Below are 257818 nucleotides of genomic sequence, written 5' to 3'. Positions count from 1 at the left end.
TCCAGCTAAACCTTCCCTGCATCCCCCCAGGGCTGCTCTGCGGGGTCGCTGGAGAGCCTCTGGGCACAAACTGTACAGGCAGAGGCTCTCCCGCAGCTACCTCTGTTCGCCGCATTCTACCGCCAGGTGCCGGACTAATGAGCTACTGGTCCCACTGCGCCCCTTCTCCCCGTGCCAGGGCCCCATCCCTCAGAGGAGCCTCACACGTGGTCCCTCCGCAGGCAGCCTGCGCCTTTAAGGAGCCAGCCCTGGCAGGGTGTGCCCCGTCTCCATGGTTACTCCGGTGCAGGCGGCAAGTTGGTGGGGAGGGGAGGAAAAGGGAGGGGGGGGGGCGACTCGGGAGCCACATCTCTCCAGCGGAGCGAGGTAGCTGTAGGGATCTGAAGCCGGGCCGGAGTCCGAACCGCTGGGAGGGAAGAGGAATCCGAAGCTGGGGAGCGAGGGAGGAACCCAGCGACATGCTTCTGACTCCGACGGAGCGGACGCCCCCTCGCACTGGGGCGCGGGAGCTGTGGTTGGGTTGCACCCCAAGACAGCTGCCCTAGGACCGGTGCACGGAGAGACGGCTCGGGGGCATTGCCCGGCGCCCGCTGGACTGGCGGGGCAGGAAAGGAAGGGGCTGCCTATCCTCTCCCCCTCCGTCCCCGCCCCCCGTCGGCGCCGAGGCTCCCCCGCCCCGCGCCCCGGGAGGGATGGGGCGGGCGGCCGCGGCAGCCTAAGATGCCGGCCATGAGGGGACTGCTGGCGCCGCAGAACACCTTCCTGGACACCATAGCCACGCGCTTCGACGGGACGCGTGAGTTCACCGGACCCCATCCCAAGCGGACCCCATCCCTCCCCCCTGCCACCAGGCTCGATCCATCTCCCCTCCCCCAAAAGACACCCGTGGAGGCTACTGACCCCCTAAGGCAAGGGTTCTTAACCTTTTTATGGACCGGACCCCATCTCAGACAGAGCATTTAAATGCATCACATAAAACAGAGGGCTACAGAGAAAACCAGTCAGGCTGGAATGAGATTGCCACCACCACCACTACCCCTCAATTAAGTTTACGGGAATCTATCCCCAGAGGAGAGGCACGCCGGCCCTCCTAGCTCCTGGCCCTTCCTCGACCATCCTACTCTGAGGAATTCTTGACCCCGTCCAATCAGAGGCCTCCTGGGAAGAAGGCACTAGATACCGGACCCTCGTGAGCGGCCCGGAGGAGAGGGGCCCTCCTGCTCCTGGTTGTAGTTGAAGGAATAATGGAAGGTTTGCCTACCTGACAGATGCCTCGGAGCGCCTTTCTCAGTCTTCCCCCTTTCTCCCCCCCAAACCCCCCAAAGGATGAATGGAAGGAAGGAAGGGACGGAGGGAGGAGTTACCCTGGCAACTGACCTGAGCAACCCCCAGACGCCACCTGTCAATCTCCTTTAGCTAGACCCTAGCCCAGGTGGGATCAGAATCAGGGGCAGAAAGGCAAGGGAACTTCAGCGGAACTGAGCAGTGTGGAACGTAGCATCTCCTCTACACCTGCACAGACTCCGCCAACCAACAAACGGTGAAACAAAACCTGGAGAGGACCAGCCACAAAACTAGAGGAACCTCCAAAGGGGGAAAAGTGAAGGGCTTGCGGGGTGTGTGTGTCTCCCCCTCCCCCCACTTCCTAGGAGTGCTGAAGAGCCCCAAACGGGGCTTTGAAGCTCGGATAGATGGCACCCATTCCTGCTCTAGGCTTCAGGTACTCACACCCTGGAAGCAGGGGGAGTCATCACAGTTGTGCCTGGCCCGGCAGGTGTGTGTGTACAAGTTATAATTGCCCATTCCATTAGCCCCTCTCTCTCTCCCAGGCCACTTCCCCCCAGAATGGGGCTCCAGGCACTTGCTGAGGGATAGATGGGGGCTGGGGGTGGGAAGGAAGGATGCTGGGAGCTGACGGAGCTCCCACCATCTGCCTCTCCATATGTTTGGCACCAGCCTAGCCCTCTGATTCAGCAACAACACCACCCCCACCCCCAAATGCATTCAGCCAGAATCCAGGGGACCACTCTCAGATCTCAGGGCTTGGGCCATCTAGCAGGCCTGGAGCTAGGGTCAGGGTCTTTCCCATCAACCACCTCTCCCGGAGAGGTATAACAGTCTGAGCAGGAAGTATGGCAGGGAGCCCTGGAGACTCACAGGGTGAGCAGAGCCAAGGAAGAATTTAGGGGCAAGTAGCTAGCCATGTGTACACCTACACTCTCACCTAAATTTTCTAAGATGCACGTAAAAGAGACAGGCACACTTCTCCACTATCCAGGATTCACTTAATCAGCCAGAAACAGAGGACATACACATTCCCTTGGGCCTTCTGACAGAGATGTGCCAGGACCAATCAGCCAACAAAAATGAAGTGTCTTGTAGGTGTCAGGTACTGTCCAGCTGCTAGGGAAAAGGGCAGGTGAAACAGTCCCTCTACTTGGCAGCTGTCCCCTTATGCAGAAGAGGCTGAGTGGGTGCATGTGTGTATACACATGAATGTTTACATATGTGTGTATCTGGTGTGTGTACATATGCAAATAGGTATGTCTATACATGAGTGTATATGTACAAGGTCGAAGTTCATTTTGGTGGGCATGGACACTAGTAGTCAGGAAAAACTAGGAAGACTTTCTGTAGGTGCTGCTTAAATAAGTCTTGAAAGAAACTAAAGATTCTAGGGGAAGCCAATCAGGGCGGAGATGCAGAAAAGAGAGATGGGGTGCCAGGGGTGGGGATGGTTCATCTGGATGGATTGTCCCGAGTCTCAAAGGGAGTACTACTGTGTAATAAGACAGGAATAGTAAGGCTGGCACCAGATTGGGAGGGGCTTCACTGGGATTGATATTGGATCTTAGAAATAAGAGGAAGCCACTGGAGTTTGCGTATGGGAGTGCCATGGCCCAACTTCACTTTGGTAAATGACTTTGGCACAATGTCGAGGAGGGATTGGAGTGGGAAGAGATTTGATGGAGAGGGACCAATTAGGAGGTCACAGGTGAGATGTGAGGAGAGCCTGAACTAGAGCCAGGGAAAGAAGGGGGCAAGTAGGAGAGACATTGGGGAAATCATGATAACAAGAACTGGCCATTGAATGGCTATGTGGGGTGAGTGATTCTGAGGAGTCAAGAAGGACAGCAGGTTAGCTGGAAGGATCTTCCCCTGGGTTTGGAGTGGGAGCAAGAAGGAATTCTATTTTGAATGCACTGAGTTTGATGCCCATGGAGCACCCAGTTGGAAATGTCCATTGAGCCATTGGTGAGAGACTGGGGCTCGGGAGAGAGAGACACTAGGCTTGGATAGAGCTCTGGGAGGCATCTGCTTAGAGATGTGAGCTGATGAGGTCAGCAGATCATCCAGAGTGTATGCCCAAGGGGAAGATCAGGATGGAGGGAAGGAAGACCCAAATCTCACACACACACACACACACACACACACACACACACATTCCCAACACATCTAGCAGGTCAGACACTTCAAGCCCCTCACGCATATCGAGATAGACATCCAGACACTGTCTAGGACACCCAGATATACACAAGGACCTTCAAAAACATACATTGCTGAGCTGTCCGGAGTGAGAGGCACATTTACTGCCTGGGCTATTGTCCTAAAGACCCAGAATTCAAAGGGAAGAGCCCTTGTGAGCACAGTCATTCACTCACACTTTTACGCCCTGGCTCTTTAGCTTCACAGGGATGGAGGCAAGAGTAGTCCTTCACTCTCTGGGGGAGAACTGTCCTACCCTGGGGGTGCAAGAGAAATGGACTTGGCAGGACTGGAAGCTGGGCATCTAAAGGAAGGGAACCAGGAACTGCATGGGGGAAGGTTAGCCTCCTGCTAGAGTTGGAGATCCAGATTTCAGAGTCCTTCAAGATTGTCTTCCCCCTTCCCTACGGCTTCTTGAAGTAAGCCAAAGCCAACCCACAGAAATTGGTTGGAGATGGAAATTGGTTGGCCTGGGGTGATGCTCATCCCCTCTCAAATCCAGCAGGCTCGCCACATCCCTAAGTACACTTGGGCTACCTCTCCCTCCCTTCCCAGGCTACACACATAATTTTTTCTTGCAGACAGTAACTTCGTGCTGGGCAATGCCCAGGTTCGGGGATCTTTCCCTGTGGTTTACTGCTCTGATGGCTTCTGTGACCTCACTGGCTTTTCTCGGGCTGAGGTCATGCAGAGAGGCTGTGCCTGCTCCTTTCTCTATGGTCCTGACACTAGTGACCTTGTCCGTCAGCAGATCCGAAAGGCCTTAGATGAACACAAGGAGTTTAAGGCTGAGCTGATTCTATACAGAAAGAGTGGTAAGCCAGGAATTCACCCCACCCCACCCCCACCTGCCAGCCAAAGGCTTCTGGGTCCAGCTAACCTCACCCTTTCCTGCTCTTCCTCCCTCCATCCCTTCTTTTTCCTGTCATATCTATGCCTCCTTCACCTACCTCCCCATCCCCTTCCATTTAGAACACACTCTCTGACTTCCATGGCCTACTTTTTTAAAAGGATTAACTCAGTGGACAAACTGAAGTTCCTTCCCCCTTTACATTCTGTTTTGATCTTGCCTCCTACTCTCTCAACCCTATCCGTGCCTTTGTTTCTTGGGGCTCCCAATCAACCTGCTCTCGATGCATTGTCTTCCCTCCTACTTCATGGAAGGATAACTGAATCCTCGAACCCTCCTGGGAATCCTTCTGTCTCCTCTTGGGAAGGAGGGGCCTTGGAGCCATTGCCCCCTTCTTCATGGCTAACCTTCCCACTGACAGGAAGTTCTTTCTGCTGTCTAAGACAGATATCCAAGGCTATGCACTCAAAAAGAATTCTCTCGTATGCATGTGCGCATGTACATTCGCGTGTGTACACACACACAGTACCAGAGAGTTGTCTCTGTCTCTCTGGGATCCACTACGTCAGACTTCCATTATAGCCCCTTTGGGCTGGTCCCCAGTTCGGACACCAGTGGGTAACTCTATCTCTTCATGTGATAACCCTTCATGATACAGACAAAGCTGGTGACTAAGTCACCCGTGTCCTTCCCTTCTCCAGCCTGAATCATGTCCCCTCCCCTCTCCTGTCCTCCCCTTCTCTCAGAGTCACTTTTTCCTAGGGGGAGGGCAGAATCTCTTAGGAGCAGAGCCAGCAGGAGCTAGAGTAGCTGTCCTTGCGCCTAGGTCTGCCTTTCTGGTGCCTCTTGGACGTAGTACCCATCAAGAATGAGAAAGGTGAGGTGGCCCTCTTTCTGGTCTCACACAAGGACATCAGTGACTCCAAGAACCGCGGGGGACTAGACAACTGGAAGGAGGGAGGTGAGGATGGGGGATGAATCTACCCAGAAGGGATCTATCATACGCCTCCTGGGGGGGGGGCAAAGCTTTGGGACCGGTGCTAGGAGAGCCCCAAAGATAATGAAAACAGTGAAACCTGACCCTCAGGGAAATTACATCCTTCCAGTGGGGCTGGTGTGACCAAAGGGGCCCGGGAATTCTGATGGGATCAAGGAATATCCACCCCAAGCTTAGCAGTGAGGAAGGGGGAGTGGGCTCCAAGCCTCTCCTTCAGGTAGCCTGGCACCCAGGTCACCTAGCTATCTTCCAGCGCCACACTCAGCCTCAAAAAATCCTTTGTCTTCTCAATGGTGCCAAAAGCAGGAGGCATTGTTTCACGAGGCAAGATAGCAGCCACAATAACAGCAGCAGCAGCAGCAGCCCACCCCTAAGAGCACAGAAATACTGGAGCTCTATAGAGAGTACAGGTTTACGAAGCAGTCAACTAAATGTAATCACAGAGTGGGCTTGGCTGGCACAGCTTATGGTACTCATCTCCAGTTCCTTGTCCTCCTCCTTACTTCCACTCTGTCTGAAGAACCCTGCCTCCAAATCGCTTTGTTCAATCCAAAATGCTCAATCTCTCTTTCTGTCTCTCTCTCTCTCTCTCCTTCTCTCGCTCTCTCTCTATCTCACTGTCTCTGTCTCTCTGCCCCTGTCAGTTTCTCTCTCCCTCCCTCCCTCCCTCCCATACTTGGGCGCTGTCCCCTGATCCAAAGGGACTGTGTATACACATAAATGTATATGTTATATAGGTAGTATATGCATCTATATGAATGTGTATATATCCCTCTCCCGCTCTCTCCCTCTCTTTTTTACTCTCTTGCTGGGGCAAAGGACAAGCAAAACAGTTCCTGTACTTGGGAGCTGTCTCCTTATCTAGAAGAGACTGTGTGTATGTGTGTGTACGTAAATAAATACACCCTTCCCTCCTTTTCTCTTTTCCCTCCTCTCTCCCTGTCTCTCCTTACCTCTCCCCCTCTTCTACTCTGCCTCTCTATTTCTCTCTCCCTTCCCTGTCCCTCCCTTTCTCTTCCTCCCCTTCTCTCTCCTTCCTTTTTCCATCTCCCTCTTCCTTTCTCCTCTTTCCTTCTCTCTCCATCACTCTTCCTCTCTCTCCTTCCCCTATCCATCTCTCTCCTTCCTCTTTCCTTTTCTCTTCCCTTCTTCCCTTTCTCTTCCCTCCCCTCTGTCTCTGTGTCTGTCTGTCTGTCTCTCTCTCATACACACACACATCTTCTCTATATTCTTTGACCTCTCTTCAGGGAAGAAAAATGATAAAAAGCTCCTTTTGGTCCCTCAGCTTATTAGGAAAATAAATGGAACCACCCCTCACAGCAGAAAAAAGAATAATGCTAATAATAGCTATAACTTATAATGAGCTTTAAAGTTTGAAAGGCACCTGGCAAATGCCTCATTTTTCCTCATGATAAACTTGGGAAGTAGCTGCTCTTACGGTGAAGAGATTTGCCCGGGGACACATGGCTAGTAAGCATCTGGGGAAATTTGAACTGAGATCTTGTTGACGTGGGTCTAACTCTATCCACCACGCCATTCAGCTGCCTCCAAGTGAATAAGCTCACTGCATTTGAATCTCTACAGGGATAACAATGAAAACAGTAATAATAACAGCGCCTCACGTTTTGTATGTTTCAAGGTTTACAAAGCCCTTTCCTCACAGAGGTAGGTAAGACAGCATTATTATAGAAGAGGAAACTGAGGCTCGGAGCTTGTGATGTGTTCAATGGCACAAAGCTAAGTGTCAGAACTGGGACTGAAAGGCAGTTCTGATGACCCCCAGGTCAGTGCTCTGTCCAAACCTCCCCAAAAGGCCAGCACCTACTTACCTGGGTTGCTTGCTCGGGGGTCTCAAGATAGGGACACTCCCTAGGACCACTTCAAACCAGAGCCCAGGGCTTGGACTCTGTCAGTTACTCCCTGCATGACACCCTAGCTTAGCCTTGCTTCCATTGTAAAGCAGCCAGAATGATCTTTGTTTGACCAACTTTCCAGGACTTCATGACAATACCATAAGTAATTGGGTGCCAGAGTCAGTTCTCTATCATGGAATGTCATTTAGACCCAGAAGGGACCTCAGACATCACTGGCTGCCCCTCCCTAATTTTATAGAAGGCCAAACAAGCCCCAGAGAGACTGCAAGTTGCCCAGGTCACACCAGTAATAAGTAGGAGAGCTGGAATTCAAACAAAGGTCCTCGGATTCTAAATCTAGTATCCTTTCCACTTCCTCTGCATACCCTTGGCCTATGAGTGAGGGCATCCAAGATCTTGGATTTTCCCAGCCTCCTTTGCCTGCTTGCACAAAGCCATTTCTTGTCCTCTTTCCATCTGGGTTCTTCACTCACCTCTTTCTTTGCCACTGTCTATCACTGATTACTGATGACTGCCTTAAGCTGCCTCTTGGTTGCCGTGTTCGTGTCAGCCCCCTTCCCGTGACTCTAATGTGCTTGTTTCTAATAGCCTCTCATTTCTGGATTCTGGAATAGGAGGCAAGGAAGAGGAGAAAACTGGTCCATGAGTGTTCTGAGGGAAGGAGAAATGCCCCTCTTGTTGAGCAGGGATGCCCTCGAGATGAGCTCTGACCCACTCCGTACATGCCCAAGGCAGTGTTGTAGGTTAGGTGTCTGTTCATCTGCTTGTTTCCATTTGCCCCATCATCCTCAAGGGTCCCTTTCTCACAGGTGGTGGGCGACGTAGGTACGGCCGGGCAGGGTCCAAGGGCTTCAATGCCAATAGGCGCCGGAGCCGGGCTGTGCTCTATCACCTCTCTGGGCACCTGCAGAAGCAGCCAAAAAGCAAGCATAAACTCAACAAGGTTGGAAATGAAGACTGAACTAGCCTGGGTTGGGTCGGGCTGGTCCCTACTGAATTTTGGAGGGGGGAGAGGGGTTGAGGGGGGGCAAAACGTGAGAAGTAGGGATATTCCAAAGGCAAGAGAGATAGGGGGGTTGATGGAAGGCAGAGTGGGACTCATCGCTACCCACAATTCTCTATCCCCCAACCAAGACTAGAGTCCAAAGGCTCAGGCCACTCTCTCCCTGCCATACTCAGGAAAAATGTAGACACCAAGCGTCCTGGACATGTTAGCCACAGTGCTCTAGAGAAATCCCAGCCTAGAGGGACTGGGGTATTTATTGGGTGTGGGAAGAAAAAGTCTGTATTCCCCTAACCCTTTTCTCCATACTAGGGTGTATTTGGGGAGAAGCCAAACCTGCCCGAGTATAAAGTAGCTGCCATCCGGAAGTCACCCTTTATCCTGCTGCATTGTGGGGCTCTGCGGGCCACCTGGGATGGGTTCATCTTGCTTGCCACGCTCTATGTAGCTGTCACCGTCCCCTACAGTGTTTGTGTCAGTGCTGCTCGGGAGCCCAATGAGGCACGAGGGCCACCCAGTGTCTGCGACTTGGCTGTCGAGGTCCTCTTCATCCTTGGTATAACAACGTTCCCCTCAAGATTTCAGGCTCTGGTCCGTCCCTTCCACCCCAAAGTGCCCCTGGCCCTCAGCAGCCAGCGCCCTGTCAGGGGGAGCCATGTCCCTCTCCTTTCTTCCCCCGTCCTTCCAGGGCATTTTCTCAGTCCTCCCCTGGGTCCCATCTGGAGAAAAGAGCCCCCCAGAGCCCCCTCCCTGCAGCAGCCAGCTCTCTGAAGGAGCGCCTTCTCTCTCCCACCTTGCTCTCTCCGTGTTGACATTCCTGTCCCCCCTGGGTTCCCCGCAGACATTGTGCTGAATTTCCGCACCACATTCGTGTCCAAATCAGGACAGGTCGTGTTTGCCCCGCGCTCCATCTGCCTCCACTATGTCACCACCTGGTTTCTCCTGGATGTCATCGCTGCCCTGCCCTTTGACCTGCTGCATGCCTTCGAAGTCAACGTGGTCAGTAGGCTGGGGGCCCTGGGGGAGGGGAGGGGGGCCGGGGGGAGCCAGCAGGGCAGTGACCTCCATCTCTCCATCTCCTCTCCTAGTACTTCGGGGCTCACCTGCTGAAGACGGTGCGGCTGCTGCGGCTGCTGCGGCTGCTTCCCAGGCTGGACCGGTACTCTCAGTACAGTGCTGTGGTGCTGACCTTGCTCATGGCTGTCTTTGCCCTGCTGGCCCACTGGGTGGCCTGCATTTGGTTCTACATCGGGCAGCAGGAGATCGAGAGCAGCGAGACGGAGCTCCCTGAAATCGGTACGGCGGGCACCATGGGCTGGCAGCACTGAGAAGAGCTGTTTGCCAGGGCTTGATGCAAGAAGCATGGATGAGTGTGTTTGTGTGTGCAAAGAGGGCTGGGGTCTGGGGAAGTCATTACAGGGGAGCTGAAGGGGTCCTGAAGAGTAGACATCCTGCCTAGAGAATATATTGGGGAGGAGGCAGTCCATGGGGCAATGTCAGTCATTCATTCAACAAACCTATTGTGTACAAGGGAAGAAATATGAAGGGAAAGATGTGTTCGGGGTAGCTAGATGATTCAGGAGATTGAGAGATCCTGGGTTCAAATCTGGCCTCAGATACTTCCTAGCTGGGTGTCCCTGGGCCAGTCATTTAACCCCAATTGCCTAGCCTGTAGTGCTCTTCTGCCTTGTAACCAATACTCAGTGTTGATTCTAAAACAAAAGGTCTGGGTTTAAAAGAATGCATTCTCTTCTCTGTTGATTTATCTACCGGTGTTTTAGGTTTTAAATTGCACTTTCTTTGTCCTAAGAGAGAGAGATTTGGGGATTTTAGACCTTTTTCCCTCCTTTTTCTTCTCCTGAGTCCTATTGTGTGATTTCCACTCCTTCGATGCTGATTTTATCTCTGAGGCTGTACCTCAAATTTTTCGACAGAACCCCCCTTCCTTCAGACCTCTTGGTCCTCCCAGGCTCACCCCCTACCCCAGTTCTGTCCTTATCAGTCATATTTGATGCAAAGATTTTTTTCTCTTTCAACTCCTTCCCTTATCCAATTGTGTTCACTTGTGTGCGTAAGAAAAGCTTTTTAATTGCGTGTCATAGAAATCATCCCTTTTCTCTCTTGTGATGTACTCTAGATCCTTTGTTAATAATAATTAATAATAATGACAGCCAGCCTTTCTATAGTGCTTTAAGGTTCACAAAGCATTTTGACTTGTTAATGCATTTCTTGGGCAAAGAATTCTGCCACGCCACATCCGTGAAGGCACCTGATCCAGTTCTCTTTGAAACTGAGTAAGATGAGACCTTTAACCTTCCCGATCTCTGAAACTGGCTCAGCAATCACGCGTCCCCTTTGTCCCTGCCCTGGGATGTCGTTTGTCGGAGCCCACCGATTTGAATGAACTTGTGTGCTCTCTTACTATTCCCCTATTTATCTTGGGTTTCAATTCTCCATTCGCCATTTTTGCTCTCTTCTTTGTAGTCCAAAGATGGCTCTCCTTGGAAGAAAACAAAACAGAAGCAAAGTAAGAATTAAATAATTCTTCCTTTTTTCTATCTTTTATCCTTGTGCCATTCACCCTGAACATCACTGCTATCCTCTCCTTCATTTTCCTAGTTTTCCCCTAATATAATCTTTTTTAAAAACCCAATTCTTGGGGGCAACTGGGTGGCTCAGTGGATTGAGAGTCAGGACTAGAAATGGGAAGTCGTGGGTTCAAATCTGACCTGAGACAACTAGGGTAAGTCGTCCCCATTGCCTAGCTCTTACTATTCTGCCTTGGAACCAAAACACAGTAGTGATTCTAAGATGGAAGGGAAGGGTTTTAACCAACAACAACAAAAACCCAACACTTACATATGACCAGACCAAGCTTTTGTGTTTATCCTCTGTTATATGTCCTTCTTTCCATCTTCTGAATGTATTTTCTTAAAAACTAAGCTGATTGGTATTTTCCTTGTGTTCCTGGGTTCAAATCTTGCCTCAGACACTTCCCAGCTGTGTGACCCTGGGCAAGTCACTTAACCCCCAGTGCCTAACCCTTATCACTCTTCTGCCTAGGAACCAATACACAGTATAAATTCTAAAATGGAAGGTAAGGGTTTAAAAAAAGAGGTAGAACAAACAATGAGGGGTTCTTTATCTGTTTCTTTAAAGAGGGACCCCGCCTTTTTTAAACACCTTCCATTTTAGAATCAATACTATGTATTGGTTCCAAGGCAGAAGAGTGATAAGGGCTAGGCACTGGAGGTTAAGTGACTTGCCCAGGGTCACACAGCTAAGAAGTAAGTGTCTGAATCCAGATTTGAACCCAGGACTTCCTGTCTCCAGACCTGGCTCTCTATCCACTGAGCCACCCAGCTGTCCCTCCTTCACTTCTTGAAAGATGAGTTAAGCCTTCTTAATCAGAGAGACACAGAGAGAGAGAGACAGAGAGAGATCTCTTACAGGCATCCAAGATAAATGAAGTCCCCCCATCACTACTATCATGATTTTGTGGCAGGCTTTTACAGTCTGTTTCCCAAATCCTTTGGCAACATCATCATCCTTTCCAGGCATGGTGCACTCAGAGGAAAACATCTCTGCTCCCACCTCGAATAGTCCAAACAAATGCTCTTCTCCATACTTCACCTTTGGCTTTCCTCACTTGAGTATCTCTTCTTCGTGTCTGAGTCCATCTTCTTTCTTCTCCAAGGAGGGAGGGAGGAAGGGGTCAAATGTGTGAGTCTCCTCAGGAAGGAGGCTTGGGCTAGATAGTCTAGATCTGGAGGTCAAAACAATGGGCGTGACTCAGAGCACCAAGGGAATGGATAGAGAGAGCCTAGAGAAAAGGGCCAAGGACAGGACTGGAGGAAGCTAGGATGAGGGGTCGGGGTAGAGAGTGGACAGGGAACTGGATGGAGAAGAAGCAGGATCAGGAGGAAATGACCTAAAGATAGAAGGAGCAGTGAGGAAAGGGGTGGACAGTTGTGTCAGATGGTGCCAAGAAACCCTGGTGGATGGGAAAAGAGAAGACTTGTCATGTTGAACATCAGGGGAGGAGAGAGTAGATATTTAATTATAGGATCTTGGGAGTTTTAAGAGTTCATTCAGCTTCCCTATTAACCAAAGTGGTCATCAGACTCTGCTAGAACCTTTCCACTGAAAGGGGATTCACTGTCTTCTAGTTTTAATTATTGCTAACATTTATATAACATTTTCTCACTTCCTTTTTGGGGCAGGTAGGTGGTACAGTGGAAAGAGTCCTAGGCTTGGAGTCAAGAAGACTCATCTTCCTGAGTTCAAATTTGGCCTCAGACATTTACTAGCTGTAGGACCCTGGACATGTCACTTAACTCTGTTGGCCTCTGTTTCTTCATCTGTAAAATGAGCTGGTGAAGGAAATGATAAACCACTCTAGGATCTTGGCCAAGAAGACCCCAAATGGGGTCTCACAGGCTAACATTTGACTCTTATAATAACTTTGGAAGATAGGTGCTATTATGATCCCCATTTTACAGTTAAGGAAAGACTTAAAGGTAGACAGCGGTTAAGTGACTTGCCCAGGATCACAGAGCTAAGTGGATAAATCAGGATTTGAACTCTTCTCCTAACTCCAAGTCTGATATGCTATTCACTGTCGCCTAAATGCCACTAAAATTTAAGTATATAGCTTGAATCTGAAAGTCCTAACTTAATTAAATGTCTATTTCCTTTAGTGGTAGTTCTATTCACTGATCCTCTGTTCCCTGGGACTGTACAGAATACATTTTGTCATCTCTGGGTCTGTAAAGGATACAATCTGGTGCATTGGGGAGGGGGGAGCCTAACTAAAGTCAAAAGACTGGGATTCAAATCCTAGTTGTGCTTTGTACTAGGCAGGTGACCTAGTCACAAGAAATAGATTTAGAGGTGTAAAGTATCTAAATATAGTCCAGCTCAGTTGGGGTGTTTTAGTTTTAATGGATGCCTTTTGTCATCCTATGATTTTAGTTTCTGAACGTCCCCTATCCAGCAGGCCATCCCTGAAGACTTTAAAAGAAAAAAGAAGGGAGGAAGAAGCATTTCCCCACCTCCTTTCTGGGCCCAAGCTTGGTCATTATAATTCTGCCATACTCTGGTTTTGTCGTAGTCATCGTCCTTCTGCTTATACAGTTGTAGTCCTTACGCTTATTATTTCCCTGTTTCTTCTGACTTGCCATCTTACCATCCTTCCCTAAATCCTTCCTTCCTTCACCCTGGGTGCTCTTCTACTCCATCTTGGAGCCTCTAGTAGGACAAAGGGTTCATTAAAAAGCATTTTTTTCAGGATTAAAAAAAAATTTAGGCAACACAATTTTTTCCTTTTCTTTTTTTATTCGTATCTTAACAAGCACCAAGTAAAATTAGCATTTCCATATACATTATGGAACAGAAGGAAAGGATTATACATGAAACTGCAAATCTCTATTCTGGAGAATTTGCTGTTCTTTTTCAGTTACATGATAAATTCAATATGTAACTTTCCGAGTCATTCTGCTTATCTGTGCTTCCTTCTGGCCTCTTTTCTCTTTGAGGGGGTAGAGGGGGAGATTTTATTCCTAACCCACCTCTCCTTCCCACCAATTCCCCTCCAAAATTTGAAGGGAAAAAACCTGCCGTAGCAAATATACATAGTCAGGTAAAAGAAATTCCCACAATGGCCATGTCCACACATGTATGTTTCGTTCTGCATCTCTGTTAGGAGGTAGGAAGCATGGGTCATCTTCAGTACTCTGAAACCATGGATTATCACCGCACTGATTAGTGCTTAAGTCTCTAAAAGTCATTTGCCTTTTTAGTATTGTTTTTATTATAGAAATTGCTCTGGTTCTGCTTGCTTCCCTAGGCACTGGTTCACACAAATCTTCCCAGGTTTCCCCGAAACCTTCACTTTTATTTCATTACATTTATATACCTTAATGTGTTCATCCATCCCCCAATTGATAAAGATTCCCCTTAGTTTCCATTCATTTGCCGTTACAAAAGTTGCTGCTCTAAGTATCTTTTTGTACATATATCCTTTTTCTCTTTCTTTGATTTCTTTGGGCTGACGCCTAGTTGTAGTATATGATCTGGTTAAAGTGTTTGTATGTTTTCATGACTTTTTGGGCAAAGTTCCAAAGTGCACATGGAATGGCCATACCAACTCCCAACTCCATTGATGGAGCCCCAGTAGATCGAGGTATTGTTTCTCCATTTCCCTTCTAACATTTCTCATTTTCTTTTTTTCATTATCTTTGCTGATCTGATGGATGTGAGGTAGGACCTCAAAGTTGCTTTAATTTGCATTCTCTAATTATTTGTTACTTGGAGTATTTTTAATATGGTTGTTGATAGTTTTCAAAACTACCTGTTTGTATTCTTTGACCATTTATCTGTTGGGGAATGGTTCTTGTTATAAATTCAAGTCAATTCAGTAAATATTAAGTGCCTACCATGTACCAGGCACTGAATTAAGCACTAGGAGTACAAAAAAAGAGACAAAAGACAATCCCTACACTCAGGGAACTTACAATCCAATGAATTATAATAAATTGTAATAAATTTGAATCACTTATAAATATGGAAAATGAAAATTTTGTCAAAGAAACTTACTGCAAAGATTTTTCCCTAGTTGACTCTTTCCCTTCTCATTTTAATGACATTCATTTTTTTTGGGAAAAAGTTTTTTTTTAATTTTTATATAATCTAAATTGTTCATCTTATCATCTTCTTTGATCCTCTCTATATCTCTTCTCCTCTCCATCATTGTGAGAGATAACTTCTTTAATTTGTTTATGATGTGACCTTTTATCACAGTTATACATCCATCTGGAGCTTATCTTGATATATGATATGAGATGCTGATCTTAACCTAATTTCTGCCATTCTGCTTTCTGGAGTTTCTAGCAGCTTTTGAATTCTAAGTCATCACTGTAAGAATTTAAAATTAGGATTTTGACTAAATATAAGAATTCTAAAGTAATATTGTAGTCACTGATTTAAAAATTACTTTAGAAGCTTTATTTACAAAGACATGGAAAGAGTGAAAGTAGAGAAATGTAAGAAGAGGGTAGAGAAAATGTCTAGCCTATCACACTAAATGTTGCTCTGGTGTTCAGCTCAGCCCCCGCAGGGCTTGGTAACCCTCAGCCAGAGGTGTTCTCTTATGCAAGGGTTCCACCAACACAGCCTTCTCCAGGAAAGGAAGGCCTCTCCAGAACTAATCTCTCCAGAAGCCAGGAAAGGAAGGCCAGCTACTCACTCACCCAAGACGAATTCCAAAGGAGAAGAATCAGGAGCAGTCCTCCAGGAAGCAGTCCAAAGGCCAAAGTCAAGGTCCAAACTGAAGGTCAAGTCCAAAGCCACCTCCAAAACCAAGGAGAAGTTCCCTGGACATGAAGTTCAGGATTTTTTATAGTCCTTTCCCCATGTCACTTTCTGTCCCTTACTCCACTTTACAGGAACCAATTGCAATCTTTCAGTTTGCTTAGCACTGCCCAGGAGGTCATCAGTGGCCTCTGGAGTTGTCACCCACTTTAGTAATTGACTTGTGAATTCTCTTATTTAGTGTTAAGTAGGGGTGTTTAAGTTTTTGGTTGATTAATTTAAAAGTTGCTGATTGATCAACAAAGAAAGTTTGATTCACTCTTCACATTACTTACCCCAATAGCTAGGACTTTTGGATTTAGCAAGCACCATACTACCGATGCTCATTTGCTTCTATATGTTGTGTCCCTGCTTTTTCCAATTGATCAACCTTCCCATTTTCAGTCAGTACTTTTGGTGATTATTGCTTTTGAATATAGTCTGAGATCTGGAACTACTTAAGGCCCACTTTCTTCTGGATCTTGAAATTCTTGGTCTTTTGTTCTTCTAGATAAATTTATTTTTCTTTCTAGCTCTATAAAGTAATCCTTGGTAATCCAAGTATTATGACAATAAAGATAGATAGTATTGTCATTTTTATTATGTTGGCCTGTCCTATTCATGAGCAAGTGTATTTCTCCAAGAATTTAAATCCATCTTTATTTCTATAAAGACTCTTTTGTAGTTGAATTCATATAGTTCCTGGGTGGGTATTCTATAGCTACTTTAGGTGGAATTTCTTTTCATCCTTTCCTGCAGGATTTTGTTAGTAATATGCAGAAATGCTAGTGATTCATATGGATGTTATGAATTTATTCTAAGTTATTATGTGATTATTCATCTGGATTTATCACATTAGGTTTTGCCATTTTGCTGCAGATATTAATTATTTCAGCTAATTTTTTTAGTTGACTCTCAGGTTTTCTTTATTAGGTGATAATTTTACTTCCTAGGCCTGTGCTGCTTCTTTCAAGTTCTTTTCTCATTGGGGGAGGTGAGAACACTAGCAGGGAACAGTAGGACTTTCAGATATTTCCCCAGGTCAGATCACCTGCTATAATAGTACTATTTCTATTTTGTAAAGTGAGTTGAAATACTTTGCTTCTTGGCATTATGGAGCCTGGAGACATATCAGGACTGAGCTTTAGGTTTAAAAGCCATCATGGATCTCTGGGTGTTCGAAACATGGTGCTCCTCTCAGGAATTAACCTACAAAAGACTATGGGTCGTGGAATACCTGTTGACTGAGTTGTTGATCGTGTAGGCTGTAAACCATATTTGTTGAAGGATGGAAATTACAGAGAAAGAACTATGGGGATGGAGAAGCCATAATGGAAGGGGAAAGGAGCTTGGATTGGAAGTCAAAAGAGCTTCAGCCCAGAACGATGTCATTGGAGTGCAGATGGCCAGGTTGAGCTGGCTTGTGTTACAAATGTGGACACAGCCCTGTTGAGTGCACTCAAGAGAAGATTCTATCATTAATAGATCAGAAGCCAAATATCAGTAGACCAGAATTGGAAAATTGATGGGGTCGTGGAGAGGAGAGACCTTGAAGAACCTGAGATATGCATCACCCCAAATCCCTAGTATTTGTAGGACCTCATGAACACGCCTTAGGGAACCCTTTCCCTCCCTCTGCCACTTCAACTCCCATTGTGAAGTTCCCACTAGTTGCTAAACATGTGCTCTTAGCTAGATGTTAAATACCCTCCCCCTGCAACCTCTACTGCTGTCTGAGATAACCCAAAGCTACACTTTACTATATGACCTTTGGGTCCACCACTCCTTTCCCAGGAGTCACTGATTAAGGCTTATCTGCCTTACCATTGCTCCCCAAAGTCCAATAAACTTTACCATCTGCCTCACTGCCTTGCCTTCAGGTCCTAAAGAGCATCTGGCCTTACCATCTACCCTGAAGCGGAACCTTCCCATAATGCGTGGTTTCCTTCCTTTAGGATGTGAGCTCCTTGAAAGCAGGAACTGCCTTGTTTTCCTTTTTTACACCCCCGTAGGGCTTGGAACATATAGTAAGCACTTATTCAATGCTTTGCCACTGCATTCAGAAGCTTTGCCTTTGATGTCTCTCCAGTGCCGGAGAAGGGCCATTTGAGGAAGAAAGTCAGCGTGAGGACTGGTGTGTCCTTGCTGAATATATAGGCTGTGGGATGTGCCCAAGGGGCAACAACAACTCCTGGTGCTTTTAAGCATGATCCTGGAAGATAGCCTTTTCAGGCATGTATGGAGACCCTCAAATGCCATTTGAAAGAATTGTTGGCCAATAGCATCATCACAGAGTCCTGTGCCTAGATCTCTGCTGGAGATGGAGATGATGGAACAGGGACAGACTAGAAAGACCCAGATCTGAGAAAACCGGATGCTAAACGAGGGAACTGAGGTGGATTCGTACGTTATGCCCTAAGTTCCAGATCACGTCAACTGTTTGATGGTCAGCCAGTGGTTTTCAGTACTGTGCTGATGCACTAAGTACTACTAGATCTCCAGGGCAGAGGAAGACAGAGAAGACAACTTTCTGATCATCCAGGAATATTCTGACACTTTGAGAAATTGCCTCAAGGAATCTTGGGGACAGCAATCACATTTTAATAGCTTATGGAGAAGGTGGTGAGATAGATGGATGCTCTGGAAGTGCTGATGTATTAGATGACCTCCTTGCCTTTGAAAAGAACTTGGAACGACATGAAAGAAGACTAAGCAAAGTCTTAGATCATCTAGAAGATAGTTGGAAATGGTCAATTAAGAGGGCCTAGTTTTATAGACTCTTCATCATGTGTCTCGGAATGAATACTGAAGCAGAGAAGACAAGAACATTCACCAGCCAGCCACGCCCAAAGAACCTCCATTGACCAATGACTTTTCCAGGATTTGATGGTTATTATAGATAGTTTGTGAGGAAAGATGCTATGATTGCTAAGCCATGCAATGATCTCATTTGTGGCTATAAGGTTGTAGAGAACCAAAAATCAAGAGGGCAAGAAAAGTAAATCGGATGTGACTCTTTCAACATTATTTGGAGATCATTAAAACCTTTTTTTTTTTATTTAAACCCTTACCTTCTGTCTTGGAGTCAATACTGTGTAAAGAGTGGTAAGGGCTAGGCAATGGGGGCCAAGTGACTTGCCCAGGATCACACAGCTAGGAAGTGTCAGGACCTTCTGTCTCTAGACCGGGCTCTCAATCCACTGAGCTACCCAGCTGCCCCCCCATTAAAGCCTTTTGTCTTGAATACTCATACTAGCCTGATGGACCAAGGAACAGTCTGTACTCAGAGAATAATGGTTACTAGGAGTCTATTGTACTCACCAGTGGAGGATACTGACAGTGAAACTTGGCATCCCATACACATACCAGAGTTCTTGACTTCGAGGTGGGCGATCGCTGAGAAGTTCTAAGGCTATGGATGTAGAATTAAACATGAAGTAGGGAAAGACCACAATTCACTGCCCTGTATATTTTGTTGTCGTCATTTTTTTAGTTGTGTCTTCAGGTGTTTTCTCGGCAGAGATACTGAAGTGGTTTGTCTTTTCCTCTTCCAGCTCATTTTACAAATGAGCAACGGAGACAGGGAAAAGTGACTTACCCAAGATCACACAGCTAGTGATTGTCTGAGGTCAGATTTTAATTGAAGAAGATGAATCTGCTGCATCCTGCCCCATATTTTAGCTAGTGCCCAGGTGGACTATTATTGGCCAGAGATGGGGAATAGCACTAGCCAGCTATGAGTTCTGTATACACTCTTGCTCAGGGAAGATTAAAGTGGATAAAGATTCTCTGTCTGTAGATAGCCCATGTTAGCCCAAAGCTATGGGCAGATCTCTGGACAGGATGAAGACCATTAGTGATGTCCAAAGAGCTGGATTAAATGATACTACGTATTTGGAATTCCAAGATGTCTACTAAATATCCAGTTAGGGGAAACCAAGAGAGGCAGCCAGGTGGCTGCTCAGTGGATAGAGAGCCAGACCTGGAGATGGGAGGTTCTGTGTTCAAATATGGCTTCAGACACTTCTAGCTGTGTGACCCTAGACAAGTCATGTTACTCCCATTGCTTAGCCATTACCACTCTATTGTGTACAGCTAATACATAGTATCGAATCTAAGATGGAAGGTAAGGGTTTGAGAGAGAGACAGAGACAGAGACAGAGAGAGAGGGGGAGAGACAGAGAGAGAGATAGAGAGAGAGACAGAGAGAGAGAGAGACAAGGAGAGACAGACAGACAGACAGACAGACAGACAGACAGACAGACAGAGACAGAGACAGAGAACTCCAACATGCAGTTGATAGAAAGTAATAGAAGTGGGAATTGACTTCAAATTCAACAACTCTCCCCCACATCCTATCTCTCTCAGCCTCATTTTCCCTACCCGAGAAACAAGGGAGTTAGAGAATGCATTTTAAGGTTCTTGCTGTGTCTAACTCCTCTCATCTTATGAATTATCCAGGTAAAAAAGGACCAAAATTGACAGCAGATGCAAACTCTATTCCTTGAGGGTTTCCACTCTTTCTACTCCAGTTTCCCAGAGACTTTCTGAATTCTGTAACTGTAATTCTTTCCTTGCCTCTTTATTGAACTTGGAGAAAAACATCTCTTTATTCTTAGTTATTTTGAAGCGTTTTTCAAAAGGGAATTTTTACTAAGAAAGTTGGAAGAAATGCAACAACCAATCCTCACGCAGCAAATATCAGTGTAGGAAAGGGATGAGTCCATTGACTTCTTTAGGGGTTTTGTTTTTAAATTCTTACCTTCCATCTTAGAATCAATACTAAGTATCTATTCCAAGACAGAAGAATGATAAGGGCTGGGCAATAGGGGTTAAGTGACTTGCCCAGGGTCACCCAGCTAGGAAGTGACTGAGACTAGATTTGAACCCAGGACTTCCCTTGGCTAGACCTGGCTCTCTATCCACTGAGCCACTTCACTGTCCCCAGCTTCCTTTTTTTATATATACACATAAGAACTATATCACCAACAAAAAAAATCTAACTAAATAAATGCATTTACAAAATTATGTGCAAAACTGCAAACTCTACATTGTTTACAATTTGGTCTAAAATATGTAAATTACATATATGTGCTAATATAGACATCCATTACATTTAAGTTCTCTTCCTTGGATACTTTTTTCTCTTGACTTTGTGGCTGTTATTTTTTTTAATGTAATGCTATATTTATTATTCTTATTCTATTTTCTTTTCATCTCTTCATATAGTTCCTTTATATTTCCAATATTTGTCATTTCAATAACATAATACAATCCATTACCTTCAAATATCACAAGCTCTCCGGCTATTTCTCCCACCTATGGCATCTGAGTTATTTCCATTTATTTTGTCACAAATATTTTCATCCAAACGTGGTTTTTGACCCTCTCTTTGCCCTTAGGGCCTGACCTCAGTAATGGCATCTCTAGGTCAGGTCAATGAACATGAACAACTTTGCAGCCCTAAATGTATATTTGCATCATATTTTCTAATGTGGCTTCTTTGTTAAAAATTCATTTTAAATCATTTTATTGATGTCTTCAGTTTTTACCTCACTTTCATTTCCAAATATATCCACCTCCTCCCCCAAACAACAAAGACATTCCTTGTAACAAGAAGCAAAAAGACTTGAGTTCGAATATAGCTTCAGACACTTACTAGCTAGATGACCCTGGGCAAGTTTCCTGCCTCAGTCTTCTTATTTGCAAAATAAGGGTAATCATAGCACCTTCCTCTCTGCTTTGTTGTGAGGATAGGATGAGCTAACATCTTTAAGGTGTTCTGCAAACCTTAAAAGGCAGTAGAAGCACTGGCTGTTTTTATAATTTAAAAAAAAAAGAAAGAAAATGGAAGGAAAAAGACATCAGGTAAAACTAACCAACATCTCAAGCGAGTCTGATAGTCTGTGCAGCCTTTAACACCCACAGTACCCATTTCCTCCCAGCGCCAATGCAGGGAAGTAATTTTTCTCATTTCTTTATAAGGAATAGATCTCATTAGGAGTCGGTGTGAAGTCACAGACAAAAGACCCAGTGCAATTTGGGGCTCCATTAGGAGGTATAGCTTACTGGAACAGAGAGATGAAGGTACCTGCTGTTCTCTGCTTTCATTTATTGTTCAGTTCTGGGTGTCACGGTTTAAGAAGTGTGAACTTTAGATTACTCCACCCGACTTAGTCTAACAAAATCAGGAATGTCTACACCCATACTTAAATTATCCTTACAGAAGGATATCAATAAGCTTAAGTGTGTCTCGAAAAAGGCAACCAGGATTGTGAAGGGCCCTGAGTTCAGGGCATATGTGGATAGATGAAAGGAACTAGGAGCTGTTTAACGTGAAGAAAAGGAGACTGGAGGAGGGTTCAAGTGGAATTTGCAAAGAAGTCAATTTATGCTTAATGTCAGGAAAACTTTTTAAATGATGCTATCTGCAAGTAGAATGGCCTGACTTGAAGTGGCGGATTTATATTCCTTAGAGGTCTCCAAGAGGAAATGATGCTATATTACAAGTTTGTTAAGAGGGGGTACTTTTGAGTTTGGGTTGGACTGGAAGGCTGGGAAGATCCCTTTCAGCCCCAAATTCTGTGATTCTATAATTACAGAATAGTTGGGTTTGGGTTTCAGTCAAGAAACATTTATTAAGCATCTACTATGTGCCAGGCAATGTGTTAATCAGTCTGACCATGAGGCACTGGGGCACGATTGACTTCTCCAATGCAGTCCTGGGTGGTTGTTACCTTGTGCAATATTGTTTTCCTTAATAAGAAGATTCTCCTTATTTTATTCTGCATCAGTTCATCTGAGTCTTCCCATTTTTCTCAGAATTTTTCATATTTCTCATTTCCTATAAGGTGGCAATATCCCATTCCATTCATGAGCCACAACTTCCTTTTGTTCTTATTGAACGAACGGTCCAATAGGCATCTCCTTTGTTTCCAGGTCTTTGCATCTCCCAATGAATATGAATTCGTTCATCTACACCTGTGGCTGAAGCTTACTTAGAGAGCAGATGACCCGGGATATTTTATGAGGAATCAAGGCAGCTCTGATTTTTTTCCCTTTCATATCTAGCCTTTATCTCTATGGAAGTTTCAAGTTTCCCAGAACTGAACCTCAACCGCAACACATGAAAAGGAGTCTTAGCCACACAGCATGGGTCACCCCCAACAATTTCAGATCTGCACTCACTAGCGTTCTTAAGACTTTCTCTTGAAACACGTCAGGCTCCTTTGCTTCTCTGGAGCCTTTCCAGGAGTTCTCTTGTCCATGCAAGTCCTTGATTACTCAATCAGCATTATTTTTTATTGTGTGCCAGGCACTATGCTTAGGCTGGGGATAAAAAAGAGGCAAAGGGAAGACCCCCGTCCTCAAGGACTCACAATCGAACGGATGCCACACATTTATGGATCTTCTCATTTGACTAGATTAATGTCACTCGTCAGATCGTCCATTTTCATTCGGGCTCACCCCTTCAGCGAGTAACCTGACATTTCTGGAAAGAAGGAATTAAGAGTCCTGAGTATGAATAGGATGGGCTCTATACAGAATCTGAGATCCATTCAGAGCCACCATAATGATAACTCATACCTATAGCATTTTATTTTCTTTTTAAATCCTTACCTTCGGTTTTAAAATCAATACTAAGTATCAGTTTCGAGAGCAATAAGGGCTAGGCAATTGGGGTAAAGTGACCTGCTCAGGGTCACAGAGCTAGGAAGTATCTGAGGCCAAATTTGAACCCAGTACCTCCTGTCTCTAGGTCTGGCTCTATTCACTGAGCCATCCAGCTGCATTTTAAAATTTACTGAGGCTCAGAGAGATGTAGCTAGTTACTGTTAGAACCAGGGTTCAAATTGGTTTTCCTGACTGCACTTGAACCTAGTATTCTTTCCAAAAATCTGAATTTCTCTGTAATTGCCATGTTTCTTTCCTAAACTGGTTAGGAATTTCTCTTTCTTTTCTTTTAGCTCACTCGGAGACAGGTTGTGATTTTCAAAAGGGGTTTACTAACATTCTTCTTGAATTTAATTCAATTCAGCAAATATTAGCCCATCGCTTTCAAAGAGCACAGAAATGCATGGAAGGAGGAAGAAAGGAATAAACATCCCCTGTGCACCAGGCTTTTTGCAAATATTTCATTTCATCTTCACTTCTGTTAGGATTCCATTTTACAGTTGAGGAAACTGAGGCCAAAAGAGGTTATGGGGCTTGCCCAAGGTCACACAGCTAGTAAGTGTCAGAGTCCGATTTGAACTCAGGTCTTCCTTGACTCCAGGTCCCACAATCTATCCACTGCCCCATCTAGCTGCCTCCAGCTAAGCTGGAGATGGCCAAGAGAGCACAGAGAAAGAGAGGGGCAGGGACAATGGAAGTTAGCAGGCAGCTCTTCTGGGGCCAGGACTGACATCTCCAAGCTAGGACAACCTACTGACCACGTGGCATTGGGACATGATTGATATCTCCAGTGCAGTCCTAGGAGAGGTCAAGGAAGAGCTCTTTCCAAGAATTCTTGGAGATGATGGTCTTTATGTCTTGGCAGGAAACTCAGAAAGATGAGACTTAACAAACCAGAGATTTTCCCATAGAACAACATTTCTAGAACTGCCGAGTTATAAACCACAGGAATCCCACCCTCAGTTTCCCTGAATTTGGCCCAAAAGTCTGGCACAAGATTGCCGGATTCCCATTGGACTGGCTTCTTGTCTGGGACTAATCTGCCTCTCTTGTGTTGCCGCCATCTTGCCTTTCTATCTCAGCCTTTCCCTTGCTTATGCTGACTTCTCAGCCCTCGGGTTCCCCTTCCAATGGAAGCTGGCAGTCCTTGGCATCTTTACCCACGGGATGGTTCTGGGCTTCTTGTCCTGACCATGAGCAATGGCCCTGCTACCTAGACCTCAGCCTTAGGACACTACACACACATTTCCTGTTCCAGAGTGACTCCAGGACTCCCAGACCAGTAGAGCTTAAAGGCAGCACTGAGAATTCTTTAGTCCAGCCCTTTTGACAAACAAGGGAGCTGAACCCAGAGAGGAAAAAGAGATTTGCTCAAGGCCACACAAATATAAATAAGATCTAAAGCCCAATGGCTTCTGGGTGGGGGATCCAATGAATGGAGAGCTGAGCCTACAGTCAGGAAGACCTGAGTTGATATCCCGCCTTATACAGTCAGATAATGCATACGGCATTATATAGAGATATCTACATCCCCGGACAAGTCCCTGATGCCTCTCCTCGGTCTTACTTTTTTCACCTGTAAAATGAGGATAATAATAGAGCCCGCCTACCTCACAGAGTTGTTTGAGGACCAAGGACTTAGGCTACCATATATAAAACGCCTTGGAAATCGGGAAATGCTGCCCATATACATGTTAGCCATGATTATTGATTCCGGAATGGGACTCATCCCACCCTCTTGTTTTTCATGAAGGAGCCAATGTCCAGGAAAAGCGATATGATTACCCAGAGCCCCCCAGGTCATAAATGGCTCACCAGGTCTCGCTCTCAGACCTTCCAACTTCTTCTTCTCTGCCTTCCAACAGATACACAAAATTCCCAACTAGGTGACCCAGTGAAGAGAGCACTGAGCCTGGAGTTAGGAAAACCTGAATCCAAAGTCTGCAGAGACAAATCACTTAACTTCTGTCTGCCTCAGTTTCTTCAGCTGTAAAATAATAATAATAGTAATAATACTTCCCAGGATTATTGCGAGGACCAACTGAAATGTTTGTAAAGCTCCTGGCATATAGTAAGTGCATAATAAATGCTCATTTCCTTCCTTTCTTTTTTCCATTAGTATTAAGTGGGTGGGGAGTACTTTTCTTCTTCCAGTTTCCTTCTGAGTAAATCCTTAAGGGAACATGTCCTTCTTCCTTCCCATCTCCAATGCCTTAACGTTTCTTGGCTTTATGGTGAAGATGCTCCTCAGAGAAGGATGTGCCACCCTTGATCTCTTTCTCAGCCAGCTGTTTCTGCCTTGGTTGGGACTTGTTCATCGAGGTTATAAGTGACTTGGACTCTCAATCCTGCCAGTTCCTTAATTACTTTCTTAGAATACAAGATTCTCTGGCATCGTTTTCAGCGAAGGATTATAAAGTGAAGCTTTAGAAGGAGCCTTCGGCGTCCTCTTGTCCAACATCCTGATTTTATAGGAGAGGAAACTAAAATGCAGGGTCCCGTGCAGTGCTCATGGGATGTAGAACTGGGCTGGGATGTCCCCTTTGTCCCCACGTGCAGGGCTCTTTCCATTATACAGGCCAGAGGGAGCTGGTTGGGGCATCAGAGCTAGATTGTATGGTGACTTCATGGGTCACAGGGACGATACAGGGATTGTATGTGGAGGCACGCAGAACGTGTTGGGAGGGTGTCAAAGATGTGAGTCTTAGAGAGATGCTGTCACAGGGAGAAGTCAGCAGCATGACTATGTGCTCATTGGAAATATGAGGGGGCAGCTGGGTGGCTCAGTGGATGGAGAGCCACGCCCAGAGATGGGAGGTTCTGGGTTCGAATATGACCTCAGATACTTCCCAGCTGTGTGACCCTGGGCAAGTCACTTAGCCCCTACTGCTCTTCTAACTTGGAACCAATATACAGTGTTGATTCTAAGGCAGAAAGTAAGGATTTGTTTTTACTACATGTATGAGGATAATGGAGAACAGGGCATGGAGGGAAGACAGATGGAGTCAGGTATGAGTTTGCAGATTGCAGACTGGAATCCCATCCTCACCCCCTTGGCCTTCTGGCACGCCACTCCCACCAACCCTCAAGTCCATTTTATCCACTCCTCCACCTGGACTACTGAGGGCTTCAGGAGAAGACTCAACGCAGCCCTTGTCAGGGCCCACTGAAAATTCCTGCGGCCTAACCTTAACACTGCTCTAGCCATTCATTCGCTTGTTCATCGTGGGCTGCCGGCTCCCTGCTGAATGCTCCACCGGTGGCAGCTCTTCAAGTCTTTAATGATTTTTTTGTTTTGCTTTTCCCCTTCTTCCTCCAGCAGATCATTTCCCTTCCCCTAGCCTTTGAAGAGGCTTCGAGCCCTCCTTTTGGCCTCTGAAAGTCACAGGATTCTTCACTGATCCATCTCTCCTTAGAAATAGTGCGCTCCCTCTCTCTGTCTCTCTGTCTCTCTCTGTGTCTCTCTGTGTCTCTGTCTCTCTCTGTGTCTCTCTGTGTCTCTGTCTCTCTCTGTCTCTCTCTCTCCCTCCCTTTCTCTCTCTGTCTCTCTCTCTCCCTCCCTTTCTCTCTCTGTCTCTCTCTCTCCCTCCCTTTCTCTCTCTGTCTCTCTCTCTCCCTCCCTTTCTCTCTCTGTCTCTCTCTCTCCCTCCCTTTCTCTCTCTCTCTCTCTCTCTCCCTCCCTTTCTCTCTCTGTCTGTCTCTCTCTTTCTGTCTTTCTCTTTCTCTCATTTCACCTGTGTCATTGATTCCAACCTCTTGCCTTCTGTTCTCTCTTCTTCCTTTACTTCCCTCCCACTTGCTCCAGGCCCTAGAGAGTCAGCATTCCCATGACCTCTTGAAGCAGCTAGGTGTCACAATGGATAAAATACTGAACCTGGAGTTAGAAAGATCTGTAATTCTAATCCAGCCTTAGATGCTCACTAGCTGTGTGACCCTAGGCTAATCACTTAACATATATCGCCTCAGTTTGCTCAACTATAAAATGGAAGTAATAATAGCACCTATCTTGCAGAGTTATTGTGAGAATCAAATGAGATATTTCTAAAGCACAGCACCTGACATTCCTTCCCTCCCTGTGTGACCTTGGGCAAAGGACTTAACCTGTATTTGACTCATTTTCTTCATCTGGAAAATGGTGATAATAATAATAGCCCCTACCTCCTTGTGCTGTTTTTAGGATTACATGTGATAATATTTGTAAAGGGCTTAACACAGTGCATAATAGGTACTTAATAAACACTGCTTCCTTCTTCTTTTCTTTTTAAACCTTTGCTTTCTGTCTTAGGAACAACTCTTAAGACGTAAGGGCAGGAGCTAGGCAAGAAGGGTTAAGTGACTTGCCCAGGGTCACACAGCTAGGAAGTATCTGAGGACAGATTTGAACCCAGGTCCTCCTGACTCTGGACCTGGTACTCTATTCACTGTGCCACCCAGAATGCCCCTGTTTCCATCCTCTTGCATCCCTCTCCTTCCACTGCCCTCAAATATGTACTCCAGTGTCTTTTTCTGAAAATAGCTCCTTCATCCTGCTAACCTTTCAGTGTCTCTCCTGTCTCCTTCATTTCACCTCAGTGCTTCTGAAAAGAGTAGTTTCTGCTGCTTTTTTCACCACCCACTCACTCCCTGCAATCTGGATTCCCCCAACACACACACACACACACATACATACCTCTCTGCTGAAACTGTTCTTTTCATAAAATCAAGTAGCCCTTCCTGACCCTCGCCCTCCTCTGTTGACTTGCGGCTCCCCCTTTCTTCTTCCTTTCACCTGTAAGGGTTAAATTTAATGATTGGACAATAATTTTATGAAATTATGTGGTCGCCAATATTTATTATATCTTGGGTTACAAATGTATTTACAAATATTTACAAAATGGAGAGGAAACAATAGAGAAATGTGAAGAGGTTAGAGAGGTTATCTGTCCTATCAATCTAAATGTTTACTCTGGGTCTGCTTAATCCAGACAGAGATTAATTAGCTCTCAACCCGGAAGGCTGGTGGTGAGTAACCACAGGACCTCCTCCAAGATGGAAGCTAGTCTCTTAGGAAACTAGGAAAGGAGTCAGCCTTTCACTCACTCAAATAAGTAGTCCAGGAGTCAGAGTCTAAATTGAAGCAGAGCTTCAAGCCCACATTCCAAGCCACAGTCTCCAGTGAAACTCCCTGGAAGACTATCTCCAGAAGATAATCTCTTCAAATAATCTCTTGAGGGACAGTCTGCTTTGAGGGAGTTCAGGGCTTGCTTTTATGGTGACTTCTTGCCCCTTCCCCTTTTCACAGGGGCCAATCACTGTTTTCAAATTGTCTAGCACTGCCCAGTGGGACAGTGTCTATGGGATTCACACCTCTCATCCTCTGAAGGTGTCAACTCTTATCAAAGGATCCACAAGTTTCTGACTGAGTTAAAAGGGTGGAACTCTCTTACTTAGTGTTAAGTAGGGATGTTTATAAGTTTTTGTTGATTAACTTAACATAGACAAAGAGAATAAAGAATTCCCTTTCACACACCTCCTCAATGTCAGTGCTCTCCATGTTCTCTCCTGGACCCTCCTTCTAGTTCCTTCTCTCTCTTCCTATTGTCATCTATTCTCATGGCCTCAGCGATGGCTTTTACCTTCCTCAAATCTGTATCTCTACTGCTGGCCCACCTCAAAGGGTCCCTCCCCTCCACTGTGGCCCTAATGTGTCTTGGCAACAATATCTTCCTTGACTCCACACCTCCTTAAACCTTATGCAGGGAAGGGGGGGGAGGGAAGCTCTCTCCATTTGACACAGTCGGGAACCCTTCTATGACTTCTAGTCTCCCTTCATCCCAGAGAGGTAAAGTGACTTGTCCACAGTGTCCCAGAGTTAGTGAGGCCAAAAGTGAACCCTGACTTTCCTGCTTCCAAGCCAAGCTCTCAACCCCAGCCTAACAAGCTGAACTTGGCTACTTCTTAAAACCCCCTTGAGGTTCCTCCATGTCTCTCCTTTCACTCAGAATGTCCTTCTGTACTTCATCTCTGCCTGTTTAAATCCCACCATATATCATGTAGCCCAAGCCAAGGACCTCCTTCACAGTCTGCTGAGTCTGTCCTGATGCCACCATCTGACCTACCATTTCTTAAACATAGCTAGTGTGGATATAGCACTTCCAATGTGCCGGGTACTATGCTAGGTGCTTTACAAATATTATCTTATTTGATCCTTACAACAACCATAGCAGGTAGGTGCTATTATTCTCCCCATTTTATAGATGAGGAAACTGAGGCAAACAGTGGGTAAGTGACTTGCCCAGCTGGAGGTGGTCCCTTCCTTTTCTAAACTATCATACTCAGTTGGTACCATCAGATGGCAACTTCCCCCATTATTGTCTGAGAGTTATTTGTATAATTATGTCTCATCTTCCCTTCTAGTCTGTAGATTCCATGAAGAAAAATGTTCATTTGTATGTCTTTCATTATTTGGCACCATACATTGTACATAGTAGGCACATAATAAGTGTTTTTAATGAAGGATGTAGGATGGATGAATCAAAAAGTGTGAGAGGGCCAATGAGCTATACATAGTGTGGACATACATACCTGAAGGGTGAAGGGTCATAGGGAATGGAGAGAGATCAGCAAGAATGTATTGGGTGGGAGGGAGAGTGTCGTACAAAGTATGATGGGATTGTGGATAGTGTGTGCACCATGAGGCACTGGAATGACTCTTGCAATCCTTCTAATAGGCCTATTATGTTCCTTCCCTCCCTCCCTCGCTCCCTCCCTCCCCTCCTTCCTTCTTTCCTTCCTTTTCCTCCCTTCCTTTTTCCTTCTTCCTTTCCTCCCTCCCTCCCTCCCTTTGTTTATTGGTTCCTTCCTCCCTCTCTTCCTTCCTCCCTCCCTCCTTCCTTCCTTCCTTCCTTCCTTCCTTCCTTTCTCCCTTCCTCCCTCCCTTCCTTCCTTCCTTCCTTCCTTCCTTCCTTCCTTCCTTCCTTCCTTCCTTCCTTCCTTCCTTCCTTCCTTCCTTCCTTCCTTCCTTCCTTCCTTCTTCCCTATGCTATTTTCTCTTCTCTAGAGTTCCTAGAAGGAAATCCCTAGAAGGGGCTCTCCTGAAGCTTGGGGGGCAGCAGAGGTGCTGAGACTTTCTCTGTTGTCCCAGGATCTACTCAGTTCAGGACAGATCCCTCAGGAAGCCATGGGATTGGAGTTAGCTCAGGATTCCCTCCTCTCTAATCTCAGTCTAGTCCCAGAGCCTCAATGAGGAGAAGTGGTATCAGGGACAGAGTAGAATGAGCCCAGGGCCCATGGGTATCTGGTGGGATGGGTACGCCTACTGTTTGGGAGGCTAGATTTGGGGGAGCTTTCTAGAGGAGATGGGCTAAGCCAGTGGATCAGCTGTTCCAGGCAGAGATGATGAGGGAAAGGACAGCCATGGCCTGAGTGAGCAGAGGCAGGGCAGCCATTGGTCAGAGTTTATTCTGTCCTTATGGTTTTCATTCATGTCCAACTCTTTGTGACCCTATTTGAAGTTTTCTTGGCAAAGATACTAAATTGCTTTACCATTTCCTTCTCCGGACCATTTCACTGGAGGAAACCGAGGCAAAATAGTCAGCCTCTGAGGACATATTTCAATTCATGAAAGGAGTCTCCTGGTTCTTAGGCCATTGCTCTAACCAGCAGGTGACCTACCTGCCCAGTTTCCTCTATTTGTACCTCCCAGGATCCTTTTTTCAATCTGTTGGTGCATTGCCCTGCCCCCAAAACAAACCTATAGGAGAATTATTTCTGATACTGTGAATAAGTTGTGTCTCGCCATCGACATGGCTTGTCCTAGCTGTCTTTGACACCCAGGGCTAGATGCCAGCCCCCCTCCTTGGTAAAGCCTAGCCCTAGTTGCCATGTCTCAGTTCTCTAGTATACCACATATTACCCAGATGGTATCTGTGGGTGAGCTTTTCTAATGTGGATTGAAAACTAACATACTGTGGGAATGAGAAGGAAGGAAGGAAGGGAGGAAGGGAGGAAGGAAGGAAGGAACGAAGGAAGGAAGGAAGGAAGGAAGGAAGGAAGGAAGGAAGGAAGGAAGGAAGGAAGGGAGGGAGGAAGGAAGGAAAGAAGGAAGGAAGGAAGGAAGGAAGGAAGGAAGGAAGGAAGGGAGGGAGGAAGGAAGGAAAGAAGGGAGGAAGGAAGGAAGGAAGGAAGGAAGGAAGGAAGGAAGGAAGGAAGGAAGGAAGGAAGGAAGGAAGGAAGGAAGGAAGGAAAGAAAGAAGGAAGGAAGGGAGGAAGGAAGGAAGGGAGGAAGGAAGGAAGGAAGGAAGGAAGGAAGGAAGGAAGGAAGGAAGGAAGGAAGGAAGGAAGGGAGGAAGGAAGGGAGGAAGGAAGGGAAGGGGAGGAAAGAAGGGAGGGAGAGAGAGAGGGAGGAGAAAGATGGAGAGAGGGAAAGAGAGGAGGAGAAAATAGAAGGGAGGGAGGAAGGAAAGAAGGGAAGGAGGGAGGGGGGAGCATTTATTAAGCACCTACTACATGACAGGCACTGTGCTAAGTGCTTTACAAATATTATCTCATTTGAGGGGAAAGGCTGAATGTGGGAAAGAAGAGCTGGAAGGAAGATGGGGAAAGGAGCAGGCAAAGATCCCTGGGGAAGGTGGAATAATAATGATAACTCTGCTATAAGTTTTACAAAGTGTTTTGCTCAGAACTGGTGTGCAGTAGGTACTGCAAGTATTATTATTGCCATTTGTCAAACAAGAAACTGGCGCTTGGAGAGTTTAAATGACTGGCCCAAGGTCACACAGCTAATTAAAGTCAAAGCCCGTGTTTTGCTCCCCAGCCCAGCATTGGGTCCATTTGTTCCCTGGTGCCGGCAGGGCAGGGCAGAGCAGAGCACACAAGCACGCCCACCTGTCCCTGGGTACATATACAAGTGAACTAGACTTTCCCAGAGGCTTTGCTCTGCTCAAGATCTCTCCTCTGATCTCCTCCTGCCCCACCTCTGACCCAGGTTGGCTGCAGGAGCTGGCCAGACGGCTGGAGACACCCTACTACCTGGTAGGGCGAGGCAGAACGGTGGGGAACAGCTCTGGCCTGAGTGACAACTGCAGCAGCAGTGGCAGCATTGAGGCCAACGGCACAGGGCTGGCGCTTCTGGGGGGCCCATCCCTGCGAAGTGCCTACATCACCTCCCTCTACTTTGCACTGAGCAGCCTCACCAGCGTTGGCTTCGGCAATGTGTCAGCCAACACAGACACAGAGAAGATCTTTTCCATCTGCACCATGCTGATTGGGGGTGAGACCCCCTCTGTTCCCCCTCTTTGGGCTCCCAGATCCCAGCCATCCTGGACTTCCTCCCACACATTCCCAAGCCTGACCTCATCCACATCAGGGCCCCCACATTAGCCCTTCCAAATGTTATGCCCTCCACCATTCAGGAAACTTTTGCTTCCTGTGGACCCCCTGCTTCAGATTCCCTCCCCCCTGTGATTCTCTCCCCAAGACCCCTCAAGCTCACAGTCTCATGATGGTTTGGGGATGGGGAAAGGCAGTGGGATCGGAGAAAATTGAGGATCAGGACCACTGAAGAGTGGTGAAGGGGGTGGCTAGCAGCAGCGAGGAGTGGGAGGAAGGAAGAATTAGAGGGAAGCGGGGAGCCGTGTGCCCGACAGCCTGGTGGTGCCCCCCAAGCCGTGATACCCCTCTCCTTCAGCACTGATGCATGCAGTTGTGTTTGGGAATGTGACGGCCATCATCCAGCGCATGTACGCCCGCCGCTTCCTCTACCACAGCCGTACCCGGGACCTGCGGGACTACATCCGAATCCACCGCATCCCCAAGCCGCTCAAACAGCGCATGCTCGAGTACTTTCAAACTACTTGGGCTGTCAACAATGGCATCGACACCACGGAGGTGGGTGGGGACACCATCAAAGGTCACTATGGGGTTACTGAAGCCTGGGGTGGAATGAGGCAGCTTTTCTTGACTTCCTGGCTGGACCTGACAGGGCATTCATGGCACAATGGGAAGATCACACTGACTGGAACCCAGACCTGAGTTCTAGTCTCAGCTCTATCAGTTCACTGTGGAGCTTTGGGTCAGTAGGTAAATCTCTCTGGGCCTTGGTTTCCTTTGGAGGGAATAAATTGGATTAGGGGACTTTCAGGGGCCTTCTAGCTAGTCTTGGAGAGAGGTGAGTGGTGAGACTCAGGGCTAGGAGAAGGGGGGGAGGAGGGTCTTTAAGACAGGGCTGGACCCTGCTTTCTAGCTTTCCTTCTCCCTTCCTCAGTTGCTGCAGAGCCTTCCAGATGAACTCCGGGCTGACATTGCCATGCACCTGCATAAAGAAGTGCTACAACTGCCCCTATTTGAGGCAGCAAGTCGGGGTTGCCTACGGGCACTGTCCCTGGCCCTGCGTCCAGCCTTCTGCACGCCTGGCGAGTACCTCATCCACCAGGGCGATGCCCTGCAGGCCCTCTACTTCGTGTGCTCTGGCTCCATGGAGGTGCTCAAGGGTGGCACCGTGCTTGCCATCTTAGGTCTGTGAAGTGTGTGGTGAAGGAGGGAGGGAGGGAGGGAGAAATGGGTCCAGGGAACACTGTTGAATCAAAGCAACTTTATAACCTTACTAAATCTAGGGAGAAAATAACACAAAAGTGCATTAGGAAGGATATTTAAGGCCTTCAAATGTGTCCACGCTCATATGCAGGTGTGGATAATCAAAAGGTAAAATTGAGATTTTAATACAAAAGAGATACAATTTTAGAGGCTCTATAAGATGGGACTCAATTAGAGCAATGGAAGGATATGCCTTGTTTAAAAGGAACAAATCTAAAAGGAGGGAAGGGAGTAATGCTATATATCAAGAAAAATATCTTTCAGAAATCTTTGAACCTGAGGGCATCCTAGGGCATTTGAACACATAGATGAGAATAAAAGGAGAAACAGGAGCACTATCATTGTAGAAATATACTGTCTGTGTAGATGGAGGCTATGGATGATATTTTCCTGAAACTTCACAAATTAATAAAGAGTCAAAATAGGGCATTTTAGTTATCCAGACATCTGCTGGAAATCTCATTGTTAAATCCAGAGCATCTGATAAGTTCTTCAGTTACCTTGCTGGCAGTTTCTTCTCTAAGAATAGAGAGGAAACAGTGAGAGTAATTGCTACCCTGGACCCAATTTTGATCAAGCCAGGTCTGTGGAACAGACTGGACTTGGGGAAAATTTACTGTATCAGAGAAAAGATAGGTGGATTCAATGAACTCTAAAAAGGAATATAAATCAAGAGGGATGGGAGGCTCTGAAAAAAGTTTCTTTCTCTCTCTCTCTCCTTTCTTTCTTTCTCTCTTTCTTTCTCTCTCTCCTTTCTCTCTCTTTCTCTCTCTCCTTTCTCTCTTTCTTTCTCTCCTTTCTTTCTCTCTCTCTCTCTTTCTCTCTTTCTTTCCTTCCTTCCTTCCTTCCTTCCTTCCTTCCTTCCTTCCTTCCTTCCTTCCTTCCTTCCTTCCTTCCTTCCTTCCTTCTCCTTACCTTCTGTCTTAGAATCAATACTGTGTTTTGGCTCCACAACAGAAGAGTGGTAAGGGCAAGCCAGTTGGGGTTAAGTCACTGGCCTGGGGTCACCCAGTTGGGAAGTATCTGAGGACAAATTGAATCCATGACCTCACACCCCTCTAGGCTTGGCTCTCAACCCACTGAGCTGCCTTGCTAACTCCTTTGAAAAACAGTTTCTAATAATACAGTTGTAAAGAATTCTAATGAAGAAGAAAAACAGGAGACATAGAAAGGAAGGAATTTATTATATTTATTATATTTCTACTATGTGCCAGATCCTGCTGCTAAGTACTTCACAAATATTTTCTCAATTACAAGTATTATCTTACAAACAACTCTGAGAGATAGCCCTATGTCTCCATTTTCCAGTTGGGGAAATTGAGGCAAACAGAGGTTAAATGAACTGGCCGGGGTCACACAGGCATTAAGTATTTGAAGTCAGATTTGAATTCTGGACTTTCTGACTCCAAGACCTGTACTCTATGCATCGCACCATCTAAGTTGTTTCAAGAAATCCTAAATTCAGGGGGAGATCTCTCAAATCCCAATCTAACAATGAACATGGATGCAAAGAGACATAGAACCAAGAATGACTACCAAAGAAGTGTGATGCTGAAGATCATGAAAGGAGCCTTAAAAAGGCTAAAATCAGCCCCAGAACAAGGAAGGGGATGGTCTGTCTCTTGGGGAAGAGAGCTTGATGGGGAGCAGAAGAGTCCAGCTCCTTCTTCGTCCCCTTCTCCATCAGAATGAGCGTCCCCCTGGGAGAGAGTAGAATCCACGTGGTGAAGAGAAAATTGGAACTCAAGTAGAGACGAGCTAATGACTGCCGTCTAGACGCTGTAAGCTGCTTCACGACCAGACCACGTCCCCCCGCAATGAAAGAGCCCATTGTCAGGAACCCCCGAGAGCAACTGAGCATCCTTGAGAACAAGAGACAGGAAGAGATCTCAGCATTTTTTAAAAAACAGACAAGGTGGATTCTAGAAACTGGAGGCCAAATGAGTTTTCTGTTGGTCCCTGACAGTGTAAAAACCACCGCTAGCTGGGGACGAGGAGGCTCTGCTTTCTTCCTGTACACGTAGGGACCCTGTTTCAGCTCTGCACCCACCTGTAGCCAGACAGGGTGTGATTCTGGGGAGCCTGACTGCCTAAACAAGCATCTTTCTCTTGTACTTTTTGGTTCTTTATATCCATGTTCCCAGATTTCTGGGGGAAAGGGCTCACAGTTCAGGTTTTGGCTCCTGTGTGGGGTTACTTGAAAATGCATTGGGAAGGGGGACGGTGTAAGAAGATGCATGCTTCAGCCGGGAATGAGTTAGCCATTCTATCTTGTCCAAGAATGGGCTCACTACTTTATGGGGCAAGTGAGCTTTCCATGACCAGAAGTGTGCAAACGTCCAGTGACATGGAAGGGACAATTTAGCCATTGGGAGGAAGGTTGGGATGTCTCCAACTCCAAGATTCCATCCGTCTGTGCATGTTTCTATGCCCTGCTCAGCCTCCTGGGGATGCTGGGGCATGAGGAGAGACACAGAAATGGTGCAAAGGCTCTTGAAGAGATGGAGATGAGGAAGGTCTGGCAAGGCGGTGGGACCCCACGTCTCCTCCTGCCCTTCTTTTCAGCCCCAGGATGGAGAGCCATGGCTCAGGGGAGGAATCCCCTCCACCCTCCATCTTTCTTCTCCTGCTGCCAGGGTGGCGTGGCTGTTCAGGGAGAGGGCAAGCTGTGTTCTGCTGATGGGGCTCTTCCTTCTCCCAGGGAAGGGCGATCTGATCGGCTGCGAGCTGCCCCAACGAGAACAGGTGGTGAAGGCCAATGCCGATGTGAAGGGACTGACGTACTGTGCGCTGCAGTGCCTGCAGCTGGCCGGACTCCACGAAAGCCTGGCACTCTACCCTGAGTTCGCCCCACGATTCAGTCGGGGCCTCCGAGGGGAACTCAGCTACAACCTCGGGGCGGGGGCAGGCCACAATGAGGTAAAGGGTCTGCGGGGGGGGGCAGAGACTGAAGGACCCCGGTCCTGGAGGAGGGGGCTCTGCACAGAGCGGGGTGCCCCCTGGCATGACCCGCTCGTCTGTGGGATCCACAGGCTGACACCAGCTCGCTGAGTGGAGACAATACGCTCATGTCTACTTTGGAGGAAAAGGAGACAGATGGGGAGCCGGGGCCGACGGCCTCACCCACCCCGGCCGACGAGCCTTCTAGCCCCCTGCTCTCCCCGGGCTGCGCCTCTGCCTCTTCGGCCGCCAAGCTGCTCTCGCCTCGACGATCGGCCCCGCCATCGCGCCTGGGTGCCCGAGGACGGCTGAGCCAGGCAGGGGGGGCACCGGCAGAGGTCGCTGCCCAGGCCTCACGATCGCTGGGCCTGGAGGGACTGCGGCTTCCTTCCATGTCCTGGAATGCCCCCCCTGACCTAAGCCCCAGGTGAGTGGGACCTCAATAGCTAAAACCACGGGATGCCCACTTAAGGCAGGCACCCATCCGCAGTCTTGTTTAGGCCAGCCAAGATAGCAGGGTGAAATCTGGAAGCAGAAGCCCATCTCTGTTATGTTATCTAGAGAAGATTGTTTAAATTCTGCATTTTATGTTTTAGCCCAAACCTGTCAAAGGTAATTTGCTAAAACAGGAGCATTTCTGCTAAGAGAGAGGTTCCGGCTGCCTGAGTTCCTTCAGCCCACCAGAAGAGCCTCTCTCCCTAAGAGACTTCCAACTTGTGTTCAATGATGGAAAACGTGGCTTCTGCTTTACCAGATAGAACAATTACAATTTTAATGATGGTATTCCCTTGGGGAAGAGCCGACTTCCTGGAAAACTAGTGCTCCTTCAGTGACTCTGGTCCAGGTCTAAACAAAAGCACGCTTTCCTCTGTTTGGTCTTTCTCCTGAGGTAGGTTCTCTCCCTCTACCCCTGGCTCGGATTTCTTCAAGAAAATGCCTGGCACCAAACAATAGGCAACAGGACCTTTGGAAAGTCCTGAGCAGTCCCCGGCACATCCTTTGTTTCTTCCTTCCTTCCTTCCTCCCTTCACCCTTTCCTTCCTTCCGCCCTTCATCCTTTCCTTCCTTCCTTCCTTCCTTCCTTCCTTCTGTCCTTCATCCTTTCCTTCCTTCCGCCCTTCATCCTTCCCTTCCTTCCACCCTTCATCCTTTTCTTCCTTCCGTCCTTCATCCTTCCCTTCCTTCTGCCCTCCATCCTTCCCTTCTTTCTGCCCTTCATCCTTTCCTTCCTCCCTTCATCCTTCCCTTCCTTCTGCCCTCCATCCTTCCCTTCCTTCCGCCCTTCATCCTTTCCTTCCTCCCTTCATCCTTCCCTTCCTTCCACCCTCCATCCTTCCCTTCCTTCCGCCCTTCATCCTTTCCTTCCTTCCACCCTTCATCCTTTTCTTCCTTCCTTTCTTTTTTCCTTCCTTCCTTCCTTCATCCTTCCCTTCCTTCCTTCCGCCCTTCATCCTTCCCTTCCTTCCACCCTTCCTCCTTCCCTTCCTTCCTTCTGCCCTCCATCCTTCCCTTCCTTCTGCCCTTCATCCTTTCCTTCCGCCCTTCATCCTTCCCTTCCTTCCACCCTTCATCCTTCCCCTCCTTCCACCCTTCATCCTTCCCTTCCTCCTTCCCTTCCTTCATTCCGCCCTTCATCCTTCCCTTCCTTCCGCCCTTCGTCCTTTCCTTCCGCCCTTCATCCTTCCCTTCCTTCCACCCTTCCTCCTTCCCTTCCTTCCTTCTGCCCTCCATCCTTCCCTTCCTTCCTTCTGCCCTTCATCCTTTCCTTCCACCCTTCATCCTTCCCTTCCTTCCGCCCTCCATCCTTCCCTTCCTTCTGCCCTCCATTCTTCCCTTCCTTCCTTCTGCCCTTCATCCTTTCCTTCTGCCCTTCATCTTTCCCTTCCTTCCGCCCTTCATCCTTCCCCTCCTTCCACCCTTCATCCTTCCCTTCCTTCTGCCCTCCATCCTTCCCTTCGTTCCACCCTTCATCCTTTCCTTCCTTCCACCCTTCATCCTTTTCTTCTTTCCTTCCTTCCTCCATCCTTCTCTTCCTTCTGCCCTTCATCCTTCCCTTCCTTCCACCCTTCCTCCTTCCCTTCCTTCCTTCTGCCCTCCATCCTTCCCTTCCTTCTGCCCTTCGTCCTTTCCTTCCGCCCTTCATCCTTCCCTTCCTTCCACCCTTCATCCTTTTCTTCTTTCCTTCCTTCCTCCATCCTTCTCTTCCTTCTGCCCTTCATCCTTTTCTTCCTTCCGCCCTTCATCCTTCCTTCCTTCTCCATTTGGTCCTGGCTCCTCTGGAGTCAAAGGGAAGACTATCCTCCCCGAGCAATCCCACCGTACTCCTGGATTTCTCCTGACGGCCCAGACCTTGGGGCTGCCTGCTCTCATTCTTCCTGACCACGATCAGGCCCTCTGCTCTTGCTCTTCTGGGGAGGAGGGAGGCTCTCCTAAGGAAGGAGGGCTGGTGAGGGAGGGAAATCTTGGAGCAGAGGAAGGGCTGCCGGGGCAGGGGTGGGAAGCGAGAAGATGGGCAGAAGCACGATTCGCCTCGTTATGGGGTGGCCCCGTGGAATGCCTTTCCTCGCCTCACCTCCATGGCACCTCCGGTCCTCGGGGACCTTCCTCACTGCCCAGCATCGCACCAGTCAGGGCCCCCCAACTCATCCTGCTCTGTCTTCCCAATGAGCCCGTCGGTTCCTGCCCGGCGGCTCGTGCGCCCGCAGCTCTTCCCCAGCGCAGGGGCTGAGCCAGCTGAGGTAAGGCACAGACGTGGATTCACTGCTCAACCCTGGGCCCACAGGGTCGTGGATGGCATTGAGGATGGCTGTGGGTCTGATCAGCCCAAATTCACCTTTCGTGTGGGACAGCCCGGTCCAGACTGTACCAGTCCCTCCCCAGGTCCAGGTATGGCTGATGGGAAATGGGCCAGTGGGCAGGGGTGGCTCCCTGGAGGCGGGCAGAGGAAACCAGCAGAGGCTCCGAGGGAGACGGCCCAGAGCCTTGTGGATTGGTGCTTCTTGGGAAGCCCTTCCTAGATTTCGAGCTGGAGGGGTCCTCGGTATCTCAGACAATTGGGGGTGTCAGAGGAGTCTCAGGGCAGGGAAGAGCCTGGGACGTTGAGGGGAATGGGAGATCTTCCTGGAAAACTCTAGATAAAGGGGAGACTCGGGGCTGCCTCGGCAGCCGGAAAGGAAGGGCCAGAGAAATGGGGTGGGGGGAGCCGGCATTCTCTTGGGCAAGGCAGAGGGTGGGAGGCAGGTTGAGGGGTGCATCCCTGCTGGGATGGTTCCTGCCTTTGATAGGAAGGCCGCTCTGTCCACCGGCACTCTAGGGCAGCCCGGGGCCCAGCTCCAGGCCCGCCTTGGTGCCCTCCCCAGTCCTACTTCTCCCCCCACCCCCTCCCCAGCAGAGAGCGGGCTGCTCACCATCCCCCTGGGGCCCGGCGAGGCCAGAAACACGGATACGCTGGACAAGCTGCAGCAAGCGGTGGGTGAGGGAGAAAAGAGCTAATGGCACCAGGGCAGGGGGAGGGAGAGGGCGTCCCCTGCCCCAGGAGGCTCCCAGCGAGCGGAAGGGGCAGTGGCGGGAGAAGGGAGGTGGGAGGAGGGAGGTTCCGGCCCAGGCCGGGCGCTCTGACCCGTCCCTCCCCACCCCGGGCAGGTGACCGAGCTGTCGGAACAGGTACTACACATGCGTGAAGGGCTACAGTCCCTTCGACAGGTGGTGCAGCTCTTCTTGGTGCCCCATGGGGAAGGGCTGTCCCCCAGGGCAGGAGAGAGTCCTTGCCCATCCGGGGGGTCTGGACTCCTGCAGCCCCTGTGTGTGGACACTGGTGCCCCTTCCTACTGCCTGCAGCCCTCAGCCGGACCCTTCCTGAGCGGAGCCTGTCCCCGGCACCAGCCAGGCCCCCCACCCCTCACGGCTCCCTGGCCTTGGGGCCCTCCCGCCTCTCAGAGTTCTCCCTGGCCCCAGGCCGCCGCTTTCTGGACCTCCGTGTCAGATTCGGAGCCCCCGGGCTCTGCAGAGCTGGGACCTGGGCCCAGCAGAGCTGCCTCCCCGCCCCCTGCCGAGGAGCCGGCTGGGGCAGGGCCCCCGGAACCCTCCACAGGCCAAGCTGAGGAAACGAGCACCGGGGAGCCCCCCCCAGGGCAGGGAAGCCTGTCCCTGACTTGGGACCCCCACAGCCTGGAGATGGTGCTCATCGGCTGCCACGGCTCCAGCACCGTACAGTGGTCCCAAGAGGAAGGGACGGGGGTCTGAACTCCCACGCAGGACTCAGGGTCGTCCCACCCGACGGCCACCCTGGCCCTCCCGGGTGGAAGGACAGGGTGGTGGGGGCCGCGCAGGCCCACTCTTCCTGCTGGCTCAGGGCACCGGGCACAGGAGCGAAGGCCCGTTCAGGATTCGGGGCCGGGGGGCCACAAGCCACCGCTTCCTTGGGGTGTCTCTTCCTGGTCTGTTCCCCTTCTTCGCTCCCCCTCTGCAGGCTGGAGGGACGGGGTCCCTGTGTCCCCTGCATGTACCCCCAAGCCCGGCTCTTGTGTCCCCATTTCCAATGCTTTTTTAAAAACCACAATAAAAGGGATCATTTGGAGTTCAGAACTTTATTTACAAAAGGGGAAAAGTGTCAAGTAGAACCCTTATCGCTGAGGGGGCAGGAAGCTCTCGGCTCCCTTTAGTAGCTCCTGCTGTGGGCGTCAGGGTCTCTCCCCAAAGGCCTCCCCCACCCCCCACCTCCCTCCAGGCCTTCAGGGGAGAGCCCAAGGCAGAAGAGAGGCCCAGGCTCCCGCCTCCTTCACTGGGGAGTGATCTTGGCAGCCTCGGCCCGGATGAGGGTGATGAGGTCCTGGTTGATGAGGAAGACGAAGCGCAGGCTGGCGATCTGCAGGCAGAAGGAAAGCCAGAAAGGTCCTTCCTGGCCCGGAGGAGAACCCCAGACCTGCCCCTCTCCACGCCCGCCTTACCTCCACCACCGAGTTGTTGCTGAGCCGCCACTTGGAGCCACAGAGGACGGGCCGGCCATCGATGTAGATGGGCCGTCTGCCCTCGTTGGCGATGAAAAAATCACCATTGTTCTTCAGCTTGATGACGCCTAGGGTTCGGGAAAAGAAGGGGAATGGAGGGCGCTGCCTCGCCGGCACAGGAAGGCCCAGCTGTGGCCTCCCCTTCAGATCTGCGCCGGGGAGGCCCCGGGCCCCTACCTTGCTTTCTGGAGATCTTCCAGGCCGGGCCCTCCAAGGAAAGGTCCACGTCAATCTGGTTGTCCTTGGTAGCTCGGCCCAGGGTGATCTGGGGGGATGGTGGGGGGAGGCTGTGGCTCGGGCCCCAGAGAGGCCAGAAGAGCCGGGGGAGGGGGGGAGGGGAAAAGGAGAGCGAGCCCTTACCTCCCGGGAACGCATGAGGTAGCGCACCATGCGCCCACGGAGCACTGCCAGGGTCTGGTTGTCGAAGTCTGGAGAGCTCATCCCTGCGGAAGGAGCAGGGCTGGAGGAGAGCCTGCCTCTGCTGGAGCCCCCTCCCCCAGGCCCCCAGAGGGTAGGCTAGCAGGGCCGCAGGGGCAGGGTAATCCTGGGGGTGAGCCCACCTGTGATGCTGTCCACCAGCACCTGCCACTTGTGCAGCTCCTGCTCCAGCTGCCGGATCTCACGTTTCTGGCGTCTGTCAGCAACCGTCAGCTCTGGGGACAAGGGGGTGAGCTGGTGACCCCCAGACCGTGGCTCCGCCCTGGCGTCTCCCTCCCGGCCCCACAGCCCGACATGCCGTCCCCTGCTGTCCCAGGCCACTCACCGTGCTCCAGCACCTCATCCCGCATGTCCCTGAGAGGAGGGGATCGGGCAGGGGAGAGAGAAATGGGTCAGAGCCAGGCCCCGTTCACAGGGCCCCTGGGGAAGTGGCCTCCCAGCCCCCCTCACCCCCGAGGCACAAAGGGGTGCAGAGGGCACCCCGGGATCTCTAGGGAGCCAGGATCCCGTGGCTGAGGGGATGGGGAAGCAGTCCCACGGCTGAGATGCCGTGTGGCCAATCCCATCTGTCTTGCAGGGAAAGGCCGCCAGGCTCTCTCCCCCTCCTCCCCCTCCTCCGAGAGGCTGGCATGATGGACGCAGAAACCAGCCCAGTAGAGGAAAGGCAGGCAGCCCGCTCCCAACACTTTACTTGAGCTTGCTGTCGTCAATCAGATCCTCGGCATCAGAAAAATTCAGCACTTGGTCCCCCTTCGGCAGCGGCTGCACTGAATGGAGAACGAGGGAGGGTCAGCAGCCGCCGTGCCCTTCGAGGAGCAGAGCCTCGAGCACGAGGTCCCCACTGGGGGAGACAGGAGAGTGGGGGCCCCACAGGGGACCTCGGATGCAGAGCTGGGTGCAGTGGGTACCTCGAGAACCTCTACTAGGGAGCAAAGACTCGGCCCCGGCAGCGAGGAGTCCTCAAAGGTCCCACAGACTCCAGGCTGGCCCAGTTCCCATCGCCCTGCTAGAAGGGGCTTGTGGTCTAGACTACGAGTCTAGACGAGCTTGGCTAAATGATAAACGATTTCAGAAGGGAAAGGGCTGAAGGAAAGGCAGAGGGGAAGGAAGTGTTACTGACAATTTATCCTTCTTAAATTAATTGGTTGGTTGGTTACGTTCACACTTCCAGTTTATTTCCTTCCTCCCTCCCTCCCCACACCACACAAGGCATCACCCAACAACAAAATGTATGTATAAATTGTCCTTCTTGTTTCTGTTTATCAGTTTTTTCTCTAGAAATAGATAGTCACCAGTTATTTTTCAAACAGTAATTCTGTAGCTTAGATGTTTTCTTTGTTCTATTAGTTTCGCTGTTTATAATTTCATGTAAGTCTTTCCAAGTTTAAAAGAATTTAACTTGGGAGAGAGCTAGGCGGCTCAGTATTGAAAACCAGGCTTTAGAGACGAGGTCCCGAGTTCTGATTTGGCCTCCAATACTTCTGAGCTGTGTGACCCTGGATAAGTCATTGCCAAACCCTCTCTTCTGCCTTGAAACCAATACATAGTATTAATTCTAAAATGGAACGTAAGGGTTTAAAAAAAAATTAACCTGCTTGTCATTTCTTGCAGCACAATAGTATTCCACACTCATCATATACCACAACTTGTTCAGCCATTCCCCAATTGAAGGGCATCCCCTCAACTTCAACACAAGGAGAGAAGCTAGAGGTATTGTGGAACATATCCGTTCTCCTCCTTTTCCCCCCATTACCTTGGCAAACAGACCCAGCAGTAGTGTTGCTGGATCTAAGAGCATACACACTTGTATAACTCGCTAGACATAATATCAAATGGTTCTCCACAATGGTCAGATCAGTTCAGTTCCACCAACAATGTGTTAGTTGGTCCATGTTTCCATATCCTCTCCAACATTAGCCCTTTGCCCTATTGTTTGCCTTCTCAATGGATGGGAGGAGGAGATGGAGGCAGAGGATATAAAACTAAAAGGAAAGTTTAAAAGAATAAAGTGATATTTAGAGTTCTAGTTAATAGGTAAGCTTATACAAAATAACTTCACGTTAGCCATGATCTTACAAATGTGTAAACGGCTGAGAGCTTTTGCTATAAGAGCAAAACTCTATTTTATCGTGCCTCAGTGCCTTGTCTTCCATAGCACTTTACACAGTTGAGCTCTGAGGAAGAATAAGGCAGCTAGGCTGGGCCATTCCCAAGAAAGGGACAGCTATCCCTTGAACTGAAGGCCTCCCGCGGGAACCTTTCAACCCTCGGGTCAGCTGTGCCAGTTTAGGGAAGCCACGAAAGAACACCAGGCATTCATCTCTGTGGCTGTGGTCTTGGCAACCACCTGCAAAGCAAAGGGCTATACACAGTGTTCCACACAGTCCAGTATAAAGTACGTCCTACATAAAGTGACAGCGCGTGTCCTTCCTTCAGTAAAGTGCAGAAGTGGAGGCAGTGAGTGCGGTCATCAGGAGCAGTCCCTCTTTCATCACCTTTTTCTAGGAAACCTACTTCACAGCAATAAAGGCTGCGAGGAAGCTAGGAGTTCGCGTGGTCCAGCCCTCTTCCTTTTACAGAAAAGGAAAGGAAGGCCCCAAGAGGCAAAATGCTGTAGAAGAGTCAGGATGATTGGCTAACATGACACAAAAGGACAATGACAAACATTGAAAGGGAAGCTGTGAACCAATTTGGAACTCTGCCCAAAGGGCCATAAAAGTGTGCGCACCATTTGACCCAGTAAAGCCACAATGAGGTCTATATTCCAGAGATGTGGAATTGGACACAACTGTGACGGGATACTGGTGTGCTCTAAGAAATGAAGAAAGGACGGCTTCAGAAAAACCTAAGAAGTCTTCTACGAAGCGATGAAAAGGGAAAGGAGTAGGACAAGAAGGCTACACGCCAAAGTACTGTCATGCTGACCAGCTGACAAACACACTAATCCAAGACACTTCCAAAGGCCTCATGATGAAAATGGCCTCCACCTCCAGAGAGAACTGAAGAACTCTGGGTGCAGACTGGTGACTTTCTTCACTTTCTCTCTTTTTCTTCTGCAGCATGGCCAAGAAGGGAATGTTTTTCATGACTTCACACACATATAATAGATAACACATTGCTTGCCCTCTCAGAGTGGGGAAAAGGTGGAAGAGAGAATATTTGGAACTCAAATTTGATTTGTTAAAAATATTTCAAGGTAATTGAGAAATGTTTAACAAAATAAAGATATTTTCAAGAAGACCTCAAAACATTAGTCAGGATTTGAACCCAAGCCTTCTAACTTCCATCCAGATATTCTTTTATTACACTGTTATCCTGCATGTAGTCTGCTGTGCTGCTGCCCAAGGCTGCCTGCCTAGGACCCATGGCCAAGCCAGAGCAGCTCTGGCAGAAATTCTTCTCAGATCCTCCCAGGCCCTCCCAGGTGCATCTCTGAGAGACCCATATCTCTCCTCCTGGTGGCGGCTTACCTGTCTGGTCCTCCAGGAGATAGTACTGCTTCATGAGCTGCCAGTGGCTCTGCAGGGCCTTGGCTGTGCGGGACAAGTAGAAGGCATCAGGGTGTCTGTGCAGCAGGTCTTGGAAGGTCTCCAGGGAGGGCTGGCTGGCCTGGAGGAATACAAGGCTATGCTATACCTGAAGGGGTCTGAGTCCCCCTCCCTCCTTCAACTTCCCAACACAGAGAAGGAATCTAGTTCTAAATGGAACCAGAATATTCCCAAAAGCCCCACCCAGGTGGCTGGCAAAAGCTGGACAAGTGGCGGCTAGGAATTATGTAAAAAGGGAAAAAAACCCTAAAAATGAGAACTAACTACAAGAGGAGTGGTTTGCCTGGGAAGGATACAAGTCTCTGGGGCTCTTCAAGAAGCTCCACTCAGATACGGATTTTTAAGGTCCCCCTCTGACCCCAAGATCCTCAAGTGCTTTTCCAGCCTCTGGTTTGCCTCCATTGTATTATGTCCCATTCACTTCTGGACTTACTCCAATTGAGTTTGTCTCCACACATGAACTGGACTAAAATCCTCCCCCTAATCACCAATGACCTCTTTATTGCTCGAATGATAATGGCCTTTCCTCCACCCTCACCCTTCTCTCTGCAGTGCTGCACTCGCCATCATTGGGAGCGCCTTTCTTCTCAGGCCCACCTCTGTCCTCTGGGTTTTTGTGACCACCTTCTCCTGGCTGCCCCCTGCCTGCCAGTTCTCAGTCTGTTCTGCAAGATGATTCTCCATGGCCCCTTCCTGCCCTCTCCCCTGCTCCCTTCTTCTCCCCCAACACACATAGACATCTTGCCACAAATGAAAATGCACCAAAGTTCTATGTTGGGCCCTCTTCCATTCCCACAGACTCAATTATCATCTCCATGAGGCTGATTAACAAATGGTCCTATCCAGCCCTTATCTCCACCTGATGTCTCATGGGCAACTCCAACTCAACATGTTCAATAATACATGAACAAAGCTGGTTCTCTTTTAACGTCTCCCTCCTCTTAGCTTCCCCATTTCTGGTAGTGACGCAATATTCTCCTAGGCACTTGGGCTCCCAACCCAACTATCTATCATTAATTTGAGCTCTTCCTTCTGCCCCCTGCTGCTAAGTCTAACCAGTCCCCCCTCACATGCCACCAGCCTAGGGCAGGCCCTTATCATCTTCAGCCTAGATGGTTACAAAAGCCTCCCACTTGTCTGCCTGTCTCCAATCTCTCCCCATTCATGCTTCTGAAGCACAAGCCTGGCCATGAAACCACCCTGTTCAAGCAACTTCTACAATAAAGCACAGACTGCTGTTTGCCATTTAAAGCCCTTCACAATCTGGAGCCAAACTCTCTCAGGGCTCTGAGGTACTCTGGCCAAATTGGCCTCCTTGCTGCTCCCTGACCTGCCATCTTGTTTCCCAGGTCTGTCATGTCTGCGAAGTTCTTCCTCACTTCTGCTTCTTGGAATTGTTTCCTTCAAGGCTTCGCTAAAAGGACCCCTCCCTCCAGAAGTAGGCGCCATGCCCTGTTTTGGGTGTCCCCTCAATCACTTTGTAACGAGTTTGCTAGCTGTCCTTTTCTTTGAACATCCTGTGCCCTCCCCAGGTAGAACATAAACTCCTGAAGAGGAGCTGTCTCCCTTTTGGGTTTGTGTCACTGGTGCCTGCTTAAATCAGGGCTTGTGGACTGCTCTGGTCAGGGCAGAAGTTCAATTCTCCCCAATACCTTACCTCCTCCCCCATGCCCCAGCACTGGCCTCTCATCTTACCGATCCCACCTTGCTCAGAAGCTGCTCCTCAGCTTTGCTGAACAAAGCTTTACTCTGTATGGCTGCGATGGCCTCCGGGTGTAGCTGCCTCATTGCCTGACAGGCCAACCTGGAAGGGAGAAAGGAAAGCGGTGGAGCTCGGGGGAGGGAAGAGTCTTATGTGGTTCTTGCCTCTTCACAGAACCCAGTGGCCATCAGGCTCCAATTCTAACTCCATTTAAAGTGGGTAGTCGGGGGTGGGGGGGGGTGGGAGGGGGGGGGGGTGGACAGCTGGGTGGCTCAGTGGATTGAGAGCCAGGCCGAGAGATGGGAGGTTCTAGGTTCATATCTACAGACACTTCCCAGCTGTGTGACCCTGGGCAAGTCACTTAACCCCCATTGCCTAGCCCTTACCACTCTTCTGCCTTGGAGCCAATCTACAGTACTGACTCCAAGACGGAAGGTAAGGGTTTTTCAAATAAATAAATAAATAAAAATAAAGTGGGATAGTCTGAGGACCTCTCTATCCCTCGAGGAACCAGCTTCTGGGAATGAGTACTAATGTACACCCCTCAAGGAGCCACTACTCTCATTTACAGATGAAGGAATCAAAGCCCAGAGAAGTTAGACTACTCTGTCAAAGATAAGTCAGCTAATGAGGGGGAGCAATGAAACTAGGGCCAACATCTTCCAACATCTAATCCAGTTCTCTTGCTATCACATGCTGCCTGGAAGAGAGCAGGATGGGTCCCACTCAGAATTTGCCCACCCTCTACAGACTCCCAGAGACTCGAAAGATTTCAGGGGAAGAGTCTCTCCCCAATGGGGGCTGGCTTCCTAATCTGATCACTTAATTCTCGAAAAGTATAAGAATAAGCATCCCCATCACCAGGCAGAAAAACAACTTCTGTGTCCCTCTCCTGACCCCTACTTGTGTCTATCCCAAACTCACTTGGAGATGACAGGATCATACAGCAGGGCATACCAGCGCTCCTGGATTTCTCGAAGGGTGAAGCGGCAGCTAAATTTCACACCCAGGTGGACTGACGTTAGGTCATTGGTCTGCAAGGCCCCAGAACATAGTTATTGGAAGAATCTTAGCCAGGGGAGGGAGTTCCTACTAGAGTCCCCACTTTGCCCTTGGGATGGCCAGACAGCAGGCTAATCTGTGAGGACCTCCCCCCCCCCCCCAGCCTGGCTGGGGTTGAGGAGTGATGAACCATGAGGTAGTGATACCTGTAGCACAGCATTGATGAGCAAGAGATCGTCTGCCGGCTTCCAGCGGCCCAGGTCCTTGGTCACCTGCAGTGGCTGCTTGCTCTTCTTCATGCGCTTAGTGAGGCCAGGGGCAGGGGCTGGGCTGGGGGGTACTGGTGTGCTCAATGCCTTGGACACCTAGGGAAGTTGGGAGTGGGGCTGAGTGGGGCTGCGGGGAGAGGGAGGAATGGGGCTGGCCTGACTAGATGAATATAACCCAAAACCCAAAAGAAGGTAGTTGTTTGTTTTCTGTAGTATTTTCTCTTCAAAGGCCCCAAGCCACACCCAGCATCATGGAGGAAATCCAGAGAGAAAGCATACCTGCCCCAGTTATTCCAGATTTTACCTCTTCCTCCCCCACTTCCAGTCTGTGGGGCTAGAAAGCAGTCCCTGACAGTGCAGGGTCTATTATCTGATGTTTCCCTCCCTATGCTCCTGACTGCCAGGGGAATGCTACCTCTGGCAAAGTGCCCAGGGCCAGAGCAATGCCACCTGGAAATTGTTTTTATACCCCAGCACTGCTGGGAATGGACTGCCTGCTCCAAGAATAGACACATGCTTTGTGCCTCCTACACAGGATGCTATACAGGATGAGTGGGAAGGGAGGAGGGAAGAGAAAGGAAGGAGGTTCTGGGTATGGAACTGGAAAATTGAGTGGTAAGAAGAAACAAACTGCCTCTAAATATGTAGGGGTTCAGGCTGGGGGAAAATGTTTCTGGCTCTTACCCTTCAGCCCCTCCCCCCAAATAAAACACAGTCTTCTAACTAAAGGTTAAGAGGCATGGACAGAGAACTCAGCTCTCACTATAAATAAAAAAGCTCAGGGAGTCCTCAGGCTTTCTCCTCACCTTCTTTTTTTCACTGGAAGAAGGTTCACTCCCTGAGCAACGCCCTGGTTCCACTCCTGTGGCACCCTTGGCCCGTGTGGATGATTTTGCCAGGCTACTTTCCACCAACTCATCATCAAATTTCTTCCTCTTGATGAACCTAAAAAGAATCTGGCCCAGTTATCACCCTCCTTCTTGTTGCACTGACAGTTGCTACCAGGGAGGTAACTCTATTTCATGAAGGAGGTGTGTCAGTTAGTGGATTCAGGGGTTTGTTAGGTGGTCTCCCCTATGGTGGCATCTAATCTGATTAGCACCCTTTGCCCCCACAAAGGCAGCAGTGAATCTTTCTACACAGATAATGATTTTGAGAGGCTAATGTCTTCCCTTGTTCTCAGCAGGATGTAGTTTGTCGATGAAGGAAAAGGAACTTGGGGCTGTGCCAATCCCCCAGCCCCAGACAGTCTCATGTACCCATGATTCATTCTCCTGCTGGTAACATAGGGGGGAGAGAGAGAACTAGGAGTACTGGGTGCTGCAAATACTCATCCCTGTTCTTATGTGCATAATTATTACTACCTGGAAGAACTTCTCCGCTTGGGAATAGTGCCCAAGGCCTGGGAAGAGCTTCGCTTCTGCCCGGCCAATGACTCCTCATCTTCTGAGCGGCTGGCGGTGCCAGATGCCATCAGAGATGAATCTAACAGTCCCTGAGGATCTAGAGGAAAAGAGAATAAAAGATGTGCTTTCATATCACTGTCTCTCATAGGACGTTCACCCCCAGCAAAGGAGACCCCCTTCAATGCTTTTGCCCTCTTCTTCCCCATTTCTCAGACACCCAAATGTTTAATATAGCCTTTAGAAGTCCTTGAAGATGGGGGCTAGATCTCCAAATTTTACATTTCCTCCTGACATCATGTTATACAACACAAGGGGTGCTCAAGTCAGAAGAGTGATGCCAACATGGGGTTCTAGGCACAGATTCATCTGACACCAAAATGTATCCAATCACTAAGACAGAAAGAAGAGCTATACTTCCATGGCATCCAATGCGGCCCCTGCTATAAGAGAGTAAGGGAAGGCCCAGGAAGGATGTGACACTCAATTAGGACTAAGATAAAATCGTGGAATGCTTGGGCTAATGTGATGAGAAGTTCAGATCTGCAACTCAGGGGGGCTGATCTGATCTGATACTACCTTTGTCCATCCTTCCAGTCTCTTAAAGCCAAACCAAAGGGATAAGAAGAGTCCCACAGGTTCATCCAAGGCTTCAGATAGGGTGAGTTGAGAGGCTGAGAAGGAAGTCTGCAAACAAAAAGAGCAGGTCCCCAAGATGTAGTAGTTCCCTTTCCCTACACAGGCTGCCATCCCAGCTGGAAATTTTCTGAGAACAGAAAAGACTTGGAATCCTCATTTGCTAAATCTTCTTTCATTGTCAGAATTTCTGCCAGGTGAGAGATGTCACCCCTATTGACTCAGCCACTATGAATTAATCCCAACCACACAATTACAGGGAAAATTCAGATCTGAAAGAAAAAGCGGGTGAAACCTTTCACGGGTTCTACTTGGCTCCCCATTGGCGCTCTGGTGAAAGATTTGCTGGACAGAGGATGCTGATGCTCTTGGCTACTAAGGAAACTTTGGGAATTTTCTGGGGCCATCGACCCCCAGATTTTCCCCAGGATTTTCCACTGCCCTTCAAAAGATGTGATTGATCACTGCTAAAGGGCCGTCAAACTCCGCCCCTTCATGGGGCAGATGGTGGGCGAGGGGGGGTGGGGGAGGGCTGTCTAGTAACCCAAGTGGGATCCGAGGGCGGGTCCTATGGGCTCCATTTCCCTGGTACCACCCTGCCTCCTCCTCGGACAGAGACAGGAGGGGATGATGGCTTTTCTGAAGGAAAACCAAGGTCAAACATCTCTCCAGTACAGCCTGGGAGGGGGAGGAGGGGGGGATGCTTAGGCAGGGCCCGTCATCCTTTCCCAGAAAGACACCCCCCACACCCCACCCGACCCCCAGTCCTTAGCCGCCTCGGCGAGGCAGGGCCCGGGAGATGAAGTCCCCAGAACCAGGCAGACAAGAGTAGCCAGGGGTGCAAGCCCCGAGGGGGCGGGGAAAGGCCAAAGGGCTCACCCCCGGCGTATCGAGTCTGCGCATGCGTACCCCTTGTCCGGCCGGGCTAGACGAGCGCATGCGCAGGTTTTCGGGGCGCTACCGGGGCGGGCCCCCAAACCCAATGTGGGAACAGCATTTCGTCCGCCGCCAGATTCTCAAAAGCGAGCCACGAAATTGGGAGAGTCTCACCATTCCTGGGCCGCCCGCTTCAACGCAGTATTCTCCGCGGCGACGGCAGCAGCCGCAGGGCCTCAACCGACTTTCAGGAGATACTTCCAATTCCGGGTCTTGGGAACAAGCCGCGGATTCACTTCCGGTTCGTTACAGAAACACTTCCTGTTGTAAATAATAGTGTGATGGGAGGAAAGAGGTGTGGCAGCAGATATGTTAGTAGGGTTGCCGCCATCTTGGTAACGGTAAATGCAGCCTCCCTTCCTGTACCTATTGGGAACAGCAGAAACTTCTCCGAATGCCGGTACCACGAAGGCAACCCACCGAGGACGTTCTTTACATCTCTGACCGAGTATTTTTCAGCCAAGAGCAAAGAGGACTAAAAAGTAAGAGGAGCTGGCCACGCAGCCGTGACCAAAGGCAGGACTACGCATGCGCGATGGAAAGGGTTGTGGGATTGAAGAGGAAGAAGGTCCTGAGACTACTCGTTCCTGGTGGAGGGATGCTTGGCTTGGCTTGGCTTGGCTAGGCTAGGGTTCTGCAGTTCCCTTAGAGAGGAGGCCGCCCTGAGTTGCCCCCTCCGGGATAGTTCTCTTTAATTTTTTTATACCCATCATCCCACTCACTTACTGAGCACTTTCTCAGACCTGGTTCCGGATCCATCTTGTACCAAGATTACCAGCAGACATTGATATAGAGCCCGCCATTTGTTTGACCCTCACCACAGTATCCATCTTCTCAGTTGCAGTTTGTTGGGATTTGATACCGCCTTCCATCCCGCCTTTCTCAAAGTCAAGTTCTCTGCCCAAACCCATAGGGCTTTAATCTCCATACCAATTTATGCCCTCCCCCTTTAAAAGTCTCCATTTAACTGGTGACCCCTCAAGCACCCTAACCTCCAAATTTCTGAGCTCCAACCGGATCCCCCTTCTTGTAAATGACCCATTAACATGTCCAAAACAAGACCAAGAGCTGTCTTCTCTCTAACTTTCCCATATCAACATGAAATCTAAGAACCCCAAACTCGTGGTCTAGTAGGATCTGGTGATCCCCGGGTTTCAGGACTAGCTTGTAGGTTGGAGACCTCAGGTTTGACCCTGTTCCTGTGAGAATCCACCCTGAGGAGAATCTCAGGCTTAACAATCCACTTCAGATGGGAACTAAGCCCAAACCCAAATCTTCTAGTCTCCAGAAGCCTCTCCCAGTACATCACACCCTCCTTCTGAGGATAAAACGGGACCTTCAGCTTGCTAGACCAAGCGATACCTACTGCGCCAAAGAGTCACTCACTTGGGCTTGGCCTTAGCCTCTGGTTACGGTTCCTTTCCCAAATCTGACTGTATCCAGTCAGTGTAATTTGAACAATTTAACATTTATAACCATGGTAATGTCAATCAATCATATTTCTCTGTCCCTCAGTACCTCAAAAAGCGGATAAGCTTCCCAATTTCTTTTATTCTTTGGAATTGTGGATCTGCCCCAGTTGGAGTTTCCCAAGGGTCGGTGGCCAGTGCAGAGTCTCAAGGCTCTGTGGTTTTGTAGCCCAGCTCTGAGTGGAGGCCTTGAGGAATTATGCTGAACCCCTCTCCTTAATCAAAGAAAATGGCAGGGTCACACAGCTAGGAAGTGTCAGACCAAATTTGCACCCAGGACCTCCTTTCTCTGGGCCTGACTCTGTTTTTAAGATTATATTTATACAAAAAAAAAAAAGATATTTATAGATAAAAGAGATCTAAGAGATCATCTAGTTCAACCCCTGAATTTATAATTAAAGACTTATGAAGGTTAAGTGACTTGCCAAGGTCATAGAAGTAGCAAACATCACACATAGGAGGCTCTCAGCAGTTGTGCCTAGCTTTGCAAGGTGGGACATGAAATTTGAGTTCCTTGAGGAACTTGGCTTTTGTCCTTGAATTGATTTTCACAGAGGAGTGACCAGGTGGGCAGACAGAAAATGGAGATCTGCTCAGTGTCTCATTTGCCCCATAGACAGGCACAAGGGAGTATGGGATAGTAGTCATGAGAATGCCAAAACTGAACCTGAGGGACTAAAGACCATGAGTTGACAGTAGAGCAAGATGGTGACCAGATGTGGGTAGCAGAAGATGAGCAAGAACCAGCAAGGAATGGAACTGGTGAGAAGCCCAAACCTGATCCACATAACACCTCCTTTTCCACCTTGTCCCTACAGCAAAAAAAAGGCAACTTCCTGCTTTCCTTACTGACCCAATGGTAGAAAGACCAGGTGGGTTTTTTTGGGTAACCCTTTGTCCTAAATTCTTACATTGGTCGTGTTACAAAATGACTCATTCTGCACTTCTTGTGCATTGAAGTCCAATGCTTCTCTGGCTGGAGGTGTGTATGGAATGTTTTATCCTCAGTTCTCTGTATTTGTGGCTTATCACTGCATTGGTCAAAGACTTTAGAAAAGTTGCTTTTCTTTATAATGTTGTCATTATATAGATTGGTCTCCTAGCTTTGCTCACTTCATTCCGTATATAAGGCTTCTCAGTTTTTTCTGAAGCTATGTTTTGTCCTTTCTTATTATGGAATGATAATATTCCATTACGTTCATATACCATAAGTTGTTATCCATTCTCCAACAGGTAAGTACTCCTTTAGTTTCCAATTTTAAAAGAGCTGTTTTAGAGCTGGGTATCTATATACATATATAGAAACACAAATTTATATATGGCTGTGTATATATATGTGTGTATATATATCATGTATATATCATGTGTGCGTGTATGTCTGTATGTAGTAGTGGTATTTGCTAGGTCAAAGGGGATGCATAATTTAGTAACTTTTTGTACAAAGTTACAAATTGTTTTCCAAAATGGCTAGATCAAGTCATGCATCTACCTAAAATACATCAGCATGCCTATTTTCCCACATACCCTCCAACATGTTTCCTCTTTCATCCTCTTTGTCAATCTTTTACTTGTAAAAGGAAACTTCATATTTGCATTCCTCTAGTTAGAGATTTGGAACATTTTTCACATGGCTGTTGATAACTTATATTCTTCCTTTGAAAACCAACTTTTCTTCTCCTTTAACCATTTATCTATTGGGGAAAGGCTCTTATTCATATCTAGCTATGAAGAGCTTATCAGAGAAGCTTTCTACAAAGATTTTTTTCCTACCTGTTTCCAGTTCTAATTTTAACTTCGTTATTTTGTTTGTGCAAACCCTTTTTGATTATCAAGATTGTCCATTTTATTTTCAATGATCCTAACTCTTTGTTTGGATATAAACTGACCTTATCTATAGATTTGAAAGGTCATTTCTCCCTTCCTCCCCTAATATGCTTATGAAGTCACCTTTTATATCCAGGTCAGCTATTTGAAGTTTTTGTGATATATGGTGTGAGATGTTGATCAAACCACATTCCATTTTCTCATCAATTTTTGTTCTTGCCCAGTAGCTGTGGTTTGGGAGTTATCAGTCATTGGCTACTGTATTAGTTTGCTTATGTATGTTGTATACCTAATTGTTCCACTTATCAACCTCTTTTTTTAACCAGTACCACATCATTTTAATGATTTTTTAAGTATAATTTGAGATCTAGTACTGATAGCCCCCTTCCTTTTTCATTATTGCCCTTGAGATTCTTACCTTTTGTTCCTCTCTTTGCTTTTCATTATTTTTGTCTAGCTCCATAAAGTATTTCTTTGGTAATTTAGCATGGCATTGAATAAGGAATTTAGGTACTATTTTCATTTTTTTATATTGACTTGATCTACCCATAGGCAATTTAATATTTCCCCAATTACTTAGGTCTATAATTTCTGCAAAGAGTATTTTGTAGTTGCATTCATGTAGTATGGGTATGTCTTAGTAGATTCTCAAATATTATATTCCTTCTGCAGTTATTCTGAATGGAAATTTCTCTATCCTATTGGGTTTTCTTAGTCAATAACGTCAATTATTTGTGCATTTAGTTTACATATTTCAATTAGGGTGAATTTATTTATAGTTTATACAATTTTTAAAGTGTCTTACACCTTGATAATAAAAAAATATCATTAGGAAGAACTAAAATGTCATGATAATCTCTCTTCCTGGCATATTTGTTTGAGAAGTCTGGTCTTAAGAGCTCTTGACTTTACGTGTTTGGATATTTTGACCACCGAGTCCAGAACACTTTTTATATCCTCTGAAATAATATTTGATCTCAGGGACTCATGATGTATGAAGCATTGCTTTGAGACTGCATTTGGAAAACCATGTTTTATTTTTTTGAAACAAATCTTTGTAATCTTCCAGTCATCACAGGTACACTGTTTATACAAACAGAAAGACAGTTTTCCCAAGATACATCATTTTTCTCCAAGGTGCTGGAGATAGAATTATATGTATCATATCCTGTTGACACTGAAGGTAATTCAGTGCATGAAAAGAATTGTTCAGTAATTGAATCTTCCCCAGCAAATCTGATATAACTTAGTAATTGACATTTTTAACTTATATCAGTTGAGTCATCGAGCTGTAGTGGAAATATTCAGCCATCACTCACTTTTTGCAGCTATATTCCTTGGAAATCTGAGAATCAATCCACTGACAAACTGTAACTGACAATGGAACCAAGAATATTTCTTTCTCAGTGCTCTCGCCTAACATTATTAGCTATTTCTGTTAAAGCAGCTAAAATTAAATCTTCAGCTTTAATAGAAGGCTACATTTTCATTACTGTTGACAACAACATAGCTGGCTACTTCTACTTTTTCAAGATAGATTTTATTTTATGACAACAAAAGACTAAAATAGTTCTTCTGTGTACCTGCTACATGATTGCATTTAAGTATCTTTTCACTTTACTAGAAACTATGTATTCCTTGCTAAATTTTTCTCCACATACCATGCATTCAGGAATAGGAGATTTTATCAGATCCATTGTATCCAAATGCAAAGTGTAAAAAACTGCCTCAATCATAAAGAGAGTACTGAAAAGACTAAACACGCTATATGAATTATGTGGACCATCTACTTATAATCAATTCCTGTTTCTCATTATTGTTGCTTTCTGGCATTGACTCACCTTTTTTGTTTAATCAAAAACTTATCCATATTAAATTTAATCATTTTAAATTAATGTTATGTAATGGAGAGGTTTTCCCTCAGCTCAGTTGATGTAGTTATAAATTGTAATTACAGATGGTGAAATTCATTGTCTTAACAGGGTGTTAACCTTGTATCTCTTTACCATTGAGAAGAGATCTCTGTCTCTCTGTCTCTGTCTCTGTCTGTCTCTCTCTCTCTCTCTCTCTCTCTCTCTCTCTCTCTGTCTCTCTCTCTCTCTCTCTCTCTGTATATATGTGTCTGTCTGTCTCCTCTCCACCCCTCCATTGTTGGCACATCGCCAATGGTGCCTGGCAGTGAAGCTACTCATCTAAATAAAAACAAACCACACTATCTAGTAGCTAGAGAATCTGCTTATATTTGTGGCACAGTGAGGGCACAGAGATATACTTCAGACAGATATGGATATCAAGAGTTAGTCAGAGGGCAGCTGGGTTGTTCAGTGGATTGGGAACCAGGCCTAGAGATGGGAGGTCCTGGTTTCAAAACTGGCCTCATACTTCCTACATGTGTGACCCTGGGGAAGTCATTTAACTTCCATTGCCTAGCCCCTACTGCTTCTACCTTGTAATCAATATACCTTATTGATTCCAAAACAGAAGGTAAAGTTAAAAAAAAAAGTCAGTCATGGGACAGCTCAGTGGTTCAGTGGATAGAATACCAGGCCTAGAGACAAGAGGTCCTGGGTTCAAATTTGGCCACAGACACTTCCTAACTGTGATTTCCTAGCAAGTCCTAGCAATTCCCATTGCCTGGCTCTTACCTGCTCTTCTGCCTTGGAACCAATACTTAGTATCAATTCTAAGACAGGAGGTAAGGTTTAAAAAAAATCAATTTGGAAATAACTTCAAGAATTGTTATCCCTGGCAGCCAAGAAGATCAGCTAGAGACTCAAAAGAGAGCTGGCCCTAGGAATTGGGAGTCAAGGAGTCAAAAGAAGAACCTAGTAACTCAAATGAGGAATCCAGTCAAGATTGTGCCTAGGAAAAGCTCTGTGAGGACGCTATATGAGAAAAAGGGCTTTTAGGCCTGGTAGTATCTGAGAACACATAAGGTCTTAAATATGTATGTTTCCTATGTGTGTCCCACTACTATGATGCTTTTAAGTCTGTGCCCACTGATTTCTAAGCCCAATGCTATGTGTTACCTGTATGTCCTAGAGAAGGGATATTTTATAGTTCTGGTTCTGAGTATGCCATCTTACTAAAAGAAAATTGTGTCTAATGGCTGATCATTAATGGGAAGCATACTAATAAGGGCTTATGAATTATAGTAATAGGAGCCCAGGCCCACAGGGTACCCTAGCATTGAAGGCAGTAATTATCTTGCTGGGGACCTAATCTACAAACCTAGATATGCAAATATAAATTTAGAAAGCAGGGAGTATGATGCTTAAAATGTTATTTAAAAAGGCAAAATAAAATAAACAAAACATCTATTATACAATGTCAGATTTTGAACTTACAAAGAAAAAATGCAACCAATCAGTTCTTATTAAAGGGAAACTGTACATGTATGGACCTATCAACCCTCTCATAGTATAACTGGCTTAAATATTCAGTATGCCATGTATTCCTTAAGGCAAAGCATATTGGGCCATGAACAGAAAGTCAGACAATCAATGTGGTAGACACCTGGTAAATGCTTGTGTGTTTGAGAGTTTAATTAATTTTTTTGAGAGTATAATTAAAAAAGAAAAGAACTATAGGCCAGTAGCTTGAGGATACGGTAGAGTCAAATGATTTTTTTTAAATGGAGGATAACTGGGTAGAGGAGTTATTAGATGAGAGGGAGAAGGGAAGACAGTGAGAGAGAGAATTATCAAGGACATGGAAAGGAATGGGTTCAAGGACACAAAGACTACTCTTTTCTTAGGAGACTAGGATAAAAAAGATCATATCAAAGAGGTTTGTTGTTTTTTTTTAACCCTTACCTTAATATTAAGTATTGATTCCAAAGCAAAAGAGCAGTAAGAGCTAGGCAGTAGGGGTTCAGTGACTTGTCCAGGGTCACACAGGTAGAAAGTAGCTGAGGCCAAATTTGAACCCAAGATCTCCCATCTCCTGGCTCTCTGTTCACTAAACCATTTATCTGCCCCAAACGAGTTTTAAGGTGTGGATTAGAAAAGGTGGAGGTGTTGGGGGATGACCTCAGTTTCTTTTTGAAGTAGGACACAAAGGTACTTTACTCCAAGATTACATGCTATCAATATGACTCCTAAATCTATTTATCCAGTCCTAAAATCTCTCCTCAGTTTCACTCACAGGTTGACAACTGCCTGTAGAACAGAATAAATTTCATTTTCTTCCCCTTATACCTTCCTTTCCTCCAGATTTTCTACTTGAATTGAGAGTACCACTATTCTCTAGTTATTGTGTAGATGGAAAATTTGGCACACCTAAGCTACATTCCCAGAATCCTTTTAAGTTACATCCTCATTGTACATAAGGATGCTTGGGAGATAAATTGGCTGAGACCCACGACCCACGCTGCAGGGCTTTTTTTGTGGAGGGGAACTTGTGCTTTTGGTAAAGTGCTACAGGTGTGAGTCTCTGGCTCTCTTTGCTCTGCTCACTTGACTGAAAGAACCCTTTTTCTTTTTTTCTTCTCTTGTGGCATATTATTTTAAAATCCTACATTTTTAAATAATAGAACTATTTATTAATTTTTACTCCTACAAATTTTTGGCAACCACAAAGGGATTTCAGAACTAGAGGAACCAGATTTCTTCACCTGCTGTGGTTTTCCCTCTTTGCTCTCCCCTTTTCCTTCTCCCTTCTCCCTCCAAGAAACTCTTCAAAGCTTTCTCAGGCTCATTACCTATAGCTGCCCACCAGGAGACCCTCTCTTTCACAGAGGTTTTTTCTGCCAACTCCTTCTGCTGTTACTGCTGCTTGCTGTTGCTACTACTGGTAAGTTTTAAACTCCCTGCCCCAAACCCCAGCCCAGGAGAGGATGATCCATTTTCCCTTTTCACGGGGGTACTGGTCCTCTCTCCTAACTAAATCCTTTTCCAAAACACCCCACCCAGCTTCCTATACTCTCTCTTAGCAAGAAAAAAAGAAAAAAAACCTCTTCCCTGCTGGGAGCCATCAGGCCACAATGCCTTGACAAAGTCACTCATGGTAGCTAATGAGGCCCCAGAGTGGCCCTTGGCAAGATGTGATTGCCCACTCAATCACCTTTGCATAACCTCTCTCATTAACATCCTTACCTATGGATTTGATATGATTAGTATTACCCCTAACCTCAGAAGGAATAATACAAAAGCAAAATACCTGTACTCTTATTTCTCTAAAACATCACCAAAAGATCAGACCCTCAATCCCAATCCCAAAAGACTACCATGGCTTAACTTTTACTTGGGTACATAAGTCCCACTAAAACCGTAGCTACAAACCAAGTCCAGGATTTTCCCACTCACAGATCCCACTCACAGATCACAGATCCCACCCACACTTTATTCTCATAAAGGCCCATACAAAGTGTATAGGTACACCAAGCTTCATGCCTCAGTGACTTGATTCTTCCCCTTGAGAAACTCCCTAGTAAACCCTGAAAAATGATCAGTCTAATATTAATAGTCTAATATTAAATCTGAATTGTGTTCCCAGTACCTCTCAACCTCAATGATATAATTGTTGAATTGTCTTTAAGAACTTGTGATTGATTATTCCTTTTATTAAAAATAATAAGCAAATTTCCTTGATTGTTTGTAAGCTCAAGCTCCTCATAGGGTGATGAGAAAATTAAGCCACCTGTGACAAAATAATTTATCTTGAATAAATGTCAAGAATCTATAATTACAATACAAGAATATAGAATGTTAACCAAGTGATTTGTTAAAAGTTAATGTATCACTTTTCCAATTATCTCTATTTAGACATGTGTTAGGTAATGTATTTGTATGCTCAAAAAATGGGTATAAAAATAAACACTAGACCTGGGAATGGCGGAACAGCTATCAGACGCAAAGCATGCCCATTGCTGTAAAATATACAGCTGTCTTTTGTTTGTTATTTTCTTGACTGATTGTTTGCCACCTGTCGGGAACCCCTGGAGTCATGAGTGAGGCTGGACCTTGCCCTGCCATTTCCCACTCCAGCTAGGAGGAGTCCTCAGCTCTAAAATCAGCCCATAATCCTTAACTTAAACCTCCTCACCCCTGCCACTAGAGGCTTGTATTAAGCACTCAGTATTTTTTCTCCTTTTTCTGCTGAGCTGCAGTGCTACCTTTCTGCCACCTGAGGGCAGCGCCAATAAAAAAAAACATATATATACATATAGCAACTAAAAAAACATCCAATAGAGCCATGCTATATCATTGTAGAGAATAAAAGCCACACAACATGATCACTTTTCTACAAGAAAGCCTTTTGGCTTTTGCCAAATTGGAAATCTTTACGGTTTCCAAATGCCTCCTTTTCCTAATGCAGATAGGAAATCTTTTCCTAACTATTAATATTAAGACACAAAAGGCTGCAAATCAGAAAATGCAAGCAAAAATACAAGCAGCAGTACAAATTCAATTGGAAAATTTCAAGTACTCTTTACATGATCCAGTGGAAAATGAGGATCCCATTCAAATGTCTAATTCAAATTTTTGCGAGCCTGTTCCTGAACTACTCAGAGAGGAATATCCTTTTTCTCCTGAAATAGAGATGTACTCTTCTCATATGTCTTGGGTAGAAAACCTCCTCTCTTGTATTGAGCAACTCCTGGCTAAACCTCCCTCCCCTGCTCTTCCCAATGCCCTTCTCCCACCCAACAATCAATCTCAGCTCCAAGAAACCCTCATCCTCCTACCGTACAGGTTCCTACCTGTAGTACCTCAGTATCCACACAAACACCTCCTTTAAAACCACAACCACTGACCAAATCCTTTGAACATCTTTTCTCCTTAAGGAAGTGCCCACATTAGCACCAAATGGGGATATCTTAACATTAAGACAACATAGACCTTTCACACTCTAGGATATTAAAGAATTTAAATGAGATGTTCCTCGTTATGAAGAGGAACCTATCCTGGTAACAAAAAAGATGGTTGATATATTCTTTCATTTTGATCCTTCTAATAAGGATGTTGAACAATTGTTTCATGCCTTTTTGATAGAATGTGAGAGGGATACGATCATCTCTCATGTTAATAAGGTGTCTAACTTTGGAATAATTCTTGAAAAATTCTTGTTTTCATCCCTCCATCTAGATAGTTACCAAATATTGTCAGATCCACCCCCATATCTCTAGCATCTGTCATCTGGCACAACTCACATTTATGTCCCCATCACCTCTAGCCTGAACTACTATAATAATAGCTTCTTAATTAACCTCCCTGGTTCTAAACTGTTCCCACTTCAATACATCTTATTCGTAGTTGCCAAAATAATCTTTCTGAAGCAAAGTCTGACTTGCTCAAAAATAGGATAAGATATGATCTCCTTGATCTGGCACTTAATGACCTCCACAAGTAGTCAAATTGGCTGGAATGTAGAGTGTGTAAGAGTAAGTTATGTGAAAACAGACAGGAAAGACTGGAGTCAGGTTGTGAAGGTCTTTAAGTGCCCCGAATTGAGTTTATATTTTATCTTAGAGACCTTAGGGAATTATTGAAGCTTTCCAAGCAAGGGAGTGGCATGGAGAGAGGAGAGAATAGAAAACTAGGAGACAATGAAGAGCCCATTTTAATAGCGCAGGTGAGAAATTATGAGAACTTGAACAAAGGAAATTGTGATATGAGTGGAGAGATGCTGTAAAAGTAGAATTGACAAGATTTGGCAACTTTATTGCAGGTAAGAATGAGGAGGAAGAATGAAGAGTTGGAGCACTCTGGGTTTGTTAACCTGGTTGGTTGCCTGGAAAGGTAATTGGTTTTTGAAACCAGACTCCTAGAAAGAATTTGCTTTGCCTCTATTTCCTCACCAGTTACTACTCATTTTTTAATCCTTTTTGGTCTTGACCCCATCACTCAATTGAAACTGCTCCCTCCCAGGTTACCAAGGATCTCTTAATTACTAAACATGATGGCCTTTTCTTGGTTTTTATCCTAGTTTAACTTCTCTTCACCCTTGAGGAACAACCATGTTTAGGGGACATTAGATGAATAATGAACTGGGAAGAGAGATAGAAAAAGAGCCATCAAACAGGAGAGCCAGGAGAGAGCAAGATTATAGAATGGTACTCAAGGGAGAGAGTATTCTAGAAGGTAGTAGTGATCAACAGTATTAAAAGCACAGAGATTGGGAGCAGCTAAGTGGCTCAGTGGCATGAGAATCAGGCCTGGAGATGAGAGGTCCTGGATTCAAATGATACCCCAGCCACTTTCTAGCTGTGTGACCTTGACCAAGTCACTTAACCTCCATTGCCTAGCCCTTGCTGCTCATCTGCCTTGGAACAAATGTACAGTATTGATTCTAAGACAGAAGGTAAAGTTTTTTTTTTTTTTTTTAAGAAAGGAGGGGAGCATGAGAGAACTCAAGTAAGGATGTAGCATTGATTTACCTAAACACAGTTTCTCTGCTTCTGTGTTGGTTATATAGATACTCTCAGACAAGCTTGAGGGAAAGCAACCCTGCCTATCAGAGCCCTCAACTAATTAAGTCTAGAGGACAATTTTAAGAAAAAAGAAAAACTAGCCAGTTCACATGGCAAATATTGCCTCTATTCAAGCTCTTAATCAAATGTGCCTCTCCAATGGCTAGGTTCACTGTTGCTCCTCTGACTGGGTTTATACTGTCCCTCCTACTAGAAATACCTATTTACCTCCTATCTAAATCCTCCCTATCCTTCTATACCTAACCTTCCACATATGAGAAGCTTTCTTAAATTATAGCTAGAAGCCCTCTCAACTTCTCAATGATTCACACTTCTTGATCAGTTATTGGCTTACATGTGAATGTTATGTAACTCCAGCTAGAGTGCAAGCTCTTTGAAAGCAGAAAAGACTCCTTATATTTCCCATATTGCATAATATGAATATGAATAGGGTAGAGGACCAGCGATTTCTTTCATATGGAGCAATCCCTGGGTGGAAATTCATTAGACCATGTAGATCAGCAACTCATCTATAATTGAGGGTCTTAGAGAGGTGACTTGACTATACTTCTATAGCATATATACTACATATAGCTACTTTATTTCAGAGACAGGTGTCATCCTTAAACTAACCATGGGTAAGTCTCTTCACCTCAGTGGGTCTTGATATGAAGATGCAGAAAACAAAGTCCTTGCCAATAAAGTCCTTGGTGCTATAAAATGCACCCTCACCCAAAATCGACCCTCACCCATAAAATGGAAGCAGATAGCAGAGTGGATTAAAAAACAGAATTCTACTGCTATATGTTGTTTACAAGAAACACATTTGAGGCAGGGTGACACACAGAGATTCAAGACTAGAGCAGAATTTATTATGCATTATCTAAAGTAAAAAAAGCAGGAGTAGCAATCATGATACCAGACAAAGCCAAAGTAGAAATTGATCTGATTAAAAGCGATAAGGAAGGAAATTACATTTTGCTAAAGGGTACAATAAACAATGAAGTAATATCATTACTAAACATTTATACACCAAATGGAATAGCATCTAGATTTCTAAAGGAAAAATTAAAGGAGCCCAAGGAGGAAATAGATAGCAAGACCATTCTAGTGGGGGATCTCAACCTTCCCCTTTCAGAATGAGATAAATTGAACCAAAAAATAAATAAGAAAGTAAGGGAAGTAAATTATATCAATTTGCATCAGTTCCCACAGATCTTTCCAGCTTTTTCTGAAATCAACTTCCTTCTAGCACAATAGTATTCCATCACCAGTGTGTATCATGATTTGTTTAGCCATTCCCCAATGGATGGCCATCCCTCAATTTCCAATTCTTTGCCTCCACAAAAAGAGCTGCTATAAATATTTTTGTACAAGTAGGTCCTTTTCCCTTTTTTTATGATCTCTTTGGGCTACAGACCTAGTAGTGGTATTACCAGATGAAATTATATGCACAGTTTTATGGCCTTTAGGGCAGTGATTCTCAACCTTTCTAATGCCATGACCCCGCAATACAGTTCCTCATGTTGCAGTGACCCCAAACCAAAAAATGATTTTGGTGGCGACTTCAAAACTGTAATTTTGCTCCAGTTATGATTCAGAATATAAATACCTGATGTGCATTATGTATTCTCATTGCTACAAATTGAGAGGTTGAGAACCGCTGCTTTAGGGTGTAGTTCCAAATTGCCCTCCAGAATGGTTGGATCAGTTCACAACTCCACCAACAACACATTAGTGTCCCAATTTTGCCCTATCCACTCTAACATTTACCACTTTTATTTACTGCCATTTTGGCCAATCTGATAGGTGTGAGGTGGTACCTCAGCATTGTCTTAATTTGTATTTCTCTAATCAAGAGTAATTTAGAACATTTTTTCATATGATTATTGATGACTTTTATTTCTTCCTCTGAAAATTACTTGTTCATATCCTTTGACCATTTGACAATTGGTAAATGGTTTGTATTCTTATAAATTTGACTTAATTTTCTTTTAAGTTTGAGAAATGAAACCTTTATCAGAGAAATCTGTTATAAAAATTTTTTCCTAGTTTGTTTATTCCCTTTTAATCTTGGTTACCTTGGTTTTGTTTGTCCAGAAGCTTTTTACTTTAATATTTTGAATTTTAATTTAATATAATCAAAATTATTCCTTTTACATCTTATAATTCTCTCGTTTAGTCACACATTTTCCCCTTCTTTGTCATGTAAACTATTCTGTGTTCCCTTAATTTAATTATGGTACCACTCTGTCTAAGTCATCTCCATTTTGGCCTTATCTTGTGAGATATTGGTCTTTTCCTACCTTCTGCCATTCTGTTTTCCAATTTTCCTAGCAGTGTTTGTTAAAGAGTTGTTCCTATCACAAAAGCTAAGATCTTTGGGCTTATCAAACACTAGATTGCTAGGGTAATTTACCTCTATATAATGTATATTTAATTGACTCCATTGATCTATCATTCTATTTCTTAGCTAGTACCAGATTGTTTTGATGATTGCTGCTTTATGTGGTACAGTTTGAGATCTAGAGAATGTAAAGAATTTTTTTAAAAAGAGGATTAAGAAAAGTCCATTAGCTCTTCTTGGGCTAAGCCCCACTGCCCTTAAAATATGTTCATCTTTCCAGTAGTCTCAGCTCTTAAGCTACAAATAAAATGAGTTCATTCCCAATTCTCTTTGGATGTGGCGGTCTCTGAGCCCCTGCCTCTCACCAGTTTTCTTTTAGTATAATGTGGCACTTTGCTGCCTCTATGTGGTTCTTTGTGGTAAGGCAGACCTCTCTTCCAGGAGCAATCATCAATCGGAGTTAGACCTGGAAGGATCCTTTGAAATCTTCTGTTCTGTATCTCATTTTACAGATGAGGGACCTGAAGTTGAAGTGACTTGGCTAAAATGTCACATAGCATAGTGCAGATGGGATTAAAATCAAGTGGTTTTTTTGTTTTTGCCCCACTCTACCTTGCTGCCTTTACTAAATCATTAGAGCTGAGCAGCAACTTTGAGGTCATCTAGGCCTCACCTAGGGCAAGGGATTTTGTGTGGACACTTTAGTTCCCTCGTTGTAGTTTCCCCATTGTCACAGCCCAAACAAGGACAAGATAGAGAGGCCAGAGGCATACTGACCAGTCAATTTTTTGTGAAGGAGTTGTTGTTGGCATTCAAATGGCATTCACACTCTCAAAAGAAATATAAAGGCTAATGGGCATTTAACTAATAATAGCTCCCATTCCTAATAGTTCAATGTAGGATTTACAACAGCTTTCAGCACAGTAGCCATATGAGATATGTAGTGAGAATATTATTATCCCCACTTTGCAGATGAGGAAACTGAGATTCAAAGAAGTTAGGTCACCCAGCTAATATGCACTGGAAATTAGGAATTGATTCTTATTCCAAACGTCTTCTTTTCTAGATAAGGAAACTAAGGCTCAGAGAAGAAGTGACTAGTCCAAGGTTACACAGGTTGAGAGATTTCCACCTAGTGGGATTTCCAATAGATTCTCTCGTCTCCAAATCTTTGGGCAGAGCTCCCAAATATAACACACTGCTTCTCCAGAAAAGAAATACACTAAATAGAAGGAAAACTATTTTGACTGCAGCATGGGGCTCCACAGCCTCCTTCTTTGCCATCATTACCCCTCCTTCCCATGGAGCTGGTTGTCTCATCTGGTGACTATGACCTCAGGAAGGGATCCCTCCCCTCATTCTTGCACCTCCCTCTATATCTTCACATAGCAAAATCTTCATGACAGCAGCATGCTCTCAGGCCAGTTTTGCTGAATACAGCAAAAGCCAAAGGTTAGAATTTGTGGGGGTCCACACTAGGTGTAGATAAGTCTAGTTTAGGAGACAAATCTATAGGAAAGACTCCCAGTCTGCCTTGGGCAAAGATCCTCCTTCCCTCTCCTCTTTCTTATCCATAGGATCATAGATTTAGAAGTCAGAAGGGACCTTAGAGATCAACAAGCCCCAACTTTATTAGACAAATGAGGATGCTCAAATCCAGAGAGAGATGAATTACCCACAGGTCACACACATATGAAATAAACAGCAGAGTAAAACAGGGCCTTTTTTTATTCCCTTCTTCCTGCCTCAATTTTAAAAGCTGCCAATCAAAGCATCCCTTGTTCCCCATGTGGATGACTTCATTTGACTGTATGATATAGAACAGTTCCTCTATCTTTTGTGTTTCACTTTCCTGGTCCAGGTTGGATTTCTTTTCCTGGTTACCTGAGCAGTACATCTTTGAGATATGTCGAAAAGGAGGACTATATAAGGAACCTGGGAACTATGGTCAGGTTCTGGCTCTGCTAACAACTAACCATGTGACAGCTGACAGGCATTTGACTCCTGAGGCTCAGATAGTTCATGACCAACTTAGAATACTTTGGAAACTTTGGTGATTCTTGTAGTCACATCTGCATGGGCTAATGGGAACACAGGATCAATCCTTCAGGGTCTTGGAAATTCTGCTACAGGGTCTGGCTTAGCCCCCCTACCCGTTCCTGTCACTCTAGCACTAAAAAGGGGTACTACTCAAATTCCCCAAGGGTTCCTATCATAAAACTAGCATCAATTAGCATGCCAGTTGTCATTCTTTCCCTCAGGTCTTCGGTTTCTCTCATCTTCAATATTTCTGGGCACACTACTTTCAATTCACATGGCATCTGCACTGTCAAGGTTGCCCCACACGTCTGCCCAAATACAAATCCCAGACCATCATCAGTCATGACTTTTGTTCTGCCACTGGACTTCCATGGCTCTGGAAGAGACAGGCCAACAACTTTGTGAAACTCTGCTTCCCTTAAGTCCAACTCGCACTCAAGTCAAACTATCATCTTCATGATATCATTGGTCCTTTTTGAAAAAAAAGGCCGAACAAGTCTCTCCATCAATCCATATCCATGTTGAAGCAGTTGTCTAGCTCTGCTCTCTCCAGTTAGGAAGTATGGCTAAACCTTTTCCATATTTAAATTGTGCTTTAGAGACATTAAAATACAATAATCCATTTGTTGAACAGGTATTATTACTGTTTTGCAGACTAAGAAACTGAGGTAATGAGATTATTTTTTAAGCCCTTGTCTACCAAATACTGGCTCCAAGGCAGAAGAGCAGTAAAGACTAGGCAACTGGGGTTGTTTTTCAACGGTCACAGAGCTAGTTAGAAAGAACCAGGATAACCACCAACCACATTCAGAATTCTTTCTATTGTTATTTCTCTTGCAATCCTGTACATTGGCACTGGTAGCTGGTAAGCTATTTGGTTACACTAGGAAAGCTGGAGTCTAAATTGCAAATGGGTTTCTGAGGACATGGTAAGCAAGGTGGCAAATATTGAGTGTCAAAGATTCCTTGAGATAATACTGGAGAGTAGAAATGAATGCTTGAAATGATAAGAGTGGGGATAGGGAAAGGTGAGAAGAGTAGGAGAAGGGAAAATCATGGACCTCTCAGATACATCACTGAAGTGGAAATAGAGGTAAGGGGAGAGAGAAAAAAGATGGGAATGAAATTTAAAATGGAAAGAAAGGGGTAATGAGATCAGCCACTCAACAGGTAACTATTTAATTTGATTATAGAAGCATTTTTACAAATCAGTTTTATTGGGGTTTTTGTTTTTCTAGCACATCAGTTCTAGAAATGTTCTCCTCTTCATTCCCTCCATATTGAACTCTCCCTTATAAAAAGAAAAGCAACCCAGCAAAAACATCCATCTCAATGACCATGTCTGACAATGTCTGTAACACATATGAAACAGAATTCATAATTCTTTTACCCCACCCCACAAAAAAAATGCTTTTCTCTTCCTCGTTTCCCAAGCACTGCACTTTGGAGCCATCCTCAACTCGCCACTCTCACCCCATCATATTTAATCAATTTCCAAATCTTGTCAATCATTTCTCTCATATACAAACCCTTCTCTCTACTCACATTATTCTACCACCCTAAATTCGGACCCTCTTAAATCTGGCCTAGACTATTACAACAGCTTCTTAATTGGTCTTCCTACTTTTAGAACATTCCTCTATATGATCCATCCTTGCATAAGGAGCTCTGGTGGCTACCTCTTCCCTCTGCAAAACCCCATTTTTTCAGGCTGATTTCCCAGTGTTCTTCCCGCTCCAGCCAAATTGGTCTTTTTTGTTATTCCCTCAACCCCACCCTCCTGTATACAAAAATTCTATCTCCCATCTCCTTGTCTTTGCACAGCCTATTCTTCACATGCCAAACAGAATGCCTAGCTTTCTTCCAAACTCAGCTTTGTTGTTGTTCTTGTTCAGTTGTGTTAACTCTTCGTGACCCCATTTGAGATTTTCTTGGCAAAGATTCTAGTGTGGGTTGTCATTTCCTTCTGCAGCTCATTTTTACAGATGAGGAAACTGAAGCAAAATAGAGTTAAGTGACATACCCAGGGTCCTACAGGTAGAAGTATTTAAGGACAGATTTGAACCCAGGCTTCCGGACTCCTGGCCTTGCACTCTTTACACAGTACCACCTAGGTGCCTCAAACTCAGCTTAAATACCAGTTTTTTTTTTCTTAAAAAAAAAAGAATACCCTTATCTTCCATCTTAGAATCAAAACTATGTATTGGTTCCAAGGTAGAAGAGTGGTAAGAGCTAGGTGATTGAGGGTGGGGGGTGGTAGAAGTGGGTTAAGTGACTTGCCCAAGGTCACACATCTAGGAAGCATCTAAGACCAGATTTGAACCCAGGACCTCCCATCTACAAACCTGGCTTTCAATCACTGAGCCACCTGGTTGCCAATAAGTCCCACTTTCTACCAAAAGCCTATTCTCCCCTACACATGCATATTTTGTATTTACTTTTTCACATAGCCATTGTTTCTTCTGTATAGAATATAAGTTCAGAGGTCAGTAACTGGTCCCTTTTTTATAATTCCCAGCACTTCGCATTATGACAGGCTCATAGCAGATGCTTATTGAGTGAATGAGTCTCCTGCCTCCATGTGAGGAGGACCCCTATGATTTTTCATTTACTTCAAATTCAGTCTCCTTTTAGGGATCCTTTTTTGCTTACATTTTGATCAGCATTCATTAAGTTCCTACTCCACAAAGTGCCCTGCATTGTATTGGAGGAGTCTCAAAGGTAAATAAATGGGTCCTGGAAGAACTGACAAATTGGACAGGACATATAACATTTGTTTATAGAGTCTATAACTAGCCACTGACATATTTCAGGAAAGAAGGCAGGAGGAACCCTGAGATTTGGCAGGGGGTTTATTGTGAAGAACCCTGGATATGCAGGCAGCTGGGTGCCTCGGTGGATAAAGTGCCAGGCCTGGAGGTGAGAGATCCTGAGTTCAAATGTGACCACAAATACTTCCCAAGCAAGTCACTTAACCCCCTTGCCTTGCCCTTCCCTCTCTTCTGCCTTGGAACAGGTACTTGGCACCGACTTGAGCACCATGGAAATATGAATTGCCTGAAAGCACTGATATAACCTGTATCAGACTATTTGCTACCTTTGGGACAGGGGAAGAGAGAGAAGGAGAAAATCTCAATCCTAAAACACAACTGTCAAAAACTATTTCTTTGTTTAACTAAATAAATACATATTTTTAAAAACAGAAAGTAAGGGTTTAAAATAAATAAAGTAAAATAAAATGTTTAAAAAGAACTATAGATACAGAATTAGAAGAGACAGGTTTCAAACACCTTTTCTGAGTTTCTCTAACTTACCTTGCAGCTCTAAATTCTGTGAGCTCATAAGGATTCCATGAGGGCACTTGAAATAAATATGTAACGAGGTATGCAGAGCTACATACAAACTGAGGCTAACAGGCTGAGGATACAAAAAAGGAAGTTGTGATCAAAATAAGTGGAACTCATGGAAGATATGTTGGAGGATTTTGATTTTGCAGGAAGCATGGGCAGAAAGATAAGGAAATCTCAGTGAATAGAATGCCAGGTCTGGAGTTGGGAGAATCTGGGTTCAAATCCAGTGTTGAACACTTTCTATGTGACCTTGGACAAGTCACAACTCTAATTGCCAAATCACCAACCACTTTTCTGCCTTGGAACTGATACTTAGTATCCATTAAGCTTTAAAAACAAAAAACAAACAAACAAAAACCAATCCAACAACAAAGAAACAAAGAAAGATATTGTAACCTAGAACCAGAAAAAGGAAGCAAGTTGCCCCAGGAAACCTTCCTGGGCTGGTCAGATGATTGCTGTTGATAACCTTCCTGACCCAACCCCATTTGGGCCCAAGAATTCCCACCACTACATCATCTGTGTACTTCCCGCTCTCTATCCTAGTGAGGGATTCATCCTCGTCCTATGAATAGTTCACCGTCTATCATACTTAGTGTTTGAATCATTCATTCATCTATTTTTAAAGCAAAATATTAAAGTATTTAGGCAGAGACACAGTGCACAGGAACTGTGCTTATAACCTCTCCCTTTACTATTGCTCATGCTTTAGATCACGCCTGCAATAACAGTGTGAATTCTCAGAAGATGGAAACAATCACTTGGGTACTCCTTAGACAATTCCTAAACCAGTACCTCTAAAGACTCTGTAATGGTCACTAGGCAACTATAATACTCACCGCCTTTGTTTTTAAAACTGAATTGGGGGAAGTGCGAGCATCAGTGAAGAGATGAAGAAAAGAGCAAAAGTCTATTTTATTCTAAGTACATACAAGTTGGAGTTCAAGGAGGCATGGAGATCCGAGGGGATGGGGCAGAGGGAGGAGGAGGAGGAGGAGGAGGAGGCGTCTCTCAAACACTGTTCAAAATCTCTATCCATATTCTTTTCTTAGTTCAGATTTCTGATATTGATTCAGTTGACTCCTCATGAATGAGTCCATGGTCGGGGTCAAAGATGGATTTTCTTTTGAAAGTGCCTGGTGATCTGAAAGAGTAAATACAGCTTCCAAAAAGGCCTTGGAGAAGTCCACTTAGGGAGAGCATGATGTGCTTTAAAAATTAGAGCTCTCCAGAACCAGGAAAGCAATGTTTACAGTAACAGAAATATTGTATGTTGATCAGCTGGGGAAGGACCAAACCATTATCAGCAACGCAAATCTCCAAGAGAACCAGAAGGACTCATGAAGAAAAATGCTATCTATCCACAGCCAAAGAAGGAACTGTGGGAATCTGGGTGCAGATCAAAGAGCACCATCTCCCACTGGATTTCCTTCATGAGATTTCTAGTGGCTGGGGGATATGTGTCTTCTATCATGGCATGAGCCGTACGGAAATAGGTGTTCCATGAGAGCCTGGGTATAACCCATATCACACTATTTACTGCCTCAGGGAGGTAGAGTGAGGGAGAAAATCTGAATTCTAAAACGTCAAAAAACAATTGTCAAAAAAAGGTTTCTAGCTACATGGCTCAGTGGATTGAGAACCAGGCTCTCGGCACAGAAGGTCCTGGGTGCAGTTTGGGCATCAGACTCTTTCCAGCTGTGTAACTCCCATTGCCTACCCTTTACCATTCTTCTGCATTAGAACCAATACACCATATTGATTCCGAGACAGAAGGTAATAGTTTTTTAAAAATTGTTTCTACATCTAACTGAAAAAAAATTAAAAAAGGAGCTCTCTGTCGCCCACTTGACTCCTTCTGACTCACCCCCTAGGAGTCGGGTTTACAATGGCATTTAGTCTGGACATGAAAACTAATCTGCCAAATTCCTGCCAAAAATATGCCATAAGGGCAGCTATTCTATCTGTGGCTATTCTGCTGACCAGGTGATTCCCCAAAGTCAAAAGTAGATGTGGAGGCTAATGAAAAGAAGTGTGACAAAGAGGTCGGGTAAATGAAAGAGGAAGGCTGGGGAGGAAGGTCGAAATGGGATGGGAAACAGAAATGCAATCGGTGGAGGCGGCCAAGAGAACAGATGCTCTCCTCCTCAGCTTTTCCCTTCTTCCTCTTGCCTATTCATTCACCCAATCACTTTTGCACACTTCCCATCTGGTTTCCTATTTCCTAGAATTTTCTAATCTTAGATTTGTTTGCTGGTGGCTACTTGTGCACAAGCCCGCATGTAACTGGGGCTCTTTCCCTTCCATGTGGTTTGCTCTCACCCATCTGTGGCTTTGTCCATGAGTGTGGCATCAAAACAAGGAATAAAGCAGAACCTGCCTTCTGGGGAATGATCTGAGGAACACCGGAAGGTTCCCCTGACCTAACAGACTCCTCATGAGGCATCACACTCCTTTGACCAGTAGCATCCTTTTCCTGTTAAATTACACCTGCTACATGGGAAAACATTACCCAGCGGCACCCATTGAAAGATGACTAATACAAAAATGAATACTATGGAACTATGTATTGAGTGATAATACGTGTATAACCCAGGGGAATTGCTCATCAGCTCCAGGAGTGGGAGAGAAGAAGGAAGGGAGACAGCAGGAACCACGTAACCATGGAAAAATATTTTTTAAAATAAAATAAAAATCATATTTTAAAAATTGATCCAACAAGGGTTTTATATGCACACACACACATATACACACACACATTGATTTATGTGATACCTATGATTGGGGCAGCTTGAAATTTTCCACACACCCCAAAAAAATTGGCACAAACAGTTGAGGTTGAAAGAAAACCAGTTTTCCCTTTGGGAAAACCAAATGACTTCTCAGAGCTCAGGCTAGGAAGAAAGGTACCATTGGCCAACTTAAACCCTCCCACCTTCTAGAAGCAGCGAGGGAACAGAAGCACTAAAGACAGTTTATAGGCCCACTCCTCAGATGGCTTAGATGCTCTCTGGGAAAGCCATCAGATAGGAGTAGCTAGGTAGCACAGTGGATAGAGAGCCAGATCAGGAGTTGGGAAGACCTGGATTCAAGTCTGTCCTCAGACATTTCTAAGATGGGTGACTTTGGGCAAGTCTTCACCCTTCTATCTTAGAGTTGTTATTAGGACAGGAAGTAAGCAACTTCTAAGCAAGTCATTTAACCCCAGTTGCCTAGCCCATATCATCTTTCTGTCTTACAACTGATACTAAGCAGGACAGCTGGGCTGTTTAGTAGATAGAGATCTGGGGCCAGAGCCTCGAGGTCCCAGGTTCAAATCTGCCCTCAGACACTTTCTAGCTGTGTGACTGAACAAGTCTTCACTCTTCTGACTTAGAGTTGTTATTAGGACAGGAAGTAAAGGTAAAAGTAAAAAAAAACATTAATTAGATATAGATAGTGGCTAAAGGGTTAGCCTGGGAGTCAAGTATACCTGGTTTCAAGTTCTGCCTCTGACACATATTAGTGTGATGTTAGGCAAGTCCCTGAATCTCTAACTGCTGAAGGCAAGTCAGTAAGTGACAGATGAGCTGCCAATATACTGTGGTGGAAGCAATTTCCACACCATGATGAAGTAAGTCATAGGCGCAGACTAGGTCTAGACCTATATAATCCTCCTTTGCCCAACACACCCTTCCCCTCCACCCAAGCTCTCTATCAGGCACGATTAAGTAAGTACAAAGGGTTAAAAAACATTATATTGTGGGGGTAGCTGGGTAGCTCAGTGGATTGAGAGCCAGGCCTAGAGATGGGAGGTCCTGGGTTCAAATCTGGCCTCAGACACTTCCCAGCTGTATGACCCTGGGCAAGTCACTTAACTCCCATTGCCTACTCCTTACCACTCTTCTGCCTTGGAGCCAATTACCAGTATTGATTCCAAGATGGAAGGTAAGGGTTTTAAAAAACAACAACAAACTATATTGTGAATAATGGAGCCAAAAGTTCTATTTATGCTGTTCTAAAGACCTAAAATATTCACGGACAACCAATTTCACATTCAAATGAGTAAATGATAGCAAACAGAAACCAACACCAGCTCCATTCAGTATATCACATGAGTTATGAAAGGTTTAAAGAACAAAAGAAAATTCTTTTGGCTTTCTTTAATGGAATTACTGAATTCTGGGTCTTGACCTTGCTCAAGCTGACCACTCTTATATTCTACATTAATTTGTAGCCCTCCACCCTGTTGAGTCTCACCTTGTTCTTAGGGATTTCAGGCATTTGTGGTAGGTAGAATGAACATCCAACTCTAGCATCCGAGGAATATCTGGAGTCCCACCCATTGGGGGCCAGATAACACCTGCTGGAGTCTTCTTTTTTACTGGATAACTGGTGCTACATAAATCAGTCTTCCAGATAGCTTCCATCTCACTCCCCTTTTGCCTAAGAGAATAAGAGAGATGAATTTAGAAGCAATAATCTCCTCTCTCTTGGGTCTTATTTTCCCTCCCAACCAAGGAGGGTCAGCCCCAGCTGCCCCTCTTGACCCTTATCCTTCCCCAGCTCTATATCTATGGTTGGAGAGGAAGAAGATACACTCAATTTCCCCAAGGGTAGGGCTTCCTTATTTCTCTAGAAAGGTTCTAGAAATAGGGATTAAATAGGACTAAACAGATATGATGTTCCTGACCACATGGGACCTGAGGGACCTTGAGATGATAACTCAATGGTCTAATACTCTGTGGAAGTCAGGGGACCAGTTTTCTCTGCCAAAGGGCTTATTTATAAAAAGTCTCTCTTAAGAAAACTGTGGGAGTAGAAACACAGAAGAAAAACATGATTTTATCTATCATTTGTTTATATGGGTATAGGATTTGGGGTTTTGATTTTAAAAGATTATTCTATTATAAAAATGAATAATATGGAAATGGGATTTGAGTGATAATACATGTATAACCCAGTGGAATTGCTTGTCAGCTCCAAGAAGAGGAGAGTGAGAGAACATGAATCATGTAACCATGAAAAAAATATTTAAAAATAAACAAATAATTTTCTAAAGTTTCTTTTAGGGGGCAGCTAAGTGGTAGCTCAGTAGATTGGTAGGCAGGCCTAGAGGTGAGAGATTCTGGGATCAAATCTGGCCTCAGACACTTCTTCATTGTGTGACCCTGGTCAAGTCACCTTACTCCCATTGCCTAGTCCTTACCAATCTTCTGCCTTGGAACCAATACACAGTTTTAATCCTAAAACAAAAGGTAAGGATTTTTTTTTCTAAACCCTTACCTTCTGTCTTGGAGTCAATACCTCCCATCTCTAGGCCTGGCTTTCAAACCACTGAGCTACCCAGCTGCCCCCTTGGTAAGGGTTTTTTAAATAATGTTTTTAATTTTTAAAAAAAAGTCTTTTAGCACATCTGCGTCTTAAGTGTGGAGAATTGGATCATTTACATAAATGAAGGAAAGGTGGGCACTAGGGAGTTGGACAGAAATGCTGGCAAAAACAACAACTATTGGTTCTAAAATGGAGAGGAATCTAACACAAGTTATCTCCAAAGCTCTAAATGATACCCTGAAATGTACTCAAGTTCATGCTCAGCTCTCAGATTAGAAATACAGCTATCTCTTCCATATTTTGGGGGCCCCATGATCCAGAAAATCTGCGTAAAAACTTTTGGCCCTTCTTTCATACCAGAGAAGAAGTCTGAATTTTTCCTTTTCTTTTAAGTGGGATTCACAGTACCTTACTATAAATTTGGGGAATAAGTATGTATTTCTGAGTTTTTATACTTTTTCTATCATTTGCTGGCCTTCGAGTTGTCTGTGGCTTCCTCAAAACTCCCCCAAAAATCTATCTGCTGAGACAAACACAGTAACTATATTAACACAACTACAAAACACTCTCCACACAATTAAAACTAGATCTAAACAATTGGAAAAGCATTGATTGCTCATGGGTAGGATGAGCTAACATAATAAAAATGACAATCCTACCCAAATTAATTTACCTATTTAGTGCCATACCTATTGAACTACCAAAAAACTTTTTTACCGCATTAGAAAAAAACATAACAAAGTTCATCTGGAGGAACAAAAGATCAAGGATATCCAAGGAAATCGTGAAAAAAAATGTGAAAGAAGGTGGCCTTGCAGTCCCAGATCTCAAACTATACTATAAAGCAGTGGGCATCAAAACAATTTGGTATTGGCTAAAAGACAGAAAGGAGAATCAGTGCAATAGACTTGGGGTAAATGACCTCAGCAAGACAATCTATGATAAGCCCAAAGATCCCAGTTTTGGGGACCAAAATCCACTATTTGATAAAAACTGCTGGGAAAATTAGAAGACAGTATGGGAGAGATTAGGTTTGGATCAACATCTCACACCCTACACCAAGATAAACTCAGAATGGGTGAATGACCTGAATATAAAGAAGGAAACTATAAGCAAATTAGGCAAACACAGAATAGTATACATGTCAGATCTTTGGGAAAGGAAAGACTTTAAAACCTAGCAAGAACAAGAAAAATATCACAAAATGTAAAATCAATAATTTTGATTACATCAAATTAAAAAGTTTTTGTACAAACAAAACTAATGCATCCAGAATTAGAAAGGAAGCAACAAATTGGGAATCTTCAGAACAAATCAAAACAATCTTCAGAACAAAAACCTCTGACAAAGGTTTAATTACCCAAATTTATAAAGAACTAAACCAATTGTACAAAAAATCAAGCCATTCTCCAATTGAAAAATGGGCAAGGGACATGAATAGGCAATTTTCAGTTAAAGAAATCAAAACTATTCATAAGCGCATGACAAAAATGTTCTAAATCTCTTATAATCAGAGAAATGCAAATCAAAACAACTCTGAGGTATCACCTCACACCTAGCAGATTGGCTAACATGATAGCAAAGGAAAGTAATGAATGCTGGAGGGGAGGTGGCAAAGTTGGGACATTAATGCATTACTGGTGGAGTTGTGAATTGATCCAACCATTCTGGAGGGCAATTTAGAACTATGCCCAAAGGGCGGTCAAAGACTGTCTGCCCTTTGATCCAGCCATAGCACTGCTGGGTTTGTACCCCAAAGAGATAAAAAGGAAAAAGACTTGTACAAGAATATTCATAGCTGTGCTCTTTGTGATGGCAAAAAATTGGAAAATGAGGGGATGCCCTTCAATTGGGGAATGGCTGAACAAATTATGGTATATGTTGGTGATGGAATACTATTATGCCCAAAGGAATAATGAACTGGAGAAATTCCATGTGAACTGGCGCAAACTCCAGGAATTGATGCAGAGTGAGAGGAGCAGAACCAGGAAAACATTGTACACAGAGACCAATACACTGTGGTACAATAGAATGTAATGGACTTTCCATTAGTGGCAATGCAGTGATCCTGAACAACTTGGAGGAATCTACGAGAAAAACCACTATTCTCAGTCAGAGGAAAAACTGTGGGAATAGAAACACAGAAGAAAAACAACTGCTTGATTACATGGGTCGAGGGGGATATGGCTGGGGATGTAGACTCTAAATGAACATCCTAGTGCAAACACCAACAACATGGAAATAGGTTCTGATCAAGGACACAAGTAAAATCCAGTGGAATTGTGCGTCGGCTGCGGGAAGGATGGGTGGAGGGAAGGGAGGGAAAGAATGTGATTATTGTAACCAAGGAATAATGTTCTAAATTGACTAAATAAATTAATTTAATAAAAATAAAAAATAAAAAAACTCCCCCCAAACGGGTAAGGACAAACTATTCAAACATCAGTGAGGGTTAATTTTTAGTTTTTGTCTCCTTCTACATGGCTACTTGGGGAACCAGAGAAAACCTTTGTTAGTCTCCAAGGCTTATTTGATCCCCATTTCTCCATCCTCCCATCAAGCTGCCCTGGTAGTAGCAGTTCCACCTACTGAGCCATCTTCAGGACCTCAGGACACTCTCTATGCCTAGTTATCAGGGATGGTCTGGGTTCTCTGGCACAAGCCCTGATGAAATGGATGTATTTCGGTGATGTTGTTGGTCTTTCCAGTTTTTTCTGTTTTTCTGGCCAAGTTATGATAACTGGAGTGTTCAGCTTCAAGGCCCAATCCTCTCGGAGCTGAAGGAAAAAGGCAGAGACAGGCTTTCAGGGAAAGGGAAGGGCAAAAAGTAGGGCAGGTTTCCTCTCAAGGATGTTGACATTACTTGGGTCTAGACATAAAAAGAATGGAAATTAGGGAAATAAGATCCAAGCTCAGTCATAGACAGAGAAACATAGAAATCAACCAAACATTGACAATTATTGAGAGTCCATTATATTCCTAGAATTGAGCTAGGTTTATGGATTTGGGCAGAATTTTCCATCATTTTTCAGTTGTGTTTGACTCTTCATGACCCAATTTGGGGTTTTCTGGGCAAAGATACTGGAGTGGTTTGCCATTTCCTTCTCCAGATCATTTTACAGATGAGGAATTGCCCAGGCAGAACCAACCAGGGTTCATATTTTTAGAGCCATTTTTAGAGATAGCAGAAAGTACACAGGGGTGAAATCAAATGATGACCAAGACACCAATCATGCTTTCACACTGGGCAGTAGACGAAATCCATCAGAAAAGTTACACTAGAGAAATCTCCCACTAAAGACAAGTCACAGACAATCTAAACCTTGAACCTGGATATTGGTAGGGAGGAAATCAACACCTGGGGAAACTGGGGAAATAGATGACATGTGGGTAACGCTTATCCAAAGGGCATACTTAGAATGCTCCTGGGAAACTGTGACCTCAAGCACTGTCCATGGTGATCACTTGAATTAATCATAAATTGCTCTTGAAATTAAAAAAAAAAATTTGAACTCAGGAAGTTGTCTTCCTGATTCCAAGCCCAGTGCTCTCTCCACTGAATCACCTAACTGCCCTCTAAGACAGGATATGATAGGAGATCCTCTTAGAAACCTTCATGAATTCTTTTTCTCTAAACCAAGCCTCTTGTTTAATAATGTGGATATAAACTGCAGAGTATGAAGGATCGTAGTTGGATGTAATGCTTCCATACTATGATATAATATGTATCAACACTTCTAAGGCAGACAGTAAATTATTCAGAATTCAAAAGTATATATATTTTTAAAACCCTTATCTTCTGACTTAGAATCTAAGTACCATTATCTTAAGTACCATATTATCTTAGAATAATAAGTACCAGTTTCAAGGCAGCAAAGCAATTTAAGGTTATGTGACTTGCCCAGGGTCACAAAGTTAAGAAGTGTCTGAGATCAAATTTGAACCCAGAACCTCCCATCTCTCAATCTGGCTCTCCATTCATGGAGCCACCTAGCTGCTCACTCAGCAAATATTTTTTTTTATTGCTGATAATGCATGATCAATACTGAGTTAGTGCTGTGGGAGATAGTTTTGTGCAGTAGAATGAGCAAAGAAGTCAAAAGTCTTGACTTTGAGTCACATATCTACCACTAGCTGGTAACCTTGAACCTCTCTTCGTGTCAGGGATGATAAAATTTGTCTTTCCTACCCAACCAAGCAGTTGTGAGAATCAGGTAAATTAATTCATACATTCCATGCTATGTATCCACAAAGCACTCTATAAATATACACTGTTATAAAAACAGAATTATCCTCTTTCTGCTCATGGGGGAATCCTAAGGTATCCTGAGGATTGGACTTTGAGGCAGAAGCCCTGTGTTTGAGTCTTTGGTTTCTGACACTTATCTTAGACTTTGGGCAAGTGACTTGACATCTCTAAGTGTCAGTTTCCCCATTTGTAATATGACACTGGATTAGATGGTTCTTTTCCAGTTCTAACATGCTGCAATTTGATAACATTAAAATCTTGTCGTCTTTTAGAACTGTAAAGAACCTTAGAAGTCATCTCCCAGTTAGGTAGCTCAGTGGAATAGAGAGAAGTCCCAGATCAAATTTAGTCTCAGTGACTACTTCCTAGCTGGATGATCCTGGGCAAGTCACTTAACTCTTAACTCTTACTTAGTATCCATTCTAAAGGAGAAGGTAATAGTTGTTTGTTTTTTTAAGTCATTTCCCCCAACTCCTCTATTATATCCATGAAAAAACTGATAGAGTTAAAATGATTTGTTCCAGGTCACATAGGAAGAAGATAGAATTGAACTCAGTTTCTCAGATTCATAATCCAACATTTGTTTCATCACATCATGCCTTCTCTCAATACAATACATTGTAAATATGGACATCTAAAAAGACATTATGAAGGCAGCTAGGTGGTTCAGTGGATAGAGAGCAAGGCCTGGAGAAGGGAGGTCCTGAGTTCAAATTTGATCTCAGGTACTTCCTAGCTGTGTGACCCTAGGCAAGTCACCATTTAATGTAGGAGGCACAGCCTGAGGCCCATTTGAGCACAGCTCTGGGCCATAGAGCAACTGATGTTTGTCATATATCTCACCTTTCAACCTGAGGCTTATAGCCTCAAGCTCCCCCTTTTCTCAAACCCCTACACAAGAAGTTTCATATAAAATCACTAATGTATGCACTCCTTGGAAATCCAAGTACAGATTGTTTTGCAAAATAATTTATCTTTCTGTAGAATCATTGTCTAGGCTCAATGAGGTATGCAGATTGCATTGTAACTGTTTAAGGCCTCTCTGTTCATTGTTACCTTTACTATATATGTGAAAAGCTTGTGCAAAATCCCAAGCTTATTTCTCTCCCTCTATAAAGCAGTCGTTACTCTCAATAAACTTACCTTGCTTGTTTTCAACCATCTTGGACTTCCTGATCCTGCTGTGCTCATATCATTCTTCTTACAACCTTTTGGGGACCTCTGATCAGACAGGTCTGGTTCCTGTCAACTTAACCCCAACTGCCTAGAATTTTACCACTCTTCCTGCCCTAGAACTGATATGGATTCTAAGATGGAAGGTAAGGGTTTAAATAAAAATTAAAAAGCTAGTTTGATATATGACTAAGTGATCAAATATGTTTTAGGAGGTTGGATTTTGAGATCATTGTAGGTCATAAGACCCCCATCACATGTCTTTGCTAGTACAGATCTGCCAGCCAGATCATACATCATCCTCATTATCATAACCTCCATGTTTCATATTTATACAGTAATTTAAGGTATACACAGCACCTGCCATGTCTTCTATAGTCTGAGACTATCCTGACACACAAAATGACAGAATATGTCCTTGTTAGAGAGGAGAGAAATGAAATCTCACAACACTCATTCAGCAACAAGAACAAAACAGCTGGAATGGCACATATCCATGAGTTCAGTGCCCATAGCCAAAGGAATTCTATCAATTCTGACATTTATTCACATCTAACCAACTCCTAATTAGTGTATTCAAAAATGCCTGGGTGGTGTGCATTTGGTCTTAAAGCAACAACAACAACCACCTTAACTTTCTGTCTTAAAGTCCAAGGCAAGACATTATAAACTGTAAGGGCTAGGCAATTAGGGTTAAGTTAAGGGTCTATCTGCCTGATGGGTACATCTGTAAAAGACTCCAAACTTCCTTTGTCTACTCAATATAAAACATCACACCTCACCCCTAGGCCACTTGAAACTAATTCCTAGTTCTAGAACAAAAGGATTTTCTGGGATGTGAGCCAGAACAAGCCTGAGACCCAAGGATGATGGTGAGGTGCAAGCAAAAATCTCCTTGAGTCTTTTTCCTATTTCTAGTGAATATTCTATTGGTGTTTTAATGCTATTAATAAATGGGATAGTTAGATTAGAGGGAGTTAGAGCTATTTTTCAGTTCCTTGAGATCTAGAACAGGAACTTATTCAGAAATGCATATAACTCTTGGTTACCCAGTAGCTGATGATCCTACCCTGCTCTAGGTCTCCACCCAAGCAGGTTGAGGCCAGAGAAGATGACAGAGTCCCTCATATTTCTGAAAGTCCTGCCAGAGATTTCTGACATTGGGCTTAGTATAGGCTAGCTTGTGACCAGTAATATTAGTACAGCCCACTGGCAAGTGAGAAGATATAAATGGAGGTTCCAGAGTTTCATTAAAAGGAAAACTCTAGACAAATGATGAATTTTTAAGCAGCTGCTCTTAATGAATAAAGTTGTAAATAAACATTTGTTTTGTGATGCTTTGAAAGATTCTGAGGCCATGTACAAAACTTCACTTTAGATTAACCAATATTTATCAAATGCTTCCTATATTCGGTTTTTTAGATGTGGGTGGTGGAGATACTAAAGGGAAGAGAAGCATTCCCTACCCATAAGAAGCCTGCAATCTAATTGGGAGGAGGATCAAACCTGTAGAAAAATGTAATTCATTGCCTGGGACACCCCAAGACTCTAGGCTTGGGGGACCAGGTACTGACTCCAAAAAAGGTAATTTTCTCCTTTTAATTTGTTGTTCACACCCATGGGGGGTGGGGATCTCTAAATAATAACTCATGCAATTCCACAGAGTTGGCTTACAACTTTCCTCAGTTCCCATAAAACCACATGGGGTGGCAAATGCTTACACCACCTGAGAAGACTTCTATGAAGATTTATATGAGCTGATGCAGAATGAAGTGAGGAGCAGTATGAGAATATTGTTTATAATAATAGCAATATTTTAACAATAATCTACCATGGGACTTCGGGTTAAGATGGCTACAGTGTAGAAGCAAGGCTCTTTCTCTCCTCATCACTGACCAATATAAAGTGCCTCAAAAGGACAAAAAAAAATCAGATGAGCAAAGGGGCTCCATTGTAGAACTTGGCCTTAAAGGTAGATGGGATTTGGGCATTTCTCCCACCAAAATTTGAGTTGATCAACCCTCCTCCACTACACCTACAGCACCAGAGTTAGAGCACCAGAATCAGAGCAAAGTACAGGGCAATCTGTAGGTTCTTGGGAGCTGGCTGAGAACACTATGGACTTATCCCTGAGACCAGATAAACTTGGGACCCCAGGAGGCTGAAGAACATAGACCTTGGGCACAGAGATAGAGTAGAGAGGGGCAGCACACAGCAAAAGCCACAGAGACTCAAAGAATAGCTTCAGGGCAAAAACTTCTCCATAGCTCCATATACAGAGAACCTGTCCTCCTCACTCAGACTTCTGGCTGGGAAGGGAAGGAAAAAAACAACAAATCAATGGCCAGCAATGCCCAAGAAATACAATCTTCAACCACCAAAAAGAACAAGAGAAAGGCATTGACCTTCGATAATTTTTATGGAGGAAAAATCCAGACTAAAAAGAGGAGACAGCAGAGGACAACAAACAAGTAAACACATCAAAACCTTCCCAAAAAATGGAAATTGGTCACAAACTCTTAAGGAGCTTAAGTTTGGATGAACCAAATGAGAAAGACAGAAGAAACTTGGCAAGAAAAGTGGGAAATAGTTCAAAAAGAAAATAACAGTTTAAAAGACAAACTCCACTTGGAAAAAGAAACCCAGAAATCAAATGAAATGATAAGCAAATTAGAGACCAGAATTGAACAGCTGGAAGCCATAAAAAGCAGAATAGACCAAACCAAAAAGGAAAAGCAAATGATCATAGCTGAAAACAAGTCTTTAAAAACCAGAATTGGACAAGTAGAATCTAATTATCTCACAAGACAACAAGAATTAATAAAGAAAAATCAAAAGAATGGCAAAATAGAAGGAAACATAAAATATCTCACTGAGAATATGGTTGACTTGGAAAACAGGTCCAGGAGAGACAATTTGAAAATCATAGGCCTACCTGAAAACCTGGAAATAAACAGAAATCTTGACATCATACTACAGGGAATTATCCAAGAAAATTGCCCTGATGTTCTTCAACAAGAGGGCAAAATAGACATTGAAAGAATCCACCTTCTACATTAAGTCCTCAAAAGCCAACCCTCCAGGAATGTAATTGCCAAATTCAAGAGCTTCCAAGCTAAGGGGAAAATATTAAAAGAAGCCAGAAAGAGAAAATTCAGATATCAAGGAGCACCAATCAGGATTATACAGGATCTGACAGCCTTAGAATAAGATATTTAGAAAGGCAAGAGAATTGGGTCTTCAACCAAGGATCACCTATCCATCAAAATTGACTACTTCCAGGGCAAAATATGGGCATTCAAAAAAAATAGAAGATTTACAAGTATTTGTAAAGAAAAGACCAGAACTAAATGGAAAGTTTGATATCCAAACACAAAAATCAAGAGAAACATGAAAAGGTAAATAAGAGAGGGAAAAGGGGGGGGGGAATTAATTTTGTTCTTTAAGGGCTTCAATGAGGACAAATTATTTATATTCTTATATGGAAAAATGTTATTTGGAACTCTCAAAAATTGTATTCACTATTATAGTAGTTAGAAGAATTATTCATAGGTAGAGGTTGGGGTACTAAGTGATTTAAGATGATATGCAAAAAAAGAAAAGGGGTGAATAGAAGATGGCTCCAAGAGAAACTTGAAGGAACAAGAAAAATAGGATAATCTATACCACACAAAGAGATGCATGGGAGGGGGAGGGGATTTAGTTACTATTATAAGAAGGAGAGGAAGAGAATGCTAATAGGTAATACTCAAACCTTACTCTCAGTTGAATCAGTTCTGAGAGGGAAGATCATCTAGATCCATTGGGGTATCAAATTCTTATACTATAGGGAAGTTGAGAGGGAAAAACCAAGGGGGGGGCAGTAGGGTGAGGAGTACAAAAAGGGAGGGAAAGAGAAGGGGGAGGGGACTTAATAAACCCTAAAAAATAAAAGGGTAATAAAAAGGGAGGGGATGGAAAGGGAAGTAAAATAAGGATGGGTATCAGGGGGGGCCTGATTAAAAGCAAATAACTGGTGTAAAAGGAAATAGTGAAAGAAAAAAGAGCAAAACTAGGAGAGGAAATCAAAATGTTGGGGAATACACAAGTGGCAATAAAAACTCTGAATGTCAATGGGATGAACTCACTCATAAAATGGAAGCAAATAGCAGAGTAAATTAGAAACCAAAATACTACCATATGTTTTCTACAAGAAATACACGTGAGGCAGATAGACATACACAGGGTAAAAATTAAAGGCTGGAGCAAAATCTATTGGGCATCAGCTGAGAAAAAGAAGGCAGGAGTCATAATCATTATCTCTAACAAAGCCAAAGTAAAAATAGATTTAATTAAACAAGATAGGGAAGGTAATTATATCCTGATAAAAGGCAATATAGACAATGAGGAAATATCAGTACTCAACACATATGCACCAAATGGTATAGCATCCAAATTTCTAAAGGAGAAACTAGTGGATCTTAGGAGGAAAAGATAGTAAAACTATACTAGTGGGAGACATAAACCTACCTCTATCAGATATAGATAAATCAAACTAAAAAATAAATAAGAAAGAGGTAAGAGATGTGAATGAAATCTTGGGAAAATTAGAGTTTAAATTATGTGGAGAAAAATAAATAGGGACAAAAAGGAATACACATTTTCAGCAGCACATGGTACATTCCCAAAGATTAACTATGTACTAGAGCATAAAAACATGGCAAACAAGTGCAGAAGAGCATAAATAATAAATGCAATCTTTTCAGATCATAATGTAATAAAAGTAATAATTAGTAAGGCTATATGGAGAGACAAATAAAAAATTAATTGGAAATTAAATAATATGATTCTCCAAAATCAGTTAGTTAAAGAACAAATCATAGAAATAATTAATAATTTCATTGAAGAGAATGACAATGAGGAGACATCAGATCAAAATATATGGGATGCAATCAAAGCAGTACTCATGGGAAAAATTATAGCCCTGTGTGCATATATCAACAAATCAGAGAGGGAAGAGGTCAATGAATTGGGCATGTAAATTTAAAAACTTGAAAGTGAATCTCCAGATAAAAACTAAATTAGAAATCCTAAAAATTAAAGGAGAAGTTAATAAAATAGAAAGTGAAGGACTAGAAGCTGATACTTTGAAAAAGCAAATAAAATAAACAAAGCACTGGTTAATCTAATAAATAAAGGAAAGAAGAAAACCAAATTAACAGTATCAAAGATGAAAAGGGAGGCCTCACCTCTAATGAAGAGGAAATTAAGGCAATCATTAAAAAACTACCTTGCCTAATTATATGGCAATAAATATGGCAATCTGGGTGATATGGATGAAATGTTTACAAAAATATAAATTGCCTAGATTAACAGATGAAGGAATAGAATACATAAATAATCCCATATCAGAAAAAGAAATTGAACAAGCCATCATAGAAAAAATCCCCAGGGCTGGATGGGTTCACAAGTGAATGCTATCAAACATTTAAAGAACAACTAATCCCAATATTACATTAACTATATGACAAAATAAGCAAAGAGGGAGTTCTACCAAATTCCTTTTATGACACAAATATGGTACTGATTCGAAAGCCAGGCAGATCAAAAACAGAAAAAGAAAACTACAGACCAATCTCCTTAATGAATGTAGATGCAAAAATCTTAAATAGAACATGAACAAAAAGACTCCAGCAAGTGATCATGAGGATTATTCATTATTATCAGGTGGGATTTATACAAGAAATGCAAGGATGGTTCAATATTAGGAAAAACATTTGCATAATTGACCATATCAATAAGCAAACCAACAAAAATCACATGATTATCTCAATAGACACAATAAAAGCCTTTGAAAAAATACAACACTCATTCCTATTGAAAACACTAGAAAGTATGGGAATAGAAGGACCTTTCCTAGAAATAATAAGCAGTATATATTTAAATATATATATATTTAAAACCATCAGCAAGCATCATCTGCAAAGGGGATAAATTAGAAGCCTTCCCAATAAGATCAGGAGTGAAACAAGGACTCCCATTATAACCTCTATTATTTAACATACTAGAAACACTAGTAGTAGCAATTAGAGAAGAAAAAGAAATTGAAGGTATTAAAATAGGCAATGAGGAGACCAAGCTATCACTCTTTGTAGATGATATGATGGTCTACTTAAAGAATCCCAGAGAATTAACTAAGAAGCTAGTGGAAATAATCAACAACGTTAGCAAAGTTGTAGGATACAAAATAAACCCAAATAAATCATCAACATTTCTATATATTTACAACATATCCCAGCAGCAAGAGTTAGAAAGGGAAATTCCACTCAAAATCACCCTAGACAATATAAAAAATCCATTTGTCAAGACAAACACAGGAATTATATGAACACAACTACAAAACACTTTCCTCACAATTAAAACTGGATCTAAACAATTGGAAAAACATTAATTGCTCATGGGTAGGACGAGCTAACATAAAAATGACAATCCTACCCAAATTAATTTACTTATCCAGTGCCACACCTATTAAACTACCAAGAAACTTTTTTTTTACTGAATTAGAAAAAACTATAATAAAGTTCATCTGGAATGATCAAGAATATCAAGGGAAAATCAAAAGATCAAGAATATCAGGGGGAATAATGAAAAAAATGTGAAGGAGGAGGATTTTAAGATGCATTATAAAGCAGTGGTCATCAAAACAATATGGTACTGGTTAAGAGACAGAAAGGAGGATCAGTGGAATAGACCTGGGGTAAATGACTTCAGCAAGACAGTCTATGATAAACCCAAAGATCCCAGCCTTTGGTACAAAAATACAGTATTTGACAAAAACTGCTGGGAAAATTGGAAAACAGTATGGGAGAGGTTAGAGATCAACATCTTGCATCCTACACCAGGATAAATTCAGAATGGGTGAATGACTTGAATATAAAGAAGGAAACTATAAGTAAATTAGGTAAACACAGAATAGTATACTTGTCAGATCTTTGGGGAAGGAAAGATTTTAAGACCAAGCAGAAAAAATTACAAAATGTAAAATAAACAATTTTGATTACATTAAAATTAAAATGGTTTTGTACCAACGAAACCAGTGCAACCAAAATTAGAAGGGAAGCAACAAATTGGGGAAAATCTTCATAACAAAAACCTTTGATAAAGGTCTAATTACTCAAATATAAGGAGTTAAATCAATTGTACAAAAAAATCAAGCCATTCCCCAAATGATAAATGGGCAAGGGACATGAATAGGCAATTTTCAGATAAAGAAATCAAAACTATTAATAAACACATGAAAAAGTGTTCTAAATCTCTTATATTAGAAAGATGCAAATCAAAACAACTCTGAGGTATGAAACATTCTATCCTTGAAGGGATGGTGTTGATGATGTTGAGATACCAAGGTTGATTTGAGTCCTTAGTACCTCTCAGTGAGATGGGACTTGTCAATCTCCCAGATAGGTTTGTAAAAACAGGACAGGGATTTATTTTTGAAAACAAGGTAATATGAAGGGGAGGATTAAGGAATTAGGGTTCCCTACATCTAAGGGGTTCTAGCTAGCCTCCCAACTCCTAAAATCTCACGGAGATGTCTTCTTTTTCTTCCACACTCCCTAGGCCCTGATCTATCTAAATTTCCAGGGCTAACTGACTAACCTGTCTCTACTTAATCCTCCCAGATTACTTTGTAGGATAAAATAGGTCTTTATAGTATCTTCAGGGTTAACCTGAAGACTTCAACCCTAGTTCTTAGGCCTGAGTTGGCTTCTAGCCTTCCCAACCTAGACAGTTTTGTACAGGCTAGACAGTCACTGATCTTCTGAGTAGACAGGTATTTTCAGCATGCAGGAACACTTGTGATTTTCAGGCAAGGATGGGTTCTCTCCAGTCAGGAACATCAGAGGTACAGATATTCAGCTCCAGGGGATAGGAAACCAAATCTCCTCAGCTTCAGAGAGAGAGAGGAAGTTCCAACTCCAGACAGCCCAGAAACAGGAAGTCCAAAAGCCCCCCAATAACTTCTAGTGTTCACTTTTTATCCCTTCTCTCTGTTCTAGAACTGAGCATCATTAGTTCTTGGCATGCGGCTGGGTCCAGCACACTTCTCTCTTTGCAAAATTTCTCTTTCACATGTTTTAACCCCATTTCTCTTCTTCCCTTATTGCAAGTACCACTTCATACCTAGCAGATTGGCTAACATGACAGCAAAGGAAAGTAATAAATGTTGGAGGGGATATGGCAAAAGAGGGACATTAAGGCATTGCTGGTGGAGTTGTGAATTGGTCCAACCATTCTGGTTGGCAATTTGGAACTATGCCCAAAAGGCTTTAAAAGACTGCCTGCCCTTTGATCCAGCCATACCACTGCTAGGTTTATATCCCAAAGAGATCTTAAGGTAAAAGACTTGCTGTGCTCTTTGTGGTAGAAAATAAAAAAGGAAAATGAGGGGATGCCCTTTGATTGGGGAATAGTTAAACAAATTGTGGTATCTGTTGGTGATGGAATACTATTGTACTGAAAGGAATAATGACCTGGAGGAATTCCATGTGAACTCGAATGACCTCCAGGAATTGATGCAGAGTGAAAGGAGCAGAACCAAGAGAACCTTATACACAGAGATGGATGCACTGTGACACAATTGAATGTAATGGACTTCTCTATTAGCAGCAATGCAATGATCCAAGGCATTTCTGAGGGACTTATGAGAAAGAATGCTATCCACATCCAGAGAAAAAACTGTGGGAGCAGAAACAGAAGAAAAACAACTGCTTGATCACATGGGTCGATGGTGATATGATTGAGGTTGTAGCCTCTAAATGATCATCCTAGTGCAAATATCAATATAGAAATAGGTCTTGATCAATGACACATGTAAAACCCAGTGGAATTGCTTGTTGGCTATGGGAAGTGGGTGGGAGGAGGGGAGAGAAAGAACATGGATCATGTAGCCATGGGAAAATTTTCTTAATCAATAAAATTAAACAAAAACAATAATCTACTGTGAAAGACTTTAGCTACTCTCATTGACACAACAATCCATGACACATCCAAAGGACTCAGGGAAAAATGCTATCCAGCTCCAGATGTGGTGCTCTGATGAATTCTGACTGCAGATTGAAACATACTTTTTTTTTTGCTATGATTTTTCTTAGGGTTTTCCTCACACAATAGACTAAGTTATGCAATAGCATAACTTCCTAAGTATAATGAACATAATATTTATTCCTCCTCAATGGGTGGGAGACAGAGTGGAGGGAGAGAGAATTCAAAATTGAACATTTTTAATGTAAATTTTAAATCCGTTTAAGAAGATAAATGCCTTCATTTTAACTCACAGAACATGCAAAGAACTCACAGAACTCCCACAACATACAGAAAGCACATAAGACAACTCGTTCAATTAATTCCTCTTGGAGGTAACTGAAATTGAGGTTGTCCCTGGCCTATTACTCACATTCTAGTGAATCTTTATTTCTCCCATATAGTCCTACAATGATCCTCCAAGACTTATGTCACCTTGTGGTTTGGATTTGGGGGCTATGGAACAAGAAATATATAAGCAAAAACGACATTCCAGGGAGTCCCTCTTTTTACCATCTCAACAAGAGACTCATAGAAATCCAGCCAATTGGAACTACTTTGAGGGCTTATATTTCTCTGGAAGGAAAATACTTCTGGGGCTGTTGGAAGGCAACCTTCTTTCTTATCAAATTGCACTATCTGAATAACTCACTCTGATATGGAAGAGAGACAAGATCCCAGTTGCTTGTCAACTCTAGGTTATGGCTACAACTTTTATTCCTCCTGTAAATTGACTATGCTCTTCTTTCACCAAAAGAGATGCTCCTCTGCATTTCTATTTCTCCCCAAAAGGCCAGGTTTTTAAAGTATTAAACTAAGATTACTTTTAAAGTAGCCACTTACTTGGCCAGCATTGGCTTACAGTTAGTATGTGCTGGGCTGTTCTTCTTCTGTATAAAAGCATGGTCATCCCAGACATGTGTATTTCCTTGTATCCCTTGAGCAATGGGAACAACTCTGGGAGTTTTACCTACATAGAACTGAGAAAATCAAACTGATTCTGTTCTGTCATTGATTTCATTTTGTATCTCTGCCATCATTTTATATAACCTAAGTTGCATTCCATTTGTTTCTGAGTTAAATTTAGAATTTCCATTTTTCTGCTAATCATCATTCTATTCTTACCCTAACTCTAATCCTTTATCTCTCTTCTGCCTGTGAACCAATAGACAATATTGATTCTAAGAGGGAAGGTAAGGATTTAAAAAACAACAACAAAAAAAAAAGAATGGAGTTAGCCTGACATGATCTTTTATTGATGAAACTATGTTAGTTCTAACATCATTCTTTCCTTTTCTAAATGTTTTCTCATCATCTCCTTAGAGAAACATTATTGAATTTTGTTTAGAATCAAGTTAAACTCAATAGCCTAAATTTTATGAATTCTATTCCTTCCCTTTTTTGAAAATTCAGATAAGGGTCTTTGTTCTTGGTCTTTCCCTCCTCCCATTCTCCATGACCTTTAAAAGATCACTGTGGCTCAGCACTAACATTTTCCAATTCTTTATAGAATGTGATTTGAGTGGGCCCAGTGACTTGAACTCAGCAATGACAGCAAAGCGATATCTTATTATCTCTTACTTAGCTTGGATTTCAACTGTGTATTGGCCATTTTTTTTTGTTCCATCCTATACAGTCCCATTCTGACCAGTCCTTAAGTGGCATGGTCTTCATCCTGCTCACCCTCTTCTAGATGTGATCCAGTTTGTCAGTATCCTCCTTCATCTGTAGCTCCTTTGAAGCTCAAGTGGTTCTAATATTCCTCCTTATCCATCAGCTCTAGTCACGTTTCATTTTTCCAGTTGGATGTTTTCCTGGCCTCATCATTACTTGACATTTCTTGCTCCTGAAGCTCAGGGGAGGGAACTCACCTGGGAGAATAAGTACGTCATTTCTTCCAGACAGTCCCCTCGGTTCTGTTCCAGAGCTTTCTGCTTTTCTGTCCAGATCTGCAGTCTGCGGCTCTGATATTGGTCTATTTTTTCTAGAAAGATGTAAGAGTTTTGGGCATTGGAGTAATCCCCAGTTTTTTGGCAGGTTTGTATGTGGTCGATTACATTCTGCCTGGGAAGAGAAAACAGCAGTTGAATGGATAGATAGGTTTCTCCAGATTTCTTTTAAGACTCAGCTCAGATCCTACCTTCAGCTTTCCTGGTGATTCCTGCATTTGGCAGAGGGAACTGAGATGATAGAGAGGGAGTAGGAGAGGGAGTGGTTGGGACGGTGTCTTATGATTTCCTTGCAATTATTTTTAAAGTGCTGTTTGGTTTTTAAAGAAAAGTAGTAAAAAGAAGGGGAGAAAAGAGAAACTCCTGAAAGATGAACCCTACCTTCTCATTCACCCCCACCCTAGGCCAAATACAAAAATTCCTGGTTAGAGTTCTAAGGAGGAATTATATGATGCCCAAAGCCCAGAGGTTTCATCTAAACTCTACTTGGATATTTTACATGACTTCACATTTATACTTGAAATCATACAACCTGCCTTCTTTATAGGTAAGGGAGAGGCAGGAAGGAGGAAGAGAATTAGAATTCATAATTTGAAAAGAATTTAAAAATAAATCAATAAACTGAAGTCTACTTGGGTGTCTCCAGAGTCTTTCTCAAGGTCACACTCATTGCCTTCCCTCTGAGAGGTTCTTTGCAAAGCCCAAACTTCCTCTCCAGGAAGGCCTCCCATCTAACTGGTCTTTTCCCAGGACTTCTCTCTTCTTTTTTTCTGCAGAATCCTCTTACCAGCTCAGGTCATGGGGCTGAATGAGCACACCTACCTGATGGACTGAAACATTCTATAGGTGCTATATTTCTGGATCATGTACGCAAGCCTGGTGAGGTTTATGTGGAATATTTCCAAGATCAGCTTCTTGGCCAGAGAGCACAGATGACCTGGAAGGCCCAAATTCTCAGCAGCCTCATTCAAAAGCAACAAGTTCTTTCTCTGGCCTTGCACATCCACCCTGTACTTCTTCTCCTTCTGGAGAGAGAACCATCTTCCAGGAATGCCAGATTTATGGGGGATGGAATAAGGAAAGGCTCTTCCAATGCAGTAAAGGGGCCCTGCTTTCTGTTTATGGGCCCACTGGTACTCAGAGAGATTGAGGGCAGGTAGTTGGGATTCATAGATCAGGGGTGTTTGGAACTTTCCCCCTGGAAGCTGGATCTGGTAGACCTTGTTCACAACATTTGTCATTTCTTTAGGTCCCTCCTTTGCAGTTAGTGACGAGGGCAAATAAGTGTCCTCTCTCTGCTCTGCCTGCAGTTCATCCAGGTCCCTCCTCTGCCTGGTCAGCAATTTGTAGCTCATAAACTCCTGCCTCTTCTTATACAATTCCTCCTCCAGTTTCCACTGCTGCTGTTTCTCTTTATGTTCCTTTTCCAATTGTTCCCAGACCTTCTGCTGCCCTTGCCACCACTTCTCCTCCTCTTGCCACTGTTTCCTTTTTTCCTGCCAAAGCCTCTCTTCCTTAGCTTGCTCTTCTTGGGAGAGGCCTGTCTTCTCTGGGAAAGGGACCAGGGGCAGGTTTGATAGGGCCATCTTTTCTTTAGGAGATTCCTCAGTGGGTAAGTCTTCCTGGGTTTCTCTGGGTAAGTCTGAATCTTCCTCTTTATCCATCCAGAGTGCACTTTGAACTATCACTTCTCTTTTTTCAAAATCTATGTAATCTGTGCCTGCAGGTTTTAAGAGCATTAACGTATTTAAAGCATTAATGTCTGTGTCCTTGGAGTCCTCAAGGTGCAAGCTCGTTTCTGGAAGTGACTGCACTTCTACCTTCAAGAATGGCATGTGGTCACCCCCCATATTTATGTCTACTTCTTCTGTCATGGTGTCCACATAATTTGGGAGGAGCTGGGTTATTTTCTCCTCCTCCTGCTCTGTCAGGAATGATTTCTCCTTTTCCTCAAGCTTTGGCTCCATTTCTGCTTCTAATGCTTCTTCAATTGTGGGGAGCCTCACTTTCTTCATAATGGTGTGAGATTTTCGGGTCCTAAAAAAGTGCTCAGTGAAGTCTCTTCTGATCCTGTCACCTCCACCCAACTGCAAGTGGTATCCCACAGTTGTATCTTCCAGAAGTTGTTGCCATTTCTGCTCTGTTGTTTGGAGCTGCCTCTCTAGAGCACACTTCATGGCCCCGAGGACTTGGATCTCCTTCTGATGGTAAAACTTTTGATCTTTTATCTCTTTTGACATCTCTATTTCTAAGACCTTGCACTGAGATTTCAGCTTGTGGTTTTCTTGCAACTGAAGTATCAAGGCCTGATTAAGGTTTTCTATCACAGTAGATATGTACCTGATGGCTTTCATTTCTCCCTTGTTGAACATGGTAGAGTCCAAAAGCTCCTGAAGCATGGCCTGGACCTCACCTACATTCTCATTTGTGGTGGTGTTATCTTTAAGCATCTGCTCTGGGCTCAGAGGCTGAAGTGGGGAGGAAGATTTATGTAGAACCTTCTCCCTCCAGGCTTTCCAAAAGTTCCCTTTGGGCACTAAAGAATAACAGAAAAATAAAAGAAAATGAGCTTTTGCTGTGAGACAGAGTTGGCATGAGTCTTTCCTTTTGTGTGGCCCTATTCCCACCTAACTCTGTTAGGGCTTTAGTCTAAATGAGAGTTGGGGCAAGAGGAGGACCACTGTAGACTGCCAGGAAGAAAACTGTTAGTGTGGAGTCTTCCAGCTAGGGAGAGCGCTACAGACTCCATCAGCTTTGTGTCTGGTGTACATTCACTCCCTCCTACCTCTCCCCCTCCTCCATCCATTGAGAAAGTAAGGGAAAAAACAAAACATCATCAGCCAATCTTCTCTTTCTCTTATTTTTCTTCTCCCTGCTCTTTTGTGTCCTGGGATAGTGATTGCATATCCCAAAGATAATCCACCCTGAAAACATGGACTCATCTCCATTTCTGATAGTACTCTACACCTCAGAAAGTATCCCAGCTGGGCAACCTTCTGGCCAGTCATTCCTCACCAATTCAAACCAAACTAGGGAACCTTTAGGCACCATCAGGATCAATGCCCCCTTTCCTTCCCCTCTCACCCACCTGACCCAGTGCATGTGGGACTCACCTAGGGCTCTTTTCTTTTTCTCTTCAATCAAATTAGTACAAAGGGAAATCAGAGACTCGATGCCCCCTTCAGTGGCAATGAGAGAAAGTGGCAGCACCCTCTCCATGACTTCCACCCATTCATCTTGTTCGTCATCTTCCTTTTCATTTTTCTCAGCTTTGGTCTCAAAGGACAAGCTATCACCTGAAGAAGAAGCAAAGGGTTTAGGGACCTCCAGGGTCAGTGTGCTCTGTCCTGTTAATGGAGCCAAGAAAAGGACACTAGCAGCAATAGTCCTGTCCACTATTGGTAGTAAGGCTCCAGAATTCTGTAGGAATTCTGTCCTTAGGAGGGGATGCCAGACACCCTTGGGTGAATAGGAACTCTCTTGGTATACTAGCTCCATAGATTTTACCCCTATATAAGGATAATGGGCAGGACCATGGGTCTGCCATCCTTGTGACCCTAGACCCACCTAAACCAGAACCTTACCCCAGTCACTCATCCAATTGAGGATCTCATAGAGGTTCCTTTCCTTTGTCTCAGCTGCCCTTGAGAAGGAGGCTATTTTCTCCAGCAAGATGAATCTTATCTTGCCCTTATCTTGTTCCCCTTGAATGTTTTTTCTTTCTTTCAGATCTGATTCTAAATCTTCTTGGAAGCGGCTGATGACACCATTGACATTGCCCAAGATGTCAGAAAGCTGGATAGAAATGTCCTATAGGCCAGGGCAGGAAGGGAGAGGGTTCACACTGGGACTCACAAACAACCAATTCTTCAGCTCTTTGGGGTTGGTTGTGGGGCTCTGGATGCCTCTCCTCCCAGGATTTCTGAGGGAATGAATAATTAGAAACTCATTTCCCTTTGGGGAAAATGAGACCTTAGGAGCACCCCAATACATTCTGAGCATCCCTATCAGGAAAGATCCCAAAGGCTCTGTCTACAAGTTTATGATCTGAATCAGCTTAAGGAGTCCTGAAAAGGAAAGTGAAACAGATATGATATAGTGCCACCATTTTGCACCCCTCCTGCCCACCATCAAACCACCATTATAATTATTTTTTAGTCCTAGATCTTTTCCCCAATTTCTCAGTGCTTTTCTTCAGGCCTTATTCCCCCTCCTTGGGCCTCTTCCAAAGAATATCTAATCCCTTCTGTTCCACTCCTAAGTACTATATTTGCTCCTCCTATCTCAGAAGGTCAATTTGTTTCTACCTTATCCTCTGTGGGATGAGTCTGGACTTTCCTGTGTCCTTCTTAGGTCTTGGGTGCTTAGTCATGTTTTACACTACTCTAAGGGTTTAGATCTAGGATATCTGAATCTGTTCTAGCAAGCAGCCCCTAGCCCACATGTCAGACCCTGGGGTTACCTCCAACCTATGTCATGTGATAGAATCAGTAACTCCTTTCCATCTTGCTATTTCATTCCACTCACCTCTTGGGCTCGTTTCAGCTCATCTGCTTCAATCTTTGAGATGATTGCTTTCACGGATGAAGGGGTCACTGGCAGGTGACCGGTAAGGTCACTCCCAATGGGATCTATCATGGATTCACCTTCTGTCATGACGAAGAAGACCTAGATCCCAGGGAGAAAGAATTGGGAAGCACTGCCTATGTAAATGAATACACAAGCAAACCAAAAAAATACTACTAGTGGCAGGTTCTGTAGAAACACTCATGAAAATACTCCCTGCTTCAATGCAGTTTCTTTTGTAACTGCCAGATATAGGGTTCCATTTATCTCAGGGTTCTCAGAACTGACTCTCAGATCCAGGGTGACATCATCAGTTTTGTAGAATTCTGTCACTATCTATGCATCATCATCATCATCATCATCATCATCATCTTTCTCTTTCTCCCTTATCTAACACTTTTTTTTTTTAAGGAAACTAGAAATTTATTAGACACAAAATAGAAAAACGACAGTTTCCAAAGTTACTCAAGAAACATTCATGTGCTTCACTTTAAGAGCCAGATCTAGAGATGGGAGGTCCTAGGTTCAAATGTGGCCTCAGACACTTCCTGGCTGTGTGACCCTGGGCAAGTCACTTACCCCTATTTCCCTTAGTTTTCTCATCTATAAAAATGAGCTAAAGAAAGAAATAGAAAACCCTTCCAGAATCTTTACTAAGAAAAACCCCAAATGGGATCATGAAGTTTAGACACAACTGAAAAACAACTAAATGACAACAGCACATAGGACAGTCCTTAAAATTGGTCTACTTGGTCCAATGGCAGACCCAGATTTAAGGCAGATTTAAGCTGGATAGAAGGGAAATGTTTCTAACCCCAAAGTAAAGAAGGCTTTGTTGGGAGGTTCTGGATTACTTCTAAGTGGATGTCTTTAAGCAAGGGCTCCATAGACACTTATTTGGAATGTTATAGAGAGGTTACCTTAAAAAAAGTATAATAAGATTATTTGTCAAAACTGAATTAGAGCAAACAATTCAGCACATGATCAAAATCAGAGAAATGTGAAGCCTGCTTAAAGCAAACTATTTGGGATGGGGGGGAATTTAAATGAAGAAGCATAATGATTTAAAAAAAAACCCTTCAGTGTTTCAGGATTACAACTTGTATTTTGTACCTAAATCAAATAAGTTATTGCACTCCATCAAAATAAGAATAAAAACACCCATTCCTATTGAAAACACTAGAAAGTATAGAAATAGAAAGGCCTTTCCTAAAAATAATAAACAGTATATATCTAAAACCATCAGCAAACATCATCTGCAATGGGGATAAACTCGAAGCCTTCCCAATAAGATCAAGAGTAAAATAAGGATGCCCATTATCACCTTTACTATTTAATGTTGTACTAGAAACACTAGCAGTAGCAATTAGAGAAGAAAAAGAAATTGAAGGTATTAAAATTGGCAAGGAGGAAACCAAGCTGTCACTCTTTGTGGATGATATGATGGTTTACTTAAGGAATCCTAGAGAATCAACCAAAAAGCTAGTCGAAATAATCAACAACTTTAGCAAAGTTGCAGGATACAAAATAAACCCGCATAAGTCATCAGCATTTCTATATATCTCCAACCCAGTTCAGCAGCAAGAATTAGAAAGAGAAATTCCATTTAAAGTCACCAAGACAATATAAAATACTTAGGAATCTATCTGCTGAGACAAAGGAACTATATGAACACAACTACAAAACACTCTCCACATAATTAAAACTAGATCTAAACAATTGGAAAAACATTGATTGCTTATGGGTGGGACGAGCTAACATAATAAAAATGACCATCCTACCCAAACTTATCTATCTATTTAGAGCCATACCCATTGAACTTTCAAAAAACTTTTTTTACTGAATTAGAGAAAACCATAACAAAGTTCATTTGGAAGAACAGAGGATCAAGAATATCCAGGGAAATAATGGAAAAAAAATACAAAGGAAGGTGGCCTTGCAGTCCCAGATCTCAAACTATATTACAAAGCAGTGGTCATCAAAACAATTTGGTAGTGGATAAGAGACAGAAAGGAGGATCAGTGGAATAGACTTGGCGTAAATGACCTCAGCAAGACAATCTATGACAAACCCAAAGATCCCAGCTTTTGGGACAAAAATCCACTCTTTGATAAAAACTGCTGGGAAAATTGGAAGACAGTGTGGGAGAGATTAGGTTTGCATCAACACCTCACACCCTACATCAAGATAAACTCAGAATGGGTGAATGACCTGAACATAAAGAAGGAAACTATAAGTAAAATAGGTGAACACAGAATAGTATACATGTCAGACCTTTGGGAAGGGAAAGATTTTAAAACCAAGCAAGACTTAGAAAGAGTCACAAAATGTAAAATCAATAATTTTGATTACATCAAATTAAAAAGTTTCTGTACAAACAAAACCAATGTAACTAAAATTAGAAGGGAGGCAACAAATTCGGAAACAATCTTCATAACAAAAACCTCTGACAAAGGTCTTATTACACAAATTTATAGAGTTAAACCAGTTGTACAAAAAATCAAGCCATTCTCCAATTGAAAAATGGGCAAGGGACATGAATAGGCACTTTTCAGTTAAAGAAATCAAAACTATTAATAAGCACACAAAAATGTTCTAAATCTCTTATAATCAGAGAAATGCAAATCAAAACAACTCTGAGGTATCACCACCTAGCAGATTGGCTAATGTGATAAGAAAGGAAAGTAATGAATGTTGGAGGGGAGGTGGCAAAGTTGGGACATTAATGCATTGCTGGTGGAGTTGTGAATTGATCCAACCATTCTGGAGGGCAATTTGGAACTATGCCCAAAGGGTGCTAAAAGACTGTCTGCCCTTTGATCCAGCCATAGCACTGCTGGGTTTGTACCCCAAAGAGATAATAAGGAAAAAGACTTGTACAAGAATATTCAAAGCTGCACTCTTTGTGGTGGCAAAAAAATTGGAAAATGAGGGGATACCCTTCAGTTGGGGAATGGCTGAACAAACTATGGTATATGTTGGTGATGGGAATACTATTGTGCTAAAAGGAATAATAAAGTGGAGGAATTCCATGGAGACTGGAACAACCTCCAGGAAGTGATGCAGAGTGAAAGGAGCAGAACCAGGAAAACATTGTACACAGAGACTGATACACTGTGGTTCAATTGAACGTAATGGACTTCTCCATTAATGACTTTACAATGTCCCTGAACAATCTGCAGGGATCTATGAGGAAAAAAAAAAAACTATCCTCAAGCAGAGGACAAACTGTGGGAGTAAAAACACCGAGGAAAAGCAACTGTTTGACTACAAGGGTGGAGGGGATATGACTGAGGAGAGTCGCTAAATGAGCACCCTAATGCAAATACCAACAACAAGGAAATGGGTTTGAAGCAAGGATACATGTGATACCCAGTGGAATCGCACATTGGCTAGGGAGGGGTGGCAGGAGGAGGGGGGGAGGAAAAGAAAATGATCTCTGTTTCCAATGAATAATGTATGAAAATGACCAAATAAAATAATGTTTAAAATAAAATAAAATAGAAAAAAAATAAGAATGAAATACACTCTCATGTCAACAGATTCCTCTAAAGTCAATATATTTTCTAAAAGTCTTGCATTGGGAATTGGGATGACTAATTGCTGAAAGCAAACTGAGGTAAGGAAGCAGAAGAGGTGAGAAAATTAAGTATGTGTAAAAGAGATTCTTGGCACAGCACACTTTCTGAGATCCTACCTAGCTCTGAGATTCTGTGATTTTAGAAGTGAGAAGAAGAGGTACCGAATGAAGAAGAGTTTGCTTAATATTAAAATGGAGGAGTTGGGGTGGGAAGTAGAATTCTAGAGGAAACAATGTAATAAGGAGAAAAAGGGGGGGGGGGAGATTGGGCCTAGGGGCAGCTAGGTGGTTCAGTGGATGGAGAGCAAGATCTGGAGACAGGAGGTCCTGAGTTCCAATTTGACTTCAGACACTTCCTCACTTAACTCCAATTGCCTAGCCCTTATTGCTCTTCTGCCTTGGAACTGATCTAAGACAGAAGGCAAGGGTTTAAAGGGGGGAAAAGGCTAGGACCTAGGGAAAGTCAGAGAATGAGGTAGATGGGACAAACTTTCCTTTGTCCCTCCCCTTTCTTCCCACCTCATGATACACTTTATTTTTTACTACTACAAAGAGCCTATCAGGTATTATTTTATAATTTTTTGTTTACATATCAATGCCCCTTCTGGATTTTAATCTCCATGGGGGCAGGAACCTTATGTGATAGAAACTTCATAACTCTCACAGAATTTATTACAGTGCACTGCACACAGTAGGAATGTAATAAATGCTTGGTGAATTCCACTTAAAGTTTTCCTGAAGCAACCACCACTTTGGGCTCCTAGAACAGCTACTTTTAGTCTCTCAGATGTTCTTGTTACCTGGGGCTTACTTGCCCAGGTATCACTAATGACTGCTGCAAATAGTAGTTAGTTCTTCTTTCTTCTACTATAAAGAAAAACTTCCCTTTGCCCTCCATAAGCCAAAGACCAAGAGTTCCTAAGCATTTTGCCCAACATTTTCCAGGGAAAGGGAGGCCCTAATCCTGGGCAACTTCAGTCAAAAATATTTCTAGCAGGGGCCTAAATGACTCAATGGATAGACAATCAGGCCTGGAGTTGGGAGGTCCTAGGTTTCAAATATAACCTCCGATCCTTCCTAGCTCTGTGGCCCAGGGCAAATCACTTAATGCCAATACATGATATAGATTGCAAAGGAGAAGGTAAGGGTATATATATATATATATATATATATATTTGTGTGTGTACTTCTAAAGTTGTGAAGTCTTGCTAAGCTCTAGATTAAGCTCAGATGCTCTAAGGTACATTATAATTTCACAGGCCTTGAGTGGGCATCCATCAAGAGTGAGGATCCTGGGAAGATGACAGATACTGGCATTCTCTGCATGGCAGTACTCTGTGGCAGTATACTATGGAAGGCAGGAATTGACTGCAGGGGGTTCAGGCCAGGGATAAAGCAACCCGAGAGGCCAAAAAACAAGTGAGATACTGCCTAGGTGAATGCATATGCCCAAGCCAGTTTCTTTCCCATTTAATTGCTTATTGGTTTTCCCTTGGAAACATTTACCAAGCTGAAGTTCTTCCTATTTGAAGTGGCAGCCCACCATTCTTCTTCTATTCACCCCCGAGAATTGATGTTGAAAGGATTTGGTGGAGCTATTTATGGGATTGAGGGCCTTCATGATGAAGGTTGGGCTGAGGGAAATAGCAGAGAATGGAGGAGGCTGGGGGGTAGAAACAAGACCAACACATTACGGTGACAAGACACAGAAGTGGCATGAGGTTGGACTGGCAGTTTCTATGAAACCCTAGCTGCTGGTAATCTGGACCAAGAGACTGATCCTGCCCCATAGTGTCTCCCCTCCCCTCGATGCCCTAGCTTTTCTCTGTTGAGTTGTTCCTAGGGGGTCCCAAATTAATAACTTCTTCTTTTCCCCTTTGTGACCAGAAGTGGTAAGGGTGATTAGGAGGATTTAGGGTGGTAGGGGGAGTAATAGGGTTGAGTGTTACACAGAATATTTTTTATCCATAGGTGGTATGAAAGACTGGATAGAAAACTGGCCTTGAGCTGAGTTCAAGCCTCTCCTTTAACATCAACTGGTTATTTTCTCCTAAGCAAGTCATTCAATCTCTCAATGCCTCCCTGCACCCAAACTCTCTAAAGAGACTATAAATTACAGAGCAGGTGGAGAGAAGTTTTTCATCAAAAGTTATCTTTGCCAAGGAGGTCCAAGTTCTGGTAAAAAATAAAGTGCCAGACTCATTTTCTTTATGTAGAAAAATATCCACAACAAAGATTGCCTATATTGGATCTGAGGAAGAAAGTTGTAAGTCAAGCATAGTGCTGCTGAGTGGTGCAGCAGATAAGTACTGGACCTGAAGACTCATTTTTCTGAGTTCAAATCTGGCCTCAGAGTGTGACACTAAGCAAATCACTTAATCCTGTTTGCCTTGGTTTCCTCATTTGTAAAATGAGCCAGAGAAGGAAATTGCAACAAACCATTCCACTACCCTTGCCCGGAAAACCCCAAATGTAGTCACAAAGAGATGAACATGACTGAAAATGACTGAACAACACAGCATAGAACAAGGATTCTCAATCTGAGTTCCTAAACTTGTTTACAAAATAATATTTTTGATAATTGCATTTTAATGTAATTAGATTTCTTTATAATCTTATGTATTTTCTTTTATGTCTTTAAAAGACATTATTCTGGGATAATTTCAGTGGATTGAGAGCCAGGCCTAGAGATGGGAGGTCCTGGGTTCAAATTTGACCTCAAATACTTCCCAGCTGTGTGACCCTGAGCAAGTCACTTAACCCCCATTGTCTAGCCCTTACCACTCTTCTGCCTTGGAGCCAATACACTGTATTGGCTCCAAGACAGAAGGTAAAGGTTTTAAAAATAAAAAATAAAAGACATTATTCTTAGAAAGGATCCACAGGCTTCATAAGACTGCCAAAAGGGTCCATTACACAAAAAAAAAATGATTAAGAACTCCTGGCACAGAGGGGAAGTAGAATTGAAGGAAATTTCCTAGATAAATGAGGATGAGACCTGGAGCCAAGTAGTCTTCTGTAATCTCCACATTTCAGGGAAATTTTCTTTATTTTTTTTCTTCATATTCCTAGGCCAGCATTAAATTGGAGCCAGTGCTCTGAAGGAACACAAACCATGCATTGTGTGAGCTGGTTGTATGGTAAGAGAAGGAGTAGTTTAAGAGTTTGTAGGCTCTTGTGTCCTGTCAAGAATTGGAGCTAACTATAGCTTTTGGGGAAGCCAGAATCTACTCTCTAGAAAGATAGTCTCTGATATAACTATTGTATCTGTTGCCTGAGAATAGCTTCACCTGGTGGCCAAATTATATACTACACTCTCTTTAGGCAACTCCCCAAAGCTTTTCAGAGAGGTCCCCCACCATAGGAAATTCAGGTCTCCCAAATGAAGTAACCCTCTGAAATAAGAGAATTATGTGTAGAGGAGTTTGTCCTGGCAAGTAGAAGGAGCACTTCGAGATGTGAGACAGGGATGAAGGAATATGGAGATGAGGAGATGAGGAGGAGAGAAGAGGGAACTCAGCAAAAAACCTCAAATTTTTTTCAGTAAAGTATGAAGCAAGGTTCTTTGCTGAGGGGATGATGGGAGAGAGAGAACCATAAGCAATTCTAGGAAGGATGACAACATTTAGAAGAGCCATTGTGGAGAGCTGGATAGTGAGTTAATCAGAGAGGGATCAAAAAGATTGCCTTGTAATAGTGAAGGTCCAGGAAAGATTATGTAACATAATTTGTTGTGGACCCAATCGTCATGGTTTTTTGTTGTTGTTTTTTACTAACTGTGTTCTCAGCAGCACTCCTTTAGAAGCAAAAACACAGATGCTGGGAAGGACCCAAAGCTTTGGAAAGGATACATAATAAGGGGACAAGAGAGTCAAGAAAAGAGGATAGTGTGGAGTTGAACTAGTTCACCAAGGGCTCAAAACAAGGAAGAAAGAAAAATGTAGCTAATACAAAGGTGATGGCCACATAAGAACAGAGGGCTTGAGGGCTTGGAGGTTACAGTGTAAATGAAGAATAGGGTCTGGAGTTGCAAGGTGAAGAGAGAGGTGGAATGACAACAAATTGTGAGAACACAAGGAAAGTCTAGAGTTCATGAACATGGAAGAGGTACATTTGTGAAAAGTGGCAAGATCAAGAGTATGGTCATCTTTGATGACTCTGGAAGAGAGAGGCTGACTCGGCAACTCTGACTTGCTTAAATCTAATTCAGTTATAGTTAAGACATCACCCTATGATGGCAACAAAAGATGAACAACAAGAAGTGCCTAATGCAGAGTGATTAAAAAATGTATTTTTGTAAAAAATTCATTTCTACATATTATTTATCACAAATGAATTAGCATTTATTTTTCATTCATTTATTCAACAAGAATTTATTAAATTTCTCCATTAGTCCCATTACCCACAGCTATCTTCCTTCCATTTTTTCTTCTATGGATTCTACAGTTTAAACAGCCTCATGAGTTATCTGGTCTGAATAGCAATCCGTTTTTATCAGATCCCCAACAAATGGTTGTCCAGTTTCCACTTAAAGACTTTCAGTGATGGAGAACTCATTATGTCCTAATCAATCTATTCTAGAACAGTTCCAATTGTTAGAAAGTTTTTCCTTGTCAAAATCTAGCTCGATACATCTTATTCATTGTTCCCAAATTCTGTCCTCTGGAGTCAAACAACACAAGTTTTTGCCTCTTCTATAGAGCAAGGCAATCACATACTTGAAGACAGTTATTATGTTTCCTCCTAAGTCTTCTCTTCTACTTAAATAGTTCCAATTCCCAGTTCAACCAATCCTCATTCAACATTATCCTGTTTGCTATCCTATAGCTCCACTCCAATTTGTTAAAATGTTGCTCTCAGAATTGAACATCATACCCTATTGTAGCATAAGGTGTCTGCCTAAATGAAAATACATTATCATAAGCCCTCCTTGCCCTGGACACTTTGCTTCTCAGTGGGCACTCAGGGAAAGGGCACCAAAGTTCTACTGTATCCTTTGGAGACAGAAAGCATCTTTTGGTATGTGGCTGAGGGAAGTTCCTAGGGGCTTCTAAGACAAGACACCTGGAGAAAGAGCAGGGCTCAGGGATTCAGCCTACAGGCACAGGGGAAAAAGAAGACTTGTTATCTCTGACATTTGTCATGATCCTGCCACCTAAGACTATGAAGAATCAAGCATGAATTCAATCACATTCCTGGTTCATATTTTTTCAGATAACTAAAAAAAAAAACACATGGAATCAACAGACATGAAAGTATTTAGAAACAAAAGTTTCTGTGGTGTACAAGTAAGGGATACATAGATTGTGAATGGTTAGGAGGAAAGAAGAGTTCAAAGAACTGTGTTAAACTAGAAAAGATGGAAACAGACTGAGTAAAGTAAATCTATAGCTCTCTCCCAGTCAGAAAAGCACTTAGCTAACTAAGACGAGGAAATGTCTGATCCAGAATGAAGATTGGGCCATTAGTGATGAATAAATTAAGTGGAAGAAAGAAAAAGTAATTATAAACATTTATGTGTAACAAGTATTATCCAAAGTTAAATAGGACTGCTAGACGGTACACTGGGTACAGCATAGGAGTTGGAGTCTGGAAGACCTGAGGCCAAATGCAGCCACAGCTCTTTAACCCTAAGCAAGTCACTTAACTGCCAAGAGTTGAGAGCTTTTCCTCACCTTAGAAATTTTTCTATGGAAGAGGGATTATTTATTCTGCACAGCCTTTGGATAACAGAGATCATTTAGTTCAATCCTCACGTATTCTAGATAACATCATAATTGCATTAATTATCGTTAGGACAGCTAGCATTTATCTAGCGCTTACTATGTGGCAGGCAGCATGCTAAGGCTTGGCTTCTCCATGCTGGTCTCATTACAGCCTCACAAACAACCCAGAAAGGTAGGTGCTCTTATTAGGCCCATTTTACAGATGAGGAAAGTGAGGCTTAAGAAGTGTTTGACTGTCTCAGAGTCACATATAAGGGCCGGAATTCAAATCAGGTCATTTGGGAGCAAATCCAGGGTTTTCTGTTGTTCTTGGAAGAAAGCTGGAGGCGGCGGGGGAAGGAGGCATGAAGCGCTTCTTAATTCTTGAGGATGGCTGAGATAAAGCACTTGTGGAGCACCGGCTAAGGTGCTAAACATCCAGCCCCGTAGGTGGTAGGGCTCCCCTCCGTGGAGGAGCGGAGATTGGCTGCTGTGACTTCGGTCCTGGGGGCGCCGCAGAAGCGGGAGCCGGGGTACTCTGGGCCAGGGATTTTGCTGAATGTTAACTGACCAGAGTGGGGCGAGGTGCCCAGAGCGATAGTGAGGATATTGTCCCGGAAGGGTGTCCAGGCGAGCGAAGACAGTCAGGGGGCTGCCGGGGGAAGGGGGAGGGAGGGGCTCTGCGAGGGTGGAGGGGCAAGCAGCTGCGCAGTGGAGGCGGTGGGCGTGGCCTCGGGCAGGCGGCCCGTCCGTCCTTTCGGGGCTCGGTTCGCGCGCTTCCCTCACGAGCCAGCGTCCTGGGCGGGGGCGGGGGCGGGGCTGAGAGGGAGTGGGGGAAGGAATGGAGGCGTGACTCGGGGAAGCGACTTTGGCTCTGGCATCGAAAGGGTGCGCTCTCCGCCGGCCCCACCCTCTCGTCCGCAGTCCAGCCAATCAAAGAAGCTTTTACTGGCGGGTGGGCCGGGCCGGCCCAGCTGCTCGGAGGCTCTGGCATGGTAACGTCCCCGTGCGGGGGTGGGGGGGGCTGGGCCGGTCCCACAGCGCCCCCTGCGGCCCGGGTCGGCGGTGGGGGCTGGGGGGAGAGGGGCTGGGGGGCGCCGAGGTCCGGGCGGGCTCCCCGAGGGGAGAGGCTGGACCGGAGCCGGGGAGGCAGCGGGGTGGGACGGGGGAGGGGCGGCAGCGGGGCTCAGGGTAGAGGGAGGAGAAGAGGGATGGGAGGGGCGGGGGCGGCCCGGGGGGAGGGGAGGTGGAGAAGGGTCAACAAAAAACGGGGCGCGAGACTGGGAAAATGGGGGGGGGCGGGGGATCCCTAAAGAGGAAAGGGGAGACGGGAAGTCACAGGCTCTTTTCCCATCCCCTCCCCCCATTCTTCTCCCCTTCCCCCCATTCTCCTCTCCTTCCTCCCTCTCTCTTCTTCCTTCCCATTTCTCCCCCTTTCCTTCCCTCTTCTGCCCTTTCCTCTTCCCTTTACTTCTCCTTCTCTCTCACTTTCTTTCCCCCAATCTCCCTTCTCTCTCCCACTTTCCCCCTCTCTTCTGCCATTCTGCTTTCCTCCTTTCTCCCTTATCTTTTCTTCTTTCCCTCTCCCTTCCTCCTTTCTTCTCTCCCTCTCTGCCTTTCTAGTCCCTCAAGGGTCAAGAGCCCCCATTCTTCTCCCTTTTCTTCCTCCCCTCTCTCCTCTTTCTTCCCTCTCCTCCCTTTCCCCATTCTTCTTTCCCCCTCTTCCCCTCATTCTTCTCTTTTCTTCCCCCTATTCTCCTCCTTCCTCCCTCCTCCCCCCCTTTTCTCCCTCTTTCCCCTTCTGCCTTCCCAGCCCCTCAGGGGCCAGAAGCCTCCTTTGGATGCTGCCTCTTCCCCAGGCTTTGCCTGCTTGGTTGATGTTCCTTACAATAGGGGAAGGTATGGCTTCCCCTGATCAGGAGGTGTAAGGTCAGGAAACCAGAAGAGAGCAGAGACAGAGGAAATGCAGGAGGGGGGGTGGCAAAAACCAGGAAAAGAGGGGTGAGGATGGAAAGAAGAACTTCAGCCCCAGTCTTGAAAAAAGGTACTGGAGGCCCTAGAAAGAGGGAAAGAAAATAAATGCAGATTGGGAGTGGAGGTGGGAACCATTAGGAAAACAAATTTTTCAAGTGATGGAGAAGAGAGTTGGAATAGAGATGGAGAGGGAAATAATAACCTAATCTTCCCCACCCCATCCCACCCTTTTTTTTAAATAGAGCAATTGAATGGCAGAATCAGACTGGCCAGTTTTTAACCAGAAATGGATGAAACTAGAGTACTGGGAGTCAGTCAACAAGCATTTATGAAGGGCCTACCCTACTCTGTGTTAGAGCTGTGCTAAGCTCTGGGGATATAAAGAAATGTAAAAGTAGACCCTGACCTAAAGGAGCTCTCACTATAATAGGGGAGACAGCATGTAATCAACTGTGTGCAAACAAGCTAGACATAGATATCAGATAGGTTGAAGATAATCTTAGGGGGAAAGTACTATCAAGAGAGACTTGGAAGGTAACCAGGAGGCAGAGATGAGGAGGGAGAATTCTAGGCATGAGGGTCAGCTTGTGAAATTCACTATCTTGTTCATGGAATATCAAGGAGGCCAGTGTCACTGAATCACAGAGTGGAGTGGGGTAGGGGGAACAGTTGAAATACTGGAAAGGTAGGAAGGCTAGGTTAGGAAGAGTTTTAAAAGTCAAACCAAAGTTCTTCTTTTTGATCCTAGAGGTAATAGGGAATTAATGAATTGTGGGGAGGGAGTGATGAGATCAGATCTGAGCTTTAGGAAGTAAAGTAGAGAACAGCTTGGAATGGGAAGAGACTTGAGCAGGAAGTTAGCAAAGGAAGAGCTATGTTGGGGAATTAAGGAGGTAGATAAAAGTTGACTTTGGAGTCCTGCAGGTAGCCTTCATTCTGCCTCCACTTAATGCAGCTCTTCATTTGTGAGTCTTCCAATCCCTAGACTCTCCTTTTTCCACTCTCAATTAAGAAAGATGGCAGAGTAGGACCAGAGATTCCAAGACATCTTCTAGTCTGGCCCTTATTAGCTGCCTACCTCAATAAGACTTTTAAATTGTTCCCAGACACATTGGAATTTCAAACCTGGCTGACTTTCAGAGTAATAGAAATAAGAGTTGGGGGAAACGGGCAGGTGTGGGGAAATTGCTCTCATTGCAAGAAATACCATCCATGGCACCACTCTACCAGAGTTACCTCTATCAGTACTCTCTCCATTCTCTTCAAAATCTTTTGGAGTCCCCAGTCTTGTCCTTTAGCAATAGTTTGTGATGAATTTGTTGTTTTCGGGGTACTCCTGATAGCTTCTTCTATAAATACATTATTAGAGATGTGAAATGTTCAATTGTCCTTTCTCCTCTCTGCACCCCAAAATATGGATGTATTTCATGGGAACTCTAGCATCTTCTAGCTCTCTCACCTGGCATGGTTTAACATGCTTCTTACCAGATCGCCACTCTTAAGTGTAACTTCTACATTACTGAGAAGTTAGAAAGCAAGAGGGACCTCTAGAATATATGGTGTGAAAAAATATGAGATGGAAGTAGAACTCTGAAAACCGTGCTGGAATTTGCTTCACTTTTCTGTCACCACATTCAGGGAGGTATCCAAATCAGGCCTTAGGCCATGGCAGCCCCTACCTAGCATGTAGTAGGCACTTCATAAAAGCTTGTTGAATTGAATGCCCTATGCAGAAGTTACCTTGATTGCCCAAGACCATGCCATATTTCAATCTCAAGATAATTTTTTCCAACCAACCACATATTTTATTGTGCTGTTGCCTACTGTCCTACCCAGTTAGTTTGCTCCAATAATTAGAACACATATATGTGTGTGTTTTTTAAGTGTGTAAGAAAACTTGAAAATTTAAATTTGTGAAACAACTAAATTAGGGTGATTTTTAAATTTTTTTATTTATTTTTAAAAAGGATTCACTTAGATAATAACTTTTCCTGGTGTTTAAAGGTCTGTCTTGATTTTACAATTCAGTTTTCAAAAAAACTTTAAGGACACATCTTTTGTGTAAAGTGGAAGAGTGTGTGTGTGTGTGTTACAAACATATACACACATGTATTATGGTGGTTGTTTTTTGCGAACACATCATTAAACAAATTATTATGTTCTGAGTCCCAGACCACACCCCTTCCTTTTCTAATGCCATTATTAGATGATTATGTTTCAGCACCTGTTTTAGATATTGGCAGTACTGCAACTAAATATCCTGGGCCATGAAAAATAATTAGGAGAGTAAAGCTGTTGTGTGTGTGTGCGCGTGCGTGCATGTGTGTGTGTGTGTTATGTGTATGCATAGCTTACATTTTCTTCCTTAGTCAAAGGCAAAGACTTGTGAATTATCATTTATTTAATCTGTGCCTATGCTGTCTTCCATTGGTCCAGAGAATTGGATGTTGACTGGGTACAACAGTACTAAAAAGTTTATCTGTGCTTATTTCCTAGGGAGTCCTCATTTTGGCAGCCTGGAATGAGGTCTCTGAATATTGGAAATCTATAAGTATTCCATCTTTCTCACCAGACATATTGCTTCTCCCTCTTTCTCCAGTCCTGCCTTTCTTTAGAGCTATTTGCAAGAAGCCACATAGACAGGAATGACTTTATTTCTTTTCTCATGGCCTTCTTCTCAATGATGAGGGAAGAGTGAGAAATAGAAGGGAATAAATGGAGCTGAAAATTTTGTAAGTTGGTGCCTCAATTCCATGAATAATGGAAAATGGAGCTAGATTTATTCTAGATTCTCCATCAAAGTCTGGGAACTGACTTTCCAACAGAGATTGGGCAGAATTTAAATGTTTGTTGAGTACCTATTCTCTATAGGGCATTGTAGTAGACCCTAATTGTGGGATTAAAAAGAATGTAAGAGTTTATGTCTTCCAGAAACTTATCTGTTGGAAGAGACATACATGTGAAGTAACTAGGGACCAATTGCAAAGCAACATATAAAGTACAAAATACCACAGTATAATGTGGACTAAGTAAATATGTGCTGAATGGGACAAAGAAATTATAGAAGTGGGGACGGAATGGAATTAATCAGAAAAAAGGAGCCTTGAAAGAGGTAAGTTTTAATTTGGGTTTCGAAGGAAGTAATGGAGTGGTAAGGAACAATAATACAGAGGGAGGATTTATAAAGTTGGTTTGGTAGGGATAAATAAGCATATTAGAAATAGTAAATACATATATTCATATATGTATGATTTCATTGGTGTAGTGAATTCTTGGTAAGAAACTGCCTCTACTAATGTAAATCAGCACCTTTTCTCCAACTTAACAGTCTAGAAGAATTGCTGATGACTCCCTTAAGTTCACACAGCCAGTAGGTATCAGAGGCAGAGGTTGAACCAATGTCTTCCTAACTAAAGCCACTAACTACACCAGTCTTGTTTTTTATGGAAGGCTAACCACTATAATTCTTAAGCAGGGAAGTTACAGGGCCCTTTCTAAACTGGAACTGGCCCACAGTAGTGAATTTCCTATCACTGAATGTCTTCAAGTGGAGTTTGAATGGCCCATTGTTAGAAAAGAATCCCTTTGGAATTGGTGGAAAAGATTGCTGTTCCACTAATAGATGACCTCTGTGATCCTGTTTTATTGAGGGAAGATGGCCCTTCCAGTCTACAGCCTCTAATTCTGTGTTCCTCTGGCCAAGGTCTTCCTATGGCATCATTCTGCCCCTTAAAGATAGAAAGGGAGATCCTGGTGTATTTGTAGGGGTAGGGTAGGATGGAGCTGGTAAACTAACAGTCTATAAAGTTTGTGATCTTCCCTTTCCTGGTGATGCTTTGGGGAGAAGAGAAATGATGAGAAAATTCGGTTTCTAAATTAGATATTTAATAAAGGGATAAAGTTAGGGCAGAGAGGTCAGAAGGGGCAAAGACCTATAGGACAAACATAGCTAAGCTTTCCTTTCCATTCTTTTCTCCCATTTCAGATTTTTGGGTAAGGATGGCATAACATTTGAATTAGGTGAGGGGTAGAGGAACAGTTGGCTTACTAGAGTGAAAAATATAACACTATTTCCCATTGTCTGCTACTTGGGAGAGGAGGAGTATTGAAGACTTCTCTCAAAACGGGCATCTGAGTATCCTGGAAAAACAATTAGGAGTGCCTAAATGTTCTCCCAAATTATGAGGGGTCTGTATGGATCAAAGTTCAAAAAGAAGACCTGAGTGGATTCAGAAGAGATGACATAGCAGTATAACAAGAAAGTTTAAATATAGCCTGGGAGAATCTTCAGATCTTATCAAAATTCAGGCAGTCCTTGCCTGAGTCTGAGCCCCAGCTTAATGAGGAATCTGGAAAAATGGAAAACAAGCTTTGGACAAGGGGTAGTAGACTAAAGGATAGGACTGTAGTGCAAATAATATATTATGTTTTTAGTTCAAGTTATGGACTATAGTGGTCAGATTGTAAAAATGGGAACTTGGATATCATCACATCAGGGGCTACTCTGTCCATCTAGTCCTGTCCTGGAACCACATCAGCCCCTAACTTCACTTCTTTCCCATATACACAGGCCTGTAGGTGGAGTTGGGAGACCTTACAGCTATGTTCCCTCAGTTTATTAGCATTCCCCCTCTGGCTTTTGATGTGGAAACTGCTGATTTGAAAGTGGTATTGGAATAGCATTTTCAACATGACTATGGGAGAAATGAAACTAATTTGGAGGAAAATACCATTTTCAGCTTGGGGAGGGAAGGATGTTTGACTTGGAGTCCATCCTTCCCAAATCCTTATGCTCCTCCATATTCACTCCCTCTTTACCTTATTGCTAAACCCAGTCTCTGTACCTATCCTAGGTCCTGTGACCATTTTTTTCTCCCTCAACAGTCGGTTCCCGATTCTGGCCCCAGGCCCTTGGCTACACCTGCCCCTTTCCCACCGGGGCCCCCCATGATGCCACCACCCTTCGTAAGTTTAATGTCTTTCCCTGTGGATGGCCCTTCCAAGTCTTCAGCCCCCAACTGCATTCCATTGGCCATTGCTGCCTCCTGAGCATGGTCTTCAGTGGGCATCATTCTGCCCCTTGGCCCAGGGATAAGAAGGGGGGTGGGTGGCAGTCCTAGTATGTTTGAAAGAGGTGGAACTGGTGACAAGCACTATGTCTAAAACGTCATTCCCCCCTCCCATTCCAAGGGATGCACTGGGGATAGGGGGAAAGGAAAGATGAGGAAGAGGTCCTCATTCTAAATATATATTGGATAAAGGGACATTGTTTGGGTGTAAGGGTGACCAGATCCAAGGCCATTCAGGAGAAAGAAGGGAGCTTAGCTTTCTATTCTTTTCTCTCATTCATTACGTGTTGGCATAACACCTGAAGTTGTCACCGAATCAGACCTGAGGGGATGGGAGGTAGGCAGATGATTAAGAGAAACTGGTTACCAGTTCTTACTTTTCTCCATTTCTCAGGGGTTCTGTTTGGGGAAGAGGATCTTAAAAGTAGACCACCCCTATGGCTTAGTTTTCCCCACAGATTTACTTCATTTCCCCATGCTGACTGAGAGGCTGCAGTGTTTATTATATCAGGATTTTGAAATTCCAGTCCTGGCCCCAGAATGATTAGCCTTTTACTCCAGCAAGATTTTATGTTAATCTCAAGGTTCCCCTTTCTGGGGATTGTCAGTGGTGACCTTTCAGGCCAAGAAGAGGGAGGGTGCTATCATTCACAAGTATTCTGAATTTGGGATTGGCATCCAGATTACTATCTGTCCTATCTGACCCTGAAGATGGGAGCAAATGGTCATCTAGGCTAATACCTCCTCTGCTCAGTGCCCCTTCCCCTCATTTCCAGATGCCCCCTCCAGGGATCCCTCCACCCTTCCCCCCAATGGGGCTGCCTCCCATGAACCAGAGACCACCTGCCATCCCTCCCATCCCCCCTGGCATGATGCCCCCGATGCTCCCACCAATGGGGGGGCCACCACCAATTACACAGGTAACACTCCTCTCCTTTCATCCTAGGGAAGCTACAGAGAGGTGTTCTTATACCCATTGGTGGGGATGTAAAAGGGGGAAAGGCAGAAGGAGCCATAACCCTAGATTTATGAATCTAAAGAAAATTAGTCTATATTGGAAATTGAATAGACTCAGGCACTTAGAACTTTGTGGGTTGGGGGGGTGGCTTTTTCTAGGAATAACTCTTAGGGTATGGACAGTAGGCACTGGTGTTCTTTAGGGAACACTGGAAGACAAAAGCATCTTGGGAATTGGGAGGGAGTGGGGCACACCTGTGCAGTTTCTAGTGCTGAGTGAGAGAACTACCAGCTTGGGCTAAAAGCCCAAGGACCAAGACTTCCTATGCCAAATGTTCTAAGTTCCCTGCCCCACTGCTTCATTTGGGACCCAGACCATTTCTACCCTGACATCTGTGGCTGGTTCTTGCCTTGTTTATGCTTAGATACCAGGGATGGTACCACCCATGATGCCAGGGATGCTGATGCCCGCGGTGCCTGTCACTGCAGCGGTAAGCGTTGGGGGCCCCCTAGGCATCTGAACTTTGTCCTGCAGCCTTGTGGGTCTGACCCAAAGCAAGGGGTAATTCCCCTCACTATCTCTCTGTTCTTTACCTCTCTTCCCTTTTCTAACTATAATCTATTCCTAATTCATCAACACTCCCTCAGGCATCTCATGTATCCTTCCTAGCTGCAAACTGACTTCCATCAATTCCCCATCACACCCTGAAGTCACAGATTTTCTTCTGCTCTCCTACTTCACCAAAATGTGCATACATACTTAATAGATTTTGCTTTTCACATTCACACTCACTTGGGTACATCTTAATGCCACTAAAGGAGGTGGCATTATCTGACTGCAGTCTACTCATTCTTTTGGTGCCTCTCAGTATGGTATTGGGAAGTCAAGCTACTAGGGCTGGATATAGGGTAAATGAGACATGGGATTTGATCAAAGCACTTCTGTCCAAGGAAAGAGAAGAAAGAAGCAGCTGTGGGATTTGCCCCTGGTATCCCAAGGTTCCAGCTATGGAAGGGTGGGGGGAACCAGTTAAGGAGAACAAACACTTAAGAGCCAAGACACCTGGGTCTTGGCCTGGCCCGCTTCCCCTTCCCCCAGGACCCAGGGTCCTGGGGACCACTGGGCTTGGCCCCGACCCTTCCCCCTCTTTCTTCGGCAGACGGCCCCAGGTGTGGACACCGCCAGCTGTGAGTCTTCTGGGGGCTTGGCCCCCCCAGGCTCGGAGGTTGGGGGCACAGGGGAGGGGGACGGTGGTCTGGAACCTGCCGTGGATCATGCCTGTTGGGGTGTCAGGGAACTTGGGGTGTTGATTGGGCCAGGGTGGCATTGGTAGGGGTGGGATGATGGGAAACCAGGTATCTGGGGGGTTTCGGGCCAGGATTGGAGCTTGGCCTTAAGATATTTCTTTTAACTTCTTTTCCAGCTGTTGTGGCTGGAGCAGACCCTACGGTGAGTGCACCAGGAAGGATTGAAGGAGAGAAGTCTAAAAATGGGAAAAGGTGGGCTTTGGGAATAGAGCCTGAAAAGAAATTTTCTGCTTCCCAGAGGGTCTTGTGGAGTGAACACGTGGCTCCTGATGGGCGAATCTACTACTACAATGCTGATGATAAGCAGTCTGTGTGGGAGAAGCCTAGCATACTCAAGTCCAAAGCTGAGGTGAAGGATCCTTGACTCCTTGGCTACCACCACAACCCTGCCCCCTGTGCATCTCTGATCTTCATGCTTGTCTCAGCTTCTGTGTTTTAATCACCTATGCCCATTAGTACGTGTGGGTATCCTTAGCTCTCCGAATACACACACCTCCTTTACCGTGAGCATGCATATATGAATTCAAGTCTTCAGTGTGACCACGAGGGAGGAAATCTGCTCTCTGAACCTGGCCCTTTTCTGATAGTCACTCCATGTCCCCACTGATGACAAGTACCATCCTAGTACTCTGGAGTAATTCCTACTGTACTCTCACAGTTGCTGTTGGCCCAGTGCCCCTGGAAAGAGTACAAGGCAGACACTGGCAAACCCTACTACTACAACAACCAGAGTAAGGAGTCCCGGTGGACCCGGCCTAAGGACCTGGAGGAACTGGAGGGTGAGGGGTCTGAGGGGCAGGGTGGGGGCTGGGTTGGGGGCTCTGGTGTAGGGGGCACCAGGAGCCCCTGCCCTCTCTGTGCTCTGACTCACAAACTCTCTTCCCTAATTGCAGCTTTGGTCAAACAGGAGGCTGCAGGGTGAGTGAGGCCACCTATCCTGAGGGCTTAGTGGGCTTGGTGGGAGCTTTGGGTATGAACGAGCCCCCCACCTCTGTATGTGTGAAGGGAGCTCCCTACATTACTTCAGGACAGTCCATTTCCAGCCCTTGGTCTTGCCCAGCCCTTGACCTCATGACTGTCTCGTACTCCTGCTCTACTCTCTGCTGGGGTCATTGCAGGAAGCAGCAGCCACAAGTACAGCCTGAGCCACCTCCTGCTACTCCTGGACCAACCCCAGTCCCTACAGGCCTCATAGAACCTGAGCCAGGTGGGCATGAAGACTCTGAGCTGTCAGAACCTGCCCAGCCTCTAGATCAGGGGCTACATCAGGAGGAGAGCACTAGCAGGTAAAGGCCACAGCACCTAAGTGTCTGAGTTCCCTGAGTTGTGTCTGCAGCCCTCTGCCTTCTGTGTCCAGCATCCTCAGCCTTGGTACCTCTGCCAGGGACCTAGATGAGTACCTGGATGCCAGGGGTCCCTGGGGGGCAGGGGATGATGAGGACACTTTGGCTGAATCTTATGCGACTCCTAGTGCTGGTAGGCGGCCAGAGGAGGAAGAGCCAAAGCTCGAGTCAGAGAGGTCAAGCTTCAGCTGGAGCAATCGAGAAAAGGCAAAGCAGGCATTCAAGGAATTGCTAAGGGACAAGGTAATGACTGAATGGCAAGGGTTGGGGCAGGTTGTGGAAGCCTGCAACTCTTAATCAACTGCCTGCTTGATTCCAGGCCGTCCCCTCCAATGCTTCATGGGAACAAGCCATGAAGATGGTGGTCACTGACCCCCGCTACAGGTAGAGCTGGGCAGAGTGAACCATGGGAACAGCAGGGCTAGGGAACTTGGACTGAACCTAGATCCTTTCAGGGATATGGGGGGAGAGGGGGAGGGAAGTAGAAAAGATGAGACACACAAGTGATGACAGTGAAAAGGAGTGTTCAGAGATGGGAGATGGTGTTCAGAGATGGGGGGGACTGAGAGAAATTGGACCTGGCAAAGGCTCATCAGTGATGAGACACTGCTGAAATGAATAGGCATGGAATTAGACCTGGGTCAGAGTAAAGAAACTTTTCTCATCCCTGCACTCGGCGTCCCAGCCCTTTCCATGCCCCCTTCCTCCTCACGGCCATTGCTGTGCTCACACATACTCCTGGTTGATTTCTTGGGCTGATTCCCAGTGTGTTCTGAGATGAAGTGCCAGTGGTTAGGGCAGACTCACCCTGACCCAAGGGTCTTCTCCATCCCAGTGCCCTGCCAAAACTAAGTGAGAAAAAGCAGGCGTTCAATGCCTACAAAGCACAGCGGGAGAAAGAAGAAAAGGAAGAGGCCCGCTTGAGGGCCAAAGAGGCCAAGCAGACCCTCCAGCACTTTCTGGAACAGCATGACCGAATGAGCTCTACCACAAGATACCGGTGAGGGTTCAGGGGTCTGAGGACACAAACTGTGTCTAGAACACACTGTGGCCAGAAGACAGCACCCTCCACCATCTTCCTTCATAATCTATTTGTGTAACCCTAGGCGAGCTGAACAAACATTTGGGGAACTAGAAGTTTGGGCAGTAGTACCCGAGCGGGACCGTAAAGAAATTTATGATGATGTCCTTTTCTTCCTCGCCAAAAAGGAGAAGGTAACATTCATCTGCTGAGGTCCTTCCCACACCCTTTCTCTCCAATTACCCTGGTCCTTCTTCAGTCCCTTTGTTTCTCATTTAGTTCCCAAGTTCAAATAGTAGCTGCTCATTTGGCCTCCAGCTCATGAATTTCTCTCAGTAATCTATCAAATTCTTTGTTGTTCCTCTCCTTTCTGATTCTAAGCCTGCTAACCATCTTAAAAAAATAAATTGTTCTGTATCCCTGTCTTCTGGCCCCCAACCCATAAATAGAGCCTTGACTCCCCATCTCTCCATCTAAGATTTCTCTCTACATTTCCCATTCCCTCCTCTTTCACCATCTCAGGAGCAGGCTAAACAACTGCGTCGTCGCAATATCCAGGCACTAAAGAGCATCCTGGATGGAATGAGCAGTGTCAGCTTCCAAACTACCTGGTCCCAAGCTCAACAGCACCTCATGGACAACCCCAGCTTTGCCCAGGACCACCAGCTGCAGAGTGAGCCCAGGGCCTCGACACCCCTCCATACCCTTTCCCTTCCCCAAGGACCTCCTGGGACCCCTGGAACCCACATGATCCTCTTTCCCTCGAACCTCTTAGATTTATCTTGGACTTCTCAGGTGTCCCTAAGAGCCTGAACTTCCTGGGACTCCCAACACCCTCCACATCCCTAGTGCCCTCAGCCCCTCTGAGATTCCCCTGTACTTGCCTGGACTCTAGGGCTTCCAGACTCTTTTCAAGACACCCTGAGACATCCCTCTCCCTTCCACTGAGATCCACTATGGCCTTGGAGGCACTGTGGCCTAGTAGGAAGAGCCTTAGGCTGGGACATTCAAGAAGACTTGAATGATGATGGCTTTTGTAGCTCAGATGAATATAATCTTAACTTGGCATAACAATATGGACCCTATTGGCCACATCTAATACAAACTGCTGTTGGTAAATCTGATGATTTGAGAAGTACCACCTTCTGGAGAGGCAAAGCTTTATTAAAAGCAGTTCCATAGAAGTCCTACTAATTGACGTGAAGCCCCTTCAGTCACTGCTATTACTGTTTCACTCTAAACCCTTATAGTCAAATCCCTGGACTTTTTTCCCCATGTTTAACAGTTCCTTCCCAAATCCTCCATCCCAAAGGCCTTTCCCACCAGACTCTACCCTATTGTCACTACCACCTATTGGGGTCTCACTCCCCCTCCTCTCCCCGGGTGCCCTGGGGAAACAGTGGGGAAAGCATTCTGTAGTGCTGGGGGTGTTGGGTTCTAAGAGGGGGCCCTCTACCTCCCTGCAATGTCTGCTGAGCCTGCTCCCTGCGGGCAGACATGGACAAGGAGGATGCGCTGATCTGCTTTGAGGAGCACATCCGAGCACTGGAGCGAGAGGAAGAGGAAGAGCGAGAGCGGGCCCGACTTCGGGAACGGCGCCAGCATCGCAAGAACAGAGAAGCCTTCCAGGTAGCACTTTTGGCCTCACCATGGGCATGGACCCTAGATCTGGCCCCTGGGAACCCTCAAGCCAGTGCTTTGCTTCCCGCTCAGCTCCCTTTTCTGCTCTTTGGGTCCCACTGAACCCCCTAACCTTGCTCTTGCTGTCTTGGGGGGCTGGGTCCATGTACTGCCAGAGTACCAGCAGAGAGCACCACATGAGCATGGGCTTGGGTATGAGGGAGTTGGGGAGTCTTTGATGGGCCAGGTTCTTGATCCCTGGGGTGGCAAGGTGGGGGTGTGTGAGGTTCAGACAGGTTTCTATCTTTGTTCCCTTTTCTTTCTGTTTCCTTATGTTTTGGATTTCCATTCCTCTAATTCTTTTTCTACCTCTGCATTATTTCACCATCTAGGTACCCTTTCTTTCTCTACCCATTTTTCCATCTTCTCCCCCCTTGTCTCTGTCTCTATCTCCATTTCTCTCCCAACCTCCTCATCTCTTTCTCTGTCCCTGTCCCCATAACTGGCCTTTCCCCGCTCAGACCTTCCTGGACGAGCTGCACGAGACAGGGCAGCTGCACTCCATGTCTACCTGGATGGAGCTGTACCCAGCGGTCAGCACCGATGCCCGCTTTGCCAACATGCTGGGCCAGCCGGGTAAGGCAGCCGGGCTTTCCCTCCCCGGCTCCCTGCCCCTGACCGGTTCTCTGCATCACCTCTCCCTTGCCCTGCCCGTGACTTCATTCCCTAGACCTCAGGAAGGTGCCACCAGCCAGGTCCCCCCTCCTCCTTGCCTCTTCTGCAGGCTCCACCCCTCTGGATCTCTTCAAGTTTTATGTAGAAGATCTGAAGGCCAGATTTCATGATGAGAAGAAGATCATTAAGGATATCCTTAAGGTGAGGGGGGCCTGGGACCCAGGTCTAAGCTGTGAAGTAAACCGTAAAGAACTGGTTGTTGTTGGCAGGGGGACAGAGGATTAAAGATTGGGGGATTTCAGAAATTGGGCAAGGGCAGTATTTTGGAGGACAGGAGACTTCTCAGAAGCCTTTGGTCAGCCTCAGAGCAGCATGTCAGAAAGCCATCGTGCCCTCTGCCTCCTCTGTCTGCTTCCTCTCTAGGACCGGGGTTTCAGTGTAGAAGTGAACACAGCCTTTGAGGACTTTGCACATGTCATCAGCTTTGACAAGAGGGCTGCTGCACTGGATGCTGGAAATATCAAGCTGACCTTCAACAGCGTGAGGGGGCAGGGTTGGGACAGGGGCAGAATGGGGGTCAGGAGAGGACAGTTGAAGTGAATTAGGATCTGAAATATACGAGAAAGAGTTGTTTTCTCCGGGCACAATTGTCAAATACTTTCTAGTCCTCTTCCTTCCTATTGCCCATTCTTGTATATTCATCCTTGAGGCAGCTGCATTTCAGGGCTTATGGTACCCAGTAGCTTGAGGAAGTGGGAGAAGCCCAGATTCCCAGAGGTGAGCCCAGGCCCCTCAAGTTCCCCCTCCTGAATTGTGATACATGGGAAAGGAAACCCTGCCTTATACTGGTCACCCCTTTTCCCATACCCAGCTTGCTGCCCTTCCTTTTTCTCCACCCAGCGAATGCTTCCACCTGCTCCTCCAGGCTTCCCTGAGCTGGGAGTCTTAAGTGATCCTCCTCGGTATCTTTCACCCATTCAGCTCCTGGAGAAAGCAGAGGCACGAGAACGGGAGAGGGAGAAGGAAGAAGCCCGGAGGCTTCGACGTAGGGAAGCTGCCTTTCGGAGCATGCTGAGGCAAGCTGCCCCTGCCCTGGAGCCTGGCACTAGCTGGGAAGAGGTGAGAACATCAGATGGATACCAGACTTCCCATGAGGCTGCACTGTGTGGTTTCTAAGATTTCTTCTTGCCCCAGAGCTCTTCAATGTGGTCCCCAGAACCCCCTTAACCCAGGGCCTAGGCTTGCCCCTGGTCTGTGTCTCCTCCGTGCTTTGCTTGATCCTGACCTTCTGTGCTTTCCTTCACATGCTCATCGGCTGTTTCCTCCAACAAGGTTCGAGAGCGCTTCGTGTGTGACTCTGCCTTTGAACAGATCACACTGGAATCTGAGCGAATACGTCTCTTCCGAGAGTTCTTACAGGTGCGGGAGGTGGAAAGCATTGCCTGTTTTCTTTCTCTGGTTCTTTGGCTCTGCCCCTACCTTGACTCTTCAGACTATCCTGAGTAACTTCTCCTTAAAACCTTTCTGGGAACAAAAAGATGGGTGGGCACGTACTGTATGTGAATGAGGCCAAAAGGTCATTGTGAGGCAAAGAAGAGGTGTTTCTGGAGCTTCTTCCTTCTTCCTCCTTCCCCATCAGAGTGAGTGCCAGCACTTTCACATCAAAGGCAGAAAACATGGCAAAAAGGGCAAGAAACATCATCGAAAGCGATCCCATTCACCCTCGGTGAGTTATTAGCAAATATGTATGGGTGGAATAGGGTTCTTTAAACAGCGGGACAGAGATTCTTTCTCCACCCATTTGTGTCTTGTGTCTTGCCTCAGGCTTTGGGGAGAATTCCTTTGGTTCTAAGGGCTTTTTCCCTCCCTCATCTCTCTCCAGGGTTCTGAATCTGAGGATGATGAGCAGCCGCCTCTTCTTCGGCCTTCCAAACGCAGAAAATGGAATCCCTCCGAGTCAGGCTCAGAGCCCTCATCTTCCCTGGATTCAGCTGAGAGTGGGGGTGGGCCCTTCGGGAGCCGGGGCTCTCCTTCCAGCCGCCCTGCTCTTGGATCAGGCAAAGTCACTTAATAGAGCCTACTGTGGGGGACTAGAGACCCTAGGAATAGCTGTATAAAATAAAAGGGGGAATCAAAAAGGTGTTTGTCAGTGGAAGAGAAAGCTGGAGGAGGGAATCGATAGCAGGTTCCTTTCTGTGGGATTCGTTCAGGGGAAAAGGCCCAGGGTTTTAGCTCCCTGGAAGGCGGAGCAAGCACTTGGTAAACCTTAAGACACCACACAAATACGGGTTTGTTATTACTGAGTGTTGAAAAGGGAGGATGGGCCAAAACTGCCCAAAACTGCCCAGGAGAATCTGAAGTGAGAATGCAGAAGGAAACTTTACAATTTTAGTCTGGGTTAAAAAAAAGGAGAAATGGGAGTCAGAGAGGCTAAAGGCTCCAGACCTCACTTAAAAACATTTTAGAATTGGAGAGATCCATCTCTTTGGAATGGCTGTAGGGACATTCTTCTTGGCAGCAAGGGAAAAGGCTGAGATGGCCTGGAGCTAGACCTGTCCTCCCTAAGAGAGGTTGGGGATACTGAGGCACCCTCTTCCAAATCTAGATCATGGCTTCCGGAAGTCTAAGAAGCCGAAGAAGAAAGGCAAGAAGAAGAGGCACAAGTCGGTAAATGGGGAAGGGGTGCTGCAGGCTCAGGGGCAGTGGTTCTCAGGTCCTTTGACTGGAAAGGAAGAATTCCTTTGTGCCTCTGGCTCCTCCCCCTTGAACCAGACTACCATTCCCATCTCTGTCTTCTCTGTGGGCCTCCTTGCCATCCTTGCTAGGAGCTAAGCAGTTATATGGTATGGTTTTGCAGAACAGTCCTGAGAGTGAAATAGAACGAGAGAAAGAGAAAGGAGGCAAGGAAATGGAAGAGAAAGAACGAGAACGGGACAAGGAGAGGGAGCCCCGGAGGCCAGAGCCCCGGAATCGGTCCCCTGGCCTCGGACTTAAGAAAGAGAAGGTGAGGGGGAGGGATCCCTTGTCAGGGCTTTGCAGCACACAGTGCTTTCTCTGCTTGGGCTCAGCTCATGCCCTAACAGCTCAGGGTCACTGGTCAGTCAGTGCCTTTGCCCTTACAGACAGGCTGGGATACATCAGAGAGTGAGCTGAGTGAAGGGGAACTGGAACGGCGCCGCCGGACACTTCTGCAGCAGCTGGACGATCAGCAATGACCCTGATACTCTCCCCTTGTGGGAATGTGTGAGGCCTGTGTTCCTAGCATCACCCTTGTTAGCCAAGCTCCCTAACCCAGGACTCCTTCCTTAGTCTGGTCAATGTCCATTGCCCCAAAGCACCCTGTTCCTTTTTGGCAAAACCCCTCCAAATGCCATCATCAGCACTACAAGGTTGCCCCAGCTGCTCTTCAGAGGCCTCCCATATCTTGGGCATCCAATATAATCCCCAGCATCCCAATCCCTGCTCCCTTGTCCAAGCCCAATGGGGTTAGGCAGCGCCGATATGAGAGTGAGGAGGTATGGCAGGGAGAGTTGTGCCACTACTACTTGTCATTACCTCTTGTCCTTAGGAAGGGTCACAGTGTGAGAGAAGTGCATTCTGCCAATGGGCACTGAGCCAGTTGGGAATGGGGGGGAGGAGGGAGGCATTCTAGGCCATTCAAAGTAGCTCTCTGCCCCTACCCCTCCTACCCTGGCCCAATGGCACTACCTCTTCCTCTCTCCAACCTGGGAACTCAGTGTTTTTTTTTAATTATTAATAATGATAATATTTATAACATGGCTTCAGACTCCTGTCTTTAAATGGTTGAGGCGCGGTGGCAGGGGAGAGGAAGAGAGGGTTTCCGTGGCAAAAGTCTAAAATGGGACCCACAGACTCACTGGATGCCATACCCTCTACAGCCAGCAGAGGGGAGTAACACATCATGGACCAACCTACCGTGTGCTTGTTTGCAAACCCTCTGTCTCCTCCTTCCAAGAAGCTCTGGGGAGTCAGCCACCCACAGCCCTCGGGCCTTACTGCTAACTGTCTCGCCTGTTCCCACTTATTTTGTGCTGAGCAAGAAGAAGTTTATGCACCAAGGAATCTGGATGTGCTGTCCCTAACCCCACATCCCTAGGCCCACCATGACCCCAAGGGGAAAGAATCCAGACACAGTGATGCTCTAAGCTGTTGTTAGCATTGAGGGAGCATGTAGATAGATAAGAGATAAATACACGCGGACACACAAGACAAGGAGGGATGGGATTCCATATACAAAACAGGAGGGACAACTTACATTCCCTTCCAGGGGATAGAAAAATAGGGGGAGCTAGAAGGACAAGTAGGAGATCTTTGGCTCAAGTAAAAAGCCCTGCCCTGGTAAAGCAGTGGGGGGCTCTCGTGGTGTTTTTCTTCGCTTACAGAAGCAGTGCGGCAAGTCCTTCGTCTGCCATTTACTGGCTGTGTGACCCTGACAAGTCATTTACCTTCTCAGGGCCTCTAGGGCAGCTCTCAAGACTATTGAGTTGCTGAGCAGGTGCTGATCTGAATTAGCAGTGTCTAGTCCACACCAGTGCCTGGCCTGCTGGTTTTTTACTTTCAACCAATCGGGCAATCCCAGTGATTTCTTCCTTCCCCAGCTCTGTTTGTCCTTGGTCTCCACTCAGAGGCCAGGCAGTGACTAGATGTGAACAAGCAGGAAAGACTCCATCATCAATACTGAAGAGCCCAGAAGTTGGCCTAACAACCCACCCTGCTTATTAGCACGATAGGGTCTTGAGCACTGGCCGCAGGAATGTCGTCCTTGGTCCCCCGTGCTCTGTCAGCCATGGAAACCCAAGGTTCTAAAAAGAAAGTAACTGGAGGACTTTTCTCCCCTTTGGCTCAGGCCCTGGGCTTTGTCTCTCCCTTCCTCCACCTTGGATCTAGCCATTACTCTTGTTCCTTCTTTCTCGTGCCCTTGGGTTGAGGCCTAGGGCCAGGCCTAAGCTCTCAAGAAGTGCTAAAGCCAACATCTCCATCCTGGTCCTGCTAGGGGCCGTGCCCACTCCGAACAAGGGGCTGAGCTGCCTTGAAGGGATTAAGAATGCCCTAGCAGGGGAGGTGGTTAGAGGCCTTAAGAGCAAAGTGCAGTAAAAGACAATGCGTCCTGGGCAGGGAATTGGCCTGGAGAATCTGGTTCCCCCGCTGTCACCCCTTCTGAACCAGAAGCCAATGGGAAGCCAGTCTCGAGGCTCAGGATGGGAACAGGAAGAGGGGATACAGGTGGCAGCCCCAGCTTGGGGGTCACTGCCAGTTCCAAGGCTCCAAATCAAACCCCTTCAACTTGTAGAGATGAGCTTGAGGGCCTGAAGTGCTTCCTTCTCTGTGATTGGTGCCTCAGTGGGGGCCTGGGGCTCGGGCCGGGGCACAGCTCCAGGCCCAGTGGTGCAGGCCTGCGGATGGAGAGAAGAATCTTACCAAGGTGGCCTAGGCAAAGAAGCGCCATCTTCAAAAGCATGCAGGTTGTTCCCCGACAGACAAGTAGACCCCAACAGGGCTCAGAGGCTGCTGTCCCCTTGCTAGGCAGACCAGGCTGGCCAAGCCAGGCCAGAGTCGATTTAGACAGAAGTGGCATCAAGAGGACCATAGGCCGACTGCTAATGGATGTTTACAGTTAAGATGCCAAGGAGCTTGACAGGAAGTGCTCTCCCAGTTAGGATCAAGCCTAGCCTGTTAAACCATGGGTCTCTAGCTCCCCTGTGCCCCCAACATCAACGTAACAATGCTTGCCTCTGACCAAGGAGCCCTTGAACTCAGACCCTTTTCACCTGGATTTTAAAGGCACCACAAAAGGCCTGGTAGAAGAGGGGCCCAGCCCTAAGGAAGCATGCAGGGGGAAGTGGTGCCCAGGGCACGGAGCGACCTTAACAGCCTTGGGCCAGCAGAATGGATCTGAGCCATGCAGCAGACACCTCCAGGGACGGTCATGCAGAGGTGGGCAGCTTAGGTGCCCGGTACCTGTCAGGGGCTCCCAGCCTTGGGGCTAACAGTTTGACTCATCATGATGGGCTGCATCGCAGAAGAAGCGTGAGCCCCGCTTGGCCGTGCGGGCTGTGAAGGGGACGCTCTTCAGCACTGCAGCCGGCGGGAGAGAGAGACACGGATCAGACCCGGGGCACGGGGAAGGGGAGGGCACAGGGGAAGCTGGGCTTCTCGGCACAGCACACGGGGGCCTGCAGCCTCGGGAGAGCTCGCAGGCCAGAAAGGAGCCTCACCTGTGATGATGTCCTCTATGGTGCCATCCTTGCCCTCATAGACAGGCCGGTGCTCCTTGGCCTGCCGCCGCCGAAGCTCTGCGATCAATTCTTGCTGCTGCCACTTGTTCCGCTGGGACGGGGTCTGGGAGAAGAGGCAGAAAGAAACACCTCATAGCAAGCAGCCTGACTTGGCCTGGACCCTGCCCAACACGCACTGGGAGAAGCAGCCAGGCCTGACGGGCCTCCGTGACCCGAGGCAGGTGACTTCAGCCTCTCTGGGCCTCATTTTTCTCACCAAAAGGGAGGCTGAAGGAGATGATCTTTAGGGTGGCGCCCCCCTTTCCCTAGTGAGTCAAGCTTTCATCCTGCCCCGGGGCCGGCTTCAGCCACCTTCTCCATCCTCTCCGCTGCTTCTGACACTTGATCCCTCGTCCCCCTCAAACAACCCCAACGTCTCTGCCCCACCCACCTTGGCATCCAGTTTCTTGGCCTCCTGAGCCAGCATCTTCTCCCGCATCACTTCTTCCTGCTTTTTTCGGGCCTCATTTTCCTGCTCTGCTTCCTGGGAACCAATGGGATTGGGGGGGAGGGGAGCTGAGGAGGGGAGGGCTGGCGGGGAGGCTGCCGGGGATGATGGCTGGACCACACTAACCCCAGGTGGCCACCCACTAAGGGGCATTTCCTGTCCCAAACAATTCCAGGAAGGGCTTGGGTCCCGCCCTGCCCACCAGGCCCTAGCCAAGGGGCCTTTCGCCAGTGTGAACTCCCACCTCCAGCCCCACTGATGAAGGAGTGGGAAAAGCTGTGGGCCGAAGCCCAGCCCCCTGCTCCCGCACCAGGCCTCCTTCCTCCCTACCTTGTAGGAGCGGATAAACCGAACAAATACTGGGAAGAAGACGGAAGGGGGAGTCGTCTTGGGGCTTTCACCAAAGTAACGGACAACGGCGTTGTAAGCCTCCTGGAGAGAGGAAGAGGATGAAGAAGGCTCCTTATGGAGGGGGCTGTGAGGAGGCCAACTGAGAAACGAGAGGACCGAGACCTCAAAACACGGGGAGGGGGTGCAATGGAGAGTGCAGGAACACCCCAAATCTGGCCTCACGTGCGTACTGACTGGCTGGCTCGGGGAAAAAACCCGTTGAACCCATTTGCCTTGGTTTCCTCATCTGTAAAACAGAGGTGACAGCACCTTCCCTGGACCACTATAAGCTCCAAATAAGAATTGTTAAATGCTTATTAGCACAGTCCTTGGCATACACCAATGTTCATGTTGGCAATTCTCCTAACCTCACATTTTTGTGTCTGCCTGGCAAGAACGGGCCCTGCATTTGGACACCAAACTCTGTAGAGCTCAACCCCCACCCCACACCCCCACCCAAACATGGCACGCACGTGTTTAAGAAATGCTTTTTGATGACCACGGCACTCATTAGGGGCCAAAGGGAGAAAGGTGCGGATCTTCCCTCCGCCATTTTGTTTTCCCCACCTCGGCAGTCCTGGCATCTCTCTGGAGTTTGTCCAACTTGCCCTCGTTGGCACTGAGAAAGCTTCGGAGGACAGTATTGTCATGAAGGCCACACTCGCGCCGGATCAGCTCCATTCCTCGGCCCAGCTCCTTTACATCCAGCAACACGTTCTCCAGGGACACTGTGGGTGGACACCGGAGCCCCAGGCTGAGGACATACACGGGAACCAGCATCCCCACTGCCCTGCCCGGCTCGTTTCACCTCAAGGAGAAACATCGTCTTTGAACAAAGCCATCGCCTTCCCCGTCCTCCCCTTTGTGAATCCTGCCATTTCAGCCGCCTGAACCTGCTCTTCAGAGCCAGTCCCAATGCCAAACCCAGCGGCCCTTTCTCAGTCCTCACCCTTCCTGACTTCTCTTCCTCCCCTCTTCCCCTCGGCACTCCCTTTTCTGGGCTGTCTAATTCGAACGGATTCTTCCCTGGGTCACATCTGCTAGCTGGGGGCATCCCACAAGCCTCGGGCCTGCTTCAGCAGCTCCCAAGGCTCTAAGACTCCTCTTCCGGCAGATGGCCCCGGGCTCCCCTCCTGGTTTCTAGCCCTTCCACCTAAAGTACTGCCAAAGCCTCTCAACTGGCTTCTCAACTCGTCCTCCACACAGCCTTGTTCCTGGAGCTCCCTACTGTCCGCTGATCGGCCTTCAAAGGTCTTCACCACCTGGCTCCATCCTCTTCCGCAGCCTTACCAATTCCAGACCCCTTCACCCCGCCCCCTACCCATCCTTCCCTCCTAGAATTTCTTGCTCCCCCAGATGCCTTCCCTCCCCAAATGACTTATTCATGTGACTTATTATACTACATATTGTCTCCCACACTAGAATGCAAGCTCCTTGGGGGCAGGAACTGCACAGCTGTCTTCAATTCTAGCCCCTAGCAAACACTAGTGAGATGGACATGCAGGACACTTAGTGGATACAGGACGGATTCCACGGAGACGTCCCTCTTCTGGAACGTTTTTAATAATGCTTTGGGTGAAAACAAAGATGGCGTGTTTATCTGCGTATGAACAGAGCTCGGAAGGGCAGAAGGGTCTGGACGAGGGTCGGAGCCCAAAAAGATCTTAATGGACCAGAACACGGACCAAAACAAAGGAGGCAAACTGTTAACAGCCATGATGTATGGCCAAATCTTACGGTTGGGTTAAAAAGTCACGTTCTTGAAAGACCTTCAGGAATTGATGCAGAGCAAAGGAGCACAACTAGGAGGACACTGTCCACAGAAAGTGAAATGTAGTGGAACAAGCCAAGGTCATGGACTCTGCTACCAAACGCAGTGCAGTGACCCAGGACAACTCTGAGAGACTTGGGAGAAAGAGCACTCTCCACATCCAGAGGAAGAACTGTGGGAGCGGAAATGCAGGTGAAAACACGGGATTGATCCCTTATGTATATACGTGTAGGATGTGGGGTTTGGGTTTTTAAAGGGTCACACTCCTGCAAATGTGAATAACATGGAATGATACGTGTGCAACCCAGGGGAACTGCTTGTGGCCCGGGGCAGGGGGAGGAAAGAGGGGGAGGGGAAAAAACGTGAATCACGTAACCATGGAAAAATACTTTAAAATAAATCTTCTTTAAATCAAGTTCACAAGAACAAGAAGGGGAAGGGTTTTTTAATGGATTAACGACGAGACTCAAAATTAATCAACAATCTCTCCAACAGCTCAAAAAAACCCCCCAAAGTCCCTGTGCTCAGACTCCATTAAAAGAAGCAGGGCTCCGAGGTCACACCTCTACCGACCAGATTGGCCAACAGGGAAAGGAAAATGATCCGTGTGGCAGAGGAGGTGGGAAAACTGGGACGTGAGCTGGTGGACGCGTGAACGTGCTGCGGAGCCACATGGAACCTTGCCCCAAAGGGCCACAAAAGCGCGGCGGGGCCGACTCCCAGGGATCAGAGAAGAGGGGGGCCGGCCGTGCCCAGATATTTTTAGCGACTCTAGTGACAAGGAATTAGAAACAGAGGGGACGTCCATCCCTTGGAGGAACGGCTGACGGGCTATAGGGTTGTGGTGGAGGACTGAACGGGGCAAGCTCAGAACCTGGAGAGACTTCTGTGAACCGACGCAAAGCGAAGGGAGCAGACCCAGGAGGACGCGTCTACAGGAGCAGAACCAACAGACGAGACCCAGGAGGACGCGTCTACAGGAGCAGAACCAACAGAGACCCAGGAGGACGCGTCTACAGGAGCAGAACCAACAGACGAGACCCAGGAGGACGCGTCTACAGGAGCAGAACCAACAGAGACCCAGGAGGACGCGTCTACAGGAGCAGAACCAACAGACGAGACCCAGGAGGACGCGTCTACAGGAGCAGAACCAACAGACGAGACCCAGGAGGATGCGTCTACAGGAGCAGAACCAACAGACGAGACCCAGGAGGACGCGTCTACAGGAGCAGAACCAACAGATGAGACCCAGGAGGACGCGTCTACAGGAGCAGAACCAACAGACGAGACCCAGGAGGATGCGTCTACAGGAGCAGAACCAACAGACAAGACCCAGGAGGACGCGTCTACAGGAGCAGAACCAACAGAGACCCAGGAGGACGCGTCTACAGGAGCAGAACCAACAGACGAGACCCAGGAGGACGCGTCTACAGGAGCAGAACCAACAGACGAGACCCAGGAGGACGCGTCTACAGGAGCAGAACCAACAGAGACCCAGGAGGACGCGTCTACAGGAGCAGAACCAACAGACGAGACCCAGGAGGACGCGTCTACAGGAGCAGAACCAACAGACGAGACCCAGGAGGACGCGTCTACAGGAGCAGAACCAACAGACGAGACCCAGGAGGACGCGTCTACAGGAGCAGAACCAACAGACGAGACCCAGGAGGACGCGTCTACAGGAGCAGAACCAACAGACGAGACCCAGGAGGATGCATCTACAGGAGCAGAACAGACGAGACCCAGGAGGATGTGTCTACAGGAGCAGAACAGACAAGACCCAGGAGGACGCGTCTACAGGAGCAGAACCAACAGACGAGACCCAGGAGGATGCGTCTACAGGAGCAGAACCAACAGACAAGACCCAGGAGGACGCGTCTACAGGAGCAGAACCAACAGAGACCCAGGAGGGCGCGTCTACAGGAGCAGAACCAACAGACAAGACCCAGGAGGACGCGTCTACAGGAGCAGAACAGACAAGACCCAGGAGGATGCGTCTACAGGAGCAGAACCAACAGACGAGACCCAGGAGGATGTGTCTACAGGAGCAGAACAGACAAGACCCAGGAGGACGTGTCTACAGGAGCAGAACTAATAGACGAGGATTGCGCAGAGAGGACGAAACCTATCCGCAAAGCAAGGCTCCAAGAGAGCCCGGAGAAAAGGCTCTGCACAGCCAAAGGACAGCCGGTGGGAGGCCGACCAAACAGGAAGCCCCCAATCTCTATGGGACGGGGATCAGCCTCTTCGGGCAACATGGAAAGCCCGGCTCTCACCTGTCAGCCTGGGCGCTGCCCCGGGGAGGGGGGATGAGGGGGGGGAAACCTGAGCTTTAAAGTGTCAAAAAACAACCATCGAAACCATTTCTGTGTCACTGAAAAAACTAGGAAATAGAAGGGAGAAGTGGGGTGTCCAGCGGGGAAGAGAGGGGCGCCGGCACGTGGGGATGGGCCTCGAGATGGAGGGGAGGAAGAGCAGCCTCTGCCGAGCCTCCCCTGCCCCGCGCACGGTCATCGTGGCCTTACTTCGGAGACGCGGCCGGCCGTCTGCCCAGCGGAGCAGAAGCTCTCAAAAAGGGACAGGGAAGGCCTCCTGCGTCCCGTCCGGTGAAGGGCTCTCAGGCTTCCATTCCCCGGAGCCTGACCCCCGGGGATGGCCCTGGGAGCCGCAGGGCAGAAACAGCAGGGCAGGGAGCTGCGGAGGGAACGGGCTGCCCCCTCCGGGCCTTTGCCAGGAAGACTGCTCGGGCCCCTCCGGCTGCAGAAGGTTCTGGAAGGGGCTCTCCCGCCCCATCCTTGTGGACGGCGGCCGGGAAAGGCGGCTTCCCAATACGTGTGGAAGCCTCTGGAGCCGTGTCAGACATCACCAAAGACGGCCCGAGCCTCCCGGGCTGAGCCCAAGCAGCACAGCACAAAGCGAGGAAGGGCTGGGCCAGGCCCGTCCTGGAGGAAGGCTCCCTCTGGGCAGCCCCGGCCCAGGCCCCGCCGAGGGCTTTGAAGTCCTCAGAAGGAAAGGAAAAGGGAGCTCGAGTGTCCCCGCCCCGCCTCTTCCCTTCCTGGGATTGTCCGGCCCGGGCAAGGCCTGCTCACCTGCGGCGGCCTTCTCCACAAAGTGCAGCTCGTGCCAGAAGCCAGCCAGCTCCGGGTACTTCTCCTTCACGGTCAACGCGATGAAGTGTAGCAGGGTCAGCTTCCGGTCCGTCGACTTGGTGTCCAGCAGCTGCGGGTGGGGATGGGCATAACTGGGGGTGTGCAAAGAGCTTCCCTGCTCCAGAGGCCCCCCTCCCCTGGAGACCCCCACCCGCCCAGGCCCCTCCCCTGCCCCGAGACCCCCACCCGCCCAGGCCCCTCCCCTGCCCCGAGACCCCCACCTGCCCAGGCCCCTCCCCTCCCCTGGAGACCCTCACCCGCCCAGGGCCCCCACCCGCCCAGGCCCCTCCCCTGCCCCGAGACCCCCACCCGCCCAGGCCCCTCCCCTCCCCTGCCCCCCACACCTGCCCAGGGCCCCTCCCCTGGAGACCCCCACCCGCCCAGGCCCCTCCCCTCCCCTCCCCTGGAGACCCCCACCCGCCCAGGCCCCTCCCCTGGAGACCCCCACCCGCCCAGGCCCCTCCCCTCCCCTCCCCTGGAGACCCCCACCCGCCCAGGCCCCTCCCCTGGAGACCCCCACCCGCCCAGGCCCCTCCCCTCCCCTGCCCCCCACACCTGCCCGGGCCTCACCAGGTCGAGGCTCTGCAGCTTGAAGCCATACACGGCGCCCCTCTTGCTGCTGTTCATGTAGTTGCCCAGCGCGAGGATGATCTGCCAAGAAGGAGCCCCGGGGAGGGGGCGGGAGGTTCAGGTGGGTCCTTCGGACCTTCCCGGAGGCCCGGCCCGGCCCCCGCCCTCCGGCCTACCTCGAGCATCTGCTTGAGCCTCTGAGAAGACTTGACGGAGGCGGAAGCGGCGATGATGGCGTTGAGTTGCTGCAAGGAAGGACAGAGGCGCCCCGTCAGGGGTGGGTCGGGAGAGGCTGGGCGGGGAGGGGAGACGGGGCGGGGAAGGGCCGCACCGGGGTGAGCATCTGCAGGTTGTCCTGGAAGTTGCCCAGGAAGGCCATGCCGGCCATGCGCTGCGTCAGCCGCTCCACCTTGCTGAAGAGCAGCATGAAGCGGTCCTCGGCCGCCAGCTCGTCCAGGGGCTGCCGCTCCCGCTCGTACTGGCGCAGGAGCTTCACCTCGGCCTCCGTGGGCAGGAAGCGCATCAGGCACTCCACAAAGTCCACCGGCAGCGTCTGCAGGTCGAACCTGAGGCCAGAGAGGAGGCCGTCTGACCCCCCTTGACCCCCTCCATGGTCTCACCCCTTGCTCCGGCCTCCTCGGAGCCCACAAACGGGGCCCAGCCGGAAGTCCCCTGGACGTGGAGAGGCCCAGGGAGGGGGCGGGCCTGGCCAAGGGAAGCTGGGGGGGGGGGGCAGCCCGAGTTCAGACGGGACAAGGAGGGGGAGGGGAAGAGAGGAAGCAAAGGCGGCCTACGTGTGGATGGCCCTGCAGATCTCCTCGGCCGAGCGGCCTGCCTTCCGCAGAGTTATGGCCAGGTTCTTGGCTCGGTTGGCCTCGAGCAAGGTGACCTTGCTGGCGGCCTTCTGCGCCGTCTTGCTCTTGGAGCAGACGAGGTCGAGGGCGGGGCCCTGGGCTTTGGTCTTGAACAGCTCCTCAAACTTGTCCAGGTCCAGGTCCTGGCGGAAACAAGGCGGACTCGTTAGGCCGCGAGCCGCCCCGGCCCCAGGGGGACGCCCCGCGGCCCGGCCCGCTCACTTCCAGGATCTTCTCGTCGTCCAGCTCGCTGAAGACCGTGCCGCTGATCTGGTTGGGCTTCAGCGCCGTCCAGTTAAACACGGGCAGGCGGAACTTGGTCTTGATGGGCTTCTTGATTCGGATCGCTGGGATGGAGCAAGACCAGCAAGAGGCGTTTTTAGGAGCGGCCGGAGAGCCCCCGCAGGGGACCGGCGGAGCCCCGAGCCCACGGACCGGCAGCCCCGACGTGACGCTGTGCTGGCTCTTACCTGAAAGGCCCACAGTCAGGACCACCGAGGGAGCGGCTCCAGGGAGAGGGGGGGCCGGAGGACACTTGTCTAGGGAGAGAGGGAAGAGCAGAGCAATGGCGGCCGCCTTCAGGCTCTTCCTTCCGCCTGCAGCGAGGCCCTGGACTACTCTGGGAGACTCTGGGGAAGGAGCGGGCTCCCTATCCACCCCGGCGCAAGCCTCGGCAGAGGGAGAGAGGGAAGAGCAGAGCAATGGCGGCCGCCTTCAGGCTCTTCCTTCCGCCTGCAGCGAGGCCCTGGACTACTCTGGGAGACTCTGGGGAAGGAGCGGGCTCCCTATCCACCCCGGCGCAAGCCGCGGCAGAGGGAGAGAGGGAAGAGCAGAGCAATGGCGGCCGCCTTCAGGCTCTTCCTTCCGCCTGCAGGGAGGCCCTGGACTACTCTGGAAGACTCTGGGGAAGGAGCGGGCTCCCTATCCACCCCGGCTCAAGCCGCGGCAGAGGGAGAGAGGGAAGAGCAGAGCAATGGCGGCCGCCTTCAGGCTCTTCCTTCCGCCTGCAGGGAGGCCCTGGACTACTCTGGGAGACTCTGGGGAAGGAGCGGGCTCCCTATCCACCCCGGCTCAAGCCGCGGCAGAGGGAGAGAGGGAAGAGCAGAGCAATGGCGGCCGCCTTCAGGCTCTTCCTTCCGCCTGCAGGGAGGCCCTGGACTACTCTGAAAGACTCTGGGGAAGGAGCGGGCTCCCTATCCACCCCGCGGAGGCCTTGTCCCCTGCTTTCTAGCTGTGGACATAAGGGCGACGCGCTCATCAGCCTCCTCCTGAAAGCACGGAAGCAATGACCCCGGGGCCTCGGCCTTCGACTTCTGCACGCCCTCCCCCGTCCTCTCGCCCTGCCCCCTTTCTGCGGCTCACTCTTGCTTTTTCTACTCTGCGAGGCCTCCCTTCATCCCTCTCTCCTGGCCTGGGTACCGCGAGGCTCTGCTCACCTGGCAGAGGGGGCGCTGGAGGTGGGAGGGGTGGAGCTGGCGGCGGGGGGAGGGGCAGGGTCTCCTCCGGGAATGAGGGGGGAGCTGCTGGGTCCAGGTCTGACAGGCCCAGGGTCTCATTGAGCTCAGGAGGGCCCAGCTTGGCGTGATCGCTGCCCAACGAGTCCAAGGCCCCGGCGTGTGGATCGAGCTGGCACCTGTGCTGAAACGCTTCCTCCTTCTCCTTGATAAGCCTCCGGAGTGTGTGGACCTGATGGCTGGTGTTCTCGTAGGTCTCCTGCAGGGCAGACGGAATGAATCTGGTGGGAAAGGCAGGGTGCAGAGTAGGGAGAGGGGCAAGGGATGCCTCGGGGGCAGGTGCTCCACCCAAGTCTGTCAGGGGGCTCAGCACTCAAAGCCACCGAAATGGGAACGGAAAGGCCGAGAGCGAAGCGAGGGAGATGAAAAGGGAACAAACATAACTCTCTGAAAGAGCAGAACTGATATGGCCAAAGGGCTATAAAACAATATATTCCTTCAGATCCAGCAATACCGCGGCTGAGACCCAAAAAGACTAAAAAAAAGGGAAAGGGCTGTGTGTACAAAAATATTTGTAGCTGCTTTTTTGGTGGCAGCAAAGAATTGAAATCTGGGAGAACGTCCATCAATTGGGGAATGGCTGAACAAATTGTGGTATCTGATGGTGCTGGAATACTAGCATGATGAATGGGATCATTTCAGAAAGAGCAGGAACAACCTCCACGAACGGATGTAGAGTGAAATAAGCAGAACCAGGAGAACATTACACATAAGACTGATGCATTGTGGGACGACAAATGTGAGAGGCTTTGCTACTAGCAGCCATGCAATGCTCCAGGACAACTCTGAGGGACTTATGAGAAAGACGCTGTCCACATCCAGAGAAGAACTGGGGGAGCAGAAATGCAGAAGAAAGCATGTGATTTACCCCTTGTTTATTTGGGCATTTGCTTTTGAATGATATGGAAATACAATAATACATGTATAACTCAGAAAAATAAATTAATTGACTAATTAAAAGAGCAGGATTGACTTCCCAACTTTACAAAAGTTCACACAGGACCAACAGCGACAGAAGAATGACGTGTATATGCTACCTCCAGAGAAAGAACTGACAAAGGGAACCAAGCAAGACAGCTTGATTTATGCAACTATCCTCTTGTCAAAGGAAGCCTTTTTTAAAGAGGGAAGGGAGGGAGGGAGGGAACGGATCATCTTAATATTTTAAATGTTACAAATACATTTCTTTACTGCGATCTGGCTGTGAATCCGCATAAACGAGTGGCAGAACAGACACACTTGGTCTTTCGTCTGCCTCCTCCTCTTACCCCCATACCTTTATGTTCTCTAGCTCCTTCTCCCTCTGGAGCAGCTGCTTTTCCAGCTCCGCCACCCGCATCATGTTTTCATTTTCCAGATCCAGCAACTTTTCGGATAACTATAGGAGATGAAGGCAGGAGATGGCAGCTCTAGGGATGCAGAGAAACCACTGACAAACAGGAGAGGGAAGTCTCCATGGGACTGAAGTCCTTGGGTGGGCATCCCCAAAGGGTGCTCCCCACAGACCAAGCATATGGGGGAGGCTTGCCTGGTCCTTCATCGGCTGGGATCCAGCACCCAAACAGCCCCACAGAGGCTGGTTCATCTGAGCAAAGACCCAGGAGGTTAAGTCTGGCCTCCATCTCTTCTAGTATAGAGGATGTCTGAGACAGCCCATTCCTTTTTTTACCTTCCATCTTAGAATCAATACTGTGTATTGGTTCCAAGAAGAGTGGTAAGGATTAGGCAATGGGAATTAGGTGACTTGCCCAGATCTGAACCCAGGACTCTCCATCCACTGAGCCACCCAGCTGTCCCTAAGAGAGCCCATTCCCGGAGAGACCCCAGGCCTTGGGAGCTATATTTTTTCTTCAAAACTACCGACACTCAAACCTTCTTCCACTTTGTCTTGGGCAGTCAAAGGCGCTGGCACCTACTTGGGAAATATGCTCTTCCAGTTCCTCCACCTTCTCCAACGCTACATTCTTGGTTTCGGCGTCCTCCAGCAGTCCACCAACATCAAACACATTGTCTAGGTATGCCTGAATTTGCACTTGTAACTTCTCACTCTCTGTATGCCTTGACTTCTGGAGAAGAAATGGAAAATATGAAATATTCAGGCACAGAGTTGATGCGTGCCCACAGAATCCTGGTGCCATTCTCACTGGATGTTTGGAACAGAGAAGAATGGGGAAGGGTTACTAGTACCTGGGATGCTACCTTGCTGGGTGCTGAGGAATCTTGATCAAGAAGGATCAGATCTTAGAAAAGATCCATCAGTTAAGGGAGAACATTCTTAACTTGAGAAAATTTCAGTTGAGGTATGAAGTTGGAAACCAAATTTCAGAGCATCGAGAAGAGAGTGAGAGAAGAAACAGAGGCACCCTTTTCAAGGAGACCGGCTGAGAAAAGGAGGTCTAGTGATGGGTTGTTGAAGACTGGAGAAAGCCTGAGACACGTCTGTTGACAGCAAGCAAAGAACCAGTCGATAGAGAGAAAGTACGATTACAGAAAGGCGGATAACCGTGGGAGCCATCTACCGGAAAAATGGGAGGGGATGGAATGAGGGGCACATGTAGAAGGGTTCTTCGCCTTGTTGAGGAAAAGTCCTACCCTTTGATCAGAAAGTGGAGTAAAAACAGTGGGAGATGAAGTCAAGGAGGGAGCAGATGGCTTCAATTGTTTCCTACCAAGAGCAATCTTTCCTTGACAAGCACTGGAGAAAGGGAGGTGTGAGAAGCTGGAGAGGAGCTGTTGTTCCTTGAATCCAGTACTCCATCTCCTGTCTCCATTTCATGTCCTCTCTCCTCTCTCCCCATTTCCTCTGTCTGTCTGTCTGTCTCTCTGTCTGTCCCCCCACCCCCCATTCGGAATCTCTCTCTGACAAACGTTGAGTGATTTGCAGGTGTGCCTCCCAGGCCCATTTTTACCCACAGTGCTTGGCATGGGGCACGGCCCACAGCTGGCTTTTAGTAACTGCTCGCTGACTGACTGCGAGGACAGAGCTGACAGCAGGGGGTGGTCCAGAGAGTTGGGGAAGGAGGAGTAAAAGAAGTGGATGATTCACATTACAGTAAGGGTCCGGCTGAGGCGCGGGAACACGAAGCAGCCTCAATCAGCAGCACTGCGTGGCTCTCCGGCTCTGTTCAGTAGCACGTGAGAAGGAGACGGAAGTGTCGAAGCGTCAGCAGGAAAGGGGAGCGACAGACCTGAGAGCATTAGGACACTGCAGAGAGGGTGGGAAGGCCCAGAGCAGGGAGGACAGCCTGGAAAAGCACGGAGGAGGGGAGGGGTACGAGGTCACCCGGAGGGAGGAGGGACTGACAGGCCTGGACCAAGGCATTTCACATCCCAGAACTGGAACGTCTGTGGGCGCCTCTCCCCGGGCAGAGCAGGAGTCAAGCAGACTGAAGTGCTCCAAAACACCTGACTGTTTAGGGGAGGAAGGCATGCCCTGAACCACCTGAGGAAAGGATAAAGGGGTCCCAGAGGCTGCTGGATGATCAGTCTGAGAAGAGGACCTTCAAAGGGAGGCGGGCCTGAGGAGAGCAAAAAAGCACCAGGAAACAAGGAATACTATCGCCCTCCTCGGGGGCTGTGAGAGAAGAGGTGACCGGTACTGAAAAAAATAGCCAGGAGGCTGTCGCTTTGGGGGCAACCCGGTCTCTGGGCAGGCCAGAAGGAGGAAGGCCCAGTAGAGGAATGTGTGGATCACACCCAGCTCCAGGCTTGTGCCCTTCTTCCCCATCCCTGAAAGCCAAGGCCAGACCAGGGCGAGCCGATGCAAAGCCCCAAGCGACGTAAGGAAGGGCAGGGACCACGGGAGACCCTCGAGGTCGTGGAGGAGGGGGCGGCGGGAGTGGGCCCCCCGAGGCTCACCTGCAAGAACTCCTCCAGCCCGAGCTTGGTGAACTCGTACTGCAGGTGCACGCGGAAGTTCATATCTTCTACGGAATGTACCACAATGTTGATGAACTGCATGCAGGCCACCTGGAGAACGGACAAAGCACGGGATGAAGGAGAAGCCCAGAGGCAGGAGGCGCGTGGCCTCTAGGCGCAAAGGCCGTCTCTCCTCATCTGCAAAAGGAGACGATACAAAGACATCACGATCAACCAGAAGAGCTCTTGGGAGAATCCAAGGGATAATGCCTGAAGATAATGATGCCAACGGCGCTCAAGGCCGGTGGAAAAGTGCTATGTAGGGGCGGCGGGGTGCTCAACAGGAGGCCCTGGGTTCAAATCTGGCCCCAGACACTACCTGGGCAAGTCCCTTAACCCCCACTGCCCAGCCCTTTCTGCTCTTAGGCCTTGGAACCAATACCTAGCATGGATTCTAAGATGGAAAGTGAGGGTTTAAAAAAAGAAAAGAAAAAGCTGTGTGAAATGGGGCCTGAATGTCCTCAACTCTGTCTGTGCGGGCATCCACGTCTGCGACGATAAATGAAGGAGGAATGACGAAACAGACACCCCCTTATTCTGAGCAGCGCCCGCTGCCTGTCGCAGCGCCCATGCACACTCCAGACAAGGGGAAGTTGCTCCTTCTGGGGGACTGTGGAAGACACTCTCGTGAGGAAGCCGGGGAAGGCCCTCCCCGGAGAGTCCAGCCAGACCGCAGGCCCCCCAGACCTGGGAAAGCACAGGGGAGCGGGCCGGGGCTGGGCGGCTCGGCCTGCTGCTGCAGGTGATGCAGGACGATAACAAAGGATCGCTTCCCCGGGGAGCCCAGAGGCCTCGGCTCACCATGAAGTCGATGTTGCTGTCCTCGTTCCGGAAGTACTCCATGAGCTTCTCAAAGCGGTAGAGCTCTTTGCACACCTGTTCGGGACAGACAGCCTCAGTGCTAGGCCCGGCGGCCCTCGAGGAGCGTCACTCACCAGAGGGACTCTGGGAGGAGTGATGCTGAGGGCCCATGGCACAGGGGACCTAACAGAAAGCTCCGGGTCAGGAAACTCGGGGCTGGAAGGGGTCGCCTCCCAGAACATCTTCCCGTGCCAGCTCTCGCAGGGCAGCCTGCACCGGCTCCTCGGGACCGCTCTGGAGAGGCCTGGGAAAGCCTCTGCACAAAGGAGCCAAGAGCCTCCACAGCTCCTCTTCTGCCCCCTCCAGGGGAGCCTCGTCTTCTGGCAGAGCTCCCCGTCAAGTCACTGCCCAGCTTTAAGGGTGATGCTCAGCCATCCTCCCTCCCTTCCACAGTTTCCAGCTCCTCCTCCCTCCCGAAGGGCAGAAGCAGGAGGCTGACCTCTTTGAAGTTGTCGAAGGCGGCTAGGATGATCTCATGGCCTCCCCTCACCAAGCACACGGCGGCTAGCAGCTCCAGAACAAGGGCTTTGGTCCTAGGGGCAAGAAAAAGAAATGCACAGGTCCTAACCCCCCCCCAAATTTATGTCTAGCCAACGGAGTTCTTCCAAAGCAGGAAACTGTTGGAAGGTTCTCACACTAAGCTACTGGAACGGAGTGGGAAATGGGGATAACAGGGTTCCTAGGCATGGAAGAAAGTTTCCCCAGATGAGGCGCTGGTCCTTGGTGAGGTCACAGTGGTCAGAGAGCTCCTTGCCAGGGACAGGGAGGTATGTGGGTCTCTACAGCCCAGGGCTGGGGAGCGTGAAGAAGAAAGCTCTCACCTGGGGTTCTTGTTGTTGAGACTGAGGGCAATCTCGTTGACGGCATGGGGATGGGACATGACCAGGTTGAATCCATACTGCAGAGAAAAGGAAGATGAGAGAAAGCTCAGTCAGGAACAAGGTGGAACCTGATCTCTGCTCCTTTCTTCCCATTTTACACTAAGAAGGATAGAAAGTTGTGGCCAAATGGGAAGCTGTATCAGGCAGGAAAGGGCTGGTTCAAGGAGGGTGTTCACAGAGCAATGCACTTGGGGTAGATGACACCCAGGCACCCTTAGCACCTCTCCAAATGACAAAGGAAAGGAGTGGATTCAAAAGAGAATCTGGGTTGGACCAATGCTGCCCGTTAAGGAAGAGCAGGCTCTGGCCCCCTCCCACAAGGCCAAGCAGGTCGGAGATGACTTCTGCGTACCTGGTAGTTCATAATAGCCCTGAGGCAGAGGATACAGACGTGAACGTCATCCTTCTGGCTTACAAGGCGGGAGTTCTTCAGGGCCCTTCTCCCAGGAAGAGTGCTGTACCTGGGGAGGAGAGGAGGCTTTACAAAATAACAAAAACTGGAAGTTGGAAGGGATCTCAGCAGCCATCTAGTTCAGCCCACACACAAAGGAAAAGCCCACCAACGGTGCACCTGAGCCAGCCTGTGCTCTAGGACTGCCAAGGTCCCTCAGTGCCCTCTGGATGGCTCTAAGTGTGGGGAAGCATTTCCTGTCATCAAGCCTGTCTTTGCCCCAATGCTCCTGGTGGTGTGGTGTCCTCCGGGGCCAAAGAGAATTAAGTCTAGTCTTTAAGCATTTAGTGCAGAAGCAGACAGTGCTGGCAGATGATGCTCCAGGAACCTCCAACTACATCACTGACAGGTTCATCTTGCCAGCTGGTCATGAATGAGTGCCTGAGGCTGTGTCTTCACCTTCCAAGTCTCCCTAGCACGAACCAGCCTAATTTCCCAACCAGTGTACGGGGTACTTTAGCTCCTAAAGACAGAAGCCATCTCTGGAGAATTAGGAGTGCTGGGTTCCTGACTCTGAAATAATCCTATTTCTCTACTTACTCCCATCTCATTCCCAATGACCATCTTGCTTAACCAGCTTCCCAGAACCTACTCTAGAGGGGAAACCCCACCACCACCACCATTACCACACAGTTTATTTTTTTTAATTTGAAAGTTTTATTTAATTAATTTAGAATATTTTTCCATGGTTACATGAATCATATTCTTTCCGTCCCCTCCTCCCCCCATAGCCAACACGCAATTCCTCGGGGTTTTACATGTGTTATTGATCAAGACCTATTTCCCTATTATTATTTGTACTAGGGTGATCGTTTAGAGTCTACATCCCCAATCCTATCCCCATCGACCCATGTGATCAGGCAGCTGTTTTTCTTTTGGGTTTCTACTTCCACAGTTCTTTCTCTGGACACATTTTAAAGGGTCCGAGTTCACCCTTGAATCTCCTGCTTACCACCCCAGGTCTGACATTCCAAGAAAGGCAGAGCTAAGCAGTCTCAAGGTGCTAGAGGCACGCTTCTCAGTCTGGCCCTGCACTTTCAGGTGTCCAAATATCTCCTTAGGAAGTCCTCAACCTCAGGGCCAAAACCCCCACAACTTACGTGGTAAGCACATAGAGCAACTTTCACAGGAAATCTCAGGAGGCCTAGATGCATGGTTGGAATAATGGGACCCGGAGAACGATTCCCAAAAAGGGTAAGAGAAAGGAATGGCTAGAAAAGGAGTCAAATCCAAGGAAAGGGGAAAACAAGAAACCAAGGGAAGGAATCACTGGGCTTTTGAGTTGTCCATGGTGCCATTCTGTCTCTCGAAGTTAATCAAAACATCTCAGATGTAGGAGCATATAGAGTACTTTGGGAGAAAATTCCCCCAAAGAGGGAGGGAAAACCCAAGGAAAGGGGGCAATGGCAGGAAAGTTGGTTGGGCTTAGAGAAGCTTATGGAGTATAAAAACACCCAGAGAAGACAACAGAGAACAGAACAAAGGACAAATGCTAGCCGGGTGAGGAAAAACAGCAGACAGAGAAGGGGCCCTGAACTCACAGATTGATGGGAAAAAGAGCTAGGAGGGGAGATGGCTTTCTCCCAGGGTAAGATTGGGTTATGGAAGAATAAAAGCAGTTTAAGGGAAGAAGCGGCTTCCTAAGGCTGAAGGGAGAAGGGAGAAGGAGAATTTCAGAAGAGGAACAAGTACTTACCCAGGACAATCTGGCAGGCAGAGCCAGGGGAACAGAGAGAGCACAAACCAGAGGACAGACTGTCAGGCAGAAGGAAAGAGAACCGAGCCCTGGAAGCAGAGAGACAGAGAGAGAGAAGGGAAGGCCATGAGTGCTCACTGCCATCCCCGAGGCTCTGGGCTCAAAGGGAGAGGAGGAGGAGGAGGAGGAAGAGCAGGAGAGCGGGCTGGTACACACAGCAAGACCTATACATACCGTAGCACAGACTGGCGTGCAGAGCGAGCAAGGCTATTGGCAAAAGGAGCTGACAGGGCACTGGGCTGCTGCTGCAGATCCTCGATGGACCTGCTCCAGGAGCGCAGCTTCTCAAAAGCACCTTCGTCGCTGCTTTCCAGACCCTCAAAATCAAACCTGAAGCAGGGAAAGACACACGCACACATGGAGGAGACGGCCTCGACGATGGTGCCTCCAGCAGCAAGGAGCAAAGGCCGGGGGAGCAGAAAGCAACGCGGGGGCTGTGGGGAGCAAAGAGAATTAAGATGGGGAAGGCGGCACGGCGGCGCGTAGCCCAGGGAGGTCGGATCCTGGCTCTGCTCCCTGCAGGAAGTCACCTTTCTGAGTTATCTGTACGCCGAGGGAGCTGGACTCATTTCTGTTCTAAATCGGCAGCCGTGACTCCTTGGTACCACCAGCCCTCTGAGAGGGGGAGCGCCCAGGAGGACGGACGCGCCTCCGGGGACCTGACTGCTTCCAGGGAGACCTGGGAATCCGGCTCTTGCAGCTGTCGCTAGCTGCTAGGCCCGAGCTGGAAGTCCTCGGGGCAATCATGACAGACAGCCCCGTGGGGGAACTTTGCCTGGTCACGGCATGGCCAGCTACGGGAATTCTATCCTCCCTCTCGAGGAACTCGGACTCTAGTGGGGCAAATGCCAGTGTTAAAACAAAAGTGGAGAACGCAGGGAACAGAGTGCGTAAGGCAGCCCCGGCTTTTCTGAATACTGAAACTATCCACAGGGGAGAGGGACAACCAAAGGGACACGCACGAGTCTGAGAATTGCTGCGAAGTGTTTTAGTGAGCAGAGTAGACTGCGTCTGTCTGTCTGTCTGTCTGTCTGTCTGTCTGTCTGTCTGTGTCTCTCGGAGTGAGGCAGGCTAAAGGGATGACCCGGAGGGAACCCTGGAAAATACAGCCCTAAATCTGATCAGACTTCTTGGTGTTATCAGCAGGAATGAATGACAAGCTCGTTTCCCATGTCAATCAGAGGCTCTTCTAACCCTCTGAAGACTGCTCCAGGGGTCTCCGAAGTCCAAGGAACAGCCTGTCACTTAAGAGAGACCAAGGCTTAGCTCTCCAGATGTGTAGTCTATAGTTTAGTTTCCAGAAGGACTTTCTAGGAGAAGACTTCTCCAGCAAAAGCACTGGTCCTCCCCCCGCCCCCAACTTCGCCACAAAATCACTTCTTCTTCCAGGGTATCCCTAGGCCCAGGGGCCAAAGGGGGGACTTCCCGGCTGTACTCACATGACAGAACATTGTGCAAAGGACAAGTAATCGACCAGCACGTCCAGCCCCTTGTTCTCCTCACTCAGAAATTCTCGGACCCACCTGCAGACAGGAAATGCAGACCTTGAGCCCTGTTCTTCCTCCTAAAGCGGGAGCAGGGGACCGCGGTGGAGACCCCCCAGCCCAGGCGCGTCTGCCCAAAGGATCCCTGCCGGCCACGTGCCCACGGCCGACGCGCTGCTGAATCCTCACTTAGGCTTGCATTCGCCCATTTCCCCTCTGAATTTGAATCCGGTTCCGGCCACCCTGAAACATCTCCGCTGCTTTCCTCCTGGCCACAGCACGGGAACCCAGAGGGATCAGCCGGAGACGGAGCCGTCCTAAACCCTGAACGTCCTCGAAATGGAAGCATCTCTTCTCCCTCCCGACGCAGGAGACGGAGCCGCACGTGCCTGAGCTCGTACTCACTTCCCTCCCCGAGCCAGAGGGCACTGATGGAAGCACGTAAGCGTGGGTCACCCGAGAATGGGGCAATGCACCGACACTCAGGCAAGCGCAGAAGAGCGGGCGGACGCATCGAGGACATGTGGAAGAAATATGTTCGGGGAGAGGGAGAATGGCAGCAGGAGGAGCGGGGGCGTGACGGCCACTCTGGCCACACGGGCCGAAGGGTCGGGGCCCATCCCAGCCTCGGGAGCCCCGGACCACCCAAGCTGTGGGGCGGAATCGGTGAGCCCCCTGATCTCTGGGCCTTTCTGGACGCCCCCCTTCCTCTGGGGGGAAGGCTGGGGTGCCAGGTTGGATGGCAGGCCACACCCTCGGTGCTAGGACGCAGATGGCCAGGCCTGGGGGGGGGCCGGCAGCGGGCGCAGGCCGAAGCTGACACCGGAGCCGCCTGGAGCTGGCTTCCTCTCCGGGGGCTGACAGGCCTCCCATTTCCTGTCTGTCTGCTCTCCAGCTCCCCACCCCCATCCCATTTCCTGTCTGAAGGCACACTGCTATTTTCAGGCCCTTGACATGTTGAGGAGAGGTTAAAGGGCGCCTCAGCAAGGCAGAGAAACCAGCGCGTACAGTACGCTCAGAAATGCCCTCCCGAGGCCCGCTCGGAGGCTCCTTCTTTTCGGTCCCCGGCCCTGACCAGCAGCTCTCTCCCTTCCCGTCCCGTTTGTTCTCTGGGCCCCGGCTCCACCGGGTCTAACGGTCCCTCTTTCCTAGCCCAGGAGGCGCGGGCAGCCCGCAGGGAGGGCCCCCCTCCCCCGGAGGCCGGGTCATTCTGAGACGCCGGCCAGGGCGCCCAGGGCCTGCCTCTGGATGGCTCGCCCGGCCCCGGCCTCTGGGGGACCCTCCGAAGCAGAGGGCAAGCCTCCTGGACCTGAGGCCCAAAGTTCTGAGGCTTCCGCTCCATCTGGCAGCGTCTTAGCTTCTCAGACTAGTTCTGGGATCTCGTCTTGATCATAAAACGAGGGACACGTGACCAGGCGTCGCTGAAGAGTCGTTCTGCCCAGAGGGGCACGTCCAGCAGTGACCGCTCCCTCTGCCTCCTCTGCCCGCTCTGTCCCCTCGGAGCCTCCCATCTCTGGCCCTCCGGCTCTCCCCTGCACGGACACTCTCCCCCTCTTCCTAGCTCGAGCCCCTGGCAGAGGCGACGAGGAAGAGGGGCCTCCAGGTTCTGGGTGGAGAGGGGGTGGAGGGGGGCCAGGAGGGGTGTGAGGAGGAGTCACAGCAGGACTTCCCGGTAGCAACGAGGCCCCACTGAGACTAGGTAACGTCAATTTAGGGTCGCCGCAGTCCGGATGGTGATGCAGAATGACCTTCGTGCAGCAACATGGTAGGCGTGAAGGCACGGAACGGTGGGAGTGACGCAGGGCTGAGGCTTGGCTTGTGGAGCCAGGGAAATGATACGGGGAAAGGGACTCGAGAGCAGGACCTCCGTCCCCTCACCTCCAAGCACGGCCCCTCGGACGGTCACTCTCCCATTTCTCTTCAACGTCTCCCTCTATGGGCTCCCGCCCTCCTGCCCCTCCTGCCCACAAGCATGGCCGTGCCTCCCTCGTCCTCCCAAAATGCACTTGGCTTCTTCCACCCCCGACGACCATCCTCTCCCTTTTCTGCCCCTTGTGACTAAGCTCCTTGGAAAGGTCTTTTATGACACACACTTCCACTTCCTCCTGACTCTCCTCGCTCTGCCAGAAGACACCAAGGGCCCTTCGGTGGCCTTTCTCCAGGCCTCGCCTTCTTGGACCTCTCTGCAGCCTTTGACAGACCTCCTCGAGAAGCCCTTCTGCTCTCTCCATTTCCGGGACACCATTTTCTCCTGGTCCCACAGCTCTGCCTGGGCTGCTCTTCTCTTCCTACACCTACTTCCCTGGGTGAACAGACTTCACGGTCATCTCCATTCTGACGACTCACACATCTCCCTCTCCTGCCCCAATCGCTCTGCTCGCCCCTCTAGTCCTCAACTGCCTTAGACGTCCCGAGCCAGACATGTAGTAGCCAGCGTGGTCAAAACCAGAATGCATTCTATTCCCTTCACTCCCCCGTTCTGTCTCCATCCTCCCGGCCCCAGGCTCTGAGCCCAGGAGTCCCCTGGATTCCTCACGGCCTGATGAGTTCACTTCCGCCCCCTCCTCTCTTCTGGCATTGCCACCATTCTAGAGTGGGCCCTGGCCGGCTGGTGGCCGGCGGGCCTCCCGGCCCCCCCTCCAATGCTTCGTCCCTTCAGTCCCCAACATGACTTTCTCAAGTTCAGGCCTGATCGTGCCATGCCACGCCACTCCCATCCCCGCTGCAACTCCAGTTTCACCTCCAGGATGAAACAAAAAGTCCTCTGCTGAGCGTTCGAAGCCCTTAGTGTCTGCCACATCCCCTTCCATGCAGGGCTGCTGGCCTCCTGGCTGTTCCAGGAGCAGACACTCCATCTCTTGGCCCCCACGCCCGGAAAGCCTTCTCTGCTACACTCTGACTCCTGACTTCCCTGGATTCCTTGGAGTCCCAACGAAAAGCCCATCTTCTCCAGGAAGCCTTCCTTGGCCCTTCTTAATTCTCATGTCTTCCCTCTTAATTATTTCCTATTTATCTTTATACATAGCTTGATGTGTCTTTGCGTGTAAGCTTTGATTGTAAGCTGCTTGAGGGCAGGGGTTGGTTTTTATTACCTCTTTTTATATGCCCAGCCCATAGCACAGTGCCTGGCACATAGTAGGCACTGGAAATGCTTCCCGGTGGAGTACTCTATCATCACAAGCATCTTCTCCATTTTGGAGTTGTTCCTTTTTCACTTTTATTTCTTCCTTCGGTGCTATGAATCATCCCTGGCAGGCAGAAGGCCGACATATCAAGTATCTCTCTCTACTCAGCCTCTTTCTGAGGCCTCCTCTTGCCAGAAAAGCGTCTCCTTCTCCCCACATCTTTCTGCCTGTCTCTCTCCCCTTCTTCCCCCTCCCACCCGAGGCTATAAATATGGACAATCATCAACGAAGAGGGGATAATTAAACCCAGGGAAGTGAGTGGGTCACCAGGGGAAAGAAGAGGGGCCAAGGCAGAGCCCTGGGGGGCACTTACATTTTTGGGGGGTGCTGTGGATGATGAAGGTCCCAGTAAAGAACACTGGGAGGTCACAGTCAAAACAGGTAGGAAGAAAACCAAGAGGGACGAGTTTCTGAAGAGGAGAAGCACTTACTATGTGCTGGGCACTCGGCTAATCCTGACGATACGAAAAGAAGCAAGAAGACCGTCCGGCACCTCAAGTGGCTAGCTACATCCTGAAGGGGAAGAGGATCTCTAAAGGAGAGCCGACGTTGGAACGTGGGGAAAGGAGTCTAAGGGTGCCAGGACACCGCTGTAGGGTTTGGAAATGTCTGAATGGTGGGGTGATCATCTGGATCTGGGCAGGGGACGATGGAAACCCACCTCTAAGAGCCCAGAGTCTACATTCTGGTGGTAAGGGAAGCGCCAGGGCCAAGATCTGGCAAAAGACAGGCGGCTTTAGGACGTCCCAGAGGCTAGAATCCCAGATCGTATGGTCCCCTCCAGCAACAGGCAGAGGATTCACAAGGGGTCCACAGAAGCGCTACAGCTTCCAAGGTTATTAGATGGAGAAAAAGGGGGGGGGCAGCCCACTTTCTTTGGCCTTTCTTCTTCAGCATTTGACTGCAATAGGAACTTCCTGGGAACGATGGGGAAAGGCCTGTTTGGGGAAGAGCTCTGAAATAAGTCAGGTAGGAACCAGCTACTGAACTCTCTGAGCACTCTGTGAAAGCGGACTGCCTCTCTTCCAGTGGTCAGGCCCAGTCAGGAACACCAATATGGACACCCCTTCTCTTTTCTCTGCTGGGCTCCGTCGTCCCATCGAATACTTAAAAAATCACCCATGAAAGAGCCCCGGCTTCTCCAAAGCTGTTTTCAGCTGTGCGCTGGGAATCCCTCAGGGAGGACAGGATCTGTGCTGGTTCCTGTCCTCTCTGGTGGGGTTTCCTGTTAGTGCTGCAGCTGACTCTCTACAGGTATCCTACGGGCAAAGGGAGCCCCCCAGGCGAGTGCGACGTGGGGATAAGGGAGGAGGCGGCTCCCCGCCAGCATCCAGCTTGGACAAGAGGCAAAAAGGCATCTGACATCACTGGGCTTTGTTCTCTCCCCTTTCCTTTGCTCCTCACAGGAAGTCAGGGAATACAGGGCTGGCAAGAGTCCTACTTAGACTCCCCCTCGGACCCTGAGTGTGCCCCTTCTCCCCACATAGTTGAAGAAAAGCCCAGAACAATCTGAAGCTTGTTATGCACGCTGAGGACGATAGACATGAGTTTGTAGCTTTGCTGGAGGGCAAGAGGAGGAGTATTCGACGTGGGAAATCGATGGTCGGCCAGGACGGGTAGGATGGCAATAATGCAGGAGACTGAGAAGCAGGAAAATGTCCAAAGGGAGCGATCAGGAGGAGGAAGATCCGGGGCAGGAGGATGAGCCCAGTAGGGAAGATAAGGTTTGGGGATGCGGGACTCCCTACCTGTGTTCAGTATTTGAAAAGCTGCCAGAAGAATACAGATTAGACTTGTTCTACTTGCCCCATGGAGGGGGAAGAACTAGGAGCTGTATAATGGGGAGAAGCTGCAGAAAGGCCAATTTTAGCTTGAAATAACCAAAAGCTCCTAACAAGGAGGAGCTGTCCCACAGCAGAAGCTCAGGAAGTAGGGAGTTCCCCGCTTCCTGGAGGGCACCAAAGAGGAGGTCCAAAAACCTCTCAGTCAGGATGATATAAATGGAGAGATTCTCATCAGACAAGCTGAGAGCCTGTTCTCTGCCTCTATTGGATCTCCTTGTCTTCAGCCCAGTTTTACATCCTCACTGGCCAGTGAAGCCGTGCACTTTTCTGTCTCACCCCTAAACCATGAGCTCTGCATTTCCCTCATTTCTGGGCTCTCGGGCCACTTCTCTTGGGCAGGAGAAGCCCCAATGTAGCTCAACGTCCGCGCGTCATTTAGAGAGTTAGAAGGATGGTTTGGAAACCAGAGTCTTGCCCCACTCTCAGGAAATATAAACTCTCTTTAGTTCTGTCAAACAGGGCAACCTGCTTGCCGGGAATCTTCCTGGAGCCTGAGGATCCCCGAGGATTCTAGGCCCTGGACAGCCAAAGGCCGCCGAGCCGGAAGAGAGACCCCCCTCTCATCAGCACGAAGGCCTCGTCTGACTTACCCAATGTAGTTAGTCCGAAGAGAGATCTCCAGTTCCCTCAGCACTTTGGTCGACTCTTGGACTCTCCTCCTGAACTTCTATAAATATCAAAGTCTCAGTCATTCCCGAAGGACCCCAACCCTGCTTCTGCAGACCAGAGCAACGCAGGCACCGCTTAAAGGGACCCTCCCCCGCCTCAGAGACCTCCCCCATTTCTTAACTGCACAGAAGGGTACATCACCTTCCGCGTCACGCTGGGGTCGAGGAAGCTCTGTAGTTTCTGGATGTAAGTATGGGGGGGATTCTTCACCTGAAATCGCTCCTGCAGACACAGAGTCACAGCCTGTCTCATCGCCTCCCAACAGCACCCAGGTTCCCCCTCTTCTGGCCTTCCTGCTCTCTCCTCCCCAAAGCGTTGCTTCCCCTCCCCATCACGGTGTCCCTTCATGCCAGCCGTTTGTGCTACTCCAGAAGAGCCTCTCCTGCCAAACCCAACACTCTCATCAATCCTCTGCGCCCAGGAGCCCAATCTACTCCTGATGGACGGACGAGAAGCAGCCAGAGATCAGAGGGAGAGAGGGGGCTGAGGTCACAAAAGTCCCATCTCCTACAGGCGTGCTCTCAAGCAGGGCTGCCTCATCTAGGTGTCGAAGCGATCCCGGAGGACCAGGGAGAAACACCCCCTCCTGGAAGGAGCTAGAAAACCAGGCTGTCTCCTGCTCCGTCTAGTCACACCCTTAACGATGCTGGAGGAGCCCGGCTTCCCTCTGAAATGTGGACCCTGAAGAGAACAAGCCCAGGAAAAAAGGGCAGCGACTTGGGGAAACAGGAGACAACAGGAAGAGCCGTGTTCAGCAATGAAGGGAATCACGACTGGCTCTGCTCCGTGTTTTCTCAGAGCTGAGCAGGAATCGTGGATCTTTCATGAAAGCGGAGGGCTGGTTATCCTATGGACCTGGAAGGCGCCACGATGCAGAGGCACGAGATGGGCCGGGCATAAAGAGGGTTCCCCGTACTGGGGAGGTGAATAATAAGCCCTAGCACAGCCCAGGAATACTGGCTGGGGGCAGAGTAAAGGATAAAGTAACCTGTGGAAGGTCCTGTCGGTTCTAAGGAGTCGGGGATGCGCCTAACCCTATTCTCCTGCCTTGAGACTCAGAAATTGGCTCTGACCCAGGAAATTCCTCGTGTTACAGACTGCAGTGCTGCGTTATTTTGGCTGAAAAAGTCCAAGCTGTCTAGCTAGAGCTGCCGAGGAAATTGCCTCCCAGGTTATTGCTTTTTCAGAGAAATCAAGAAAAAACAGAAGTCACTGTGGAAACTGAAAAGCAACTCTGCCATTTGGCTGGATCCCTCCAACTCTCCTACTGGGACATGAAGTGCAAGCTCCAGAAGCTGATCAGGTCATGCTCCATGGCTCAGGGATGGATTCCTCAAAGGACGGGAGCAGCCGACCTGCGTGGATGGGAAATGCAATTCCCTGTTTCCTTCCCTTTCCTTCCCTGACCCCAGTACCTGGTCACAGATGAGGTCCCACTTCTTCTCATTGTCATACTGTCTTAAGAGGCGAGCCTTGTCTGGAGGCAAATTCATGGAGCTCTGAAAAAAGAAGAAGAAATGAATCTGTGACTGTCAGAGGATGGGGACTGGACCGTGTCAGCTCTTTTCTGTTCCTGGGCCCCCTCAAAGCCCTTTGGGGAATGGGAGTAGGGCACGGGTCCCTGAACTTGTCATTTCACTAGTCAGGGGAGTGGATGGCAAGGAGATCTCCTTTGCCAACACAGCTTGTTAGCTCTTCTGTAAATCTGAGCCTTGGAGAGCTGTCTGACAGGGTGAGTGGCTTATCCCAGGTCACACAGCCAGAATGTAGCACGTAAGAGATTTGGGACTCCAAAGCAGCCTTCTCTCCTGTACCATGATGGTCTAAGCTTCAAAGGAAGAAGTAAACCTGATGAACTGCCATCACCACTTTCCCCCTTCTCCTGCCCGGGCTTCGTGGCTTTAGGGCTTACGAAAAGCAGAGGGCTAGATGGCATTAAAGGATTTCTGGACCTTGAAGATGCTAAGATGCAAGTGCAGGACACTGACACGGCATAGAAATAAGAGTCATCTCCGCTCCAGACCAGACTCAAGGTGCTCCAACAGCTCAGTTCTCCTTCAGCCCTACAGAAACTCCTAACAGTCATTTTCCTTAAGTGTCAGTGAACTCGCAGGTTCAGCCCCTTCCCCTTAACCTGGCACCAAGATTATCCCTTGTATGTGACCCAAGTTTTGCCCCTTTAATGTCATCTTTATTCTTCATCTTCTTCAATGCTTATGAGTCTTTCCATGTTTCCCCAAATTCTTTGTACTCATTTTTTCTCACAGACAATTATTATCATATCACACAATTTGTTTAGCCTTTCCTTAATTGTTGGGTATACACTGTTACCACAAATAACACCGTCAATATTCTTGTATGTTTTGACATGTTCTTCCTGTCACCGATTTGCCTATACTTGTTTTTAATATTAAAAGCCTATTTTAAAACTTTTTAATTCAATAGGTAATATTGGGAATATTTTTAAATATGAAAAAGCCTGTTTTTAAAACCTTTTTAATTCAATGGGTACTACTAGGAACATTTTTTTTCTCTAGCCTAACCTTTCTCAGACTTTTCCCTTTAGGAAAAAAAAAGAATAGAAGGTCAAGAAAAGAAGCAAAACAAAATAACAAACAAATACCTCCGGAAAATGGATTAAAGGTGATAAAATTTAGAACAAAAGTACTTTTTATCTAATTAAAGTTCATTGCATTCTCCATCTAATGAAGTAATTGGGTTGGAGGTGGGGTATTGGACACGGGGAAAGTCCTTTCAGTCCTTAAGAGCAGCAGTGTGGGAAAAAAAATTGAATAGTTTTAGGAAAAGATTAAGTCACTCTCATTCTATTAGGCACAGTAGAATGTTGCCCCAAAGCTATATTTTAACCTTTAAGAGTCCTATAAATGTTACCTGAAAATTGTCCTTTAGAAGAAAGATGTCCAAAGGCATGGAGAACTATTTGCCAGTTTGGACATTTCTCTTTTTAGATGAGAGATGCCTTGATTTAGAAAAATGTTATGTTAGTAAAACTATTTCTGGCATACTTGAACCTAAAACACTGATTATACTACTATGATCTTTTTTTCTTCAATACCTAAAATACATAGTGTACTAATAGTTCTATAGCATCTGTAGTTTGGAAAAGCAAAAATAGTTCTATCTAAAAAACATTACCTTTCCCCTTTCCCCTTGATAAGTGCAAGGATGTAATAGCTCCCTATCCATTATACAACTTATGGAACCTGAAGAGTTAGTTAAAATCTCCAACCGAGTGAAATTGGGAAGTAGCTGGACAACGGAAATCGAATGGTCAACTACTTACAAATTTAAAGACCAATACTAGAAAGATACAGTTGGATGATAGAACAGATGGGACAGAGAGAAACCCAAAGTAATATGGAACCTCATCATCGGAACCCCATTCCTAAATTAAGTTTCCAGTCCAATACCGGCAGCAACAAATTTGATGCCAATAGAACCAAAAATATGAACACCAAACAGAGAAGCTCTGGCTGAGGTTTCCACATGATCCCAGGGCCATAGAATTCTAGAACTGAAATAGAGGGAGAAAGATGGAGGGAGATGAGCTTTTCCCCCTACCCACGTAATAAAAGAGTGCAGCTGACAGAGATGCAAAATAAATTCTGAAATGGGGATCAGAATGATAAAAAATAAAAAGTGATATACAAATACAAAAGTAAAAATAGTCTCTACCCTCAAAGAGTTTCCATTCTAATGGAGGTGACAACCCAAAGGAAAATTTCAGCCAAGGAAGGGCATTTTAAAAAATTTTTATTTAATTGATTTAGAATATTTTTCCATGGTTACATGATTCATGTTCTTTCCCTTCCCCCCCCCCCATAGCCAACAAGTGATTCTACTGGGTTTTACATGTGATCAAAACCTATTTCCATATTATTAATATTTGTACAAGAGTGATCATTTAGAGTCTACATCCCCAATCATATCCCTATCAACACATGTGATCAAGCAGTTGTTTTTCTTCTGTGTTTCTTTTTTTTTTTCAATTTATTTATTTAGTCAATTTAGAACATTATTCCTTGGTTACAAGGATCACATTATTTCCCTCCATCCCCTCTCCTCACCCCTTCCCACAGCTGACGTGCAATTTCATTGAGTATTACATGTGTTCTTGATCAGAACCTATTTCCATATTGTTGGTGTTTGCACTAGGATGATCATTCAGAGTCTACATCCTCAGCCATATCCCCTCAACCCATGTATTCAAGCAGTTGTTTTTCTTCTGTGTTTCTACTCACACAGTTTTTCCTCTGAATGTGGATAGTGGTTTTTCTCATTGATCCCTCTGGGTTGTTCAGGCTCACTGTATTGCCACTAATGGAGAAGTCCATTAAATTTGATTGTATCACAATGTATCAGTCTCTGTGTACAATGTTCTCCTGGTTCTGCTCCTCTCACTCTGCATCAATTCCTGGAGGTCATTCCAGTGCCCTTGGAATTCCTCCACTTTATTATTCCTTTGAGTATTCCATCACCAACATATACCACAATTTTCTTCATTGTTTCTGCTCCCACAGTTCTTTCTCTGAATGTGGATAGTGTTCTTTCTCATAAGTCCCTCAGAATTGTCCTGGATCATTGCATTTCTGCTGGTAGAAAAGTCAATTATGTTCAATTGTGCCACAGTGTATCAGTCTCTGTGTACAATGTTCTCCTGGCTCTGCTTCTTTCACTCTGCATCACTTCCTGGAGGTTGTTCCAGTCTCCATGGAATTCCTCCACTTCATTATTCCTTTGAGCACAATAGTATTCCATCACCAACATATACCACACTTTGTTCAGCCATTCCCCAATTGAAGGGCATCCCCTTGTTTTCCAATTTTTTGCCACCACAAAGAGCGCAGCTATGAATATTCTTGTACATGTGTTTTTCCTTATTATCTCTTTGGGGTTAAAACTCAGCAGTGCTATGGCTGGATCAAAGGGCAGACAGTCTTTTAGTGCCCTTTGGACATAGTTACAAATGGCCTAAGGAAGGGCATTTTGAAAGGATGAGATTGGAGTCACAGACAGGGAATAGAATGACATACCCCATCCAGAAAAAATGGCAGAATGGATTTGATCATGTTTCATTGCTCCAAATCTAGAGCAACCTGTGAAAGGAAGGATCAGGGCTAGACAGGATGGAGTGAAGTACAGTCAGTCAAACATTAAGTGCTTCATATATACATGGCATCAGTATATGTGCCAGGCATTGTACTTAGGGTTTGGGGGACATAAAGGAAGGAAAAACTTGATCCCTTGTCCTCAAGAACCTCACATTCTGATGGGGGGCAAATACATGCAGCAGCCCTGTCCACACAAGATATATACAGAGTAGATCGAAAGTAATCTCAGAAGTGATACACTAGCAGCAGGGAAGGTTGGGGAAAGTGGAATCTATGTTGAATTTTCAAGAAAATCTGATAAGTTGGGAACCAGAGAGAATATTCTGTCTGAGGACAGGGGGGAAGAGAAAGACAGACAGACAGACAGACAGACAGACAGACAGAGACAGAGTAAGGGAAGGACAGAGGAAAGGGACAGAGAGACAATGAGGGAGAAACAGACAGAAACAGAGAGAGGGACAGAGAGACAGGGAGACAGAGTGAGGAGAGAGAGACAGTCAGAGACAGACAGATAGAAGGACAGAGAGACAGATAGAGGGAGACAGACAGAAAGAGGGACAGAGAGACAGAGTGAGGGGGAGAGAAAAACAGAGACAGAGAGAAGCATACAAAGAGAGAGAGAGACAGAGAAAGAGACAGAAAGTGAGTATGGAAGGTATAAAGTATAAGGCCAGAAGAGCAGATGACTCAATGGATAGACAGCCAAGCCTAGAGCTGGAAGGTACGCAACTCTTTCAGTGTCCAGGATTTAGAGATCTGAAAAAAAAGAATTCCAAGATTTTGTTCTGAGCCTTTCAAGTGTCTACATGAGCTGAAAAGAGCATTTAAGTTGTATGAGCCTAGTTTTGAGGATGTGGAGATTTTGCTATCTGAATTGTTTAGCCCCCAAGAACAAGCCCAATTCATAAAGAGGACTGGGGAAGACATGAATTTGACGAACTGGCCAGAATTTTATGAAGATTTTGATTTCTCTTGACCCTTGAACCTCACTTATCTCAGAAAGGCGCATGAGGACTTGTTAGAAGCAATTAAATCATTTTGTAACAGACCAAATGCATGGAGTAAATTTGAGAGACTGAGGCAGGAGCAAACAGAGCATCCTTCTGCCTATAATGACAGACTGATGGAAAATGCTGAGGCAATATTAGGTTACATGCAAGATAGTCAGGAAGCCATCCTACATGTTAAGAGGCAGTTTCTGAAAGGATGTTTACCAACACTCAAACAATTCTTTAAGAATTTTTGCCCAAATTACAAAACATTATCAATTTAAGAATTAAAAGATTCAGCGATTTACCTATATGACACATACTGAGCAGCAAAAAGAAAAAGAACTGAAACAGAAATTGGAAGAAACAAAAGAAACCCTTAGGCAGAAGGAGATAGAGAAGGTCAAAAACCTTGCAACTATTAAGACCTTCCCACAACAAAGACTACAATATCAATCTAAAGGGCAAGGGGATACTAGGAAATGCTTCCTGTGTCAGAAAGTTGGACACATAGTTAGATTCTGTCCACTGAAAGCAAGATATGAGCAGGGTAATAACAGAGGCTCACAATATCAGAACCAGGTTGCACATAGAGTAGAAAAAGAAATTGAAGGTATTAAAATTGGTAATGAGGAGACCAAGCTATCACCCTTTGTGGATGACATGATGGTCTACTTAAAGTATCCTAGAGAATCAACTAAAAAGCTAGTGGAAATAATCAACAACTTTAGCAAAGTTGCAGGAATCAAAATAAACCCACATAAGTCATCAGCATTTCTATATATCTTCAACACATCTCAGCAGCAAGAATTAGAAAGAGAAATTCCATTTAAAATCACCCTAGACAATATAAAATACTTGGGCATCTATCTGCCGAGAAAACACAGGAACTATATGAACACAACTACAAAACACTTTCCACACAATTAAAACTAGATCTATACAATTAGAAAAACATTAACTGCTCATGGGTAGGACAAGCTAACATAATAAAAATGACAATCCTACCCAAACTTATTTACTTATTTAGGGCCATACCCATCGAACTACCAAAAAACTTTTTTACTGAATTAGAAAAAACCATAGCAAAGTTCATTTGGAAGAACAAAAGATCAAGGCTATCCAGGGAAATCATGAAAAAAAAATGCAAAGGAAGGTGGCCTTGCAGTCCCAGATCTCAAACTATACTATAAAGCAGTAGTCATCAAAACAATATGGTACTGGCTAAGAGACAGAAAGGAGGATTAGGAATAGACTTGGGGTAAATGACCTCAGCAAGACAGTCTATGATAAGCCCAAAGATCCCAGCTTTTGGGACCAAAATCCACTATTTGATAAAAACTGGGAAAATTGGAAGACAGTATGGGAGAGATTAGGTTTGGATCAATGTCTCACACCCAACACCAAGATAAACTCAGAATGGGTGAATGACTTGAATATAAAGAAGGAAACTATAAGTAAATTAGATGAACACAGAATGTCAGACCTTTGGGAAAGGAAAGATTTTAAAACCAAGCAAGATTTAGAAAAAAATCATAAAATAGAAAATAAATAATTTTGATTATATCAAATTAAAAAGATTTTGTACAAACAAAACTAATGCATCCAAAATTAGAAGGGAAGTAACAAATTGGGAAACAATCTTCATAACAAAAACCTCTGACAAAGGTCTAATTACTCAAATTTACAAAGAGCTAAATCAGTTGTACAAAAAAATCAAACCATTCTCCAATTGATAAATAGAAAAGGGACATGAATAGGCAATTTTCAGTCAAAGAAATCAAAACTATTAATAAGCACATGAAAAAGTGTCTTAAATCTCTTATAATCAGAGAGATGTAAATCAAAACAACTCTGAGGTATCACCTCACACCTAGCAGATTGGCTAACATGACAGCAATGGAAAGTAATGAATGCTGGAGGGGATGTGACAAAGTCAGGACATTAATGCATTGCTGGTGGAGTTGTGAATTGATCCAACCATTCTGGAGGGCAATTTGGAACTATGTCCAAAGGGCACTAAAAGACTGTCTGTCCTTTGATCCAGTCATACCACTGCTGAGTTTTAACCCCAAAGAGATAATAAGGAAAAATATATGTACAAGAATATTCATAGCTGCACTCTTTGTGGTGGCAAAAAATTGGAAAAAAGGGGATGCCCTTCAATTGGGGAATGGCTGAACAAAGTGTGGTATATGTTGGGGATGGAATACTATTGTGCTCAAAGGAATAATAAAGTGGAGGAATTCCATGGGAACTGGAACGACCTCCAGGAAGTGATGCAGAGTGAGAGGAGCAGAGCCAGGAGAACATTGTACACAGAGACTGATACACTGTTGTACAATCGAATGTAATGGACTTCTCCATTAGTGACAGTGCAGTGATCCTGAACAACCCAGACAGATATAGGAGAAGAAATATTATCCACATTTAGAGGAAAAACTATGGGAGTAGAAACACAGAAGAAAAACAACTGCTCGATTACATGGGTCAAGGGGATATGATTGGGGATGTAGACTCTAAATGAACATCCTGGTGCCAACACCAACAACATGGAAATAGGTTCTGCTCCAGGACACATGTAATACCCACTGGGAATTGCACGTCAGCTATGGGAAGGGCGGGGGGAGGGGAGGGAGGAATAGAATATGATTTTTGTAACCAAGGAATAATATTTGAAATTGATCAAATTAAAATAAATTAAAATAAAAATAAAATAAATAAAACTTAAAAAAAAAAGAACTGGGCTGCACAATGTAAAGGGTACAAGAACTACAATAGAGAACAAACATATAACACAAATAAGCCCAAATGTTGTGACCATTGCCAACTAAAAGAACAGGCATTTCCTGATCTTAAGACAATGCAGCATTTGATCAGCAAAGGCACAAAACCCAAATATTCAACTACCCTTTGTAAAGGAAACCCCCAATACACCACATGAAACCAGAAGAAAACTAAATTTAATGCAGAGAGGGTGCAAAGATGGGAAACAGGGGCTGTCACGCCAGGGAGGACAAGAAAAGAACTGGTGGTGGGAAGAGAGAGAGACAGAGAGAGAGAGAGACAGAGAGAGAGAGACAGAGAGAGAGACAGAGAGAGAGAGACAGAGAGAGAGAAAGAGAGAGAGAGAGAGACAGAGAGAGACAGAGAGAGAGACAGAGAGAGAGAGACAGAGAGAGAGAGAGACAGAGAGAGACAGAGAGAGAGAGACAGAGAGAGAGAGAACAAGAATTTGAAACAAAGAAATGGAAGAGATGGAGAGGGAGTCACAAAAAGACATATTAGACATGAAAAACAAAGTATTTGAGTATTAGAGGGGCACAGAAGAAAGCAATGGGAAAACTAAAGGATTCATTGGTTTTGGGTTTGCTTATCTGTCATTACTTTTTCAGTACAAATTCCTACTATGTAAAGTATAAAAAGGCTGGAAAGATAGAGAAGTGCTGAAGAGAACCCTTTATATTTCATCATGAAGGTAGTAAGGAGCTATTGGAATTTACTAAATTGGGGGTGGGGATGACATGGTCAGACCTGAGCTTTAGGGAAATCACTGGCAACTGAGTGGAGAAGCTGGTGGTGGGCAGACCAACCAGAAGGGAGGTGACAGGACTTGAGCTAGGGTGGTGGCTGCTGTGAGTGGAGAGAAGGAGGTACAGGACAGATGCTATGAAATGAGAAATGACAAGACTTAGCAAAAGACTGAATATGTGAGATGAGTCAGAAAAGAGTCAAGGATGACTGACTGGGAAGATTGTGGTTCTCTCGACAGTAATAAGGAAATTTGTGAGAAGGGAGTGTTTGGGGGAAAGAAAATGAATTCTGATTTTGAACATGTTGACTATGAGATGTCGACATCCCTGGGAAAGAGCAAGCTAAATTCTTAGCTTCAGGAAATTCTATTGCCCACATCTTAGTGGTGAGGTGGGGTGTGTCCCATTGGAGAAAGAACATCCTTAAGCCAAAAGGAGGGAAACTTAGCACTATAATTAGAAGTTCCATGGAGACATAGAGACCAAGTAAAATACATTATGAACAACTAGACCTAGAGACATGCAGATGCAGTATTAGCTAGGAGACTTGAGAAGGAAGTGTAGAGTGGGGAGTGCTTCTGCCAGTAAATAAGCAGCCTGACTTGGAATTGTTTTTAAATGGACTTAGTAGAAAGCTGTGACATTCTTTCTTGGTTTACCTTTTGCTCTGCTTCCAATTCATTTGCCTGCTAAGCCAGAGAGTATCTTAAGAGTGTCTTAACCCCGATAAAGAAAGAGAAAAGTCAAGAAGGAGAAGGGAACCTGAGCTGAAGGTTTTATGGCTGGGTATAATGGTGATGACCAAACAGCCTGCAGCTCCCTCTTATCAGAGAAAGGTGCTATCTGCTACATCTTTGAAGACTGGACCAGAGATGGCCAGTGGTCCTGAAGAGATAAACCCAGAAGCTGGTAGGAGGAACCATCCCCAAGAGAGATGATGCAGTCATCAGCCATTTACACGCAGATACCTAGTCTGTGGCACATACTAGAACCGATGCAACTAGTAATGATAGATGGATGACTTTATATAGATGTAATTATGGATATAATAATATAAAATGATATATATTTGATATGTGACCACATATAAAATACACTCACACACACATATACATATGGCAGCTGATATTAAACGAGGGATACAAATCTGAACATAGTACAAAATATGGTAGGAAAGATGCATTTGTGACCAGCACTGGGCCATCTAGCTGCCTATATTCATCTCTCACATATAAAAACATACAATTGGCACCCCAGCAATAATCTATGCCTAACCATGAAGCAATAGGCTTAAGACAGCAATAAAAGCAGAACACGTAACCACCATGGTCTGCACACAGCCAGTCAGTGGAAGGGCTGAGAATGTCTCCTCACTCTCCATCTGGTATTCTTCCAATGAGCCCATGAGCCTTGGTGCCTCTTGGATCTATTGGCCAGCTGACTATTATGCCTAGCTATGAAAAGAGATTTCTACCGACTTCCCAGAGGAGAAAGAGGATGGTTAGAGTGGAAGCAATGCATCTGCACTCCGCTAGAAGCTCTCTCTTCTTGGCTATACCAGGAAAGTCTTTCCCTGACCACCATGATATTAGCTGCATCACCGTATACTTCCTCGAGCACCAGGCCACTCGCTGCCTTCAGGCAGAAGATGAGATGTGTTCTGACTCTCCTGGGTTTCATTCAAGGCACTATGGAAGCCCAGGGTCTAAGGAGATAGAAGAAGTCAAGGGATCCTGTTAATTTTGGTTCCTCAGAAATTAAGGGAATACAGAATGGAGGAAATGGGTGGTGGGTGACAGGAGTGCACGTCAGTCAGGCCCACAAGTTGTTCCATTCTCAATCTTTCCTCTGGTTCTTGCCACCCCGAAGATGTTCATTTTGAAATGTAGAGGGGGGGTGTAGGTGGCTTAGTGAATGGAGAGTCAGGCCCAGAGACAGGAGGTCCGTTCTGGCCTCAGACACTCCATCACTGTGTGACTCTAGACAAGTCACTTCATCCCCACTGCTCAGCCTTGGAACCAATAAAGTATTGATTCTGAGATGGAAGGTAAGGGTTAAAAAAAAAGAAGAAAGGTAGCTCCATGCCCTGAGTGCTGAAATGTGATAGGGAAGGAAGTAGTTGGAAACTCCCCAACCCCATCAGATCTAAGCAGTAGCAAGGGCCCTGGATTGGGAGTCCCCAAGACTTGAGTGTGATTTCTGGAAGTTACCAACTTCCTCTTCTGCTAATGTGGAACTAATAATACTTGCACTGCAATGATCTCACCAGACTGCTATGAGCAAAGCACTTCATAAGCCAGAAAGTGCTGTATAGATGTGAGGGGGTGCTCGGAACCTTGCAAGAACTAAGAGGCTGACCAGAGCATCACCCAAGGAAACAAGCCTCTGCTTCAGCTGCCTTTCCCAACCTTTGGCCGAGAATCAGTCCTCTTGATTTCTACCACTCACCTTGTTATGGTCATGTGGGGGAGACCCTGGGAAAGTCCCTTCACGTCTGTGTGCCTCAGTTTCATCAACTATAAAATGGGGAGAATGATAGCCTCTACCTCTCAGAGCTGCTATGAAGACTATCTATAAAGCACTTTGCTAATCTTAAAGCACTCTATAAATGCCAGATATTATTATTATTATTGCCATTGTTGTTATTAATAGTAAGCCCTGCAGAGCTACTCATACCAATAGTTTGTTCATCGTTGCCCTGGGCTTTGACCAAAACATTCAATTAAACGGAGTGCCATGATCTTCAAGAAGAGGCAGATGGAAACCCAAGTGAGGAAGTAAAAGAAAAAGGCGACAGCCAATATGGTCAGAAAAGAGAAATGGAGAAGGGGGGGGGGGGGGGAACAAATTGGTAGAAACTAAGAAAATCAAGGGAAAACCCACACAGACACACAAACCCTTTCATAAGGAAGAAGCCAAAATGATGCTGACACTTCCAGATAAAAGCCTAAAATGGCCATTTCATCTGAGTCACAGATCAACCCAAGCAGATAATAGGCTAATTTAAGGCCAAATCTCTTCATGCTCCTGAACAGTGAAACGAAGCCTGGATGTCAAGTCAGAGACTGGGGGGTCGAATCCCTAGCTTTGAGACTTGAAATCAGAGCCCCTGAGTTTTAATCCCAATTCTGTTCCTTTGGACATGGCACTCACTGCACTCCTTTTCCTTATCTGTTAAATAAGGTTGGCTTAGAAAACCTCGAAAGGTCCCCTCCAACTCTAAATGGATGATGTTACAATTTGTAGTCAAAAGACCCGAGGCTGACCTTCCTCAGTTCCCCCTCTGTCATAAGATAGAAGGGTTCTCTGAGGATTTGGTCTCTGCTCTGACTTTACTCCCCTGAGCCAGGACAAGAAAAATCCAAACAGAAAATAGAAGCAAGAATGTGTTGTTTTTTTAAAAAAGGGCTCTGGTTTAGGTTTACACCAATCATAGTAATGCCAGGAACTGAAGCAAAAAGGGTAAAGCTGAAAAGGAAAGAAGGAAAATGTTCCAGAACTTTCCCAGGGAGGTGGTTCTGGAGGCTTTGAGAAAGGCCCAGGAAGTGGGCTTATTCTGAGCAGATCCTAAGATCATCCATTTAGCAGAAGTTATCTAATCCCCAGAGAAGGGCACTGATTTAACCAAAGCCACAAAGGTAGGCGAAGGCCAAAATCTGGGTGCTCTGACCCCAAATCCAGCATCTTGAGGACAATCTTGAGTCACAGGACGGAGTTTTTGCTCCTTCCCCACCCTCCTGTCTCTGAAATTTCTCACCGGAATGCTCCCTAAAGGGAAGCTCCCCTGAACCCCGAGACAGCCTTCCACCCAAAGGAACTGAGCCTGGAACTACCCAGGAGATGAAACAGGACATTGTTCCGAGCACCATATGCTTTTATTAATGCTATTGAGCCCCTGGCAACATGCCACTACAGTACAAATCAATCCTATTTTCTACTGCTGTACAGAACTGGCCAGATCCTTGACAGAGCCGGACAAGCCCTGCACCCCGGGCGGATGCCACCCATGGGTAACCCCCAATCCTGGGCCCTCCTCCCAAATTCCAGTGGGGGAGGTGGAAGCTCTCCTTGGAGTCAGGCTGGGCCCAGCGAGCCATTGTTCTCCTTGAGCTAACGTCCCTCCCTTGGCCAACCTAGAGATGGCAGGATGCTCGATTCCCATCGCCCTGCTTCCCGTTGGAGGCTGCAGCCAGCCCGATGCAGTAGCAGCTCCCAGACAATGAGAGTTATTTTCAGCCAGTGACTGTAACACAAGCCAGCTGGCGAGGATGCTGGGCAGGAGTCCTCCTCCTCCACCCAGTCCTCCCGAGGGCTCAGAGCCCACTCGGCTGCCTTCCCTGTTTATTTATGCTGTTGTATCTGCTTTGGCTCCTCCGGACTCCCAAATGAAACGCAATTCTGTGAAATAAAGAAGCCTGATCACAGGTAAAAACCCAGAATCGTAGGAGTCCAGACCGAAGAGGCAGTCCCTGCCAGAACACCCCCACTTTGCTGCGGCCTGTCAGTGGAGGAGGACGGGGCTCCCCGCCTGTCAGAGGGGGAGGAAGGGGCTCCCCGCCTGTCAGAGGGGGAGGAAGGGGCTCCCGGCCTGTCAGTGGGGGAGGACGGGGCTCCCGGCCTGTCAGTGGGGGAGGACGGGGCTCCCCGCCTGTCAGAGGGGGAGGAAGGGGCTCCCGAGTGGTGGGAGGACGGGGCTCCCCACCTGTCAGAGGGGAAGGACGGGGCTCCCGGCCTGTCAGGGGGGGAGGACGGGGCTCCCCGCCTGTCAGTGGGGGAGGACGGGGCTCCCCGCCTGTCAGTGGGGGAGGACGGGGCTCTCCGCCTGTCGAGGGGGAGGATGGGGCTCCAGGAGGACGGGGCTCCCGGCCTGTCAGTGGGGGAGGACGGGGCTCTCCACCTGTCGAGGGGGAGGATGGGGCTCCGGGAGGACGGGGCTCCCCGCCTGTCAGTGGGGGAGGACGGGGCTCCCCGCCTGTCAGAGGGGGAGGACGGGGCTCCCCGCCTGTCAGTGGGGGAAGGACGGGGCTCCCGGCCTGTCAGTGGGGGAGGACGGGGCTCCCGGCCTGTCAGTGGGGGAGGACGGGGCTCTCCGCCTGTCGAGGGGGAGGATGGGGCTCCGGGAGGATGGGGCTCCCCGCCTGTCAGTGGGGGAGGACGGGGCTCCCCGCCTGTCAGAGGGGGAGGACGGGGCTCCCCGCCTGTCAGTGGGGGAGGACGAGGCTCCCGGCCTGTCAGAGGGGGAGGACGGGGCTCCCCGCCTGTCAGTGGGGGAAGGACGGGGCTCCCCGCCTGTCAGTGGGGGAGGACGGGGCTCCCGGCCTGTCAGTGGGGGAAGGACGGGGCTCCCGGCCTGTCAGTGGGGGAAGGACGGGGCTCCCGGCCTGTCAGTGGGGGAGGACGGGGCTCTCCGCCTGTCGAGGGGGAGGATGGGGCTCCGGGAGGACGGGGCTCCCCGCCTGTCAGTGGGGGAGGACGGGGCTCCCCGCCTGTCAGAGGGGGAGGACGGGGCTCCCTGCCTGTCAGTGGGGGAGGACGAGGCTCCCGGCCTGTCAGAGGGGGAGGACGGGGCTCCCGGCCTGTCAGTGGGGGAGGACAGGGCTCCGGGAGGACGGGGCTCCCGGCCTATCAGTGGGGGGAGGACGGGGCTCCGGGAGGACGGGGCTCCCGGCAATACTGCGGGATCTCCAGGCAGTGGTCGGCTCCAAAGACAAAGCGCACGAGGCTGCTCTCTCTGCCTTCCTCCCTACGACCCACCCCCACTTCTGGAGCTGGAGTTTGGCGAAGAGAATTTGAGACAGACAGTCGTGGAATGAGCCTGAGTCAATTACTAAAGCCTTTGGGAGAAGCATATCCGGTGGCAGAAAGGAAATCGCAGGAACAGCTAATGACACTTGGCCAGAGGGAGCTCCAAGCCCTGGCTCACAGCGGAGGACGGAAGCAGGGCACTGGGACTCTCCTCACCCGCCTCCCCAGGCCCGGGCAGCAGAGCGAGAAGGGTATGGCCGCAGCAGTTCCCTGGGCTGCCCTCCGGGACTCCTCGTGACTGTCCGAGCTGCCAATCCCACGGAGCAGACCTAAGAGAGGCCCTCTCTGGGCCCCGTCCCAACTCAGAGGGCAGCAGGAAGACACCGAATGGAGGTTCCCTGGACCTGCGCCCTGAGAGTCGATCAGCCCGACCTCTGGGCCACGGCTTTCTAGCAAGAGGCAGGGGGCTCCCGGCCCTCCAGGATGGACAGCGGCTGCCTCCAGGGGCTCAGAGCCCATCTCAATGGGAGCCCTAGGGACCGTGAGCCCCCTTCCACGATGAGGGTCCCCTGTCAGAATCTGAAAGAAGCGCCAGGCTAGAAGGCTTTCCCCCAAACTGGATTTTAGACAGGCCTTTAAGCAAAGGCTAACCACTCTCAGGCTTGAGCTTGTGCCTCCTTGTTTCCCCATGCTTTGCTCTCTCAGCCCTCCCATTTAATAAGGCGGGCTATGAGCAGAGCTCTGCTCACTGCCATGGGCTCATCCTGGGGCTCTTCAGACAGAGCTGAGAGGCCTCTTTCGGGGCAAGAAGAAGCCAAACCCCACTTCTAGACAAGCCAAGGACACAGCAGGGGAATGGCTCGGGCCAGAGCTGGGGACAGACACAGAGTAAGTGTCCTATCCAAGCAGGAACGTGACGACGCTTGAGATTTCTGTAGCACTTGATGTTTATAAAGTGCTTTCAGCCACTTTCTCATGAAGTCAACCTCAAAATAGCAGGACCTAAACCCTGACTTGTAAAGCAATCATCTGTATGGCATCCCAATGGTCAACGCACTGGCGCCCGCCAACAACCGACAATCTCAGTTATGGAAAAAGCTTGTTGCTTCTTCCAAACTAGCCGGGCTGAGCAGACCAGCAACTGCAGGAACTTGGTCAGCAAGCTGGTTTCCCAACCCGTGATGCCTCAGACTGGTGGTTAGCCTGACCAAAGCACACTCCTTGTTACTCACAATGGAAACAAATCATCTGAGGGGAACTGAACTCCTAAAGTCTTTGCGGCAAGAACCTTAGATTCTGTGTTTTAAATGAATTCGTCCATTTTGTTTTCATACAACAAATATTTTCCAATAAACAAACAAAACCCCTACAGCGTAGTTACCCAAGAACAATTAAACAAAATTGACCAACATGATTGCATTGATATTAAATATTATAATCATTTTCCAATTTTGCAGCTCACTAATTGTTAAGAAAAAGAATGGGCTTTAAATCTGGAAGAATGGTACTGATCCTGCCTCCTGTTACCTCTTAGTATTGATTTTATTTACCCTGTTGTAGGAATTTAGACTCTATTGTCTAGGTTCTCTATCATCTTATATCTCAGAATTCTTCATATTTGCCATTCATTAGTGTAGTAATTTTCCATCACAATAATATATCAGTTTATTTGGCCATTTCCTTTGAACTCTGCATCCTCCCACTGGCCAGCCAGTGTTCTCTTTCCTTGAAGAGTTGCAATGGGGGTGGGGGGGATGGACCCTAACAAGGAGGAGAACCCTTAGAGGATGCATTGGTTCTATTGTTACATTATTAAAGGGTTTGGTCACTGGCATGAAGCGGACAAATGCTTGGTTCACCTTTTATTACTTCCTTTCAATCATTCACTTATTCAATTTTTCTTTCATTTAATACATTAGTGATTTGTGATTTTATCCATATGGGTTACTTCTCCAAAAACAAGACTAGAAACTCCTCTTTTGTCTTATTAGATAGCCTTTGTGAGATGCTGTGGATGAAAAAATTTCTAATCCTATTGCCAACCTAGTAATGAACAGAGTTATTCCAAAATGCTATTGCCAGGATCAATTCCTTTTCTAAAAACCTTCTCTTCCTAAATTGAATACTTCCCTTTCTGGGCTACAAATGTAATCTTTGGTTCATTCCATAAGCCCTAGTCTTTTTTGTTTCCTAGTCTCTTGCTTACTCCCTTCATTTTTAAAATAAGTTTTATTTCTGTCTTTTGATTTTGTACCTGTTACTTCTAGATACAGATACATTCATCCCAGGATGGCAAAATTGAACTCTCCCTAACAATGACAATTAAAGGGAAAAAGTGACCACCACTGATAAGGTAATGCATCATTCTGCTAGTGTAGTCTCCCATTTCTCTACCTAAAAGGAGAGAGCCATGTTTCTTCATCATTTCTCTGGGGCAGTAACTAGGTTTTCAATTCAAAAGTTTGGTTTCCTTCTAGTGAGCTTTTCATCTGTACTATTGTCATCATATTTTTCATTCTTCTGATTCTGCTTATTTCAATCTGTATCAGGTCATATAAATCTGCAAATGTTTCTCTGAATTTCTACCATGGTGTATTCAAATATTTTTCTAATCCATAGGTATCTACTTTGCTTCCAGTTCTTTGTTAACCACAAAAACTGGTGCTATGGATGTTTTGGAATATTGGAAATTTGTTTCTGTCTCTGACCTCCTAATAGTATACACCCATTAATGGGATCTTGGGTCATGTTATTATTGGAAACGTGCTTAAGCTTACCTACACCATAGGCCTCTCCATTGACCACGGAATCACCCATAACTTTGATTCTTTGGAGACTAACATTCTGAGATTTGCAACTATACAGCATTCCCAGGATCATTCTACCAGGAAGATTAGAATATTAAAAGCACTACCCAATTTTCCAAGAGCATTCTAGACTACTTGGTTCCTTCTGTTTCATCCTGGGTCCACTTGACCATTCATCCACATTGTCTACTCTACTTATACATCTACAACAGTAGACTGCCCTCTCAACTGCTTTGTCCAGTTGGATGCAATATTGACAATAGAGAAAATTGTATGAAAGTGTGGGCAGTTAGACTTCTCTCTTTAATCAAAAATTTCAGTGCAGAAGCCTTGTAATTTTCTAGGATTCAATGCAACATCACCCACTAACTGAAACATCTCAAAGAACTCATTATCTATATAGGGAATCCATCTTCCATCTGGACCATACATTAAACATCTTCTACAACAGTGGTGAACACTTTTTCTAAGTATGTATTCTTTCCAGATTAAGCTTCACATGACATTAATAATCAGAGAGTGGCTGAAGGTAATAATTACATCTGCAGTTTCATTTAACAAGAAATCTTGTACTATGTCAAAACCTACAATAGTGTCTCTTTGAAGGAGGAGAGCCACTGAAGTTGGCTGCATTTTGCCTTGACAAACAATGACCAGAGGGAATTCTTATGATTGCCGAAGCTTCCAGTCAGGTGAATTCATTAAAGAGGCAACCTGCCCTAATCAATAAGAACTATTGGGAAAATTAACAAGTAGTTGGGGGAAAAAATAGGTTTAGACTAATATCTTACACCATATACTATGATAAATTCAAGATGGCTACATGACCTGAATATAAAAATTTATAGCATAAGAAAAAATTAGAAGTGAATTGGATCAAGTATTTTCAGAGCTATGACTCGACAATTTTTTAACCAACTTAGCACTAGGAAATGGCAAAAGATTGTAAAAAATAGACTCGAATACAGGACTACAATCGCCACAAGCCTTTGCTCCACTTCCCCAGAATGCCTTGTAATCTCACCTGGGCCGAGATCGAGAAGGTATTTAAGCTGATTCAAAGGCTTTTGAGGGGCTTGGCTCTTTTTGGACTTCCGTTTTGGAGCAGGCGGTCTCTTGCGTGATGTGAGGTTATTTTGTCTAGGCCTCTGGCCTAGGCACATGTTTCTTACTTGTATATTTTTTAATCTTTAACCTTTAATAAACCTCTAAAAAATATAATACTCCTTGCAGAGAGAAACTAATTTCTATCTGCCTCAGTCTCCCCATCTCCCCTAATTTTTAACTGTTACAAGATAAAGTAGATAATTTTGGCTAAATGAAACTGAAAATCTGTGTTAACAAAGTCATGGAAGCTAAGAAGCTAAGATAATCCTTGACTTGGGTAAAAATCTTTGCATCAAGCATCTGTAATAAGGATCTGATCCAAGATAAGTGAGAATTAATGCAAATATAAATCTAAAAGACATTTTCTAGTATTTTAGTAGTCAAAAGAGAAGAACAAGGAATTCTCAAAAGGGACAAACAACAATATGATATTAAAAATTATAAATCACAAAAATTGCAGGTCAAAACAACTCTGAAGTTTTACCTCATATGCTGCAAACTGGGGGAAATGGCCAAAGATAGAAAGTCAATGTTGTATGTACTATTTGAACCAGATTATGGGGATCCAAAGAATCCACTGATAAGTAGAAAAGTCCCCATATACTCTAAAATATTTATAGCAGCACATTTTATGATAGCTAAGAACTAGAAACAAAGTAGATGCTCCTCAACTGGGGAAAGCTAACAAATTGGAGTATGTGAATGTGATGGAATATTCTGTACAATAAGAAAGGATGAATACAGAAAAGGATGGAAAAGTTTATATGAACTGATGCAGACTAAAGTAATCCAAGCCAAGAAAACCAATGACACCAATGGAAATGAAAACAACTATATACCAAAAACTCAAAAGTAAATGTAACAAAATTATAAAGATCAAGTGGATTTGAATAAAAAGATATGACAGGACACCCTCAATCCACCTTTTCCTGCATGTGCTGAGAGGTTCACAGGGATTAAACACTGCATATGTTTTTGGACTTTTTCAATATATCAATCAGTTGTAGTGTTTTTTTTTTATTCCTCCAAAAAAGACTATTTGCCATATGAGATGGCTCTCTGGGAGGGAGAGGAGAAAATGATATGTGGGTGCCATAAGAAACAAATTGCTGATAAAAAGGTGTTTTGTTTTTTTTTAAGTCATTGTTGGAGAGGTTTCAAAAAGATAAGCACATTGATATTCCCTTGGTAGAGCTGTAAAATGATTCAACTGCTGGAAAGCAAATTGAAATGATGTTTGCAAAGTGACTAAAATGTTCATACATCCAGAGAGTTCACTGTTAGGCAAGTATCTCAAGGAAAGACCAGGAAAAATAGTCCTACACACACCAAATTATTCACAGCAACACACTTGTTGAAGAAGCAAAAAACTAGAAAGCAAGAAGGAACCCACCAATTGGAGAATGGCTAAATAAATCGGAGCACATGAATACCACAGAACTATACCATAAGAAACAAGACAAAGAACTTAGAGAAACATATTACAACCTGTATAAACTGTGGCAGAGTGTAAAGAAGGAAACAATATATACATGATTACAACAATGTAAACTGAAAGAACCCTACAGCAAACATATTGAAAGCTACAGAATTATTGCTCAATTATAATGACCTTGGAGGAGAACTGAGAAACTCAAACTTCCTCCCTTCATTGCAAAGGTGTAAGGCTCTGGAAGTACCACATTACGTGTACTGCCCGGGATATGACTGGTGTGTTGGTTACTTATCTTAGGACATCAAAAGGTCAAGAACAAAAGAGCCAAATCGAGGGGAAATGGATTAAGGGTGGTAACCAAATTGAGGATAAGAAATTGCCCCAAAGGGGGAAGCTAGGTGGATGAGTGGATAAAGAGCCAGGGCTGGAAACAAGAGGTCCTGGGTTCAGACACTTCTAACTTGTGTGACCCTGAGCAAGTAACTTAACCCCAATTGCCTAGGCACTCTTCTGCCTTGGAACCAATAGAGAGTATTGATTCTAAGGACAGTAGGTAAGGGTTTTTATTTTTTTTTTAATAATGCCATAAGAAATAATGATTGGGATGAGTTCAGAAAAACTTGGAAAGACTTATATGAACTGATGCAAAGAGAAGGGAACAGATCTAGGAGAAAGACATACATTAACAGAAAAAAATTATATAATGATTAACTGTGAAGACTAAACTATTATCAGCAAAGCAAGTTCCCAAGATGACTTAAAGGGACTCATGATAAAAAAAAAAATTATCTCCAGGGAGAGGCAGAGTCAAGATGGCGGTGTAGAAGCAACAAAAGTTCAGACCTCTGAAAACCCTTCCTTACCGATCACAAACTGAATGCTCCTAGGGGACTTAAAATCAAACCTAACAAGACAGAGCCAAGGAACCCTCTTGCTGGACTCAATTCAAAAAGTATGCCCCCCAAAATCTGGAATCTGAGAACACTTGGGTTTAAGAGGAAGGCAAAAGGAAGGTCCCAGGACCCCCCCCCCCCCCACCTAGAGCACTAAGTCTCCAGCGGCAGCAGGAACCTCCAGGCGGGCAAAGGCGCTGGTCTGTAGGGTGTACCTTGTGGGCAGAGCTGTGCAAGCCTCAGAGTGTCAAACACAGGGGGCGGGGAAGGAGCTGGAGAGGTAGTGCAGAGCGGGTAGCCTGGTCACAGAACTGGAGTATCTCCATATTGCTCCAGCCTTCCAGGAGGTTTTGGCCTCAGAGCACATCCAGCCCAACCCAGCTGAACTTAATCTCATCAAAAGTCTTCAGAGGTCAGGGAAGCCCAAGCTCCAACACTCCTCCCTCACAGACTGCTGGACTTTAATCCAATCAAAAGCCTCCAGAGGACAGGGAAGCTCAAACTCAACACCCCCCCCCACACACACACACAGACTGCATAGAGAGATCTGACAAAGCTCCAAGGAGAGACTGACAGAAATCCCCAAAACTAAAAAAATGAGAGGAGCAAGAGCACAGATAAATACAGGGAGTAAAGAAGGGGTAAATATGAGCAAATAACAGAAAAAGAAGGAAGAAATTACAATCTACAGCTTCTATACAAACAAAGAGCAAAGGGAACAGAGGAGGAGGCAAACAATAAGACAGAAATCCCAGCAAATTGGATTTGGAAGAACTAAATTTGGATTTGGAAGGCTTTGGAAGAACTCAAAATGCAATTCGAAACACAATTAAGAGAGGCTAAAGACACCTGGGAAAAGATTTTTAAAATTAAGATAAGTCATCTGGAAACAGAAAATAGTGTCTTGAAAGCCAAAATAAACCAGCTTGAAAATGAGGAAAAGGAGATGAAAGATGAAGCAAAGAAGATGAAATATGAATCAAAGGAGATGAGAGATGAGGTAAAGAGAATGAAAGATGACCTCCAAAGAAAATCAGACCAGAAGGAGAAGGATGACCAAAAAGCCAGGGGTGAAATCCAGTCTTTGAGAACCAGAATACAACAACTAAAATTAAGTGACCTCACAAGGCAGCAAAGCAAAAGAAGGAAAAAATTGAGGAAAATATGAAGCATCATTCACAAAACAGAGGATTTAGAAAATCGTTCGAGGAGAGACAATTTAAGAATCACTGGTCTACCAGAAGACCATAACAAAAGAAAAAGCCTGGACATAATATCACAGGAAATTATCCAAGGAAATTGCCCAGATATTCTAGAACAAGAGGGGAAAATGGAGATTGAAAGAATACATAGATCACCTCCTGTACAACTGACAACACCCAGAAATGTTATAGCCAAATTCAAGAACTATCAGACCAAAGAAAAGATATTACAAGCTGCCAAGAAGAAGTCTTTCAGATACCATGGAAACACAGTGAGCATAACACAGGATCTGTCTGCATCCACACTGAAGGACCAAAAGGAATGGAATATGATATTCCGGAAAGCAAGGGAACTAGGTCTACAACCAAGAATCAACTACTGAGCAAAACTCACTATATTCTTACAGGGGAAAGTATGGTCATTCAACAAAATAGAAGATATGTACCCCTAAAAGAAAAGAGGTCATTGGTAACTCTTAAAAACTGTTGCTATCACCTGGGCAGCTAGAAGAATTACACTTAGAGGGAACAGAGACAAACTGTATAGGATGAAATAACAAGACATAAATAAGTATATAGATATATGTATGCATAAATACATATAAATGTGTGTGTATATACAACTAGAGCTAAAAAGAGATTAATACTAAAAGAAATGGGAAAAGAAACAAAAGGGGGTAAATTTATATGTCACAAAGAAGCTCATGGCAGGAGGGGGGAGAACATCAATACACTAAAAGGGTAAAGAGGTTGGAGATGGGAAATACTCAACTCTTACGTGCATTAAAATTGACCCAAAGAGGGAAGAACCATCCAATCCATTGGGGCAGAGAATAGATTTGTGCAAGAGGAGAGTAGAAGGGTAACAAACAGACTGGTGGGGAGAGAAGCAGTACAAGGGAGGGAGAGGGTAGGGGGTAGTCTTAAAAAGACTGCAAAGAAAATAAGGGGGGAATAAGAAGGGAGGTGGGTAGAAAGGGAAGTAAAATATGGGGGAGACATAGGGGGACTGATTAAAAACAAACATTGGTGTAGAAGGAAATAGTGAAAGAAGAAAAGGCAGGACCAGAAGTAGAAATCAAAATGCTGGGAAATACACAGCTAGTAATTATAACTCTGAATGTGAATGGAATGAACTCACCCATAAAACGCAAGCGAATAGCAAAGTGGATTAGAATCCAAAACCCTACCACATGCTGTCTACAAGAAACACTCATGAGGAAGGTAGATACGCATAGGGTAAAAATATGAGGATAGAGCCAAATCTATTGGGCATCAACTGATAAAAAGAAGGCAAGAGACGCAATCATGATATCTGACAAAGCCAAAGTAAAAATAAATCTAGTTAAAAGAGATAGGGAAGGTAATTACATCCTGATAAAAGGCAATATAGACAATGAGGAAATATCAGTACTCAACATGTATGTACCAAATGACATAGCATCCAAATTTCTAAAGGAGAAACTAGTGGAGCTCAAAGATGAAATAGATAGAAGAACTATACTAGTGGAAGACCTGAACCTTCCTCTATCAGAACTAGATAAATCAAGTCAAAAAATAAATAAAAAAGAGGTAAGAGAAGTGAATGAAGTCTTAGAAAAATTAGAGTTAGTAGATATGTGGAGAAAAATAAATAGGGACAAAAAGGAATATACATTCTTCTCATCAGCATATGGTACATTCACAAAAATTGACCATGTATTAGGGCATAAAAACATTGCAAACAAGTGCAAAAGAGCAGAAATGATAAATGCAACCTTCTCAGATCACAGTGCAATGAAAATAATAATTAGTAAGGGTACATGAGAGGTAAATCAAAAATTAATTGGAAATTAAACAATACGATTCTCCAAAACCGGTTAAAAAACAAATCATAGAAACAATACCTTCATTGAAGAAAATGACAATGATGAGACATCCTTTCAAAATCTATGGGATGAAGCCAAAGCTATACTCAGGGGGAAATTTTATACCCTTGAGTTCATATATTAACAAATTATGGAGGGCAGAGGTCAATGAATTGGGCATGCAAATTAAAAAACTAGAAAGTGAACAAATTAAAAATCCTCAGATGAAGACTAAATTAGAGATCCTAAAAATCAAAGGAGAAATTAATAAAATTGAAAGTCAAAGAACTATTGATTTAATAAATAAGACTAGAAGATGGTACTTTGAAAAAACAAAATAGACAAAGTACTGGTTAGTCTAATTTTAAAAAGGAAAGAAGAAAACCAAATTGACAAACAAATTGACAGACCAAGATGAATAGGGAGACCTCACCTTAATGAAGAGGAAATTAAGCCAATCATTAAAAACTATTATGCCCAGTTATATGGCAACAAATATGGCAATATAGGTGATATGGATGAATACTTACAAAAATATAAATTGCCTAGACTAACAGAGGAAGAAATAATTACCTAAGAAACCCCATATCAGAAAAATAAATTGAACAAGCCATCAAAGAACTACCTAAGAAAAAAATCCCCAGGTCCAGATGGAATCACAAATGAATTCTATCAAACATTCAAAGAACAACTAATCCCAATATTATACAAACTATTTGACAGAATAAGTAAAGAAGGAGTTCTACCAAATTCATTATATACAACACAAACATGATACTGATCCCAAAGTCAGGCAGGTCAAAAATAGAGAAATAAAACTATACTCCAATCTCCTTAATGAATTTAGATGCAAAAATCTTAAATAGGATACTAGCAAAAAGACTCCAGCAAGTCATCGCAAGGGTTATTCACTATGACCAGGTAGGATTCATACCAGGAATGCAAGGATGGTTCAATATTGGGAAAACCATCCACATAAGTGACCATATTAACAAGCAAACTGACAAAAATTACATTATCTAAATAGATGCAGAAAAAGCCTTTGATGAAATACAACACCCATTCCTATTGAAAACACTAGAAAGTATAGGAATAGAAGGGCCTTTTCTAAAAATAATAAACAGTATCTATCTAAAACCATCTATGATAAGCCCAAAGATCCCAGTTTGGGGAACCAAAACCCATTATTTGATAAAAACTGTGAAATAGAATAAGTAAACTGAGGGGAAACTATTACTTGTTGAAATAGAAAAGGTAAACTGAGTTGAAACTGTTTCTTCTTACAATGACTGCTGTTCTCTGGCTTTTGACTAGAGAGCTGCTACAGAGAACCTGAGGCTGCTTATTTGTAATGGAGCTAGGAATGAAAAATGCTGAGGGATGCCACACAGGGATACTGCCACACAGGGGAACTGCCTACAAGGGGATGGTCTGGTGTCTGCTCTGGGGTTTGCCTACTGATCCCTACTGATGGCTGATGGATCAGTATATCTTTCTAATTTCCTCCTCCCTTTCACTCCCTCCATTCTCCAACCCTCTTCTCCCTGCCACCCTCTCCTCCCAATTCTTCCCTCCCCCCTGAGTGAACTATAAAGATACTCTTTCTTTTCCTCTTTCAAGTCAAGGGGTTTATTGGGATAACAGGATGGGAAACTGAGGTGAGAGGGATGAGGATTTCCTTAAACTTCAAGGATAAATTTAGGAGGGTTTGAGAAAGTAGTCCAGTCACAGATTGTGACTCTTAGACAGTTAGGGAGTTGGAGGACAACAGCAGTTCAAAATCTTCTTTCTTCTTCTTCTTCTTCACAAAATCAGCCTGGCTTGGCTCCTTTCTCAGCTTCAACCCCATAGAGAAACAAAGTTCAAAGTGTCTAAGTTTCTCCTAACCAGCTCAACTCTCATATAGACCACCAACTGAAAAGCTTCTCCCCTGGTCAACTTCAACTGTCCAAAGCCAGAGACAAAGTCCAAAGCCCTTTTAGATCCTGCTTATCCTCAGTGTGGCCAGAAACCCCCAAATGCCATTCCTGGGAACATTACATTGGAACCTTCTCTTGATTGACAATTAGGTCTCCAGCCTTGGTTTTTGCAAGTTCTCTCTCTCCCCAGCCCTCTACTACAACTGCTAGGAAAACTGGAAGACAGTATGGGAGAGATTAGGTTTGGATCAACATCTCACACCCTACACCAAGATAAACTCAGAATGAGTGAATGACCTGAATATAAAGAAGGAAACTATAAGCAAATTAGGCGAACACAGAATAGTATACTTGTCAGATCTTTGGGAAAGGAAAGACTTTAAATCCAAGCAAGAGCTGGGGAAAAAAAACACAAAATGTAAAATCAATAATTTTGATTACATCAAATTAAAAAGTTTCTGTACAAACAAAACTAATGCATCCAAAATTAGAAGGGAAGCAACAAATTGGGAAACAATCTTCAGAACAAAAACCTCTGACAAAGGTCTAATTACTCAAATTTACAAAGAGCTAAACCAATTGCACACACAAAAAAAACCAAGCCATTCTCCAATTGATAAATGGGCAAGGGACATGAACAGGCAGTTCTCAGCCAAAGAAATCAAAACTATTAAGAAGCACATGAAAAAGTGTTCTAAATTTCTTATAATCAGAGAAATGCAAATCAAAACAACTCTGAGGTATCACTTCACACCCAGCAGATTGGCTAACATGACAGCAAAGGAAAGTAATAAATGCTAGAGGAGATGTGGCAAAGTCAGGACATTAATGCATTGCTGGTAGAATTGTGAATTGATCAAACCATTCTGGAGGGCAATTTGGAACTATGCCCAAAGGGTGCTAAAAGACTGTCTGCCCTTTGATCCAGCTATAGCACTGCTGGGTTTGTACCCCAAAGAGATAATAAGGAAAAGGATATGTACAAAAATATTCTTAGCTGCACTCTTTGTGGTGGCAAAAAAATTGGAAAATGAGGGGATGCCCTTAGATTGAGGAATGGCTGAACAAATTGTGGTCTATGTTGGTGATGGAATACTATTGTGCTCAAAGGAATAATAAAGTGGAGGAATTCCATGGAGACTGGAACAACCTCCAGGAAGTGATGCAGAGCGAGAGAAGAACCAGAACATTGTACACAGAGACTGATACACTGTGGTACAATCGAATGTAATACACTTCTCCATTAGTGGCAATGCAATGTCCCTGAGCAACTTGAAGGAATCTTCGAGAAAAACCACTATCCACATTCAGAGGAAACACTGTGGGAGTAAAAACACCAAAGAAAAACAACTGCTTGAATACACAGATCGAAGGGATATGGTTGGGAATGTAGACTCTAAATGAACATCCTTGTGCAAACAAGAACATGGAAATAGGTTCAGATCAAGGCTCTGATCATTCTGAACAAGTAATACCCAATGAAATTGCGTTCAGTTGTGAGAAGGGGGGTGGAAGGGAGGGAGGGAAATAATGTGATTATTGTAACCAAGGAATAATGTTCTAAATTGACTAAATAAAATAATTTTTTAAAAAATGCTCTCCACAGCCAAAGAAGGAATTGTTGGGGTGTGGGTGCAGATCAAAGCGTGCCATCTTTGTCTTTCTTTCATGAGTTTTTTATTGTATGTGTGAATGTCTTCTTTCCTATAATGAGCAATATGGAAATATGCATTATGTGAAAGCATTGATATCAGACTATTTACCACTTTGGTGGGGAGGTGAAAATCTGACTCCTAAGATGTCAGAAAATTATCAAAAACTGTGTTACTGGGAAAACAAATTTTTTCAAAAAAATTTAAAAAGCCACAGGTTTCCATCATAATCCCAGAGGAATTGGAGGTGACAGTCTCAATTGTTGAATGAGACAGAACATTTTCAGATATTCCCAAAATAAGAATTTTTCCTTGATTATGTATATATTATGTATATTTGTTACGAAGCTTTTCTTTTTTCTTAAAGGAAGGGAAGATGGAGGACAGAAGGAAAGAATAGGGCTGCCCCAAAAATGAGTGGGGGGGAGGTCATTGAAACACATTTTTGATATGCACAGAAGAGAACAAAAGGAAGGCTGATGGAATCACAGACAAGAAGGTCAGCATGTTGAATTTATTATATACTTAAAAAGAAAAGCATTGTACAAGCCTCTCTTTGTTGTATTGTTTATGTGGAAGTGCCTCATTTTAATTAATGTTTGTTAAATTCAGTTATTTTTAAATGGGAAAAACATTTGTTACAGATCCATCTCTCAATGCCTTCAAGATACAGCCAGCTCCAGCATGAGTTCCCCTTGTCTGGTCTGGCTACTCTTCTCACTTGGGCGTGGATGTCCTTTCAACTTCCTCCTCAGTGCTGAGATATTAGGATCAATTTAAATTAGTCAACAAGCATTTATTAATCACCTACTCTGTGCAAGGCAAGCATGCTAAGTTTGAAGCAGAAAGAAAAACAATCCCAGTCTTTGAGGAGCTTCTATTTCATTGGGAGAAGACAACACATAAATGCTGCGGAAAAATTAGGTAGGGAGAGACTGAGGGAGGGAGAAGGTCCCAACATGGGGGAGTGTGGGGAGGATGGAAAGAAAGTCAGCCAACAAACATGTATGAAGCACCTATCACGTGCTGGGTAGGCACAGTGCTAAGAACTCGAGATACAAAGGCAAAAAGTGTCTCTACTCTCAAGGAGCTCAGTCTAATGGGGAGGAAAACATGCCAAGAATGACAGACAAACAGGATAGATACAGGGCAAATCAGAGATAACCTGGGAGGGAAGGAGGCCTGGAAAGACTTCTTACAGAAAGAAGGTGTTCGCCGAAACTTGAAGGAAGGAAGGGAAGGCGGTGAGAAGGCAGAGTCAAAAGAGCAAGGAGGCCAAGAGTCACTGAATGCCAGAGAACTCGGAGACTCCAGAAAGCACCAGATCATGGAGGGGGTTAAAAGCCAGCCAAAAGAGCATTTGATATTTGATCCAGGAGGTGATAAGGAGGTGACACAGTCAAGGAAACTTGGATTTTTTCTGTGAGGTGGCAAAGGAAAAGCCCTGGAGTTGGAACATCCCGGGGACTTCCCTGAGTCTCCAAGCTGGTGGGTAACTGGCAGGCCCTGGGTAAGATAGCAGGTCTGAGACGGGACTAGAAGCTGGCCCACCTAAACTGGACTCATGCAGATCCTCTGCTGTCCCCCCCATCCCAGAAACTAAACACCAGCCATAAAGCCTTCTCGCAGCACTACAAACACACGCACACAGAGTTGGCAGCTAAGTGGAGAACAGACTGGAGTGAGCCGATCCACATTTATTAAGTGCTTACTCTGTGCCAGATACTGTGCTGAGCACCAGAAATAAAAAACGACAACCAAAAAAAGCCAGTCTCTGCTCTCAAGAAGCTTCCGATTGGATGGGAAAAGAAAACACACAAAAGGAAGCTGGAAAGGAGGGGGAAGGAAGGGTGGGGCATGATGGGAAAATCCAACGTTACAGAAGAGGGAAATTAAGAGTGGCTGCCCTGGGCACCCTCCTTAAATGGGGGTCTTCCAGAACGAATCGCCTGCCAGCACTGGGAGAGGAGAAGAGAGGAGGGAGGGAGAGAATTTGGACTATATAACTTAGGGGAAATTATGGAGAAATTGTTATTACATGTAATTGGTAATAAATAATCAAATAGCAAAGTAACAATAATAATTAATTATAATTACATGGATGTCTTGGAAGTGCTCTCCTCTTAACCCACTCATCAGAGGGTACGGAGGGGCTGAGCACCCTAAAACCTCATCTTACAAGATGAAAAGGTTTGGGGGGGCATGATGGAGAAGTCTGAAAGAGGTGAGAAATAAAGGACTTAAAAGACTTGAAGCATAGTGGCCAACCAACTGCAATACTCCAGGGGTGAGAGGATGAGGACCTGTACCAGGGTGCTGGGTAGGGGGAAGAGAGATGGGGATCCAGGAGAGATGTTACTAAGGTAGAAATAACACGTCTTAGCAGTAAGAAAGTGAGGTGTTGGGGAGGAAAGACACCCAGGTCGCAAGCACTGGGATGACGGTGGTGGTTTTGACAGTTAATAGACACTTTATTTAGGAAAAGGAAAAGCGTGTGGGGAAAGAGAATGAATTCCGTTTTGGACAAAATGAGTTTAAGATGTCTATGAAGCATACAGCCTGAGATATCCAATAGGATGGAGACATGAATCTGGAAGTTTATTAGAAAGAGGTTAGGGCTAGACAAATAGATCACAGGATCATCTGCATGAAGATGACAGAATCTGTGGGAGCTAATGAGATCACCAACTCTTTTTTTTCTTTTTTAGTATTTGGTTTCATGTGGGTTCTTTTTTTTTTTTTTTATTTAATTAGTCAATTTAGAACATTATTCCTTGGTTACAAGAATCATATTCTTTCCCTTCCCTCCCTTCAGCCCTTCCCTAAGCCGACATGCAATTCCACTGGGTATGACGTGTGTCCTGGATCAGAACCTATTTCCATGTTGTTGATGTTTGCACTAGGATGTTCATTCAGAGTCTACATCCCCAACCATATCCCCTCAACCCATGTGATCAAGCAGTTGTTTTTTCTTCTGTGTTTCTACTCCCACAGTTTTTCCTCTGAATGTGGATAGTGTTCTTTCTCATAGATTCCCTCCAGGTTGTTCAGGGTCACTGCATTGCTGCTAGTAGAGAAGTCCATCACCTTCGATTGTACCACAGTGTATCAGTCTCTGTGTACAATGTCCTCCTGGTTCTGCTCCTCTCGCTCTGCATCACTTCCTGGAGGTCGTTCCAGTCTCCATGGAATTCCTCCACTTTATTATTCCTTTGAGCACGATAGTATTCCTTCACCAACATATACCACAGGGTTAAGGGTCTTGGGGACACTTGGGCAGCAAGTATAGCCTGTATTCAGCAAAAGAGACTAAGGAATAGGAGAACCAGCAGAGAATGGTACTATGGAAACCTAACCCTGGCTCATCTTAAAGCGCTGCTTTAGCTTGCATTTCAAGCTAGTTTGCTTTTAAACTTTTCTTTGCAGTTGCAAAGTCACTCTCAGCCTATGTACCACTGCAGCCTGGGAACGGCATACCCAGACATCATTTCCAATACATGCTCAAGTTTCCAAACTCCTTTATATGTGACATAATCCATCATCATTGTTTAGGCTGAAGAAATCATGTTTAGTGATGGGAAAGCCAAAATGAAGCACTTCAGGAACTTCTCCTTCCCCATGCTGTCAAATTAAGCTTCCATTATTCCCTCATCCTTCAATTCCCTGCTGCCTAATCACAAGAGTTTCTCAGCGTGTCTAAACATGCTCTCTTTATTCAGGACCCAAGGACAAATTCTGTTCATCCCCATCATCTGATAGTCTTTTTTTTTTTTTAATAAAAATTTTCTGGGACAATAAAGTGTGGATGAAACCAAATGAAATTTCATAAAATCAGGTAATAAGGTAACACCCTGAAGAGTGTCTGGCCCACGGTAAACAGATAATGAACGTCTCTTGATTTAATTGAGTGTTACAGGCTTGAATAGCTTAAGCTTCCATCTCAAAATGAGAAGTTGTGAGCCTGAGCAGCCCAAACAAGGCCATCGCCCCCTTCCCAGGAACAATGAATATTTTCTACTTGTAGAGTCCTTCAAACCCTTCAAAGTGTTTTCACAATTAACTGTCTTGTTTGAAAAGTTAAGTGTCCAGTCAGAGGTCATACACAAAGGGTGAAGGATAGATCTAGAACCAGTATCCAGGAAGACAGCATGGCTTAGAATCCCCCAAAAGAAGTGGGTTCTAGATTGAACTCTGCCCCCTGACTAGCCATACAAACTGAAGAGGTTGGACTAGAGCAGCTGTAACATTCCAGTTCTAAAACTGCTTTTGTCTCTTAACTCTTTAGTCTGGGCTCCTTCCAAGAGGTCAAGGCTCTTTGTCTCAGAAAAGTAAAGCTTAATGATTAATCCTGAAGGCTTTTAAAAACCTAGGCTCTTAGTTCTCTAACTGATCTGTGACGCTGTTCCTGATAGGGTCCTGTTTTTCTTTGGAGAAGGTCTATACTGCCTCTGAGCAAGTGGCCAGAAAAGAGACTTGTCACAGCTGCAGAGAGATGCGAAAGTTCTGGCCTCAAACCTCACTCCCTATCCTGGCCCTAGAAAGCAGACACTGGTTTGCTTTTCCAGTGACTTCCTTCACAGATCACATGTTTCTTTCCTTAACCAAACAAGACTACACTTCCCAAAGATGAGGTCCTTAAAGTCCTCTAGGAAAAAAACTAGCCTTCCTCCATTCCTATATCTTTCCAAGGGGATGAAATGAATCTGTGACCCATTTTCTTTGGAAACAAACAAGTTTAAGTTCTCCTTCACTCTCTTTTTCTCCCTTACCTCCAGAATATGCCCAAGCAGCTTATACAGCTTTCATAATTCTAGGGCACGTGTTGTTTCCCAAACATCTATGGCTGCCCCACACACTGAATAGTTTTCTTGTTGCTCTCTAAGGAAATCCACTGGGAAAAACACACTATCAAAAACTCCTCTGTACACCTCTCAACTGACTGACATTTAAGATGAGATTCTGGGGAAATGATAGCTAAATGCCTTGAGATTCCACCAGCTCCTAAATTCTTTAGTCACCCACAATGACAAGTTATTAGCCAAGCACATTGGAAGCATTTAAGAGTGGGCCAGAGTTATCAGAAAATAAATCCTTGAACCCGAGCACTTCAAAAGGAAATAGGATTTCACCCAATGCCCAGCCTTGTAAGGCTGCAAACATAATGAGGATGGTGCTTTTGTTGGATATCACAAATCCCAGAGACACAAAAGAGTTGGGCACCAGGCATATTCTGGCCACAGCAGATGACACTTTTTAGCTTCTTTTCCTTCACCACTTCTCATCCCAGCATCATGAAATCTCTTTTAAAATGAAAGACTTTGTTGATTAATGATAGTGCCACAAAGATAAAATTACATAGGCTAACAGTATTCTTCTCCCCCAGTCTCAGAATCCCCAGAGCAATCTAAAGCCCAAAGTTATTAGTATGAACAAGGTTTTCCATTTCCTTCTCCAGCTTATTTTATAGATGAAGAAACTGAGGCAAACAGGGTTAAGTGATTTGCCAGTCACACAGCTAGGAAGTGTCTGAGGCCACTCAGGAAGAGAAGTCTTCTTGCCTCCAGACCTGGCACTCTACTCACCATGCCATCTAGCTTCCCCATCAGTTTGCTCCATTATATTTTGCATTTCTGTTCTCTAATTCAGAAGACTACTAGAAGTCATGTGGTTTCAATGACTATAACAGAGGTTCAGCTATGCTATGGAAAAACCAATATATACCCTGGATTAAACCAGGGCCTAATGTCTATGCCAGTGTAGACATAAATCTTTCAGATACACACGAACTGGAATCAACTTCAGGGAATAAAAGAATAAGTCAAACACCATCTGGGCATCCATTCCAGTGTTTTTACTACCATAATGGCTTTCAGAAAAATTCAGATTTTCTGAACTGTACTCTGCCCTTGTTGAGCTAACAGTCTTGGAATTTCTGGTTTATCCAATATTCTCTAACTTCGCTGCTGTTGATCTACTCCTGGACTCCCAACTCCTTTGGATTCCTCCCCTGGCAGAAAGCAAGTGGAGTGACTTCAGGAAATCTTGAGATAATTAGCAGAGGGATTTCTAGTTAAGATGACAACATGAAAGGTGACAGGGGCCCAACACTACACAAAAGACACCCAAAGGCCTAGAGGTGCTAATTGAAGGGTCTCATCAGGGAAGCCAATATGAACTCAAGTAAACAAGGCTGAAACCTGCAATTGCTGGGACAGAGAATGACCTAAGAGGCCCTGAAGCCTGCAGCACTGAACCTGAGAATGCTCTGAGGAATGAAAGTCCACAGTACTCCAAACAAGGATTTCCAGGAGATCAAAAGTCCACACATATCTAGAGACACTCTAAAGGGAGCCTGAACTTGCCAGGGCTCTGATTCCAGACATGCCAGAGGAAGTGGAAGCCAGAAGGAGAAGCAAGAAGCCTAGCACAAAATCTCAAGCCAGGAGTTGAGAAGTCTGAGACATGAGTAAACAGAAGAAAACATCCAACACAATGAATAAATGCTCTGGGATAGGAGAAACCTAAAAAGTAAATTCAGAAGCTAGAAACTCCAAAACTACCACAAGTAGAGCCTCAGAGAAAAAAAAAGTCTTGGCCACGAATATTTGGAAAAACTAAAAAAGAATAAAAGAAAAAAAAGATTAGAAGAAAAATAAATAGCTCAGAACTGAAGGTAGACAACCTTTCCCAAGCAAATGTACCCCCTGCAAAAATATAATGGAGCAAATGAATAATGATGGACAGCTAGGTGGCCCAGTGGATAGAGCACCAAATGTGGTGTCAAGAAGACTAATCTTCTTCAGTTCAAATCCAGCCTCAGACACTTACTAGTTGTGTGGGCACGCCACTTAATTGTTTGCTTCTGTTTCTTCATCTGTAAAATGAACTGGAGAAGGAAATAGCAAAGAACTCCAGGATCTTTGCCAAGAAAACCCGAAATGAGGTCACAAAGAGTGGGAACATAACTGAAACAACTGAACAACAACAAAAACTAGTGACTTTGTAAACCAAGAAGAAAACAAGAACAAAGTGACAAAATAAAATAAAAAGAATCTATCAGTCACCTCTAGGAAGAAACTCCAAATTGAAAATGTTCAGGAATGTCAATCAAAGTCCAGAGCTTCCAAATCAAAGAAATACTACAAAAACTCAGAAAATGCAAGCACCAAGAAACCACAGTCAGGCTCACACATGACTATGATAAAGGAGAAAAATTCTAGAAATCCAAAAGGCAAAAAACAAAGACTTACTACCAAGAATAATTTGTCCTGCAAGTCCTGAGTCCTACAGAAGGGGGAAAAAAATGAACCTTCAAATAGCAAAGATGAGGACTTATAATCTTCTTTAATGAAAAGCCCAAGATGAGCAGAAATTTTAAAAAATAAACTGAGTGAACCAAAGAAATCTAGAAATGTAAATACATTGAGCAACCTAGAAGGAACTAAATGTTGATGAACTGCTTACATTCTAATAGGGGAAGAGTCAAGTACCCCTTAAGAACCTCAGTGTCTTCAAGAGTCACAGAGGGAGTTAATAGGCAGCAAGGAGGTGAGTGGATAAAATAGGTGACTTGAAGTCAAGAAAATAAGTTCAAATCTTGCCATGGAGGCTAATTAGCTGTGTGAGCCTAAGCAAGACATTTAACCTGTCTCAGTCTCAATTTCTTCATATATAAAACTGTAAAAATAATAGTGCCCACTTCACAGGGATGTTTTCAGGATCAAATGATGAGAATCTGTAAAGTGCTTTACAAACTTTCATATATAAATGCTATTCTTATTCATCTTATTTTTCACTATTAAGAAAAAATGATTTTGTTCTAATCTGTTTTTAGATGGGGAAAGAAAAGGAATACACTAAGGAAAAATGAGGAAGAAGGGGGGCAACTTATTATTTCTCATAATTGGGGGGTACAAGAGAAGTAAGTATACTAACATGTACAACAGTATAGAGTACAGGCATCTCATCAACCCCCACTCTCACCTGAACCATAAAAAATAGTGTGCCCACACACACACAGAGGAATTTGGTGTAGACAGACACGAAGCGAAACAGTGAAATAAATGGGGAGAGGATTTAGACACAGAGTCAAGGGGTAAACAGACACAAGCCCAACAAGCTTTAACTCTGAAGAGTAGTTCATAATGGGGAGATTATAAGGAAAGAAAACAATAGATTAATATTGTTAATGAATAGCAATATAAAAACACTGAATAAAATATTAGCAAGAGAACAACACATTAAAAAAGGATTATTCATGATGACCAGGTTGGATTCATATCAGTAATGCAGAGTTGATTCAATATTACAATCATAATTAGCCTGGGTTAATAATAAAAATCATGTGTAAAAAGCACATGATCATATCAATACATGAAGAAAAACAATTTAAGAAAAAGCAATGCTTATCTGGTAAAAACATGAAAAAGCACAGTAATAAATGGGTCTATTCTTAAGACTCTATATAGCATCTATCTAAAACAAAGAGCTAACATTATCATGAATGGAGAAATAGTAGGAACTTGTCCAATAAAATCAAGAATTAAGCACTGATGCCCACGGTTTCCACTATTACTTTATATCGTTCCAGAAAAGCTAGCTAAAGTAATCAGACAAGAAAAAGAAACTGAGAATAAAACATGAAGGCAAAAAAGAAGCCAAATTACATACTGCATTTTTGCAAATAATGATGGTTTACTTAGAGAATTATATAGCTCAATTAAAAATTAATTGAAACAATGAATAACTTTAGCAAAAGGTTAGGAAATAAGATAAACCCACAAAACTATTCAGCCTTGCTATATAATACTAACAGAACACAGTAAAGAGCAATGAAAAAGGAAATTTCATTCAAAATAAATAAGGAGGGGGCAGCTGGGTAGCTCAGTGGATTAAGAGCCAGGCCTAGAGACGGGAGGTCCTAGGTTCAAATCTGGCCTCAGCCACTTCCTAGCTGTGTGACCCTGGGCAAGTCACTTGACCCCCATTGCCTAGCCCTTACCACTCTTCTGCCTTGGAGCCAATACACAGTATTGACTCCAAGACGGAAGGTAAGGGTTTTAAAAATAAAAAATAAAAAATAAAATAAATAAGGAACATGCAAGACATCTGGGAGTCCACTTTATAAAGACACATGCATGAATTATATGAACACAACTACAAAATACTCTTTACAGAAATAAAATCAGACATATACATCTGTTGAGAGTTATTAGTTGCATCATGGCAAAATGATAATTCTACTTAAACTAAATTACAGATTCAGTATCATATCAAATTACCAAAGAATTACTTTATGATGCTAGAAAAAATAATAAAATTCATCTGAAAGAATAAAAGGTCAAGAATCTCATAGGAAATAATTAACAATCAGTAGAAAGAAAAGGACCCTAGCAATCCCTGATCTTAAACTACACTCTAAAGCAGAAACCATCAAAATTATTTGTTACTGGTTAAAAAAAAAACAGAAAAGGTGACGATTAGGTATACAAGATCCAGAAACAAAAGAACATAATAGCACAGTGTTAAATAAGCCCAACTATTGAATGAGAAAATACCTGTAAAGTGCTTAGCATTTCCTCTATTCCCTTCCTCTTATTTAACAAAACTGCTGGGGAAATCAGAAATCAATCTGGCAGAAATTCCCCTTAAATTAGACCAATATCTCATACCACATACCACACAAAGCTCCAAACAGATACATGATCTAGATATATAAAGAGTCATATCATCAACAGATTAGAGGTACAGATTCCCCAACTATTGATAGGGGAAGGGTTTTTAAACAAAGAAAATATGATGGAAAGGTTTACAGGAGTTAAAACTATGATCCAAAAAGTCATTAAATTATGCCTATCCTTTGATCCTGTAATACCCAATTTTTTTAAAGAGTGAAAAGATCCACATGAACAAAAATGTTTATAGCAACATTTTTCCATTGCGATAATGAACTGGAAATAAAATGGGTATGTATCATATATATAAATAATCTATATTCAACTATATATTATCAAAGTATTAATTAATGATGGACAAACTTTGGAATATGAATATAATAGAAACTCCCATGCTGGAAGAAATGAAAGAAGGGTTCCAAGAAATCTGGGAATATTTATGTGAATTGATGCAGAGTTAAGTGATTAGAAGCAAAGGAATGATACATTCTAGACATGGCCAATATGTGGATTTGTGTCCCTTCATTATGCTTATTTGTTACAAGGCAAGATTGTTTTTGTTTTGGTGAGGGGAATAATGCTACTTTTAAAAGTAGCAAAGTATACATATTTTTTTTTTAATTCAGAGAAGAAAAAAGAGGGAAGTTCAGAGGGAGATTAAGACAATGATAGCCTTAATTTGTTAGAAATTTTTTTTAAATAATGTAACAGAAACTTATAGTCTCATTTATAATTGCCTTTTCCTGTTTTTCTTTTTAATGGAAAAGCTTTGTAAACTGATTTCTAAAAAGAATAATTAGTTTTAACAAACCTTTGAAAAATTGGTACCTATTTGCAGCTGATCAACATTCTCCAAGTACTATTGGCAAACTCTGAAAATCAGCAATCCAGGAACAGACAATAAAGGGCCCAGTGGGCCCACAGAAGTAAGACCTAAGCCTAAGCAGGGCATTTTTGCTAACTCTATCCAGTGCACAGTTCTGAAGGACCACCATGTTCACATGAAGGACCACCATGTTGGCTCCTTCCAACAGTGTGCCCCATTTAGTATGTGGGAACCACAAACCATGCAACACTCCCCATGAAACTGGGTTCCTCGATCTGGAGTCCAAATGGGATCTAATCTGAGGGCTTTAAGCTCTTTCTATGAGCCCCAGTCAGACCTAACTATGAAGACCTGGTAATTTCCCAAAATCTCTCTCCTGACAAGCCCACAGGTGTTGTGTCTCTCCCCAGTTCCCCAACCAGATATGAGAGAAAGAAAATAGCAGTCCCCCTGCCTCGAGAGAAGACACGTTTTCTATTCTGTTAAATACAGCCTTGAACTTCTGCAAATTAAAAGCTCCCTCTCAGCTGAACCCACTCTGCTTTAGTTACAGGTTGCACTTTTTATTTTTGTAACCAGACAAACCACAAAATTATAGGGTAACACTGGGGAGCCAGAATGGCAAATCCTGGAGCTGGGTTGGTTTTTGCTTTGCCCTTTCAGCAGCAGAAGCAGGAGTAAGAACAGCCCAGCATGAAGCTTTCTGAGGCACAGAGGGGATTTACCCAAAATTGGGTCCAGTAAATATCAAAGTAGGACCTTCACAGCACCAAGAATTGGGAATCCAACACTTCTTTTTTCTACACTTATACCTTCAATTCTAAGGCAAAAAAGCAGCAAGGCAAAACTAGGCATTTGGGATTAAGTGTCAAGATCACACAGCCAGGCAGTATCTGAGGCCTCATTTGAACCCAGGACCTCCCAACTCTAGGTTTGGCACTCTATCCACTGTGCCACCTAGCTGCCTTGGGAAGCAAACATTCTAAAGCCATTTGCAAAATCTTCATCACTACTAGAATGTCTCATAGATTTTTCCACGTGAAAGACAGCATAGAATAATGGAAAAACCAATGAATTTGGTTCCAACTCTGACAAATGCAGTATTATCTTAAGTAATTGGACTCTGGGCTTCCTCCTCTGTTAAATGGGAATAACAACCTTTGTTACTACCTACCTCATAGTACCATCATAAGGAAATATTTTGTAAACCACAAAGCATTCTGTAAATACGGACTATTACTTAATCTGTTTCATCGTATGTGAAATGGAGCATCTGCTTTACAGAAATTTTGTGACGAAATAATGTAAATACAAATACTCTATAAATGGAGTCGTATGACATTTCTATTCCACCCAACCTCTATTTGTGGAATCCTTACAATGCATGCACACTGTGGAAAAATTATAAAAAATGGCCTACACATTTTAGAGTCTAATTAATTCTTTGAGCCTAACAAGTAAGGCGGAGGACAGAATGGCCCTGACTAGGGGAAGAATCAGTTTTAGAAATCTGGATGACCACCGATAGTTTTCCACATCCGTTTTGCTGGGCAAAGTTTGTGCACTTTGTGGTATGAAAGAAAAGTTTTAAATGTTTTGATTCTCTTAGTCATAGGACTTAATCACAGCACCACTTCAGATTTCAGCACTTTTTAACCTTAATTTTAACTAACCCAATTTAACCAATAGTTAAAGTTAATTTAACAAATTATCGTTTGTTCTGGTTCTGTTCCCCTTTTAATAAATCTTGTGCTCTTGGAAAACTTGGACAGGGATTGTCACTTGAGTATTTTCTTTAGCTTCCGATTGCTGCCACTTAGGTCAGGTAAAAACCTTAGTAAAACACTGTATTCTTTGTATCTGGCCAGTAATCTACTAAGGCGCTTATGCTCCAACCATCAGTGTTTTGTTGTCCTCAACAAAAATCTTGGTTATTCCCACTATTGAGATGCTTGAAGCATCTCGATATAAAAGGGCTATGATCCAGGTTCTCTACCCTCTAAGAAGGCTTCCCTGACAAATGACTTCCCTTATTTTGTATTTCTTCTACACGAGAGGACAGTCTATCATATCAGACACCGGCTTTGGTTCCCTAGTTATGTAAAATATATATGTTTTGTCTCCACTGAAAATAAGTTCTTTCAGAGCAGGGAAAATCTCTCCTCCTCCTTCTCTGCTAGGCTGAAATAGTACACAGGGAGTATTCAAAATATGTTGAAGAAATGGAGTAAACATGAAAAACTTGGAAAGTATCTTTCTCCCTGTTGTCTCTGGGTGTATCTCCTTCTGCTTTGGGACAGACAGAAATTTGTGACCTGTTCCTTCCTATTCCAACAGTTTAGCTCCAAGCCAAAAGGCAAAGCCAGCAGAAAGGAAGAAATAAGTAACTGGACATCGTTCCATTCCCTGACCTGCATAAGAAAGAATACTGAGCTATGATCTTCTACCCTAAAATTATATTTTAATTATTTAAATTTGCATATAACTCTGCCCATAAAACTCACTCATTTTTAGATGCATTTTATTTTTAGACCAGGAAATACCCCAGACAATATTGACAGAGCTACAATGTGTAAAAGTTAGCAAAAGGAAGATGATAAACCTGAAGATTCTCCATCAAGTATGTCTGAGATGTATTAGAGAGATTCCTCTGGACTGCTATGCCCTAATGAGTACTGAAAAAGATATTATTTCCTTTCTCCTCCACAATCTTCTTTTTTTTCCCCCAATAAAAATCTTTACCTTCCAATACTGCGTATTGGTTCTGAGGCAGAAGAGTGGTGAGGGCTAGGCAATGAGGGACTTGCCCAGGGTCACACAGCTAAGAAGTGTCTGAGGCTAGATTTGAACCCAGGACCTCCCATCTCTCAGTCCATTAAGCCTAAGGCTGCCTAGAGGCTAGAAATGATTCTGGGACATAGGAGAGTTGATCAATGGATACTCTCCTTTAAAGGGGAGTAGAAGCAGAACAAATGACAAAACTAATAACGCTACTCAAGAAGCGCAATCTTAAAAGACTTCAGAAGCCCGATCAGCTCCATGGCCAATCACTATTCTAGAATATTCATGATGAAGCTCCTTACTTACCTCCCAACATGGAAATGATGGACTCAAGAGAAAATGTGTTTCTGGATATGGCCAATGTGTTTTGCCTGACTGTTTACTTGCTACAACAGTTTCCTTTTTCTTCCCCCCATCGTCTCCCAACCAACCAAACAGAAAGGAGAGAAAATATATACATTTTCTTTTCATTCTTAAAAGGTAGGAGGTAGAAGGGTCTTGACAACATGGAGCCATGACATTCCTTCACGAAAGATATACAATCTGAGAATTTCACCCAGAGTGATGTATATAAACATAAAAACATATAAACATGGGATTGAGACAGGGAGGCTCACAGACAAACCACCCCCCAGTCATTTTCATAAGTGAGGTTGGACTTTGTAAAATGGAAAAAGAAAAGCCCAAAATATGGAGGCAATAATGGCTAGAAAAACTGCTACTTTGCCATTTCTATGAGAATCGTACTAGGGTTTCCTTAAAGGCTCTCCATCTCCTGCAGGGAAAACCTGCCATGGCAAGCCAGAAATTGGGTCAGGTCATAAAGAAACACAGCTCAAGTTAATAAGCAACTCTTCAGAGAGATGCCCCAGGACACAGGTGTGGCTCTGGCAAGCCATCCCCGGAGAGAGACCAAAGCCTCCCCCAGGGGGCTCTAAGGATTGGCCCAGATCCTCTACTGGCCAGAAGGACACCAGAGACCCTCTTGAAGAGGTGCTGTCTCTCCTGGTCTTTGTGGATGGAGGAGATGATCGGGTCTTTGTAGGGAAGAAAGGTTTCCAGGTATCCTCCATGTAACTCCAGCCATGTCTACTGCAGACTCTCGATTAGATTTTAGTTCCCTTCCCTGAGAAGGTCCTGGGACCTGGGGTCCCTGAGAAGGTCCCCTGCTTTCCACCTTCAGAGGCTGAGGTGGTCTGCCAGGTCTCTGTTATCCAAGTGCCCCCAAATTATGGAGTAAATTCCAGGAGGGAGACTAAGAAAGGTGCCTTTTCAGGTCTAAGGACAAAGCTTGGAAGAGATGTTGTCCCACTAACTCCAGAGATAAGGACAAGAGGTGTCCACACTTATGGATAGATGGGAAGAACTTTAAGGAGCCATGGATTAAGCATCACCCCTGTGCTGCCAGGCTTAAAATCCAACCTCCTCCCCATGTTTTCACCATGGCTAATCATGAGGAAAACAAAAGTCAAAAGATAGCCCCAACCCTCAAGGAGCTGACAAATCTAATGGGGGTGGGGGCAATCAAGGGAGAGGGAGAAGCATTTATATACAGCCTACTGTGTGCCAGGCACTGTGCTAAGAGCTTTACAAATATTATCTCATTTGATCCTCACAACAACTGATAAGGTAGGTGTTGTTCTCTCCATTTTACAGTTGAGGAAACTGAAGCAAATAAGTCAAGTGACTTGCCAAGGGTCACACAGCCAGTAAGTGTCTGAGGCTAGATTTGCACTTAGGTCTTCCTAACTCCAGACCCAGTGCTCTATCCACTGCACCACCAAAATGTCTATTAGGGGAGACAACAAGCCAGCAAATGTGTACAAATGAGCTGGATAGAGAAGAAGTAAATAAGAAAGGGAAGGCACTAGAATTAAGAAGGGCTGGGAAAAGCTTCCTGGAGACAATGCAGTTTTACAACTCTGAAGGACCTCCTCACACCTATCAGATTGGCCAGTATGACACTAAAGGACTATGATAAATGTTGGAGGGGAGGTGACAAAATTGGGGCATTCATGCATTGTTGGTGGAGTTGTGAAGTGATTCAACCATTTTGGAGGGCAATTTGAACTATGTCCAAAAGGCTATAAAACAATGTCCCCTCTCTGATCCAATAATACCACTATCCGGTCCATATTCCAATGAGATTTTTTTTAAAAAGTGGGGGGGGGAGACCTATTTGTACAAAAATATTTATAGCAGCTCTTTTTGTGATAGCAAAGAATTGGAACTAATCCATCAATTGGGGAATGACTAAACAAATTGTGGTATATGCTGGGGATGGAATACTATTATGCTATAAGTAATAATGAACAGGATGATTTCAGAAAAAAAGCTAGAAAGACCTAATTTTTTTTTAATCCTGACCTTCCATCTTGGAATCAATACTGCGTATTGGTTCCTAGGCAGAAGAGTGGTAAGGGCTAGACAATGGGGGTTAAGTGACTTGCCCAGGGTCACACAGCTGGGAAGTATCTGAGGCCAGATTTGAACCCAAGACTCTAGGCCTGGCTCTCAATCCACTGTGCTACCCAGCTACCCCCTAGAAAGACCTAAATGAACTGATGCAGAGTGAAATAAGCAGAACCAGGAGAATACTGCCCACAGTAACAGCAATACTGTGGAATGATTAACTGTGAGAGACTTAGCTACTCTCAGCAATACAATGATCCAGGACAATTCTGAGGGATTTATGACAAAGAATGCTATCCCACCTCCAGAGGAAGAGCAGTTGAACTTAGAAGGGAGATCAAAGCATATATTTCACTTAGTTTATTTGGGTTTTTATTTTGGTGTTTCGGTTTTATTATTATTCTCTTATAAAAACAAACAATATAGAAATATGTTTTGCATGATAATACAAGTACAACCCAGATCAAATTGCTTGCCAGCTCTGGGAGGGGGGAGGTAAAGGAGGGAGGGAAACAATTTAGATCAGATAACTTTGGAAAACTTAAGTGGAAATTTGTTATTATATGAAATGAGTAAACTAAGATATCTACATAATAAAAAATAATAACATGCTACCTAAGTGCTTACAAATAAAAACTACATTTTGCAAATTATTATTATGAATAAATTTATTACATGTGGGGAAATAAACATGATTTTAGCTGGGACCTGGAAGAAACAAAGATGAGGAGGGAAACCATGTTAGATATAGAGAAAAGCCAGAGAAAATGCCAAGAGATAAGTGTCTTATTTGTGGGCCAGTAACTGAATGAAAGAACATGAGGCAGGGAATAAAGAATAAGAAGACTGGAAGGATATGAAGGGGCTAAGTTATGAAGAAGCCTGACCAATGGCTGACACCAAATAATTCAATGAGCAGGAAAGGCACCAATCCTGGTGAGAGAGGCAGGGTGATGGCAGAGGATTTCACTGCCGAAGAACTGGGCCAATTGCACAGTGAAGTCCAAAAGGATCCACTTAAACAATGGTACAAGCTATGTGAAATTGGAGAATTTAAAAACCTGGGCATGATAACAACCCTTTGCTGCCTCTTCAAATTTAGAAAACGAAATTAATAGAGTTTATGAATACTCAGTCAGTCAGTAAACATTTATTAAAGGTTTACTTTATAGTAAGTGTCAAGCACTATGCTAAAAACTCAGGGAACAAAGTAAAAGCAAAACAGTCGCTGGCTAGAGGAACTTACAATCTAATGGGAGAGGGAACAGGAAAACCAGCAAGCCATCCATAAGATAAATAAGAAATAAAGGAAAAAGGAATTACAAGGGTTTAGGGAAGGTCTCCAGGAAAAGATGGGATTTTAGTGGGGACTTAAAGGAAGCCAGGGCCAGAGGAGGAAGAGCATCCCAGGTGTGGGGAACAGAGAAAATGTCTGAGAGATGGATTGTATTATTCATGGAAGGGCAAAGATGGCACCATGCAAACAACTAGATACAAATAAGCTATACACATCTTGACCCTGTTCCCATATTAGAAGTGTTACTAGTCATTCAAAGGCTGAAAAAGAGAGTTTCTCTCTGAAATTAAATTAGTCTAGTGAGCTGATCCCTTAAAGAAGGCCGCCCTCCTTTAAAAACTAGACGAGAGGGGCTAGAGATCCAGGAAAATTGCCAGGCAGAATCCTAGGACACAGGAAGCCTTACCAGAGGGGATGGGATGAAGAGCAAAGGGGACAGAGGGACAGGAGAGCGAATGGCAGTACCTCCAGGATGACCGGCTCTGAGACTAACAATTAGAAGTATAATTATCTGGGAGAGCCCCGTATAACTAGAAGAGAATGATTGTGTAACCACCCACAAGACCAGCTCACAAGAAAAGGTTGGACAAAGGTCAGACATGTCTTCCCAAATGTCCCAGAGAAGAGATCAGCTGATCTCATGGCCCAACCTAAGCATCCTTCATCCCCAGGCTGGCCAACGTCGGCTGGACCTAACTAACTGGGAAATGGTCCTTCCCAAAAGCAACACTGAGGCTCTCCTGAACTCTAACCTTGCTTCGGGCAGATCCAGCCTCAGTCTGGCAGTAAGGGGTGGTGGCAGTAGATCAAATCTTATGTAGGTAAGACAGGAGATAAAAGACTTCCCTTGGGTAAATAAGAATATTGTTGCTCTACCCAGGCAGGAAAGAATAGATGAAGGAAGAGGAGGAAGAGACAGCCCAGGTCCTTATCCTCCCAAACCTCCCATCTGACAAAAGGAATGTTAGAAAGAGAGCAGCCTGTAAATGTGGGTCCAAGGAACCTGAAGCCCAGGGAACACTCTAGAACTGGCCACAAAGGGCACTTTATCTCAAGATCTCGACTCATGTTTCCAGGAATCATTTCTGACCCAGTCAATGACTGTGTAGTCTGCCAGACTTGTATTTGGAGCCATGACACACATGGAGCACGTGTGAGATGTAAACAATTGTTAAAGCTCCACCAAGATTTGCCAAAATTTGGGACCCTAGCCACCTCGATCCTGAGATCAAAGGTAAGGGAGCAGACTATGGAAGGCTGGGAATTGGATCAATCTACAATAGATGTGCCACTTAATAGAGAAGCTCCTCTCAGGTCAATGCCCCAAGCAAACAACCACCTGGTGAAAGAGCCTCCTTTCCCAATCCTGAGAGAACCAGCGAATTGGTTCAGGCTGCTTTTGGAGGGTGGAGGGGTGTCATAGGCACACTTCTGGGGAAGAACTTGGAAACCCGTGCTATATATCCTCTAACATTAGATTTGTGGTTGGGCATCACGCTGCAGAGAAAGCAGACTGAAATTCCTATCTCCAACACCTGCCTCCCCTCAAAAAGAGATCATACTAAATTCTTCCCATTTATCAATATTACTCAACTCCGTTCTTTAATTAAGGGAACCCTTAGGACTACATAGGATAGGGACAGGATCTCAGATGTCTAATTAGTCCTAATGATCAAGAACTAGGAACTCTGAGATTCCACTTCACACCCATCACATTGATAAAAATAACAAAAAAAGAAAATGACAATTATTGGAAAGTCTATGTGAAGATGAGGACCCTAGTATGCTATGGGTGGAACATAAAGTGGTTCAAACATTCTAGCAAGCAATCTGGAACCATACCCCAAAATCAGGATAAACCCCAAAAGATCAAAGGAATAAAAAGATCCATATGGACAAAAAGAGCCATAGAATCTTTTTTTTTTTGTCGTTTCAGCAATAAACTGGAAACTAAAGAGAATTTTGCCATCAATTATGTAATGGCTGAATAAATATGATTGTAATGGAATATTACTTTTTTAAAAGAACAGGATAAACTCAAGAGAAACATGGGAAAATATATATGAACTGATTCAGAATGAAGCGAGGACCAATGACATGGGGTGATGTCCTGACCTTTGGGAGAATTAAAGAGTTAGAGAAGCAAAGTTGCACAAAGTCTTCAGCCTCACTCCTTTCCAGAGTCATCAAAGTCCAGTAGTGAGGGGGTAACTGGGTGGTTCAGTGGATTGAGAGCCAAGCCTAGAGATGGGAGGTCGTAGGTTCAAATCTGGCCTCAGACACTTCCCAGCTGTGTGGCCCTGGGCAAGTCACTTAACCCCCATTGCCTAGCCCTTACCACTCTTCTGTCTTGGAGCCAATACACAGTATTGACTCCAAGATAGAAGGTAAGGGTTTAAAAAAAAAAAAGTCCAGTAACAAGATGAAAGTTCCAATGACTGGCCATAGCCCAGGATGCAGTGGATGACATTGGCATCCTCACTCTCTGATGAAGCCCTAAGCACTCTATAGCACCTGCTTCCAGGTCTAATGATTGTTAGATCAAATATATACTTTTTTTTTAACCCTCACTTTCCATCTTAGAATCAATACTGTGAGGAAGGGGCTTATAGGAGCCCCATTTTACAATTGAGGAAACTGAGGCAGGTGTTAAGTGACTTGCCCAAAGTTATACTAAAGTATGTGTCTTAGGAAGCACATAAGGTCAATGAGCTCTAGGGAGGCTGCCCCAAACAAGCTCTGTCTCTTTCCAGATTTTTTTGGTTCTATAACAAACAAACAAACAAAAAAAAACAAGAAGCTATAAAGTTCCAGGCATAAGGATATGAACCATCACTGAGTCACCTCAGTCTGGCTTTTTCCCCAGCTGCAAAATCAGTACAAATAATTCTTTCTGGAGTACCGTTCCCAAATACATACCTTTTTAAGGATCTCAGAGTGATCTGAATATACTAATAATATTTTCACAGGATCTGAAGTGGGGAAGTGAAATAGAATGGAATTGCAAAGAACACCTTTTCCTCCAAAACCATAATAATTTATATAACTCCTTCATTTGATAAAGGTGAGAAACTGAGTATGAAATATTTCATACATTCATGCGAGAATTTTCACATAATTGTATCCAGTTCCTTCTGATGAGCTTTCTTTGTCTTTTCTTTTTTAAAGTATCAATTCTATGACAGAGGAGCGGCAAGGGCTAGACAACTGGAGTTAAGCAACTTGCCCAGGGTCACCCAGTTAGGAAGTATCTGAGGCTAACCTTGAACTCAGGACCTCCTGTTTCCAGACCTGGAGCTCTGACCACTGTGTTCCTTAGCTGCCCCTTTGCCTTCATTTTTTAATTTCCTATATTTGACATGGTAACAAATACCTCCTCACATGCTGCTAAAGGAAGTCAAGCTATTTTACCAACTGGGGCCACTTCAAATCTCACTAAATCTTCCATACAAGTGGTAATCCTTTTACTCCTCCTTAACTGATTCTCTATCCCACTCCTTACTTTCTCAAACCACCTCTCCTCTCCTCACACCGACTCACCTGACTAAGAACTATTAATCCAGTGATCTTTTTCGTGTTCCTTGTATCAAAAACTCTCCTGATTTTGCGTCTTCTCACTGGCTCTCTGTCCTCTATCCCTGGAATGCTCCCCCTCTTCATCTCGTGCTCTTGGCTTCCTTCAAAACCCAACTCAAATCTCACCTTTTCCTAGCCCTCTTAATTCTAGTGCCCTCCCTCTAGTGATCACTTCCAGTTTATTCAGTTTATACTTTGTCTGAATGTTGTCTCCCACCTTAGCCAGTGAGATCCTCGAGAGAGAGGAACTCTTTTAAGATTCTTTGGATCAGCAGCATTTGTTCCTCTACCTGGCACATTGCAGGTGGTTACTAAAAATGACTCACATCCCACTCCCCTTCCTCCTAATCTCTCAGCTGGGACACTGTCTCACCCTTTATCAATATTTTAAACAATATTTTCTAATTAAAGTCATTTGTATAGAGTTCCCTATCTCCCCATCCAATCATCTCAAATGAAGGTGATGTAAAAACTAACGATAGGAATAAAATAAGATAAAAATAAAATGCATCCCACCAAAATAAAATGAAATAAGGCAGGAGCTCTGGAGATTTAGGAATCCATCACATGTTGAGCTGAATTGAGGAAGCCACTCTTCAAAGTGCCCTCTACCTCAATCACTTTGGGCCATTCAGAAATGGTCTGTCTGACAGAGCCAAAAAAAGAACAAGAAACAGTCTCTGCAGTCCTGAGTCCCTCTGATAGGCTTTAATCCAAAGTCTATAATCTCCCTTCCATAGGCCACAACTTCAGCATTCCTAAGGTCGGCTCCCTGGCATGTAGGCTGACTGTATATGGCAAAGGGACAGAATGAAATGGGGGGATCTGGGGCTGGGCTAAGAATCAAGACCACATGAGCTCCACTTGGTGACCATGACCATGTCCAAATCAGCTTCCTCATCTGGGAAAAACTGAGTAACAATAGATGCAGTACCTCCCTCTACAGGGTTGTGATGAAGGTGGCAATGAGTACACCAACGTCAGTTTGATTCTATTCTGTTTATTTATATATTTATTCTTTCTGTTATTATAGGGAAGTTGGACAGACCCAGTTCTCTTTCATCCCAGAAGACAAGGATTCTTGCTTTCCTTTTTAAGTACATTTCCACATTGGAATGACATCTTTATTTTTCTCTGGCTTTGGTTAATTTCATTTTGGGAACAAAGATTCCAGAAAACTGAAGGGAGAAATCCTAAACCTTGTCTGTTTCAGAAAAACTCACAGAGTTGATCACGTGGTTCCTGTCCCCAAGTTGGCTGCTTCCATTGTCATTCTAGAAGATGACCATTGACTCTGCCTTCTCCAAAAGACAGGAGCTCAGGCTCTGTCCTCCCCAGTCAAACCTCCAAGGGACAAGGGAAGATATCTACAATCTAATTTCCTCTCCACCCCAGCTTCCTCTGTCTCTCCACTGAAAGGATTAGGTCTTTCGGCCAAGAGAAGTTCCTTTTCCTACCAGCTGTGGTGGTTTTCCCAGGGGGGGGAGAGGGAGTGGTGTGTCCCTGGAAGAAGACTGAAATTGCAGCTCACCTGGACAGCCTGGGCTGGAGTCCAGGACACTCATCCCAATTGTTAAGAGGCTAAAACAACTTTGCCTTCACAAGCAGAATCAAAGACAAGCTATATGATGAAAATTTCCACAGATTCAGAAAAAGATTTTGGAGTGGAGTGGAATTCCCATTTGACAACCCTACTGGACAGAGAGACCCTTCGACCTCAATCAAAGACAGCATTTAATACATATATAACCCAGTGGAATTGCTTGTCAGCTTGGGGAAGTGAGAGGGAAGAGGGGAGGGAGACAACATGAATCATGTAACCTTGGATCTGTTACTATTATAAAATAAAGAAAAATATTTAAAAAAAAAATAAAAAGACATCACTGAGAGGCAGATAGTTAGCTCAGTGGGTAAAGAGCCAGACCTGGAGATGGGAGATCCTGAGTTCAAAGCTGGCCTCAGATACTTCCTAGCTGTATGACCCTGGGCAAGTCACTTAACCCCAATCAGATGTTGTCAAGATCCTTTTCCCACTATCTATTATCTCTACCAACTCTAATCCTCAGAGCTGGAAAGAAAATTTCAAAATATAGATTTGGAAACTGATCCTCATGCCAGCTTCTTTCTGACTGCGAAGAGGTCTTTGCCTCCCAGTCCTTCTAATTCCCACTCTGGCCAGCCAAAAAGCAGTGGGAAATGGCAACCAGGAGTCTAGCTTCTATTCCCATTGCTACCACAGTAAACAGATGATCCTGGGAAAAGTCACCATATTTCTCCATCTTGTTTCCTCATCTATAAGATGAAGGAGTTGAACTAAAAGGTCTCTTTCAACACTAGAAGTTACATGAACCTAGTAGTAACAGATGCACTACTTTCTTTACTTTTTGGAAAGCATCTGATCTCGACCCATAAGGGACAAAAGGTGCGAGGGTCTCAGCAATCCTAATTCTGTCTCAGAAATCTTCCTGACAGAACAAGGGCTAAGCCTTTGTCTGGATCCAAGGTTTTCAGAGTAAAGTCAATTCTGCAATGAATTTAGTTAATTTAGTTAGAAATCACTCCAAAGGGTTGACTCTAACTCCCTCTCTTTATACTAATAGAATGATGATATAATATAGATGTAATGATATAATATATGCATGATGATATAATATATGATGATAAAATATGTGACATGACATAACATAACATAACGTAATATAATGTAATATAATGTAATGATATAATATAATATAATATGATATGATATAATATAACATAATATAACATAACATAACATAATATAATATAATATAATATAATATAATATAATATAATATAACATAACATAACATAACATAACATAACATAACATAACATAACATAATATAATTCAATGTTGAACAAAATTTTAGGTCAGAGTAAGGTTGTTCCAGCTGGGATAAAGACACCTAATTGGGAGTCCAGAATGGCTCTCTTTCTGGGACAAGAGAAGGCTCGAATGACTGAACTCTTAATAGTTCAAAACACACCATGGAGAGGTGTTCAAATTGGGAATAGGGAATCCTAGGAGGCTGTAGGCTACTCCTGCCTCTGTTTCTCCTCCTTAACTCTCCTTACTGACGCACTGGCCAGAATCATATCTCTGAGCTACAATTATAGAACCATAGTTTCATAATGAGAGAGAGACTTCCAAGGTCAGTTATCCACATAATCAGATGAGAAGAATTTAGATCCAGAAAAGTTAAGTGACTTGCTAATGATCACATCACTAATGGAGGTCTCAGATGAGATTGGAACTCTGGTCTTCCAGCATTTGAGCTATTATATCACTCTTCCCCCTACCCCAAGCCATCCAGTCTTGACAGTAGAGACCCTCAGGTTTTGATCCTGTGTTAATTTTAACTTCCCACTACAAAGATGTTTTTAGTGGGCCAGTCCAGGAACAAAGGAGGTAGATATCTCAACCAAACTGCTCTAGGGGGTAGAAAGGAGAGGTGCATCGGAAGGGAAGGCTGACATGAAACAAGTAGTAATCCAATTGGTTTTACTTAGATTTTAAAAATTTTTTAAAGCTTCCTTTTAGAGCTCATAAGTGGCCTCAGAGATACTAAAGAAACCAACTACCTCTACCCACCAAAAACTCTCTTCTCATTAGGTCAAATGATTCCCAGAGAAACTAGCCAAGCAAAGAACTAAGATAACTTTTCTCAGTATTCTGCAGAGGGAGCCTATTAATGAATATTTAGAAAACTCAGAGGTTCTTAATCAAACAAGGGATAAAAAGCATCAAAGTAGATAAAATGAACAATTTTGATTCCATTCAATTGAAAAGATTATGCACAAACAAAAGCAATAAGTTAAAATCAGAAGAGAAACAAATGGGAAAACATTTTTGAAGCAAGGTCCTGTGATAAAAGTCTGACTGCTATCCAAAATCTATAAAGAATTGATTCCCCAAGAGATAAATATAAATAAGAATTCCTAATAGAACAATTAGCAATGCATTTAGTAAAGGTGGAAACCAATCCAAAGTGTTGATTCTGTAATAACGATGGGGGGAAATGCTCCAAATTAAGATTAATAAGAGAAATATTAATTAAAACAACTCTGAAGTTCCACCACCCATCAGATTGACAAAGAAGACCAAAAAAAGGGAAGATGACAGTCCTGGGGGTGGCTATGGTAGGATAGGCACACTAATGCACTCATTGTTGATGGTGCTATATCCACAAAATTCTTTTTTTAAATAAAACTCAGATCAGTTCTAAGACAGAAGATTGGCAAGGGCTAGGCATTCAGGATTAGTTGATTTGCCCAGGGTCACACAGCTAGGAAGTTATTATGTGAGGCTAGATTTTAACCCAGGTCCCTCCTATTCCAGGCCTGGTGCTCTGTCCACTGTGCTACCTATCTGTCTCCAGGCATAACTGAAAGTAATTTGAAACTATACTCAAAAAGGTACTTTCCCTCTGACCCAATGATTTCTCTATTGGATTTATACTTCAATGAGATGAAGAAAAGAATAGAACTCATTTGTATCAAATTTAATAGCAATACTTTTTTGTTATAACAAACTTGAAAATAAGGGGGATGCCCATCAAAGGGGCAATTTCAGAGAAGCCTGGGGAAAACTGTATATAAACTGATAGAGAATGAAGTGAGCATAAAAAGGGAAATTATTTATTCCAGAATATTGTAAAGAAAAACTCTGATAGATTTCATTCTAATCAATACAATGATCAATCCCAGTGAACAATGATGAGCACACCATTCACTTCCTGATGAAGATGATGCACTCGCTCAGAATTAGATATACCTTTTCTCATGTGGTCAGTGTGTGTATTTGTTTGCTAGTTCATACTTGCTAAATTGGGTTTTTTTCTTTTTTTCCCCAAAATTTGGATGGGCTGGCGACAGTGATGTCAAAAATTTTAAAAAGAGGTCACTGAAACTTTTTTTTAAGCACTCAAAAGAAAGAAGTAAAGAAGCACAGAGAAGCATCAAAAATAAGGGATTGAATTAATTATATACTTTTTTTAAAAGCAAGATATATACACAACCTCATAGACAACCCTCTCTAGTCTGCTTTGTACATAGAAATCGACATGTTTTTAGTGTTTAAGTTCTGTGACAAGGAAATCACTTTAAAAGACTGATATATATTAATTTAAGGTCACCAAGGAATTCAGCTAGGTTTACAGTTCAGAATAATAAAAAATATTTTTAAAAAGACAAAGCAGAGATACCAGAGCCAATACACACAAATATCTTAATTCTCACTAAACAATGTTTGTTAAGGATTAGAGTTAAGTGGCACACCACTTTTTTTAAAATTAATAAATAAAACTTATTTCCAGGCATCTCAACCTGTCTTTCTCCTCTCTACATCAGAGAAGGCATCGAAACAGATATGTATATAATGATTATGCCTTTCATACTTCTACTTCTCAGTTCATTCTCTGGAGGTGACTATTCACAAGTTATTCTCTAAATATTAAATCTGTAGCTGTATATAATATTCTCTTAGTTCTACTCATTTCACTAATCTCATGTAGTTCTTTCCAAGTTTTTTTAATTAATCTGTTTATTATTTCTTATGGCACAGTAGTATTCATTCCATCATAATCATATACCACAACTTGTTCAGCCATTCCTCAAATTGATGGACATCCCCTCAATTTCCAGTTCCTTGCTACCACAAAGAGAGCTCCTATAATAAGAAAAAAGACTTCTACAAAAATATTTATAGCCACACTTTGTGATGGCAAAAAATTGGAAAAGGAGGGGATATGGTATTTGTTGGTGATGGAATATTATTGTGCTCAAGGGAATAATAAACTGGAGGGATTCCATGTGAACTGGAACAACCTCCAGGAATGGATGCAGAGTGAAAGGAGCAGAACCAGGAGAACATTATATACACAGAGATGGTACAATTGAATAAACTTCCCTACTAGCAACAATACAGTGATCCAGGACAATTCTGAGGGCCTTGGGAGAAAGAGCACTATCCACAACCAGAAGAAGAACTGTGGGAGTGGAAACACAGAAGAAAAACAACTGCTTGATCACATGGGTTGATGGAGATATGATTGGGGATGTAGACTCTAAATGATCACCCTGGTACAAATATCAATAATATGGAAATAGGTCTTGATCAATGCCACATGTAAAACCCTCTCTATGAGAGGGGGATGGGGGAAAGGGAGGGAAAGAACATGATTCTTGTATCCATGGAAAAATATTCTAAATTAACTAATTAAGTAAAATTTTCCAAAAAATAAAAAAATAAAGCTGCATGGAAAGAACCTAAGGTTTTTCCTAAAATGAGTTGCAAGTAGTCACAGGTAAGACAAAGGATTAAACCATGAAGGAAAATTCAGGATAGCTGCTAAAACTCCAAGTGAAACCAGTTAAGCCATAGGAAACAAACAAATGGACAAAGAAACAAAGGAAGAAAATAAAAACAAAGGAACAAAGAAAAAAATGCTGAATGACTGCACATAGAATCTATATCAGATTGCTTACCATCTATGGGAAGAAGAGGAGGAAAGGGGGAGTGGGAGAGAAAGGGAGGGAGAAAATTTAGAACTCAAAACTTAAAAAAAAAGGATGTTAAAAATTGTTTTTACATGTGAGTTCTTGTTCCCCAAAACTTAGATATTTTTATTTATCAAACAATAAATTACTGTGGTCATTAAAAAGGAGAGAGAGAGAGCTCCTATAAATATTTTGTAACATACAGATTCTTTTCCTTTTTCCCTGATCTCCCTGGGAAACAGATCTGGCAATGGTATTGCTGGGTCTAAGGGTATATACAGTTTTATAGCTCTCTGGGAGTAATGTCAAATTGCTCTACAAAATGGTAATATCAGTCCTCAGTTCCACTAACAGTGTATTAGAGTCCCTACTTTTCCACATCCCCTCCAACATTTGTCATTTGCCCTTTTGTCATTTTAGCCAATCTGATGAGTGTGAGATAACTCATATTTGTTTTGTTTTGCATGGAATGATTTAGAGCATTTTTTTCAAATCCCTTTGATTTCTTCATTCAAAAACAGTCTTGTTCATATCTTTTGCCCATTTATCAAATGGAGGAACAGTCCATCAGGACTCTTTAAGGATGGATTCCAGCTCTATTCTATGGGGCTCTCTCACCCAACTTACTACCTTACATGTTAATTTTCCTATTTTAGGACAATTATTAATGCTCCCTCTCCTCTCTCCCATAAAAGGTTAGAAACTCTGAAAACTCCTGATGAAAGGGGAATCCAAAACTCCAGGAAATTACTATTTTCCTGGACTAGGAAGGTCGAGAAAAATGCCCTACTCTTCTTCAATTATCAGGCTATCCCTGGATAATTACTACTGTCTTTCCCCAGTTAGAGATTTAAGGAATTTCAGAGGCCATCTGTAGAGTAGAACTAGAAAGTACCTGAGATTAACTAGTCCAATTTTTACTTGCGTTATCTAGTAAATCTAGTAAAGCCTACAGATTGCTTCTCAGAAAGATGTCTTTAAATGTATAAAATAAAATGCATAGGATTTCAAAGGAAACCAATTATATCGAAGTCGAGATAAAAAAAAAATTTTTTCCAAGTTCCAAAATCCCAGATGAAGAACTCCTGATATAGTCCAACAATTGGCAAAGTGCCTTGGCCAAACAACACAAAGCAATTAGTTAGACTCTATCTTGGTTCTCCTGACTTTTGTACACTGTCACTCCAGCATCCTATCTAATGCAGAAATCCCCTCTACAACAGCCCTTACAAGTGACCACCTACTGTTAGAACATTTAAAGGGAACTCATGACTATAAAGCAATCCATTCCATTTTTAGACAGTTCTGGTAAGAAGCTATATTGAGATGAGTCCGCCTCCTTGAAAGTTCTCCCCTGGAACTATGAAGAATAATTATAATATCCATTTGCCAACTTCTGCATAACAACTTTTCAATATTTAGAGATCCCTATCATATTTGCCCAAAATCTTCTCTTTTCAAGGTTAAATAACCCTATTTCCTTCCATTGTTCTTTATATGACATAAATTTTGAGTCCTTTAATCATTTTGGTTGCTATTCTCTAATTTGATAGATTTTCCTCCAAGATGAGATAACAATACCTTGGGGGGGCAGCTTTGTAGCACAGTAGATATAGTTCCAGGACTAAGGATAGGAAGTCCTGTGTTCAAATCTGTTCTTATATACTTCCTAGCTTTGTGACCCTAGACAAATCACTTACTCCTTTTGCCTAGCTTTTACTGTTCCTCTCTTAGAACTGATACTAAGACAGAAAATAAGAGTTTTTAAAAAGAATTCATACTAAGACAGAAAGTAAAGGTTAAAAAAAATTAAACACTTAATAATTCAGATACTGCCATTCAAATCTGCTGTAATTCTAACCATAAATACCATACTACCTGTATTTCTCTTGTCTACAAACGAATCAAAATTTTGACAAAAGCCTTGCTGAATTCTGTACCCATTGAGCAGAGGAATATATTAGAAAGAACACCAGAACCGTAATTTTTAAGCCTGAATTTTAGTTCTAGCTCCTTCATAAACTAGTCATTAGCCTATGGATAACTCACTGGACCTCTCAGTTTCCTCATATGTAAAAATGACAGGGTAAAATTAGATGGTCACTTTTTTAAACCCATCTCCCTAATTTCCCTATACTCTAATAGTTTAAAGTCTACCCTTTCCTCCAGTTTTGGAAGTTTATGTACTGGGTTCCTCGAATCCCAATTTCCTTGCTCAGGGTAGTGCCCTATTTCAGCATAGTAGAGACTTCTAGGCACTCAAGAGCTCAGATTCCCTCCCATTCTTTGCTCCAACAGTTGAGCTCTTGTTCTCGGGGCATCAAGTCCTGGTCTCTCCTCTGTAGTCTCTGAGATGGCTACAGGACATTAGTAATTACTTAGTCATCCCACTGGCACTGGGAAATAGGGATGTGGAAGAGTTGGAGGGGGAAGGAACTTAAGAGAGTTGGAGCAGAGAGGAATAAGGGGGTATCACAGGATATAAAGCAAGGCAACCCCCAATGCTCTTATGCTGGTTTTTTGTGGGTTTTATTTTTTTTTCGTTCTAAAAGGTAGAGAGATGAAGTGGTTGTATTATACACAAGTTGTTTCCCTTTGGAAATGGTCTGAGGCTTCTTTGGTCTGGCCCTGGTACCAAACAGACTGATGCTAACTCAAATCTCCTGAACTATTCATCTCTAGTTGATCCACTGAAATTCACCAGATTTAACGTTCCTATTTCAAGCCAAATGGTACCCAAGAAGGCTGCTAACACCACAGCTTGTCAGTCCTCCCAGTCAAAGGTCTGCCCAGCAGGATGGGCAATACTAGAAACAAGATTTAGTACAGCCATGGAGCTAGCCCCTCAGGTGAACTAGAACTTCCTTCCCCTGCCACCATTCGACCTGCCCACCTCCTACTTCAATCAGGAACTTCAAAATGCTCCAGTTTACTTTTCAAACATTTCCACTGCTCCACACTGAGCCTGAATCTGGTTTCCAGTCCCTTCCTGTTGGCCCTCTAGCTCAAAGACCCTTCAGGAATTTGGGCAACCGACAGGGTAGAATTCCACGTTCTGCCCTGTCCACTCAGTTCATCTGGATCTCTACTAAAAATAAGAATAGAAGGAAATTTAAAAAGAAAGTCTAAGAAAGGAAAGGAAAGAGAGAGAGAGAGAGAGAGATGATGGGATTGTTTCCACTCGGAAAAGTCTAAGTTTTTGTCGACGTGCCCAGTTTTTTGGGGACAAAACTGCTCAGAAGTTAGAAGGATTGTAGGCAGAATGGCATCTCCGCTCATTCCACTCTCCCACACCCCCGAGCAATACCATCCATCCTATTTCCTCCCAAGTTGGGAAGGGGCTGTGTTACCATCTGGCAAACCGAATGGCCCAGAAAAGTGGGGTGGGGATTCGGCTTCTGAGCCCCCCAACTCGGAGCAGGGAGGGGAGAAGGAGGCTCCTTGGGTCCCAGAGAATCTGTCTCTAGTTTTTCCCCTTTTCTTTGCCTCTGTTTGTAGCAGAGTCCGGCACAAAAAGGGAGAAGAATAAAAGCCTTAACTAAGTAAGTGACTAAGGAAACTAATGGAAAAAGTCTGGGGACGGCGAGGAGAGAGAAGGAGGCGCGCACGCTTCTCCTTTCGGTCCCCAGCGGTCAGGGATGGAGGAGGACTCTTGGGGTATGGGGGGGAGAGGGGCCCTGCGTCCTGCCAAGAAGGACCCCCCTCCCCTGGGCTCCTGCATGGGGGAGGGAGTGCCAGCCCCGGGAATTCCAGGGGAAGTCTGGATTGGGGCCGGGCGCGCTGGGCATGGCTCTCCCCGGGGATTCTCACCAGCACCAGGGTGAACCTCTCCTCCAGCTCGCACGGCTCCGGCATCGGCATCTTGCCTGGGGGCAGCAGCAGCGGCACGGGGGGCGGCTCTCCTGGCCCGGCCTCGGTGCTCTCCAGGTTGCCCATACCGGCTGAGCCCCCGGCACTCCGGCCCGGGTGTTTGGGTCCGCGGCGGCTGTGCCTAGCGCCCACGCCGTCGCCACAGCCTCCGCAGCCGGGTCTCGGGCGGGGCGCGCGAGCAAGAGGGGGAGGAGGAGGGGCGCTAGGGGCTCTCCCAGCCGGGGCTCCTCTCCAGAGCCCAGCACCACCGCGGTGCGCGCGCGAGGTAAGAACGGCGGCGAGGCTCGCGCCCACTGCGCCCCCTCCAGCCCTCCGGTGGTTCTTCTCTCCCTCCCCCAGCTGCGCTCCCCTCCCCTTCCTCTCTCCCACCCACTTCTGTCTGCACTCCGCGCCCCTCGAGCCCCACTCCAACCGGGCTCCACTAACCACCCATTCATACAAGGGCCGCCTCCCTCCCGCGGTCATTGGATCTCCGTTCCACCTCTCATGCCTAACTGACCGGAACTTTAGCCAATCAAAGGACAAAGAGCTCCTCCAGCTCGCCTTACCCCACCCCCGGTTCCGCCCACTAGCGGACCAGGAGCGCGCCCTGGTGGCATATGTTGGGAAAGCCTCTGCTGGAGCCCCGTTATGTCTGAAAGTTCTCCTTCCAGGTTAAACTTATCCCCCAAAACTTCAATGTCTCCCTGTAATTAAATAAGGTCTGAGCAGCGAGAGATCATAAAGATCCAACTTTCTCTTTTTTTTAATATATGGTTTATTTTCCTAATTACATTCCCAATTACAATTAATTTTCAACATAGGTTTTCTGAAATTAGATCTAAATTGTCTCCAAATTGTAAGCAATTTGATCTACCAACCCTCTCTTTTTTGCATTGAAAAGGAAATTGAAAGCTTATTTGTCCAGGGTTAAGGAGTAGTAGAAAAAGGTGAGCATTCAAACCGAGTCAACTGTGACATTCCCAACACAACTCAGCCATCCTTCTAAATTCCTCAAGATTCATCACCATGAAAGTCATGTAATCCAATTCTTCCGATTCTAGTTTAGTATTCAAAGCCATCTCAATCTGTCCCCCAATCTACTTTTCCAAATTTATTACCCACAATCCACAACAAAACTGTTCTATTGGCTAATTTCCTGATAATAGTTGCTCACTCTTATACTTCCTTGATTTAATTACAACTGTTTCTTCCCATCCCAATCACTTAGACTGCCCATCTTCCCCTCTATCCACCTAACTAAATGGTACCAACAAAGAATTCACCCGAAGACAGTAAGAAACGTCATTTCATAACAACTAATTATCTCATCTTGTATAAGAATGAGGGACTCATCAAAAAAATGAGGTGCTCAAAAAAAAAGGAGATACTCATGATATAAAAGACAAAAAAAAAGGGAAATGAAGCCAAGATGGTGCCATCTTTTTTTTTTTTGCTGACAGGTTATTTTATTCAAATAAATGGCAAAATGACAAAAAATTTAGACCAGAAAAAAATCAAGTTACTCATAGTAGCTTCCTTAACAACTGGAATGGATAAACTATTCAATAATTTGTACCAATGCTCACTTATTGACTTGTTCAATTTTGAAAGCAACATTCATGCCATCTTGACAAAGATATAGAGTAAACTCAAAAACAGATTCAGGCTGCATATTGGCTTAGAAAACCACAATTTAACATGATTTAGGGTTTTTTTGGGTTTTTTTAACCCTTACCTTCCATCTTGGAGTCATTACTGTGTATTGGCTCCAAGGCAGAAGAGTGGTAAGGGCTAGGCAATGGGGGTCAAGTGACTTGCCCAGGGTCACACAGCTGGGAAGTGTCTGAGGCCAGATTTGAACCTAGAACCTCCCGTCTCTAGGACTGGCTCTCAATCCACTGAGCTACCCAGCTGCCCCCTATGATTTAGGTTTTATTTACTTTATTCTTTCCAGAAATGTACAGAGCCAAGCATTAACATAAAGGACAAAGTCAAGAAGTAAGCTGGAAGAATAAACAAACAAAAAAAGAACCCTACCATAAAGGGCTACTTTAGACCTTTTTCAGAGAAGCTTTATGCAAAGACATTTCAAGTAACTATTCCCCTTCTGATTTTAGTCAATTTTGTTTGTTCAAGACCTTTTCAATTTTATGTAATCAAAAACCATCCATTTTATCTCTCATGATTCTCTTTCCTTCATGTGGTGAAGAATTTGTATATTTATCGATAGTTTTAACTGTTGTCTCCTTACCTGTTCTAATTTGTTTCTGATCTGACCATGTGCAGGCCATATATCTATTTGAACCTTCCCACTTTCTTTATAATCTTCAAAGAGTCCTTTTATTGTATTTTCTGTATTTTTATTTTTTGTCAAATAGTGAGCCCTTAACCTAGTATTTAGAGTCCTTGGATTTATTGAATACCAACCTACTATGCTTGATTGTTTCTGGGTCCTGTTCAAATGTCTGTTCAAATGATCACTTTTTCTCTATTTTTTAATCAGTATCAAATAATTTTAATGATTTCTGTTTTATAAGAAATTTTGTTATCTGTTACTGGTAGGATCCCTTCCTTCCAATTTTTTTCATTATTTCTTTTGACATTCTATACTTTTTTCCCTCTAAATGAATTCTGCTGTAATTTTTTTTCTAGTTCAAATTGGTTTGGTGGCATGGCATTAAATCTATAAGTTAATTTAGGCTGTATTGTCATTTTTGTTATATTGCCACAGCCCAACTATAATAAGACCTCATCAATTATTTACATTTTCCTTTATTTCTATACAAAGTATTTCTTTTTTTTTTTAATCCTTATTTTCTGTCTTAGAATCAATACTGTATATATAGGTTCCCAGGCAGAAGAGTGGTAAGAGCTAGGCAATGGGAGTTCAGTGATTTGATTACACAGCTAAGAAGTATCTGAGGCCAAATTTGACCCCAGAACTTCTCATCCCCAGACCTGTTTCTCAATCCATTAAACCATCTAGCTTCCCCTTATAAAAAGTATTTCATAGTTTTATTAATACAAATCATGTATATATCTCTGTAGGTGTAATCTCAGATATTTCTACATTCTATAATTATTTTGAATGAAAATTGTCTTCTTGTCTCATCCTGCTGAGCATTGTTAGTAATATACCTAAAGCCGCATGGTTTTATGAGTTTATTTTATATCTTGCTACTTTGTTGAAGTTCCATTTATGCTCCATTTATTTTAGTTGAAGCTTTAGGGCTCAGTAAACCATCATATGATCTGCAAATGTAATAATTGCATTTCTTCTTTGCTGATGCTTATTTTCTCAATTTCTTTTTCTTGTCTTGAGTCTGAAGAGATTTTAGAACTATACAAAGTAATGGTGTACTCTATCCCTAAACTTATTTGATAATCCTTTAGCATTTTTCCATGATTTATGCTAACCCTTGGTTTTAGATAGATATTTGCCATATTAAAGAAAAACCAATTTATTCCCATGGATTTTTTTTTAAACCTTTGCCTTCCACATTAGAACCAATATTTTGTATTGGTTCCAAGCCAGAAGAGTGGTAAGGGTTGGGCAATGGGAATCAAATGACTTGCCCAGGGTCACACAGCTAGGAAGTATCTGAGGCCAGATTTGAACCTAGGACTTCCTATCTCTAGGCTTGATTCTCAATCCACTGAATCATCTAGCTTCCCCCTGGTCCTCTTTTTAAAATGAGATAACCTAACTGTTTACCTATTTTATTAGTTTTCTTTTTTAAAACCAGCTCTTAGTTTTATTTATCAACTCAGTGGGTTGTTTTGTGAATGTTTTTCATTTTGTTTATCTGTTTTTCATAATTTCTGTTTTTGTGGTCGGTTAGGGTATTTTTTCTTTTGTTACTTTTCTGGTTTTTGTTAGTGTAAAGAATAATTTAATGTTATGACTTAAAATCTAAATTAATTGGTTGCCAGGGAAAATCCCAAATAATAAAATACCCAAGTCAGCTAGAAATTATGGTGATTTTAATTAATAAAGAGAGAGGAGGAATTAAGGAGAAGAGAGAGAGGAAAGAGTTAATTTAAACTGCTCCGGCTCAGGCTGAGCCAGGCAGGAGTTAAAGGCCTTGGTCAAGGACCTCCCTTAAGAATCAAAGAAAAGGGAAGTCAGTCTTATCACTCACCACATGATTGTCTCAAGGAAGTTGTCTGTGGGAGCTCCTCCAGGCTGAGTTCCAGGATCCAAATGGCGCCCAGGTTGCTCACAGGAAGTGATCAACCAGATCCACCTCTCCGGGAAAAGAGAGTGAAGAGAGGAAGTGATGCGCTCCATATAGATGGTTTTATATCACTTTCCTGCATCTTATCTGTACCAATGGTAGCTTAGCTTGACTTAGGACAGCCCAGGGGTCTGTCAGCTGTTTCTATACATGTCTGTTGAAGACCATCCTCCTAGATACTTAATCCTTGAGTATAGGTGCAGACATTCCTGACCTTGTAAGTAGGGTGGAACAATGTAGAGTTCACAAGACATTCCTGATTCTGTTAGACCAAGTATCTCCATTGTTACAATCAGGAGATTACAGCTTTATCTTCCCCTAAAGTATGGTCTGAGTAGGGTAGAGTAGCTTTAAAGTTCATATTAGTTGCATGTCCAATTCATTGCTTTGTTCTTTGTCACTTTTGTTCATCAAAGTGTTTAAATTTAGAAAATATTCCCTAAACCTGTCCATCAATTTAATCTCCACTTTCCTACTTGACCATATCAATTCTGACTATTGTCAATGTCACACAGCATTATATGCAATATAACATTTCATTATATAGCATCCCTTGATCACTTAGGTCAGCTTACTCTATAAACTCCAGATATCACCCCTGACTGGCTGGGTGGCTCATTGGATTGAGAGCCAGGCCTAGAGATGGGAGGTCCTAGGTTCATATCTGACCTCAGATACTTCCTAGCTGTTTGACCCTGGACAAGTATAAAAATTAAAATTTAATTTCAATAATAAAAATGTTATATTTTAGGAGATTTTTTATTGATCACTAGAAATCAAGGAATAAAGAGGATACAAAATAAAGGCCACATGCCCATGGCTGATCAGTCATTCCAAAACGCCCATCTTATCACCACCAAGCTTGGGCCAGGAAATAAAAGAGCTGGTACCCTCCATGTCCCCATCTAATATCCCCTCTCTACAGGAAGTACAGAATGACAGGAAGTCAGTGGGTTCCCAGAAAATGTTGTTCTTTTTTAGGGTAACAGATTTTCAATTATACAATCACCCTGAGATCTATGGAAGACTAGTCTCTCCAATGGATCTTGTAAACATAACCAACATTTGAATTATAATAATTTGGGGGATAAAAGGGAAAAGAACAAACCCATGATTGCTAGGCACACTGACAAAAAGCCAGTTAGGGGGCAGTTCCATTCAGCATAAGAGTATATATACAAAACAACTACATTCAATGCCACAAAGTTCAGATCACCAGATCCCAAAGTTCACTCTGGATCTTCTGGTACAATGTGTGGTCTGTGAAGGCATCTACATGGGGTCTTCTCTAAACAGTTCACTTTCTGGATCCAGAGAGGTAGTATGTTTCTTAACCTAAAACTACTCTCAAAAAGAATTTAAACTTTACATTTTAAAATAATAATACATTCCCTCCTGAAGAGGGTGTTGAAAAACACAGGGATCACTTAGGGATGCATGGCTGAGTTATGAGGTATATGAATCAATTGGCAAGAGAAATAAAAAATTTTAAAATAATCCAAATAAAAGAGAAAAGATAACTTCTGAATAAAATATAGAGTATCAAAGTCTTATGTGTAAAAAAAACTTAAGTAAAGGAAAATAAACCTATAACAGGTTCTTGAATCAGGGCCCAATTTAATAAATTTCTAACAGGCCCTTGTATTCAGGTCCAATTAAAGTAATTTCTATCCCACAAGTCTATAGGACAAAATGCAATAATATTTCACATACCTATTTACAGCCAAGACTACAGGAAGTTGCCACCCTATGAACAGCAGAATGGGGACTAGATTATAGGAGCCAGGTAGGAGCCAAATTTGAGACACTTGGTAGAATGTGGGGCAAGGAAGACCTGCCTTTGACATATGTCAAAACATCCACAACCTCGAACCCCAAACAAGTTTAAGTCCTCTTGTCTTGCCTCAAAATTTCATCATTGTTTGGTCTCTTTGACCTTGTGCTCAATTGGCACTATGCAGTTTAGCTTTGTGCTTCTTTGGCACTGTGTAATGGCTCTTTTTGCATTCCCTTCACCTGGAATCAGACAGAATCATTAAGCAAAAATCCCATACAAAAAAATTTTTAAACAATCAATTGTTATGGTGAAAATTTCACCTTTTAAGATTGTTATAATATTGAACAATGGCCGCCAAGGAATTTACTTATGAAATTCCTAAAATGAAACACTCAAGTCAGAATGGAGTTTATGGAGGTTTAATCACAATGGGAGTAGGGAAAAGGAGAGGGAGAGAAGGAGAGAGGAGAAAAGGGAAAGGGGCTACTCAACCTCTGACCAAGGCAGAGGGAGTTTAGGCCCAAAGGGCCAAGGTGGAAGGAATCAGTCCTTGACTCATGTGACCTATCTGAAGGGAAGCTGTCTGTGGGCCTCCTCTCTATTCAAGCTTCTAACACGAACTCCCATCTCGCTCTCTACACAGGAAGTGAGTGAATTCCAGAGGCTGTTCCCTACCTCACTTCCTGTGCCTCACAAGTGCCAATGGTGGCTCTAGCTTGGCTAGGACAGCCCAGGTGGGCAGTTAGTTATTTCTGATTTGTCATTGACTAGCACATGCCCGTGTAGTGTGGGTGTGCACAATTTTTGGGTGCTAGACCAAGATGGAGACTTTTAAAATTCACACAATGGCATCATTTTTATAGTTTAAAGCTTTTTGGGTATGCATTGACATTATAGAAAATGTATTTTAAACTTATATTACTGCAAAATCAAAAAAGTTAAAGAAAATTTCAATACTGTTGACGTGCTTCAAATACAAAAAAGAGGGAAAAAATAAAACTGAAATAGTACATTGCACATGCAAGCAAACACAATAATAAAAACATCTTTTTAAATAAAAAATATATAGCTTATAACCATTGACACATTGTGTCAGCTAGGAAAGAAAGGTAGAATACAGGGGTTTCTCACCAAAAATGAGATCCATTTCCTCTTCAAACCTGGCCATGATCCACTGTGAGTACAAGCAAATGATTTTCACAAAGTAACAGATTTTCATAAAGAACAGTAAAGAACATGTAATGCACATTCTAAAAGTATCAATATCCCCAAATTATAATAGCCCATTTAATGACAATAGCAAATAAACCCACTCTCATATTTTACATGAGTCTGCTATATGACATTTAAAGAAAAACCTTAGAAGTCAATCGATATTTGTCACAAGATTTTTAGGTGTAGCAATTTTTCAACCTTGACTGAGATATTTTTAAAAATCTATTACTGCCATTATTACAAAAATGTGGCAGAGGAGTCTAGAAAAAAACAAATCTTTGTACTTTTGTTGTTGTCTAAAAATGTCACCAAGAATCTAGAGATCATTCTGGTGAAAGGGTAAAGTGAGATGAGGAGTTACAGTGAGAGATTCCCCTATTTGGGGAGCCATCCAGGGGTAACATGCACTGGGATCAACTTCCCAGCTCCTTTGGTATGAGACTGTTATGTCCCATCAGGAGGTGGGGATTATAATTGTACTTCACTTCAGCTACTAAAGTGGACCTTACCTCTTGTTACAAATCACTAAGAGGCAGGCAGAATGATCAGAGTTGAGAAAAAAAAATTTTAATTCATGTTTGAAGATCCCTTAAAATCAATTTGGAGATATTTAGCTCATTAAATTTTCCAAAGGTTGTTATACAATTGTAATCATTTTTTTATAAAGTCCATCCATCCTCTATGTGACAATTTAAAAAGCCAAAATAGAAGAAAAAGCTGTTTTTTATATGGGCTTATACAATAATATTTGTTCAATATAGTTATAGGGAAAGGTAACAGAATATATCAGTAGTTAAAACCCAGTACTTTAAAATCATTCAGTGTAACAGAACAATATTGATCAGATTAATATATATGAACATAAAACAAAAAATTAAATCATAAAAGAGAGAATCAGCAAAATACAATAAAGTACAGAAACTTTCATAAAACAATAGAGTCTGAAAAGGCTTAAAATTTTTACTTCCAGTCTCTTTAAAATTCCTTTCTCTATCCTTTCAGATTCCTTTTGTCAGAACTGTGGGATTTCCCATAGCAAGGAAGAACATGAGTTTGAGGAATCTCAAACTGGATGAATCTTAGAGACTGGGTAGGCACAAATGGCAAAGGGTTGTAGGGAGATGAATTTTCCCCCTGAATCTCAGGCAAAATAATTGAAAAGATCAGTGGTAGAAAGAAAAAACATCCTAAAATTGGAAGCTGTTTGAAATAGGTAATGCACTGCTCTTTCATAGAATTCGCCATATTTGTAATTTACTTCCTGTTTGGAAGAGGAAAAACTTTTTCCCTTCCTTTTCTCTCTGAGAAAAAAAATACCAGGGGGCAGTATGTTTCCCCAGTCACATGGAGAGGGAGTTAGGAGGCTAATCATTGCCTAAGGAAAGCACACCCTGGTTTTTAACAGCTTCCCGGAGAACAAGTCCAAGGACTCCTAGCTTCTCAGCAGCAGCTACCAGCAGCTCAGCAAGAACACAATAGTAGTTAGGGCCAGGGTCAGGGTATTTTTTTAATAGGGAGAGAGAGGCAGGGTCCTGCAAAAAGTTTATCTCACCTATGTACCCACACAGTGTTCACACTCAGCATGAGCACACAAATGGGATACTGAGTAAGAGAGTCCTGGAGAGCAAATACTATCCATATAATCACCCTTATGATTCCATTGGGAGGTGAGCATGTTGGAATCTCCCAGATGAACATGCCTAGTCTCCCCAATGAATCATTACACATAACCAGCTTATATCTCTAAATATCTTTCTCAGGGAAAATTACAATAATTTGGGGATGAGAGGGAAATAAAAGCAAAAGAAAACAAAATCAATGTTAGGTGGGCACATTGACAAAAAGCCAATTCTGGGCAATCCCATTTGGCATAAGAGTGTACATTCAGAGTAAATGCATTCAACTCCCCACAGTTCATTTTGGATCTGTTGATGCAGTGTGTGGTTTCTGCAGGCATCTTCATGGTGCCTTCTCCAAACAGGTGATTTTCTCAATTCAGGGAGTTAGTGAGTTTCTTCTCCTAAAATTTCTCTAAAAGATTTTAAACCTTGCATTACAGGATAATAATATAATTCTCTCCTCCCCCCGCCCCAGGAGGGTGTTGACCAATACCCGATGTATTAAAAAGATAATCTGTGGGAACTATTTCTGGTTGTGATAATTGGATATACTCTGGCTTACTGGAGCGCTGCTAGGGGAACCTGAGGGTGCCTAGTTGTAATGGAGATAGAAGTATTTCTTCAGAGAGAGAGAGAGATCTTAATATTTTCCTTCCCATTCAAAATCTGTATCTGTATAAGCCACGTAATTCAACTTCTCTATAAAATCATCTTCATTGTCAACCCCTAATCTTGCATAAATTTCTTCTAATGGTATGTAACTTATTCTGTGCCCAAAGAATAACTCCTCATCATAGTCTTGGCAAGATTTTGTTGGCACTGGTTCCAGGTATTCTATCTTCTCACTTGTGTCCCACACATCCCCTTCTTCATCTACCTCTTCATAAAGCTTATAAAATTGGTAAGGTATTTGTTCTAAATCATCTTCATCCATTATTATCATGCCTTCTGGTATACCTTCTGATTCAGTATCTGAATCTGAACTTCTGAATCCAATCACTATGTTCTCTGGATTTTGCTCAGTGCCATGTAAACTTTTGTCAGATGTTGGTAACTCTGGCTTAGCATTTTGATCTAAGCCTATGTCACCAGCTTCTGTGTTTCTCAAATCAGTTTCAGTATGTTTTCACCATTAAGCTTTAGATTTTCATTTTGAATTGGTAAACTAGATGGTATGGGGTTAGCTTCTTCTTGCAGATCTGCTATACTGTTAAGAATCATATCCACTAGTCTGAGGTTTATGTTTATCTTCATTCTCATTTGACTGTGTAGAGATAGGAATCTTTCCCTCTAATTCATTATTTTATTCTGGGAATAAGGTTTGTACTTTTGCAATTCCCCCTGTGTCAGTAGTAGGATGTGTGTCTTCAATCTGTCCCACACTACAACAAACATCTGGCTTTGTAGATAAGGTGTTCATAACCACTGACTCAGTGTCCACATCTTTGCTCCTCTCTGCCAGGTGCATATGTAACTCAGTTAATTTTTTTTAATTTAATTCATTCCCTCTGAAGTCTTTATTGAAACATGAACCTAAATCACAACAGTAGCTTTGGCTAGATTCCCCTTCGCCCTTTAGAACGTTGGCTTCAAGCCTGTCTTTTGAATCCATGGCAGTTTTTCCAGTTGGTAAGAATTCCATTCCATACTCCTCTTCAAATTTAACTGTCATTTCACCTCCATTACATTGAATAGAATAATTATTTTCAAATATAATTTCATTTCCATTTTCAGTTCAATTTTCCTTATCTATATCACTCATTGCTGGATAGAAGGTATTAGCTTCTGGATTCAAATTAGATGTATTTTCTACGGGTACCTGTGCCATGAAGCTATTTACAGAATTAACTAAGTTTGGTGGGAGGTCATCTGTGAATGGTTTCAAAGCCTTTTCATCTTTAGCAACAGTAACCTTCAGGGAATTGAAATTATGTGTCTTTATATCTGTCACTTTTTCTTGAGTTCTTGTGACTTATTCTTTCTTTGTCTTTTGCATAATTCAATCCCATTATCCACTCTACACTGGAAAAAGTTCTCTAAGAAAGATTTGATTTCCTTAAGACTACTTTCCTGTGTGGTTACTATGCATCTTATTTCAATGTCTCTTATTCATTTGCAATTTCTGAAATAATTCCTTTCATTTCTATTTCTATCTCTTTAATCTGTCTCTGACTTTCTCTTGCTTTAATACATGTACTATCATTCACAGATTCACTTTCTTGCACTGAATTGTCACTATTTCCCAACTTTTTTCTTATGATTTTTGACTGCAGCCTCATTTTCACTATTTCTTCTATCTCCATTAGTCACACTATATATCTTATGGGCCTGGCTTCATAACTCTTTCCTAACCATATCAGAATACATGGGTTGAGTTCCAGAGTTAATTGCATTTTGCATCTCTTGCAAATCATTAGCTTGCTTTGAGGACTTTAATTTGCAATGTGAACAAGTGGACTTCTTGTACCTAGTTTGTGCATCTTGTGTGTTCTTGTTATTACTAATCTCATGTTTCTTCTTTAAAAAGCAATTTCTAATCAAGTGACCTTTCCTGTGGCAAAAGAAACATTCCCTAGTTTCCCTCTGCACTGGTTTTTCCTTGTAACTAGGTTTCTTGTAATTAGATGTTGTGTAAGTCTTAACCGTGTTCAGATTCTTGATTTCTTTGATCTCCTTTTGTTTACGCTTTTTTTCCGTCCTTTCTAATTTTTCTTTTAGAACCTGGACTTGTTTACTTTGTTCTGAATTATTCTCATGTAGGTAAGATGATGCCTCACACAGTTCAATCAGAGAGACTGAATCATACTTGGGGAAATAGTGTTTGAAAAAAGTTTTCAAATTGGGTGTGCAACTCCTTAGAAATTGTCTATGGACATGGCTAGCAGACTCTTCAGTATCAGCTTCTAGACCTAAGATTGAATCTGCCATCTCTGACAGATGGTCTATGTATGTGGCAGGATATTCCCCTTTATCCTGCATGATCTTGTCAAACTTAGCCCATGCATTCAGTTTTGAAGAGAATTGTTCTATGGCCTATAGCAAATCCTCCCTGCATTTTCTTAGGTAGGACATGCAAGTAGGGTTAGCAAAGTCCATATCAACCCTTTGCTCCACAGTTGGCCAACTAGTTAAATTGCTATCAGATCTTGTCTTCTCCAGGACTTGCCTCTGTTCATGGGGGCTGAACAATTCTGATAGAAGGAACTCAACATCTTCAAAATCAGGATCAAAGATCCTGAAAGCTCGTTTCAAATCCTTCTGAGATTTGAAAGGATTTTCTACAAATTTTGGAAAACGGCGCTTTATGGATTCAAGTTCCTGTGTTGAGAATTGTCTATGGGCTTTGGAATGTAGCACACCAGCATTACTGGACAATTTGGTGACCTCTTTTAATGGACAGATTTTTTTCATGTTCACAATCAGGTTTGTTCTCATTGTCACCTTCATTTTCCTGAGGTACATTCTCTGTTTGCCCATTGTCCTTTGGAATTTTGGAATGGCATTTTGGAATGGCAACTGCAAACAGACATTGTAATGATGCCAATATAATCAATAGATTCCATTATCGTATGGGTCATTCTGCTATACAATATGTGGTAGACCCCAAAACAGGCTATGACAGCCACAATCACAACTCCACAAATAACTTGTCTGAACATTGTTTCTTTCTTTTTCTACTCTGCCTATAAAAGGATTGTGGGGTTCAGTCAAACTTCGAGGTGCCAACTGTAATAAAAAGATAATCTGTGGGAACTATTTCTGGTTGTGGTAATTGTATATACTCTGGCTTACTAGAGAACTGCTAGGGGAAACTTAGGGTGCCTAGTTGTAATGGAGATAGAAGTATTTCTTCAGAGATAGTGAGAGAGAGAGAAAGAGATGCTGCTAGAGGGGACTACTCTGGGGTTGCCTATGCTGATGACTAATGGATCAATATTTTTCCCAACATCCTCCTCCCTCCATACCACCCTTCACCTCCCAGTTTCACCCATGCCCTTCTGCCTCCCTTTCTCCTCCCCTGGTCTTAGTCAGCCACCTTCTAAGTAATTCAGGGAAGCTGTGAGATTTCAGAGAAATATTCTTCACTCTTCCTTTATCAAGTAAAGGGTGTTATTGGGAACAACAGGATGGGGATTAAGGTGAGAGGGATGAGGTTTGTCCCTATTCTACAAGGAGGATTGGGAGGATTTTGGGAAATGTCAGTCTTGTTACAACTATGACTCAGAGACAGTCAGAGAGATGGAGGAAAACTGTTAAATCTTCTTTCTTCCTCCAAATACACCAAGCCGCCAACAAAAGTTAATTTCTTCTCAGATTAATTCCAGAAGCCCACACACACACACACACAGCCACAAAGGTCTCTCTCTGCCTAGATCAGAAAAAGTTAGTCTCTTGGTCCAAAAACCCCAAAGAAGAAGTTCCTTAGTTGGTCAGTAACCCCAGAGAAGAAGTTTCTCAGTTCATCTCCTCAGGCCAGGCTCCCAACTGCCTTTCCTGGGAACATTCCATTTGGAATCTTCACCTTGATTGACAGATCAGGTTCTTTACTTTGGTTTGCATGCTTGGCTTGGCTTGTAAATCCTCTCTTCCTTCATGCCTCTTCCACATAGATCACCCCAAGATACATGAACATGAGTTATGAGGTATATTAATCAATTGTCAAAAGAAAATCAAAATCATAAAAAAAAACAGAGGAAAAGAAAAAAAATCAAAATTAAATTGTATATAAAAATTCTGAGTAAGCAAGCATAAGGTCATAGAATCAGGACCCAGTGAAGTGATTTTTGTCCCATAGGCCTGTAGGACCATTGCAGCTATATGCACTTACCCAGTCAGCAGCCAGGAATACAGAAAATTGCCATACTATGAAAAAGAGAAAAGGGACTAGATTTTGAAGTGTAAGGATAATTTTAGGGTTGTGATCTAATCTAAATTATTTTTGGTCACCAGGGAATATCCCAAATAAAATACACAAGTCAGTTTTTTAAGGTGGTTTAATTAATATAGAGGGAAGGAATTAAGGAGAAGGGAGAGGGAAAAGGTTTAGGATTTCTCCTGCCTGTCTTGTGCCAGGAGGAGTTCAAAGTCCTCTGCCACAAGGTCCCTGAAGAAGATTAGTGACTTTTTAAGAGGATAGTGTTTGGAAGGTAAAGGAGAAAAAATCAGCCTAAACTCCGATAGAGCTCAGTAAAGATGCTTTACCTGAACTAGGCTACTCAGCTTCCTCCAGTATGGTATCAAGGAAAACTAACCACTAAACCTGGACAATAGCAGCCGCCACCCAAGATGCCGAAACTCCCAGCACGCTCCGCCAGCCACCTCTCCATCGCCAAAGAGACCAGAGTGAGGAAGTGACGCGAAATATATAGATGGTTTCTACATCACTTTCCTTTGTCTTACATGTCCAATGGTAGCTTAAGCTTGACTTAGGACAGCCCAAAGGTCTGTCAGTTGTTTCTGATTTGTCATTTGCTAGCACATGTCTGTCATAAGTCAACCTCTGTAAAAAATAGACTCGAATACAGGACTACAATCCCCATGAGCCTTTGCTCCACTTCCCCAGAATGCCTTGTAATCTCACCTGGGCCGAGATCAAGAAGGTATTTAAGTTGATTCAAAGGCTTTTGAGGGGTCTTGGCTCTTTTTGGACTTCCGTTTTGGAGCAGGCGGTCTCTTGCGTGATGTGAGGTTATTTTGTCTAGGCCTCTGGCCTAGGCACATGTTTCTTACTTGTATATTCTTTAATCTTTATCCTTTAATAAACCTCTAAAAAATATAATACTCCTTACAGAGAGAAACTAATTTCTACCTGCCTCAGTCTCCCCATCTCCCCTAAATTTTAATCTTTACACCTCCTAAATACTTAATCCTTAAGTATGGGTGTACACGTTCCTGTTTTTGTTAGACTAAGTAGGGTGGATTAATCTAAAGTTCACAGAAGTAAAAGGGAAATAACATTCCCTGGTCTGATTTTACCTTCACTTCACAGGAATAGGGGAGCCATAATGGCAGCCAAACTGGGGTACTTTGTCTGAATCTGGCACAGGGAAATCCTGTGTCTGACATCAAACAGCCACTTCCTCAAACCCAAAAATAAATCCTCGGTCTTGGCACAAATTCTCATCAGTCCCAGGGGGATTGGTTGGTCTCCTTGACCTTGTGCTTCTCAGCACTGTACAATGGGTCTTTTGTGATCCCTTCTTTTGAAATCAGACACAATTATTAGTCAAAGTCTCATAATATTAAACAATCAATGGCAGGTTTCTATAGTCTAAAGCTTTTGGGTATGAATTGATATAAAGGCTAATGGATATTGTAAACTTATTTTAGTGCAAAATCAAAAAACCATTAAACTGGTTGCATGTACTTCAAGTAAAAAAAAATGAGGTAGAGTAAAGAAAATTCAAATACCCGATTGCACAAACAAGGAAAAACAATAATAAAATGTAAAAAAAAATAAAAAACTCAAAGTGCACATTCCATGTTACAAAGTGTCAGCCAAGCAGAGGCACAACACAAAGGTTTCTCACTCAAAAATGAGATCTGTTGCCTTTTAACTTGGCCATGATCCACAATGTGAGTGTACATGATTTTTATCAGGTAACAGCTTTATAAAAAGCAGTAGGACAATAGCTAATGCACAGTCTAAGAAGTACCAAAATCCCCAAAACCATAAGAGCTCATTTATTCTCCAAGGTTACTGATACAGGTTGTAACCAATTTGATGGAGTACATTCATTATCATCTATGTGACAATTAACAAAAGCCAAAAGGCACAAAAGACTGTTTAGTCTATATGTGACCTCAATGGATATGGTGACAAACCTATTATCCATAAGAACTTATGTCCAAGCCACAAAAAGAAAGGGTTTGCCCAACTAGATTATGGGCTTTTACAATGGTATTATCTCCAGTCCAGACATAGGACAGTACAAATAAAGATAGTAGGATAGTACAAATAAAACAGTGTAACAGAACAGATAGCTAATAGCCAAAATACAGTAACTTAAGTGACATAGTATAACATAATATATTATATTAGAACAATATGTGAACTTAAAAGAAATAAAACCTTAAAACAATCAGCAAATACAATAAGCATGACAGGGTACAGTCAATCAGTGTCTTTAGAAGAGACTCTCTTTACATGTGAGCAATGAATCCAAGAGTCCTTTTCTCCAATTTTGATAGGTATTGGAATGGTTAACAGGACTTAGAATGGACCTTCCAGGCAGGCTGATTTCCTCCAGTGATCTGGAAGTTCTTAATATTGTAAACCTCAAATTTCCTTAGACTTATAAATGTTGGAAATTTCACAATTGGGATATTTCATACTTGGAAAATTTCTTACTGATAGTCTATTGGAATGGGAACTCCATTGGCATGGGAGGTTCCTTCTCTTCCCTTCTTAAGATTACTTTAGGACAGAAACCTTTTGCTGAACAATGAAAAGGACTTTTGACCTATGCTTAAGCATAGAACAGGAATTTCTTTGAGTCTTGATTGATTTTAGAATTGATACAATGGAGATACTTGGAATAAATCTCCACCCTATTCAGTCCTAATAGGATTGAGTAAGGGCTGCAGCCTAGATCAAAATTTAATTATTCCAATCTCTACCATACTCAAGTTAACAGGATTTAGAAAGGGCTGTAACAAAGGAGTAAAGATTTAATCATTTGAAAAATATGACCTTCAACAGACATGTGCAAAAGCCAGAAACCTCTGGGTGGTCCTGGGTTAAGCGAGAGCCTCCATTGACAGGGAAATTGATGAAGAGTGATTGGTAGATGTAAGGACTGAGGGGAGGCAACTTGGATGGTTGAGTTTTTGGTCGGTGTGGTTCCTGGGCTCTGGGGAAGCTTGCTCTGAAGGAAGCTGAAGGTGGGGGCCTCTGAGACTGTTTCTCCATTTTGGACACGTGAGTAATAGGGACTGATCTCTTTTCTTTGCCCCAGCTATCTAAGGGCTTGGGCCTTTTGGCCCAGCCTAAACAGAAGGGGTATTTAAGCCCTATTCCCTTCTCTCCCCTTTCTCTCTCTCTATATATCTCTAATTCCTTTCTTGCTCCTATTGTAATTAAACTCCAAAAAAGGCTGACGGCTGACTTGAGTTTTTCATTAGGAATTACATAGCTGATTCCTTGGCGACCTTAAATTAATATATATCAGTCTTTTAAAGTGATTCCCTTGTAACAATATACACCTTGTCACCTGGGTGTAGGCCATGGAGCCAGAAGTCTATAGGGCTTGCTTATATAGCAGCTCCAGATTCATGGAGTTCTCACAATTTGATCTGTAAATCCTGTGTATATGAAGCAATAGAAGTGTCTCCCCCAGTAATAATGTGTATGCAGGAGAAAAAGGCTTAGCCTGGATAGAGGGATGCCCAAAAAGCATCTCAAATGGTGAGATGTGTAGATGTCCCCTGGGCCTGCTTAGAAGATAAAATAGGTATAGATGGAGAATGTCAGGCCATTTTAAATGAGTCTCAGTGCACAATTTGACAGTCATAGTTTTAAGATCTCTATTCATTCTCTCAACTTGGCCTGAGCTCTGGGGATAATATAGGACATGGACTTTGGGAGTGAACCCCAAACAAGAATATATCTGAGATAAAACTGAATCAGTAAAATGAATTCCCCTGTGTGAATCAATAAATGCAGGCAGGCCAAAGCAAGGAATAAATTCTTTTATTTATTTTTTTAACCCTTACCTTCCATCTTAAAATCAATACTATATATTGGTTCTAAGGCAGAAGAGTGGTAAGGGCTAGGCAATGGGGGTTAAGTGCCTTGCCCAGGGTCACACAGGGAGTGTCTCAGGTTAGGTTTGAACCTAGGACCTCCCATCTCTAGGCCTGGCTCTCAATCCACTGAGCCACCCAGCTGTCCCCAATAATCTCTTTTAAAAGCACCTTGGTGACAAAAGCTACTGTGGCCCCAGGTGGTAGGAAATACTTCTGCCATCTGGTCAGTGGATCCAATATGACTAGACAAAATGTATACTGTCCGGCCTTTGGCATAGTGATAAAGTCAATTTGTAGGTGTTCAAAAGGTGCTTAAGCCAGAGGACAACCTCCAAAAGCATGCCAATTATATGCATGGCATGTGTGGCAGGCTACGCACTCTTTAGAGACTATGGTAGTTATATCAGGGGGTAACCATACCCTTTTAACAGAGTCTACAATGCCATGGGTACTAAAGCAACCATTTTTGTGAATGTATAGGTATATTTGGTGATAAAAACTTCTAAGAAGTAGGAGTTTTCCTTCCAATTACACCCATACTCCATTAATCTGTTTTGCCTTAAATTTTTGTTCAATTTTTCCACTTCCTGTTCATTATAAGAAACAGATAAATTTAAGTCACTACTAGTTGCCAATGTTAAAATTAAATCGGATCCTTCTAAGGCAGTTCTTCACTGTAATGTCTGCCTGGTGGTTCCATCTAGAAACAGGGTCAGTTCCACCTGTATGGGCAGAGCAATGAACCACAGCTAAGGCTTCAGGGAGCTGGATATCAGAAAGAACCTCTTTAATGATTTCTGCAATTGCAATACTTTTTCCAGCTGAGCGTAAAAATCTCCTTTGAAGCCATAGCATACCCACAGCATGGCATATTCCAAATGCATATCTAGAGGATGTGTAAATAGTTGCCTTCTTATCTTTGGCAATTATACAGGCATGTTTTAGAGCTATAATTTCTGCACCGTGAGCAATGTGACAAGGAAATCACTTTAAAAGACTGGTATATATATTAATTTAAGGTCGCCAAGGAATTCAGCTATGTAATTCCTAAATGAAAACTCAAATCAGCCGTCAGCCTTTTATAGAGTTTAATTACAGACAGGAGGAAGAAAGAAATTAGAGAGAGAGAGAGAGAGAGAGAGAGAGAGAGAGAGAGAGAGAGAGAGAAAGGGGAGAGAAGGGAATAGGGCTTAAATACCCCCTCTGTTTAGGCTGGGCCAAAAGGCCCAAGCCCTTAGATAGCTGGGGCAAAGAAAAGAGATCAATCCCTATTACTCACATGACCAAAATGGAGAAACAGTCTCAAAGGCCCCCACCTTCAGCTTCCTTCAGAGCAAGCTTCTCAGAGCACACTCCAACCACTCAGACAAACTCCTCAACCACCACCCTGAGTCTTCAGAACCCTCTATCTTTAAGGAAACCATCCAAGTTCCCTCCCCTCAGTTCTCACATCTACCAATCACTGTCCATCAATTTCCCTGTGCCAATGGAGGCTCTAGCTTAACCCAGGACCGCCCAGAGGTCTCTGGCTTTGCACATGTCTGTTGAAGGTCATATTCTCAAATAATTAACCCTGAGTAGGGTGGAGATTGATTCCAAGTATCTCCATTGTATCAATTCTAAAATCAATCATGACTCAAAGAAATTCCTGTTCTATGCTTAAGCATAGGTCAAAGTCCTTTCCATTGTTCAGCAAAAGGTTTCTGTCCTAAAGTAATCTTAAGAAGGGAGGAGGAGGAACCTCCCATGCCAATGGGGTTCACATTCCAATAGACAATCAGTAAGAAAATTTCCAAGTATGAAATTTCCCAATGGTGAAATTTCCAACATTTATAAGTCTAAGGAATTTTAAGGTTTACAGCAATGAAGCTGACCACACAGTGGCAAATTCTGTGACTACAGCAGCTCCAGTGTAGTATATGTCATCCTTCATGAAAGAAGAACCATCAGTGAATAAGACTAATTATGGACTGTCTAAAGGAGTGTCCAGCAGATTACCTTGAGGTTTTTCTGCCATAGACACTAGAGATTCACAACTGTGCAAAAGTTCTCTTGAAACTGGAAAATCAGGAAGCAAGTTGGCAGATTAAGAACTATACAGTGTTTCAAGGTAATGTTCTCATTACCTAACAAAGTTACCTCATACCTAGCAAGTCTCTGATCAGAAAATGCCTGTCTTCTATGCCTTAGCAACAATGCTTTGATTTTATGTGGGCACATTATGGTTAATGTGCATCCCAATACTAAATCAGCAGATTTAGTTACTAACAAAGCTGTGGCAGATATGCCTCTAAGATAGGGTGGTGCTCCTGAAGCTACTGGGTCCAGCTGGGCCAAATAATAAGCAAATGAACACTGAGCAGGTCCCAAAGAGTGACTTAAAATACCTGAAGCTATCCCTCTCTGTTTGTGTACATACAAATGACTTTTTGTAATCTGGAATGCCTAGAGCAGAGGAAGACAGGATAGCCTGCTTTAATTTTGAAAGAGCTGACAGGTGTTCCACCTCTAATTTAAGCAACTCAGGGATTTTTTGTCAGAGATATGAGGCTTGGTGATTTCCCCATAGAAAGGGATTCACTGCCTATAAAATCCTGTTGCTTTTCCTCAACTGTTTCTTAGTGGAGGAGGCACTCAGTTTCTGAATATCTTCAATGCACGTAAGAGAAATGGAGTGGGCACCAACAGTTAAAATGAAAACTAAATATTCTACTTTGGGGAGACACCACTGAACCTTTGCCTTAGAGATATTGTGGCCTCTTGTATGTAGCTCTAAAAGGAGATGTTTGCTCTCTTCCTGGAATATTGTGGCATTTGGTGAGGTCAAGAGCAAATCATCTACAAACTGTATCAAACAGCTCTCCTTCAAACTAATATTTTCCAAATTCTGTCTTAAAATCTGTGAGAACAATGTCCATGAACCTTTGTGGTAATCAACACCATGTCCACTTGAAACCTTTCTAGCTGAAGGGAAATATATTTCTTGAATTTTCATGAATAGGAATTGAGAAAAATGCCAAGCACAAATCTACCACAGTGAAATATTTGGCTGTGCTCAGAAGGAGGAGATAATTGTAGCTGGACTGGGAACCACAGGATGTCTCTTAATGAAATTATTATTTATAGTCCTTAAATCCTGTACAAATTGATAGACAATTTTTCCATCTGGGCCTAATTTTGGCTTTTTTATAGGTAGGATTAAGTGTATTATATTCAGATTTATATGGTCTTATTATTCCTTGCTCAATTAATGAATCTATATAAAGGTTAAAATTAATAGTTGGATGATGATTATATGAAATTATGTGGTCACCAGTATTTATTATATCTTGAGTCAGAAATTTATTTACAAATATTTACAAATAGAGAGGAAATAATAAAGAAGAGAAATGTGAGGGGGATAGAGAGGTTATCTATCCTATCAATCTAACTATTCTTGGTCTGCTTAATCCAGGCAGAGGTTAATTGACTCTCAACCAGGAAGACTGGTAGTGAGTAATCACATGGCCTCCTCAAAGATGGAAGCTAATCTCTCCAAAAATAAAGTGTAAAATGTCCTTTGATTAAAATTGCTCCCAGGAGCAGTGCTAAATAAAGCCATTTTGAAATGGTGATCTGTTCAAACACAGTAAAGCTCTCTGGGAACAGAAGCTGTTTCAAATTGAGAGAAAACTTTTCCCTCATTGCCAGCATGATTTTAAACACCATTCTTAGACATACCCATCTTAACTAGTTTAAAATGGAGGGTGGCTGAAAGACTTTAGCTAAAAAGGAGGTAAAGCTAGAAAAGGCAAAAGCTTTTTCCCCACCCTCACAGACAGGAGCATGGAAGCCCCCTTGTGTTAGTTTAAAATCAGCTTGGAAGCTTAATGGGGCTGGGGGTGATGCAGCATGGAAGGGGCCCAGGATCTCCTGCTCTGCCCATCCACACTGTACTGCTAATCTAAAAATCCATCTCAGCTCCAAGCAGGAAATACAAGCAGCTAGCAAATGCTTAAGACCCATGAGACAGTGGAGAGGTGTAGTCCTGCCAGGAGGCAGGGGGCCAGCTACTCAGCTATACACAGTGACCCCAAGGGGATTAGCTTCTCACCTTCCTTGTAGGGAACTCAGAGAATCAGTAGTGGGAAGCAGGAGTAAGGGAGCAGCAAGGGAGCCAGTGGAAGCTGACTGAGGGTGTGAAGTGGCTTATCTATTTTGGTCAAGAGCCCTGCATGTAAAATAGGAGGGGCAGAGATTCCACTACCCAGCTCTCATCATGGGTGGGTCCCCACCACTAGGAAAATTCTGAAGAGAGTTCCCCAAAGGGGAAAGGCAAAAAGGCTATGGCAGGAGAGAAATGTGGTTTTAATATACTCACTTAGAGAGGAGTAAGGGCTCTAAACTTCAGACTTCTTGTAGCCAAAAATGTAATATTTAAATTAATATCAATAACTCCAAGTATTAATTTTATAAAGATTATTAATAATTACTTGAAGTAGAAGAAATAAAAAAGAAATAGAAGGAAAAAACCTAATTATCTAATTAAAGTAAGATCACATGTGTAAATTCTCCTGCCCATTGTAAGGATGATATTAGAAATTAAGTCTTTTAATATTTGTTTAGAGATAAAAAGTAGAGAAGCTGGCTTGAGAAAGAATTGGAGTTTGAAGCAGATCTATGACAGTGTCAGTTTCATATGTTGACAGTTACACACTGTGGATGTGGCAGTTACTTGGAGGGAACTGGGAGTTACTCTCTCTCTCTCAGAGTTCTCACTTGGTTCTTGCTGAGACTCAACCAGATAGCCTTTGTTATTTTTATAACCTGGAGGCAAAGTTAAGAATTATAAGGATAATAGTGTTAGTTTATTTAGAATAGTAAAAGTTTGGGTTAGTCAGATGAGGAAGGATCCGTGTAGTCTGTGAAACAGGAGAAGCAGTTCCTTGTGGAAACAGGAAGTTTTATTTGAGTGGAGTCAGAATCCCTTAGAGTTAGAAATCCTTTTTTATCCTTATATATTTCAATAAATATATTATTTTTTATAACAAGAGTCTCTTTAGCATCCTTGTGCCTGGCCCTGAAGAGAAGTTCACTTATGAGTTTCACTTCACTGCTATAAACTGAAGATACTGACTTCCTGGTTAAGATGGCCCCAGAGTAGAGGCAGGGCTCTTCCTCTCCTCTCCACCAATTGAGATAGGGTGCCTCACAAAGGGAAAAACCAAGATCAGATAACCAAAGGGGCTCCACAATAAGTTGAAGAATGGAAGGTAGGCAAATTTGGAGCATTTCTACAATAAAAGGGGGGGGAATTACTTCCACCAAGGGGCAAGATCATCACCCCACCCCCAATCCACCTATGGTGCCAAAGTCAGAGCCAGTTTAGGAAGATCTCTAGGTTTGGGGGGGGGGATGCTGGCTGAGGTCACCACAGATGTATCCCTAAGAGCAGCAAGACTAGGGACCCCATAATGCTGAGGAAATGTGGAGATAGGGTGATGAGATTGGGCAGAGAAGGAAGGCTCACAGCAGATGCCATGGAGCCTCAAAAAATAGCCTTAGGGCAAAAACCTCTCTGGAGCTCAACACAGAGACTTGCCTACCCTCTACACTCAGACCTCTGCAGGGCAATATCTAAAAATAATTATAAGAGGGAAATAAAAAGGGAGGGGGTAGAAAAGGAAATAAAATAAGGGTGGGGATTAGGGAGATTAATTAAAAGCAAGCCACTGGTGTAGAAGGAAATAGCAAAAGAAGAAAGGGCAGGACAGGTCGTAATCATAATTCTGAGTGTGAATGGGATGAGATCACCCATAAAATGGAAGCAAAAAGCAGAGTAGATTAGAAACCAAAAAATATGTCGTCTACAAGATACACACATGAGGCTGATAGACTCACACACAAGGTAAAGGTAAAAGACTGGAGCAAAGTCTATTGGGCATCAATTGAGAAAAAAAGGCAGGAATCACAATCACGATATCTGACAAAGCCAAAGTAAAAATAGATCTGATTAAAAGAGGTAGGGAAGGTAATTACATCCTAATAAAAGGCAGTATAGACAATGAGGAAATATCAGTACTTAACATGTATGTACCAAATGGTATAGCATCCAAACTTCTAAAGGAAAAACTAGCAGAGCTTAAAGAGGAAATAGATAGTAAAACTATACTAGTGGGATACCTGAACCTACCTCTATCAGATCTAGATAAATAAAACCAAAAAATAAATAAGAAAGAGGCAAGAGATGTGAAAGAAATCTTAGAAAAATTGAGTTAATAGATATGTGGAGAAAAATAAATATGGACAAAAAGTAATACACCTTCTTTTCAGCAGCACATGGTACATTCACAAAGATTGACCATGTTCTAGGGCATAAAAACATGGCAAACAAGTGCAGAAGAACAGAAATAATAAATGTAACCTTTTCAGATCATAATGCAATAAAAATTATAATTAGCAAGGGTACATGGAGAGGAAAAATAAAAAATTAATTGGAAATTAAATAATATGATTCTCCAAAATCAGTTAGTTAAAGAACAAATATTAGAAACAATTAATGATATTATTGAAGAGCATGACAATGAGGAGACATCAGATCAAAATATATGGGATGCAGCCAAAGCAGTACTCAGGAGAAAATTTATATCCCTGAGTGTATATATCAACAAAATATTCCCTCTCTGGAGGGAAGAGGTTGATGAATTGGGCATGCAAATTCAAAAACTTTAAAGTGAACAAATTAAAAATCCCCAGATATGGGGGCAGCTGGGTAGCTCAGTGGATTGAGAGCCAGACCTAGAGATGGGAGGTCCTAGGTTCAAATCTGGCCTCAGACACTTCCCAGCTGTGTGACCCTGGGCAAGTCACTTGACCCCCATTGCCTAGCCCTTACCACTCTTCTGCCTTGGAGCCAATACACAGTATTGACTCCAAGATGGAAGGTAAGGGTTTAAAAAAAAAAATCCCCAGATAATAACTAAATTAGAAATCCTAAAAATTAAAGGGGAAATTAATAAAATAAAAAGTGAAAGAACTATTGAATTAATAAATAAGAAGCTGGTACTTTGAAAAAGCAAATAAAATAGACAAAGTACTGATTAGTCTAATAAAAAAGGAAAGAATAAAACCAAATTAACAGCATTAAAACTATTTTTTCCAATTATGTAACAATATAGCAATCTTGATGATATGGATGAATATTTACAAAAATATAAATTGCCTAGATTAACAGAACAAGAATTAGAATACTTAAATAATCCCATATCAGAAAAAGAATTTGAACAAGTCATCACAGAACTCCCTAAGAAAAAATTCCCAGGGCCAGATGGGTTCACAAGTGAATTCTATCAAACATTCAAAGAACAACTAATCCCAATACTATACAAACTATTTGACAAAATAAGTACAGAAGGAGTTCTACCAAATTCCTTTTATGACACAAGATGGTACTGATTCCAAAGCCAGGCAGATCAAAAACAGAGAAAAAAAAAACTCTATATATTCTAATCTTCTTAATAAACATAGATACAAAAATCTTAAATACAATACTAGCAAAAAGATGCCAGCAAGTGATCACGAGAGTTATTCATTATGATCAGGTGGGATTTGTATCAAGAATGCAAGGATGGTTCAATGTTGGGAAAACCATCCATATGATTGACCATACTAACAAGCAAACTGTGTCAAGGGAAGTTCATCCTCTCCTCCTGGGTTGCTGACCTGTCTGTAAACATCCTTCACATACTAGAGTTACGTCCATGAATGTCTGTGAACATCCTGTACGTCAATATAAGATCGTGGGTGGAACATATCTGGTCTTTTTGCATGGACATGGGGCTGGAGAGACAGGTGAGGGAGAGGAAATTCCTTGCAGGCTAGGCAACACATGGTCTGAGAACTTAGAGTAAGAGATTTAAATCTATGTTTATCTATCTTTTCTAATAAACTTCATGAAAAATAATAACTGGTAGATGTATTAATTTTAAATATAACAAAACCAACAAAAATCACATGATATCTCAATAGATGCAGAAAAAGCCTTTAATAAAATACAACACCCATTCCTACTGAAAACACTAGAAAGTATAGGAATAGAAGGACCTTTCCTAAAAATAATAAACATTATATATTTAAAACCATCAGCAAGCATCATCTGCAATGGGGATGAATTAGAAACCTTCCCAATAAGATCAGGAGTGAAACAAGGATGCCCATTATCACCTCTTTACTTAACTTTGTACTAGAAACACTAGCAGTACCAATTAGAGAAGAAAAAGAAATTGAAAGTATTAAAATAGTCAATGAGACTGAACTATCACTCTTTGCAGATGATGTGATGGTATACTTAAAGAATCCCAGAGAATCAACTAAGAAGCTAGTGGAAATAATCAACAACTTTAGCAAGGTTGCAGGATATGTGGATGAGAGAGATACAGTCTGCACTGCAAGGACTTGATTTACAAGGAAACCTTATGCAGGAAGGAAATGGAACTTTGCTGACAATGGGGGATGGGGATAGAATCTCTAGCCAAGAAAAGCAGATGGACAGTTGGAAAAGTGTTCTTTTTCCCTTCTGAACTGAAAGGGAGAAGAGTAACTTGCTGATCTTAACCTGCTGTGATCCCTCATTGATCTGAAGAAATCAGATTAGCCATCTCAATAGTGGTGGATAGAGACTTTTTCCCTTTGGGGAAGATAAAAGACTCTCCACCCAAGAAGATTTTCCATTGATATCTTCAATAGCTGTATCTCTCTATATTATGAAATTATACCAGCCTGACTCCACAACTTCATCAGGGTCTCAGGTCCACAGACGTGAGCGCTCAAACCCTGAAGGGAATTTAGGTTGAAATAGAATTAGAGACTTCCTATCTTTCCCTCTTCCCAAAGCCTACCATTCCTGAATCTCCAAACAATAAGTACATCTTATTAATTCAGAGGAACTGAACATCTCATTTTTCAAATGTACTAAGGGGATCAAGATAATATCCATCCAGGGAAGAAAACAGAAACCAGAGACTAAAGAGGATTTCTGATTTCCTCTTTTCCTTTCAGCTCTGGACATTGATCCAATCTCACCTTCCCTTGGGCAGCTCTGTCTGGGAGAGGAAGTGGCGTTTCTATTCATTTGTTCCCTCCCTCTCTTAGACCTTTCAAGCTTTGGTTCCTGACCCCCTGCTAGTACAGATACAAAATAAACCCACATAAATCATTGGCATTGTTATCTATTTTCAACACATCCTGGCAACAAGAGTTAGAAAGAGAAATTCAAAATTCAAAATCACCCTAGACAATATAAATTACTTAGGAATCTATCTGCTAAGATAAACACAGGAATTATATGAACACAACTACAAAGCACTTTCCTCACAATTAAAACTAGATCTAAACAATTGTAAAAACATTAATTGTTCATGGGTAGGACAAGCTAACATAATAAAAATGGCAATGCTACCCAAATTAATTTACTTACTCAGTGCCATACTTACCAAACTACCAAGAAATTTTTTTACTGAGTTAGAAAAACTATAACAAAGTTCATTTGGAAGAATAAAAGATCAAGAATATAAAGGGAAATAATGAAAAAAAAATGTGGAGAAAGGTGGCTTAGCAGTACCAGATCTTAAACTGTACTATAAAGCAGTGGTCATCAAAACAATATGGTACTGGCTAAGAGACAGAAGGGAGGATCAGTAGAAATAGCCTTGGGGTAAGTGACCTTGGCAATCTATGATAAACCCACAAGATCCCAGCTTTCAGGACAAAAATCCACTATTTGATTAAAAATGCTGGGAAAATTTGGAAAACAATATGGGAGAGATTAGGTTTAGATCAACATCTCACATCCTACACCAAGATAAATTCAGAATGGGTGAATGACTTGAATATAAAGAAGGAAACTATAAGTAAATTAGGTGAACACAGAATACTATACTTGTCAGATCTTTTGGAAAGGAAAGATTTTAAGACCAAGCAAGAGTTAGAAAAAATTACAAAATGTAAAATAAATGATTTTTATTACATTAAATTAAAAAGGCTTTGTACCAATAAAACCAATGCAACCAAAATTAGAAGGGAAGCAATAAATTGGGGGGAAAATCTTTATAACAAAAACCTCTGACAAAGGTCTAATTACTCAAATATATAAGAAGCTAAATTAATTATACAAAAAATCAAGCCATTCCCCAATTGATAAATGGGCAAGGGACATGAATAGGCAATTCTCAGATAAAGAAATCAAAACTATCAATAAGCACATGAAAACTGTTCTAAATCTCTTATAATCAGAGAAATGCAAATCAAAACAACTCTGAGGTATTACCTCACACCTAGCAGATTGGCTAACATGACAGCAAAGGAAAGTAATGAGATGGAGGGGATGTAGCAAAATAGGGACATTAATGTACTGCTGGTGGAGTTGTACATTGATCCAACCATGCTGGATGGCAATTTGGAACTATGCCCAAAGGGCGTTAAAAGACTGCCTGCCCTTTGATCCAGCCATAGCACTGCTGGGCTTGTACCCCAAAGAGATCATAAGGGAAAAGACTTGTACAAAAATATTTATAGCCACACTCTTTGTGGTGGCAAAAAATTGGAAAAGGAGGGGATGTCCATCGATTGGGGAATGGCTGAACAAATTGTGGCATGTTAGTGATAGGATCATATTGTGCTCAAAGGAATAATTAACTGGAGGAATTCCATGTGAACTGGAATGACCTTCAGAAAGTGATGCAGAATTAAAGGAGCAGAACCAAGAGAATTTTATACACAGAGATGGGTACAATATGGTACAGATTTCTCTACCAGCAGCAATGCCATGATCCAGGACAATTCTGAGGGACTTATGAGAAAAAACACTATCCACATTCAGGGGAAGAACTGTGGGAGTAGAAACATAGAAGAAAAGCAACTGCTTGATCACATGGCAAGTTGATGGGGATATGATTGGGGACATAGACTCTAAATCAGAGGTCTCCAAACTATGGCCTGTGGACCACATGCAGCCCCCTGAGGCCATGTCTCCAGCCCCCATCACACTTCTGGAAGGGCACCTCTTTCATTGGTGGTCAGTGAGAGGAGCACTGTATGTGGTGGCACCTCAAAGCGCAGCGTTGCTCATGTACAGTACTACTTCTGGTAACATAATCCTTTGCATGGCTCCTTGTTCTGAGAATGAGGTGCCATGCAAAGGATTATGTGGCTGCACAATGGAAGACATCAGCATGATGAGCAGTAATCTGGGGGAGGGGATTCCACTCTGTGTATACTGCACGAATTTAGGGTTAGGGTTAGGGTTAGGTCTGACGTCCAATGGTCTGAGGGACAGTGTGTAAAAAGTTTGGGGACTCCTGCTCTAAATGATCACCCTTATGCAAATCTCAATAATATGGAAATAGATCTTGACCAATAATGACACATGTAAAACCCAGTGGAATTGCACTTTGGCTATGGGAGGTCTATAGGAGGAGGGGAGGGAAAGAATATTAATCATGTAACGATGGAAAAATATTCTAAATTAAATAAAATTTTCAAAATATCACACAGATAAAGGATATTAGAACTGTAAAAAATAAATTAATGATACTTTGTAAATACAGCAAGCAAGGTATCTAAATCAGTTTATAAATCAATAATCAATCCATTGCTTTATTAGTTTTACAGTTTGCTATTTATTTTTATACTGGCTCAAAGACAGCTTCAGCAGCCCCAATCAAGGGAATAGAGACAAAGAGAAGGGGTCCTGGGAAAACTTTATCTTATGTAGGTATGCATGTAGGTTTGTAGTGTTTGCACTCAGCATGAGCATACAAATGGGATGCTGGGTAAAAGAGTCCTGGGGAGCAAATTCTATCCATACACTATAAATTGCACAGCATATGCTGATCACAATGCTAGATAGAATTTCCTCATCTAGGAATTTCTTATTCTATGATCTATAAAAGATATTTTTTCTGCTTTTTTTCCCCATTTATGATTTCTCTGGACCTTAGTAGGTAGTCTCTTTTTGTAAAGGAACAATTTAATACTGAGAAGTTTGTATATTCTTTAATGTTCTCATTTAAGAAATGCCTTAAGCAGTTTGCCAATCAGGTTTTTTTTTTCAATATTTTATTTTATTTTCTGTTTACCTTTCTATTAGATTTATCCATTTTTGAGAGAGAAATATTAAAGTCTTCTATAATTATATATTGTCTTGAGCTATATATTTTTTAATTTAAAAAAATTTTTTAACACAGCCTTCTATCTTAATAACAATTCTAAAATAAAAGAGTAGCAAGAGCTAGACAATTAGGGTTAAATCAATTGCCCAGGGTCACCTAGCTAGGAAGTATTTGAAGCCAAATTTGAACCCATGTTCTCCCAACTCCAGGCCTGGTACTCTATCTACTGTGTAACCTAGATGCCCCTGATATATGTCTTTTTGTGATTCTATTAACCTTTCCTTTATGAATTTAGATGCTATGTCACTTGGCATACATATGCATAGAAAAGCAATATATTAGAATGGAAAGAGAGCCAGCCTCAGCACTAAGAAGGCCTGGCTTCAAAGTGAGCCTCTGATACATTATGACCACAAATGGTCACTTTACTTCTCAATCTCCCCCCAAAAACTTGAAGCTTATATGTTACAGAGCAGGTACTGATCTGCATTGGCAAAGTTACCTCATTGAGTGTTCCCTACACAAATGAAATCATGTTTAGACCAGAAAAAAAAATATGTATATATATGTTTGTTTTATGGTACTTTTAAACATTAAATAATTTTTCTGGTTATCTTTCTTGGCCATACACATTTTTATTTTTGCTTCATCTGATAGTTTAACATCAGCACCTGCTCTTTTGGAATTCCTGTTTCTAGATTCGCATTTCCATTCTATAGGTATTTCTTAGATGTGTTTCTTATTTGCAACACATTAGTTCCTTTTTAAAAATAAATTTTATCCCCTTTATCTTTTGGACAGCACTTTGTCATTCTGGTTCATTTTGCTTATACTACAATAATGCATTGATCTCCTTTCCACAAACTCCCTTACCCCAGAAGCTAAACTTCTTGTTCTTGTTTACCTGCATTGAAGCAAAGCTTCCTTGTTAGCTAAACTAAACATATTAAAAATCCATCTTTTTCTAGCCTAAACTCCTTTTTCCTTTAGAAAAGTAGGTAGGAGTTCAAGAAGAAAAAGCTGAGGTCTTGGGTGACCACCAAATTGAGGAGAAATATCCCACATCTCCTTAATTTTGTCTTCCCTAACCTGGAGGTGATTGGGTGAGGATGGTGGGGACGGTCCTTCTTTCCCCATCTCAAAAAGGAATTAGAGCAGGACCAGATGGACAAGTCTCCTTGATTAGCTCAGGTCACTTGTGTTAGGTGGAGAAGTGGTCAAAGCAGAGGGATATTTCTGTAAGGATATTCCAAAAGATGAAGTGCCTAGTATGCTAGTAGGTGAATTGGAATGTCAACCTAAAACTGTGTTTGGTTGTCTTGGCATCCCTTTTTTTTTCCTTATTTTTTTTTCCTTATTTTCCTTATTTTCCTTATTCAGTTTTACTCTAAATGTAATTTCGAATTGTCTTGCGGGGAGAAAGCTGTCAGGGGAAACTGAGATACAATGTCATTTTGAACATATCTCTCTCTAGAAATGCTCTGATTTAGATTGCTATTAATATTAATTAATTATCAATTAATTAATTAATATTAATAATTCTTAATAATTGCTGGCATCTCTCTAACTTGAAGATTTATAAAGTACTTTAGAGACATCATCTTATTTAATTTCCATAGCAACCTTGTGAGATAGCTGCTATTCTTATCCCCATTTTACAGTTGAGGAAACTGAGACCAAAGAGCAAACCAATAGTTTCTCAGGATTTTTGAATGTCAGTCTTCCTGACTCCAAGTCCAACACTATCCAATGCGCCCCCCTCGCTACTCCTTTAATAAGAACTACTTCTCACAGATTTGTGTTGTGAACCTGAATAAATAGGAACATTGAACCCAGTCGTAATATCAAATCTTCAGTTGGAACAAGGAGATCATAAGCCAGGATGCCACACAGAGCCTAAGCACTTTGGTATCTGATGAGATACAGAGGAAAAGGTGGTGAAACAGGTTTCTAGAAGGAGGGACAGCAGCCAAATTACATGTGTTCACTGAAGCTTGAGCAAAACCCACCAGCTAGAGATTAGAATACTCAGAGTAGACTTCTGGTTCTTTATATTTAAATTCAGCTCTCAGCTAAGGAGGTTAATTAAAGACCAATTCTCAGTTCATTCAGTTCATCTGTCTTTTGAATCCTTTGTTTTAACACTGGAAAAGAGTTGTCAGAAGATTCTCTGGAAATAAGGCTCTCAGTGCCTAAAGCAGAACACAGTATTCATAGTGTTTCTTCAACATCTATCTCAGATTCATTTGCTTTATTTAAATTAATCCATCTTGGGGGCAACTGGTGTTAGATTTAAAATAGTTTTGAGCATTAAATAGTTGTAGATAAGAGAGTGGGAGCCATGAACTGTGATAATTAAAATGTTTGGGAGCAATGGAAATATATAACAATTATGACCGCTGAAATATGTTTTCTACTGTGTCTTGGTTTTATATAAATATAAGATGGTTGCCAGGGAATATATTCCCAATTTATGAATATGCCCAAGCCAACTGGGTTTTATAGAGAAATTTAATTTATAATACACTGATTAATCAATAGAAAAAGAGAGAAAGTAAGAAAGGAATAAGAATGAAGGGCCTCAAGCCAATAAGGCCTAGACCTCAGTCCTAAGAGATAAATCAGTCAGTTGGTTTTATCACTCACCCAAGATCTCTCTAGGTAAGGCTTCTCATGCCAACCTCAGGCTCCACCTTCAAGAGAGCCTCCTTTCAAGAAATGTTTCCAGAGAATCCTCCTTCTGACTCCTCCTGAGTTCTCCTTCCACAGCCTCCTTCAAGACCTCTCCAGGAGCTCTCCCTCCAGGACCTCTCTCCTCTCAGACCTCCTTCAGAGCATCAACCCTCCCTTTGCACATGTCTGTTGAAGGTCATATTCTCAAATAATTAAATCTTGATCTTTGCTGCAGCCCTTCCTAAATCCTGTTACTCTGAGTAGGGTGGAGATTATAGTTTCCAAGACCTGATTCTGACATTCCAAGTATCTCTGTTGAATCAATTCTAAAATCAATCATGACTCAAAGAACTTCCTGTTCTATGCTTAAGCATAGGTCAAAGTCCTTTCCATTGTTTAGCAAAAGATTTCTGTCCTAAAGTAGTCTTAAGTAGGGAGGAGAAGGATCCTCCCACGCCAAGGAGTTTCATATTCCAATAGAGTTCTTACTATCAGTAGGAAATTTTTTTCAAGTATGAAATTTCCCAATGGGGAAATTTCCAACATTCATAAGTCTAAAAAATTTTAAGGTTTACACTGGGTAGCTCAGTGTATTGAGAGCCAGGCCTAGAGCCCAAGGTCCTGTAATGGGGAAATTTAGGCCTCTGTGAGAAGGTTATAATATAGTAATGGTTACAAATGTGGCTACAAGATTTATATAATATTTAACAATGGCCGCCAAGGAATTTACTTATGAAATTCCTAAAATGAAACACTCAAGTCAGAATGAGGTTTATGGAGGTTTAATCACACTGGGAGTAGGGAAAAGGTTAGGGAGAGAAGGAGAGAAGAGAAAAGGGAAAGAGGCTACTCAACCTCTGACCAAGGCAGGGGGAGTTTTAGGCCCAAAGGCCCAGGTGGAAAGAATCAGTCCTTAACTCACGTGACCGATCTGAAGGAAAGCTGTCTGCGGGCGTCCTCCCTCTCCAAGCTCCTAACACCAACTCCCCCTAGCTCTCTCCACAGGAAGTTCCGCGAATTCCAGAGGCTGTTCCCTACCTCACTTCCTGTGTCTCACAAATCCAATGGTTGGCTCTAGCTTGGCTTAGGACAGCCCAGGTGGGCAGTTAGTTATTTCTGATTTGTCATTGACTAGCACATGCCCGTGTATTGTGGGTGTGCACAATTTTTGGGTGCTAGACCAAGATGGAGACTTTTAAAATTCACAGTCCTAGGTTCAAATCTGGTCTCAGCCACTTCCCAGCTGTGTGACCCTGGGCAAGTCACTTGACCCCCATTGCCTAGCCCTTACTACTCTTCTGCCTTGGAGCCAATACACAGCATTGACTCCAAGACAGAAGGTAAGGGTTTTAACAAATAAAAAATGAATCAATTTACCTTTATTTTGACTTATTTATCAATTTCTTCCCTTTTTATGATTTTTCTTTCTTTCCTTAGCAAAATCTGCCACCTCCCACCTTGGTTTAATATATGTCTTTTGGTGATGGCCTAAGAACTTTTCCATTGTTTCACCCTTATTGCTCTTCCCTTCTAGTCTATTCTGAATGTCATCACCCAGATTCATGGACTATGTATTCTCTGGAACTGATGTTGGTCATTGCTTTGATCAAAGTCCCAAAGATTCTCAAAGTTATTTGTCTTTATAATTAGGGAAGAGAAGGGAAAGGAATGGAATAATTATGTATAAAGCACCTACCATGTGCCAGGTACTGTTCTAAGCACTTTACAAATATTATCACATTTATTTCTCCAAACAACCCTGGGATATCAATGCTATTATAATCCCCATTTTACAATTGGGGAAACTGAGGCAAACAGAGAGGTTAAATGACTTGCTCAAAGTCATACAGCCAGGATTCTTTCTTACTTCAGGTCTATTGTTTTATTTACTGCGTTACCAAGCTTTTTTTTTTTTTTGGTCATTGCATAAAATGTTCTGATTCTGCTTCCTTCATTGCATCAGTTTATACAAGTTTTTCTAGATTTCTTTTTTTTTTAAACCCTTACTTTCTGTCTTGGAATCAATACTGTGTTCCAAGGCAGAAGAGTGGTAAGGGCTAGGCAATGGGGGGCGGAGGGGGGGGTAAGTGACTTGCCCAGGGTCATACAGCTGGGAAGTGTCTGTGGCCAGATTTGAACCTAGGACCTAAGTTTTTCTAGATTTCTTGAAATTATTTCCTTCATTATTTCTTACATACAATAGTATCCTATCATTTAAATAGCACAACTTGTTTAGACATTCCCCAAGCAATGGACACCTTCAGGGTCCAATTCTTTGCCACTTCAAGGGAAGGGAAAAAATTTATGTATATATAAAAACTCTAAAGATATATATGAAATAAACTCTGAAGACATAAATATGTCTTGAGAGTTTGCTTTGCTCAGTACTACCCTCCCACTTATTCCCCCCTTTACCTTTTGTTTCCCTCCTGTTTCCTTAGTGAAATACATTTCTGGAACCAGTTGTGTGTGTGTGTGTGTGTGTGTGTGTGTGTGTGTGTGTGTGTGTGTGTATTTATTCTTCTCTTCTTTAATCAATTCAGATGAGAATCAGATTCCAGTGGCAAGGAGCTCTCTGCTTCTTTAGAGTGGAGAGGTTGCTCAAGTCATGCATGATTCTGACTGGAACTCCTCTGTACTTCAGTTCTTTTTTTCTGGTCACATATAACGTTTTTCCTTTGACCTGGATTTTGGCTATAATATTCCTGGGAGTTTGCATTTTGGGGTTTCTTTCAGAAGGTAACCAGAGGATTCTTTGTATTTCTATTTTGCCCCCTGGTTCAGAGGTCTGGACAGTTTTCTTTTAATCCTTACCTTTTGTCTTAAAATCAATACTGTATGTTGGTTCCTAGGCAGAAGAACAATAAGAGCTAGGCAATAGCAGATTAAGTGACTGGTCCAGAGTTGCCCATCTACAAAGTATCTCAGGCCAAAATTGAATCCAGGATCCCCCATCCCCTGGCCTGCCTTTCTATCCACTAAGTCACCCATGCCCCCTGATAAAAGCATTTTTATGGTAGAATTCTTTTTTTGTTTAACTAGTTATTCAACCCTATTTCCTAACTTGAGGCTTTATGTTAGAGTTGGGCTTCATGAGCTTCTGGAAGGAATGTCTAGGCTGGTCGTACTGCTGCTTTGGTGAAGTAATGAGTGTGGTATTATTCCAGGATCTCTAAGACAGCTCAGTTGGGGAACCTCCACATTATCAAGTCCCCTTTCCCCTCCTTCCCTACCCAACAGTCTGAGCTCTTTGAGTTCTTGACCTAGGTTTGGGCCTGAGCAACAGGTTTGTGGACTTGGAATTCCAGTAGACTGCAGCTGTAATCACTCCCTATTAACTGAAGTAGAGCACTTCCTAAAGCAAGTCCAGAGACCCAGAAATTCAATTATTGGAACCATTATTTATTAATTAATAAAGAATCTATCAGCTGGGACAGACTTCCCTAGTGGTAGCTGTAACAGTTAAAATTGTTAAAACTGTTAGGATTAAAATTTAGGGGAAACTGAGACAGGTAGAAATTAATTTCTCTCTGCTAGAAGTATTGTATTTTTATGAGGTTTATTAAAGATTAAGAGCTTAAGAAAATACAAGTAAGAAAAGCATGTGTCTAGGAGGGCCGAGTGGCCCAATTCAATTTCACTTACATCATGAGAGATGCGTCTGCTTGGAAGCAGAAACAGGAAACCCCCCAGCTTTCCTTAGGTGGAGACTTTTAAAATAATAATTTGCTCTAGGCCCAGGTGAGAATTCAGTGAGGTTACAAAGCATTCTGGGAGCCAGAGCAAGGATTCTGGGGTTTGGAGTCCCGGGTTCAAGTTTCCATTTTTTACAAAGCTGCATCAGACTGACATTATAGGATAGCTTATATAGGTTACAAGATACAAAGTGATTTCCTTTCACATACAGGTTCTTATTTGACAATCAAACAAACCTTGTCACAAACACAGGTATGTGTGGTCAGTGATGAGTGGACAATCCTCAGGTTATTCTGGGGTTGTTTACTTTCACATGTACCTAATCACTTATCCCTAGTTAGCTATGTGTTACCTGGCATTCCATCCTGACCTCTTCTATATTCCTGAAGTTCCTTGGTTTCCAGACCTTCCTAATTCTCATCCTTAGGCTAATTAGAGTCTACTCTGCACCTGCATAAGCTGTTTGACCGCCTGGGGGGGGCTGGGTTTGTTTCCTAAAAATGCAGGAAGGGATTGATCTGCTTTATCTACTTCAATTTTATTATTTTCCCTTATTATATATATATATATATATATATATATATATATAACCACCTGGAAAACTGTGGGTTCAGATTGGCAGAATTTCAGGCTCCCTTTTGGTCTGGAATTCTACAGCATGCCTCGGAATGACCAGGAAGCTGGAACTGAGAGCCCACTCTGTTCCTGAGGTCAGAGCTGCTGGCTCAGTACAATGGCTCCTCACCCAGAAATGCCATTCCATTTTAACCTTTGAACATCCTTCTGTAGTCAGCCCTACATCTCTGACCTGGAACTGGGGAGCCAGCCAAAGAGTTACCAATTTGTCTCTATCCTTGTACCTGTGCTCTGCCAAATCTGGGTGCTCTTCTTGCCCTGGTACACAGCCTTTCCCAGTGCTTAAATACTTTGGGGTTTTTTTTTCATTTTTTAATTGTATGTTTTCCCAATTGCCTACAGAAACTATTTTTAACATTCATTTTATGAATTTTTTTATCCAAATTCTCTCCTTTCCTCACCATCTCCCTCCTCAAATTGGCAAGCAGTATGATATAAGCCATACAGGTGTGATCATGCAATAAATATTTCCATATTCATCATGTTATAAAATAAGACATATCCCACATTCAAAAAAAAACTCATGAAGGAAATAAGGTGAAAAATGGTAGGCTTCAAACTGTACTGAGTCAAGGTTTTTACGAAATCAACTTGGACTGGAAAAATGACTCACTGATTCTTTTTTCTTGGGTTTCCCGATTGAAATTCAGTCTTGTATGTTTCCTAGATTTTTTTAAATTTAAATTTAATTTAAAAAAAATTTTCCATGGTTACATGATTCTAGTTGTTTCCTTCCCCTCTTTCCTCCCCACTCCTGGAGCTGACAAGCTGGGTTATATATATATATATATTATCACTCAAAACCTATTTCTATAGTATTCATTTTTGCAATAGAGCAATTTTTTAAAACCAGAACCCCAAATTATATACCCATTTAAACGAGTGATAAATCCTGTTTTCTTCTGGATTTCTACTCCACAGTTCCTTCTTCCTAGGTCTTTTTTTGAGGAGTTGTTGGGGGCTGAAGGGAGCAGAGTTTTCTATACTTCTTGCTGCTTCTCATTCTTCATTCACTGTTAACTTTTAAATGGTCTATGAGTCTCATTTCATTCCAACATCAAACATAAACTACCAAAAGCCTGGCATAAGTCTAGTCTAGCGCCAAATATCTTAACTTGTTCTTTCTTTATTCTATTTGTATCCATCAGGAGAAATTTTTAGGGCACCAATTTAGACTCCCTTTTCTATGCTAATGCATAGAAATTCTTTTTTTTTCTCTTATACCTCAGTCTTCAATTCATTAAGGAAGCAATTTTGAGTGGAAGCAGTATGCCAAGGGAGCAGTAATTTTTTTAATCTGTTATGAGTTTTAGTCCTCCTTCCATGACTATTCACCCCCCTTTCCTTTAAAGACGTTATCCCCTCTCTCTTTCTATGTCCTCCCTTCTTACCCTATATACTGGCTTCCCATTGGCACTGTCACTTGGCTCAGCCAGGACTTGTTAAGCTTCAACCAGAATTAAACTATCTCCAGAAGACAGGAAAGGAAAACCAGCTATCCATTCACCCAAGTTCCCTTTAAGAGGCAGGTCAAGACAATGACTTGAACTCAAGATGACTCCCAAAGCTGACTTTCTTCTTGGAGTCCACCCTCTTAGCCTCAGATATTCAGGGTCTTTTATAGTGGCTTCTTGTCTCCTCCCCTCTTCACAGGGGCCAAACACAGCTTCCAAATTGTCTAGCACTGTCCAGGGCATTCACAATTTCTGAGGGTGTGAACTCTTACAAGTTACTGAGTGATTGAGTTTCTGAGAGTGTGAACTTTCTTGTGCATTCTTAACAAGTTTTTTTTAACTGATTGAGTTTATCTTGCTGGCTTCTTACCTAGTACTAGGTAGGGTGTGAATTCACTTGTTTGGGAGCTCTCCCACCTAGTTCAAGCTTGTGTTGATTCAATCAAAAGATGAGTTAACTCAAAATAGGCAAAGGGAATAAAGAATTCTCTTTCACAAGTGTGAACTCAGACTAGGTAAAGGGAACAGAATTCCCTTTTCACAGTGTCCATTGTAAAGCATCAGCCCCTCACTATTATTCCTGTCTGGGACTCCTCATTTTCCTTTGTTACTATTATAAAGCCAATCAACTATCCCTCTCATCTTTAGTTCCCATGTTCCCCTAGAAAGCTATTTAAGCTTCCCACTTTAATGATTCTTTGGAGTTGTCAATCTATTGTGGTTGACTCTCCCTGGGGTCACTGACCAGAGCAACCAGAATCTCTAGTCTCAGAATTCTTTGTGGATGTGTATATAGCTCTGTGTGGAGGCCTTGAGGAAAGCACTGAACCCCTTTTCTTTGAGGGGTTTTTCTGACTATTTAATAGTTCTGTGTTTTTCCCAGTTAACAGCACCCACATATCACCTCTTCAATGATGAGATATTCAAGTAATTCAACCCTTTCTCAGAGAAAGATGCCTCCTAAAGTGCAAATTCCTTTAGATAAAGCATCATAAGATTCTTTGTCTCTTAGGCAAAAAATATACTTTTACCCCCTCTACCTCACCATTGAACTGTTCTTTAGTGTTGTTATCTTGAGAAAAACACAGAACTACTAGTCAGAAAAACCAAGTCCTTAAATCAGGAAAGAGATAGTGCCCAATATTCGGTCACTACACAGAGTCAAGTGCCTAAAACCACACAGAGCCAAGGACTCTGGCATTCTGGCAACAGTATCTCTGAGAGAATCTCCATGCTAAATAGTCTTCCAAAGAACAATAGAACTTGGGGAACTTGTACCTTTTGGGGAACTAAGGGACAGGGAAGTATAATTGATTGATATTACCAAGGCTACAAGGAAATGAGAGGCTTACAGGCTTGGGAAAGAAATCATAGCCAGAGGCTGGGGTATCAGGGAGTGGTTGAACTTACAATAGATACTAAAAGGATGGTCACTGCCCTGGTCTTGGTCTTCTTGGGAAGGATCTCTGATACAATGGGGATACAATGGAGGAAACTTCTAAGAATAAACATTTGATCACATATCTAGTCCTACCTAAACTGGGATTATCAAGTACTTTAATGTCTATTGTTTGGTCTGAAACTGACAGTCTGAGATATCCCTTGGAGGAATTCTCCTGGGACTGGGGCAAGCTTGGGGTCTCCTCAAGTTGACACACCCTCCCTTGTGGGCAAAGGCTAAACTGCCACTGACCACACCAAAGGACAAAGGGGTGTTGCCTAAGAGTTTGACCCTGTTATTAAGGATGGTAAAAAACTGGGCATAAGTATAGACAAATGGCAATTTGGGGGCACTCCCCAAATGCCCAGAACATTGACCCAGGGCCCTCTGCCTCTTTTTTAAAAACAACAAAAAAACACCACCCCATTTCCCCACAGTCTTTCTGTCTTTCAAATTCACTGTGTCTTCTCTTTTGCAGACCTCTCTTTTGTGTGCTGCAAGAGAAAACATGAGAAATCTAAAACATATTCTCCAGTAGGAATTGATTAACTCCCCGTATGTGTTCCCTATTACATATAGGAGTAAAGTATGCTGCTAATCTTGGTTTGCTTTGTTTGTTTGTTTATTTATTTATTAAGAGATTTTTATTTAATTAATTTAGAATATTTTTCCATGGTTACAAGATGTTCTTTCCCTGCCCTCCCCTCATCCCCCTCCTGTAGCCAACACACAATTCCTCTGTGTTTTACATGTGTCATTCATTGATTAAGACCTATTTCCATATTATTGATAATTGGGTAGGATGATCATTTAGAATCTATATCTCCAATCATATTCCCATCAACCCATGTGATCAAGCAGTTGTTTTTCTTCTGTGTTTTGTCAACATGGAAATCTAGAGATCCCCAGTTTACTTAGTTTGAGTGTAGAAACCCCAGGTTTTGACCTTGTCACAGGAGAGGTTTCCCCCTGAGGGAAGGTCCCTCTTCACCAGACAGTGAACTTCCTGGTAGTTTGGGTGGGAACAGCTAATCCCATCCAATATTAAACATCCCTTTTGTCCCAATGGTTTCTCCCCCTAGGCTAAAGTCCATGACCAAGGTGACCCAGCCCTAGGCTGAGTCTTTCCCTTTTGTGTCCATTGTAGGGCATCAGCCCCTCACTATTATTCCTGTCTGGAACTCTTCATTTTCCTTTCTTACCATTGTAAAGTCAATCAACTGTCCCTCTAATCCTAAACCCCCCAGGTCATCTAGAGTGGTATATAGGTTCCCCAAGTTCTTTTGTTCCTCAGAGTCCATCCTGAGTCAGTGGCACTCCCAGGGGCTAGTGACCAGGGCGTCTTGACTCTGTGCAGTCCTGGAAAGCAGCTCTGTTTTCATATTAGTAGGGCTAACCCCTTTTCCCTTGATTAAAGAGTGATTTTTGACTATTTAATAGTTCTGTGTTTTTTCTAATTGACAGTTTCTACTCCCACAGTTCTTTCTCTGGATGTGGATAGTGTTCTTTCTCCTAAGTCCCTTAGAATTGTCCTGGATCATTGCATTGCTGCTAGTGGAGATGTCCATTACATTCCATTGTACCATAGTGTATCAGCCTCTGTGTACAATGTTCTCCTGGTTCTGCTCCTTTCGCTCTGCATCACTTCCTGGAGGTCGTTCCAGTTAACATGGAATTCCTCCAAAACAATATTACAAATGCTTACGTGACAATTTAAACTTCAAAACAATTTTTAAAATTAAATACAAAAAGTCTCAAGATTAAGGAATTTTTAACTTCCCAAAATGTCAATATTTTCACACCCTACCTTTGTGGAGGTTGAGATGGTGAGGATCTAAATCCTGTTTTCATTCACTTTGTCAACGTGGAAATCTAGAAGAACTTTTAACTACTTACTTAACAACTATGTTAACATGGAAATCTAGAGATTCCCAGTTTATTTAGTTTGAGTGTAGAAACTCCAGGATTTGACCTTGTCACAGGAGAGTTTCCCCCTGAGGGAAGGTCCCTCTTCACCAGACAGTGAACTTCCTGGTAGTTTGGGTGGGAACAGCTAATCCTATCCAATATTAAGCATCCCTTTTGTCCCAATGATTTCTCCCCCTAGGCTAAGGTCCATGACCAAGGTGACCCATCCCTGGGCTGAGTCTTTCCCTTTTGTGTCCATTGTAGGGCATCAGCCCCTCACTATTATTCCTGTCTGGAACTCCACATTTTCCTTTCTCACCATTGTAAAGTCAATCAACTGTCCCTCTGATCCTAAACCCCCCCAGGCCATCTAGAGTGGTATATAGGTTCCCCAAGTTCCTTTGTTCTTCAGAGTCCATCCTGAGTCAGTGGCACTCCCAGGGGCTGGTGACCAGGGCATCTTGACTCTGTGCAGTCTCGGGGAGCAGCTCTGTATTAGTAGCGCTAACCCCTTTTCCCTTGATTAAAGAGTGATTGTTGACTATTTAATAGTTCTGCATTTTTTCTAGTTGACAACTATAACCATGCTCAAATGGCTTAGACATTACTCCTATTAACTATTATTTTAATCCCTTTAAACTCTAGTATACTTCCAGGGAATGTTAGGAATGAAAAATAATAAAAGAAATAATGTTGTAGCTGAATCGCAGCCAAAGCAAAAAGTCAGTAGGCAAAAATTATCGAGGAATTAATTATCTTTTTGTGGCAATATCATGGAGTCTCCTGAGTTAAATGAGTTCTAGTCTTATTAAATTTATTTGGGGCAAATTTTCAATTTCCTGAATATCTATTCATTGGCAATAAGGGCTACATTTACCATTGTACTTAAGCCTAATCTATGGGTGATTTCATACAATCCCTGGGCACAATTTCTGCCTTGAAGTCCCAAAATGTATAAACCTTACTGGTACTGAGAATCAATTTTGTGTTTTATTCTGAACCCTGTATATCAAAAACGTTGCTTAGTATTTACTTTTTCTTATTGGTCTAAAAGAAAAACTACCTAGAAAGGACCTAGAAGGATTGGAAATGGGAAAAAAACAACAATTAGTTATCTCCCAGGGCCAGTGAAGTACAACCCTTGCAATTATTAAAAAAAAAATTATTTAGGGTAGGGAAATGATAAATAAAGTCCTAAATCTACATAACTATAACTTCTCCCACCTATCTATGTTCCCCCTCTTGGTTCTTCTGGTCTTCCCAAGCCATTCTTATTTACTCTCTGATCTTATCTAGACCCCAAAAAACTATCTGACTATCTATAGACAAAAGACTGTCTTTAAAAGGCTGAAGATGCAGGACTCACAGATGTACTGAGTCCTTACCCAAAGCCTGGGGTTGGCTTCCTAGGTAAACCCCAAATCCCAGGTGACAAAAAGGTTTACCTTAACAGTGTTGTTTCTGACACGTAGATCCTGACAGGTTGATCTCTGTACTTCAGAGAAGGGCAGGTCTCCTCCAAAGCAGCTCTTCAACCCAGGAATTTCCTACTCTTTCCACAAGATTAGTCTTTTCCCAGGGGATTCCAGAGCAAAGATCCTCCTTACCAGCTCAGAGGAAAGCCAGATCACAATGAGAGACCAGTTGTCAATATGGAATCTAGGAATCCCAAACTTGTGGCCTAGTGGGCTCTGATGAACCCCAAGTTTCAGGACTAGCTTATAGGTTGGAGACCCCAAAGCTTGAACTTGTTCCCTTTCTCCATGGGAATCTACCCTGAAGGGAATCCCCAGCTAGCAGTTTCAGACTGAGTGGGAGACCCTCAGGGGAATGACAATCCTGGTTGGGTGAGATAAGCACATGCTAAGGATCCTCTTTGTTTTAGGTAGTCTCCCCTATTGAATCAGACCCTTTCCCAAGAAGATCCACTCTTGAGCAGTAACCATCCTTTAGTATCCATTGTAAGCAGCCCCTTCCCTTAGACCCCAGCCTCTAGCTATGATTCCTTTCCCAAACTTGATTGTATCCTGTCAGTGTAGTTTGAACACTCCCATTTTCTTTGTAGCTACAGTGATGTCAATCATCCTTCCCTGCCCCTGGACTCCCCAAATGGTATAGAGGTTCCCCAAATTCTTTTGTTCCTTGGAGTCCATCTTGAGCAGTGGCACTCCCAGGGGTCAGTGATCAGGGTGGCCAGAGTTCAATTCTTGGACTCTGTGCAGCAGCTGTGTTGTCGAGGCCTCCTAGCGCTGAACCCCTTTTGCCCTTGATTAAAGAGTGATTTTGACTATTTAATAGTTCTGTGTTTTGTCCATTTGACATAGTAAACTCCCAAGATCCTCCTCTCCTTCTAGAATCTTCTCCCAGGGTTTGTGTCTAAATTCTCTTCCTTTCCTCTTAAAGACAATCCATGCATTTTTCTCTATCCCTTATCAGGTATCCTTACATTCCACCCTCTGAGCATCTGATCAGATCTATAGATTTGTCATATGCTCATCACTATATAAATCCCCCCTGATTCTAAACCCATTCTATCTTACTTATCTAAAAATAAAACAAACAGCTCTAACTTAAAACTTAACTATCTATTCCTCTCTATTATCAATCTTACACTAAGGAATTAGGGAAAAAGGAAATTAAAATAAACAATTACATAAAGGAAAACAAATACAAAAGTTGCAATAACAATAGTAGAACTCCACATACAGAATGTAACAAAATATAACAAGAACATAAAAATTGCAACATGCAAAGTGCAAACAGTTCCAAAACAAAATAACAACTTTTTACTTATAAAAATCTGTCAAACATTGTAACTATTTTATCCTAACAAAATCCTATCCTTGGAACCTTTCACTATGCACACATTTTACAGATATGTAGAAAATTTCTGTCCAAATTTACAAATATATACAGATTATAAAAATATAAATTTTGCACTCTTGTAAGTAGTCACTCAAATATTCCTAAGTATACAGCAATATACAAGAATATACAGCAACATAAAAAGCGTACCCAAAATTTATAATATTTACATTTTACACACTTATTTACACACTAGCTTACCCCATGTTACATTATGAGACAGATACTATATACAAAATATAGTACAAGTATATATACAAAGTATGTTACAGATATATACATGTTTGTGTAAGAAAATCTCCACCCTCTGATCATATTAAAAAACACAAAACAAAATCTACATAATCCTACATATGACCTGATATAACCTGAGTGAAATGTCCCAAATATAATTTTTTTTTAAAACCCTTACCTTCCATCTTGGAGTCAATACTATGTATTGGCTCCAAGGCAGAAGAGTGGTCAGGGCTAGGCAATGGGGGTCAAGTGACTTGCCCAGGGTCACACAGCTGGGAAGTGTCTGAGGTCAGATTTGAACCTAGGACCTCCCATCTCTAGGCTTGGCTCTCAATCCACTGAGCTACTCAGCTGCCCCCCCCCCCCCAATATAATCTTATAATCTAATGTGAATAGTTTTTGATCAGTGTCCTAAATGTACATGTTGGATGCAATCATACTCACTAAATCTTCAGATATTCCTCTTCTGTCTTCTTACTCGGTCTGCTTTATAATATAGACTGATGCTTGTCTCTATAGTGAACATGTGCAGTGTGCAACATGATACCAACCCTTACAAACCAAATACATCTTAGTCTATCATCCTTTTCTGTAGTAAATCCTTGAGTAAAAGTCTATCATCCTGCCAATGTCCAGTCTGCTATACTTCCTCTGCAATTCCACCATGATGTCTTCTTTCTTCAGTCTTCTCCATCTGATCCACTGTCCTCTTCCTTGATCTTTCTGCCTGCAGACATGTTGCCTGATGATAATCTCTCAGCTATCTCTACGTCATCTTCTTCTTCTCCTTCTACTACTCTAGGAACCTTTTTAACATGTGAGCAATGAAACCACGACTCTTTCTCTAAAACGTTTATTGCAGAATTCATTGCAGAATTACCATGAACAGACCAACCTATGATTGTTGTGTTGCTGAGGTTTTATTAAAATTCTTCATGTAAATTGAGTCACCTGGCTTGATATTATGTAATGAATAATGCAGGGACCACTCTGAACTAAAAGCCCACATCTTGCAGTTCTCTTATTCTATCTTGTAAGGCACTTATGCTATCTGGATATTGCCTCCCCTCCTAACGTTGAAGCATAGGCAGTTTTACAACTTTTGGTTTGTAAAGGTGGATGACTATACAACATTTCAAATGGTGAAACACGAATATCAGCCCTTGATCTTGTATGGATATAGAATAGCACTAAGGGTAAGTAAGATGTCTGGCCATTGCAGATGTGTCTTGGTACAAAGTTTCCCTATCATAGTTATGATTTCTCTATTCTTTCTACTTGACCTGAACTTTGTAGATGGTACAGAACATGAAACTCATGAAACATGAGATTCTCAAGTTCTCATATACTTGTTTTAGAATGCCATCTGTGAAATGGGTCCCTTTGTCCAAGTCAATTCTGACTGGTACTCCAAATCTTGGAACAATCTCCCTCGCAAGGTCTTAATGAGAAATGCTGACGTGTTCCTAAGACACAGAAATGCATCTGGCCATCTTGTCAATTTATCCACCAATACCAAGCAATACTTTTTGGAGACCCCAAGGGCCATGGTATTGTGGGGAAACTGAGATTGCAATCTTTTTAGCCATGATTAAAGACCAATTATTATCATTATATTGGTAATGTTATTTTATTTAGGTTGATAGTAGATCATCTCCCAACAGCAGCTGCAACCCAGTAAATAAAGGCAGGGTCACCATAGCCCACTGTTTATTCTAATGTAAAATTGTTTGATCTTTTCCCCTTACTGCCAGTACATTGTACAATTCCCCAGGGAGGGCTTGGTAGACCAAAGGGATCTTGTTGGGAGGAAGCTTGCTTTACTTATTTCAACCCCTCCTCCTTCCCTTGAATCTTTCAAAGAGAGGGAAATCTTGTCTTTTGGGCCAGAGTACATTAAGTGAGCAATCCTTCTTGGCCTATGATGAGGATATGGGACTATATATGAAGTATATAATTTTTCTTTGCTGTAGCTTCGATCTTCCTGGTGCTTCTCCAGCCAATGGTCACCACCATTGCACACTGAGAGATACATCATGAACTGCAAAAATGTTGCATCATCCACGGTATAGACCTCATTGTTAGTTTAGATCAGGGACCTGGTCTTTCCGATTCTTTCAGATTCAACCGTTCTTTCAGGAAATCATTGCATTATTATGTTTGTCTTGCTTCTGGTTTCTTTTTTCTCTTGCAGGGTTCTTGAATACTAATGGTCAGTGTTGACCAATAACAGCCCTAAGATAATTCAAGTGTGTAAAGTCTTCTAGAAGACCTTAGGGACTTACCACCAAGGGGTGGAGTGTGATAGAAGCAATAAATAGCCTGACCTTTCCATGCAGATAAAGCTAGTTTTTCCTTAAAAGGTATTGAGACATTCCTTAAGACTTGCTTGGCTCCTGGGACTATTTGACTGCCCTTCTTCATTGCCATAATACAAAGCAGCCACAAGGTGCTGGACAGCCTCTGTAGATGGTCTCCAAATTGTGGGAACTTCACTCATCCTAAACAATCAAAAGGTTCTCGATGCTGATTCTTGTTAAATAGCCTTCTCTAGTTAAGACTATATAAGTTTCCTTTTGTGGAGTGTTAAATGACCGAAGGGTACCTCAATTTCCCCCCAGTATTGAACCTAAGTTACCAGGATCTAGTTCTCAACAAGACTCATCCTACAAATTGTATGGTGCTAACAGGCTAGCAGTAGAGAAGTAACCAGTAGGTAAGGAAAAATTGCAAATTAGGTAGAGCAGGTGATCTGGCTAACATGGCAGTGTATGTGTTTTCTTCAAACGTGAAAAAAAGAAATTATGTTCTATGTACAAATGTAATAGTAATATGATAAACTGTAAGGGAAACTGAAATGGTGGATGGTAGACGTATCTAACTTCCCTTGCTTTGTAACTGATGCCCAAGTAATCTGACTGTGGTTGAACTGAAGAGGGTTAGGTAACAGGTTAACTGTGGTAAAAAAACTCCTTGAAGGCAGATTACAAACCTTATTTTTTGTGTTAAGGTCTTAAAAGAAAGGATGGTGATAAGGGTTTCAAATAGGGGTTCCTCTAATTCTACCAGGGGTACTAAGCTTTTCCCACTTCCCTCTAGGTCTTTCTTCTTGTCTCTAGTAAACATGAAACCTTCCTATGGCTCCTTATTCTATCTTGGAATCCCAACTATCAATCTACTTCTAAATATACTTATTGATTAACTTGTATACTGCCTCCAAGGTGGACCC

General features: G+C 44.0%; 5 protein-coding genes across 22 annotated transcripts; 2 read left to right on the top strand and 3 right to left on the bottom strand.

The window, feature by feature from the left end:
• Window positions 1-222: 222 nt before the first annotated feature.
• On the top strand, window positions 223-41322 carry KCNH3 (potassium voltage-gated channel subfamily H member 3). Of its 3 annotated transcripts, none has more exons than XM_056798308.1 (15): window positions 223-796; window positions 4068-4301; window positions 5163-5297; window positions 8017-8150; window positions 8523-8766; window positions 9052-9209; window positions 9299-9506; window positions 32200-32484; window positions 32902-33101; window positions 33478-33727; window positions 36508-36725; window positions 36839-37173; window positions 39529-39632; window positions 40138-40214; window positions 40389-41322. In XM_056798308.1, the coding sequence occupies exons 1-15, from the start codon at window positions 721-723 to the stop codon at window positions 40986-40988; spliced, it is 3258 nt and encodes a 1085-aa protein (XP_056654286.1). In that variant the 5' UTR covers window positions 223-720; the 3' UTR covers window positions 40989-41322. The 3 variants fall into 3 exon arrangements, with proteins under 3 accessions (XP_056654286.1, XP_056654285.1, XP_056654287.1); XM_056798307.1 differs by having other exon boundaries at window positions 40135-40214; XM_056798309.1 differs by having other exon boundaries at window positions 280-796; window positions 9094-9209; window positions 40135-40214.
• Window positions 41317-52218, bottom strand: MCRS1 (microspherule protein 1). 4 transcript variants are annotated; one of them, XM_016425620.2, is made up of 16 exons: window positions 52053-52218; window positions 51801-51947; window positions 50694-50801; window positions 50076-50214; window positions 49518-49656; window positions 48649-48807; window positions 48365-48474; window positions 47434-47542; window positions 45661-45799; window positions 42882-42957; window positions 42516-42544; window positions 42313-42405; window positions 42113-42195; window positions 41930-42017; window positions 41693-41820; window positions 41317-41610 (listed from the first exon to the last, which is right to left on the bottom strand). In XM_016425620.2, exons 3-16 carry the CDS (start codon window positions 50701-50703, stop codon window positions 41524-41526), a joined length of 1389 nt encoding a protein of 462 aa, XP_016281106.1. In that variant the 5' UTR covers window positions 50704-50801; window positions 51801-51947; window positions 52053-52218; the 3' UTR covers window positions 41317-41523. The 4 variants fall into 4 exon arrangements, with proteins under 4 accessions (XP_016281106.1, XP_007502963.1, XP_007502964.1 ...); XM_007502901.3 differs by lacking the exon at window positions 52053-52218 and having other exon boundaries at window positions 51660-51913; XM_007502902.3 differs by lacking the exons at window positions 51801-51947; window positions 52053-52218 and adding an exon at window positions 51046-51631.
• A 19808-nt stretch (window positions 52219-72026) lies between these two features.
• On the bottom strand, window positions 72027-107382 carry FAM186B (family with sequence similarity 186 member B). 3 transcript variants are annotated; one of them, XM_056798311.1, is made up of 9 exons: window positions 106846-107382; window positions 97404-97544; window positions 96461-96686; window positions 95990-96172; window positions 93699-95412; window positions 92799-92991; window positions 79032-79219; window positions 75369-75554; window positions 72027-72273 (listed from the first exon to the last, which is right to left on the bottom strand). In XM_056798311.1, exons 2-9 carry the CDS (start codon window positions 97530-97532, stop codon window positions 72183-72185), a joined length of 2910 nt encoding a protein of 969 aa, XP_056654289.1. In that variant the 5' UTR covers window positions 97533-97544; window positions 106846-107382; the 3' UTR covers window positions 72027-72182. The 3 variants fall into 3 exon arrangements, with proteins under 3 accessions (XP_056654289.1, XP_056654288.1, XP_056654290.1); XM_056798310.1 differs by lacking the exon at window positions 106846-107382 and having other exon boundaries at window positions 97404-97696; XM_056798312.1 differs by lacking the exons at window positions 96461-96686; window positions 106846-107382 and having other exon boundaries at window positions 97404-97533.
• A 70-nt stretch (window positions 107383-107452) lies between these two features.
• On the top strand, window positions 107453-124474 carry PRPF40B (pre-mRNA processing factor 40 homolog B). Of its 6 annotated transcripts, none has more exons than XM_056798302.1 (26): window positions 107453-107722; window positions 113586-113666; window positions 114547-114690; window positions 115153-115218; window positions 115888-115915; window positions 116152-116177; window positions 116274-116384; window positions 116694-116814; window positions 116929-116953; window positions 117154-117321; window positions 117507-117621; window positions 117698-117762; window positions 118214-118378; window positions 118485-118593; window positions 118922-119072; window positions 119895-120028; window positions 120541-120655; window positions 120804-120895; window positions 121118-121234; window positions 121676-121813; window positions 122027-122113; window positions 122334-122420; window positions 122577-122751; window positions 123300-123361; window positions 123552-123698; window positions 123817-124474. In XM_056798302.1, exons 1-26 carry the CDS (start codon window positions 107720-107722, stop codon window positions 123907-123909), a joined length of 2625 nt encoding a protein of 874 aa, XP_056654280.1. In that variant the 5' UTR covers window positions 107453-107719; the 3' UTR covers window positions 123910-124474. The 6 variants fall into 6 exon arrangements, with proteins under 6 accessions (XP_056654280.1, XP_056654282.1, XP_056654281.1 ...); XM_056798304.1 differs by having other exon boundaries at window positions 107467-107722; window positions 116694-116766; XM_056798306.1 differs by lacking the exon at window positions 107453-107722 and adding an exon at window positions 108078-108771.
• A 375-nt stretch (window positions 124475-124849) lies between these two features.
• FMNL3 (formin like 3) lies at window positions 124850-210369 on the bottom strand. 6 transcript variants are annotated; one of them, XM_056798296.1, is made up of 27 exons: window positions 209895-210358; window positions 152151-152234; window positions 150877-150957; window positions 150657-150733; window positions 144993-145076; window positions 143728-143883; window positions 141699-141807; window positions 141287-141363; window positions 140905-140998; window positions 140406-140480; window positions 139545-139655; window positions 137603-137752; window positions 136963-137064; window positions 135609-135885; window positions 134643-134711; window positions 134395-134519; window positions 134113-134315; window positions 133650-133884; window positions 133495-133563; window positions 133319-133399; window positions 132689-132818; window positions 128396-128556; window positions 127769-127870; window positions 127382-127474; window positions 126931-127054; window positions 126674-126790; window positions 124850-126108 (listed from the first exon to the last, which is right to left on the bottom strand). In XM_056798296.1, exons 1-26 carry the CDS (start codon window positions 210018-210020, stop codon window positions 126699-126701), a joined length of 3087 nt encoding a protein of 1028 aa, XP_056654274.1. In that variant the 5' UTR covers window positions 210021-210358; the 3' UTR covers window positions 124850-126108; window positions 126674-126698. The 6 variants fall into 6 exon arrangements, with proteins under 6 accessions (XP_056654274.1, XP_056654275.1, XP_056654276.1 ...); XM_056798297.1 differs by having other exon boundaries at window positions 137603-137749; window positions 209895-210355; XM_056798298.1 differs by lacking the exon at window positions 143728-143883 and having other exon boundaries at window positions 209895-210355.
• Between the last annotated feature and the right edge of the window lie 47449 nt (window positions 210370-257818).

Source organism: Monodelphis domestica, chromosome 5 (assembly GCF_027887165.1).
Source record: "Monodelphis domestica isolate mMonDom1 chromosome 5, mMonDom1.pri, whole genome shotgun sequence".
NCBI lineage: Eukaryota > Metazoa > Chordata > Mammalia > Didelphimorphia > Didelphidae > Monodelphis > Monodelphis domestica.
The sequence above is the reverse complement of the archived record's forward strand: the minus strand, read 5'-3'. Positions and strand labels throughout refer to the sequence as shown.

Excerpts from the sequence above, each read along its gene's own strand:
- KCNH3 (XM_056798307.1), top strand. The coding sequence starts at position 721 with ATGCCGGCCATGAGGGGACTGCTGGCGCCGCAGAACACCTTCCTGGAC. Across the intron at positions 4,302-5,162 it reads GATTCTATACAGAAAGAGTG|GTCTGCCTTTCTGGTGCCTC; the intron begins GTAAGCCAGGAA and ends CCTTGCGCCTAG. Across the intron at positions 9,210-9,298 it reads ATGCCTTCGAAGTCAACGTG|TACTTCGGGGCTCACCTGCT; the intron begins GTCAGTAGGCTG and ends CTCCTCTCCTAG.
- MCRS1 (XM_016425620.2), bottom strand. Across the intron at positions 47,543-48,364 it reads TATGATCCTGTCATCTCCAA|GTTGGCCTGTCAGGCAATGA; the intron begins GTGAGTTTGGGA and ends TCTCCCTTCCAG. Across the intron at positions 41,821-41,929 it reads GAAGATCTCCAGAAAGCAAG|GCGTCATCAAGCTGAAGAAC; the intron begins GTAGGGGCCCGG and ends CCCGAACCCTAG.
- FAM186B (XM_056798311.1), bottom strand. The coding sequence starts at position 97,532 with ATGACAGAAGGTGAATCCATGATAGATCCCATTGGGAGTGACCTTACC. Across the intron at positions 95,413-95,989 it reads GAAAAAGAAAAGAGCCCTAG|TGCCCAAAGGGAACTTTTGG; the intron begins GTGAGTCCCACA and ends GTTATTCTTTAG. Across the intron at positions 72,274-75,368 it reads CTGAAATCCCTAAGAACAAG|ATCACCAGGCACTTTCAAAA; the intron begins GTGAGACTCAAC and ends TTACTCTTTCAG.
- PRPF40B (XM_056798301.1), top strand. The coding sequence starts at position 108,735 with ATGGAAAGAAGAACTTCAGCCCCAGTCTTGAAAAAAG. Across the intron at positions 117,622-117,697 it reads AGGAATTGCTAAGGGACAAG|GCCGTCCCCTCCAATGCTTC; the intron begins GTAATGACTGAA and ends GCTTGATTCCAG. Across the intron at positions 118,594-118,921 it reads TCCTCGCCAAAAAGGAGAAG|GAGCAGGCTAAACAACTGCG; the intron begins GTAACATTCATC and ends TCACCATCTCAG.
- FMNL3 (XM_056798295.1), bottom strand. The coding sequence starts at position 210,020 with ATGGGCAACCTGGAGAGCACCGAGGCCGGGCCAGGAGAGCCGCCCCCC. Across the intron at positions 128,557-132,688 it reads TGTGGAGAAGGCCGCCGCAG|TGTCCCTGGAGAACGTGTTG; the intron begins GTGAGCAGGCCT and ends GTCCACCCACAG. Across the intron at positions 127,871-128,395 it reads GAGATGCCAGGACTGCCGAG|GAGGCTTACAACGCCGTTGT; the intron begins GTGGGGAAAACA and ends TCCTCTCTCCAG.